The sequence below is a fragment of the Saccostrea echinata genome, unplaced genomic scaffold (genome assembly GCF_033153115.1).
Source record: "Saccostrea echinata isolate AGI-Se365-2 ecotype Australia unplaced genomic scaffold, CSIRO_AGI_Sech_v1 ptg000028l, whole genome shotgun sequence".
NCBI classification, from domain to species: Eukaryota; Metazoa; Mollusca; class Bivalvia; order Ostreida; family Ostreidae; genus Saccostrea; species Saccostrea echinata.
In genome coordinates, this window is record NW_026889777.1 from 8,390,191 (window position 1) to 8,640,000 (window position 249,810).

General features: G+C 33.0%; 1 protein-coding gene across 1 annotated transcript; it reads left to right on the forward strand.

The window, feature by feature from the left end:
* Positions 1 to 77,138: 77,138 nt before the first annotated feature.
* Positions 77,139 to 235,592, forward strand: LOC133193978 (T-box transcription factor mls-1-like). Its single transcript, XM_061329890.1, has 4 exons — positions 77,139 to 77,536; positions 162,813 to 163,080; positions 235,083 to 235,282; positions 235,469 to 235,592. Exons 1-4 carry the CDS (start codon positions 77,139 to 77,141, stop codon positions 235,590 to 235,592), a joined length of 990 nt encoding a protein of 329 aa, XP_061185874.1.
* Positions 235,593 to 249,810: the final 14,218 nt, after the last annotated feature.

Consider the following 249,810-nt stretch of genomic DNA (forward strand, 5'->3'; position numbering starts at 1 on the left):
AACAGATTGCTATAAAAACAATGTCTTAATAATCAAAAATTGTTTTTAACGGAAAATAAAACAATATAATAATTTCATATCTAGATTAAAATATATATGATTTTACTATTTGAAGAAAACATGCACAACAAAGGGATGTTTATTGTAATGCAGAAGAAATCCGGATATATTTTATTTATTTTTTAAAACAAATTTCTTTTTAACGATTTTATTCTAAAAGTTAAGTTTCTATGTGTTTATCAATATCATTTTAGAAATAATATACACCTGTTCTTGTTTATTGTTTAAGCTTTTATATTATCTCAAGTACTTGGATGGCATTCAATGGAGAAAATTAGACAGATAAGTAAAAAAAAAAAAAAAACATTTCAGACAACATGTCTCAAAAATTTGATCATTGGTCTTATATGATTTTAATACCAGCGAGAGGGGGGGGGGTGGAAGTAAAGTGATTCTTTAAATAGTTTACAGTCCTTATAGATTAAAAATGGGGAAAGGTTAGACATGAAGTAATTTACTAGTTCATTTTTGTTGAAACATTAAGTTTTTGATATTTTTTGCAGCATTATCTTTATTTTCATTATATTTCATTACCAAAGGAGTTTTTGATACTTTATTTATTTTTAATGAAAGATTTTGGGTCATATTATAGAATTTCGAGGAATATTTCGAGAAATACTCAGAGGCCAATAGCATAAAAAAATAAGATCAATCTAAGACATTGACCTTGTTATTTGAAAGTCAATAATAGCACTACAACAAAAGGTCTAAATGTTAAGCACAGTCTTGGTACTGTAATATCAGGCTCTTATATATAACAAAGAAACTTGCATTTTCAAAGCACAATATCAGCTGAAAGTTTATAATGAAATTAAATATATTACCTACGGTATTAAAATGATTTTTTAAAAATTCTCTTCTTATTGTCTACGAGTATTTAAGCCTTAATAAGGCTCTATTAATTAATTCAACAATACGGCAAGAATCCAGAGTTCGACGTTTCGCAAATAGTTTTTCGCACAATAACAAAAGACGAAAAGATCCACTTTTTTGTCTTTTAAATTAAATCAAATTTTGGAGAAAGAATACTGCGTATATTTTTTTGATGACTTCATTTTACAAATTGAAGAGTTCTAGGCTGAGTTCATAGCGAATAAGTAAAATATCCACCAGATATTAAACGCTATTTGACACTGATATTATAAAACTGGTGAAGTGTACCGGCTAAATATGACAAAGGTAAAAGTCATTCTTAAAGAAATCCTATTCTTTTATCGGCTTTGGTTTTTAAATATTTTATATAAAAAACATCACGCCACTGTTTTGATGTCTTCCTGGTATCAACCCTCGGATGGCCTCGACACAAGCCCTTCAGGCTTGACACGATACAAACCGCTGGGGCTGATACTAGGGCCATGATCAAAACAAGTGTGATATTCCATATAAGCAAATTCTTTTTTGTACTCGTTTAAAGATTTTTTTTAAAAACTTCTACATGAAAAGAGGTCTCCTTCTGTGGCCTTCAATTCTTCTCTAAGATATATCGATATAAATTTAAGATATTGAAAACAATCCCTCTATCTAAATGTACCCGATAACCTTAAAAGATGTGTGAGACATTTGACGCACGAGCTTGAATATCTCCGGAAGCTTCTGTAACGATTTGTTAAATAACATCTCATGATTCGTTATCATATAAACTTCGAAGACAATGACTTTGTTATTTGCAAAACGTTGTCTTGCAGTAGGTATAGGTGAATTGGTACATTACGAACATGAAAAGGAACTGAATCCAATATATTTAATATGTGGCGAGAATGTGGAAAGTTAATTCTTTCCATTTTTAAATTTTCAACCACTAAAATTTCAATTGAGCCTCGTCGAATAGAAATCGACCTGAAAAATCGTATGCAACGTCATAATGAGAAACAAACAAGAAAAGCAAAGAAAGTTTTTCCCGGATTGTGCAAAGCAATAATAATGAATCTCATACATTTGCCATTCTGTGCCTAACCTGACCATCTATCCTTTCAGTATTGCAAATAAAAAAACTACTATCCATATATTGTTGCATTGGAACATCAAATTTCTAAATTAATTTGTTAACTGCATCCCAATCTTTTCATAAATAAAAGGCGGATCTTTAATCCAAAAGGCAAAGTATATGAACAAATACACAACCAGCAAACTGAACACCCAGATATATTTGCAAACTGTCATGTAGTCTTAAATAGTCATGACCTGATTTTTCATCACAACATTTCCTTATTGTCTTGGATAAGACGGTCGGCATGTTTAAGTTTCTTTAATCTTAAATCTAAAGGTTCAAATGACCCAGTCGAGGTTTGACTCCTTTCCCATAGTTAATGGTATATTCAATATTGGGGAATTCTCATTGATCTAATTACCCAATCAGACATAAGACAAAAATTCTATCTTTCTCATTTAATTCTCATTCTTCAAATGATACAAATTTTACAATAACCTAAATTTAAAACAAATTGTTTTGGATAGCACCAAATGTACGTTTTATTTTCCAATTTCCTTTGAATCATCGAAAAATATCAAATGTTGTATGTTCACTCAATCTCTCAACCACGTAGAACTTACTATGACTTTAATTTATCAGGGGAAATGGTTGTATATAAAGTTGAAAAGTCGTAAGTTTTTATCTTGTTTATTTAAGTATTATTTTTTTATTTCAAATTTTCCAAAAGTACCTTGGAATGTTTAAGTGTCAACATCTGATTTACATCACTTCTCGAATATATTGTTGCACAGTACTCCTGGATTTTCTCCTTCACTGCTGTTGATATTTTAGTGAGGAGTAAAGAAAGAGGCTTGGTAGAATATTTACTGGAACCCGCTATGTATCTTTGTTTGTAAGTATTCTATGAAGTTTGCAATGATCAATGAAGTTTCCAAGTTTACAAGGAATAAATACTAAAGAAAGTGTGACAGTGCAATGAAGAGAGTATACAATAATAAAGTTAGTGGTTATAAAAATAACAGGTACATGTATGGTGGTATCAAGGCTTTGTAAGCAGACAATGACTTAGCAATATACAAAGCTTATTGGAATGTAAAAAGTAAAGATTACAGTAACAAATCTCATAAATCCAGTAAACAGAACGAATCGGGAACAAGACAGAAACGCAAATCCTGGAAGGAAACACCAGAGGTGGGATCAGAGGACTAGGAGGAATCAGCATCCCCTGTCACGCCGGCCGTGAACCTTATGTATTGATCAGGTAAACGAAGTACTCCATAGTAAAATTTAGTATAAAAGCAATGACCTAACAAATGGTATAAAACTTGTCAGGCAAAATACGACCAATCGACAGACTTTATTTACAAATGAGTTCATTATAATGACTTAGAATTTGCTAAAAGCTGACTTTAAATGAGGTTGTTGAAATCCTTATTACATCAACTTATTTGTTAGTAGCTTTGAAGTGAAAGCAGAACTGGAGATGCAATGACAAAATCACCAAGTCAAAAAAAAAAAAAAAAAAAAAAAAAAAAAAAAAAAAAAAAATCAGAAACCCCTTAGAATTTCAGAGAACAACCACTCAAAATTACATACTTTTAAACAAGGTGCAAAAAGCTAAAACCTGGAATGGTACATTGCTTACATGTCTTTTAATTTGGAATCTGCTGGACTTAGTATATTTTAATAAAAGTATTGAAATGCACTTGTAAATTATCTGATATTAATTATTCATTTGAAATGAATTTTTATTCAACTCCAGAAATACGTTTGAATTATTTATACCCGTAAACGTAACAGAATTAATTTTCTTTCCATCGGAGTTGGCACGGTTTCAGCGAGAAACTTATACGGATATAAAAATTGTCAGCTAGTGTTAATGTTCGGACTGGTCTGACTATTGTCAGCTAGTGTTATTGCTCGGACTGGTCTGACTGTTGTCAGCTAGTGTTAATGCTCGGACTTATCTGACTGTTGTCAACTAGTGTTATTGCTCGGACTGGTCTAACTGTTGTCAGTTAGTTTTATTGTTCGGACTGGTCTGACTGTTGTCAGCTAGTGTTATTGTTTGGATTGGTCTGACTGTTGTCTGCTATTGTTATTGTTCGGTCTGGTCTAACTGTTGTCAGCGAGTGTTATTGTTCGGACTGGTCTGACTGTTGTTAACTAGTGTTATTGCTCGGACTGGTCTGACTGTTGTTTATTAGTGTTATTGTTTGGACTTATCTGACTGTTGTTAACTAGTGTTATTGCTCGGACCGGTCTGACTGTTGTTAACTAGTGTTATTGCTTGGACTGGTCTGACTGTTGTTAACTAGTGTTATTGTTCGGACTGGTCTGACTGTTGTTAATTAGTGTTATTGCTCGGACTGGTTTGACTGTTGTTAACTAATGTTATTGTTTGGACTGGGCTGACTGTTGTTAACTAGTTTGTTGCTCGGACTGGTCTAACTGTTTTCAGCTAGTGTTATTGTTTGGATTGGTCTGACTGTTGTCAGCTATTGTTATTGTTCGGTCTGGTCTACTGTTGTAAGCTGGTGTTATTGCTCGGACTGGTCTAACTGTTGTCAGCTAGTGCTATTGTTCGGACTGGTCTGACTGTTGTTAACTAGTGTTATTGTTCGGACTAGTCTGACTGTTGTTAACTAGTGTTAATGCTCGGACTGCAATGACTGTTGTTTGGAACCAGATGTAAGCAGAAGGTCAATCAGATTCAGAAACATTTCCATCTGAAGGACGCATGATTTTTTTTTTTAAAAATTAACTTTCCACAATTTAAAAATTTTCCTGTGTTAGTGGTTCATAATACTACATTCGATGCAAATGTTTCTCAAGCATTTATTGACAAGTTTGCATTTGTTGTTTCGAATGTTCTCGTATAAAAAATGATTCAAGAAAAAAGTCTATTGTATATGTTATGCGGCATCTGATTCAAAGACTCTCCTACAAGTTGTGAAGTCTCATAGGTTTTCTTACTAATTACAGTTTTTCATTTCAGTCATACATTAGTTGTCTTCAATATCACAAGAGAGTGCAGAAAATAAACTCTACTAAGTGGACAATATCATTTCCAAATTGATAAACACACTCATTCTAAAGTTGGGACTTTTTTTTAATCTCACCTTGATTGGATTGCAAAAGTCACTATGAAAATAATGTGATCCACATACTTTCTAAGAGAACATGTGACAAGGCAAACCAAAGGTGACTTGAAAAAAAAATATATATATAATTTTAAATATGTGCATGAAATATGGAGATAACGAACAGTATTCAAGCTCATAGTCAAGTTAAATTATACAAATTAGGAGCAGAGCAAGCACGGACCTTCAAAATCATCAGAGGTGGGATCAGATGCCATGCATGTAAATTTTTTCTTTTATAATATCCTTTATTTATTAATTTTTATTGTGGATAAGATAAAAACGACAGGAGTAACTTGAAAAAAGAAAAGAAGAGTGATAGTATAGTATATACTCTCTTAACATATTGGAATATTTTTCATTTTCAATCATAGATATCATATAAAATTAACATACAATAATGTGTTCTGTATAATTATACGTTTCATGTTTTACTTGTTCATAACTAGCTCCTTCTTAACTAACTATCTTGATTTTTTTAAAATTTATATCCTGATGTACATCAGAATTTTTATAATGTGAATGATGCTATTTGATAAACATGTTGAAATAGAATATTACCTTTGAGAGTATTTATATTTCAACATATCAAAATCATCTGAAGCAGCGAGCGCATACACCATTCCCAGAAGAATTGAAAAAAATATACTTAATATGGAACAACTTCAATATGCGTTTTAAAAAAAGGTCGATTTGTGTGAAGTATACCTAATCGGCCATAAACTCTAATTGGGATATATCTCCGACAGGCTATTTAAATATTTGAAGGAAAATATATTCATGAAAAAGGTAGAGATATCGAAAAGTGATCGATCTCATAAAAAAAAATACAAACAACACAAATCTGTTAACAGGGCATAAAACACGGACAACCGGAAATTCTAGAGGTGGGATCAGTTGCCTAGTAGGAGTAAGCATCATCTGACTACCGGTCACATCCGCCATGATTCCTATGTATTTATTAGGTAGACGGATTTTCGGTAGTCAAATTGAGTACAAAAAGGCTATCAATTGGTATGAAACACGTCACCCAAAATACGACCAGATGTATAAACTAACAAGGTCACCATAACGACCATAGAATTTACGAAAGGCTGACTTTAAGCGAGGTTGTTAAAATCCCTGTGACATCAGCTTATCTGTCAGAAGCCTGCCTTGGTTCTCGAGTTACGAAATAGTTGGAGACTTAAACACCATACGCAGGTGCGAGCGGAATATTGATACATAAACGATAGGAAAGCTAAAATCTCGTTTGTCATACAATTTCGTTGTTAGTTGGTCCTTATCTTCTGAAGTCATTAAAACATCCAATTATGAACAGATGTGGCAGACTCTGTGGTGTCTTATTTCGAGTTCACCAGGATATATCGAGTCAACATATGACTGGAAGTAGGTATTTTTAATTGATAAAACGTCGTCGATATATCTGAGAGTCGAGTTGGAGTTCACAGCAAGTGTTTTTTTTCTCATGTAGAAGTTTTTTGAATAAATTTTGTTTCATCGGAATATTAAAAAACAGATTTGCTAATAAGTGCATATCAGTTTTCCAACAGTTTGTAAGATGACTTGGTCTCCTAAGAGTACATAAATGTTGTTAACGAAAAACTCCAGCATCCTTTAAATATCAACGTCAGAGTACTTGTGTCTTTTAGCAAAGTTATTTTGTTGAGGATCAATCACAAGATACGAAAATTTGCGAGTTCTATTTTTATTGAAGAACCATATTTAAAAGACTACAATCACTTGAACTTTCTGAAAATGTATACATGATGATAATGCTACTGTAACATACATTAACATAATTTTTTTTGGACTAAGACGATTTCTTTCAATCTAAATGAACACGATAACCTTTAAGTCTGTCTGACAAAGATGACGCACATGCTTGAACATCTCTAGAAGTTTCTGTATTGATATTTGAAATAATATCTCAGATTATTTATCATATTAACAGATGCAATAAACCTCGAAGACAATGACTTTATATTTGCAAAACATTGTCTTGCAGTAGGTGTAGGTGAATCGGTACATTACCAACCTGAAAAGGAACTGAATCCTACTCATATAGTATGTGGTAAGGATGGGGAAGGTTAATTTGGAATGTCCGTATGATATTAAGAATTCAATAAATTCTACAAATATACCTAGAAAAGTAAGGGCTAATTCACTTGTTGATCTTGTTAATATGCAACACTTTAAGATGTCTTCAAAGAAAATGTATAATTCAAGTTTAACCCCCCCCCCCTAAAAAAAATAATAAATCAACAAGTTGATTGAAATAGAACAAAGATTAAAATATTTAGAAATGGAAAATTGAACTAGGAGTTTCAGATATTTTAGATTTGTGTAAAAATGTCAATGAAAAAATACTAAAATAACCATTAGACTCCTAATACATAAGTCCAAACATCATATTCCTATGATAAAGGAATCAAATGTTACATTTTATTTTATAAAAGACTTAAATTGCATGTAGGTTACAAAGACTCTAAGAATGTACACTATATGTGATATCTCAAATTTTCTTTTACAGAATATGTTAAATGCATATCATAGTTTTTATTTTTTCTTCCAAAAAAAAATTAAAAGATTATTGACATTAGAATGATTTAATTCTTTTTTCTTGCATGCTTTAAAAGAAATGAGACAAGGAGGGATTCTTGTCTGGTTTCTGACTAGACGAAATACTCCAAGTATATTTGCTTGTATGCCTTGTATACTTAGCTGTAATTTATTTCAATGATCATATTTTTTTTTAAATCATCATAATTGTACAATTTTGTTAACTTTTAAAAACGTCCAATCTAAGTATAGATTTGAGCAAAAAATCCGTAAAAAGTGTTTTTTCTCTCTTAGTAAACGGTCAAAACTTTTTGTTTTTGTATCAATTTGTATCTTTAAATGACTACTTCACCATGTGTGAAAATATAAGAAAAATTTAAATATACGAAGCATATAAAAATTACTAATATATCCTTAAAATCTAAGAAAAAAAGAGGAAATTCGGATTAGGCGATATTTATTTTTAAATTAGTTAAATTATTTATGTCAATTCGGTAGTATCGTCTGATATACCCTATATGGTTATATCTTTTTATGCAAAGAGAAAAACATTTAATCTTTTGAAATAGAAGTAGACATCGGATGATTGGCAACAGTATTTTTTTTATTCTTAAGGTCAAGGAAAAAGATAATGACCTTGACCTGACCTTGATATTAAAATAAAACGGTCAAATTTAATCTAATTGATACCATCACTTAATGATAATGTCTTTTTAAATCTATGAAAATTACATTAATTTTTAAATACTAGAATGAAATATGAGAAGAATCCCTCCTTAAAACTGATTCACAGGTGTTTTGTACTACCTAAGGTCAGCTGAAAATAATAATAAATGGCAAAAAAAAAAAAAAAGAAAAAGAAAGGACAGATTGTCTAAAAAGATGGATTCAATGTGAGACGAATGAACTCAGGTATATTCAGACTCTCTCTCTCTCTCTCTCTCTGTATACAAAATTAAAAACGAATATAGGCATTGCTCTCTTTCTTATAGTATAATGATTTGAAATAAAAATATGTAGTGGGATTAGAAATCAAAGGTTTCAGCTTGGTCATACACAGCCAGAAAAGCTAGATATCATGCTTTAACGGAGGAAGCTAAAAAGCAAGCTTCTGATTTTTAAATTTCTTCGGAAAATTCACGACAAACTAAAAAAAAAGGACATTAAGTGTTCGCATTGGACTCAGGCTTTATACACACCAAATGAAATATATTCTTGAAATTACGCAAACTTAAATCTTTCTAAGTTTTCAAGAAAACTACTCACACATTGAAATCTCCAAAAGAATGTTTGAAAATCTGAAACTTTACTTTGTTACTCTAGTTAGACCACGTGACCGAGAAACTTATTCGTGTAGATACCATGTGGAGGCAAGGTTTCTCTTTAAGAGGAATATAGAATTTAGAAAATATAATGCGCCTGCAATTGATCAATATCCCCATTCGTACTGAACTGATTAAAGGTACACTTCAAAAACCAGAGTGAAAATTATTCCACAATAGTTACTTAGCTTGAGTGGAACGACGTTGAGAAAACTGTGGATTCAAACATTTCATGTTATCATAACAGGAACAAGAAAGTAAAAAACGCTAAGGATGTTCAGTTGATGCGCTATGTATATTTTGAACCAAAAATATGAAACAAATAACCAGAAAATATCTTGTTCAAATGTATACGAAACCCAACTTAATGTTTTGATATTTTGTTGAAGAAAAAATCTCCAAATTTGCAGGTCGCCTGTTTCGCTCAAAGTGGCAATCATCTCAGATGAATTTTCTGAAAGGAAATCTCGTAAGAAAATTTGTTATTTGAATTCATTATTTTTTTTTTTTGGAAAATTCCTACTGCAAGGTCAAGGTGGATATTGAATCGAGTTTTTTCGAAAGTCTGAACTGTCATTGCACGTCATTACATCATACAGGCATCGTATCAGTCGCCCAGTATTGATGGACAGACAGATGAGATAACAAATATATAATGACCTTACCCAAGAGCATTTCTTCGTAATAAGTCCCGATACCAAACATGACCATTATATTACACATAAGTACAAAAACTGGTATGTTATTATCCGATTTCCACAAATTACCAAACTGATATGATTCATGCATTTACTGAATGATGTGCCTCCCAGTACAAATCTCGTTACTGCTTTGGAGATTTGAGTTACCGAGTACAAGATTCTGGGTACAAAATTATCAGAAATTTTTTCGAGACATTGCATGGAAAGGGGAATCAGCTGACTGCTGCAGAAAGGCTGATAAAAATCAAGCAGACAAAGTTCTAGCGCGGAGAGTGTATAATTCAAAAAGCAGCACAATTTTACAATTGTTGCATTCTTTCTTTGTGATTTCCGATGGATGGCACTGCAGACTGCAAGCGTAGAACATTTTGTTATGTCAATGACCCCCTCCCCCCCCCCCCCCCTCATGGTAGGACTTTCAAGTCGCCACCGTACCTTCAATGTTTCTATCAAGTAACATTTGTAGATTCCTGGAAACTACGAGCCAAGAACCAGTCCTGCTACAACTGTAATCACTATATTAATGAAAAATATGATTTAATTTGCAGTTTTGCAGGACCATTTAAAGATTTTTAATGAAACATAAAAAGTCAATTCCGAATTCTTGTAGCAGTATTCAGTCAGATCTCATTCAGAACGGTGTGGTTATAGGTATCACACCGGTAATTGACCAATCAAAATGAACTTAATCAATTGTAGTTCCATACATAATAAAGAAATGTTTTTTTTATTGTGAGATTTTTTTTAATTTCCCTTATTCTATTTTTACATTTTTGGTATCTGTGCTTAGGATATTTTATGTACTTTGTAAAATATTAAAGGTTTTTGACAGGAACTATTTCTTTCGGGGCATAGGAGGCCACTTCCTGGGGTGCACACAGGATGTTTATAAACACATTGAATACACGTGGTTTTGAGGGTATTCCTGTTTGCGGATGGAAAAAATCAGAAAATGCCGTGTAGGTACCCTATTTTTTGGTGTCAGCTGATGTGACTGGTAACGTTTAACACTTCCTGCTAAATATTTTTTCATGAATTCGAATACCTGATTTTTAATGATTTTTTATTCTATATAGAATTACATAGTGAAAACAATTACCGGTGTGATACTTTGAATATAGTCGTTTACACATATGATCAAGGAGAGGATAACTATTTAGTACAGTGCGTGTAGAAGAGGAGAGACCACTTATAAACTATAAAAGATGATCGGGGAAACACATTTTATGCCTGTGTAAAAGTTATTGAAGCACTATATCCCAAAAAAGTAGAACTACCTCAATTACAAACTTATCAAAATAGAGACCTGTTCTCCTTCCATCTGGCTGTTTGTTATGCTGGTTCTCATCCATCTGAAATCAAGATAAGGGGAAGTTTCGCTTTCTAGAGATATGCATGATAATATTCGAGTTGCTGTTAACCGTCAATACCAGGTTAAAAATCTGAATATTTTCGCTAGAAGATCAACATTAACATTATTGATTGTAGCCTGGTATTTTCTTTTGATAAAATATTGTATTTAATAATTTGAAATCATTAACGTAAATATGTTATAACAACATAGTGAATCTAATACCGTAATTTCAACGTAACGATAATATGTACCAACATCGGATGTGACCTCTTAAACATTATTTTTGTTTTTTCGGTAATAGGATTCCACACATATTCATGAATTGTAATTCAAACACACTCTCTATTTTTGCGTATTTCATGACGAATTTCTTTTTTTAATATTTGTTATTACTTGTATTCCTCTTTTATCTTTTTAGCCTAATTCCACAAAGACGTACTCTGAAGATAATATTAAAACGATACTTGAGATCCTCTTTGACAATATCTACGTAGTCTTTGGAGAACAGATTTTCAACATTCTGTTAGAAACTCCATTTATAGGTACTTATTGTGCCCCTTTATAAGCAGACTCTTTTATGTAGCGTATGAAGCATTCTGATTCCAAAAACTTCTTCATGAAAATAAGTCTCCTGCAATGGCTTTCAATTCTGCTTTAAGATATATATTTGATATATGTTTAGGATATTGAAGACAAACTTTTTCTATCTCAATATTCCCAATAACTTTTAAGGTGTGTGTGAGATATTTGAAACACGTCTTAAACATATCCGCAAGATGTTGTAATGAAGTGTTAAATAATATCTAATGATCCGTTAATATATTTACCAATTCTATAAACTTCGAAGACAATGACTTATCATTAGCAAAAAATTGTCTTGCAGTAGGTGTAGGTGAATCGGTACATTACTAGGTTAAAAAGAAACTGAACCTATAAAGAAGATGGACGAACAAGGGCAGCGAAATGCCTTTTATGCGACAAACATGATGGTGAAAAATTAAATCTCAATTATAACAAAATTTTCTTTTATATTTCACCTAAAATTAAAGTATACTTCATGCAAAATCTCCATAATTTGCAAAAAACTCACAAAAATTAAAATTATTTGCCCACGAAATAGCATACACATACTAAAGAAAATAAAAAGGGTCATTTCCTCGTACTATAGCTCAATTTTTCGATACGAGTAGGTCTTCGCTCCATATTTTCGAAAGTTTATCCTCAAAGTTTGCGTGAAAATATACATGTTGCGGCTAACAAAAAGATGGAGCAAACATCCACTATACCTTAATTATACGTTTTTTGACACAACATTAGCATCTTCCTGAGAAATACTTGAAGAGCATTTAGTCCAGAGTCATATCACAAACGTGATTTAAATTCATCAAACACTGAGTAGCGTAGTGGTAAGTGTGTTAGTCTCAAAGGAAAATGATGGTCAGGATTTTTTTGCTAGGGTTCGAACCCCACGAATTCCACATTATTTTTTTTTTAAATAACAGAGTGATTTTTGTCGAAAAAAAATTCCCTAGAAAAGTTTTGTTTATCAAAATTTCATAAATATCAATAATGAGAACTTTACTCTGTATGTATATTTATATGTTTAAAATAGTAGCTATGCTTAAAAGGCTGTGTTTTAACATTGCCAAAAAAAAAAAAATAAATAAATTGAAACATGAAGTAAAAATTGCAGTGTTTCTCTTTAATTGCTACCTGTACAATTACTGAATATCTTTCAAAAAATGCATAAATTTACATAAATAATCTCTTTGTTTGAACTGGATGTCCTCTATATTCAGTGCACTCAAATATTTCTCAAATGTAAAATATTAATGAATAATATTTTAAATTTCATTAAATCTCAAAGGTTCACAATTTCTACCGCTTTCCAAGTAAGACAATGACATTAAGAGCTGTGTTTACGTTGCAAAATATGCCTTATATAACAGAAACTGGACCCAAGTTAATATTTTTGCTAGTTTTTTAAATATTTATTTATTTATTTATTTCCATTCTTCCTTACAGTTCCATATTTACTTAAAAGGTTGGCAATAATAAAAAGATGCTTTAAAGTTTCTTGCTCAAGATTACAGAATGGATTATATTTAATTTTATACAAAAACGTAATTTATTAGTTCCAAGTATTCTTTGCATATTATATATACGATATATCCCGGTGAAATAGACGTTAATGGTAATCTCACAACCAAGCTTTATGATAAACGTGATGACTTCAACTTCCCTTACTTATGCAGCAATATACCTTCATCACCTGCATACGGGTTATATATCTCTCAGTTGATTCGATGCCCAAGAGCGTGCTCTACGTATGTACAATTTCTAAAACGAGGTAAGTTATTGACAAACAAGTTGATGAAACAAGAATATCAGCTATCTCGTTTAAAGTCATTATTTCCTAAGTTCTATGGTCGATACAATGACCTTGTCAGCAAATATAATTTATCATTGAGTCAGATGCTGACTGACGTTTTTCATATTAATTGTTAGGCCATTATTTACACACTAAATTGTCGACGGATTTTTCCGCTATTTCCCGAACATGACAAGGAGCACACGCCGGCTGTGACCGGTTGGCAGGGCAGGGGATGCTCACTCCTCCATGGCACCTGATCCCACCTCTGATGTTTAGAGGTCCGTGTTCGCTAATCAAATTATTGATTCCTTAAATTTGTTTTTCAAAATTGTTGCCGTGCTCCGTATATCAACTTCTGCAATATCATAACAACAATATTTTCGAGAAAAAATTATTAATAATCAAAAATAATGCAATAAATTAATTTGAGATATAAAAAAAATATATTTCTGTAAAGTTTTGTTGGTATATGACGTCTGTAATAGTAAATATTACCCGAGTCCGCATAATTTTTGAACGGCTCTCGTATGTACCCACCCTCACTGCACATACTGTCGTCCATCGGTACATATTGTCTCCGGCTGAAAAGTTACACATGTACATATTGTCGCTGGTGACATTATGTGCCTCAACCTCACTGTACATATTGTCACCCCACAGATATTGGTGCCCAAAGAATTCTTTTCTTGTTTTTTGGTAGTTTGTGAATGTAATTGGTGTGCTAATCACACTGACGTGTCTCGTATGCTATTTCAAGCACCGTGATTGTGAAGGTACATTTGCCGTCCTGTTCATATTGTCGCCGGCGACAATGTGTACCTACCCTTACTGCGCATATTGTCGTCCATCAGAACATGTCGCATGACAATGCACGGCAATGCTCCATAAAAATATAGCCAGAGAAACCAAAAACTTCAAAAATGGTCATATACACTTTATTTGATCGCCGAAATATGGCTGAAATACTGCCGACTAGGCATTAAACAATCATAGTCAATCAATCAATCCATTTAAAAATGACTAATCATTGCTTTGATGTTTTTGAGATAATTTTTAAAGAATTTTCCCATATACACTTAACAAAACTTCTAAGTGTTCACTTTTATAAATGTTTTTATTTAAAAACTACATGATTGAATGGTATGATATTTTCAAATTATTATAGCCAATGAGTCTTCTCAACAATTGTCGAAAGAAAATCACTTATCACCGATGAAAACCAATGTCCCGTGACGAAGCTTAAAAACAATAAATCTGTACTTTGCGACACGTGCTTTGTGTAATCAGCTTCTTTTTGTGATCATTATCAATTTTTAACAACTGGTTTAACTAAGAAACACAAAACATGGGCAAAATGACCATTGAGGAAGGAGGGAGAGCCGTTAGAATGTTGATATCTGGATCATCCTTATGGCACGTTTTACTAACTTTTATTTTACTGTTTATTTGTCCTTGATATTACTTTTAAAAATTAACAACTAGTACAAAAAATCCATTTAAACACATTTTTCTATAGGTTATGTCTCATTTTTTATCGCCAACTTATGCCAATTTGAAAGCTTTGGACAAAATTTAACCAAACCGGAAGTGATCTGGATCTTCGTCTGAGGCCAAGGTTTCCCGTCACAACCAGGTTGAAAGATTATTACATGGGCCTGAACCACTTTAGAAACATTTAAATCAGCAACTTTAATGGTAAGAAAATGGCAACAAATTGGTGCTCATGGCAGTCCAATATCATCTCAAAACAGTCTGAATCATCCTTAAAGAGGTACACTTAAGTGCATGACGCCCAAGGAGGGTCCAAGTGTTGACAAAAAGGCATCTGTGTGATGCACTAGCCTGCCAAATACCCGGATCTGAATCCCATTGAACACATTTGGGACTTTCAAAAGGAATGTCCAAGCCCCCCCCCCCCCCTCCACACAATTTCAACGGTTTAGAAAGATCCATGCAGTAGGTGTGGCAGCAGATAGGTCAACCTCCTATTCAGGGGTACATGGTATCCATGAGAAAAGGATGCCTTGCAATAATTTGAACGAGTGGTGGTCTTACTCCATAGAGATTATTTTATGTGAATTTTCATTTTGAGGGTACATCATGTCCTTGACACTTTGCTTTAAAGTCTGACGAGATACTTACATGAAATTTATGCAACATCGAACTGAAATATGCATCATCAATCATGAATTAAAAAATTATTTATTGTATGCATTTATTCTTTATAACTTAAAAAATGTTAGGTGAACACTTAGAAGTTTGGTTCAGTGTATTCATATGTAAAATTTTGATCGCCCATTGTGGCTCCACCCTAAGCCCGGTTTGCTTTGAGGATTCTCCCATATAAACATCATTAATCACGGGCCTACTGCTGTTTTCAGAAATTTCAGAACGGGGGGGGGGGGTCAGAATTTTTTTTGACAAGCAAAAAAAATTAAAGTCATTTGTATCTAAAGGTGTGTTACTGTATATGTTAAGTACTAGTAAATTATTTAATTATGAAATAAATTTTACCTTTTAAAAAATTTAACCACCGGGCGGGGGGGGGGGGGGGGGCGCCGCTGCTACATCTGTCTGGTCTTTTAAGAAGATTTTTTAAAGATGCTCTGTATATACTCCTATGTAAAACTTTGATCACCAATTGTGGCCCCATCCTACCGCTGGTGTCATGATTTGAACAAAATTGATTTTTTTTTTGTTATAATGTCCATCTCGAGAATTTTTATTTATTGTACACGGTACCACTTGCCGGTGGAGGGCTGCAAATTTAGACCTATACTTGGTATTAAAATCATTGAGCAACGAGGGATCTTTTTCGTGCCAGCACCTCAAAATTGTATGTACGATATGCAACGAAGCTTTCACAAAAGTATAACACTGTGCCGGATAAATCTGCCACTTGCAAAGCAAATCAGCGCCCGCCAAACTCTTAGTTTACATAAAATCCATATATACCATGAGGTAGACCATCACTTACAGAGTTCAAAACTACCTTTGTTACAGGTGAATCTCACCTTTGAAAAGAAAATTCCCATGGGAAAAATAAAGTTCCTGTAGGAAAATTAAAATTCCTGAGGGATATTATGAAAATCCTATGGGATTCGATCATTTCCTGTAGGATATTTCAGAATTCCTGCAGGAAATTAATTTACCAAGGGAGAATTTTATTTCCTAGGGGAATTTACCTTCCTATAGGAGAAATAAAAATCCTGTAGGAGGAAAAAAGTCCCACAGGAAAAAAATTCTCCTAAGGGAATTTTTTTCTCCCTTAGGATAAAAATTCCCTTAGGAATTTTTAAATTACGCCTATGGGATTTTTAATATGTGTTATTTTACTTCTCAGATTGATAATATTGAAAAAAAAATCCCTTAGGAATTTATAATATTACTCTCTGTCAATATGATTTTCTTTTCTGTGTGCCTTCTTATACCCGTTTTGATAATGTTGTATGAACTGTTTTCTCTTCTCATGTGTGTGTGTATGAATGTGTGTGTATGTGTATGTGTCTGTTCATTCATTTTTTAATTAGGAAAGTAAAACAAGAGTATCTTTCCACTATCTCGAAAATCTGATTGATTTCACCATCACTCGTTTTTCTGTAACTAAACCAAAAACTAAAAGAACATATATGAATATTGAATTTCCATCATTGATGCTATTCTGAAGCATATAACCTTAATTCTCATAATCAAAGATGAATCGATGTAGTAAAATTTAAAAAAAAAGAAGAAGGAAATATCACTTTTTTCAGAGAGTAAGACCATTACATGTCTAATACTTCATGAAACCATTTACTCATCAGTCAATGCTTCAAGGTTTAAAGTGTTATAGTCAATATAAATTTTCTTATCTCAATGACCTTGACCTTTGTCTGAAATATGATGTTGGGTTAATATCAATGACACTACACAACTAAATGTATATATCATAATCAGCAACATACTACAATTTGACTTCATTTAGACTTCATTCCTATCAAGGATTGGAGAGTTATGGCCGAAAAACAGTCCTGACAGACAAACACACAGACAAAACTGGTGGAAAAATCAACAAACATGCCAAAACCAATGTCTCGACCTCCCTTGGGGAGAAAGAAAAATAAGAGGAATAAATTTCATTACATCTCCTTCATTTCCATCCACCACATAACATTTTTAATTAGTATAATTACTTATAAAAGATTGAGTCTACATGTAATGTGTTGTCTTCTCTTCAAAATTCAATCAACACTTGACAAGTACATGTACAAGCATATTAATGCACCAATTTATGAAGTTGGAATGTTCAAGGTCCACAAACTATTAACAATAGCCTGTAAATATCCTCCAAATATCTATTGGTTTACTTGTACAATTGCGTACAATTGCAGAAATAAATCTTACAATTACCACTAGCAAAAATGTCCTAATTGACCGTTTCAGGTAATTTTTGTCTACTTTCTGTTTCAGCTTGCAAACAATCAGCCTCATGCTAATACTTACATTTAAACAAAAGTCGCTTCAGTCTATAACAAGAAAACATTGATGTAATCATCAATTGTCGCCCGGGAAATAAATAAAGTAAACAATGGAAATGAGTCTTTATCATCAAACCGCTTCGATATGTGTGAAAAAGGCATGCGTCTAAATGATGGAGACGATAGTCGAGAATATTTTGAAAACTTATAGTCGGATGAAAATCGAACAAAACCGATACCCTTTTAAACTTTATCAATTCCTCAAGTAAATGTTGGCTGCATAAAATATAATTTGAAACCAGACACATGCATCACCTATTTTCAAAAATGTCTTTCACATTAAGAATATAAAACACGAACTGTGCAAAGTACATTTTTACGTTTTTATGCGATAAGTAAAATTCGATGTTCTAAAAAAAGGGACCTGTCGTTTTTTCGATAGTAAATGATAAGCAACTTTATATATTAAATATGAAAAACATATATATTTTTACAGATTCACTTTATGGAAGTAAATATATTGTGTATCTCGTAATTTATAAAGGGAAAGAACATTCTGATTAACAATCTTTTTAATGTTTAGAAAACCTTCAATTCTGAATAACTTCTCCCACCTCAATCCCCATATACCAACACTTAAACTTATATGTATAGAGCAGCCCGGTCCTCCGGGCTGCAATGGCAGCAGAATTGGCATGCTGGTGATGTTAATGGAGTAATTCACACACGCTAAATCAAACAGAATGATTTAAAACTTGCATGAATTAACCCTTGTTAAACCAAATTTCTTGCTTTCCATTCTGCTATTTCTGGTAACTCACTAGTTGGGCTCTAAGTTCAAGGTATCACACCGGTAATTGACCAATCAAAATGAACTTAGTCAATTGTAGTTCCATACATAATAAAGAAATATTTTTTTTATTGTGAGAAATTTTTTAATTTCCCTTATTCTATTTTTACATTTTTGGTATCTGTGCTTAGGATATTTTATGTACTTTGTAAAATATTAAAGATTTTTGACAGGAACTATTTCTTTCGGGGCATAGGAGGCCACTTCCTGGGGTGCACACAGGATGTTTATAAACACATTGAATACACGTGGTTTTGAGGGTATTCCTGTTTGCGGATGGAAAAAATCAGAAAATGCCGTGTAGGTACCCTATTTTTTGGTGTCAGCTGATGTGACTGGTAACGTTTAACACTTCCTGCTAAATATTTTTTCATGAATTCGAATACCTGATTTTTAATGATTTTTTATTCTATATAGAATTACATAGTGAAAACAATTACCGGTGTGATACCTTGAAGGTGATTGTGTAAAATCATCTACACCCATATTAAAGGCAGTTTTAATTTTATAAAGGCATATTTCAACAAAATATGTCATTTTATAAACTTTCTGTGTGAAAGCACATATTTTTAAATTCAGAAGCAGGGTTGACATTAACTTATACAGATTTTTATGTAAAATACTAATAATATGTCATGTTTTACCCTCAAAACTCCAAATTATGACTTTCAAAGTAGGATTATGCATCTGACATGTAGGAAGAAGTTAGAAAATGTTGGGTTTTTATTTTAGATGACTTTAAACTCTGTGCACCACCTGACCGCAGTCAATTATAGTGTCTACAGACTTTGCCGTAAAAGTACTTTAGGCTGATTTTTTCAAGAAAAGACTAATTCTGGGTTTGCAAATGAGTTTTCAACAAAAGCGACAACTGCGATAAAATGTGAAGAAGTAAAACATGTTTTTAAAAAGTGTTAAATTTTACAGAGACTGGGTTTACTTTCATTTTATTCACCTTAAGTGATTCATTTATTACTGGAGTGGAGGAATAGTGTAATAATGAAATGAGTAAAATTGGCTAATAAAAGTAATGCACAAATAAAATTTATTAAGAATTTTTCAAAAATAAGAAACTTATGACCAAAAATGCATAAAAACTGTCAGGGCATGAGAGTGAATACTTATTCTGAGTCCCAACCATGCATCACACATATAGCACAGAATGTCACTTAGCACCATGGTATGCCTGTTATGGTTCTCTAGACTTTTTCCATGCTTTCGCAGCTGACATTCAAGATGTTTCAGTTTGCCGGAGAATGTTTTTTGTCATTTTACCACTTTTATGTAGGTGTTGACCCTCTCTTTTAAATTAAGTCTCAGTCAGGATGTTTATTTTAGCATGATTTGTTAAGCACATTAAATGTACTGAAATATTAATAAATTACAAATTAAAGTGATGAAGAAATTTGACATATTTACACAATCAAAATTTCAGAATAACCATAATTCAGCTAATAAAGTGCCCTGTTCTTCTTTTGTCACTTCCTATAAATTTTATCAGCAGTTTTTGTACACCCACCCACCTCCAAGAATCATGGAGGATGGCCTGATACTAGTTTCTTTGTTGCATTTATTCACATTGAAAAGTGTTAAGACCCATAAAAATGTTTAAGATTTATATTTTTAAATTTAAATGTTGAATTTTTATGTAAATTTGGTGAAACAAAAAGCTGTAATCTTGAATTAATCATGCAAATTCATCAAACACCTTTGAAATTCCTGAGGAATTCAATGAAAAGAGGATAATTATGCATGTTCAGTTGGAATTTCATGGCTAATTTGTGTCTGCAGAGAAAGCCAGTTACATAAATCACAACAATAAATTACATCTAAATTGTTTTCTCCATTTTCTTATCATCAAAGCAAGTTTAATGGAGTGTCAGAGCTGTCCAGAACCTCCCTAGATGCTGATATCATTTGGACTGCCCTGTGTTACAACACAGCTTTTAGATAAACTTCTGCATAGCAGGTTGTAGACAAGAACCTGGGCTTTATTTGGAACATAAATTGACCAGATGCAGATTTTATTTTGAGCCTAATATTTAACAATTTCTGTAAATTCTGTCATTCTTAGGAGGGTAAAATGCAATTTTGTTATGTAATAATTGCATAATGGTCTCAGACTTGTGAATTATTTTTTGTTTGTTGGGAAGAACAGTGCATATACTCTCCACGGATACAAAATTGGTTGCCAGGCTTAGTCTATTAAGGATGCAATTCTGCTTCAAAATATGCACAAAAAACTTCTGTCAGAGTGCTCAGTGTGCATTCTTGACTGCTCTGGAGTAAGGGAGATAAATGCATCATATCTCCAGCAATAATGGGAATTATATCCCCAGACTTCAGGATGTTAGTGACAGTTACTTAAGAAATCTCAGGTGCAAAAATGAAAAAAATCTGACAACTTCAAAGGTCCTTGAAGGCGCTCTACTGACTTGGATGAAAGTGTACACTAAAAGTTAAAACTCGGGCCTTTCCGGCAAGCTCGGAAAAAAAACTGGCCCCAAGAAATTGCGATTGCAGAAACGTTTTGGTGGGCAAAAATTTAGATATGAAAGAATAAATGTATTTAATATTTAAAATGTATGTAAAATTTATTATGTAACAAAGCTAGATTAAAATATGCTTATAAATATAAACAACTGGGATCTGGGGTAAAAGGGACTTGTGTCAATGGTTTTGTATAATGTTATACATGTAAATGGTATTTTTTAAAATTTTATTTTTTGTTTTTTATTATTACTAATTATTATCATCATTGTTATAACTTTTTTGGGGGGGGGGGGGTTACACCTGAGCGATTTTCTGAATCGCGCAATTGTCGGATGATTAAAAAAAAATAGTGACTTTCAGCGAACAGTAGTTTCATATAATGACTAAAGTTATTAGTTCATGATTATTTATGTTTGTAATTCGTTTTGAAAACGAAATATATTTCTATGGATTTTTTTTTTTGGTGCAAATTTGACAGTACTGTGAATCTTAATCTGGGATCCAGTCAAGGTCGCGTCGGAAAGGAGGAAGCGATGTGTACGATCGCACCCCCTTTTCAGAAAAAAAAAACAAACAAACAAACAAACAAACAAAAAACAAAACAAAACAAAAAAAAAAAAAAAACCCTTGAAAATATGTTTGGAAACAAATTCCATTTTTTATCTGTTTAAAGAAATGCTGCTTCTGCTTTATTTTGTTTATTTGATAGGTACAGAAATTATTAACCTATATTGCATCAGATCCCATCAAAATGGTACCCATTCATAATTCTTTCTTCTAACTGAGAAGGGAATACCACTCCCAAACCCTTCCCCGCTCCCATCGTTTCAGAAACTTGGCGACAGCCGCGCGAGTTGATACACTTTCATCATTGCCTTTTTGATTCATGTGTTGTTTTTTTTTTCAATTTGTTTTAGACCATCATAAGGTTTTTCTTGTCAACAATACCCATGGATTACATGGAACACACACATTTCTACTATTTTTTTTTTCATAAACACGTTCATATTGCATATACTGTTTTATTCTCTGGAAAACGAAAATCTAGAATATACCTTGATGCTACTTAGTATCAGGGTATTGAGAAAAGGCTGCATTTCATTTTCGGAATTTGTTAAAATATCGAACTTTTCATTTCCGACATTTTGTAGTTTTCATTTCCGACATTTTAAAGTTTTCATCTCCGATATTTATCATATCGTACTTTTCAGGCAGTGAAAATAGAACCTAAGACTTCCCTCATATAAATTGTTAAAAAATAAATCAAGAATATATCATATAATCATTGATACACAAATACCGGTAATCAGGAATGCTTGGCTTATAAAAAGCTTATTCGGGACGTTGATTTTACGTGTTTACCCAGGAATAAAATAAGTGTTGTGAACTTTCGCTCATCGCCTTTTCAATTCAAGATACGTGTTTTCAGTTTGAGATCAGATAGGTTAAGATGGAAATGATAAGACATGCAGAAACTTGTCGAAGGAATAAAGCCAAAATCCTTGAGGTAATTCTGGTTTCGGTGCAGTCCCTGGCACATAATTCAGTGGATATTAAATCTGGTGAACAGAAATTGCATGCTCATTTAACTTATGCAAAACTTTTAACTAGACTTAGTGTTGCATGTATATACAGTGTATTGTATTGTTTTTATTCAGAAAATGTGGTTTGAAATAAATGTAATATTTATATCCTGTTAAAATTCTATTTCCACCTACTTCGTTAACGTTAAATGCCACAAAAGTACCCTCCAAAAATTCCGGAAATGTAAAGAAATAGATATCGGAAATGAAAATTAAAAATGTCGGAAATGCAAAAAAAAAAATGTCGGAAATGCAATGTAAAACTCCGGAAATGAAATGCAGCGTAAGAAACACGTAGAATTAATATGTCAGAAAGAGATCTCGAGAGGAAAAACGTTTTTTGTTACATGTACCCCCCCCCCCCCCGCTTTTTTAATATATATATATATATATATATATATATATATATATATATATATATATATATATATATATATATATATATATATATATATATATATATATACATGTATACCACTGTACATGTATTAAGCAAATGTTATTTGAATTCTTCTTTGTTGTATTTTCAATATCAGTTAAAAAACATTCTTTAATAAATCCATTTGATTTCATTTCAACGTCAGCATCATGCAGATATCCATGCACATTTTTGTATCACACACAGTCTAGTTGTTTGACCTGTCAATAACTCTCATGCGCGGATCTAGAGGGGATCGGATGGTCCGGATCCCCCTGGAATTTGCAGAGTTATTAAAAGTATAATTATACTGAAGCAAATAAAAAATGACTTTGGAGAAAACGTTGACCCCATCATCATTACTATGAAATACACATGTAGGTTTTTTCACGTTTAAGAGATGGATTTAACGCTTTTTTTTTTTTTTGCTTGTCAAGAAATGTGTCAAAGGGTAATTTTTTAGGTTAATTTTACGAAATATAAAACCCACCGACTTCTTTCATTTCTGTTAAATCATAAATTAGCGGCTGATTAATTGTTTATTTCAGAAAGATCCGCTTCTTAATTAGAACAAATAGCAAACATAATTATACCGGGGGTATGTAAGTAGAAACCTGAAGATTATAGAAAATAAAAAGAGGAAAATTTATAAGAAGGAAAAAAAACAACAGTTTTAAGTAATCCAGCATTGCAACCAGATGGCATCTAGCCCCCCCCTTCTCTCTCTCTCTCCCTCTCGATATCGATACAACGAACGACTAGTACGTGTACAGTGTATATATACGATATCTGTTGTAAATTGACACCCACCATGTTTATAGTTCACGCGAACTTGACCTAGTGACACCCCCGACACCCCCTCTCTTTTGGATCATTTTGAGACCAACGAAATCGGGAATTGAAATTTCTTGATATTGTGTTATAAAAGTTTCAAAAAATACATTGCTATTAAAACAGATTAATAAATGTACACCTTCATTCTTGTTGAAAATTCTTGATTTTCAGTTAAAAGTTAATTTTTTCAACACTGCTTTTTAAACGGAATTCTTGATATTCTGTTATAAAAGTTTTAAAAATTATACATTGCTATTAAAACAGATCATGTTAACTTTAATTCTTGATATTCTGTTATAAAAGTTTTCAAAACATCCTTTGCTATTAAAACAGATAGAATAAACTTTAATTCATTCTGTGAAATTTAATAATATTTGCAATAAATAATATAGTGAAATAGTTAACTTTTAAAAATATCTCTCCTTTTTTCAAGAATTATTGCTCGAAATCATCCGTCCTATCTAGCGTAGTCGATTCTCCGCCGAAATTACCTACGGAGATGCAAGAATGTTCGGCAGAGGCGTGCCTTGGGCATTTAATCGTCTCTATAATGTGTATATACATGTATATAGAGAATGTTCTTTCTGACGTATCCGTATCCGTATCCGTATACGTATCGAGGTGAAAGAGGCATCTCGATCCCGATGTCTAAACTTTTTACTATAATTTCCATCGTTATTTGTTTGGATTTAAAGCAGCCCCATTCATTTAAGAATAGCATATGGTATTTTTTCTAATAAAAAATGTATTAAGCTGCTGTAAACGTCTATCACTGGAAATTTTTTAAAAAATAGATAATGAAATTAAATAAATTTGAATTTGTTTTCATTATATTGTTTAAAACTTTAATTGCAACTTTGTTTAAAAACATTTATCGGGATCCCCCTCTCTCCATCCTAACATCAGGACATTTTATTGATTGATTCTGTAATTTACATTAGATGACATAAAAGTTACCCCCCCCCCCCCCCCCCACTCACACACACACTAAAATGCAAAAGACGTTGATATCCACACAATCAATAAAACCGTGAAGCCGCTTCTAGACCCTTACCAGTATATGCTAAAAAATGCCAAGCCTCCCCCCCCCCCCCCGGGGAACACACACAAACTTTCATAGCGTCTGTTGACTTTCTTCATTCTTTTTTTTTCAATAAACTATTTGACAAATACCTGTATGTCTCCCATTCCCCTCCCCAGTTGAAATTGCTACTTTCGTGCCTATTCTCATACAGCTTGATTTTGCTTTATATTTTGTCCTTTCAGCAGCATTAACTTAAAGATTCATGGCGACAAAAAATAGGTAATGAAATGAAAATGCAATTGTTAAATTTGATTTTTCCTTTTACTTCTCTTGTTGTCGTACATGCTTATTATAATTCATGGTTTGATATAGAAACTGTTTCAGAATAGGGTATTCATTATCTTAACTCTCTTTTTATAAGAAAGAAAAGAACATTAGGCTAAAAAATGCCAAAACAATAGACATCTATTTCTTCTATGCTACCTTGTCCATCTAGCTGATTTTTATTTATTTATTTCATTTTTATTTATTTATTTATGCATTTTGGCCTAGATCGGGACAAGTGGGAGTCAATTCAACACGCAGTTTATAGAACTGAAGAGAAGAGGCTGCTTCAACGTAGCAGAGACAATAAAAAACATAATAAAGGATAAAATTTATACAAAACATTTAATTGATAAAATATCAGCATTTTTTTTTTTTTCAGAGTTTTGATCCCGCTTGCACACAAAGAATTACAGTCATCTTAATTTCAATAAATAAATCATTAAGTAAACTTTAGTCAACATGTATATAAAGTAATGTATAAGACATGAACAATGTTCTCCGTTTATCTCCTTTTGTCGACTATTGTTATTCATCCCCGACAAAAACTGCGTGTAATTGTATCACTTTTGGAAATGGTAGTCCTTTCTCAAGCTCTCTGGAATTTCGGATACGGCTATCACCTAACAATTTAGAGAGTTAAGAGTCTTCAAACCACCCCAGAATTGCCAGCTTTCCAAAGCTTTTCTGGAGAACTATGTCCATCAAATATAATCAAATGATATACAGAATGTTGATAATGATAAAAAAGAAAATGAGGATGGAAATTTTCAGTGACTCCCCCCCCCCCCCCAACACACACACACACATACACACAGAGTATGCAGCATGGTCAAATTAATCTTTCACAGTTAATGTATCCGTAATTATTTTTGTGGAAAAGAGGAACTCAAAACTTAATATCCCCCCCCCCCCCCACACACACACACATACCCAGTAATAGTTTTTTTTTGGTTTTTTTTTTTTTTAAGATTTTGATTAATTTCTACACCTTTTTATTGTCAAAGTTTTGCTAAGGTGACTTGTCATTTTTTGGTTTCTCCCTGCCTCGGCCCAGCTTCCCCCTTCTCCACTTTATTAATCAATTTTAAGTGTTTGCTTGATGTAGACAAACTTATACTCATCTAGAATAATTGATCTCTGACACCTCGTACAGTTAAACTTTGTTAACTCAAATTCTTGAATATATCGAAATTTTAATTGGTCCAATCAAGTCTGAGATAACGAGCACTGACTGTATGCATTATGGGGAATATGTCTTGTGTTGGTAAAGGTTACTTCGAGAATGAAACAATAATATATCCTGATATTGTGTGTGTGAGAGAGAGAGAAGGGGGGAGTCCCTTTTTAACTTTTTTTTATTTTTAAAAAATTTAATAAAAATATGCATACTTTCTTTTTTACTAATTTTATTTTTTTTTTTTAAATCCTTCCATAAAATGATAGGTGTGAACAGCAACTTGATACGTTTTATTAGAAATATTTCTATATATCGTATTTTGAAATGAATGAGGTTAAAATCAAACAAGAAATCAAACAAGAAACGATGGAAATGTTACCCAACGGTTAAATCATCGGGATCGAGATGCCTCTCATACCTCGATACGTATACGGATACGGATACGTCAGATAGAACAATCTCTACTAGAGATTGTTCTTTCTGACGTATCCGTACAAGTATCCGTATCCGCATACGTATCGAGGTGAGAGAGGCATCTCGATCCCGATGTCTAAACTATTTACTATAATTTCCATCGTTATTTGTTTGGTTTTAAAGAAACCCCATTCATATAATAATAGCATATGGTATTTTTTCTAATAAAAAATGTATTAACCTGCTTTAAACGTCTTTCATTTCGCTGGAAAATTTTTAAAAAATAGATAATGAAATTAAATAAATTTGTATTTGTTTTCATTATATTGTTTAAAACTTTGATTGCAATTTTGTTTAAAAACATTTATCGGGATCCCCCTCTCTCCCTCTTAACATCAGGACATTTTATTGATTGATTCTGTAATTAATATTAGATGACATAAAAGTTAACCCCACCCCCCACCCCCCACCCCCCACTCACACACACACACACACTAAAATGCAAAAGACGTTGATATCCACACAATCAACAAAACCTTGTAGCCGTTTTCTAAAGAGAAATTGCTTCCAGACCCTTACCAGTATATGCTTAAAAATGCCAGTTTACCCCCCCCCCCCCCCCCGGGAACACACACAAATTTTCATAGCGTCTGTTGACTTTCTTCATTCTTTTTTCAATGAACTATTTGACAAATACCTGTATGTCTTCCCTTCCCCTCCCCAGTTGAAATTGCTACTTTCGTGCCTATTCTCATACGGCTTGATTTTGCTTTATATTTTGTCCTTTCAGCAGTATTAACTTGAAAAGACTTCATTGCGACAAAAAATAGGTAATGAAATGAAAATGCAATAGTTAAATTTGATTTTCCTTTTAGTTCTCTTGTTGTCGTACATGCGTATTATATATAATTCATGGTTTGATATAGAAACTGTTTCATAATATGGTATTCATTATTTTAACTCTCTTTTTGTAAGAAAAAAAAGAACATTAGGCTAAAAAATTCCAAAACAATAGGTTTATCTATTTATTCTATGCTACCTTGTCCATCTAGCTGGTTTTTATTTATTTATTCATTTTTTTAATTTTATTTATTTATTTATGCATTTTGGCCCAGATCGGGACAAGTGTGAGTAAATTCAACAAGCAGTTTATAGAATTGAAGAGAATCGAAGAGGCTGCTTCAACGTAGCAGAGAAATTAAAAAAACACAGAATAAAGGATAAAATTTATACAAAACATTTAATTGATAAAATATCAGCATTTTTTTTTTAAGAGTTTTGATCCCGCTTGTACACAAAGAATTACAGTAGTCTAAATTTCAATAAATAAATCATTAAGTAAACTTTAGACAACATGTATATAAAGTAATGTATAAGACATAAATAAAAAATTTTCTCCGTTTATCTCTCCTTTTATCGACAATTGTTAATTCATCCGCGATAAAAATGCGTGTAATTGCATTACTTTTGGAAATGGTAGTCCTTTCTCAAGCTCTCTGGAATTTCGGATACGCTATCACCTAACAATTTAGGGAATTTAGAGTCTTCAAACCATCCCAATTGCCAGCTTTCCAAAGCTTTTCTGGAGAACTATGTCCATCATATATAATCAAATGATATACAGAATGTTAATAATGATAAAAAAGAAAATGAGGATGGAAATTTTCAGTGCCCCCCCCCCCCCACAAACATTCACACAGAGTATGCAGTATGGTCAAATTAATCTTTCACAGTTAATGTATCCGTAATTATTTTTGTGGAAAAGAGGAACTCAAAACTTAATATCCATACCCCCCCCCCCCCCCCCCCCACAAACATACATACCCAGTAATAGGTTTTTTTTTGGAGTTTTATTAATTTCTACACATTTTTATTGTCAAAGTTTTGCTAAGGTGACTTGTCATTTTTTGGTTTCTTTTTGGTTTCTCCCTGCCTCGGCCCAGCTTCCCCCTTCTCCACTTTGTTAATCAATTTTAAGTGTCTGCTTGATGTATACAAACTTATACTCATCTAGAATGTTTGATCTCTGACACCTCGTACAGTTAAACTTTGTTAACTCAAATCCTTGGATATATCGAAGTTTTAATTGGTCCAATCAAGTTGCAAGAGATAAAGAGCGTTGACTGTATGCATTATGGGGAATATGTCTTTTACTGGTAAAGGTTACTTCGAGAATGAAACAATAATATATCCTGATATTGTGTGTGTGTGTGTGTATGAGAGAGAGAGAGAGAGAGAGAGAGAGAGAGAGAGAGAGAAGGGGGAAGTCCCTTTTTAACCTTTTTTAAATTTTTAAACAATTTAATAAAAATATACATACTTTTTTACTAATTTCATTTTTTTTTTAAAATCCTTCCATAAAATGGTAGGTGTGAACAGCAACTTGATACGTTTTATTAGAAATATTACTATATATCTTATTTTCCAATGAATGAGGTTAAAATCAAACAAGAAACGATGGAAATGGTACCCACGGTTAAATCATCGGGATCGAGATGCCTCTCATACCTCGATACGTATACGGATACGGATACGTATACGGATACGTCAGAAAGAACAATCTCTTATAAAAAGGAGATGGGCGAATAAGGCGTGCAAAATGTCCATAGCTTCAAAAGTTTAAAAATCATATTTAATTTTTAAATTTAATATTTAGAGTAAAGTTCTTATTATTGAAAGGTTTAAATTATGACAAACAAAACTTTTCTTTTAAACATCCTGAGTATCACCTCCTTTTTTCGTAGAGCTAACACGCTAACAACTTCGTTACACAGCTCATGACAAACAGTGGCATTTAAATCCCAAAGTGAAATGACGCTTGACTAAATGGACTTCAAATATTTTTCGGAAAGATACGATTGTTTTGTCATAAGAGGGTATTTTTTAGGCACAGTGTGTTTTTGCTCTATGTTTTTGTTTACCAAAGTATGAAATATAGTATTATGCATACTTTGAGTATAATCTTTAAGAGAGAGAGAGAGAGAGAGAGAGAGAGAGAGAGAGAGAGAGAGAGAGAGAGCACCCGCGTTTACCAACTTGTGGGGAACTCACACCTGACAAAGGACCTTTCTTATGGGGAAAGTTGAGAATTGTGGGGAAATCTCTCGTTCCCCACAAATATGGTCATGGGTATTTTTGGATTCTACGTAGTCTACTGATAAAATTTAATCGATTTGTTTTCATTTTCGAAAAAATCCCCATAAGTCGGTAAAATTAACCCACATTCTGTGTTCTCACTGCACCGTAAAACGAATGCCTGGGGATGCTGGGAAATGTTCATTCGGAATGCAGCGGGGTTTAAACTGGTCCCCCTAACATCGTAAACTTTCAAAGGCTAACAAGGAGCGGAAAACCAACTTATTGCGGGTAATGGCGGCTCCGAGGTGACAGTCATGTGGTAAGTAGTTAGATTTTTTATTATTGATTAGACTTACAACAACCTGCTTAGCTTTAGACACGTAAATCATGCGTGAAGTAATGCATATAGTAGTACATGAAGTTCGTAGTAGAAAAGTAACATTTAAAACCATGTAGTGTAACGTGAAACTTTGGCCCACTTCAGACAGTGTCAGAGTCGTCGATTTTATTTTATAATGGTAACTGTTAATCCTGTTAAAAAAAAAATAAGAATTTATATTCAATACTTTACCCCCGGGATCTGATAGGCGTTGGAAGGTTGTTCCTTTTTTTTTTTTTTTTTTTTTTTTTTGCAAATCATATGCCCATGTAGAAATATGTTTGATGGTGCGACCGTTAGCAGGTCCAGCACAATCAGTACATTTAGCTACGTAGCTAAAATTACCAACCGTAGCTTTATTTACCTACCTCAGGTAGCTTTATTCAGCTATTTCAAGGAAACTTCACAATTTTGCTTTTTATTTTAAAAAGACAAAAAACGGCAAGTAAATTTCTACTAATATTCATTCTAGGTATTATTTAAAAAGCAATCTAAAGCAGAGATAGCTTTAACATTGCTGCGTTTAACACTTTTAAGAAAAATATGTATTTCCATTGTTTGAGTAACTGTGTACCACCTTGTGTGCGATGAGGTGTGGATAAGTATGATTACTTCACATTGTGGTCATGTTAACCAAAACTGGTTTTCTTTGTTATTTCACTCAAGAAGTAACTGTTAGGTCACAAATTAACTGTTGTTTATAGCCCCAAAACTTTTAAAACTTTGATTGCAATTGCGCAGAAAAAGACACATCTCCATACTTGCCAACCTCCAACATGTAAAAATCTGGTCATGAGCAGATTTGGAAAGTAAAAAATCTGGTCATATAACGCGTAACGACATTCATGACACATTTACCATGATTAAATTAAATATATATGCATATATAAGCATTTGTGTATTGAGAATTATTTTATTAAAATGTGGCTTTAACTTAGAATGACAAAAAAATTTATATATATTGATTAAATTTACATGTTAGAAGAGCATTTAAGGTTTCATTATTCAGTATATTGACCTGAATTAAGTGTGCATATTTTTTAAAGGAAAGTCTTTTCAGAATCTGCATTGCTGATTTGAAGTACATGGAAAGTTAAATGTGCTAAATTTGAAAGTATTCCAATTTTGATTTTGAAGTTATTTTTCCTCGAATTAATTTAATTAACAAGTGCTATTAAATTTACAGTTATGTCTACACTATCTTCAAACACTTTATTTTATCTAATGAAAGTTGTTTTCCAAGATTCCTTGATATGTACATAAATATCGTTTCTCTTTTACTTGGTTCAATTTGTTCCTGCTTGCCCTGATAATGACCTCGTGATATCGGAAGCCATTTTAAATTGACTTCAAACTTTGATTTTTCAAAACAACTCTCAGGTAATTGTTTACACCTGCACTGATAATTCACTGGTACACGGCCTACTGAACATAGCCATCGGCATTGTTTACGTACTATATCCAAGCTTGGGTTGTAACTGGAAGTTAAAAGTGCAACCTAATTTATGAACCAAATCTGGAAATCAGGAGATTTTCGGGTTGTTCGGCAAAAATCGGGTGAAAAGCATGACCCGCCGTGTCATAAAAAATAATCGGGTTAAGGGTCGAAAAATCGGGTGTAACCCGACGAAATCGGGTGAGTTGGCACATTTCCAAGAGTCTGAAGAACCCGCAACTTTCACTTCAAAGTGCCAAGTGCATGGCAAAGGAACAGTTGCTAATCATTTTTTATCAACTTACGTCAGTCGTGGCTGAGATTCGAACTCACGACCTCCCGATCGCGGAGCATGCACTCTACCGACTGAGCTACCTTGAACAGTCTAAAGCTAAGAGAAAATAAGCCTTTGGGAATTTTATTTCAAGAGATGACATACATTTCCTATTATAGAATTTTTGCTGTCTAATAATCATATTCTGGATGAAAGAATACCCAATTGAAAGATATTATTAATCACATATTACTTGAGATTCTGCCCAGAAACCTATAAAATCTAATTATTATCCAGATTCAATAAAAGGTGGTGCAATTGATATGATATATTCCATGAAAAGATATAAGTTTACCAGTACTAGTATTCAGGTGTGAAAAAAAAATATTAGTTGATTGATAAATCTGTCTTTAATTTACTTGCTCTACCATGTCTACCAGTTGCAAAGTGTAGCAAGCTAAGTGGTAGAGCTTGTCGAAGCCACAAGCAGTTGGGGCATGGACCTCCTCCCCCCTTTTCCATTTTTTTTCTTGATAAATCTGGGTTGACATCTAGCTTTTTCATATTTTTGTATTCTAATATGTTATTGATAAATGTAACTCTTTTGTCTCAATAAGCTGTTTTTGAATATCTTGTTTTCTACTGATACATAAAAAGAAAGAAAAAATTTAATATTCACTTTTAATTACAGATTGTGCCCTCCATAACTTACATGTATCTATATAAAGGTACAAGTTTATAAAATTTTCTTAGCTCTTGAAGATCCCTGTTTTCTATTTGTTGTTGGGAGTTTGTTGTTACTAATTTATAAAGGAAAAAAAGTTATCGGGAAACAGAGCAAAAAAAGTATTGATTTCTCAGAAAAAGGTGGGGGGCAGCCCCCTTGCCCCCTTCCACTCACATCATGTGTTTATGTACAAATGTATAACTTGTACAAATAAGAACAAAATTTGATTATCAAGTTCAGTAAAATATACTCGAATGTATCATTCAAATTACTCTTTTGACATGTTCCCTTAAGTGTAAAGTCTGCAGTTCAAAGTCTGCATGTTGTCAGGTGTCTGAGATTCCGAAAATGTTCAAGAGTGGGAAAGGGCGCTATACCTCTTTGCATACTTCATAAAACAAGCGCCTATGAAAAGCACTACAGTAAAGCACAAACATGTTTAATGAATTGACGCTTACAATCCCAGTGACTTTAAAATATATTATAAACTTCATACATATATGTACGATCAATATACATGTAAGCATGCTTCACTTTAATTATAAATTTACATCTAAAGAAGGCATTTCCCCTTCAGAACAAGTTATAAAAAAGCTTAAAGTCAGCATGATGATAAATAAGGGTGCAACGATAAACCGTTTGACGGTATATCACGGTATATTTTTCCACGGTTCAATTCACGATACGCTAAACTGATAACGCGGTTCGGTTCAATCGGTCCAGAATTATCTGAATCGTCCGTTTTGTTTCCTTTTTTTACAATTTCAAAATGGCTTCCACGCAAAACGTGAGGTCGCCGATAACGCATTAACGGAAGTTAAACTCATCTCCAGCATCTTACAGACCTCAGATTTAGGACTTAATGTGATTATAAGTTATAGATGTTAAGACTAATGATAAACCCTTTAGATCTAAACGTATTCTTTGGTAATACACGATATTTCATCACCTGTGTATTTCGATGAAAATTCACTGTCTTGTTGACTAAAACGTGTTAACATGAGAAATATGACAACTCCTTTTTCATTCCAATTTAAAAGGAAGATTATTAGGAAAGGTCCCCGTAGTTCCCTGTAAATGTTCATCATTGGTTTAGAAAATTGTCAAAACTCAAAGATCTACCTAACAATCCAATTCAAGTTAACAAAATTTTATTTTAATCATTAAAATTATTAAAAAAAAATATGAACATTTTATATAACCCTGTCAAGGTTTAAAAAAAATATGATACAAACTTGAACGACTTTTTAACCTTGTCATGTATCCTGATACGTATCATATCGTGAGGTTAGTGTATCGTTGCACCCCTAATGATAAATCACTTATGGAACATTGATAAATAATTAAGGATTTAAGATATTTATTTTTTTTATATACATGTGTTAGTATGGTAGTGTATGATACACAGCTTCTTTAATACTGGCTTGGGCTAGTGGGTTAAACTTGTACCTCAATTGCAAGGACTAACCTAGGGGGCGACTGAGGTGAAAAAGTCGCTTTTGAGCTCCAAACTTCGCCTGATTTCTGCTTTTTCCTAGCCATAGTGCTCAGGTGAGCGATGTGGCCCCTGGGCCTCTTGTTTTTAAAAAGTTTTATAATGATCAATGTGTGCCACGTGCGTCTCCCTAGAATTTAAAACTTCTCCCTTATACATTTCTCTGAGGGACAAGTGAAGTCTCCCTAAATTTTGGGTCTAGGTTGGTCCCTGAATTGATAGAACACTGGACTGACATGCCAGAGATGGGTTCAAATTCAGTCATTCAAAGACACAAAATTATGTCTCTAGACTAGTAGTGTTATAATCTTACATATAAATATTGCTTTTTTAAAGGGTAGAGGTGGGATGATATACTGATAAACCAATACATACCAATATTTTCAGCTAAGATACGGTTTATGATATATGCATTGAAATATCAGTACGAAACGATACATGAACAACCTATCAAAAAATTGAAAATGGCCGCTTTTACCAAGTGAAGAGATGATATTGGTATTGTAAACGCTCTTTACAACTAATAAGTCGTATATAAGAGGGAAAACATTTTCACTCTTGAGCATCCTTGGAAGACGGTTAGGTACTGTACATAGAAAAGTTCAGTTTGTAAAGCATCAGAAAGTATCTTTGTAAAGCATCAGAAAGTATCGTTTCCACAACAGTTAATATTATTAGTTAGTGTCCATCTGCACTAACAGCCAGTAACAAAGCATGGATTCTCAAATTTCATTAAAAAGAATTTGAAATTTTGAAACAAATTGGAAATTACCCTTACTGAGGAAATTGGGAAAATCAGCCGGGGTCTGGGGGCCACTGTCACTGGACAAGCCCTGCTGGGGGGCCCAATTTCAGCATTTTAATGACCAGTTAGAGTGCATAAAATAGCAAAGTAAACCATTTTTCACATAGTCTGAAAATTTTTATAAAAGAAAAAAAAATATTTGTGCTTTTCATTATTGTAAGGGGAATTTTGTACTCATCAAAAGGGGAAAATGGGATATTAAGGGAAATTTTCTCTTGAGGAAAAATAAGTCCGAATATCGGTAGTAAATATGCCCTAGAATATTGTTTTGTAAATTTTTAGTCAATGAAATTGATGAACTTCAAGTATCAGTTTCAAAGCACATTTGATTTGGTTTGTTTATTGTTTAATGTCCTTCTGGAGAATTTTTCACTCATATGGAGACGCCACCACTTGCCGGTGGAGAGCTGCAAATTTTGACCTATGCTTGGCACTCATTGCCATTGAGCAGTGAGGGATCTTTTTCGTGCCAGCACCTACTGCGACACGGGACCTTGGTTTATACGGTCTCATCTGAAAGACCGGTTTCCACGTCCCACAGTGGGATTCGAACCTGCGAAGTAAGGATCAACTCCTTACTCCGCAACTCTAGAGCAAACGCTCTAACCACTGTACCACGTGGGCGACCACATTTGGTTTGATATAGAGTGATATAGAATCTTGATTTATTGTCAAGTAGACAAATATTGAAATAAAATACTAATTTTTTGTGTCACCTGCAGAGCAGAGCGGCACTAAGAGATCACTTTACCAGGTGTCTGTCTGTCCGTCTGTCACACCCTATATCTCAAGATCTGTAAGAGGTATGGATTTGATATTTTGCACATATATTGCTTGACACTATGGCTTTTGTAAATTACCATGGTTACCGACCTCTTGACCTTTGACTTCTTTTCAAAATAGTTCATAGGGCCGATTTACAGCATATTTTTGACATTTAAAAGATATTTCTATGCCATTTAGCATGTGCACTGTTTGTTGTAACACAATATGAAAAATACCAGCATTACAATTCACTTGACCTTGACCTTTGACCTACTTTACAAAAAATACCTTGGGAGTTTAGGTTAACTTATGACTTTTGAAATTGAGAGACAGGATTTTGATATTTAGCATTTATACATGTTTATGAGCTCATGATACTGTAATTTGAATCTGTATGATATTCAGTTACCACATAAACTTATATTTTAATAAAATACTATGCAAATACATCGGGACAAGGTATTCCACAATGGATCATGTTAAGACTGACAATTCCTGTAAAGATAGACTGAAATCTCTTTTGGAGGATTATTGGAAACACATTTAGCTCATGATAAAGTACTTTAAAACTGTATGAAATTGAGTTAACTCACATGTAAATACAATGAAAATACATTGGGATCAGTATTCCACAATGGATTGTGTAGAGTGACAATTGCAGTAAGGACAGGCTAAAATCTGTTTTTGAGGATTAATTGTTGGAAATATGTATTAATAAAATGATAAAATGATATTTCTAATAATTTCAATTAAATTATTCATTTGAGGGTTAAAGAACCATATATTCTTTGATTGTCAGATTCTATCGGAGTCTTATACTATCTGTGGGTGCAGTTTTTCTTTGCAGGGAAATGCATGAACTATCATGCTAAAAGTAAATAAAAAACTGACCAATTTTAGATTTTTTTTTTCACCTTTAAGGAAGCTACAGAGTAGGCGACACATGTTCCTTTAAACACTCTAGTTTTAATTTTATAGTTTTCATATATATTTATTATAATATCGAGATATTTATCATATCATGTTATATGTATTGAGATACGTATTGTATCACAAGATCTACCTGTTTTGTCCCACCCCTTTAAAAATGTTTGCTTTTGATGAACTTTATTGCTTTGACGATGATCATTCATCTTTTTTGTACTGTTTTCGCTTTTCACGTTTTTTTTAAAAAATACATGACGTACTGGTATAATTTAAAGATTGTGACCCCTTGAACTTTTGAGATTTAAACCTTTTCTAAAAAAAAATTTGAAATATTGTTCATGTCAGTAACAAATAAAGTTGCAGACTGGTGCAAATTTAAGTATCATGTACACCATGTACACAACAGCTGGTCTTCCCGGTTCTTCTTTTCTTCTTCAATGAGTACCTGTATTATTCAATCCCAGATGTTGGACTTGATATTGCCCCTCCAGAAAAAGCAAAATGTCTTTTAAAACTATCTAAGTTGATGCAAAGATTACAAATTATATTTTATTTCTTAAGTGTGTCGAGACAGGGTTAGTTGTATTGAGAGCTCTGACAAATTATATTTGCTATTCAGGTCAAAAATCGGTTTTGAGTGATGTAGCTCATAGACTTTTCTTGTAATCATGGGTAAAAATATACACATATACTAATGAAAAACTATTATTGCAGATTTTGGAGTTTTCACAACAAGAGCAAACTTAAGGCAACTTTCTTCTTGAAAATGTTGGAGACTGAGACGCAGATGTTAACAGACAACTCTGCATGGAATTGGAGGATAAGAGTATATAACTGAATGCATTCTGTCTGGATTTCTGTATGGTACGTGACAGAAGGCTTTGGTAAGTCAAGATAACTGTAAAAGATCATAAGTAAACAATTATCATTTTGAAATCTATGCTTCCATTACCATAAAAAAATATTCACTGACCTCATTTGCTGACCTCATGGTTATTCAGTCTTTGAAATGTACTTTTTTGTTTTCAATTGATCTTACTTGAAAGGAAACTCAAATTAACTTTGTGCTAATTTTAGCCTTTTTTTCAAATGAAACCCTAAGTCACTCAGATAAACTATTTGCTATCTGCTTTTGTCCATCCTTCTTTAACATTTGAATATTTTTAGCTTCTTCTCTGGAACCGATGAACCAATTTCAACCAATTTTAGCAAAGAATATCTAGTATGATGAAGGGGAACAAAAATTGTGAATTTCATTATCTCTGCCACCCCCTCCCTTTGGGCCTGAGGGATGGGGCTAAACCCATTAAAACTATTGCAATCTTTAAAAATCTTCTTTTTTTTTACTCCTGGAAATCAAGCAGTTGAATTGCTGCCATGGTTGAATAAGCATTAAGCCCTCTATCAAAATTTTGAAATTTATTGCCCCAAGGTCAGGGGTTCCGGTGTAAGGGTGGCACTCCATTGATTAAATATGGTGAAAATGCATTATTTCTTTGAAAATATTCCTCTCTGCTCCTGGATATGAAGCAGACAGACTAAGTACAAAGTTATGATGAGCACCTCTTCCAAAATTATTAATTTCATGACCCTTGGATAGAGGGTTCTAGTGTTAGGATGGGGCTTTAATGATAATTACATGTATAGTTAAAATGCATTAATTCTTTTGAAGATCTTCTTCTCTGTCTCTGATTATTAAGGGGAAAAAAACTAAGTGCAGGTTATAATGAGCAAGGGTGCTTCTTCAAAAATTGTGAATTTCATAGCCCCCAGGATGAGAGGTTGGAGGGTGTGGTCTATGGATAATACAGGTATAGATTTCTTTGAAAATTTCTTTTCTGCTCCTGAGCATTGAAAACAATACTAAGTTCATGGTTATGATGAATAAAGTCGCCTTTTCCATAATTTTGAATTTTATTCCCCAAGGGGTCAGTAGTTTTGGTGTTAGGGCAGGGCTTATATGATTTTAATACCAGCGAGGGGGGGGGGAATGGAAGTAAAGTGATTCTTTAAATAGTTTACAGTCCTTATAGATTAAAAATGGGGAAAGGTTAGACATGAAGTAATTTACTAGTTCATTTTTGTTGAAACATTAAGTTTTGGATATTTTTTTCAGCATTATCGTTATTTTCATTATATTTCATTACGAAAGGAGTTTTTGATACTTTATTTATTTTTTTATGAAAGATTTTGGGTCATATTATAGAATTTCGAGGAATATTTCGAGAAATACTCAGAGGCCAATAGCATAAAAAAATAAGATCAATCTAAGACATTGACCTTGTTATTTGAAAGTCAATAATAGCACTACAACAATAGGTCTAAACGGTAAGCACGGTCTTGGTACTGTAATATCAGGCTCTTATATATAACAAAGAAAATTGCATTTTCAAGACACAATATCAGATGAAAGTTTATAATGAAATTAAATATATTACCTACGGTATTAAAATGATTTTTAAAAAAATTCTCTTCTTATTGTCTACGAGTATTTAAGCCTTAATAAGGCTCTATTAATTAATTCAACAATACGGCAAGAACCCAGAGTTCGACGTTTCGCAAATAGTTTTTCGCACAATAACAAAAGACGAAAAGATCCACTTTTTTGTCTTCTAAATTAAATCAAATTTTGGAGAAAGAATACTGCGTATATATATTTTTTTTATGTTATTGCAATTTTGACGTTATTTTACAAATTGAAGTGTTCTAGGCTGAATTCATAGCGAATAAGTAAAATATCCACCAGATATTGAACGCTATTTGACATTGACATTATAAAACTGGTGAAGTGTACCGGCTAAATATGACAAAGGTAAAAGTCATCTTAAAGAAATCCTATTCTTTTATCGCCTTTGGTTTTAAATATTTTATATAAAAAAAATCACACCACTGTTCTGATGTCTCCCTGGTATCAACCCTCGAATGGTCTTGACCCAAGTCCTTCAGGCTTGGCACGTCACAAACCACTCGGGCTGATACTAGGGCCATGATCAAAACAACAGTGTGATAAACCATATAAGCAAACTCTTTTTTGTACTCGTTTAAAGATTTTTTAAAACTTCGACATGAAAAGAAGTCTCCTGCTGTGGCCTTCAATTCTTCTTTAAGATATATTGATATAAATTTAAGATATTGAAGACAATCCCTCTATCTAAATGTACCCGATAACCTTAAAAGATGTGTGAGACATTTGACGCACGAGCTTAAATATCTCCGGAAGCTTCTGTAACGATTTGTTAAATAACATCTCATGATTCATTATCATATAAACTTCGAAGACAATGACTTTGTTATTTGCAAAAGGTTGTCTTGCAGTAGGTATAGGTGAATTGGTACATTACGAACATGAAAAGGAACTGAATCCTACATATTTAATATGTGGCGAGAATGTGGAAGGTTAATTCTTTCCATTTTTAAATTTTCAACCACTAAAATTTCAATTGAGCCTCGTCGAATAGAAATCGACCTGAAAAATCGTTTGCAACTTCATAATGAGAAACAAACAAGAAAAATAAAGAAAGTTTTTCCCGGGATTGTGCAAAGCAATAATAATGAATCTCATACATTTGCCATTCTGTGCCTAACCTGACCATTTATCCTTTCAGTATTGCATATAAAAAAAACTGCTATCCATATATTGTTGCATTGGAACATCAAATTTCTAAAATAATTTGTTAACTGCATCCCAATCTTTTCATAAATAAAAGGCGGAACTTTAATCCAAAAGGTAAAGTATATGAACAAATACCCAATTAACAAACTGAACACCCAGATATACTTGCAAACTGTCATGTAGTCTTACATAGTCATGACCTGATTTTTCATCACAACATTTCCTTATTGGCTTGGATAAGACGGTCGAAATGTTTAAGTTTCTTTAATCTTAAATCTAAAGGTTCAAATGACCCAGTCGAGGTTTGACTCCTGTCCCATAGTTAATGGTATATTCAATATTGGGGAATTCTCATTGATCTAATTACCCAATCAGACATAAGACAAAAAATCTATCTTTCTCATATATAATTCTTATTCTTCAAATGATACAAATTTTACAATAACCTTAATTTAAAACAAAATGTTTTGGATAGCACCAAATGTATGTTTATTTCCAATTTCCTTTGAATCATCGAAAAATATAAAATGTTGTATGTTCACTCAATCTCTCAACCTTTTTTTTTTTAAATTGAACAGTAATAAAGGTTTGGGGAAAAATCATTCCAATAAAATACAAATTTATGGAATTCGCAGGTATGTTAAGACAGAAACCAGATCATTATTTGGAAGATTTACACCTTCTTAGTAAATATAACTTGATAAATCATCAAAGCATCTGATAGATTCTCCATTATATTGACGTCAAAATGGCCAAGGTTTAAAGAAGTTCCACCTCGACATCATTATGTGACATCTATAAATAGAAAACAACAGGCGAAAAGGCGAACACCATCCCGCGGTTTATTAATTTGCGTAAGTAAAGATTGATATTCTCAGTATAAGCTTCTTAACTCCCGTTCCACATATCTATTTATATTCTGTCTTTACCAAATTCTCGTTCACTTGACTAATTTCTGATGAACATTTTTGACCTAATTATTTAAGTACTGAACCCCGTGACAAAAACGTTGTTATCTATAGCATCGAATATTTTGTTTACATTCCTTTTCTGAGTGTTACCATTTATTTTTAGGAGTTCAAAAAAAAAAAAAAAAAAAAAAAAAAAAAAATAAAATAAATAAATGTAGTAAAAAATGATAAAACTATTGGTTCTCAAATTTACAGCAGAGAACTTCTTTGACGTTATATTGAATCTCGGATTTTTCCGATTCGGGATATCTAAATGTAAGCTTAACATATCCTCGTTTATCCAATATTAAAAAAAGTGCTGGCTTCCTTAACTATATTTCTACGGTTTCTCTTTGAGCTGTCAAGTCGGGTTTCCCCCCTAGATTGTAGGTTACCCATATGTAAGAGAAAAGTGAAAAGAACGAAATGTGATCGGTTTCATAATTATTGTCAACACAAAACATAAACAGGGCAAAACACGGGCGAGATCAACATTTAATATATATTCTAAATCATTTTATATTATACCCACTTTCGTAAAACCAACTTTTGTTATTTACCAGCAAAAATTTCACGTAGATATAATAAATCCACATGATGTAGTCTAGGAAAAAAGAAAAACCCTTCAGCATCTGGAGTGAACATAATAAACTACAGATTTAATTTTGAGTCTGAAGGGAGTTCAAACAATATTATTTTTCATTATTTACATAAATGAGTATATATGTATGCATTATAAATCCCAAACAGCTTTACATGTATATATTTCTTTTTTGGTCACACATCCAATGTGACAACTGGGTAAATTTGTCCCAATCATAATATGGTTATACTATTAGATGCATTTGATTACTTTGTCTGTCTTTAATCATATTTCCCGTTGACTTAGCCAATCCTGGTTGAGTCGAGCCCGATGCCTTGTCCTGTAACCATGTTACCTGAGGCCAAGCACCTACATGTATCCATACTGTGCGTAACGTTGGGGTTGGTATGACATCATAAATGCCTGCTTTTTGAAGCAATCAATTGTGAGGAGAGGAGAGAGGAAGACCATTTTTACCACTTTAACATTTACTTAGAATCGCACTTGTTTCCTCCGGATTTTGTCGGCGCCCTTTCTTTTACATTCGAAGCTTTTTTTCTATAACACTCAAAAGCAGGAGATTTTGAATATGCTAAACTATATTCTAGGACACGTTAAGGTGCACTCAGTTTGAAGAAATGGACCATTAATGAAATTTTGATACTATCAAGAATTGAATTGGATAAATTTTGTTTTTATTTCACTGTTAGAGGAGTAGTCGGAAAGGAGCTATTCTACAAAACTTCGAAAATGGCCCTTTCTAAAAAAAATGAAACCGTTTTTATTGATAGAACGTGTGGAATTAGATTTAAGCTTTTCCTAGTTGTTTATAATTTTTTGATACATACATTTTGAAGAACGCTAGGCTTTTCCCCTCAGATATATGGCTATATACAAGTAGAAGATATCCTCCATTAGGATCATGATCGTATCATCAGGTAGTTCAATTTACGAGTTCCATTTTTGTTGAAAAGCAGCTGTCAATGATATCAAAAAGCCTGGACTTGTATTTATCGTGGGCAATGGTTGTATATAAAGTTGAAAAGTCGAAAGATTTTATCTTGTTTATTTAAGTATTATTTTGTTATTTCAAATTTTTCAAAAGGACCTTGGAATGTTTAAGTGTCAAAATCTGATTTACATCACTTCTCGAATATATTGTTGCACAGTACTCCTGGATTTTCTCCTTCACTGCTGTTAATATTTTAGTGAGGAGTAAAGAAAGAGGCTTGGTAGAATATTTACTGGAACCCGCTATGTATCTTTGTTTGTAAGGATTCTATGAAGTTTGCAATGATCAACGAAGTTTCCAAGTTTACAAGGAATAAATACTAAAGAAAGTATGACAGTGCAATGAAGAGAGTATATAATAATAAAGTTAGTGGTTATAAAAATAACAGGTACATGTATGGTGGTATCAAGGCTTTGTAATCAGACAATGACTTAGCAATATACAAAGCTTATTTGGAATGTAAAAGGTGAAGATAACAGAGACAAATCTCATAAATCCAGTAAACAGAACGAATCGGGAACAGGACAGAAACGCAAATCCTGGAAGGAAACACCAGAGGTGGGATCAGAGGACTAGGAGGAATCAGCATCCCCTGTCAACTGGTCACGCCGGCCATGAACCTTATGTATTGATCGTATTGATCAGGTATACGAAGTACTCCGTAGTAAAATTTAGTATAAAAGCAATGACCTAACAAATGGTATAAAACTTGTCAGGCAAAATATGACCAAACGACAGACTTTATTTACAAATGAGTTCATTAAAATGACTTAGAATTTGCTAAAAGCTGACTTTAAATGAGGTTGTTGAAATCCTTATTACATCAACTTATTTGTTAGTAGCTTTGAAGTGAAAGCAGAACTGGAGATGCAATGACAAAATCACCAAGTCAAAAAAAAAAAAAAAAAAAAAAAAAAAAATCAGAAACCCTAAGAATTTCAGAGAACAAACACTCAAAATTACATACTTTTATCAAAGTATCAGGTATTTGAATATCATTGTGAATAACGGTAGAGATCATTGTAAAATCCATTGACTTACAAGCCAAAACGCCTTTCTTACACCATGTACATGCACCTTTGGGAAAGAAATTTTTTGACTTCCCTCATGGTCTTGTTGAATCCGACAGTGATGGTGATAAGTTTAATTAGTTAGGTAGGTCCAAGCTAATGAACTTCAGTGACGGTGATAAGTTTAGCTAGTTAAGTAGTTCCAGTCTATTGAAACTCTGAACAATACAGATTCTAACAAGGCCTTTAAATGCATCTTCTACACAGGATCATCAAGATATGACTATCTCGAGTTACAGCCTCCATTGCATGAATCAGGGTTATTGATATGTTACTGAAATAAACATGTAATCAATGATAATAAACCCACAATGGCACGACCTTAAACATTTTCAAAAGACTATGACAAAAAAGAGAAAAGGTAAACAAAAGAAATCACAGAGGAGCTCAGAATAGAGAAAAGAGACTATAAGAAATCATCAGAGAACATGTGAAGCAAGAAAATGATTTTCTCCTAAAACAGCAGCTAAGATGATTTACAACATCTGTAGTGACGTCGTTTGCAAACTATTTCCACCTCAAACTGAAACAAGCTGCAAAAAGCTAAAACCTGGAATGGTACATTGCTTACATGTCTTTTAATTTGGAATCGGCTGGACTTAGTATATTTTGATAAAAGTATTAAAATGCACTCGCAAATTATCTGATATTATTCATTTGAAATGAATTTTTATTCAAATCCATAAAACGTTTGAATTATTTATACCCGTAAACGTAACGGAATTTATTTTCTTTCCATCGGAGTTGGCACAGTTTCAGCGAGAAACTTATACGGATATAAAGACTGTCAGCTAGTGTTAATGTTCGGACTGGTCTGACTGTTGTTAACTAGTGTTATTGCTCGGACTGGTCTGACTGTTGTTAACTAGTGTTATTGCTCGGACTGGTCTGACTGTTGTCAGCTAGTGTTATTGCTCGGACTGGTCTACTGTTGTAAGCTGGTGTTATTCCTCGGATTGGTCTGACTGTTGTTAACTAGTGTCATTGCTCGGACTTGTCTGACTGTTGTTAACTAGTGCTCGGACTGTAATGACTGTTGTTTGGAACCAGATGTAAGCAGAAGGTCAATCAGATTCAGAAACATTTCCATCTGAAGGACGCATGATTTTTTTTAAAAAAAATAATTTTCCACAATTTAAAAATTTCCTGTATTAATGGTTCATAATACTACATTCGATGCAAATGTTTTTCAAGCATTTATTGACAAGTTTGCATTTGTTGTTTCGAATTTTCTCGTATAAAAAATGATTCAAGAAAAAAGTCTATTGTATATGTGATGCGGCATCTGATTCAAAGACTCTCCTACAAGTTGTGAAGTCTCATAGGTTTTCTTACTAATTACAGTTTTTCATTTCAGTCATACATTAGTTGTCTTCAATATCACAAGAGAGTGCAGAAAATAAACTCTACTAAGTGGACAATATCATTTCCAAATTGATAAACACACTCATTTTAAAGTTGGGACTTTTTTTTATCTCATCTTGATTGGATTGCAAAAGTCACTATGAAAATAATGTGATCCACATACTTTCAAAGAGAACATGTGACAAGGCAAACCAAAGGTGACTTGAAAAAAAAAATATATAATTTTAAATATGTCCATGAAATATGGAGATAATGAACAGTATTCAAGCTCATAGTCAAGTTAAATTATACAAATTAGGAGCAGAGCAAGCACGGACCTTCAAAATCATCAGAGGTGGGATCAGATGCCATGCATGTAAATTTTGTCCTTTATAATATCCTTTATTTATTAATTTTTATTGTGGATAAGATAAAAACGACAGGAGTAACTTGAAAAAAGAAAAGAAGAGTGATAGTATAGTATAGTATATACTCTCTTAACATATTGGAATATTTTTCATTTTCAATCATAGATATCAAATAAAATTAACATACAATAATGTGTTCTGTATAATTATACGTTTCATGTTTTACTTGTTCATAACTAGCTCCTTCTTAACTAACTATCTTGATTTTTTTAAAATTTATATCCTGATGTACATCAGAATTTTTATAATGTGAATGATGCTATTTGATAAACATGTTGAAATAGAATATTGCCTTTGAGAGTATTTATATTTCAACATATCAAAATCATCTGAAGAAGCGAGCGCATACACCATTCCCAGAAGAATTGAAAAAAATATACTTAATATGGAACAACTTCAATATGTGTTTTAAAAAAACGTCGATTTGTGTGAAGTATACCTAATCGGCCATAAACTCTAATTGGGATATATCTTCGACAGGCTATTTAAATATTTGAAGGAAAATATATTCATGAAAAAGGTAAAGATATCGAAAAGTGATCGATCTCATAAAAAAAAAATACAAACAACACAAATCTGTTAACAGGGCATAAAACACGGACAACCGGAAATTCTAGAGGTGGGATCAGTTGCCTAGTAGGAGTAAGCATCATCTGACTACCGGTCACATCCGCCATGATTCCTATGTATTTATTAGGTAGACGGATTTTCGGTAGTCAAATTGAGTACAAAAAGGCTATCAATTGGTATGAAACACGTCACCCAAAATACGACCAGATGTATAAACTAACAAGGTCACCATAACGACCATAGAATTTACGAAAGGCTGACTTTAAGCGAGGTTGTTAAAATCCCTGTGACATCAGCTTATCTGTCAGAAGCCTGCCTTGGTTCTCGAGTTACGAAATAGTTGGAGACTTAAACACCATACGCAGGTGCGAGCGGAATATTGATACATAAACGATAGGAAAGCTAAAATCTCGTTTGTCATACAATTTCGTTGTTAGTTGGTCCTTATCTTCTGAAGTCATTAAAACATCCAATTATGAACAGATGTGGCAGACTCTGTGGTGTCTTATTTCGAGTTTACCAGGATATATCGAGTCAACATATGACCGGAAGTAAGTATTTTTAATTGATAAAACGTCGTCGATATATCTGAGAGTCGAGTTGGAGTTCACAGCAAGTGTTTTTTTTCTCATGTAGAAGTTTTGTGAATAAATTTTGTTTCATCGGAATATTAAAAAACAGATTTGCTAATAAGTGCATATCAGTTTTCCAACAGTTTGTAAGATGACTTGGTCTCCTAAGAGTACATAAATGTTGTTAACGAAAAACTCCAGCATCCTTTAAATATCAACGTCAGAGTACTTGTGTCTTTTAGCAAAGTTATTTTGTTGAGGATCAATCACAAGATACGAAAATTTGCGAGTTCTATTTTTATTGAAGAACCATATTTAAAAGACTACACTCACTTGAACTTTCTGAAAATGTATACATGTTGATAATGCTACTGTAACATACATTAACATAATTTTTTTTGGATTAAGACGATTTCTTTCAATCTAAATGAACACGATAACCTTTAAGTCTGTCTGACAAAGATGACGCACATGCTTGAACATCTCTAGAAGTTTCTGTATTGATATTTGAAATAATATCTCAGATTATTTATCATATTAACAGATGCAATAAACCTCGAAGACAATGACTTTATATTTGCAAAACATTGTCTTGCAGTAGGTGTAGGTGAATCGGTACATTACCAACCTGAAAAGGAACTGAATCCTACTCATATAGTATGTGGCAAGGATGGGGAAGGTTAATTTGGAATGTCCGTATGATATTAAGAATTCAATAAATTCTACAAATATACCTAGAAAAGTAAGGGCTAATTCACTTGTTGATCTTGTTAATATGCAACACTTTAAGATGTCTTCAAAGAAAATGTATAATTCAAGTTTACCCCCCCCCCTAAAAAAAATAATAAATCAACAAGTTGATTGAAATAGAACAAAGATTAAAATATTTAGAAATGGAAAATTGAACTAGGAGTTTCAGATATTTTAGATTTGTGTAAAAATGTCAATGAAAAAATACTAAAATAACCATTAGACTCCTAATACATAAGTCCAAACATCATATTCCTATGATAAAGGAATCAAATGTTACATTTTATTTTATAAAAGACTTAAATTGCATGTAGGCTACAAAGACTCTAAGAATGTACACTATATGTGATATCTCAATATTTCTTTTACAGAATATGTTAAATGCATATCATAGTTTTTATTTTTTCTTCAAAAAAAAAAAAAAAAAAAAATTAAAAGATTATTGACATTAGAATGATTTAATTCTTTTTTCTTGCATGCTTTAAAAGAAATGAGATAAGGAGGGATTCTTGTCTGGTTTCTGACTAGACGAAATACTCCAAGTATATTTGTTTGTATGCCTTGTATACTTAGCTGTAATTTATTTCAAAGATCATATATTTTTTTAAATCATCATAGTTGTACAATTTTGTTAACTTTTAAAAACGTCCAATCTAAGTATAGATTTGAGCAAAAAATCCGTAAAAAGTGTTTTTTCTCTCTTAGTAAACGGTCAAAACTTTTTGTTTTTGTATCAATTTGTATCTTTAAATGACTACTTCACCATGTGTGAAAATATAAGAAAAATTTAAATATACGAAGCATATAAAAATTACTAATATATCCTTAAAATCTAAGAAAAAAAGAGGAAATTCGGATTAGGCGATATTTATTTTTAAATTAGTTAAATTATTTATGTCAATTCGGTAGTATCGTCTGATATACCCTATATGGTTATATCTTTTTATGCAAAGAGAAAAACATTTAATCTTTTGAAATAGAAGTAGACATCGGATGATTGGCAACAGTATTTATTTTATTCTTAAGGTCAAGGAAAAAGATAATGGCCTTGACCTGACCTTGATATTAAAATAAAACGGTCAAATTTAATCTAATTGATACCATCACTTAATGATAATGTCTTTTTAAATCTATGAAAATTACATTAATTTTTAAATACTAGAATGAAATATGAGAAGAATCCCTCCTTAAAACTGATTCACAGGTGTTTTGTACTACCTAAGGTCAGCTGAAAATAATAATAAATGGAAAAAAAAAAAAGGACAGATTGTCTAAAAAGATGGATTCAATGTGAGACGAATGAACTCAGGTATATTCAGACTCTCTCTCTCTCTCTCTCTCTCTCTCTCTCTCTCTCTCTGTATACAAAATTAAAAACGAATATAGGCATTGCTCTCTTTCTTATAGTATAATGATTTGAAATAAAAATATGTAGTGGGATTAGAAATCAAAGGTTTCAGCTTGGTCATACACAGCCAGAAAAGCTAGATATCATGCTTTAACGGAGGAAGCTAAAAAGCAAGCTTCTGATTTTTAAATTTCTTCGGAAAATTCACGACAAACTAAAAAAAAAAAGGACATGAAGTGTTCGCATTGGACTCAGGCTTTATACACACCAAATGAAATATATTCTGGAAATTACGCAAACTTAAATCTTTCTAAGTTTTCAAGAAAACTACTCACACATTGAAATCTCCAAAAGAATGTTTGAAAATCTGAAACTTTACTTTGTTACTCTAGTTAGACCACGTGACCGAGAAACTTATTCGTGTAGATACCATGTGGAGGCAAGGTTTCTCTTTAAGAGGAATATAGAATTTAGAAAATATAATGCGCCTGCAATTGATCAATATCCCCATTCGTACTGAACTGATTAAAGGTACACTTCAAAAACCAGAGTGAAAATTATTCCACAATTACTTAGCTTGAGTGGAACGACGTTGAGAAAACTGTGGATTCAAACATTTCATGTTATCATAACAGGAACAAGAAAGTAAAAAACGCTAAGGATGTTCAGTTGATGCGCTATGTATATTTTGAACCAAAAATATGAAACAAATAACCAGAAAATATCTTGTTCAAATGTATACGAAACCCAACTTAATGTTTTGATATTTTGTTGAAGAAAAAATCTCCAAATTTGCAGGTCGCCTGTTTCGCTCAAAGTGGCAATCATCTCAGATGAATTTTCTGAAAGGAAATCTCGTAAGAAAATTTGTTATTTGAATTCATGATTTTTTTTTGGAAAATTCCTACTGCAAGGTCAAGGTGGATATTGAATCGAGTTTTTTCGAAAGTCTGAACTGTCATTGCACGTCATTACATCATACAGGCATCGTATCGGTCGCCCAGTATTGATGGACAGACAGATGAGATAACAAATATATAATGACCTTACCCAAGAGCATTTCTTCGTAATAAGTCCCGGTACCAAACATGACCATTATATTACACATAAGTACAAAAACTGGTATGTTATTATCCGATTTCCACAAATTACCAAACTGATATGATTCATGCATTTACTGAATGATGTGCCTCCCAGTACAAATCTCGTTACTGCTTTGGAGATTTGAGTTACCTAGTACAAGATTCTGGGTACAAAATTATCAGAAACTTTTTCGAGACATTGCATGGAAAGGGGAATCAGCTGAGTGCTGCAGAAAGGCTGATAAAAATCAAGCAGACAAAGTTCTAGCGCGGAGAGTGTATAATTCAAAAAGCAGCACAATTTTACAATTGTTGCATTCTTTCTTTGTGATTTCCGATGGATGGCACTGCAGACTGCAAGCGTAGAACATTTTGTTATGTCAATGACCCCCTCCCCCCCCCCCCCCCCCCCCCCCCTCATGGTAGGACTTTCAAGTCGCCACCGTACCTTCAATGTTTCTATCAAGTAACATTTGTAGATTCCTGGAAACTACGAGCCAAGAAACAGTCTTGCTACAACTGTAATCACTATATAAATGAAAAATATGATTTAATTTGCAGTTTTGCAGGACCATTTAAAGACTTTTTAATGAAACATAAAAAGTCAATTCCGAATTCTTGTAGCAGTATTCAGTCAGATCTCATTCAGAACGGTGTGGTTATAGGTATCACACCGGTAATTGACCAATCAAAATGAACTTAATCAATTGTAGTTCCATACATAATAAAGAAATATTTTTTTTATTGTGAGAATTTTTTAAATTTCCCTTATTCTATTTTTACATTTTTGGTATCTGTGCTTAGGATATTTTATGTACTTTGTAAAATATTAAAGGTTTTTGACAGGAACTATTTCTTTCGGGGCATAGGAGGCCACTTCCTGGGGTGCACACAGGATGTTTATAAACACATTGAATACACGTGGTTTTGAGGGTATTCCTGTTTGCGGATGGAAAAAATCAGAAAATGCCGTGTAGGTACCCTATTTTTTGGTGTCAGCTGATGTGACTGGTAACGTTTAACACTTCCTGCTAAATATTTTTTCATGAATTCGAATACCTGATTTTTAATGATTTTTTATTCTATATAGAATTACATAGTGAAAACAATTACCGGTGTGATACTTTGAATATAGTCGTTTACACATATGATCAAGGAGAGGATAACTATTTAGTACAGTGCGTGTAGAAGAGGAGAGACCACTTATAAACTATAAAAGATGATCGGGGAAACACATTTTATGCCTGTGTAAAAGTTATTGAAGCACTATATCCCAAAAAAGTAGAACTACCTCAATTACAAACTTATCAAAAAGAGACCTGTTCTCCTTCCATCTCTGGCTGTTTGTTATGCTGGTTCTCATCCATCTGAAATCAAGATAAGGGGAAATTTCGCTTTCTAGAGATATGCATGATAATATTCGAGTTGCTGTTAACCATCAATACCAGGTTAAAAATCTGAATATTTTCGCTAGAAGATCAACATTAACATTATTGATTGTAGCCTGGTATTTTCTTTTGATAAAATATTGTATTTAATAATTTGAAATCATTAACGTAAATATGTTATAACAACATAGTGAATCTAACACCGTAATTTCAACGTAACGATAATATGTACCAACATCGGATGTGACCTCTTAACATTATTTTTGTTTTTTCGGTAATAGGATTCCACACATATTCATGAATTGTAATTCAAACACACTCTCTATTTTTGCGTATTTCATGACGAATTTCTTTTTTTAATATTTGTTATTACTTGTATTCCTCTTTTATCTTTTTAGCTTAATTCCACAAAGAAGTACTCTGAAGATAATATTAAAACGATACTTGAGATCCTCTTTGACAATATCTACGTAGTCTTTGGAGAACAGATTTTCAACATTCTGTTAGAAACTCCATTTATAGGTACTTATTGTGCCCCTTTTATGTAGCGTATGAAGCATTCTGATTTCAAAAACTTCTTCATGAAAATAAGTCTCCTGCAATGGCTTTCAATTCTGCTTTAAGATATATATTTGATATATGTTTAGGATATTGAAGACAAACTTTTTCTATCTCAATATTCCCAATAACTTTTAAGGTGTGTGTGAGATATTTGAAACACGTCTTAAACATATCCGCAAGATGTTGTAATGAAGTGTTAAATAATATCTAATGATCCGTTAATATATTTACCAATTCTATAAACTTCGAAGACAATGACTTATCATTAGCAAAAAATTGTCTTGCAGTAGGTGTAGGTGAATCGGTACATTACTAGGTTAAAAAGAAACTGAACCTATAAAGAAGATGGACGAACAAGGGCAGCGAAATGCCTTTTATGCGACAAACATGATGGTGAAAAATTAAATCTCAATTATAACAAAATTTTCTTTTATATTTCACCTAAAATTAAAGTATACTTCATGCAAAATCTCCATAATTTGCAAAAAACTCACAAAAATTAAAATTATTTGCCCACGAAATAGCATACACATACTAAAGAGAATAAAAAGGGTCATTTCCTCGTACTATAGCTCAATTTTTCGATACGAGTAGGTCTTCGCTCCATATTTTCGAAAGTTTATCCTCAAAGTTTGCGTGAAAATATACATGTTGCGTCTAACAAAAAGATGGAGCAAACATCCACTATACCTTAATTATACGTTTTTTTGACACAACATTAGCATCTTCCTGAGAAATACTTGAAGAGCATTTAGTCCAGAGTCATATCACAAACGTGATTTAAATTCATCAAACACTGAGTAGCGTAGTGGTAAGTGTGTTAGTCTCAAAGGAAAATGATGGTCAGGATTTTTTTGCTAGGGTTCGAACCCCACGAATTCCACATTATTTTTTTTTTTAAATAACAGAGTGATTTTTGTCGAAAAAAAATGCCCTAGAAAAGTTTTGTTTATCAAAATTTCATAAATATCAATAATGAGAACTTTACTCTAAATACTTAATTCAAAAATTGAATATGAATTTTAAATGTCTGAAACTATAGGCATTCTGGGCGCCTTGTTCACCCATCTCCTTAATATGAGGCTAGGATGGGGAGTATTTATTTATTTTTTTGGGGTTTATTTTCCGCCTTTTAAATTGCGATTCTATACGTACACAAAATATTATCATTGCGGGTTTTTATTACACATTTACTCACTGATTCTCTCTGCTCTCTCAATTTTGTATCAACATAACATATATATACTATATAAAAATATGTATATTTATATGTTTAAAATAGTAGCTATGCTTAAAAGGCTGTGTTTTAACATTGCCAAAAAAAAAAAAAAAAAAAAAATAAATAAATAAATAAATAAATTGAAACATGAAGTAAAAATTGCAGTGTTTCTCTTTAATTGCTACCTGTACAATTACTGAATATCTTTCAAAAAATGCATAAATTTACATAAATAATCTCTTTGTTTGAACTGGATGTCCTCTATATTCAGTGCACTCAAATATTTCTCAAATGTAAAATATTAATGAATAATATTTTAAATTTCATTAAATCTCAAAGGTTCACAATTTCTACCGCTTTCCAAGTAAGACAATGACATTAAGAGCTGTGTTTACGTTGCAAAATATGCCTTATATAACAGAAACTGGACCCAGGTTAATATTTTTGCTAGTTTTTTAAATGTTTATTTATTTATTTATTTCCATTCTTCCTTACAGTTCCATATTTACTTAAAAGGTTGGCAATAATAAAAAGATGCTTTAAAGTTTCTTGCTCAAGATTACAGAATGGATTATATTTAATTTTATACAAAAACGTAATTTATTAGTTCCAAGTATTCTTTGCATATTATATATACGATATATCCCGGTGAAATAGACGTTAATGGTAATCTCACAACCAAGCTTTATGATAAACGTGATGACTTTAACTTTTCAATCGTCAACTTCCCTTACTTATGCAGCAATATACCTTCATCACCTGCATACGGGGTATATATCTCTCAGTTGATTCGATGCCCAAGAGCGTGCTCTACGTATGTACAATTTCTAAAACGAGGTAAGTTATTGACAAACAAGTTGATGAAACAAGAGTATCAGCTATCTCGTTTAAAGTCATTATTTCCTAAGTTCTATGGTCGATACAATGACCTTGTCTGCAAATATAATTTATCATTGAGTCAGATGCTGACTGACGTTTTTCATATTAATTGTTAGGCCATTATTTAGACACTAAATTGTCGACGGATTTTTCCGTTATTTCCCGATCATGACAAGGAGCACACGCCGGCTGTGACCGGTTGGCAGGGCAGGGGATGCTCACTCCTCCATGGCACCTGATCCCACCTCTGATGTTTAGAGGTCCGTGTTCGCTAATCAAATTATTGATTCCTTAAATTTGTTTTTCAAAATTGTTGCCGTGCTCCGTATATCAACTTCTGCAATATCATAACAACAATATTTTCGAGAAAAAATTATTAATAATCAAAAATAATGCAATAAATTAATTTGATATATAAAAAAAAATATATTTCTGTAAAGTTTTGTTGGTATATGACGTCTGTAATAGTAAATATTACCCGAGTCCGCGTAATTTTTGAACGGCTCTCGTATGTACCCACCCTCACTGCACATACTGTCGTCCATCGGTACATATTGTCTCCGGCTGAAAAGTTACACATGTACATATTGTCGCTGGTGACATTATGTGCCTCAACCTCACTGTACATATTGTCACCCCACAGATATTGGTGCCCAAAGAATTCTTTTCTTGTTTTTTGGTAGTTTTGTGAATGTAATTGGTGTGCTAATCACACTGACGTGTCTCGTATGCTATTTCAAGCACCGTGATTGTGAAGGTGCATTTGCCGTCCTGTTCATATTGTCGCCGGCGACAATGTGTACCTACCCTTACTGCGCATATTGTCGTCCATCAGAACATGTCGTATGACAATATGCACGGCAATGCTCCATATAAATATAGCCAGAGAAACCAAAAACTTCAAAAATGGTCATATACACTTTATTTGATCGCCGAAATATGGCTGAAATACTGCCGACTAGGCATTAAACAATCATAATCAATCAATCAATCCATTTAAAAATGACTAGTCATTGCTTTGATGTTTCTGAGATAATTTTTAAAGAATTTTCCCATATACACTTAACAAAACTTCTAAGTGTTCACTTTTATAAATGTTTTTATTTAAAAATTACATGATTGAATGGTATGATATTTTCAAATTATTATAGCCAATGAGTCTTCTCAACAATTGTCGAAAGAAAATCACTTATCACCGATGAAAACCAATGTCCCGTGACGAAGCTTAAAAACAATAAATCTGTACTTTGCGACACGTGCTTTGTGTAATCAGCTTCTTTTTGTGATCATTATCAATTTTTAACAACTGGTTTAACTAAAAAACACAAAACATGGGCAAAATGACAATTGAGGAAGGAGGTAGAGCCGTTAGAATGTTGATATCTGGATCATCCTTATGGCACGTTTTACTAACTTTTATTTTACTGTTTATTTGTCCTTGATATTACTTTTAAAAATTAACAACTAGTACAAAAATCCATTTAAACACATTTTTCTATAGGTTATGTCTCATTTTTTATCGCCAACTTATGCCAATTTGAAAGCTTTGGACAAAATTTAACCAAACCGGAAGTGATCTGGATCTTCGTGAGGCCAAGGTTTCCCGTCACAACCAGGTTGAAAGATTATTACATGGGCCTGAACCACTTTAGAAACATTTAAATCAGCAACTTTAATGGTAAGAAAATGGCAACAAGTTGGTGCTCATGGCAGTCCAATATCATCTCAAAACAGTCTGAATCATCCTTAAAGAGGTACACTTAATATAAGTGCATGACGCCCAAGGAGGGTCCAAGTGTTGACAAAAAGGCATCTGTGTGATGCACTAGCCTGCCAAATACCCGGATCTGAATCCCATTGAACACATCTGGGACTTTCAAAAGGAATGTCCAAGCCCCCCCCCCCCCCCCTTCCATACAATTTCAACGGTTTAGAAAGATCCATGCAGTAGGTGTGGCAGCAGATAGGTCAACCTCCTATTCAGGGGTACATGGTATCCATGAGAAAAGGATGCCTTGCAATAATTTGGACGAGTGGTGGTCTTACTCCATAGAGATTATTTTATGTGAATTTTCATTTTGAGGGTACATCATGTCCTTGACACTTTGCTTTAAAGTCTGACGAGATACTTACATGAAATTTATGCAGCATCGAACTGAAATATGCATCATCAATCATGAATTAAAAAAATTATTTATTGTATGCATTTATTCTTTATAACTTAAAAAATGTTAGGTGAACACTTAGAAGTTTGGTTCAGTGTATTCATATGTAAAATTTTGATCGCCCATTGTGGCTCCACCCTAAGCCCGGTTTGCTTTGAGGATTCTCCCATATAAACATCATTAATCACGGGCCTACTGCTGTTTTCAGAAATTTCAGAACGGGGGGGGGGGTTCAGAATTTTTTTTGACAAGCAAAAAAATTTAAAGTCATTTGTATCTAAAGGTGTGTTACTGTATATGTTAAGTACTAGTAAATTATTTAATTATGAAATAAATTTTACCTTTTAAAAAATTTAACCAACGGGCGGGGGGGGGGGGTGCGCCGCTGCTACATCTGTCTGGTCTTTTAAGAAGATTTTTTAAAGATGCTCTGTATATACTCCTATGTAAAACTTTGATCACCCATTGTGGCCCCATCCTACCGCTGGTGTCATGATTTGAACAAAATTGATTTTTTTTTTTGTTATAATGTCCATCTCGAGAATTTTTATTTATTGTACACGGTACCACTTGCCGGTGGAGGGCTGCAAATTTAGACCTATACTTGGTATTCAAAATCATTGAGCAACGAGGGATCTTTTTCGTGCCAGCACCTCAAAATTGTACGTACGATATGCAACGAAGCTTTCACAAAAGTATCATCTTTTCTGACCCAGTACTTCTTGAAAAAAAAAATGAAAGAATTTTTTTTCTAAATATTCTATGAAAAACTGTTCATCTTTGAGGGATAAGATCTGAGTAAAACTGAATCTACACTTCATAATGAAGCTTGCACATAAGTTTCAACTTTTCCGACACAGTGGTTCCTGAGAATATTTTAAAAGATGTCACTAATTTTTCACTAATTCTTAACTACGTTAAAAATGTCAACCCCAAAACCAATTATATAGGCACGTGATTGGATATAAGAATAACTCAATAATTTCCAAATAACCATTACTACTGGACAAAAAACTAATACATATTTTCAATCTCCAAGTTTATATTACAAGAAAAAATAATAAGCTGATATATCAGATATCTAAAGAATTACGGTATCTTGACAAATCATAGTGTACATCAATCCTGGACACACTTTTCTGACCAAAGAGTTTTCTCCCTACAGTATTGCGAGTAATGCTGTCTGTCTCCCTCCCTGCGTGTGTGTTTGTTTGTCAATCTTTCCTTTCTCAAGTAAATATTCGTCAAAACAATATATCGACGACAATATATGCCGACCTTGACTGTACATATTGTCGCCGACGACAATATGTGCTGGTGCTTGACTGTACATTTTGTCGTCCATTATGCAGGAGGAAAATAAGGTTCGTCGGTGACAATATGTACCGATGGACGACAATATGTGTAGTGAGGGTAGGTACATATTGTCGCCGACGACAGTATGTACAAAACGACAATATGTACCGTCACAAACCTCCTGATCCAAGTGAGCGTAAGTGCCTCAATATATGTTGGAGAATGTGGTAGACTAAAGCCACCATTTTCGTAACTAAAAGTGTTTTGAACTATTTTGTCATTCTTATTGTTCGAAAAAAAATCTGTGAAAAACACAGCATGTGTCATTTTAAATTAAAAAAAAGGATATCCATCTAATAAAATCGTAACCAGAGGTAAAATATTCTAAAGTCTTATGCATAAATCTCCAGGGAATAGTGTCAAAAGATTTCTCAAAATCTATAAATAACATCATCACTGGGATTTGTTTTTCCTTTGTTGTATGTAGCACATTATATATAAGTCGATTATTTTCTCCTAAGAATCTTCCTTTCAAAAGACCTTTTTGGTTTTTATGGATAAAATAGTCTACAACATTTTTAAGCCTATTTCCAATATTTTCTGATACAATTTTATATATAATATTGAGATGTGAGATAATTCTCCATTAAAAAAAATATCTTGGTTTTTTAACTTTCGGTAACATATGTATGGGAAAAATTCCCTGTGTCTGTGTTTTAGATAATTATCCCTTGCAAGAAGATAGAATTAACAGATCGAAGTATAAAAGCACCAATATACTTTGAAAACATTTTAAAAACGTCTTCGCTGAATCCACCACTACCTGCACTTTTACTGTTTTCCATATTTCTTAATGTAATTGATGCTTCTGCCTTGGTTTAAACACTTCTAATTTGGAAGTTGACTCTTTATTTACTATGTGAATATTGTCCTTAAGTATCAAAAGTGTCAACACAAGAAGAGTAAAGATTGATTTCATACTATCATTCCCAACGATAAATTAAAGTCCAGGCATTTTGACATAATAGCTACTTTTTCAATAAAAATGGAACTCGTAAATATACTTACTTTGTCATTGGTCATTTGCGAAATTTTTTGTTAAATATTCTGATTGTACACATAAGTACACTTAAGTTTCTGATTGACGCTTAAAACAGTTTTTGATTGACAATATCTATGAAGTTTTTGGAGATCAGGTCTTAAATGTGTCTAAACCAATCAGATTTTAGTATTAAACATGAAAGTATAAAAATTAGGTATGTCACTCGTGAAATAAGTTATATGAAAGGTTTTTTAAAAAGTATATTTTAGATTAGTACTTAAATAGCATTCTTTAAAATCGAGGAGAAAATTAGGGGTCTGTGTGCATCTTTCTAAGCAACGGTACACTTAATTTGACCTTTTTGCAATCAAATAACTCTTGGGTAAATTACTTTCATCTTTATCATATTTTATCAGAAGTAATTATGGCAATAAATATAATTTTATTTTACGTAAAATAATTCAAATTATATGTTTCATTGAACAAATCATTCAAATTAATGCGCCTAGATAATTTTTCGACCTTTTTGCACTAAAAAGGTATCATATTAAGGATATTTAAAATCTGAATAGGCAATAGGATATTTTCTTATATGAAACTTTTTATAAATTTAGTGCTGATTTGGCGGAAGTACCTTGAAGTTTAAAATAATGAAAGAAAAAGTTGAGGTCATGTAAATTACGAGAAATTAGTCAAAATGTGCGAATTTTGAGCACAAAACAGTGTAAATTTTATCTTGACTTCTTTAATTTAGTTTCATTTCTTGGCAAAGTCTGTTGAGTGAATGTGTAAACTTTGTTCTAAAAATATACATTGAAACCTCTATTCAATATTCATAGCATATATATAATAACGGAAAATATTCTCTGAGTAAAAATATTTGGAACTTAAGTTCCAAAATATTATCAAAGATGAATTCACCTTAAAAGCAGGGACTGTCAGTTGAATTATTATATCAAAACAACAGAATAACAAAAGTACTGATTACTATTTTATTTGGCTGAATGGGCCACTGCCGCTTAAATGAGGGAGCCGAGGCATCAATATACTGCCTTGTTATGGCATCCCTAGAAATGTGAACCCTGGTCACACATATTTACTGACTAGTCCATACTTGAAAATGTTTGTTAAAATGTTGAAAAAGAGTTCAATGAGCCTACAGGTAAGCCGAATATCTGCATGCCTGGCGTCAACTGCTGGCATGTATGGTTGATATAAACAGGCGGCCGTGACGAGGGGTTCTTTGTAATGATGCAGCTGGGCTTGAAAATATAGTCTGAAACGGTAAAAAATACTCGGCAGGAAAAAAAGGAGAGATAAAAAACTGTGAACAAATCTTCAGAGAAACCAAACAACTGTGAACTCCTAGTATGTAAAACGAATATAGTGAGCTTAAACTAATAAACACTCAATTTCAAAAATCCTAGTGACCACTGTATGATAGGGATGGGAGGGCGGGTAAAAGTTTCAGCACAGACTAATGACGAATAAGTGACGTGACGTTCTCTGCTAGGTGCTACTAATATCCCCAAGTAAGAATAGAACTGATAAATACGGTAAAAATTGCAAAGTGAACAAGATGCATTATCGACCAGACCAGACCACAAAGAATCATTTCACTTTGATAAATAGATTTAACCTTAAGTGGTTAAATCTCCATTAATTTTAACAAATGAGTAGATTTGAAGAATTTTCTTCGACATATTCTTCCACCACAAGAAATAGTCCCTTATAAATCTTGTTTCTTTATGACTTTGTGAGCAGTTTTTTCTTTTTAAAATTTAATAATGTTTAATTTGCATTGCTTAATTCAAATATGTTATAAAAATTGAATTCTTATGAATAGTTTTGAAGTTAGAGATTCTGAACGAATTTTTCATAAAAGCTGACCAGTGACATACTTTATGATTCTTTGATAAATTCTATCAATTAACCAGAATCTGAGTTCATAAGACGATCTAGTACGTGACAGAGGTTTGTTTCTGAGAAGCAGTTTATAAGATCTGCTTTACATCAAAATTACATACAGATCTAAATATTAATGAGAGACTGTCAAAGACAGCAAAAATTAGAGTATTCTTTCAAAGACTGAATGGTAACAAGGTAAACTGATTTTGAGAAATGAGTTACTTCTTGTATATGTAAGACCTTTCGACTTTCAACTCTTTCTAACTTAAAACCTAAGTTTTTCCAACATAGACATCATAAGAAATTTGACATCCAATTGTTTGATTCTGGATTATTCACTTTCTCTGAAATATATGCCTATCCTAAAGCAGAACTTTTTTAAAAATGCGAATGTATATAATTTCCAAATCACTGATAAAATAGCATTAAATTCAATAAATCTGGGCCACATTCCCAAAATCGTGTGGAAAACCTCTGTCAATGTTCCAAAATCATCTGAGAATGCGAGGTAATGCTTATTGGTGCTTCTTTTTAAGATTATTTGGCAAAAGAATGCATTCGTGAAACACAAGTTTTCAAAGCTTGATGAATACCTTACAAAATATACAAAAAAAATTCTACTGTAACATACATGTTCATGGACTTCCTTTGATTAAAAACACTCTTTTGATGTAAATGTACCAGATAAACTTTAATTCTGTATGTGACAAAAGACGCACGTTCTTTGACATCTTCAGAAGTTTCTATAAGACAATTAGTAGTGTAGTTCATAATTCATCATCTTATTTACAATAAAGCTAGAAGACAATGACACTGTTCTTGCAAAACATTGCCCTGCAGTAGGAGTAGGTGGATCGGTACATATCAACGTGGAAAGGAACTGGAAATCGCGTTTTACAAAAGAACTTACGACTAAGATCAAAATGTAATTATGCAAATGACTTTCCTTTTTACATTACTATGAAAGTGGTTTTAATCCTTTTGTTTTTGTTTGTTTGTTTATTGTTTAACGTCCCTCTCGAGAATTTTTCACTCATGGAGACGCCACGAATTGCCGATGGAGGGCTACAAATTTTGATCTACATGTATACTCGGCACTCAGAGCCATTGAGCAATTAGGGATCTTTTTAGTGCCAGCACCTACTGCGACACGGGATTTCGGTTTATACGGTCTCATTCGAAGGACCGGTCTCCACGTCCCACAGTAGGATTCGAACCCGCGACGTAAGGATCGATTCCTTACTCTGCGACTCTAGAGCGAACGCTCTAATCACTGCGCCACGCTGGCGACTTTAATCCTTTTGAAAAGAATTTAGAGAGATGTTTTTATGCAAAAAATTTTTAACAGAAACATAAGTTTTGTAAGATTTTACAATCAACTAAAGTTTTTGGTCTTAGTCGTAAGTTTTTTGTAAAACATATTTCACATGTGTATATTTGCACATATGTATAACATGTATAAAACATGTACTGGACACGTGCGAAATGAAATATATGGAGATAACGAAATGTATTCAAGCTCAAAAGTCCATTAAACAATACAAAATAGGAGCAGAGCAAACACGGACCTCCAAAACATCAGAGGTGGGATCAGGTGCCATGGAGGAGTGAGCATCCCCTGCCGACCGGTCACACCCGCCGTGTGCTCCTTGTCATGATCGTAAAATAACAGAAAAAAATCCGTCGACAATTCAGTGTGTAAATAATGGCCTAACAATTAGTATGAAAAACGTCAGTCAGCATTTGACTCAATGATAAATTGTATTTGCTGACAAGGTCATTGTATCGACCATAGAACTTACGAAATGATGACTTTAAACGAGACTGCAGATATTCTTGCTTCATCAATTTGTTTGTCAATAATTTACCTCGTTTTAGAAACTGTGTGTACGTAGAGCATGCTCTTGCGTATCGAATCAACTGAGAGATATATACCCCGTATGCAGGTGATGAAGGTATATTGCTGCATAAGGAAGGGAAGTTGACGATTGAAAAGTAAAGTTATCACGTTTATCATAAAGCTTGGTTGCTAGATTATCATTAACGTCTATTTCAAGTAAAATATCCAAATATGAAACAGGTGTGTCAGACTCTATGGTATCTTTTATCTCAAGCTCACCAGGATATATCGTTTCGACATAAGAATGGAAATAACTAATGTCAATTGACAATACATCGTCGATATATCTAAATGTCGAGTTGAAGGCCACAGCAAGTGTTTTCTTCTTTTCACGTTTAAAATTCTGGACAAATTCTGCTTTATATGAATACAAAAAAGGTTGCTAATAATGGGGCGCAATGGTACCCATGTGAATTCCAATAGATTATTGGAAGATCTGGTCTCCAAAAACCACATAGATATTTTAATCAGAAACTCAAGCATCTTTTTAATGTCAACTTCAGAGTACTTGTGTGTACAATCAGATTGTTTTTTTAACAAAATAATTTTGCAAATGACCAATGACAAGGTAAGTAATTTACGAGTTCCATTTTTATTGAAAAGCAGCTGTCAATGATATCAAAAAGCCTGGACTTTAATTTATCGTGAGGAATGGTTGTTTATAAAGTTGAAAAGTCGTACGTTTTTAAACTGTTGATTTTGGTAAAATCTTGTGATTTCAAATTTGCCAAAACTTCCTTGGAATTTTTAAGTATCCACATCTGATTTACACCACTTCTCGAATATATTGTTACACAGTAGTCTTGAAGTTTCTTCTCCTTCACTACTGTTAACATCTTAGTGAGGAGTAAAGAAAGAGGCTTGGTTGAACATTTACTGGAACTCACTATGTATCTTTGTTTGTAAGGATTTTTATGAAATTTCGGAATCCAGTATAGATATGGTTATTCAAATTCATTTTGGTTGTTTGGAATAACAAAAATATTCAAAACTGACATGATTTTGAAGAATTTCTTCCTTAGAAAGGGAACTATGAGTACAAGTTGGATTACCACTTGTAGAATTAAATCCAAGTTCCTCTAAAATACATTTAATATAATGAGCCTTACAAACAAAGACAATGTTGTTACCTGCTTTGCCAGCAGGGACCAGTATGTACTGATCATGTAATCTATCTTATTCTTTTTTCACTTCTGAATTTTTGAATACAGAAGGATAGATGGTTCTCATATTGCCCTTCAATCTGTAAATGCGCGATTTTAACATACATTTGATACATTTAATCCATTCTGACAAAGTGTCAAGGTCTTCTTTTTATGTCTGGCCAGTTGCCCGGCGTGATCCTTTAAGAATGCATAATATTTATGAAATTCCGACGCCAGTTGAAGGATCGGGGTTCCCTATATTTAGGACTTTTTAAAATTAGTGATCTAAGGTCCTCATTATTAACTATATTTATGTCACCAGTAATAACGTGTCCAGCAGGACTATAGTTATAGTGAAGAAGAACATGAACACGATGGAGGATTATGTTTCAGATATTCGATATCCAGGCCCTGTAAAGTTTCTTGTAATTAAAAAGTTTGGAAGCAATAGTCTATGTATATTTGTAGGAAATACAAGGTGTCTTTAACTTACAGCTATAATATAAATATAGCAGCTTTTATACATGCATTTTAATTTACCTGATCAAAAAAGTCTATCTAAACTTGAAAATTCTATTTCTTTGGGGAGAGGTGGGGCTACCACTGGGAACTAAAATCAGCGAGACTGAGCCAATGAAATGGTTTGAATTTTGTGAATATTTACGGGGCTGGATTCTTGTCACCACCACCCCCTCCGAAAATTTTTTATAAAAAATTATACAAATGTCCAATGACAAGGTAAGTAAATTTACGAGTTCCATTTTTATTGAAAAAGCAGCTGTCAATGATATCAAAAAGTCAGTCAAAAACCTTGTTGCCAAAACAAACATGCTATGGATATTTAAATGGATGGGACCACGTGACTTCCAAAATCTAAACAATACCTTAGGTAAGAAACACGTGAAATTATTATTTGACGAAATTTGTATAATTTTTTAAATTGCAATTCAGCAATGCCGATTCCCGCAGTTACTCCCCGAGTGTTTTCCCTTGTGAATGTATGCTGCTTTTGGTCTTATTTCCAGCTTGGGTTTCTCTTTTAACGCTAAGAGATATGTGTTCCTTCGATTTTCACGTGCAATTTGTTTACAAAGCCACTGCACATGCATTAGCTTTGGATTCCCTCTATTTTCTGATTGACCCACCAAAAATAACTTTTTAAAATTTAAAATATTTATATCTTATAAAAGAAATAGACGCTGACATAAAATTTGCCAACATGTGACTAAATGATTTATTTTCCAAAGAGATTATTGTTTTAGAGGAAGCTTATGGAACCCACCTTCTTTCATATTTGCATGGAGGGTGTGTCAGGAAAATAATATCAAACTCGAATAAGAGGACTGGTATTCTTGACAAAAGCTAAATAGTGTGGGGAATGGGTTGTTAGAAAAACGTGTATATATCTCTTACATTACAGCAAATCAAAATATTTCCCAAGAACTGTTTGAGATGATGTACCTTGAGTTTATATACATTGTTCTACGTGATCTTTTGAAAACGAAAGCAATAATCAAAGTATGATTTAATAATACATCAAGGTAACGACTCAGTAAGGATCATTACGGTAAAATAATAAAAACAAGATGTTTTGTGAACCACTGATGCCCCCGTATGGCATCTTATAGCAAAGGTTAAGCTTTCTCAAATGCAAATCAAATATGTTGCTACCCAAAGTAAGGCCTCGAGGAAATACCTGTAAAATATGAAAGCCCTAGCAGCAACCATTGAATAGATATGGTTAAAGTTAACGTTTTTTCAAAAGTATGTCAAACATCAAGGTCAAGGTCAAATGGTCAAAATTAATGGTGCCCAAGGAAAGGCCTTCTCCTAAGAAATACTCAGGTGCAATATGAAAGCCGAAGCACCAATCGTTCAAAAGTTATGACCAAGGTTAATGTATTCCAAAAGTAGGTCAAGGTCAAAGTGTCAAAGTTGTTTATATTCAAAGGAAGGTCTTGTCACAAGGATGACACATGTGAAATATGAAAGCCCTAGCACCAACCGTTCAAAGGTTATGACCAAGGTTAATGTTTTCCAAAAGTAGGTCAAACTCCTAGGTCAAGGTCAAAGGGTCAAAGTTGTTTGTATCCAAAAAAGGTCTTGTCACAAGGATTACACATGTGAAATATGAAAGCCCTATCACCAACCGTTCAAAAGTTATGACCAAGTTTAAAGTTTTACAAAAGTAGGTCGAACTCCTTGGTCAAGGTCAAAAGGTCAATGTTGTTGGTATTCAAAGGAAGGTCTTGTCACAAGGATAACATATGTGAAGTATGAAAGCCTAAGCCCAACCGTTTAAAAGTTATGACCAAGGTTAATTTTTTTCAAAAGTAGGTCAAACTCCTAGGTCAAGGTCAAAACGTCAAAGTTGTTGGTATGCAAAGGAAGGTCTTGTCACAAGGATTACACATGTGAAGAATAAAAGCCTGAGCTCTAATTGTTCAAATGTTATGGCCATGGTTAATGTTTGGTAAAATCTTTCAAAACTGGGTCAAACTCAAAGGTCAAGGTCAAAAGGTCAAATATGGTGGTACCCAAAGAAAGGTCTTGCCACAAGGAATACACTTGTAAAATATGAAAGCCATCGCTCCTACCATTCAAAAGTTATGGGCAAGGTTAAAGTTTTTGCGGACAAACAGACAAACAGACAAACAGACAGACAGACAGGCGGACGGACAGGGCAAAAACTATATATCCCCGAATCTTCGATACGGGGGCATAAAAAATATCTTTAAAAAATAAATTCTCAAATACTCAAAGTCCTCTATAAATGTAAAACTTTATTGCTTCGGGAAAAGACTAAGTTTCAAAACTTCAGAGTTCTCAAAAGTGTACACCTCATTCCTTCGGAAAAGGAACTAGGCTTCAAAACTTCAGAGTTCCCTATAAGTGTATGCTCTATTGCTTAGAAGGGAACTAAATTTCAAAACGTCCCCATAAGTGTACACCTCATTTTTTCGGAAGAGGAATTAACCTTCAAAACTTCAGACTTCTTTATAAGTGTGCACTTCATTTCTTCGGAAAGGGAACTAGGCTTCAAAACTTCAGAGTTCTTTATAAGTGAACACCTCTTTTATTTGGAAAGGGAACTTGACTTCACAACTTAATATAAGTGTACACCTCATTTCTTCGGAAAAGGATTTAATCTTCAAAACGTCAGGTTTTTAGGTATATACATTATTGATACGGAAAAGGAATATTGCTTGGAAATGGAAATAAACTACAAAACGCCAGAGTTCCTTATAAGTGTACACCTCATTTCTTCGGAGAAAGGGAAAAGGCTTAAAAACTTCAGAGTTCCCTATAAGTGTACATCTCATTTTTTCCGAAAGGAAATAAGGCTTCAAAACTTCAGAGCTCTTTATAAGTGTGCACCTCATTTATTTGCAAAAAGAACTAGGCTTTAAAACTTCCCTATTAGTGTACACTTTATTTCTTGGAACGGAATTATTCTTTAAGGTCGCGATTGCAAGGCATCACGTGATCGACTCATGTGACGTTTAAAAAAAAGAAAGTTTACGGTAACCATTTCCGGAATAAGGGGCGTGATATGATTGCGCCAATGATTGTGCCAATGACAAAAAGTCCTCGTGGCAATATTTCTTGAACAGAGAAAGAATAAGACCTGGCTTTGCAGAGTGTTGGGGAGTGTCGACGCAAATTTTTTCATCCACGTGTTTTGTTTTGACACGTCTAGCTTTTGTGGTAGTTCTGAACATTGAAATCTATTTCATTCATAAATTGATTTTTTTTCTGGATCTTTATGTCCTCTTGTTTTAAATAATCAAAATATTAGAATTTACTATTGGATCTACATCAACGTATATACTCATTTCCAAGAAGCTTTAGACGGCGTGATTTTCTCAGTGCTTAATTAATATGGATGAACAGATGAACGAATGCGATTTTGATATAATTTTTTTCTAATATTGCAGAGGAAATTTGTTTTCCGCTATAAGATCTTCTCTAGCATTTTCAACACTTACATCGACCATGTAAACATTGAATCATCGGTGCATACATTGTGTAGACATTTGTTGTAAAATGTTTTAAGCTTCGTATTTTGTCAAAAATTGAAACTGAAAACACTTCTGACAGAAAAGAAAGGTTTCTTTTTGCAAGTTTCACAAATCTAGCAAAAAATAATTTTTGAAATAATAATTAAAATTCACGAGGACATGAACAAAGACGCTTCACGCCGGAATATTTTAGAAAGCGCATAAGCACGAAGCGATGCAAATTTATGTCTTTCAACATATTATTTTTGAAACTAAATAGTTTCTAGTTTTGACGTCAAGTGTGGAATTATGACGTCACAATGCAGATATTCTTGCCTCCTCATCTACTCATTTTTGTACCTAGTTTATGAGAAAATGATGCGAAGAATATGAAGGAAAAATATTTGCAAACGTAAATATTAAATAGCAAATCACTATTATTTGCCAAATAAGATGTAAGGATTTTTTTGTATTTATTGCAGATACAAGTTCTATGAAGTAACCCCTATTCATCCAATGTGTTCAGACAAGTGTCTACCCCCCCCCCCCCCCGATTCCAGGTCACAGTGCAGAGACCTCGATGTTTGTTCAGCGCATGAACAATTTGCCCCTTGGACCACTGTGCACTGGTTTAGAATATATATATTTATATTGATATAATAACGGAATTAATGTTTTGGAGACGGGGAAAAAAACAAATGTGCATGTTGTTATTTTGTTTTTGAGTAGGCGTACATGATTTTATTTTATTTTTTTACGTTTGTTATTCTAATTTTCATGTAAAATGAACAGCAACCGCAAGGTTTTCAGAAAAAAGTATTTATTAATCTATACATATTGTTTTTTTTCTTTAGTCTTTTAACAGACTATACATATTTAAGGTTCAGCAACAAACCATCATACTAAAATTTCTGAGAACTTTTATTTTAGGAAGGGGTGGGGTGGGGTATTGAAATGCATGTAGCTTCAAAATGAATGTGATGACCTTACTTCACATTTTAACCATAAGTCACTTATAATAATTTGTACAAAATATATCAGTTTTTTGAAAATTCATTGGGTAATTTTTTTGTCAAGACGTTGAGAACTGCTCTATATGTGAAACTATTACTCCAAATTTACAATGAATATCCTTCAAAGCGGCGGTGGCATTATTACATCTATCAATAGTTTCCGATACAATCTTTATTTTCATTGAATATAAAGCATATTATTTAATATCTAGTGGAAATTTTTATATTTTGTTTCAATTTTGATACCTGTATGGCATATATAAAATTTCACCTCATAAATATCAAAATATTGAAAAACTGTGGTTACCATGACAACCATATCATCCTTATAAGCCTGATGATCATGTTGATATTTTCATATTAAGATACCATTAACGTAAGGCATATTATATGTAAAAATGAGAAAAATTCATTGAGCGGATTTTTTTCACGAACCCTTGCAATCGCTTCCTTAAAACTTCAAAGTTCCCGATAAGTTTACACTTTAATGCTTGGAAGGAAACTGGGCATCAAAACTTTAGAGGTCCCTACAAGTGTATATCTCTTTTTCTTCGGAAAAGGAATTAAGCTTCAAAACGTCAGAAGTCCCTAAAGGGGTATACACAATTGTTTCGGAAAAGGAATTAAGCGTCAAAACTTCAGAGTCCCCTATAAGTTTACACTTTATTACTTGGACATGGAATTAAGCTTTAAAACATCAGAGTTCTTTGTTAGTGTACACCTCATTTCGTCAGAAAGGGAGCTAAGCTTTAATGCTTACCCATAAGTATACACTTTATTTCTTTGAAGGGAATTAAGCTTCAAAACTTCAGAGTTCCCTATAAGTGTACACCTCATTGCTTCCCTATAAGTGTACATGTCATTTCTATGGAAAGAGAATTAGGCTACGAACTGTAAGAGTTTCCTATAAGTGTTCATCTCATTTCTTCGGAAAAGGAATTTAGCTTCAAAACTTCAGAGTTCTTTATAAGTGTTCACATCGTTTCTTCGGAAAGGGAATTAAGCTTCAGAACTTCAGAGTTCTTTATAAGTGTACACCTCATTTCTTCGGAAAAGGAACTAGGCTTCAAAACTTCAGAGTTCCCCATAAGTGTACACCTCATTGCTTGGTAGGGAATATGGCTTCAAAACTTCAGATTTCCTGATATGTGCACACCTTATTGTTTAGAAAGGAGCTAAGCTTGAAAACTTCAGTGTTCCCTATAAGTGTATACCTCATTGCTTCGGAAATGGAATAAAGCTTTAAAACTTCAGAGTTCCCTATAGATGTACATTTTATTGTCTGGAAAGGGAACGAGGCCTTAGAACATCACAGTTCCCTATAAGTGTACAATTTATTGATTCGGAAAGGGAACTAGGCTTCAGAGGCTATTCCAGAGAACTGCTTTGTTACAATGTACATGTACTTGGTAAACTTAAAGGCCTGTGCTCACAATCAGACAATGAATATTACCATGGTGACTTATTTGATCATATCTTGTTATACATTTAAAAAAATGTACCAAATGCTCATTCCTTTGGAAGACGATGTGTAAATTGAATAAAGTGAGATGAAAATGTGATATATAAAGGCTTATATTTCTTCTGTAAATGTCAATATTTTTTCTGCAAATGTCCTTCCTTACAAGTAATTGACTATTTTTAGTAATGTTTTCTATAAAAGAAAAAAGTTGTAAAATAATTACATTTTCAGAATCGATTGATTAGTATTATCTTTAAAATTTAAGGACCCTTTTATTAATCAGATATACCGGTTGTTTAAATTCAAAGCCAAGATAACTATTTGTATGATTTATATGTACTTCAATAACGAAATTTGGTAACATAGTTTTTACTATCATTATTATTTTTATAATCATCATCATTATTATTATTTTTATTATTATTATCATCAATGAAAATTAGCGATATCAATGAACCAGACTTGTAAGAGTTTTATTTGAACAACACCAGTAGAACATATGCTTTTTGCAGAGAGCAGATTGAAGTAAATATTATGTAAGTAATTGTAAAGTGTTTCGGCAGTTAATTGACTAATATGAGAGTCCTGCCTAATCAGGAGTCCACCCTATATAATATGTGGTTTATTGTAAGTGAGACCTGATTAGGACGTGAATTTAAACAAGTTGTGGTGAGGCAAAAAAAAAATCATTTGGTTTGTTCTGTGTAGTGTAAATCTCCTCATGTATGTTCTATTGTTTACTGCAAGCAATAATCTGTCAAGAAAAATTAATTTTTTGCATTCAGCACGATGTTCCAGTATTTTACGGAATATATATATATATATTCATTTCTTCAAAACAAGGATGAAATTTCGTAACCAATACTGTAGGTTTACGTAATGCTTGATATCAATGAACTGTGACGGTAACGAACATAGTACAGCAATCATGCTCAAAAGTCCAATTAAACAATAAATTGCGAGCAGAGCAAACACAAACCCCGGAATACAGAGAGGTGGGATCAGGCGCCATAGAAAAGTGAGCATTCCTTGTTGATCGGTCACACCTGCCGTGTGCCCCTTGTCAATATTGAGTAAAGGATTAAGTTAGCTAATGTTTTCAAATATAGGACAAGTTAACTTTCTAAAAGCCCATGAGAAGAGAAGAAGATTTGCATGGATGTAACATTTTTCCAATATACGACCAATATATGACCAATCTTACCCACCCTAATGCCAAAGCAATGGACCAAGAGGCCATACTTTCAAAATTTTTGTAAATGTTCAGAATTGTTCAATATTATGCAAAGTCTTTGATTGGTCAATTATTATATGTCTAACAACAAAGATTCGCATGATTTTCTTTTATCTGAGTCACATTTAAGCCGATGGTCGTGCGACAAAATTTTCCTCGTAACGCCGGCTACTAGTCACATTTATTCCTAGGAACACCGATGACTTTTAAAGTTTAAATATTTATTTATCGGCCAACTGTCTTTCGATCTTCAAGCGCTTAGTCTTAGTTCGATTTTCACCGTCGGCCAACATTTAAATGAAACATGAAAATCAAATACCTAATTGTTGACCATGGGCCCGACGGACATAAAATTGGTCGGCCTGAAGAAAGTGGTCAAAATCGGGCCAGACAACGGCCTATGTACTGCTGCCTGTCGCCCGAAGAATTCCATTTTTGCCTCAAAAACCGTCCGCTGTTAATCGTTTTTGGGAAATGTGACTGGGGTTTTCGACCAACTTGTCAGACCTAATGGTTGTACATGTAAGCACATGAACTTGATCAGTTTTGTGTCCCTTTACCTTTAGAAATGCCATATACAGCTATTGCCTGAAAATTGATAAGTAGTTTCCTAGAAACTGAAATTAAAAAGAACTTAACGGAAAATGTACGACGACAGATAGAATCACTTAGAATAAATACAAATTATTTATTTCATTTTCAATGTTTTTTACAAACAATATATGCCGTCGAAAAGGTGTGCAGCTTATTGTTTTACATCTCTTTGGATATGGAATAGACATGGAAAATAATCGTTAAATAAATCAATTTAAACTTGCCTTTTATACCTATGCTTATTAACATGAAATGATTCTGATATTTTTTTAAAGTGCTCAGTGATATCTTGCTAGTTTATCAATTTAAAAACAAAATCTCATTTGAAATATTGGTAAATGTTGGTATAGAACGGAAGGTAAGAAAAACCCAACGTCAATTCTTAAAGTAAACAGAAAATAATAGAAGCATGATATTTTGTTTTCCCATCTATTCCTTTACGATACAAAGACTGTATAAAATTTCATCGTTGTGGTATCAAAACATAACCTTTAAGGTTCAAAGTCAATAAAATATTTTAAATGTCAAAGGTCAGGTTAAAAAACCTGTAATCAAAAATATTTTGAAAATACTCTTAACATTTAAATTTTTTCGAAGAATTATTCTATATAAGAGATTGGATTTTTATTATGTAATATTTTATACTGTTAAAGAGATTATTTTTTATTAACAAAATGTCTTGATATTGAACAGGAGGTCTAGTATTTAGAGTTTATATACTAATGTATTATGTGAACTTTTACTTAACAAGAACAATAATGAAAGTATGAATTAATAATAGATCGAGGTAACGAGTCAAAAAGGATAAAATGAAATAATTGGAGATAACGAACAGTATTCAAGCTCAAAAGTCCATTATACAATACAAAATAGGAGCAGAGCAAACACGGACCTCCAAACATCAGAGGTGGGATCAGGTGCCATGGAGGAGTGAGCATCCCCTGCCGACCGGTCACACCCGCCGTGTGCTCCTTGTCATGATCGGGAAATAACGGAAAAATCCGTCGACAATTCAGTGTGTAAATAATGGCCTAACAATTAGTATGAAAACGTCAGTCAGCATTTGACTCAATGATAAATTGTGTTGAATGAAAATAGCCATTGTTAATTGACAATACGTCGTCGATATATCTAAATGTCGAGTTGACATAAAAACAATAAATCAATTAAAAAATTATCTTTTAATAACGCAGAATTTGCAAAACTTCAGCGTTCTCTATAAGTGTACATCTTATTGCTTCAGGAAGGGAACTTGGTTCCAAAACTTCAGAGTTCCCTAAAGTTGTATTCTTTATTGCTTACGACGGAAATAAGCTTTTAAACTTCAGAGTTCCCCATAAGTGTACACCTCATTGCTTCGGAAATGGAATTAGGATTCAAAACTTCAGAGTTCTCTATAAGTGTACACTTTATTTTTCGAAAAGGAAATTAGGCTTCCGAATTTCAGAGTTCCCTATAAGTGAACACCTCATTGCTTCGGAAAGGGAACTAGGCTTTAAAAGCTATTTCTGACAACTGCTTTGTTATAATGTACTTGGTAAACCTAAGAATGGAGTGTGCTTTTCATCAGATAAATAATATTACCATGGTGACTCATTTAATCACACCTTTAATTCTTATATATTTAAAGAAATATGCCACATGCTCCGTTTCTCGCAAGACAATGTGTTAATTGAATGAAATATTATATAAATGTGATATCTAAAGGCTTCTGTTTGTTCAGTACATGTCACTCCGTACAGGTAAGTAATGAACTAGTGTTTTCTCTAAAAGAAAAAAAAAGTTTTAAAAAATATTTTTTAAGATTCAATTTATTATAATTATCATGATTTTAAGCACTCATCGATTGATTAGGTGTACTAAATATTTTGAATTTAAAGATAATTCTTTATATGATTTACTTATTATTGTTCCCAAAAGAAGATTTGGAGCATAATATTTTCTCTTTGCTTATTTCTATTATTATCATTACCACCGTCATCAATTTAATCATTATCATTATTATTTTTTCTCTTTGTGAAAATTTGCAACATCAACAAACCAGACTTGTAAGAGATTTATTTGTACCCGACACTCCAATCCACGCTAGTAGAATATATGATTTTTGGTATATAGCAAATTGCAGTAAAATTATGCACATAGTTGGAGAGAATTTCGGCGGTTAATTGACTTATCTGAGAGGCCCTTCTCATCAAAGGTCTACCCTAAGTCATATGCTGTTTATTTTAAGTGAAACCTGATTATCTCATCACCTATGCTCTAGTGTTAGCTGCAAACGATAATCGATCAAAAATGATGGAACAGCGTTTAGCATTTAATATTTATACGAGGGTTGTTCGGAAAGTTCGTGGACTACCGTCATAACATTTTTTTTTTACTTAACGTCATATTATACCCAAATTTGGAAGAAATATTTCAACAGTAAATTGAAATGATGTGTATTAAATTTTTTTAATTAAGTGGTTTATTTCAAACTTATTTAGACTTAAAAAATGCGAAAATCGGATCATGGAGCAGTTCAAAATTATGTAATGTACAATCAAGACACTAAATAATTTCTGAAGTCATATCTTCTATAAAATGACAGAAAAAGAAAAAAAATTAACATGTTCAAATTAAGAATTGTTTCATCGTTTCTGATTCTAAATTATGACTTAGTATTTGCTTCGTTGAAAAATCAGTTTTAGAAGATATGAAGTCCTCATTGAAAAAGGCAAAAAAAGATGACGTTGTGTAACGTCACGGAGCAGCAGTTAACCATACAATTTTGTGTTGTCCTCTGAAAAACCCCAGAAAAAAAATTCCAAAAATGCCGGAGGAAGTAGGAAATATGTCAAAAGCGAGCCATGTATGTGTGTGTATATGGCACAAGCAGTATTTGAATGATAGACTATTCTGCTTAGACTATGGTGATCTGTGAGAAAACGGATTATCTGTAAAAATCTGACCAAAACATTGAAAAGTTAGTAACGTCATGCTAAGAGTTGGCGCTTCACAGATGCTAATCTTGTGAAATCCCACTTATGCAGTGAAAAAATATAACATTGACAAACAAAATGATGCTACTGGAACAATTCTTAGCAAAATAGATTTCAAGTGATAGAGAAAAGTTGTTAATGAGTGCACTGGTATTGGGCATACTGTGTACATGTGAAATGTATAGGGATAGTATTTTTGAGAACCTCATTTTGGTATGTTTTGACGTTACAGTGTTGTTGAGTTTGCTCCCTGGTTACAGAACGTGTTGATTTTAAAATCAAATATTAACATGAATTCTATTAAATCATGAAATGAAACTTCACATTTAAACAAAATAAACATTTTAACATATGATAATGTGCTCATTTTAAATTTCTTGAATATAGTATAACGAAGATCGGCATAGTCTACGAACTTTCCGAACAACCCTCGTAAGAATGATATTCCAGCATTTCCGCATTTGTGTTTTCAATCTCTAATACAAATCATTTCTGTAGTGATTAATAGCTGTTTTGAAGTGTTTTTAAGTTTGAGGTTTGATTGATTTTTGTTGATCTTTTCTTTGATAGTAAGATTAATTTCTGAGATAGAGTAGCCTTGCTTTGATAAGTGCGTCCTGAAATCATCGAATGTTGCAATGAAAATGATAAGGTCAATAGTAAAGCATGCATGTATAATGCACTCACCTTTCATGAATCCTTAAGAAACAACTAGACTATAAATACACTTCATGCTTTTTCGGTACTTACTGATCCAATGTTTATCAGTTTGAGGATTTCCCTTTTCATATGATGACATTTTCTCACAGTAGGAAAAAAAAACATTTTTCATTTGTACAAGTCCTCAAGCATTAAAATGCTTTAAATAATATTATCTTGGTAATTTTGACTAAAAAGTTTGAATATCTTGAATAATTTAACTACATATAGTTTTCTTTGTCTGGTTTCATTTTTAATTATTTTTTTAAAACGACTCGATGGATTTGCGATTAATTTTAAGATCTGATATATAATCGAATTTTCCAGATTTTCCTTTGTTTTGATGACATCATTAATTATCCTCAGCTAATTTTTATTTTATTTTTAGAGGTTTGGTTTGTCCAGGAGTAAACTCTAAATCATTCAAGATATACCAAGTTTAAACTTTCAGCGATTACAGAAGAGTGTTTTAGATGTGTCATTAGGTATCGCAATTTACCTAGTGTCCAAAAGGCGTTGGGGCTCGATAGAGCTCGAAAAACAGGTTTAGAGATCAGGGAGCAGAATTCAAAATATTTTACCCATATATATCGAAATTGAGAGAAAATGGAAGTCTGATCTTAAGCTTTCATTAGCTTTCTATATTTAAATCAAAAACATAAAAGTTTTTTTTAAAGATAAAAAAAGGTTAAAGAAAATAAAATAAGTAAAAGGGTGAAGAGATCAAGTTTTGCAGGTTATCAGGTATTTGGGATGGAAAAGTATAACCTCCATTACTTTAAATGTATATTTAATTTTTTTACATTACTTTGATAGTGATAGTTTAAAAAAATTAAAAAAGAAAAATATCGGTTCTTTTTTATTGAAGTCGCCAGCGTGACGCAGTGGGTAGAGCGTTCGCTCTAGAGTCGCGGAGTAAGGAGTTGAACCTTACGTCGCGGGTTCGAATCCCACTGTGGGACGTGGAGACCGGTCCTTCGGATGAGACCGTATAAATCGAGGTCCCTTGTCGCAGTAGGTGCTGGCACGAAATAGATCCCTCACTGCTCAATGGCCCTAAGTGCCGAGTATAGGTCAAAATTTGTTGCTCTCCACCGGCAATTGGTGGCGTTTACAAATGAGTGAAAAATTCTCGAGAGGGACGTTAAACAATAAACAAACAAACAAAACTTTTTATTGAATTAATAATTGTCATAATTATTTACCAGTAAATGGTAGTCTTTGTATTATAAAACGCAGATGATGTTTGGGGAATATACAATGATGCTTATTTTTTTATCTAGAAAAAAGAGGAAAATTTCAGTTGTAACAATTACTATATATTATTTGGAATTAAAAAAAATCTGCTGTCATATGTTGATACTTACCTTATAATTAGCATTCAATGAAGAGAATTTTGTGATTTCCTTTCACAATTTCTAGGTATGGATTTTCATAATAGTGCTCACCAAGATTCTGGAGAAGCAAATGAAAAACAGCAAATTTTGCAAAATGAAGGAAAGAAAAACTCAAACAAAAGAGTTTCATCAAACATATCTTCATCCTCTGCATCATCGTCCGAGTCACCATCATCAGAAATGGAGCTGCAGTCGTCTGATATGAATACAAGTCAACTGTACTCAATGTCCAGTGGCTCGTCAGGCTATTCAGACGTGCAAAGTTTTTTGACGGAAGCCGGAGGGTCCGGGGATGATATTGCTGATAAAAATGACAACTGTATTCAACTTATCAATGGACTCGTCACGATGTCAATGGCAGAAGCAAAACTATGGTACAAGTTTTTGAAAGTGGGAACAGAAATGATTATCAATAGAAACGGAAGGTCAATATATTTTTTTTATTTCTTTTTTTAATTGAATTCTCAAAACCATAATCTAATATACAACATCCAATCCTGTACGTACAGATATAATGTAATGATTACAAGGTCAACTGATGATTGTTAAATGCTGCATTAATGTTCCAAATCTTATGCTTGTTAAACATAAAAAAAATCTTAATATTGCATGGTAAATTTAGTCAAACCGGTGATGCTATTTATATTTTTCAAGATTAATAGAATCATTCATTACTACGAGTGTGGATAGTGAAATTCCACCAAGGGGACAAGATTCACGGTCTAGGACGAGGCTTTGCCGAGTCCTAGACCCTGAATCTTGACCCCGAGGTGGAATTTCACTATTCCCACACGAGTATGTAATGAATGATTATTTTTCTCGCATTATTTTATCCAAAATAACGGCCTGTCAATGACGTCGCCATGATAGGGCTAAAAATATATTCTTTTTTAAAATTTTCCATCTAATTAAAACTCTAAATATACCATCGGAGAGAGCGTACCTGAAAATGGTTTACACATAGTGTAAACTGATAAAATGAAGAACTGCGAACGATAGCATTGTTCTCCCGCCTACCTCCAAGTCAATTTTCAAAAGTTAACACATTTGAATGATTTTTCATATCTATATAGATATTTATATGAATTTTCATAAAACATTGTTTCTTTGGGAAAACAAAGAGAGATAACTCTATAATTTTTGTAAAACTTGTGTTTTTCACTATAGAAATCAACGGAAAACGGAAAATATTTTTAAAACATCTTCCCCCCCGTGAAACAAAAATTCCTTTTTACAGGTAATATGGACTATTGTTTCACAAACTCATGCCAAATCTTTTTGTGTTTCACGGGGGGGGGGGGGGGGGGAACATATGTCTACAGACAAAAACCTACAAAAATGCTTATTTTTTCCCCAATTTCAAAGGGGTTTACAACTAAAGCATCGCATTTTATTGAAAATACATGTTTAATTTTATATGAGTAAAACACAAGAAAAGTTTTAAGGAACATTTATTCATATCCAAGAATATTTTAAAATGTGGTGATACTTTAAAGCCCAATTTCAATGAAAAATATCGTCAACCCCCCTTAATTAGTTAGTTGGAATTAAGGGTAATTAATTATTTAACTCTGGAATCAAAATTATCAGTCAATTAACATTGAACTGTTCTTTGCATTCAACAAAGATTTTACGGCCAAATTGCCATTAGTATTGATTTAATTGGTTGTAAAATGTAGGCGGGAATCGAGAGTTAGCGTGCGTAGTTCTTTCAGTCCATGTAAATTAATTAGATAGATAAAAACTGGGAATAAAAAAACTTATCTATCCGATAGCGTAAACATTCATTCAAGAAGAATCCTTTCGCGATCTAAAAATAGTGCCATTTAAAAAGTGAAAATACGACAATATTTTGAATAAAAATAAGTTTATCTTAATAAGTTAAATGACAACATTTTAAGTATATGTAATATTTTTTAACATTGTTACAATTTCTTTATATAAAGACGGAATGTTTACGTTATCGGCGTAGTAATACACAGTGTAAGACAGAAAAATCTCACACTGCTGTCTCACACCGGACAAGTCAATCTTACACTGGTGATTATGCGAGAAAAAATACCCCCCTCCCCCCGTAAAAAAAAAAAACAAAAAAAAAAAAAAAAAAACAAAAAAAACAAAAAACAAAAAACAAAAAAAACAAAAAAAAAACAAAAAAAAAAAACGGTGCTATCTCTTTTCAGAGGCTCATTATACTTAAAAAATAGAAAGATGTTAATTTATAAATAAAAAAGTCACGTGGGTCAAAATGCTCACTTACGCTAATTAGACCATACCTAGTTGAGCTGTATGCGTTATCAGATCTTTGTAACAATCCTGGTGGTTGAGTGAATTTAATCTACTTTTCATGTGGACTGCGGATAGGACAACGCACTTAACTATCGTACCATTGCGCATCACCTTAAGAGTCGGTGAGGCTATTGTGCGATAAAGATGACGCTATAGTGCTTTAAGGTGATGCCATGCTGTTAAGAGCGATGGCGAGGATGCAATGACTCGATAATGCAATGACAATTGCTTCATCATATTATCGCATTATCGCGCCATTGCATCATCGTCATCGTGCTATATATTGCACCACTGTGTCACTGTCATCGCACTATATCGTCATCGCGCTAAGATCTAGACCTTGATGGTACTGTAGTTCTATGATGAAGTTCTTGGCACTAACCGGATTCCATACTTTCATGATAAATTGAAAAGCTCAATCTACTCTTCTTTATGATTTAATAAAATTTATCCTCGTTGATAAGAAGTTTATCTCATTTATGGAGTTTTTCCATTTTTAAGCGGTTAGCGTATACGCCAATTGCTTTATAACATGTAACCAAAGGTCTTACGTAATTTTTTGGCATCGGAAGCTTCGTCAAAGCGCTACTTATGATCTGTTTACCATCGCTACCTCTAATATACATCTGACATTGACAGTCCAATACCCGGAAAAATCGCTCGGCTTGAATTTTAGGTGTTACCTGCAGAGTATAAACTCGTCGGTAAATCCTGCAATCGTGATTTATACTTTATGTTTACTTTTTGGAGTTGAACAATTTTGTATTAATTATATAGTACCCCTCATGAACATTTGTAGACCGCCATAATTTTCGACCTAATTATGCCACGATGGGCACTGGATGGGCGGCTTCATTGCTGACTAAAAGGGTTGAAGGTTATTACCGACTGCAAAACATCGAGGAGACTCTCGTTTGATTTTCTCTTACGAGTTTACCCCAAAGTATTAAGACATATCTTATATTAAGTGAAGTAATATATGAAAAAAAGCTTTTATTAAAGGCATTAAATAATTTTAAGTTTCTGTAAATTGTATAACAGTTTTAATAGAAACAACTGAATTACTTCCATATTGAAAGGTTTTTGGAAGTTGAACTATGTTCAATCTCCCTTGGTCATCACGAGATTTCCATGCACAGTAATTTGTATTGATTATATATAGCGGCTGTCAGTTGGGCTTCTGTGTCGGCTAATTTACCCCTGTGATATTCTATAAACATCCTAGAGTCGCTGAGTAAGGAACTGATCTTTACGTCGCGGGTTCGAATCTCACTGTGGGACGTGAAGACTGGTCCTTCGGATGAGACCATAAAAACCGAGGTCCCGTGTCGCAGCAAGTGCTGGCACGAAAAAGATCCCTCACTGCTCAATGGCCCTAAGTGCCGAACATAGGTCAAAATTTGCAGCTCTACATCGGCAAGTGGTGGCGTCTCCATATGAGTGAAAAATTCTCGAGAGGGACGCTAAACAACAAACAAACAATCAATCAATCTATAAACATCCGCCATTAAAAAAATCCCTGTAACTTTTCGGAACTAATTTAATTTTGATACTGATATGTAAGTAAATGTTATAATGTATCTATCCTACTTTGAAGATTAGATTTCGATTACATTAATATTGATATGTACAAAACATAAAAAGGAAGAAAATTTCGTAAAGGACCTCATTTGTAGCGCAGCGTCACCTATAAACACTGAGAAGGAAACGAACGACAAATCTGTAGAAGAGCTATTTACATAGTGGCGGGAAATATCTGACTATGGCGCATTGTCTGACGTGTAATAAAAACTAGCTCACAAAGCAATGTTATTCAAATTATTTTTTTTAGACAACAGTATTCCAAAGTTTTATAAAAATATTTATTTGGAAATACTGATTGAAACATGAAAGAATATAACATGGATTTGGATATGAACTACATGTACATGAATCCCGCGCAAGCGCAGGGAATTTACTTTTTACCACTCATTTATCTAATAGTTAATGTGATATGTAAGCTACAGTCTAATATCAGGGAGGAATACTTTATTCAAAATCCCGCAGTTGCAATAGATGCAGAAGTAGATTTATGTCACCTCCCTTATTTTGTTTGCTTTTTTTTTTCGTTTTTGAAAGTACATGAAAAATGCCAATTTCTTTAATTGATATTATCTTTTTCCATTTTACTAACTTTATTTTGCCCCGTAATCGAAGATTCGGGGGCATATAATTTTTGCCCTGTCCGTCCGCCTGCCTGTCTGTGTTTGTCCGCAAAAAACTTAAACCTTAACCATAACTTTTGATTGGTTGGAGCTATGGCTTTCATTTTTCACATGTGTATTTCTTGTGACAAGACCTTTCTTTTAGTTCCATCATATTTGACCTTTTGACCGTGGAGTTTGACCCACTTTTGAAAAATTTTCAGAGACTTTAACCTTGGCCGTAACTTTTGAAAAGTTGGTGCTTGGACTTTCAAACTTTACATGTGTAGTTCTTTTGACAAGACCTTTTTTCGGATTTCAACAATTTTGACCAGTTGACTTTGACCTTGGAGTTTGACCTTCTTTTGAAAAAACTTTAACCTTGGCCATAACTTTTGAACAATTTGTGCTATGGCTTTCATACTTTACATGTGAATTTCTTGTGACAAGACCTTTATTTTGGATACCAACAACTTTGACCTTTTGACCTTGACCTTGGAGTTTCACCTACTTTAATTTTGAGAAATTTTTAAACTTCGACATAACTATTGAACAAATAGTATTAGGTTTTTCACACTTCATCGGCTATTCCTTATGACAAGACCTTTCTTAACTTCCAACGTCATATTTGACCTTTTGTCCTTGGAGTTTGACCCACTTTTGCAAAATTTTATGGGACTTTAAACCTTGGCCATAACTTTTGAACAACTGGTGTTTGGGCTTTCAAACTTCACATGTGTTTTTTCTTGTGATAAGAACTTTCTTTGGATACCAACAACTTTGACCCATAAACCTTGACCTTGGAGTTTGACATACTTTTGAAAAAAAAAACCCATAAGTTTTGAACAGTTAGTGCTAGGGCTTTCCTACTTCACATGTGTATGCATTGTGAAAAGACAAATCCCTGGATACCACCAACTTTGACTTTGACTTTAGAGTTTGACCTATTTTATTATTGAAAATCTTTAACCTTGGCCATAACTTTTTGACAGTTAGTGCTAGTGCTTTCATACTTCACATGTGTATTCCTTGTGAAAAGACCTTCCCTGGATGGATAGCAACATCTTTGATCCTTTGACCTTGACCCTTGAGTTTGACCTACTTTTGAAAAACTTTAACCTTGACCATAACTTTTAAACAGTTGGAGCTATGGCTTTCATACTTCACATATGCATTCCTTGTGACAAGATCTTCCTTTGGATACCATCAACTTTGACTCTTTGCCCTTGACCTTGGAGTTTGACCTACTTTTGAAAAACTTTAACCTTTGAACGTTTGGTTCTAGGGCTTTTACATTTCATGAACATGTGTATCACTTGTGACAAGACCTTCCCTTGGGCACCATTTGACCTTAACTTTGACGTTTTAATTACTTTTTAAAAAACTTTAACCTTCGCCATAACTCTTCAACGGTTGGTGCTAGGGCTTTCATATTTCACAAGAATATTCCTCGAGAGAAGACCTTTCTTTGGGTGCGAACATTTCTGATCTCTTGACCCGGAGTTTGACTTGCATTTGAGAAACTTTACCCTTCGCCATAAGCTGCATCAGTGTTTCACAAACACATCTTGTTTTTGATATCTGTTCCTGTTTTATATAAATGATGTACTTCAGGTGTTCTGTTTCAATTTCCATTAAGGATAAAATAAGTAAACGTGCATATTTTAAACTGAATGATCCGATCAATGTAATCTAAGAAATTATTTACCATGATCATTCATTTACTGTGTAAAAGTTTCTCATTTTCAGAAAAAAACACACAGTTGTTCGCATCTGTTCAAGGCAAAAAAAAAAAAAAAAAAAAAAAAAAAAAAAAAAAAAAAAAAAAATTGGAGGGGTAATGAAAAGTGTCGTTCGATAGTAAATACAACGACTGCTGATAAATCACATGCGCACTGACCACAATAATTTCGCTTAAGACGTAAACATGAGATTTCACGAGTGTATTTTAGGAGTTGTGGAAAACTGGTTATTTTGACAGAATCAGGACACAAGAGAAGAAGAGCAGCGACCAAAGATTCTAATCTATTGAAAAAACATTTTTTTTTTATCAAGGTATGACGTAAATAGGTGATAAAAATTATTTTCATGTATCATGGAATAATAAACCGCCTCATTTTCCTTTTAAACATCGAGTTTGATGCCGTATGAAGTTCTATAATTTTCTTCCAAGACGAAAGATCAGGAACTGACGATAACAATTTGCTCTTTTTGAATATTTTTTTTCACTAAAATAGTTTTGATTATATAGTTCAATAATTACGTTTTATAAAAAAAAATAAATGAGTGTTTGCTGTCATTTTCATTAAAAATTGCAAGTAACATGGATCCTCCAACTGTAACCACTACTGCTCTATCTATCCCCTCCCTCTCTCTCTCTCTCTCTCTCTCTCTCTGTTATTTCACCGCTGTTGATCGAAAACGAAGTTAGACATTTTTTACGATAATTACCATTCGAATGAAACCTTATCATAAATATAGTTTAGGGATATCATCTTTTGTAATGAGAGGAATAAGTATGAACTCTGGTGCAGGCGTTTCGGGGTTTATCTGGGAAAAAAATATAAATCGACAAGTAGAGGTGATTTGGTGGGGTTAGGATGGGGCCTCAGTAGGGGATCAATGTTGTACATTTAAATGTATTTGGAACAAATCTGTAAAAAAAAAAAAAAAAAAAAAAAAAAAAAAAAAAAAAAAAAAAAAAAAAAAAAACTCAAGAAACAATGCATGGACCTGAAAATCTGAAATGTGGGTGAAAACTCCCAGACATAATGTAGATTCTAAAATCTTCAAATCATGGTCGATCCTGGCGGTAGAACGAGGTCACAATAAGGGATCAGAGTTTTACATTTGACTATGTGGGAACAAATCTTTCAAAATTTTCCTATTAAGAATAACTGGATTAGAAAATATGAAACTTATGTTCAAGCATTCTAACAAAATGCAGGTTCTAAAGTTCTCAATTCATGGTCCTAAGGGGTAGGGGGGGGGGGACAGTTCATCAAAGTTTTATATCGGACTATTCTAGAAAAAGAAATTAAAATCTTCCCAAGAACCACGAAGGAAATCATTAATATGCAAACATTTCTAGGTTGTGTGGCTTCAATTTTTTTTCAACATTATAGAGCCTGGGTTAGAATTGGCTATAACTCCGATTATATTTGAATGCATGTATACAGAGGAAAAAATTCTTACGTAGGATAACTGGAAGGCATTGTTTATAAATTATTATTTGATTTTATATTATCTCTATGTTATGTGCATTCATAGACCCCTTCGAGTTAAGTTTTGGGCAATAACATGAATTGACATTTTTTACGGGAATATAAAGGGGAAAATCTTTTGAATCTGAAAAAGAAAAGTTACTCAGTTGAGTGTTGTGGCCCATGGGTCTTTTGTTATTCTAATTCTTTTGAAACTAGATCTCAATTTTGGTGTTGTGACACTTTGAAAATATGGGACAGTTGATTTGTATCTTGTTAACACATTCAATCACTAGACCCCCACTCCCAATGATATCGCTTCTAACTGAATTTACAGAATGTTCTTCTCCCATGAGTACTTTCAGTACTTTGATTTCTTCTCTAATTAATTAGCAGATTATAAAAAAAATAAGCTCACAGGGGTAAATTCTGTACTTTTTTTTATTACAAAGAATTATAAACCATCACATACTTTTATCTTTGGAAAGAAATATTTTATTGGAAACTGATAATAAAATAATTTTTTAAAAATTAGAAAACATACAAAAACTGTAATCGGCAGTGGTTCCTCTTCTTAAATTCATCAACCTTAAAAGTATTAAAATATGAAAAGATTTAGCTGAGAAAGTTTTAAAAAATAATGAGAGTCATTAAAAAATCTTGGCAATTGACAAGAACTTTGAATAATAATTAATCGTTTTTACAAAATTTGTTAAATGTCGTTTGAAAAATATGTAAGTTGTAAGCATATTTTTCGATTTGTTTAACTATTAATTATGATTTTTATTTTGAATCTTTGAGAATAAAAATGAAAATGCAGGTGTAGGGATATTGATAGAAATTCACATACATAAAAACATTTAAAACATAAAGTAAAAAGTTTTCTAAGATACACACAGTTCTTATACTAGCCATACATATATAAGGAATTTTGAATCGAAATAAATTAATATATATGTACTGTATACAGATAAATTTTCGTCCCCCGTTTTATTGTCCGCCCCATTCATCCTACACACATGTGAGCAAATTTTAAACGAGGCGAATTCAAAGAACATTGTATAATTTCTGAAATAGAAATTGGTGAAATTAAAACAGAGTAAGATTGTTTGCAAATGTAACATGGGGCGAAAATAACCCTGTATACAGCACCTGTTTTCCTTATCAAATATACATCCTTGGCATGTGAAATCTTATTTCTAATTACAATGCTAAGGAATCTCTTAAATTATTCTATCCTTAAAAGTAGGTAACAGTTCGAATTTTGTATCAAGTCACATGCTTTTATTCCATATATCCCTGAATGAAAAAAAGAAAAAGAAAAACAAAACGTAAAACGTTCATTTGCATCAGCTATACTCTCACCATTCATGTTTATGAAGCGCCAGATTAATATAAATTCAACAATTGAAGCATTTTGATCATCAGCAATTAATATGATGCGCATAATTATGGATATCTTCAATTTGAATTATTTTACGCATATATCAAATTGTCGATAGCATTGTAGCAACAAAACGCTGCTTAGTGATAAAATGTCAAAAGAAATGACTGTACTGAAGCTAGGAGCCAATAACAGCAGAAGAAACTAGCAGCCAATAAGGAAATCCATCAAATGATTAAGAGTACTCAGAGGCAATACTGTTTAATATTTTATTTTCGACAAATAATAATTAGATAATTAATGCGACACTTAATTCCTTAATAAGTCAAACACTCGGAGGCAGTTAAGCACACCTGCATAAGGAAAATTATGCAGTTTCAAAACAAAGAAATAAAATTTCACCACCTTTGACCGCTTAAGAAAAACCAACATTGGAAATAGATTAGAGAGTCCCTATTAAGCTCTTTGACGGCTCTCAGGTACATGATGGGGCCAATAAGCTAACCTGAAATTTGCTTACTCCTAATATTGTAGATTGATACAGGGTTTGAAAGTAAATTAAGATATTTTAAGGTATTAAGCTATTATCCTTTAAGTGTTCTTCGAACATTAATATTACTAGTACAAGGTAAAGGGTCCATAGGGCTATTATATACGGCCATAAAAATTAGGCTGAAGTGGTGCCAAAGACAGGTTACATATTTCAAGCAGTTATTATACCTCTTATCTTTTAAGTGTGCTTTAAACCATTACGGTGGCCAGATAGATGATTTCTAGGACTATCATTTACCGTAATCGGAAAGGGGCTGAAGTGGCACCACAAAGTGGTGCCAAGGTTGGGGAACATATTTCAAGCATTCATTTTTCAACTATCATTGACCAGTAGAAAAAACTAACGCAGGCAAAAGGGTTAAGGACCTCATGGATTATCCCTTGTCAGCTTCTTGAAAGGTTCCGGTGGAGGAAAGGGGCCAGTTAGCTAACCTGAACTTTGTTGTTTTTCACATTGTATACAGTAAAACTTGTTGAATCCGGACGTTGTGCATTCCGGCATGTTGTTCAGTCCAGCGTAATGTTTTAGTCCCAAGAATTTTCTTTATAATTTATATTTAATAAATATTGTTCAATCCGGATCTTGTCTATTCTGTAAACCGGCCGCTATTTGAAGAACTAACTGCTCATAATTAGTACAAATTATCTCCTCTAATCCGGCCACTTAATTTTACCTGTGCCCGCTGGTCATTACCGAAGTCTCGCGTCGGGTAATTATTGTCCCGTTAATGATCTCTCCTGTATCGACAGTTTAGATTTTAACAATTGCGATAAATAAATCATTAATGGTTCAATTAAGGCGATGGTTGCGTGTAGCATGTCTGTAGAAAAACTTGGAGACTTATTCATGACCTCCTTTCTACTTTTGTTTTGCGTGCACGACGTTGCAATTCGAAGTACTTCCCTTTGTGTCGCTAGTTTACAACGACCATAACGACAGAAGATTCTGGTCCAATATTCATTAAAACATTTGAAACTAACAAATACAGTGTCAAAAAATTCAAACATATTAATTTTAAAAGAAAGAAATTAATTAGCAATCTGTCCCTAACCAAATAATATTTACAGCTACGATGAGGTTTTAGAGTGTGTTTAAAACATTTAACGATTTTCAAATTTAATAAATGACCAAGAGATATTATATATAAAACTTTAAACAGAAAGGAAAAAAATTCTGAAGAACAAACAGAGTTCAAAACAAACGAAAAAGACAATTTTTTCAAGTGAAACATTTGATCAAGTATTTATTTACCACTCTTTGTTTATATCTTTGTAATTTTTTGAACTTGCTATAACGGTTCAATTATCTCCAATCCGGATGCTGTCTAATCCGGCCAAAAATTTTGGAACCACTGGTCGCCGGATTAGACAAGTTTTACTGTATAATAATACGGGTTAAAGGTCAGCTATTCTACCCATTATCTTTGAAGTGTGCCTCAAATACTTACTTGGGCAATGTAGAGAACCCCAAGGACTATCATTTCCCGCTATAGAATGGGGCTTTAGTTGTAACACCAAGTGGTGCCAAGGGTGGTGGTCGTATTTCAAGAAATGATTTTGAAACCATCTTTGGTTAGTAGAATTACTATATAATTATACGGGTTAAAGATCAGCTATTATAACCATAATCTTTGAAGTGTGCCTCAAATCGTTACTGGGGCAAGGCAGAAGACCCCTAGGACTATCATTTCCCGCTATAGAATGGGGCGTCAGTTGTAACACCAAGTGGTGCCATCGTGGGGGACGCATATCATGCATTCATTTTGAAACCATCTTTGGTAACTAGAATAAACTCACACTAGTGAAAGGTTAAGGACTTTTGAGAGAATCCCTAGCGAGTTTTTTGAAAGGTTCCAGGGAAAGGAAGGGACCAGTTAGCTTACCTGAACTTTGTTTTTTTTCACCTTTTATATTGTTATACGGGTTAAATGTCATCTATTATACCCCTTATCCATAAAGTGTGCCTAAATCATTACTGGTGCAAGGTAGAGGGCCCAATAGCACTATCATTTCCCGCTATCAGAATGAGGCTGTAGTTGTACCATTAAGTGGTGCCAAGGTTGGGGGACTTATTTCAAGCATTCATTTTACCACTAGAGCAAACTAACACTGGTAATAGGTTGCGAACCTTGAGGAATATCCCTTGTCAGCTTATTGAAGGGTCCATGGGAAGGAAAGGGACCAGTAAGCTTACCTGATCTTTTTTGTTTTTCACATTGTATATTGTTATACGAATTAAAGATGAGCAATTATACCCTTATCTTTGAAGTGTGCCTCAAATCATTACTGGTGCAAAGTAGAGGTCTTCATAGGACTATCATTTCCCACTATCAGAATAGGGCTAAAGTGTACCGCCAAGTGGTGCCAAGGGTGGGGGACGTATTTCAAGCATTCATTTTGAAACCATCTTTGGCTACTAGAACAAACTTACACTAATGATAGGTTAAAGACCTTCGGGAATATCTCTTGTCACCTTTTTTTTTAACAGATTCCAATGACTGGAAGGGGCCAGTAAGCTAAAAGAAATTTGTTATTTTCACAATGTCTAATGATATAGGGGTTTAAGATAAGCTATTATACCCATTATCTTTAAAGTGTGTTTCAAATCATTACCTGTGAAAGGTTGAAGACCCTACGACTATCATTTCCCGCTATCGGAAGGGGATGTAGTGCTACAATCGAGTGGTGGCAAGGGCTGTGGACGTTTTTCATGCATTCATTATGAAATGAACGTAGGAGGTATCCCTTGCCAGCAAAGGTTCCGGGGAAAAAAAAGGGGCCATTTAGCTAACCTGAACTTTGTGTTTTTCACATTGTTAAATGATATACGGGTTAAATGTCAGCTATTATACCCCTTATCTTTGAAGTTTACTTCAAATCATTACTGGGGCAAGGGGGCCCCTAGAACTATCATTTCCCGCTATCAGAATGGGGCTCTAGTCGTACAACAAAGTGGTGCCAAGGGTGGGGACGTGTTTCAGGCATTCATTTTGAAACCATCATTAACCACTAGAACAAACTAACACTTGTTATAGGCTTAGGACTTTAGGGAGTATCCCTTGTCAGCTTTTTGAAGGGTCCCAGGGATGGGAAGGGGTTAGTTAGCTAACCTGAACTTTGTTGTTTTTCACATTGTCTATTGATATACGGGTTAAAAGTCAGCTGTTATATCTCTTATTTTTGAAATGTGCTTCAAATCATTACCGGGGCAAGGTAGAGGGCCCCATGGGACTATCATTTTCGGCTATTAGAATGGAGCTGTAGTGGTACCACGAAGTGGTGCCAAGGGTGGGGAACGTATTTCAAGCATTCATTTTGAAACCATCACTAACCACTAGAACAAATTAAAACTAGTTATAGGCTAATGGACTTAAGGGAGTATCCCTTGTCAGCTTCTCGAAGAGCCTCGGGGAAGGGAAATGGCCAGTTCTAACCTGAACTTTGTTGTTTTTCACATTGTCTATTGATATACTGGTTAATGATCGCCAATTATACCTCTTATCTTTGAAGTGTGCCTAAAATCATTACGAGGGCAAGGTAGAGGTGCCCAAGGACTATCCTTTCCCGCTATAAGAATGGGGCTTTAGTAGTACCACCAGGTGGGGCCAAGGTTGGGGTACGCATTAAATGCATTCATTTTGAAACCATTTTTGGCTACTAGAATAACAAAACACTTTTCAAAGGTTAATGACCTTAGAGATTATCCCTTGTCATTTTTTTGACTGGTTCCAATGCTTGGAAAGGGGTCAGTTAGCTATCCTGAATTTTTTTTTTCACTTTGTCCATTGATATACGCGTTAAAGGTCAGCAATAATAACCTCATCTTTTACGTGTGCTTCAAATCATTACTGGGGCAAGGTAGAAAGCCCCTAAAAATCTCATTTTCCGCTTTCAAAATCGGGCTGTAATGGTACCACCAAGTGGTGCCAAGGTTTTAAGACGTGTTTCAAGCATTCATTTTGAAATTATCGTTGGCTACTAGAGCAAACAAACACTGGTGATAGGTTAACGACCGTTGGGAGTATCCCTTGTCAAATTTTTGACAGGTTCCAATGACTTGAAGGGCCAGTTAGCTAACCTGAACTTTGTTTTTTTACATTGTCTATTGATATACAGGTTAAAGGTCAGCTATTATACTTATTATCTTTGAAGAGATCATAAAATGATATCTGGTTAGAAATAAGCAGTTCCAGTAATACCTTAGTTTACTCTAGTTTTTTTACATTATTTTGGCCAGGGATTAATTATTCTCCCTTTGGCAATACCGGGATCAAACATCAATTTTCTAGGATGGTGGTCAAGTTTAAAGAAAACCTCTGTAAGTAAATTTCTTGATCATTTTTCCTTTCATCCAAGTCACCAAAAAAAAAAAAAAAAAAAAAAAAAATACAACTGAGTTCAAGGCTTAAATCCATTACAAAATACATGACTGTCTTTCACAATGAACTATATTATGTTTGAAAATTATTGACATAGACCCTCACCAGACTTGTTGCAGACGGGTAACATCCTTCTCAGGGTATAATTACCATACATGGGCCCCTATAAAATTTGACTAGGCAGGAATGAATCATCATTATTCTGATCAAAATAACAAGAAGCACACCAGAAGTGTGATAAAATATATAGAAAAACAAAGAGTTAATTTGTCTTGTTAAGCGTTATATTTTGTATGTTGTTTAACCTTTCCCTTGCGTCGATTTGGTACATCCCTTTACCAAGTACCAAATCTCATGGTACTTGGGAAAGTTTTCCAACATATACTTATCCTATGCATCAAAATTTTCGTGAAGAGCTGTGAACTGAGTATTTTGTAAGGCAAGTCATAAAGCCCCCCCCCCCCCCAACAGCACCACCACCATCACCAGCCTTTAGTTTTAACTCATCTGAGCTGAGGGCTCAAGTAATCTTTTATTTCTGATCAAAATATCTGTCATTGTTGTTGTCTTTGTCGTAACATTTTACAATATCATCTTCTCAAGAACTGCTGGGCCAGTTTAAACAAAATTGCCTCAACGTTTCCTTGAGTAGATGGGATTAAAGTTTGTTCAAATAAGGGTTAAGCTCAATTTAAGGAAATATACAATGACTGAAAATTTCAAAAATCTTCAGTAAAGTTTTAATTCATTTGAAAGCTTCATTACATAGTGTAAATTTATTTTGTCGAAAAAATGGCCCCTGGGATAGAGTGAGTCTTAAGAGGCAATCAAAGTTTTACAAGGGAACGTATAAGAAAAAAAAATCTTTAAAAATCTTTTCAAGACCCACTTGGCAAGAACATTGGAAACATTGTATTAGCTTCATTACATAGTGTGCAATCAAAATTGTTTTTACAAAACACTATTCCTCCTATCGTTTTATCTGATTTCAATGAGACCTCACAAGTAGATTATACTAAAATACATAATTTTGTTTATTTTCTTTGATTTCCTTAAACAGTGTTGTCATAGTTACTAAGATAGATACAGTCAAACCTAAAAACAACAAAGTTCATGTTAAACAACTGGCCCTTTACAGTCATTGGAACCAGTCAAAAAGTTGACAAGGGATATTTCCTAAGGTCCTTAACCTAACAAAAGTGTTCGATTGTTCTAGTTATCAATGATGGTTTCAAAACGAATGCTTAAAATACGTCCCCCACCCTTGGCACCACTTGGTGGTACAACTACAGCCTGATTCTGATAGCGGGAAATGATAGTCCTAGGCGCCTTCTACCTTGCCCAAGAAATGATTTGAAGCACATTTCAAAAATAAGGGGTATAATATCTGACCTTTAACCCTTTATCAATAAACAATGTGAAAAACAACAAAGTTTGAGTTAGCAAACAGACCCTTTCCCTTCCCCGGGACCCTTCAAAAAGCTGGCAAGGATTCTGCTTAAGGTTCTTAATCTATCACTAGTATAAGTTTATTCTAGTAGGCAAAGATGTTTTTGAAATGAATGCTTAAAATACGCCCCCACCTTTGGCACCACTTTGTGGTACCATTACAACCCCATTCCGATAGCGAGAAATGATAGTCTTAAGGGCCTTCTACCTTGCCCCAGTAATGATTTGAAGCACACTTCATAGATAAGGGGTAAAATAGTTGACCTTTAACCTTTATTTTAATATATAATTTGAAAAACAACAAAGTTCAGGTTAGCTAACTGGCCCTCCCTAAGGTCGTTAACCTTTTACCAGTGTTAGTTTGTTCTAGTGGTTAATGATGGTTTCAAAATGAATACTTGAAATATGTTCCCCACCTTTGGCACTACTTGGTTGTGCCACTACAGCCCCATTCCGATTGCGGGAAATGATAGTCCTAGAGATCTTCTATTTTGCAACCGTAATAATTTAAAGCACACTTCAATAATAAGGGGTATGATAGCTACCTGAAATATGTAATCCGCCCTATGCACCACTTGATGGTACCACTTCAGCCTAATTTTTATGGCCGTATATAATAGCCATACCCTTTACCTTGTACCAGTAAATGTTCGAAGCACACTTCAAGGATAATAGCTAAAAATAGCTTAAATTACATTTGAACCCTATTTCAATTTACAATATTTGGAGTAAGCAAATTTCAGGTTAGCTTATCGGCCACGTCACGTTCCTGAGAGCTGGAAAGGGATTCTTCCTGAAGTACTTAACCTATCTCCAATTTGAGTTTGTCCTTAAGCGGTCAAAGATGGTGAAATTGTCGTTTTTTGTTTGTTTTGAACCGCATAATTTTCTTTCTGCAGGTGAGCTTAAGTGCCTTCGAGGGTTCGACTGTTTAAGGAATTAAGTGTTGCATTAATGATCTAATTGTCGCCAGCGTGGCGCAGTGGTTAGAACGTCTGCTCTAGAGTCGCGGAGTAAGGAGTTGATTCTTACGTCGCGGGTTCGAATCCCACTGTGGGACGTGGGGACCGGTCCTTCGGATGAGACCGTATAAACCGAGGTCCCGTGTTGCAGTTGGTGCTGGCACGAAAAAAATCCCTCACTGCTCAATGGCCCTAAGCGCCAAGTATAGGTCAAAATTTGCAGCTCTCCACCGGCAAGTGGTGGCGCCTCCATATGAGTGAAATATTCTCGAGAGGGACGTTAAACAACAAACAAACAAACTAATTATCTAATTATTGATTATTAATTGTCGAAAATAAGGTATTTATCAGTATTGTATTAGAGTACTCTCAGTCCTTTGATGAATTTCCTTATTTGCTGCTACATGTAGCTTCTACGGGCTTAGTGGCTGCTGTTATTGCCTGCTAGCTTCAAGTCTAAGATAGAAATGCCATTAAGCGTTGCAATGCTACATAGCATTAATTCATTTGCTGAATTGATGCACACAGATTTGTTGTAAGAGTATATAGTTCGAAGGCCGGTCTAACATCCTGATCCTGAATCAAATATTTAGACAGGAGAGGGGTCTGGGAGGGAACTTTCTTCTGCTAAAAAATGAGTTTACAAGATCGATAACCCATTTAGCTAGCCCGGTCAAAGTTGGGAAACGCGTAGAATACTGTTATGAATTTATAGTAGAAGGGCTAATGTTGCACATCTATATGGCTAGTTAACATCTTGGATCCTATATTTAGACCTTTGTTTTTTTAACAGGGGAGAGTCGGGGAGGGTTCCTTTAACTGTCAAAGAGAATTGAGTTTACAAGACCCATAACTAATTAAGCTAGCTCGGTCAAAATTGGGGAAAACGCGTATAATACTGTTTTAAGAGTACAAAGTTCGAAGTGCTGGCTAACATCTTGGATCCCATATTAAGACCTTTATCTTTTTACAGGCGGGCCTGAAAGGGGCCCATTTGACTGACAAAGTATACTGAGTTTACAAGACCCATTACCCATTTAGCTAGCCCGGTCAAAATTGGGAAAACGCGTATAATGCTGTTTTAAGAGTATATAGTTGGAAGGGATGGCCAACATCAAGGATCCCATATTTAGACATTCATCCTTTTACAGGGAAGGGGCTGGAAAGGACCATTTAACTAAATGGAATTGAGTTTATAAGACCTGTATTCCATATAGCTAGACTGGTCAATATTTGGGAAAACGTAAAGTACTGATATAAGAGTATATATTTCGAAGTGCTGGAAGTGTACTTCTCTTGCATTTTTTTTATCATTACAATTATCGACATAAAAGGTCACCTAATGTTGCACATCTATATGGAAATGAGAGGTTAGCTAATGTGTTATATCAATACAGTGACAAGAGGGCACCTAACGTTGTATATTATTATACCTCATATAAATAATAAGTGGTAAAATAGAATCTGATTGGCCGAGACAGTCGCGTGACTGTCGTGTTTGCCCTGCAACAAAACTTCGTGTTTCACGAATGTGACGTCACAATGCGGCGACTGAGATGGTTACTACTGAGTTAGATCGTTTATATCATTGATTGATTGTGTCGATTTAAACGTGTAAAATATAAATATTTACAAAAGTGTTTTCATGGTTGGGGTTGTAATGTTACTGGTGTGTTAATTACATTGACTCGTCACGAATGAATGTTTTTATGAAGTGGGACTAGTGGTGTAACTAACATCTGATTCATATTATTCTTTATATTAAATGTTTTACTTTATTCATTGGATTTTCTTTGTATTTCTTGCATTGTGCTTGATTCGGTATCATAAACGTTTTATTGCATAAATGTTCGGGAGACATGAAGATTTCTTCGCCCTTGAAAAATCAGCGTTGCCCTCGGCGAATATGGTTTTTCATGGGCGAAGAAATCTTCATGTCTCCCTCACTATCATGCAATAAATGTATAATATTAAGGAAAACATAAGCCATGTAAACTTGAAATCAGGCTCTGTATGGAGTCCAGATTTAACATAATGTAGTATGTCAATATGGAGGTCATTCTAAAAGTATTTCAATAAGAAGTTTAGAGGGCAAATAATGTGGTATATCAAGACAGAAACAAGAGGTCATCTAATTTGGTACAGTCGAACCTTGTTATCTCGAACGCGACGGGACAAAAATCAAACTCCGAGATATCCGAAAATTTGAGAAAGCAAGTGAAAAAAAAATCAAGAAAACATGATTGGGACCACCAACCCACTTCGATATATCCCTGGTTTTCGATATATCAGTGTTCGAAAAAAAATGTATTTAATTGTATATTAATATTGCGAACATAGGTCAACCTGATGTGGTATATAAATACGAAGACTACAAGTCAGCTTAGCATGAGGTCAGCCTTTGTAGCTAGACCAGGACCTGAGTCATATCATTACAGATTTCATAGGACACTTTATCTTTTTTTATGTCAATACGAATATAAAACGACACCTAGTTACTGATTAAAGGCCATCGAACACGTTTGGAGACATTCAAACATAATATGCAAGATTTGGCTTATATAGCAGAGGCTAATTATATTATCAAGTCTTGAATGACTTAAAGATGTTAAATTTGCACATAAATTAAAAGCAGAGATCTTGGAGTCATTTCATTATTTAAGGATTAAGATATGAAAACGGAAATTTGGCATCATCTTTTGATTGATCTATAATATTAATGTTGACATGTCTTTCACTTGAAGATAAATGGATTCAATGAGATTATTTATAATCTAATTTTGAAATTCATCATCTTTCTAGTTTCCCCTTATCCTTATAAATTATTAAATAAAATCCCTGTCCATTTGACTACCCCCCCCCTCTCCCCCGTTATATAAGTAATACATGTAAATGTTAAGTCAATAAATATCAGCTTCAGGGGTTCGTAACATAAAGGGTACTTAAGTCTTAGACCATGCTTATGTAGGACTTAAGTACAGTCTTAAACTTAAGACCGTAACTAGAAGTACTCTACCCGAGGGTCAGAAAGGTTAGGATACTACGTTTTTCTGGTACAACCCTCTTAGTTTTCAAATACTTCCACTGGGAAAATACGCTATGATATCATCTTTTGTTTTTCGAAATCCGTCTCCTAGTTTTATTTTTATGTTAACTGTATTAAAATGTAAATGAATATCGGGCTTGAAAACATCGAATTCCCCTACCAGGTCTGAAATTTTCAGGGTGGAATATCTATTTACATAGAAGGGATGACAATCGATACAGAATTAGGAATCGGTCAACCGTTGGACGTTCCGACCGATTGATCATTTAATCCTATAAAAAAATTCTTAGCAGATTTTATCATGTAGACTCTATTGAAATAATCGAGAAGACTTAAAAAAGTAAGCAATATTATATATATATATATATATATATATATATATATATATATATATATATATATATATATATATATATATATATATATATATATATATATATATATATATATATATATATATATATATATATATATATATCTTATTACTATTACTAGGCATTGTGTATTACTATTACTATTGAGGACCTCTACTCCAGGGACTGCAATTTTCACAGTGAGATTCTAGCCGTCAAATTACTTCAGTCAATTTAAAATAAACGTACAGAGAACGATTTCTGGGAAAAAAGAAGTTATTACGAAATGAAATCAACTGGATTGATGATCCCTCCCCTGCAAAACTCTTATGAATTAACGCGTTTTTTACCTTGTTAACCCATAGCGTCCTACATTATTGATTATAAAATTAACACTTTATTTATGAGTATAATATGTGTCCTCAAGACTTAGGTAATCATGTGAATAATTATTATATTTTTTTTTTTGAAACGGGGTTTTTGGAATAAAATTCATAGGTTCTGAAAATGCACTGAGTTCACTTAATGATAATGACTTTCTTTACATAAATCGTATACGGTAACAATTTGATGCAGTTCTGATGCAGTCTTTGGCATCTTTTTTCAGCTCCTTCTAATCCTTTTTAAATAGTTTGGATTTCCATCGTCTTGGCTTAAGCATCACTCAAGAGACATAATTTGTCGAATGCGCATCTGCTGCATCAAAATTGGTATGTATTTGATTTACATGCACCAGATGCGCATTTCGACAAATTATGTCTCGTCAGTGATACTCATGCCGAAACGTTGAAAATCTGAAATAAAAAAGAACATAAAAGTCAAAATAATGCAATATCGTTTAATAATAAGTAAAAATAAATTGAAAAATAATTAGGCCTGTTTTATCTTTTTATAATATTTCACAACGATTTTGAGAGCATGACGTAAGAAATTCTAGGAGGGACTGGCCCAGAATTTGGAACCTCCTTCTATCAGGGACATCTGTGCAGTTTTCGAATATGATCATGTTAAATACATGTAATCACGTTCATACGAAAAAAAAAACAAAACAAAAAACAAAAAACAAAAAAAAAACAAACAAACAAACAAACAAACAAACAAACAAAAAAAAACGTGAAATCTAAAAAAAAAATTTATCGAATTTAAATATCAGCAATCAAAAGAACATTTAGTAATGGATAATAGACAGTATTGAATAATGTACAGTATTGAATATTAGACAGTATTGAATATTACACAGCATTGAATAATACACCTATTTATTTTTAAAATATAGCATGGGTATGGTAAGGCACTACCCAAATTATTTTTCGGCGAATTTAGACTTTTTTTTTCGTAAAATGTAACATTGATCATTTGGAAAAGTCATAGATAAAACATTTACTATGATTATCCATTGTATAGACATCATTGAATGTTAGGCTAAAAGAAGCACTCCACTACGACGTCATCACGTGACGTCTATAAATAGAAAAATTGCCTTAATGAAAATTGAAAAGTTCAACACTACCCCGGGGATTACTTTTTTCTTTTTGTGAAAATAATTATGTAAAAACATAACTGGGTCATGCAAAGTGCTGCTAGAATCCTACTTCTAGAATGCTGCTAGAATCCTACTAAAAATATACCAAAGTTTCGCATGAAACCTTACCTAAAGTTTTTACATTTTGTACATATGATCAAGGAATTTTCATCAATTCATGTTATCCAGCTTTCGATACATACAAAAATCATGTTTCAAAGTATGCGGTGTAGTGTTGAACGTTTGTATTTTTGTGGTAAGAACGACAGAGGAAAGGCTGATCGAGATTTCAAAACACTGCCTGTGTTCATTATAAAAAATCATGATAAGAATAAATCAGCGTACCTGATTCTTAATCTTTAATTCCTTGTAAATAACACATGAAATTCACGATATATGCTTTGAAATTCCCATTTCATATATTTGTTTTCATGAATTCTCGTCAAGTTTAATTTTCGCTCGGCAAATATTTGGTCCACCAGCAGAGGCCTCGACCCAGGAGTCATAATGTAAATTATATACGGTACCAATTTTTGATGCACCAGATGCGCATTTAGACAAAGTATTCTCTTCAGTGATGCTGAAGCCAAAAGTTTTTTTTTTTTGGAAATCTAAAATATTTAAATAAAAAAGAACTGAAAAAGGTGCCAAAGACTGGAGCCAAATACGTCGAAGGATCAGAGCTATGCATGAGGGAGATATTCCTTAATTTTGAAATAAATTTCTATTATCACAGCAATTAAATATACATTCTTAATATATATCCGTAAATAAACGTATGTTTGATATCAATAAATGAATAGGTTTTCTAGGCAATGCTATTTTTTTTCTGAATTGATTTTAAAAATGGAATGTTGCAGGGATGTTCAAAGAACTACAAACGATTATATTGGTCTGCCGCCTACTTCCAATTCAATTTTCAGAAGTAAACATATGATAAACGAGTCCATAGATGTGGTAAACTTTTTATCACATTTATCATATTCGACACTGGTATAAAAATTTTTCATCAATTGCTATTGAATTTTTGTTTACATTCAAAATTTTAAATTAGTTTAAATTACATATTTGTCGTTTATTTGAAATTAAATGCTTGTATAATACAGGTGAATATCAACGGTTAGCGTATATAGTTCTTTCGGTTGAGACGAGTTAGTGTCAATCAAAAATCAAGTTTCTGTTTTCTAGAATTGCTATCGGGCTAGCTTAATAGCTTACCGGTCTTGTAAACTCAATTCCTTTTTGACGGTCAAACAGACCCTCCAAGACCCCTGTCCAGTAAAAAGATGAAGGTCTACATATGGGATCCAGGATGTTAGCCATCCTTTCAAACTATATACTCTTAAAACAGTATTATAAATACGGGTTTCTCCCAATTTTGACCGGGCTAGCTAAATAGCTTACCGGTCTTGTAAACTCAATTCCTTTTTGACGGTCAAACAGACCCTCCAAGACCCCTGTCCAGTAAAAAGATGAAGGTCTACATATGGGATCCAGGATGTTAGCCATCCTTTCAAACTATATACTCTTAAAACAGTATTATAAATACGGGTTTCTCCCAATTTTGACCGGGCTAACTAAATAGCTTACCGGTCTTGTAAACTCAATTTCTTTTGACAGTCAAACGGTCCCTCCCATAACCCTCCCCTGTAAAAAGATGAAGGTCTAAATTTGGGATCCAGGATGTAAGCTAGCCCTTCAAACTATATACATTTACATGTATAACAGTATTATACGTTTTCTCCCAATTTTGACCGGGCTAGCTAAATAGGTTACAGGTCTTGTAGGTCACCACCATCTCCGGTGCCGAGTTCTCGTTCGTCTTTCTCTCTCTCTCCCAAAAAATATTGATCGAGGCGAAGTGAATATACTAGATACAGAATAATTCCGACTGAAAATAAATTGTGATCGAATAATTATTCTTAAATTGTAAATGAAAAGTTCAGAAAATATACCTGGATTTTTTTCAGGTTTTTTTTTCAAATTGATAAACACACTACATGCATATTGAAAACTCTAAAACATCTATGGTAAATACAGATCAAACATTACAACACAATCATGTTCTAATTTATTCTCTTACATTACCGTCCCTTGAAATGTATATCGCACAATTTAGAAGTCATTTCCCCTTTTCATTTATTTATTTTTGTTTCTTAGAAATTGCTGCTAAATCTTAAACCTTTGTGTCTTTCCAGAATTGGATTTTCACATTTTATTTTGTTTAATCATTCATTTAATTTATCTGATATAAATCTAGTATATTTTTTTCTAATTAATAAATTCTAAAAAGATTGTAGATAACGTGTTTCATGAGAAAATGTTTTAATTCATAAAGCATGTGTTAAATTGCTAAACACTGTGTTGAAGAAATGAGAGGTCTATCTGTCGCCGTAATGTTGCGTAACTAACTTCCTGTGGTATACGGCGAGTGCCCTTCTGTATAATGCGGTAGTGACATCTAACGTCTTTTCTCGCTACCGTACACACTCGGATCGCCACAGACGATTTCTTCGATACAGTGTGCTTCACAGAGTTTCCGATTGTGTGTTCGTTATCAGTTTACTGACTTAAATCATTCTGGATGAATAATGAGTACATATAACTGTTAAAGCAAGCTGGTTTATATACTGAACAAAGTCCCCGACTAGGCTTTGAAACGTCCATTTATTTTATTAAGGTCTTCGGTCTTCTACGGAAGACCTTCTTGCTATTCTTAGGTTTCTATTAAAATCTTTCGTAGAAAACCTTCTTGTTATTCTTGGGTTTCCTTTTCACCTTTATTATTGTTTTTTTTTCTTACAATGTACCAATTTTGTACATGCGATTTCTCAAAAACGGCTCGATGGATTTCCGTGAAACTTTCAGGGCTTATGTATCAAACTTATGCATTTTTTTTTCTTTTTGATGATACACTTCCGGCTCTGATATATGGTCCATTTGAAGATTTTCGAAGGGTCGGGTTGTCCGCAGTTTTCTCATGAATGACTCAAGATAGAAACATGAAACTTACAGGTATGATAGACCGATGTCTGTACATAAATTGCGTTACGCATTTAATTTTTTCTGGAAATGCCGCATGTCGGCGCTAGCTATGGTCCGAAGAAAGGCAAATCAAAAATTTCAAAATATTCAAGGCTTTTTCTGCAATATTACTTTACTCGTAAATAATTTGTGAAAACATTTAGAACAAAATTTGTGCAAAACTGCACGTTCTTTAATCCATTATCAACAAAAAGGGGCTGTCCCCTAAAATAAGGGATCTAGACGGGTCAGAGGTTTATTCTCAATATTCAAAAAAGGATTGAAAATTTGTGATCCATTATTGAAGCAATGTTGTTCAAAAGAGAAAAAAAAGTGGCAGCTGGCGAGATCATCAAAAGTCGTCTAATGACGTCACTTCCGGTAATAAAACAGAAAGTAGTACAGACTTTATTAATTGTCGATCGACGTCCATTCCGATCAAACAGGAGGTAGTTACCAGTGGCTTCTTTTTTTTAAATAACTCATTTTAATTGAATGATAAAAGTCCCTGAAGACCTCTCACATAACTATAAGTCAATTGCTCTTCAGAGCTGTCTTTTTTACATATTAATTTGCATTTCTGTCCTTCATTTTCTTCGCTGAATTGGACTAAAGACCTGCTTGTTGCTCCAGCAACGAGATTTGCTCTAGTTTATTTATTATAATTTTGGGGAAGGGGGATCGCGTTAAGCGAAAAAAAAATGTAAGGAAAACAAAACTATAAATAACCACGATAAAAAAAAGGATTTTTTTATACATAGAGTTTATAAAAATATACAGGTATAGGGTACGAAGATCAGATCTGTTAGGCATGTAAATTCGATTAGTTTTGTTCATTTTATCATTTGATTTACATTACCGGATCTAGTTAAAAAACATAAATATTTATAACTCTGACCTAATGCACCATTTTTTTGGTATAAACTAACGAAATGCGTACACCTCAGTACGATATCAATATTTTGCGTCAACCAGTGATTTTATTTTTTTTTTTATTAGTTAACTTTATGATTTATTTCCAGATTTGGAAATCAATAAAAGTGTTTTATTGAAATGCAATAAATTAGCAATAAATTAATGAATATCAAAGACCAATAACCAAGTACAGGCCCGTAAAAAAAAACCTGTCCAGACTATAAAATCCTAAAACTTCAATGGGGGGGGGGGAGAGGGGGTCCCTTACTTTTCGGTACATTTTTTTTATTTCAATTGCTGGAATTTGCATATGATCGGCTGTACAGCAACAAAAAGTGTATGTAAAGGGGGGGGGGGGGCAGCATCCACATCAAAATTTACAATTGTAAACTACATCAAAAGACTTTTTCAGAAAAATGGGGCCTCCACCACCAAGCATTCTACGGGCCTGAAATATTATAGTTTTTCAAAATTAAACGTATATAACACTTTTAACCAGACTGTTTAATTTTTTTCATGCATGATTAATCAAAAAGAGAAAGTGCATGTAAATTAAGGGAATATAAAGTAACAATTATTTTTCTTATACTCAGAAGTAAAAGATCTCTGTAAAACGTCGTAATTTGCTCATGAACGTCACAAAAAAATTATTTATGAGTTGCTAATCTGCTGAAAAGTTTTGAAGTTTTATATGTTTTTCCTAATGAAATATTTATTAAAATAAATAACTCTACCATAAATTGATGAACTTTTTAAAAATATCAACAGGGCATAAACAGTTATAAAAATTAATTTTAAAAGAATTAAATAAATCCCATTTTAAAATTAAAAAAAAAACAATTTCACTCTTCTGCAGTCTCTCCGAGAGCGAAAACAATAGGGTCAGTACTTCTCAGTCAATGTCAACTCTTTTACTTTTACAGTTAATGTCAGTACTCTAAGTTTTTCAATAGGGACAGTAAATCGAGTCAGTAATTGTCTAAGTTTATCAACACAGACAAAAGATTGTCAGCACTTTTCTAAGTTTATCAGCACAGACAAAAGATTGTCAGCACTTTCTAAGTTTATCAGCACCGGCAGTAAAAAAGTCAATAATTGTCTAAGTTTTGCAGTAAAGACAGCATATCGTCAGTAATTGTCTAAGTTTGTTAGTAAAAAATGGGAATGTCGATCAGTATGTTTTTGACTAAGTAGTAATAAATTACCGGTCTTGTAAACTCAATTCCTTTTGACAGTCAAACGGTCCCTTCTAGACCCCCACCCTGTAAAAAGATTAAGGTCTAAATATTGGATCCAGAATGTAAGCTATCCCTTCGAACTATATCTTCTTTTAACAGTATTATACGGGTTTCTCCCAATTTTTACCGGGCTAGCTAAATAGGTTACCAGTCCTGTAAACTCAATTCCTTTTGACAGTCAAACGGTGTCTCCTGCCCCGTAAAAAGATGAAAGTCTAAATATGGGATCCAGGATGTTAGCCAACCCCTGGCATAAGGTTTATATTTTAAAGGTATTATATCTATTGTCATCATTTTGGTCAGGCTAGCTACATTGGCTAGGGGTCCTCTCTCTTCTTTTCAAAGTGATATCTTTGATTCGCTTCTTTTTTTTTTTACCGTAGCCCAGTCAGTAGAGCGCTCGCTCCGTGATCGGATGGTCGTGAGTTCAAATCTCGGCCGCGACTGACTTAAGTCTACAAAAAATAGGTAGCAACTGTACCTTCGCCAAGCGCTTGGTACTTTTGAAGCGAAAGTTGTGGGTCCTTCGGATGAGACCTTAAAAACCGAGGCCTCGTGTCACGGCAGGCATTGGCACGATAAAGATCCATCACTACTCAATGGTCCTCAGTGCCGAGTTAAGGTCTAAATTTGAAGCCCTTCACCAATATATGGTGACGTCCCTGTATGAGTGAAATATTCTTGAATGGGACGTAAAACAACATACAATCAAAAAATTGATCATTCAAGTTTTTTTGAAAAAAAAAAATTATCAGGACACTTACGGTAATTTGAATAGGGAACCGGCTACAGCATGCGGTTCGCCATTCGAATAGTGAATAGGGAATAACCCTCTAACTTCTGATTGCCTATTTGTTTATGCAATTTTTGTCATCTTAAATCACAAAAATGTGAACCTTTGAATAAAAAATCAAAATCTATGCGGTTAAACTTACTCCTTTTACTGAAACATGACTAAAGACGTTATTTTCAATCTTTTCAATGTTTTACGTCCCATTTGAGAATTTTTCACTCATATAGAGACGTCACCATATACCGGTGAAGGGCTTCAAATTTAGACCTTTACTCGGCACTTACGGCTATTGAGCAGTGAGAGATCTTTATCATGCCAACGCCTGCCCTTAAGGTCTCATCCGAAGGACCCGCAACTTTCACTTCAAAGTGCCGAGCGCATGGCGATGGAACAGTTGCTACCCTTTTTTTTATCGACTTAGGTCTGTCGCGGCCGAGATTCGAACTCACGACCTCCCGATCACGGAGCAAGCGCTCTACCGACTGAGCGACCGCGAACAGTCGATCAATCTTTTTGATAAAAGTTTGTATGTATCATCTGTCCTTAACATAGCTGCGCTCTTTTCATGCAAAAGTAGCACCTGAAACCTCAGTTTAATTTATAGTGTATTTCAGGTACCGGGGTAATTTTTACTCGCGTTTCTTTCAAAGTTCACTGAAAACAACCAGAAATCACACAATCTGCATATAAATATCATGAGTTTTAAAGACAAAAAAACTTCACTATTTAATGTAAGTGAAAAGGATGAGGGTAACCAACAGTGATCGATTTAAAAAAAAACCTTAAACTTCAAATACAGACCTGTGGATAGAACATAATGCACGGAACATCGGATATTCAAGAAGTGGGAGCAGGTGCCTAGGAGGAATAAAAATTCCCAATCGACCAATTACACCCTCCGTAAGCTCTAAGTATTGATCAAGTAGACGGAATAAACAGTAATCGAATTTGGTATAAAAACATAGGCCTAACAAGTGTTATGAAATATGACATATGGGTCAAAATATGACCCAATTATACATGTAGGTTATATTTGCCCAGGCTGATTTTAAACGAGGGTGTTGAAACCCCTGTTATATCAACCTATTTCTTAGTAGACTGCCTCGTTTTAAAAAATGATCGTACTCAAAGCATGTTCTTGGGTATCGAATTAGTTGAGAGACAAACAATATCAGGTGATAGAGAAATATTGCTACATAAATAAGGAAAGGCTTGTCATCTAGTTTGTCATGTGTGCATGCGCCATACAATTCATTCTTAGCTGGCTCTTATCTATTGTACATATATTGTCTATAGTCAGTTAAACATCCAAAAATGAAAGAAGATATGGCTGATTCCTTGTTGTCTTTTATTTCGAGTTCACTTAGATACATCGAGTCGACAAATGAATAGAAGTAACTATTGTTAACGTCTTCGATATATCTAAATGTCGAGTTGAAGGACACAACATGGGTATGCAATTTTTTTTAAGTTCAACAGAAGCCGGAAACCCCCATGTAGTGTATTAACTGTTTAATGAATCATGATGGACTGACCCCACATTATTTCGTTAAAACATATCTCGGAAACAAAAAGGAATTCATGAATAGTTATAAGAGAGAGATTATTCAAAATTTGTATTTGAGATCAGGAAAAAGGGGCTGCTTCCTCATATAAGGGGCCAAGAGGGGCCATATTATTTAATTTGTAATAATTTAAAGATCATTATTTTTTATATATACATAAATGAACCAAACATATTTATCCCAAAGATCCGTAAATAAAGTTGATATATTTTCATTCTATAAGGTCTTTGAGAGTCTTGTGAGCTAGAATAATCAATCAGTGATCCGATGTATCCCGAACTTTGAAATACAGATTGTATTTTCAAAAGAAATATTTATCAAAAGGTGTTGTTCACAATAATAAAACACCGGATTGATATTCTTTATATTATTATTTGCTTATGAGTTTTTCAGTCGAAATCATATATCAGCTAACTGAAAATTTGACGGAAGACTCGGTCATTACTCGTAACGAGTTCACTTAAGGTCTTCTACTCGCAACCAGATCCGTTAAAGTCTTCTTCTCGCAACCAGATCCGTTAAGGTCTTCTACTCGCAATCAGATCCGTTAAGGTCTTTTGTTTCAACGGAAGACCTTGCTATTCTGTGTTTTTTTAAACCTTTTCTCAGGATTTTCCATTTTCTGCTACGAGGAACTCTTGAAAGGGTTCAGCAGATTTTCTTTCTTTCTGCTCTCTAATTTCTTTCTTTTTCGAAGTTTATCAAAACATTTTTTTACGCATCGAACCTAAGAAAATACGAAGACATTTGACCCAACTACTTTCAACCATGACCCTTTTGGAGTTAATTTTAGAAGAAGCTTTAATCTATTTAGTGCGAAAGAATTTATCGAGACCTTTTATTAGTTTTTATTCTTGAAAGTTTTTGATGGATATGTTAAATTCAAAAGAAAAAAAATTAAACGATTAATCAAAGGCTCATGGATTAACCAAAATAGAGTCTTGAACTTTTTGAATTTTTCCCTTGAAATTTAGATCAAGGACAAAGGGCAAAGTGATTCAGAAAAAGAGAATTGTTGCTCTTTTTAATTCCCTTTGTCTTTCAAATTATAAATCATTGCACATTGATGTGCTCTTTTGAAAGTATTTCAGAACTAGCTATCGTGACTCCCATCTCTGTCCACTTTTGGAGTTCTTGCCCTTGCACGCAAAACTTTATAATCGTTACTCCTCCGAAACCGAAAACCATAGCGACCGAACACATTTACATGTACTGATGTCATTAAATACTTTAGGTGATTTTCCGTGGAGTACAAGGAGGATGTGACCAGTCGACAGAGGATGATTACTCCTTCTCGGCACCTGATCTCACCTCTGATGTTTTCAAGAGGTTTGCCTTGCTCCCGATTTGTATTGTTTTCATGGATTTTTGAGCTTGATTGCTGGTCCTTATCTCCATATTTCATTTTACTGTAAAACACGCTTATAACGAAGTGTCAGGTGCGGGCGATTTTGCTTCGTTATAAACATAATTAATTAAATCCAAATCCTAATCAAGCTAAAAGACATATGGACATGGAGTTTGATACAACTCCCGTTTTATCAGAAGGTAAGCATATATAATTTACCCCCCTTTCCAAAATTAAAAAAAAAACCCTCTTTTAGCAACGTTGAATATCTTTTAAATTCAAACTACACTTCAGTTCGATGCTAAAGTTCATCGGACTGTAGTTTTGACCCAAGAAAAACTTTCAGAAGAGTTTTTACTCTCAAGTAAATAGAAATTATGAATTATATCGCCAAGAAGTAAGTTGTGTTGTATTTGAAATTTAGGTGCTAATTAACATAGAATTGAAATAAACATTAATTGGCAATTTCTTTAGATGTTGTAAATACCATTCAATTTTCCTGATATGATATATATTTTTGTACAAAATATTTCTCCGTTTTTCTTTCTTGTGGAATTTACTTCAATTTTAAATATATCTATTGTGGTATCTCTCTATTATGTAAACATACAGAGAGCAAATATCTTCATATCTGTATGAGGTTTTTCGAAGGTCATAGGTCATTACGTGACCTAATCACATAGCGCAGTAATATCATCTACATAAAAAGACTAAATCTACTTAGGAATATAGCATGCTTTTCATGTATAAAAATGTACAAACTACGCAAGTAAAATAATAATCATTTTATTTACTATGTAAAAAAGTATTTAATACAGTTCTTGGTCGATTTTACAAAGAGCATAGAAAACTATGTGTTAAAAGTTTCATGTCTGAAAATCCATCGCACCAACGTTTACCTTTATTTTTCATGCAGACCTCTGAATGCTATAAGTTTTTTTCATTAAACTTTACTCACAAAAAAATTGAAAAACTGTTGGAAAATATCAATGTAATGCAATCACGCCACAAACAGCTGATAAACACTTCGGAAGTTCGGTAGACACACGTCCATCATCGAGAGCGTTAAAAATTGTCTTGACAATGTAAGCTGTCGCCAGTGTCTCCGTGTCAACATCATAATAAATATGCCTTACTGAAATCGTAGATTTTATGTTTCTGATCAAATTTTATACTTGATTTCAAGTTAACTGGTTCGGACAAGTGTCTCCATCCATCCCTTTCCGACCGAAATTCCTCCATCTTTTTATTATCAAACATCGGACGTGTTCCTTGTGTTTTTTAACATTGAATATGGGTTCTCATGAATACATAAATTCCCAGACACCGATATGTTCACTATAATTGATCACAAGTAGCCTTTCACAGAATATTCCCTTCAAAACAGAATCCTTTGCCAGCTGAATTTGAAGCGTAACCGCTTTTCAAGCCGATTTACACCTTGCGTAATTTTGTCAAAATAGACGGTGGACAGTTAGTGGAATATTTATAATCGATTGTTCATCTCAAATGTATATATAAGTAATAAATAACAAGTTTAAAAACTTCACTGGGAAATGAAGTGGGTCGGTACGTGATCAAATCTTCTGAGAAGGCCTTCGGCCTTCACAGGATTTGATCACGTGACCGACCCACTTCATTTCCCAGAGAAGTTTTTAAACTTGTTATTTATTTCTTAATTATTATTACTAGTAATCAATCTCGAGAAATAAAGATTTGTCGTATTACTTATTTTTCACACTTTTAATAACACCTCTTACTTCCTAAAATGCTATTTTAAAATATTATTAATTCAAGTAACATTTAATTCAAAATTTAATTCACAGATGATCATTTTGATATTACCTATCATTTCAGGATATTCTCTCGACACGAACCAAACATTCCTTTAAATGCACAGTTCTCCTAACTTGATCCCACCTCTTGAAACTACAGGGGGCCGTATTTATACCCTGTTCACAGATTTGTATATTTTTTAAATTTTTTTTTTTAGATCGATCACTGTTCGTTATCTTCCCCCTTTTTCATGATAGGTTAGTTTATTTTTTTCCCTTTCGATAAACATGTATTTAATTTCATTTATGACTATTTTAATCATAATCATCTTCTGGATACAGAATACTAAGACCTATACCACATCTTCTCCCATATCTTATAGGTTTTTCCATAGTTACATGAACACTGTATAAACAATATCGTCTCTGTGTATCTGATGTATTTTTCTATTCAATAAACTATTTCATTCTAACTCATTCAAGGCATAAACGGTTCAGATTATAAGTGAATCACTAAATAAGCATTTTTTAAAACAAATTCTGCCTCTCAAAACTATCAACGTTTGTTTCTGTTACTTTTTTATAAACCAGTATCCTCTCAGTCCATTCTTAAGTTCAGGGTGATATACGCTATTGCTAGGGTTTCCTCTGTGATGCTACTGTTCCTTATTATTAGTCCCCTACCGCCAAAACCGGAGGGGACTATAGGTTTCCTCTGAGTCTGTCCGTCTGTCTGTCTGTCTGTCCCTCTGTCTGTCTGTCTGTCAGTCTGTCCCACTTGGTTTTCCGCACTTTTTTCCTAAACGCGTGCAGATATTGAGCTGATTTTTTGTATGTAAGTGTATCTGAATGGGTTACAGAACAAGTTTGCATTTCGTTCCGCTTCATTGATTTTTGACGGAATTATGGCCTTTTCAATTTTTAAAGGTTTTCCGCAATTTTCTTCTAAACGCTTTCAGATATTGAGCTGATTTTTGGTATGTGACTTTACCTTGATTAGTTATAGATCAAGTTTCCATTTCGTTCCGCTTCATTGACTTTTAACGGAATAATGACATTTTCAATTTTTAACGGGAACCAGATTACACTTGCCGGTAGGGGACTAGTATTGCTAAATAAATGCAATGCTCTCAGAATGCTTGTTATTAAGGTCTTTCGTCGCCAATCAAAGACGTTGTTGTTTACGTTCGGTTTCTTTTTTTCTAGTACTATTAGAATTATTTTTATATAGGTACTCCGTCTTCAGTGAAGGACCTTTCTATTCTAGATCTGTTGTTTCTTCTCCACTATTATATATTAAGTCCTTCTTCTATTGAAGACCTTCTTGTTTTACTTTGGTTTCTTTTTCGTATATAATCTTCTATGAAAGACCCTCCTATATATTAGTCTTTAGTTTGTTTTTACTTTATTAAGGTCTTTCGTATTCATAAAAGACCTTTCATTATTTCATTTTCACCTTTCTTACACTTTTGTCTAAGCAATTTCTCAAAAAAAAAAAAAACAAAAAAAAAAAAAAAACAAAAACAAAAACAAAAAAAAAAAAAACAAAAAACAAAACAAAACAAAACAAAACAAAAAAAAAAAAAAAAAAAAAAAAAAAAAAAAAAAAAAAAAAACCACACAATTCAATAAAATTTTCAAGGATAATATGCATTGGAATAAAATTCATACATCTGAGAGAAAATTGAAAATTTTCTGGTTTTTAAATGAATTTTTTTCCGCGTAACTCCTCCAAAACAGTTGAGGATATGAATGAGAGACATGCCGGGGATCTTAAAAATGGAATTGCATATGGGCATGGTTAACTTTTTTGTGTCGTCAGTACTTCTGGTTGCTACCGAAAGCGAAATTAGAAAATCGAATTTTCTTTTGTTCTATATATTATTCCCCCAGTAATTTGAATAGGGTAAGCAGAGGTTTAAGGTCTTTTGTCCTCTACGCAGGACTTTCTTGTTATTCTTTTTTTTTACTTTTATTATAATCATTCTTTTCCTATCTTACTATTTTTGTGCACGTGATTACTCAAAATCTACTGGATAGATTTTCATGAGACTTTCAGGAAAAACGTGCCATCACTTAACCGTAATGCTTTTTTTTGTTTTACATGACGTCACTTTCGATATTGAGATATCGTCGATTTGCAAATTTTAGAAGTATCGTTTTGTATGGCGTTTTCTCAAAATAGCTCTAGACAGAAACATGACATTTTCAGGTATGGTGGTGCTATCCGGGTGGATGTCCTAGCATATTTTTTGTTCTTAATTGGAAATATCGGACGTCGGCCCTGACAATAATCCGATAGAAAGGGATATCGAAAATTTCTACATTTTCAACAACTTTTTTTTTTAATATATCTCTTTATCTGTAAATAACTTGATGAAACTTAAAGAAACCAGAGTTGTGATGAATTACAAGATCTTTCGAATAAAGTCGATGAAAAGTGACTGGCTCCTAAAAAAGAATCTAGAAGGGCAGAAAGATTTTTCTCCATATTTCGAAATTTTTCAGAATTTGTGATATATATTTAAGCAAAGTTGTTATGAATAACAAGTGACACCTTGGTGATTTCATCAAACGACTTAGCTTCCTGTCAAATAGAATATAGTCATAAAAGGCATTGTTACAGGTTTCGACACGTTATTGGATGATTAAAGTCACTGGAGACTTCCGACTTCTTTCCTTATCAATCAGCATTACTTCTGGTCAAACCGGAAGTATTCATAAATTGCTTAGTGATGCAGATATCGGCACGGAATTTAATTTTCAATGTCACTTGAGACGTCTGACCTCATTTTTCGTCGACCGACGTCATTTTCGGTCAAACTGAAAGTATTCACAATTTGCTTTTTTCTCCACAAATTCTTCCTATAATTGAATATCTAAGGCCCCTCAATACTTCTGACACCATTTCAGAATTTTTTTTTCTATATACTCGCAAATTTTTTTCTATATACTAGCTTGCCTCTCTGCTTTCATTTCCTGCGCCGAATTGGACGGAAGACATGTTTGTTGCTTCAGAAACGAGCTCTGCTCTCGTTAATTTCTTACGACTTTTTTTTTTTTTTTTGGAAAACCTTGCTGCTATTGTTCCCTTTCCTATTATTATTCCTTTTTCATGGTACGCAAAACTTTACGTAAACTGGAAGATCGATCTTGAAGATTTCTTTTAGAAATGATGCAACACGTAAATATCTATAGATAATTTTTATTTTCATTTTTCGAGAAATGACTTCCGGTAACACCTTTTGTCCAATTTTCTTATTTTCAAATTGCGCTTTGCCCACCCATATCTAAAAAAATGACTTAAAAGAGAATCATTATATTTCAGAGAACAAAGAACTCCTCATTGGATTAAGCAATAATATTTTTGTCTTTACATCCTTCCCTCTCGGTTGACAACGAAAGTGATTTTGAATTTACTGGGTTTGAAAAAAATTAACCGTTTGGAATAAAAGTACATAAAATTCTTGTAATTATAGATAATCAGCAACAAAATCAATCCACTTGGAGGACTTCCTGTGTAAACTCAGGTTTTCGTGACTTTTGACTTCAATCGGAAGTGATGTCGTAACGGAATGATTTAACAATTAATGATATTGTGTCTTTTGATGTTGGTGACATCACTTCCGGTCGTTAGTTTCCGCCGATTTTGTGGTTTTAAAATGAAATTTTATCAGCTAGTTTTCTCAAAATAGGTTCAAGATAGAATCGTGAAAGTTTCAGTAATGATCGATCAGGAGTTGTAAATGTACATAAAGGGTTTCATTTTTTTCTACAGACCCTGAAACGTGCTACTACCCCACACGCACGCTGCACGAACGGTACACGCTCGCTACACGGTTTGCACGAAAAGCTGCACGGTTTGCACGAAACGCTACACGGTTTGCACGAAACGCTTTGCACGAAAGGCTGCACGGTTTACAAGAAAGCCTGCACGAAACGCTCTGTACACGTTTCTCATACGCTTTGTACACCATTCTCGCACGCTTTGGCCTCGATCTGGATTTTCTATTCGGAATCTCTCGGACTTTATTTAAATTATTACGGATTAATCAAAGATTAGTTAAGAATTGCAATCATTATGATTAAGTTAAGATTAAATCTCGCTACACTAGTACTATACTAACAGATAAAATACTCAATGTTCAATTCTAATTAATTAATAGTTGTCAATGAGTTTGTGACCCGGCCGGTGAAATGCCTATCATCGTCTATGTACAAACCTTTTTCATTAGACTCTGAATTACGCACTGAAAAAACAAATATATTTGTAAGTCATAATCTTTTACAGCATTCAATGTTTTTACAATTATAGTTTGATATTATAAAGTCGTTTTTATTACTGACAAATAAATGCAGTTATTGATTTGAAAAAAAAAAAATGATTAAATTGCGTATGATTTCTGTAAACGGATTGATTTTCTTTTCCTTTCTTTTTTTAATTATTGATTTATTCATTTTTTAATTTAGTAAATAAATAATTTCATTTGATTAAATTAGGTTCTGCTTATAATTTGCAAAGGTAATATGTACATTGCATCAAACAAGAACATTGTGCGTGAAAAGGGGGGGGGGGGTAGATTACCGAGATCTTACTTCTGTACCTGGCTAAATATAACGGGCACTTGTTTCAATAAGTATACCATTGGGAAAAAATTATTATAGAAACAAATGCTCGTTCTAAGAAAAAAAGATATCCATATCTCCAACGGGACCCGATACATGTCACTCATTAAATGCACTTTATTCAGAATGGTAAATATATCGTTTCATTACAGAGTTGAACTTTAAGGATATCCGATCCTCAGCCAGGAAGGATAACACTTAAATTTATTGATTTATTTAAAAAGTCTCAAAATGAAGCTTGAAATTGAGATCTTTTCGTACAACAATTTTCATTTTATGCATCTTACTATGATTCAAGGTTCTTTGAAGTCTTAGAAACGGTCTTGTAAAAAGTTGACATACCCCATAAAAAAAATTAATTCATTTTTAGAGAAATAGAATTTCCTTTAGTATGGCATTAGATACCACTGCTTATTAGCATGATATGAAATTAGATGTGATATGTGATGTCTAGCAATGATAGCACAAGCTTTTTACACTATGTTTTACATGAAAATTGAAGTAAAAAGAAGAAAAAAAAATACTGTATAAGCATATAAAAGATGCAATTTTCTCTAAATGCCTGGATACCTATATTTTTCTATCCTAAATTATGTTTGTTGATCAATTTTCAATTAGAAAATGCATAGCTGGTGTTTTTATTCGCATTTCCTGAAAATATATTTGAGATTTGATAATTTTCCCTATATGATATGATTAACTCTAATGATGAACTTTGAAGAAATTCCATGGGTAAATTTACGCTACTATGTGAAATCAAAGACATTTTTGTGAGCATTTTCAATTACTTAAAAGCTGATTTTCAGAACCTGAGGATCGGACTACCTTAATTCATCAAAAATTTTATATGGTAGAGAAGCCGGGGGATAGATATTGTAATTCTTTAGTTCTCTTTTGAGGCATTGTGTTTATCAAATAAAAACAATATATCCACCACCTTGTAAAATCCTTGATTTCAAACCCCGTCTAGCCAAAAAAAATACTGTCGTTTACTGATTTTTATTTGGAAATTAAAATAAGTACACGACTATAACTTCCTCTTGTCAAGCAGTGATGGACCATTACTGAAGGGGATTCTAAATGATGGCTACTGGACATTTACAAGTATGGCTCCATTGGGAGATACCCGGATTCTCCACCAGTAGTCGTCCTAAACTTTATGTTTGTGGGGAATGGGAGTTTGAACACTCTCGTTGGGGTTAAACAGGATTTTTCCTTTTTTTTTCCTGGCGGAATAATCTAAACAAGAAAAAGAGCAATTAAAGTTGCGTCCGATTTATTTGCTATCAGGAGCAGAAGTGGCGCAACGGACATACAACTTTGCTCAGGCCGAAACTATTTTTTTTTCTTTGATAATAAAAATGACCAATCAAATTTTAGAATATAACGCGTAGTAATATTTTTGATAAGAAAATTACAAAAATTATAGGTGCGATATGGCACCTAAAGTTACACAAAAGTGGTACGTTTGATAGCGTGGCCAGGGGCTACATAACACCAATTAAAAAACCTTTAAAACATTTCTAACACAAGGGATCAATCACGAGTTAGTCCCTTAAGATAAAAATTAATTTACAGTTACAACTTTGAACCCTGCAACCAGGTTGTAAATAATTCAACTGACCAGGAACAAATACAATTAAGTAAATATGAAATATATTCTCTGCAAAATATGACATTTTTACTGTTCCTTTAAACCTTCTTAAATTTGTCTTAAAATGCAAACCTTAACAAAATAATTGAATATATTAAATAATAAAATTATTTAATTTCATGAAAAAATTAAATTATTTTATTTCAAAAGTATATTTTAAATTGATCAAAAATAATTTAATCAGACTATTTCTTGTATTTGAATTTTATAAACTAAAAATTAATGTAATAAAATCTAGATAGTTATGAATGTCAAAAATAGCCATTTTTGCTTCGTGATAATTCTATTAAAACAATTTAATTCATGAATTATTGTCGGTTGTCATCTTAGCCATGACTGACAAGATTTAATACATTTAGCTACGAAAGCCCAGAAGGCTCATTCGAGATTCGATTTTCGAAATACGAGATTCGAAATTCGAGTTTCGAGTTTCAAAATCTTAACTAACCAATCAAAAGGCGGTTTAAGATTCAATTACCCCCCTTTGCTAAGTTATAACCTTCAAGAAATCGTTGAATATATTCAAACCGAAGAGGTCATTTGATTATATTACAATGCAAGAAAGAGTGATATATATATATCAGAACGAAATTAGAAAAAATATTGGGTTTTAGGTCTGCAAAATATGCTTAAATTTATGTTATAACTTCTTAAATATCATAATAGATTTATATCAAGAATATCTATATCGCATTATCTACTTTGTTAACAGGTTTCATGTCATAATAATAAATATTGTTAATCGGATTCAAAGAGCAAAGGTAGGGGGAGGGGACGTATTGTAGTCGATGAGAATTATTAGTGTGCAATTAAACAAGTGACTAGCGATTAATGATAAATAGTAATACGGATTTTAGAGAGGATATAATTTGTAACAAGGTATTAGAAAGTGACCAGTGACTAATACGGGGTTCAAAATTAAGTGTGCAATAAAACAAGTGACTAGCGATTAATAATAATTAGTAATGGGTTTCAAAGTGGATATAGTTTGTGACAAGGTATTGGATTGATTGATTGTATGTTACTTTACGTCCCATTCGAGAATTTTCCCCTTATATAGAGACGTCACCCTATATCGGTGAAGGGCTTCAAATTTTGATCTTTACTCGGCGCTCAGGGCCATTGAGTAGTGAGGGATCTTTATCGTGCCAACGCCTGTCGTGACACGGGACCTCGGTTTTTAAGGTCTCATCCTAAGGACCCGCAACTTTCACTTCAAAGTGCCGAGCGCATAGCGAAGGAACAGTTGGTACCCACTTTTTATCGACTTAGGTCAGGTCAAGGTATTAGAAAGTGACCAGTGACCAATACGAGTTTTAAAGTGGATATAGTTTGTGACAAGGTGTTAGAAAGTGTCCAGTGACCAAGTTTGTACGGAATGCTGATGAAATATACATGATTAATAAAGATAATGATTTCTCTTTGTTCATGCAGGCCCGTAGGAAATAATAAAATAAAAAATCACTGTAAATCCCCCCCCCCCCCCCCCAGTAAAAAAACAACAGGGGGTTATCACGGTTATAAGACGTTATTTTTGAAAGAAACGAGCATAAAGTTGCTATGTTTTCTACAGTAAATTATATCGGTAAAAAAAATATAAGGGGAATGTGGAGGGGGGGGGGAGGGAGAGACACATGCCCAGGGTCCTATGGCTATGTTGTTTATTTTACTACAACGGTAGACAAATGTTCGGTTATCAACATTCAGTGTCAATCTTACGATGCATGGGTAAAATAATTATATATTCGATAATAATTTACTGGGAAACCGCTCGGGTCTCGCAAGGTACATAACCAATCAATCATGGCCGTAGGAACCAGGGGGACACAGGGGGGCCTTGCCCCCCCCCCCCCCCCCCAATAATTTTGCCGATATATAGATTACTATAGAAAACATATATACTATATACTATAGTGTTTAATAATGATAAAAAATTACATGTAATTATTTTAACAAATTAAAACAATGGACCCTCTATACACCTTTAGGACTTTGAAAAAAATCATAGCCTAAAGGAGTACGTATTAAAATTACTTTGTTATGTTTGCCTTTTTAGTGTACACAGGAAATCTTGAAAGACATCGTAGTAGTGATAAAGAAAAATTGCGTTCGCTTTCCCAATGGTGTATATTCCATATAGGCAAAAAGGCTGTAGCCTACACATCATTTTCTTGATGTAAAAAAATATTTATTTATACATGTATTTGGTTGATAAATGGGGGAAAGTTGATCATAAATCTTTTTTTTATTTTTTACCAGTTAGTGGAATATTTTTTCATCAAATGCAATAAAAATATTTCTAGCAATCCACACTTTTATGCCTATCCAATTTTTACAGTATACAAAACTTTTGATTTTTATAGCTGGTTAAATCTAAAATTGAAATGTTATCTTGAAGTCGATATCAGACTTTTAAAAATGACATCAACAGGATTCTACGATTTGGACAGGGAATAGAAATTAGGAAATAGGTTTGGGTTAGGCCACACCAATTTAATTTCTTGTTGATGAAAAAAAAAGTACGAGCGGGCAAGCGATTAAATAACAATATTATTACTTTTTTGTAGGCAAAATTTTTAGGCGGAGCGTGAAAAAATTTGAGCGGACAATTATATTTTTTCTGATTTGCAGGGTAAGCAGATTTTAAATACGAAAAATAGAGCGGAAATTGAATAAAAAAATAGCACAGAATTTCCATGGTGCGGGAAATTGAAATTAATATTATTTGTATAGTTTTGCCTAAATACGAGCGCGCGCGGGGGTCCGACGAACAAAATAATTATTGGTGTGGCCTTAGTGGGGAGTCAAACATAAAACATTTTAAAAATTATATTTAGATTATTCAGTAAAGAGGTTTCCATAATTTCCAAGCACTGTGTAAGGATTTTTAAATTTCTCGATTTTATTAAAAGTGGTCATGAAGATTTTAATTTCTGTTTCATAAAATATGTTTAAATTATTTATAATTATATTCACTGGAAAAATGACAATGATAGATGTCTCCAAGATCGCAGAAAGTGGTCCTCCGACCCCCCCCCCCCCCATTGAGAGGGGGCGACTCCCTCCTTGCCTATCTGCAAATCGGCAATGATGCGCTTTAGGTGAAATCTGTGACTTCACATTAGCCTACACATTAGCACAAGGGAATATACACCACTGTTTCCCAATAGGAGAAATACATAAAAATTAATCAATTAAGGCTTTGAATACTTGAATTGATCAAAAAATTATATATACAATACAGAGAGGAATTTATTTTGTGCCATATCAAATAGTAGATCAGTGTAACTGCACAAATGCACCCTAAAATGTAATGATATGTATCCTTAATTAAATTTCTGTGCAGTGTAAAGATGATCCTTAGTATTTCATATCAATAATAATTTTTTCCCTCATCAATGTGCTTATTAAATAATTTATCGACCTACTAATTTCGCATTTCAACGATAAGACCATATAATATTCTATATATGTATCTATTGTGTTGTTTAATGAGGAAAATAAGATTATATATATATTTTTCAAAACGTTACCCGAAATTCATTTCTATTTTGTTTTGATACATATAGCATTTTTTCTTGCATTATCATTTATATTGTAAGCAAATGACCATTTCTTATCAATATATTCAGTGATTTCTTGATAGTAAAAACTTCATAAAGGGGAGTAATCAAATATTGAATCCGCCTTTTGATTGGTTATTTTGGATCTTGAATCTCGAAACTCGAATTTCGAATCTCGTATTTCGAAACTCGAATCTCGAATGAGCCTTCTGGGCTTTCGTATTTAGCAGAACACGTTTTCAGTTCCCGGCACGCGGAGCCCGTGATCGCTGTTGTAAATGACCTTGATCACAGTCGTAAGAAGAGTGTTGGAAGTGTAAACAAGATTCCAATATATTTTTAATATATTCGATCAGTGCATATTATCTATTCAAGATATATTACTAAAGTCAGGTACTCTTCACACAATTGCTCCGAAGAAAATAGTTCCATTCATGATCAGTAGATACAACATTACAACAAATGTTAAGAATAATGATGTATATTTAATACGTTAAAGAAAACAAAATTAACGTAAAAAGATTTTAAGAAAATCACTTTTCCCCAGAAAAGGAAATAAAAAGTTTTCATATTCCTACGCTCGCTGCCTCCTCAGTCTTTTTTCACGAAAATATATAGGTCATCTTTCGATTGATAGTGATAAATCTTTTCACCAATTATAGAACTGTCATGATTTTTGTTCGTTAATTGCCGTATATTTTCTTTTGAGTGAGAATATTAATCATTAACTGTGTGTGTGTGTGTGTTTTTTTTTCTCTCCTCTTTTTTTAAATAACGGAATGGTTATTATGTGGTTAAACACCTGCAATCGTAACTTCTCGGCAAAGCAACGTGATTTGCCGAGGTCGTCTGAAAGGATCTTTGCACGTGTGTAAACCTAGTCTATTTGGTCTTGCAAGCACAGATATATGTGCACCGTTCGCTAGTGACGCTTAGATCATGTAGACTGGGTATCAGTATTTGCTACGGACATGAAGAAGAACTATACACCAGTTTCATAACAAGTGCAGGTTTTTTACTCAAGCCCTAGACTGGGCTAGAGGGGCTGAGTTACCTAAAACGATGCTAGGTCATTGATCTACTCAGTTTAAAAACACGAAAATATACTATTTTTGTAAATAAAAACATTTCTAGAAACAAAAATGAAGTTTATCTTCAAAACGTCTCTATATTCAAAATCTATATAAAGTGTTAAATGACGGATTTTATTCTATGACGAAGGAGTGATGTTCCACAGCCGCAACCGATCTCGCGCTTTCCTTTGCGTTTAACAACGGCCGTCAATGCATCTCTAGACGAGTTCATTGATTACTCTTGTTGACCCATCTTTAACATCTGCCTATACTTTGAGTGATAGTACTTAATAGCACAAAATTAAAAAATAAATTAAAATCTACCCTTGATAGATTTATAGTTTTGCTATTTAAAAAATTGGGCTATCTTTGATCTTTGCTTGGACTTGTTTCGAATTTTTACAGAAGATTCTAACATTGGAAAGTTAGATGGTACACATGTAGCACAGGCCCATAGTACGCGGAATTTTTTCGGAGCCCCCCCCCCCTTTTCACTTTGAAAACGTTGCTACAGGCCTGTAACATGCTATTTGGATTAAATATTCCTGAAAATGAGTGAGCTGTTAAATACATCTTTAAAATTATACGGTTAATTATATTTAGTCTATGTTCTATGTGAAATTAAAATTATTTCTATAGGCATCTGCAACGTTGTGATAATAAAAGTCACTAATCGCATGTAACGTTATATACATGTATGTACATGCAGTTTCCTTAGTACATGCATATTTTATTCAACAAAAGATGTTGAAACTCAGTAGCCTAAATATTATGTCATTTTAGGTTATTTATGGCCATTGTATAGTTGACTTTCTACAGCTTGAGTATCTCTGACGTTTTATCAGTAAATAGTTTTTTTTAAATTAGAAATCATCTGAGCACAATGAAAATTCGAATAAATTAAAAGTCGAATATTTTGGATATGGGGTAACCCCTATCTATTCTTGTTAAGGAGTGCATCGGGCATCTTTAAAAAGAAAATTATTTATAAAAACGTGTAAACAAAAACTCAAAGTTTGTGTTTTCATTTGAACATTAAAACACCCCCCCCCCCGGAAATATTTAACCTTATATTTGTGAATTATGATTCCTTTATATGACAATTATTAATCAACCAATTTTATGCATAACAAGACTATAAATGACTCATCGTTTCAAAATTATTTGTATCACAATCTTGTAATATAAGAAAAAAAATTTCGTTTATAAAGAAAAAAAATTGTGTTCCCCGGCCTTGAATTCCCATACTCCACATTTATAGCAAGCTATATGTGTTTTATTTTTCATGCCTGCCTTATCTATCTATTATTTTGTATTAATCACCCATATGTTCTCGAAGTCTCTATAAACCATAATTGTAAAATGATGAAGAGATTCTAATAAATGAATGAATAGGACAAGACCGGATTCCTGATGAATGTTCTTTAAAAAATTGTTCAGTATTGCTCCCTTTAATCAAAGTACTCAGGAGTACAGAGAGCCGGGCTTATTTATAGAGCAGTGACCAGTACCGTTTTATATGAAACATACATGGAATAACTGCTACATAAGAAGTTCAGAAATATTTTTTGCGATATTTTATTAAATGCATTTAAGTTTTTTTTTAAAACACAGGCAGTTTTTTTTAATTGTCTCTGTATAACAATATACCTGTATAACCTCGGTGTTAGGATATCGCATTACCTTACCTACATTTGATTTAACTGGAACAACATTCTCCAGATTACTTTGTTCGATATCTTCAATTTGCAGTTCGCAAAACTATTGTCATCTGTGATTGTTTTTCCCCTTTTTTAATTTTAGTTTGATGTGCTAAATATCACAACATCCAACCTAGTAACAAGTGCGCATATACTATGCACGCGTGGCGAGGCAGTGAAATTTTCCATCATTCTATAAATAGAGATTGTTTTATCAGCTAAAACTATTTTGATTGTGTGTCGCACGTGGCCTGTGTGCACATATATATGGCAGCAGAGGTTACGTTCACTCTCACACAGGTATTAAGCTTGCCTGACGTGAGAAAACCATATATTTCTGATATTTGAAAATTTGAAAAGTTTAACCAAGCGTCATCATCAAGAATTATTTGAGAACAGGAACTGATCTAATTTGAAAAGCGTAATGGTAGAGACAGGTAAAGTTTACATTGGCGGTTGTTGGGTTACCATCCGGTGTATTCCTCCTCGCTGAGAAAAGATCCCGTAAGCCCGGCCATAGCTTACGCTATGGAGCCCGGCTAAAAATGTATTGAATCAAATACCTTAACATTGATGTGCATATAATTAATTACTCTCAACACATTTTCTTTCCATCTTTATTTAAATAAAAAAAGAAAGAAAATCAAACAAATATGAAATACATTACCGAGTAATTTTATTTTGTTGTTTCCGTATTTTTTTTCTTAAAATACCACTGGTATGGTATATCCGAATAATATTGGTTACAAACAACACAGAATGACATGTTAATCCATCAATAGCCATATTAAAATAAAATGACTTCCGAATGAATCCTACACGTTTCTCACACGGTTCTACACGAAAGTCGCATGTTTTTCACACGCTTCTCGCACGCTCGCTACACGGTTTGCACGAAACGCTTTGGAGGTTACACGAAAAGCTGCACGGTTTACACGAAACGCTACACGGTTTGCACGAAACGCTGCACGGTTTACACGAAACGCTACACGGTTTGCACGAAACGAAAAGCGCACGAAAGTCACAAGCTTTTTTGGGGTAGTAGCACGTTTCAGGGTCTGTATCTTCACTTCCGTTGTGAACTATAATAATATAAGTTTGATCTATTTTCTAAAAGGAGAATTGTTTTGATAAGCAATATTGAGCGGAAGTTGTTCAAAATAATACTTTTTGCAAAATGTAACTTTTCAATTTTTGCAAAACGGTTTTATTAAGGACTTAAAGGGCTAGGGGCTATAACATAAAGGGTACTTAAGTCTAAAATCATGCTTAAGTAGGACTTAAGTACATTCTTAGACTTAAGACCGTAACTAGGGGCATGCTAAGATTTGACAATCTTAGCAAAACTTACGCGGCCGGTAGAAGTGACTTAAGTATGTCTTAACTACCTTATAAACAAATTAAAAAAAAAATATTAAACAGTGTTAAATGTTGAATGTCGTTTTTAAAACTTTTCCTATTCATTTTAAGCATTAAAGAAATAATCTGTTGCTGTGTAATACTGGTATGTGGATTTTACATTTTTTTGCGCGGGGGGGGGGGGGGGTTAAAACAGAATTATTGATTACTGATTCAAACATCACTCTCAACATGGCATATATGTCCATGTAAAAATATATTTTTGGAAATACTTATAAAAAATCGAATAGGTTATAAACACTACCTACTATAAGTAACTTGGACAAAGAAAATCATGAAATTGTATTTTGGCTGTGAAAATGTGAGATGGAATGCACTTTAAGAGACAAAGAAATTGTTGATGAGATAAAAGACGATGACTAGAAAGCTAATAAAGAGTGTTTTTAAATTAGGTTCAATGTAGAACCGACAACGCGGATTCAGACATGCATGCAGGGCGTACTACCTTCCGGGAGAGAGAGAGAGAGAGAGAGAGAGAGAGAGAGATGTTGATAGATAAGGACACAGGAAAAAATATCTTCTGAAATCAATTTTCTAAAATCCTCAATTAAATTGAAAGAAGTAATAATAAAGTATTTTAATATCATAAAAAGTTCACAGTCTTTCCTTACTGACATTCCCTGATACATCTTGAGGGAAACAAAATCAAAATGTCCTTATTGTTTTCACTTCCCTAACAGTTTCAATTTCAAGTGGACAGACGTTCAGTTATTGTGCCAGGTCTGCGACAATGTCAAAACGAGTGAATATTTTTCAAAACAAAAGAATAACAACAAAATGTAAACTGAAAAGATTGCAGTTCAGAGAGTTGAACAAAACTCTTGAATTTATATTGAACCACTATTGCCACTTGAGACGTGTAATATTGGTTTTCAAATATTTAGAATAAGTTTTAACAGAATTATACGCATGAATATTAGATACGAAATATAATCCAACTTACAATAAATGATAAGAAAGGACGTCAAATTTAAAATATATTTGATTTAAAACGTAAATGAATCTTTTTAGTAATATATGTAAATACAGTGAAAAACTAGGGTGATTCATCAGAAATATTTTGAACATAAGTATGACTTAGCTAAGACCTGGCTTATTTCGTTTTATGTTACGGTTTAAAACATACTTAAGTAGTACTTAAGCAGGTCCTAAGATTGCACCTAAAACATACTTATGACCTTACTTAAGTTAAAATCTTAGTAAGCTTTTTTTTCGTTACGAGCCCCTGGCTCTTAAATATTTCTTTACTTAATATCTCAAAACAAAAGGACTCTCTGAATAGTTGTTGAGAAGAACGTGCTCAAAATCATTAGGGCTTTTATTTGATATTAAGAATAATGGCTGATCCCTGCAAGAAGGGACCCAGAAGGTCCAAAAATCTGAAATCTTAAATTCTTTATAACGATCAATATTTGTCAACATTACTAAAGCTAAAATAATTATTGAACTATGAAATATATGGAGATAATGAACAGTATTCAAGCTCAAAAGTCCATTAAAAAATAGAAAATAGGAGCAGAGCAAACATGGACCTCCAAAGATCAGAGGTGGGATCAGGTGCCATGGAGGAGTGAGCTTCCCCCGCCGACCGGTCACACCCGCCGTGTGCTCCTTGTCATGATCGGGAATCAACGGAAAAAATCCGTCGACAATTCAGTGTGTAAATGATGGTCAATCAATTAGTATAAAAAACGTCAGTCAGCATTTGACTCAATGATAAATTGTATTTGCTGACAAGGTCATTGTGTCGACCATAGAGCTTTTGCAATGATGACTTTAAACGAGACTGCTGATATTCTTGTTTCATCAACTTGTTTGTCAATAGTTTACCTCGTTTTAGAAATTGTACTTACGTAGAGCATGCTCTTGCATATCGAATCAACTGAGCGATATAAACCCCGTATGCAGGTGATGAAGGCATATTGCTGCATAAGTAGGGGAAATTGACGATTAAAAAGTTAAAGTCATCGCGTTTATCATAAAGCTTGGTTGTTAGATTACCATTAACGTCCTTTTCAAGTAAAATATCCAGATATGAAACAGATGTGTCAGATAACGGCCCTCATTACAAAACATATGATCAAATTACTATAATTTTATATAAAGCAACATATCCTTACAAGCAAAGATACATTGCGGGTTCCAGTAAATGTTCAACCAAGCCTCTTTCTTTACTCCTCACTAAGATATTAACAGTAGTGAAGGAGAAACTTCAAGAATACTGTGCAACAATATATTCGAGAAGTGGTGTAAATCAGATGTGGATACTTAAAAATTTCAAGGAACTTTTGGAAGAATTGAAATCACAAGAATTTACCAAAATCAACAGCTTAAAAACTTACGACTTTTCATCTTTATACACAACCATTCCCCACGATAAATTAAAGTCCAGGCTTTTTGATTTCATTGACAGATGCTTTTTCTATAAAATTGGAACTCGTAAATTTACTTATCTTGTCATTGGTCATTTGCAAAATTATTTTGTTAAAAAACATTCTGATTGTACACACATGTATTCTGAAGTTGACATTTGAAAGATGCTTGAGTTTCTGATTGACAATATCTATGTGATTTTTGGAAACCAGGTCTTCCAACAATCAATTGGAATTCCCATGGGTACCAATTGCTCTCCGCTATTAGCAGACTTTTTTTTGTATTCATATGAAGCAGAATTTGTCCAAAATCTTATATGTGAAAAAAAGAAAACACTTGCTGTGGCCTTCAACTCGACATTTAGATACATATTGCCGTTTTATACATATTGTCGTCGTCGACAATATGTATAGGTACCAACCCTCACTGCACGTATTGTCGTCCATCGGTAATATATTCGCCGGCGACAATATGTACCGAGACGAGCATTATTTTCCTCCTGCATAATGGATGACAAAATGTGCCGTCAAGCACCAGCACATATTGTCTACGGCGACAATATGTGCAGTCAAGGTCGGCATATATTGTCGTCGATATATTGTTTTGACGAATATTCACATGAGAAAGGAAAGACAGATTGACAAACACACACACGCACTGAGGGAGAGAGACAGCATTATTTGCAATACTGTCGGGAGAAAACTTTTTGGTCAGAAAATTTTGTCCAGGATTTATGTACATCACTATGATATGTCAAGATACCGTAATTCTTGAGATATCTGATAAATCAGCCTATTATTTTTTTCTTGTACATTGTAATATATACTTGGAGATTGAATACATGTTTTAGTTTTTTATCAGTAGTAATGATTATTTGGAAATTATTTTTTGCATTATTCAATCATGTGCCGATATATTTGGTGTTGGGGTTGACATTTTTGGATCACCTGAGCTGGAATTCAGGTAAACTTTTCTGATCATATTTTGTCTGACCGTTGTTACAACGCGAAATGTAATAACAACGCAAAATGTAATAAACCGGGATTAAGGCATTATGCGTTATTACATTTTGCGTCAATATTAACGCAGAATGTAATAACACAAAATGTCATAACATACTTTTTAGGATTACTACATTTTGCATTAATATATTTTACGTCGAGATCAACGCAAAATGTTATAACGCAAAATGTAATAACACGACTTTTTGATTATTACATTTCGCGTTGTTACATTTTGAGTCGAGATTAAGCAAAATGCAATAACGCAAAATGTAATAACACACTTTTTGGTCAGTCAGGTTGAGAATAATTTTTAATTGAGTAGTGGATGAAGAAAATAAACGGAAAGAAATTAAAACAAAAGGAAAAATAAACATATGCTTATTCTAACATTAGGTCTGATTCCATCATATAAATTATATTGATTTCATTAGCCATTTAAAATCAGTTGATACTCAAATCATAAGTGCTGCAAATTAGAAACGTATGTGTGTGTATGTGTGTGTGTGTGTGGAGGGTGGTGATATTTCGTTGATCAGTATATCAGTTTGCTTTTGCTTTTTAATAGGCAAATGCATGAAATTTAGAAAAGAATTCTATTTATTTTTACTGGCAGGTGTAAATATAGCGGGAAGGGGGCTTCTTGACAACTAATATTTCATACTGTTTTACAAATCATGTGTATTGCAGACCAGCAAAAATAAAATTCTCTCTCTCTCTCTCTCTCTTCAATAATAAAATGGATAGTTTCTGCATGCGCATAAAAATACAGTGATCAACATACTAAGTAACCCCTTTCCTCCGCTTCTCCTCTCCAGACACACGCAAATGCACTTCTAATTTGCTTACCAATGTACACATGCACGTCGTACATGCATATCAAGAGCTTATAATGGACCCATGGGTCGATCATTGGTAATTGAGAATGTCAATTATCTATAAATAAACACGTCAATCAAAGTTAAGTCAATGTTTTATAAGTATTCAATAAAAACGTTAGAAACAGAGTTTTTTTTAAAATTAGATTTAGTAATGTCCGTAAAAGCCGTAACGTTTGTCTCACAGTCATAGGTCTGTCTGTCTATCTAGTAAAGCGAGCTTCCCCATTGTTATATGTTTAAATCAATTTTCTAATATTTAGCGTTGAACACAATAAAAAAAATATTTTGTTTTCTTACGTTTTGTTTTATTACATTTTGCGTTGAATTCAATTCAAAAATTAAGTAACGCAAAATGTAACAACCAAAAAGTGTATTATTACATTTTGCGTTAACCCAAATGCAAAATGTAATAACGCAGAATGTAATAATCCTAAAATCGTGTTATTACATTTTGCATTATTACATTCTGCGTTGATCTCGATGCTAAATGTAATAACGCAAAATGTAATAATCCCAGTTTATTACATTTTGCGTAATTATAACATTTCGCGTTGTAACAGAGCGTCCATCTGTCTGTAAACTTTTCACAATTTTAGCTTCTTCTCAAGAACTACTGGATCAATTTCAACCAAACGTGCCACAAAGCATCAGTGGATAAAGGAGATTCAAGTTTGTTCAAATGAAAGGCCATGCCCTCTTTCAAGGGAAGTATAGAATTAGTGAAAATTTATTGACATCTTTAAAAATCTTCTTAAGAACCACTGTGTCAGAAAAGTTGAATCTTATGTGAAAGCTTCAACTTTATGAAGTGTGGATTCAGTTTTATTCTGATCATGTCCATCTGGGGAAGGGTGTGGCTACAATTGGTGATAAAAGTTTTTCATAATATATTTAGAAAAAAATCTTTCAAAATCTTTTTTCAAGAACTACTGGGTCAGAAAAGATGATACTTAGGTAAAAGCTTTATTACATAACGTACGTTCAATTCTGATGTTTTACATAGGAATATATACGGAAAATCTCTAAATATCCTTTAAAAAAACCCAGACAGATGTAGCACCAGCGCATAACCCCCCCCCCCCCCCCCGGTGTTTTGATTTTTTTTTGTATTGCTTTGGTAAATTCTGTTTGTTAAACTTGTATATACTCTCTATTTAGTCCACAGGTAATTTTTCATAATTAAATAATTTACTTAACATATACAGTAACACACCTTTACATACAAATGATTTTTTTTTTGTTGTTAAAAAATTCCGAACCGCACCCCCTTCCCCCCCCCCCCCCTTTCCACCTCCCAACCCCTCCGTTCTGAAATTTCTAGATCCACCACTGACTAACAGCAGAGCAGTAGCCCGTGATTAGTGATGCTTTTATGAAAGCATCCTCAGGTAGCATAGATTCAAGTATCTTCAAATCAAACCGAGCCTAGGGTGGGGCCACAATGGGCTAACAAAGTTTTACATAGGAATATATGGGAATATTCTTTAAAAATTATCTTCTCAAAAACAGCAAAGCAATGATTAGTCATATTTATATAAGGCATTGTAGTGTATTGTTATACAACATGTTCTGATGGACGACAATATGCGCAATGAGGGTAGGTACACATTGTCGCCGGCGACAATATGTACAGGACGACAAAATGTACCGTCACATTCACGCTGCATGAAATAGCACACGAGATACGTCAGTGTGTTTCACACACCAAAAACATTCACAAAACTACCAAAAAGTAACAAAAGAATCTTTAAGCAACAATATCTGTGGGACGACAATATGTACAATAAGGGTAGGTACACATTGTCGTGGCCCAGAAGGACTGAAAATCATAAATCTATAACTCTTAACCGGTTAATTTTGCAATACATAAATGAAGTAAAATATGTTTTTCATAATTTGCAACTTATAAAATATGTTTATCATATACTATGTAATTGGGGGCCAAGCTTTGGGGGCAGAATTCTATATCATTGATGCTTTATATCTCTAAAAGGAAGAAATATTTTGATAAGCAATATTGAACAAACGATTTTCAGAATAATGTTCCTAACAAAATGCATTTTTTTTCTCACAAAATGGCTCCATAAAGGATCGAAGGGGTGTACCCTAATTTGTTTTCTACATAAAAACAAAAACCAAACTCAAACGAAAAGGAATTTCTAAAAAGCTGTTGAACAAAAAGTATTCTAAATAATTAGAGCTTTTATTTGATATAAAGAACAGGGGCTTAACCCTAGGATAAGGTTCCAAAATATCTGTATTCCTTCACTCTTCATCAATGTTTTATCATAGATTACTGAAGCAAAAATATCCATCTTATTAATCTGAAACTACTGATGATAATATTTAGATCGTACGTTATATTATAAGGGTTCAAAAGGAATAAGAATGCCAAATCCATTATGCTTTACGTGTGACAAAAGAGAAATACATGCATTTTGAAAAGCAATAATGAATAAAAGATATGCAGAAAAATGTTCTCAACAATATGCAACCTTTTATTTTTTAAACAAATGTCTCTATAAGGACTTATAGAGCAGACCCAAAAATTGTTTTCTAATTATATCGAAAACGAAATTTCTGAACATTTGTTGAAAAAAGTAAAAAAAAATAAAGTAAAAAAAAGGCAATAAAATTCACTTGAAATACAGAAAAGGGGCTGAACCCCTAATATCAGGGACTTAAATGTACGAAATCCTTAATCTAGAACTCTTTAAAAGATCAATATTTTGTTATAAATTACTTGTACATAAGTGTCCATTTTAACATTCTGGAATTTTTGATCATAATATTTTGGTCATACGTTAGTTACATGTATGGGTCACAAGAGTCTAGAATGCTATTTCATATTTTTGTTTTTATTTCTGAAAAAAGGGAGAATTATTTTGAAAAATATAAATAAAAAAAAGACGCAGCAAAATTTTAATTTGATACCGTCATTTTGTTTTGTTTTTGTTTTTTTTTGGGGGGGGGGGGGGTTTGCAAACGGTTCCATTAAGGACATGAACGGATTGCTACCCTTATACATTTTTTTTCCAAATAACTCGGAAACGAAAAGGAATTCCTGAATAGCTGTTAAATAAAAAATGTCCTAAATCAAAAAAAAAAAAAACTTTCTTTTTATGTCAGGGAAAAGGAGATACATGTAAATCTTAAATTAGAGGCCCAAGAGGGCCAAAAGTCTGTAATCAATAGGTCTTTATTGATCAATGATCTCTTACACGTTCCTGAAGCTAAAATGATCCTGTTCACATTGTGCAACGACAAGTTGTAATTTTTTTTTTATCATATGTTATGTAAATAGGGGGTCTTTAGGGGCTAGAATACCAAGTGTCTTCTTTATTTCTCAAAACTGAAAATATTTTTAAAAGTCATTTTAAACAAAACATGTTCAAAATAATGTTATATAAATCAATGAAAGGAAATCTAAGGAAGGAATTCTTTATATCATTATCTAATAAGGAATATCTCAGTTAGAATCATATCTCAGCTTATTGAAAATTAAGACGAAAGACGTACTCGTTGTTAGAGACATCTCATCTACAGAATGGTGACAAAAGTGAGTAAATTGGCGGACATTTTGAATTTTGTGTGTAAACAAATCAGGCTAATTGAAAACCTACTTACCTCTCTGCTGAGTTGTGTTTTGACTTAATATTTTGTGATATGGCCCTTTGATCTGATAACCAACTGAAGTCAACGAGGAATTGGTGAATATAAGTTCCGTCTGTACATTAAAAGGATTGAAAGCTAGGCATGCTGAAGTACTCTTTTTAGATCTTAAACTGTGTCAATATTCATCATGTGTCTTTTTAAGATGAGCCAAATATTTTCAATAATATTGATATCAGGAGATTGGGCAGGCCACATAGTGTTGGAATGTCATTATTTACTTTCCAGGCTTTACTCGTTCTTGAGGCAATGGTGGAGCATTGTCGTCCTGAAACATGTATGGGTTTTTTTTGTAAAATATTTGGCCAAGAATGGCCACAGGTTCACATCTAGCACGTTATGTATTTCTCACTGTCCATATTTCCGTCTATGGAAGTTAATAATCTCTAATCTTGGTGATTATTGCAACCCCACGCCATTACTTTCAAGTTTCTGCCAGTATTCCGCTTCAGGTGGCCAAGGCACTCGGGAAGGTACATCTCTCGTTTTGTTCTCCAGATTTTAACAACCCCACAAGCACTTACAGTTACTGCCATTTCATCACTTTATATGATATTACTCCATTTTTGGGCTACTGTCCATGTTAACTTCTGGCCCAAGAAACTCGACGTACTCTGTTTATCTGTTTGACTTCCAACTTCTTGGCGATAGCCGTACTTATGGATGGATCGCTGGATAGTCCTTTTTGACACAGATACGTGTTTAAAAGTATGAATTTAATTAGTAACATCTACCAGAATTGATGTCCGATTCCCCCGAATGATGCGATTAAGTGTCCGACAACTCCGATCATCCATTTTTATTTCGTCCAGATCGGTGGCGATTTTCAATAAAGCCGCTGTCCTGATGCCGCTTCAAAAACCTACAGATTGTTGCTGGACTTATTTTTTAATACTTAAAATATTTAACTTTGTTTGAAACTGCTGTCAAGTAACTCCAAAATAATTGTTTTTGTCTAATTCGTCATTTCCTGTCGTTTGGTATCCAATGTAAACTTATGGCGGACTATAGTAGAAACAGACGCTTGTACCTCCTAACCCTGAAGAGCTGACACATTTGTACCAAAAATACATCAAAATTTCAGGAATGATAGATCATGACAAGTAGGTTTGCACAAAATGTTACATCCTTCAGGAATAAATAATTCAGCTTTAGAATGTTTTTTTTGATGAGTTTGAAGCACCTTCGTTCATGACCTGATTAAAATAAAGAAGAAAAGAAATTAAAGTAATTCGGATCTTAAGATTTTTCTTTTATCTTTGGACGCTTTGAGAGGATTATCATGATTAAAATCATGATTAAGATTTACTTACTTGGAAGATTTTTTTTCCAAAGAAGCCAAGAGAACGGAAGACCTGCTATTGTCTTCTATTCTCGTACACACAGTGTTAATAATTGATGGGGAAAAACAATTTATGTTAAAACCTTACTGGTAGTCCAAGGCAACATAGCAGCTCTGTTTGTTTCCAATATTTATAACAGAAAACATGTTAAGTGTAAAAAACTTGTCATTTATTTAAATGACGAAAAATGTAATCCATAAAAGAATTACAAAAGAATTTGGCTGGGAGACATACCAGCATCAATGATAGCTTGTTGACATATAATCTGTTTCTTGACTAGAAATGCAAGTCACCAAAATATTACACCACAGTGGTCTCCCAGCCACAATATTGTTACAACACACAGATGCGATAATGCGATATAATACAACATCAAACTTAATTGGAAACAAAAGTGGTGCATAAAAAACGCCATCAACCCAACGGGTTGAAGCACCACTCAAAATGTTGCCTTGGTAATTCCCTGAATATGTAACGTTGTTATATGAACACACATGGTTGGGACTAAAGAAATAAAGAACCTGGTACATGTACAAACTTACATGATAACAGATCATGGAACTTAATGCCTTATGTTTGTGAGGTAAGAGTTACCAAAATGCAACAAAATGTTGCAGTGAGGGTTTAGGAAATTATATCAAAATAAACAAATATTAAGAATATTAATGCACCGAAGTAAATGATACCCTAAACAAATAACCGTTATTACAACACATATATCATGGCACAAAAAACAAGGGACAGAGGCAATTAAATCTAAACATGATGTACCAAGTGATGGAAAGAAACTAAACAGGCAGACAACTTCTGAACCTGTTAAAATTAAAGCTGAAATGCATGTACATAGGTAACAGGCAGACAAATTCTGAACCTGATAAAATTATTGATGAACATATGAACATAGATATACATGCAGACACATTCTAAACTCATTACAAATAAACATGTAAACAAGTAAGGCAGTCTAAAAGGCAGACAACTTCTGAACCTGTTTAAAATAAACAACAAATACTGAAAGTGGTAACAGACAGACAACTTCTGACCCTGTTAATATAAACAACAAATACTGAAAATGGTTACAGGCAGACAAATTCTGACCCTGTTAATATTAACAACAGATACTGAAAATGGTAACAGGCAGACAAATTCTGAACCTGCTATGGTAAAGTCATTTAAACTGACTAGACAGTACATGTAAAAATTGTGATGGTGAGTCAGCAGCCATTGAGGAATCTTACAGGGATGTGACCTAATTGTGAAGGGAATTAATGCGAATATATTTTTGTACAGCATCTGATTTCCATCTGCCTAGTTTTTGGATTTCTGTTTGAGAGAGACCTCGTTTTGCCGCTTCAGTGGCTGCGCCTATTCGAAAACTGTGGCCCTTATAGACATGTGGATCGAGACCTATGAAAGATATAGTTTTCTGGAGGTTATGAGTCACAAAGTAATAAGTTACAGGGGAACCTGAATGGAACTGAAACAAAGGCCCCGATGAGTGCTTGTGATTGGACAAATATGTTTGAAGGGACTGCACCGGACATATCTCTTTTGGAGCAGCTTGAGATAGAGATATGGTAATGGGATGAGCAATTTGCATTGTTTTAGAATATCTTAAGATGATTTCAAGTTTTGAATTACCCTGTATACTGACGTCTTGTCTTTGAATAACGCAAGTTTTTTTGTGACGGTGTTTTTGCAATCAATTCACCTAATCGAAAAAACCCATGAAAAGCTACAGTGAATATACACTGTAGAAGAATTCTGTGGAAAAAATTGGGAACTGTAAATGGCAAAGCATTTACTAATTTAACTAAGATTGAACTTGTAATTGGGAGTCTGTAGTCTGGCATTTTCGCAGACTTGCTGGCACCATAAAGAATTTTTCTAACCAAAAAATTTTGGGAATAATCAAGGAAATTAAAGACTTTGTGTACATAACTAATTGCAGAAACCATTGACGTAATGGAAGAGGGACTATAGTTCTGTTCAAAAAGATGGGCAATGAAATTGCAAAGGGTTATTTCAGATACAGGTAATTCCTTGCTTAAATTCTCCTGAATACAAAACTGTAGAAAAAGGGACCAGCTGAGCTTGTAGGAAGTCTTTGTTGATAATGCAAGGAAGGAATGCAACAGTGAAATAGCTGTGGTGCTCAAATGTGAAGCAGGTGAAGCGGAATTTGTACTGGTTGTCTGTTGAGCCATGGTGCTAGGGTTAGAGTTTCCTGAAATTCAAGGCGAGATAATTTGTCAGCTATAACATTTTGTTTACCTGGGACATGTTTTACTTTAAAGAGGATGTTATTCTGTAAGCAAATAAGCACTTGACGCCTAACTAACTTCATAATGATCTTGTCTTTGCTTGAAGTTTTGTTGATAATGGCTACTACTGCTTCATTGTCAGTAAGAAACAAAATCTTATGGTTTTGAAATTGGGAACCCCATGTTTCCATAGCTAGGACAATTGGAAAGAGTTCTAAAATTGTAATGTGCAACTGTTCGAATTCATCAAGCCATTTGGCTGCAAACCAAGATGCTCCTAAAATGGCAGCGAACCCTTGTGTAGACGCAGCATCTGTGTAAAGGGTGAGATGGTCAGAAGAGGACCAAATGTCATTGAGAAAAACTGACTTGCCATTAAAGTGTGAAATAAACTGAAACTAACACTGTATGTCAGCTCGAGCTTCACATGTAAGGCGTATATAATGTCTGGGATTCGAGACCTTGCAGGACAGGTCAATTAGCCTACGCAAGAAGGCACGCCCCGGAGAAATCACTGAGCAGGCAAAATTAAGCAACCCAATGAGGGATTGCAATTCTCGGAGAGTGATCTTTTTCCACAGGGAAAATTTGGATAACTGAGCTTTGATTTTGAAAATTATATTATCTGGTAAACGACATTCCATGGCAATGGAATCCACCTCAATACCATAAATGGTAATATTTGTGTTGGGTAGACAGGTTTTGCTGGGATTCAAAGGGATTCCAATATTGTCACAAAGGGATATAAAATTGTTTAAGTCTGTTAAGCAGCTATGGGAGGCAGGGGGGCCTATGAAGAAAAAATCATCAATCATGTGGGACATACCTTTAGCTGAAAATTTGTTGAGCATGATCCACTGTAACGCAGTGCTGAGTGTTTCAAAAATTTGACAGGAGCTACTAGCGCCCATAGGGAGGCATTTGTCGTAATAATAGAAATTATCCCATTTAAATCCCAGCAAATGGTAGTTATTTGGGTGTATAGGGATATTGCGGAAACCATCCTCAATATCACATTTAGCCATTAGGGCTGCAGTGCCAAATTGTTTCACTAGTGAAATTATAGTGTCTATCGAGTCATAAGAAATCTGACTATTCTCTGGAGGGATTTGAGAATTAACAGAGTTGTTTTCTGGGTAGGACAGGTCATGAATTAAACGAAATTGGCCTTCTACTTTTTTTGGAACAACGCCAAGAGGAGAGATAACTAAGTTTTTAAATTGAGGATAAGGGGAGGGCTCTGAGATCCTACCCAATTTTTGTTCTTTAAGAATTTTGTTGAGAACAACTTCAGGATGTTTGTTAGTGGATCCATGATTTGAAGAAGGTTGAGATGTAGGGGTACCTAGACAGCCTAATCTAAAACCACTGGTGAAGCCCGATATAATTAAATCTGAAAGGGAGGAATCGTATCCTTTCAAAATTTTTTAAAGAATTTCTGGTTTTACTGGGGTTGGAAGCTTTAGACGACTGTCGTTCATCATTTGTGGGGAGTTTGGGGCATTTAAGCCGGGGGTGTAGTTCTTTGCAGTACTGGCAGGCATGCTTGTAGGGACATGGGTCTGTTCTGCATGCTTGACCTTGGTTGTATGAGTAGCAGAACTTGATTTTTGGATTTGAATAGCTGTTGAATTTATTCCCGGCAAGAAAGGGCTGGTTTAAGGGACGAAATTTACTGGGCTGGAGATTTGCTCTTAACACAAGCTCGGGTAGGGGTTCTTGCCAAGGTAAGGGAGAAGACTGTCGCAATTGCGAAACTCTTCATCATAATAACGCCAGGAGTCACTCTTGGTTGAGAAACTCATCTCGCGAATCATATAAATGTACTTAAAGAGGTGGGCTGCATCTGAAGGTGACTTTTGGACATAAATAGATGAAAAAATAAGAAAGGCAGATGTCCACTGATTGATAGAAATGGGAAATTTTTGGAATTTGCCTTGTTGGAAATTGATTGCCCCCCTTTCTACTGAAACAGAAAAATTATCCTCTTGTTGATTGGGAAGCAGTAATCTCAGATCAAAATAAGTATTGTCCCAAATTTTCTGTTTTAATCTGTTCGAAACAGTGGCCCCCAGGGGAATATCATTTGAAAAATTTAGAGGTTGAGGAGCATTGCTGGCTGCTGACTCACCTCCAAATAAAGTGTTTAACACTGTAGGAATGTTGAAAACATCTGCAGGATCAGTTGTGGCTGTTGTGGAGGCCTCAGTGTTTGCTTGTGTGGTTTGTGAGGCTGATTTATTGCTGGCATTATGAATGATGGCAGAGACTGGATTGGATACTTGGTCGTGTGTTAGGTCTGTAATGACTCCGTCATTGTGAGTGGAAGGCACTGACGGGGCAGGATTGGATACTTCTGGATTTTCTGTAGGAGCTGATGTTGGATTGTCTAGAGTTCTTTGTTTTTTCAGAATGGCATCCGCAAGTAAATCATAGTCGATGGACATATGGGTGGGTGCAACAGTGGTGGAAGGCCTCTTCCTTTGTTGTTTGGGAGGTTGCGTAGCTGGGACATGCGTTTGTTCTGCTTGTGACTTTCTACGTTTAGGCGGCATTGTCTGAAAAGGGAGGAACACAGCCTTAGTATAAGCAAATGAAAAACTTCCAACAACAACAATATAGCCTTAAAGTTGTACGCAAAAAAGAAAAGTGAATCTTTTTAATGCCAACTTTTTTTTAATATATATATATATATATATATATATATATATATATATATATATATATATATATATATATATATATATATATATATATATATATATATATATATATATACTTCTATTGATAACCAAATCTTGTTGTATTTCATAAACAAAATTATAAAGCTCAGTTTTTGAACTGTGGGTACAACTGTAGATACAAAACAAAACAGACATGTAAAGAAGCATATCATAACTGTAAGTACAATAGTGAGCACATACTCAAGATTTTAACAAGTAACAAAAACAAGCAAGCATTGCGATGCAAGCACAAACTCGCAGTGTGGTAATGGCAAGCAGCCATTTTGTAAATAAGCAAATAGTGAGCACATACTCACAATATTATTAGAAATCAAACAATACTAGTATGCTGTAGATTCCTTATTTTACGCGAGTACTTAATATCGCGAAATGGCCCGAGGGTGTCAAATCGCGAGAACAATAATTCGCGAATGGATGATTTATCTAGAGATTTTACATACATTAAAGCACCATAAAAATAAAAGCGAGTAATTTTTATTTCGCGAGTGGTGCTTCTCGCGTAATTACGCAATAATTTATTCCTCGCGTATATTTAGGAATCTACAGTAGTAAGGTGAGCACAAACTCACGAAGCTGTAACGTCATAGCAGGCAAGCACATACTTGCATGAGTTGAGCACAAACTCAACAATGAATTCTGCCATTTTCTAAATAAGCAAATAGTGAGCACATACAATATTATCAGATATCACAATAGCATAGTAAGGCGAGAACAAACTCGCAAAGCTGTAATGTCACAGCAGGCAAGCACATACTTGCATGAGTTGAGCACAAACTCAACAATGAATTCAGCCAATTTAAAAAACAGTATAGGCACGCTTCATACAAGCACAACTTGTAAAGTGAAAAGGCAAATGTAAATACACAGCCAACACAAAATTTGCTTTCAGTTCATACCACACAAATGGTACCATAACAAATAGTTGATTACTAAGTGCTTGTAAGCAGAAATATTATTAATATATAACATGTGTTGATATGACTAGAAAATAAGTCTAACATTTTACTTTTTTTTTTTTTTTTTTTTGAAACAACAAATGAATAATGTGCTACAAAGTGAGGCTAGGGGATCAAATATAAGTGCAATATAAATAAGGAAAATCCCCACCTAAATATTTTTAGCAACATGCAGAATGGCAGATTTAATGCTTTGAAGATACTTCCGAGTATATTTCCCGTTGAGATCTGCTCGAATGTGAACACCATCCACTGCCAAAAAGTCCATTGTAGACCAAAAACCACGGTGTTTCCAAAAGGAGATATTTGACAGGCCGGCGCAAGCTGATGCCAGTTTATTGTTTGCAGATAACACATCTGTATTATAGGAAGGAGTAGAGCGTTGAGGGTCCCGCCTGAGAATTTGGCCAATTATAACTCGTTTAACTCCACAACCATGAGTTAAGTATTGTGCATAAGCGATAATGTCTTTAACCAGCTTCGAAATGTTCGGAGTGCTGCAAACTAAATCATTTCCTCCAATCTGTATGAATACCAAGTCCGGTCTTATAGGAAATGATGTAAACTGGCGTAAGGAGCTGAGTCTGGTAATAGTGAGACCACCCCTGGCCAAACAAGTCACTTGATACTGTTCACTGTCAAGGCGAAGATTGAAGCTATCGGGATTAAGAGTCATAAAATCTCTGAGACGACGGATAAAGGAATGTCCAATTAGGCTAACCCGTAGGGGGTCTCTACGATCCGCCATTTTCTTCAAAATCGCTTACATAAGTTGAACAGAAAGTTCTTGATTATAAAGTACGAAATACTGACCTGCAAAGTTGCACAGTGGTACAGATCAAAACTATGGATCTTACAAAAATGATTGTAAAAGCAAAGGACGATCAAGTTGATAATTACAATGAAACGCTTGCTTTTTCGTCAGACAAATTTTCTGTGGCAGCACTCCGAGCACAGGGGCTTGTGTAGAGAAAATAAATCAGTTAGAAAATTAGTACCTCGGAGAAAAAAACACAAGGGAGGATGCCATTTTGGATACCACCTCGCTTCATCGGCTATTTTCTCGCTTAAATTGTTAAACTAGTCATACAAGCCAGTTCATATCCCTTAATAAATGTTTTTTCTTGAAGGTCTTACTTGCGGTTTTAATCTTTGTTCGTCTACATTTACAGTCTTAGTCAATTTCTCGCGTAAACATCCAAAATCGACAACTCCTTGGCTTCTGCAGAAACGAAAGTATGTCACGTGACGGAGTGTCGCTCGGTTTGTCTCAGAGCTTTACAATTACCAAGAATGAAATCCGAGAGTTTCGAATTTTGAAAAGAAGAAAATGCGCCAAATATGAAAAGAGATAGTAGTAGCACTTCTTGGTAAGAAAATGACAAAGTAGTGTCTGGCGCTTCTTCTTCTTTTCAAAATTCGAAACTCTCGGATTTCATTCTTGGTAAATGTAAAGCTCTGAGACAAACCGAGCGACACTCCGTCACGTGACATACTTTCGTTTCTGCAGAAGCCAAGGAGTTGTCGATTTTGGATGTTTACGCGAGAAATTGACTAAGACTGTAAATGTAGACGAACAAAGATTAAAACCGCAAGTAAGACCTTCAAGAAAAAACATTTATTAAGGGATATGAACTGTTTTGTATGACTAGTTTAACAATTTAAGCGAGAAAATAGCCGATGAAGCGAGGTGGTATCCAAAATGGCGTCCTCCCTTGTGTTTTTTTCTCCGAGGTACTAATTTTCTAACTGATTTATTTTCTCTACACAAGCCCCTGTGCTCCGAGTAAACAAAGAATTATGTAAATAGATGCATTGCGTAGCAATCTGATTGGCTGAGACAGATAAGAGCTTTGATAAAATTTAGGAACCGGATAAAAATGGATCGCAGTTAGAAAAAAGGCTTTATAATCCAGGTTTACAAATAAATATTTTAGTAAAATACTAGAAAGATAAAACACATTCTGACATCAACAAAAGTAAAGTTACAAGACTTTTAACATAAATTGCTTTATTTGAAAATAAACCTTATTTTATGTCAAATTCGAAATAATTTTAAATTAATATAAATGAGAGTTTTTTTTCAATGTTTTAAAAGAAATTAATTTCTCTGAGGGAACGACAATTTGATTCTGAAAGGGGGGGATAGATTTTGGTAACAAATAATCTATCTATAAAATATAAATAATCTATCCATTACAATTTTCTAATTTTCAGAGGATCAGGTTGTCCTGGAAACTCCTTTCAAATGAATAAAGATATGAAGTTAAGATTTTCAATGAAATTAAAGAGTAGATTGTAGATGTGCAATTGGGCGTCCATATCTTCTCTACACAAAAAACCTAAATCCGAAGAGGGAACAACAAAGAAAAAAAATGACACGTTTTCTTTTACATCTGTATCTTGTGAACATTTTTTTTTTTTATCTTTGACTCTTTAACAATTAATATTTTGCTATATAATATTAAAGCAAAATATCCGGGGAAAAATTAGTCCCACGCGAAATAATGTATGTTTACAGTAATTATACCTATACATTTAACATCACATATTCACAATTCCTATAGGACAGTTATTTCTGAATAGTTAGCAAAATGACTGTATGTAAACAACCATTAATTAATAGACTTTCACACGAAATCATTTCATGTAGGATAAATATTTGACCCCAAATTGAACCAATTTGTATATTTACTGTGATTTCTTGATATTGGCTACAGTATATTTTTCATAAAATATATCATGTGCTAAATAAATTGAATGGTTTATTTTTAGGTCAAAATTTCATGACTCTAAAATACGAGGGGTTATCAAAAAGTTCGTGGACTGATGTGATAAAATTAATACTATGTAGTCTGTGCTTACAAAATTTATGAAAAACATAAATCAACAAAAGTTTAAGAAATGTTGAAAATTTTAGCTTAATAAGTTGACAATCTGCCAAATTATTCTAAATTAAAAAAGACATTGTATGATCATCCGGCGCTGTCGCCGTTTAGTTTCATGACGTCCGACAACGTCATTGTTTCTCTATGTCCACTCCGTCTACCTTATACACTTATCTTAAAGTGATTACTTGGAGTTAAGTAAGTACTTTAGCCCGTCTTGTTTATGTGACTTTACAATGTCATGAACAGCTGCTTTCAATGCATATAATATTGTAAATGTATCTATATAAAAGGAAAGATCCTCACTTGATTATGCCAGAATACTTAGCTTGTTGGAGTTCAATTTCTACCACACATGATCAATGTCACTTTTCGACGTGACTGATTTTTTGACACCATGACTACAAATTGACTTTAATTGTGCATCTTTCATCTCTCTGAATCTTTTTGGGTATTTAAAACGAGTACTCTGGGTGTATCTTATTTTTCTGTAGCCGATTTAAACATTCTCTAGGTCTATACCAGTTTTTCCAGGTGCGAAACTTTAAAGAATGTTGGAAACAAAAACCCCTCCCCCTTGTTGACGTCATTTTCAAGTCCTTAATTGTTTGGATACTCCATATAAAATTTACGATAAAATTTCATAGAATTTAAAGAATGGGGTAAAAATTGAAAATTTTACGGAACAATTGTGTTGTATCACATGCCTGAATTAACCGGATTTTTGGACGACAAATGCTCATATCAAAAGAGTTTTTCTCAGTTACACTCAGGTAGAAAAAACGTGATATTTGAGGTTGCGCCGCTTGGACAAACCACTGCTTAAAAAAACATTAACAATTTATTAAATTTTTTTTTTTTATGATTTACGGTTTATTCTATAGATAGAAGAGATGATGCTAACTAAATGTATTAAAATTCATTGATGTATTTAAAACGGTTTTAATTTTACGGCGCAAGTCCACGAACCTTTTTGATAACCCCTCGTAGATCAAACGAATACAAAGCAAGGCTGATTCCAATATTACTCTGTGAGCGTTTATTTATTGACGTTGAAGCTAGGGAAAACATATAGATATCAAGTATCTGATTACAATTAGAGCAGTCCGATCTTGAGAAAAATCAGGCATTGAGTAATTGTAAATGCTCACAAAAATGTCTCAGATTTCACAATGTATTCACCCTTGGTAATTTTTCAAACTTCAGCATGAAAATTAATCATATTATATAGGGAAAATCATCAAATCTAAAAAAAACAACAACCTGTTTTGCATTTTCTAATTGAAAATTGATCAACAAATATATTGTTGGATAACAAACTATAGGTATTCAGTAAAATATATGGAGATAACGAACAGTATTCAAGCTCAAAAGTCCATTATACAATACAAAATAGGAGCAGAGCAAACACGGACCTCCAAACATCAGAGGTGGGATCAGGTGCCATGGAGGAGTGAGCATCCCCTGCCGACCGGTCACACCCGCCGTGTGCTCCTGGTCATGATCGGGAAATAATGGAAAAATCCGCCGACAATTCAGTGTGTAAATAATGGCCTAACAATTAGTATGAAAAACGTCAGTCAGCATTTGACTCAATGATAAATTGTATTTGCTGACAAGGTCATTGTATCGACCAAAGAACTTACGAAATGATGACTTTAAACGAGACAGCTGATATTCTTGTTTCATCAACTTATTTTTCAATAATTTACCTCGTTTTAGAAATTGTACATACGAAGAGCATGCTCTTGCGTATCGAATCAACTGAGAGATATATACCCCGTATGCAGGTGATGAAGGTATATTGCTGCATAAGTAAGGGAAGTTGACGATTGAAAAGTTAAAGTCATCACGTTTATCATAAAGCTTGGTTGTTAGATTACCATTAACGTCTTTTTCAAGTAAAATATCCAAATATGAAACAGATGTGTAAGACTCTGTGGTATCTTTTATCTCAAGTTCACCAGGATATATCGTATCGACATAAGAATGAAAATAGCCATTGTTGATTGACAATACGTCGTCGATATATCTAAATGTCGAGTTGAAGGCCACAGCAAGTGTTTTCTTCTTTTCACGTACAAGATTTTGGACAAATTCTGCTTCATATGAATACAAAAAAGGTCTGCTAATAACGGGGCGCAATTGGTACCCATAGAAATTCCAATAGATTGTTGGAAGACCTGGTCTCCAAAAACCACATAGATATTGTCAATCAGAAACTCAAGCATCTTTTTAATGTCAACTTCAGAGTACTTATGTGTACAATCAGAATGTTTTTTTAACAAAATAATTTTGCAAATGACCAATGACAAGGTAAGTATATTTATGAGTTCCATTTTTATTGAAAAAGCATCTGTCAATGATATCAAAAAGCCTGGACTTTAATTTATCGTGGGGAATGGTTGTGTATAAAGTTGAAAAGTCGTAAGTTTTTAAGCTGTTGATTTTGGTAAAATCTTGTGATTTTAAATTTTCCAAAACTTTCTTGGATTTTTTAAGTATCCACATGGTCTGATTCAGGCATTTGTAGAAATTTGCGGGTTTTTTTTAAATACTAATACAGTACTTTTGTTCTTTTCGCTTTAGATGTTATATAATAAATAGTGTAAAGAAACTTTTGCTATCATTCTAAAACATCAGGAATAACTTCTAATTTTGTATCATGCTAATAAACATGGGTATCTAAGGCTAGACTAAAGGAAATACAATTTCTCTAAAAATGTATTTTTTTAATTTACTTTTATGGGATACAAATGTTAACTTTTTACAAGACCATTTCTAAGACTTCAAAGAACCTTGAATCACATTCAGATGCGTGAAATAAGAATTGTTGCACGAAAATATTTCAATTTCAAATTTCATTTTTGGACTTTTTAAATTAATAGATAATAAAATTTAGAGTTATCCTGCCTTGCTGAGCAGCGGATATCCTTAATTCTTTATCAATATTTACCTACTACTAATTAGTAAATTCCAGTTATTATTTTCAGTAACTTGCCGATTTTTTGCAACGTAAAACATTTTCACTAAATTTCCTGAGGTTGTACAATGGAAGGATGTGAGTGACCATACCTCAGAAATGCTCAATTTAAATAATCTTGAAATAAATTTATACAATATTTAGTGAGAAGGTAATTGCAGTCTTAAGATTGAAATGAGTGTCATTGTTGACAAATATGGTCAGTGATGTGAAACATTGATACTCAAACAACAAGCGTCGCGTGGACTGTCTACTTATGTCCAAAGGCGACTGTAATCCCAGTGTCGAGACAATTTATAAAGTGTGTAAACTTGGTTTTTAATCGGTCATGCAATGCAATTCTTTCGTGTATCTTTTTCAAACGACCACAAAACAAACAAGAAATAAAACACAATTCTGGATATTTTTAACCTTATATTTCTCTGATTTAAAGATTAATCCACAAAAAATCAACGAATTGATTATTTTGTTTAAGTGAAGGGAGAAAGATAGTTTTTTGATGGACAGTGAATTAATTATAAGGTTTTTGAAGCGGTGAAAAAACGGCATTGAATGTTTTTTTCACTTCGCTTTCCGATACAACATGTCGCTTTGAATATCTAACTTTCATGACATGCCTGTTTCCTTCTTTAGGACATAGAATATTTAAATTTTTTTTTCGGATTAATTCAACACTGCAATGATGTAAAGAGATTTGATTTTTCCGAGATTGGCGGTTTACGTACATTAATATCTCATTTTCTTCAGAAAGTATCCCTACTTTTTAGTTCACCTGAGCCGAAGGCTCAAGAGAGCTTTTCTGATCAAAGAGTGTCCGACGCCTGTCTGTCGTCTGCAAACTTTTCACATGTTCGACTTCCGCTCAAGAACCAATGGGCCAATTTCAACCAAACTTGCTACAAGGCATCCTTGGGTGAGAGGGATTTAAATTTACTCACATGAAGTGCCATACCCTCTTTCAAGGGGAGATAATTAAGAATTCGTGAAAAATTGGTGGCATCTTTTAAATATCTTCTTCTCAAGAACCACTGAGTAAAGAAAAGATGAAATGTATGTGGGGGTCGAGGTTTTACAAGGAAATATATAGGAAATGTCTTTAAAAATCTTAAGAAAAGCAAAGACATCTTAAGTCATACTATTACGAAAGTATCCTCAGATAGCGAAGATTCAAGATGTTCCAATAATGACCCCGGGGGTAAGGAAGGGCTACAAGAAGAGGTCAACGTTTACCATAGGAATATATAGGAGATATCTTTAAAAATCCTCCTCCCATAAACAGCAAAGCCACTTTAAGTCATATTGATATTAAAGTATCCTCAGGTAGTGTAGATTCATTTTTTTCAGATCATGACTCCTGGAGGTTGGGCACAGACACAACAGGGGATCAAAGTTTTACTTTACAAAGGAATATATAGGAAATTTCATTAAAAAATTTCATCTCTAGAACAGCTAAGCCATTATTGGTCATATTAATATCGTAGTATCATCAGGTAGTTTAGATTCAAGTTTGTTCAAATTATGACCCCCGGGGCTAGGGCAGGTCCACAACAGTGGGTCAAATTTTTACATAGGAATATGTAGGTGTAATGGTAAAGGCGCATTTGCGTAAAATACATTGAAGACTTCAAATACTGGAATGACTGGAATGGACTAGCCAAAGGTATAATATAAGACAAAGCTTTGGGAAAGTCAGTCTTTCAGAAGCTAGCTGAAGAATTTGTCCGTTGAATCAGCAATAAAGAAGTTCAGGGTAACAGTAAAGTAAAAAACAATATAAATTCAAAGCACCAATGGCAAGTATCCTAGGGAACTAATGTTGAATTCTGGATGTACATGCAGTAAATCTGAAGACGTAAAGGACACCCAGTTCTTATCTAACAATAAAAACCTAGGGGAGAAACACAGTGCAAGTTGTACCTTACCCAGTCCCCGTCGCTAGATAAGAGAAAATTTAGTATACTGTGTGATTCACTCTCAGACAGAGCTGTCTTAATAATCATTCCAATCATTAACACAGACAGAGTAAAAGGAAAGCCTGTATATCCCTTGTAAGAACCTGATCATACGCATTACAATGGAAATATCTTTAAAATCTAGTAAGTATAATTAGTCATATTTATACAGAATCAACATAAGGCATTGTAGAATTCAAGTTTGTTCAATTTATGACAATCGTGGTAGGGGGTGGGGTGGGGAGGGGCACAACAGACGGTCAAAGTTTTGCATAGGAATATATAGGAATCATCTTGAAAAAAGCTTCTGCTCAAGAACAGCGAAGCCATGATTATTCATATTATTGAGGCTCAGGTAGTGTAGAATCAAATTTGTATAAATTTAGCATAATATGGTTGGGCCACAAGGAGTTTTACATAGTAATACATAGGAAAAAATCTTTAAAATTCGCTCAAGAACAGCAAAGCCATAATTAGCAATAATGATAAGGAAAGATCCTGAGGTAGTGTAAGTTTGTCCCCCCTCCCCCCCCCCCCCCCAAAAAAAAAACTTTTCAGTCTTGCACTGATTTCTGCTTCTTCCTAGCCAATGAGCTCAGGTGAGCAAAATAGACCATGAACCCTTTGTTTGACAACTTCTCTGCTGAAAATGAGTGTAACTTCGAAAGGAAACCTGCAATTTCTGAATACACAAGGGTTGGGGCTTTCTTGTCACTCATGATCAGAAGCTTTTTCACGCATGGGTGAAAAGAAAAACAGCCAAAAAACTGCTTTTACTGCTAGGTTTGCTTTCTAGAGAAGTCCCCAGCGGTCCCAGAGCAGTCGAACATTTTGAGAAACCAGTCAAACTGTTTTCTGGGACTGTTTGGTTGTCAGGTTGAGTTTGGACACTGTACCACTTAGCAGGACGTAGATATTCCTTAATTGGTGTCGTATGGTGAGTGCACGAGCTGTGTGACTTCCGGAGCATATGTTGTTTACAGCAATTTTGTGATAAAGTAGTGTTGAGTAAGTTTCAGTCTTTTATAAAAGGAAGTTTTCTTATTAGAATACACATTATTATTAATTGAACTTTTCCGGAATATTATTTCAAGAATACTAAAGCTTACCTTTATATCTCGAAAAGGAAAAGATATTTTTTTAAGCAATATTGAACAAAACATGTTCAGACTAATTTTGTTATCATATGCAACCTTTGAATTTTCTCATACGGCCTCATTAAGGACTTAAGTGGCTGGTTCAAATATTTCTTCTCTGCATCATTCAGAAACAAGGAATATCTGAAAACTTGTTGAACAGATTGTGTTCAAATTCAGTTAAACGTTCAACTGATATTAAGAAAAGGGAATGATCCTTCGAACACGAGACCCATAGAGGCGAAATGTGTTTAATCTCTATTTTTTTCATTGAATATTTTGTTATACATTACTGAAACAAAAAATGTTTTTCTTGATTTTCAATTATTTAATGCAATAGTTTGATAATATATTATGTATTATGTAATGAAGTATCTTTAGAGCTCATATTGGTAAATCAATAATTTTTTCTGTTTAGAGTCTGAGAACATCAGAAATGCAATATTGAACAAAAAAAAAAAATGTTCAGAATGTTTGAAAAAAATCGTGAAGGAATTTCATCTTATCAAGAATTGGACGGAAGACCTACTAGGTGCTAGCAACGAAAGCGAATTTCTTTACTATTTTATTTTTTAATCAAAATTTTGTGCACAAGGTATCTCAAAAAAACTATTCAGTTGTTTAAATTCAAACTTACAAAGGTAATTCGCTATACATGAAGCTGTTACATTTGAAAGAATTTTGGGGAGAAATTCGATTCCGGTTCCAAGTTATGGGCAATTTCCTTTTGAAATGAAATTTTGACCGCACAAATAATCCAGAAAGGCTAAAGATATGAACAGGAGACATGTTTAAGATAATAAACCATTACTAATACATGTGCATCATCCTCAAAAGTTTAATTAAATACTGCAAATTATAAATAGAGCAAAAACAGACCTCGAGCTCTGAAAACAGATGTAGGATCAAGTGCAATGGAGGAGTGAATCACCCCTGCCAACCGTTCACCCTCGCTAAGTGCTATTAGTCATGATTGGGTAAGCGGAAATATCCGTAGACAATTCAGTGTGAAAATCATGACCGCACAATTTGTATGAAAGACATCAGTCAACATTCGACCTTAAGTCAGATTGTATTTGCAAACAAGGTCATTGTATCTACATATACTATATAATTTTCGAAATGTTGACTTTAAGCAAGATTGTTTATATTCCTTTTTCGTCATCTTATCTGCCAGTAGATTCTCTTTTTGAAAATTGTTCGCATGTTGAATATGCTGTTGCGTCTCGAATCAACTAATAAACATAAACTTCATAAACAGGTGATAATGGTATAATGCTATATGTATATATATAAGAGAAGTTATCCGATGGAAAAGTTGAAGGCATCAGGTTTATCATTTAGTTGAGTTGTCAGTTTGCCATCGATGTCTTTTTCTAGTAAAACACTCAAATGTGAAATAGATGTGTCAGACTATGTGGTGTCTTTTATTTTGAATTCAATGGGATATATCGAATCAACGTTGGAAGAAAAAATTAATTATAAATAGATTATCGTCGTCGATATATCTAAATGTCGAATGGAAGGACACAGCAATATGCTTCTTTTCATGAAGAAATTTTTTGATAAATTCTGAATCATAATATTATAAAAAAAAAGTCTGTTAATAACAGAGCACAATTATTACACATGGGAATTCCAACAGATTATTGGAAGACATGGTCTCCTATCTATTATCAATGCATGAGACTCTCAAGCATCATTTCAATATCAACCGAGAAGGACTAATGTGTAGAATCAAAATGTTTTGAACAAATTGAGTTTGCAGATGACAAATAAAAGGGCATGCAAATCTTAATACTCCACATTTATTGAAGAAGCAGTCACCTATGATGTCAAAAAGCCTGGTCTTTAATTTATCGTGAGTTATGCTTGTATAAAATGATAAAAAGTAGTACGCTTTGATGCTATTTATTTTGGAAAAAAAATTATCTCAAACTTTCTAGAATTTCCTCATACTTGATAAGAGTCATTCTCCGTAAAAACCAATGAATCAAAGGACGTCATTCAAACAAATGACCCCGATATACAGAATTTTTTATGAGTAGTGAACTTATTTGTCTCACTGTGAAAACCAACTTAGTTTATGTTTTGGGGTGTCCGTTGCCATGGCAACAAGAACTGACAGAATAATAAGGATTTTGGCAGATTTTTTTGGTGAAATATAGCATTTTTAACCCCAGTATTTCTTTCAAACTAGGGATGTCAACGAGTACCCGGTTAACCGGGTACTCGATCGAACGTCCGAGTATCGAATACTAAAAATGGTACTCGGTTACTCGGATGTTTATTTTTTCTTATTTCAAAATACATATTTTTATCAAAAACTTATCAAAAAATAACTTAAATATGCATACGGTAATTAGCGTGTCGTTGTTTACACCTGTGAAACACCCGTTATCGCCTGTGGCTGTGTATATACAGTAATTAGTGACCAATCACCTGTTACACAACTCTTCCCACCTATTGTGGTCCTTAATTTTTGGATGGCTTTAATGATTGTTTTCAGTGAACATCGTTAACTTTACGTATGGTCTATTATTTCCAAATCATTTTTAAATTATTTAATTAATATACGGCAGGGTTGGAAATGCATAAAAATGAAGCTACCCACTTCAAAAGTGAAGAAATATTTAGAAATAACTTAAGATTAAAAAATGTTGAAAGTCAGTTGCCGTAGTAAGTTTAGTGTATATGGGGGGGGGGGACAACCAACACATGGAATACTAGTAATACATGTATTAGACTAGCGATCAAAACAACGTCCGTTCCTTCCCTTTCGCTAGTTAATCACCACAAACCTGCGCAACAGATTGTCCTTCTTTTTGCGTTGATGAAATAGATCTAAACAAGAAATGTAAACCATTTGTAAATTTTTGATTTATTAATTGTGTCTTTTGTGTTTATTTTATAAATAATTTCACTACCAAAATTCATTTCCCTTGCACTCCATTGTTTATATACACTTATAAACGTGATAAAAACAGCGTTGGGGTTTAAAAGAGCTTAACGGGGCTCAAGAAAATTAATACAGTTGTATTTTCATTTTTACCGAGTACCCGGGTACTCGATCGGAAAAACATCCGAGTAACCGATTATCAAAAATTGACCGATTTGACATCCCTATTTCAAACACAAAAAAATGTGAACACTTTTAATAATATAATTTGTTTTTTTAAAAGCGTTCTCAAATGAATGGAAAATTCAAGATTTTAATCTATTGCCTTAATCATTAACAGCTGATAGAAGGCTGAAAATATCAAATCTTGTGCTTTTTCAACATGCGGAAAACCCAGTTTTATCCACTATTTAAAGAGTAATGTCACGCCAGAGTTTTATTTAATAGATCTTTAAAACATCCCTTTTAAACTATGAATTCAATATTGAAAGACCGATATTAGCTCTTAATTATTGATATGACTTATTTTTCTTATTTTTTTTTTTTTTTGCATTTTTTTTCAGAGAAAATGAAAAAATGTTTTATTGCCAAAAAGGTGATTTATGGTTTAAAATTTGCTGTTAAAAATGCATAATATGAATGTCTGATAAAATATGTAAAGAAAGGCTGGATAAACATTTTAATCCATTTTAATTCTAAATAAAGAAAATTACGAAAAGAAAAAAAAAAGAAAAAAAAGACGTATTTGTGAATATTTTTTAAACCTATGGATAAAACCTTCATAAAACTAGTTACAACTAAGACGAACATGGTAGTCAATCATATTTTAAAAAGAAACTGAAATGAAATTGCGAATTTTTTTAAAAAAATAATTGTTTTAATAATTGGACCAGTCCCGATCGAAATTAACTTAACCCATTCAAAATTAACACAAAATAGATAAAATAATAATCTATTGCCTTCTTTTTGTATTTACCACTAGGAAATCTATTTGATTGCAAGTTCAATTACTTTTTAATTGTATTACACCTTAACAAACTAGTATTCTTATATTTACATTTCTAAATATTTTTCCTTAAGATTCTTTGCAAATTAGAACAAGAGGCCCATGGGCCACGACGCTCACCCGAGTCAATACGCCCTGCTGTTCATCATCATCAGATTTCTTCTCCTATTTATTCATATGTAAAGCTTTCATTATCTGTTCTAGGCATACCCTACCCTCAGATGCCATGTTTTGTGTGAAATTGAATCTTAACTTTCTGAGGATGCTATATTCATAAAACTAATCATGGCTTTGCTAACCTTGTAAGCGGAATTTTAAAGATGTCTGCCATCCTTACCTGGGAGGGGGGGGGGGGGGGGCATGATTTGAACAAACTTGAATCTACACTACCTGAGGATGATTCCATATCAATATGACTAATTGTGGCTTTGTTGACCTTGAGAAGAAGATTTTTCAAGATTTTTTTTTCTATATATTTCTACGTAAAACTGATCGCCTATTGCGGTCCTACCCTACCCCCGGGGGTCATGATTTGTACAAACTTTCTCCTATATATTCTCATGTAAAACTTTGATCCCCCATTGTGGCCCCACCCTACCCCTGGGGGTCATGATTTGAACGAACTTGAATCTACACTACCAGAGGATGATTCCATATCAATATGACTAATTGTAGTTTTGTTCTTTAGAAGAAGATTTTTAAAAATTTCTCCTATATATTCTCATGTAAAACTTTGATCCCCAATTGTGGCCCCACCCTACCTCCAGGGGTTATGATTTGAACAAACTTGAATCTACACTACCAGAGGATGATTCCATATCAATATGACTAATTGTGGCTTTGTTGATCTTGAGAAGAAGAGTTTCAAGATTTTTTTCTTTATATTTCTATGTAAAACTGATCACCTATTGCAGCCCAACCCTACCCCCGGGGTCATGATTTTTACAAACTTGAATCTACACTACCTGAGGATGATTCCATATCAATATGACTATTTGTGGCTTTTTTGTTCTTGAGAAGAAAATTAATAAAGATTTTCCCTATATATTCCTATTTAAAACTTTGATCCCCATTCTGGCCCCATCCTACCCCTGGGGGTCATGATTTGAACAAACTTGAATTTTCACTATGTGATGAAGGTTTCACATATGTTTCAACTTTTTCAGCCCAGTGGTTCTTGAGAAGAATATTTTTAAAAGATACCACCAAATTTTCACTAATTCTTAATTATCTCCCCTTGAAAGAGGGCGTGGCCCTTCTTTTGAACAAACTTGAATCCCCTTTACCCAAGGATGCTTTGTGGGAAGTTTTGGTTGAAATTGGCCAAGTGATTCTGGAGAAGAAGTCGAAAATGTTAAAAGTTTACAGACGGACGGACAGACAGACAGACAGACGGACAGACGGACGACGGACAAAATGTGATCGGAAAAGCTCACTTGAGCTTTCAGCTCAGGTGAGCTAAGAAGTTCATATTCTCATGAACTACCGTGGGATGAGTAGAATAGTTATATTTGGATGTAATTGAAGCGAAAAAAAAAATTGTAGTTACTTACGTGTATTAAATGGTAGTGTTATACCTGCTTGGCGAATCAAATGGAGGATATCGCTTTCCTTTAAACCTCTGCTTGCACGTTTCATGTCTTCTATTTGGAAGAGATCTTAGTCCATCTTCTCCGGTGTTGTCAGTGTGAGGGAGGGAGCTTAGAAGGCTTGGGATTTTTCATAGCTTCATTGACCTCTCTGTATTTAATCTTAAATAAAAGTTGAAATGACCCGTGCATATTTGGTAGTCATTGTATTGTGCAAGTTCAACACATGGTTTAAGACCTACTTGAGACAAAATTATATGAACATGGTCATTGCTAAAAATCCCGAGTTGTTGTATGTCTTCAGAACAATCAATTTCGCATCTTCGAAGGAAGCTGCACTGCATTATCTAAGCATTTTTGTATAAAATTACATAAAGTTATCAATGTTAAATCATAAAAATACTGTATACTGCTATAAAACACATGGCTTGTAAAAAAGAACTCCAGACGACATGCTTACAAATAGTAATGTTTTAACCTCCTTTCACTGTTGCCACTAGAGTGTTTCACAAAGGGTGATAACTCCTTTATCAAATACCATTTTTTAAAAAAAATTTTAAATGCATTTTATATTTTTAATTCACAAGAACGTACCCAAAATAATGAATATTCAAGTATGTTTGCTTTCAAAATAAAGTTTATATTTTATAAACCTATCTTGGGATTTTTAATAACATGACACTGAAGTTTTGGTTATTTAGCATATTTGTTAGGAGTAAAAAAGGTGAGGAGATTAAATTTTTATACCTCCGTATCGAAGATTCGGGGGTATATAGTTTTTGCCCAGTCCGTCCGTCCGTCTGTCTGTCTGTTTGTCTGTAAAAACTTTAACATTACCTATAACGTTTGATTGGTTGGAGAAAGTTTAACCTTCGCTATAAATTGCCATACGGGGGCATCAGTGTTTCAAAAACTCATCTTGTTTATCATAGAAATGGATGTTAATGAAAAAGTTCAATAATTTTTTATCTATCATTCGCATTCTGTTTTCACAATTCAATTCACTTAATCCAACCATTGGGTATAATTTAATTATTTTGAATGTTGAGAAAACGGGCCATGTAAAACATGGGGGTAGCCATAAAATGGGTTAGGGGACAAAAACAGGAGGATATTTCACAACCCATTTTTTTTTAATTTATACATAATTAATATCCTTAACAATCACAATTTTTCATACAAGTTTTATTATATTTGATGATATTCTTTTGTACTGCATCCGAGGTCCTTACAGAGAATACGGCTCTTAAGTATCCACATCTGACTAACACCACTTCTTGAATTTTTTGCTGTTAATATTTTGGTAAAGAGTAAAGGAAGAGGCTTGGTAGAACATTTACTAAAACCTACCTATCTTTATTTGTAAGGATTTTTATGAAATTATGGAATCCAGTATAGGTATATGTTTGGTTGCTGGAAATATCAAAAATATTAAAACCCAACATGGTTTTTGAAGAATATCGTCTTAGATGATAAATTTGAAGTTTTTAAGTCAAATTATTTAAATCTATTGTTATGTGTCTACAAAATGTGATTAAAATATCACGTTAAATAAAAAAAAATATATAACAAAAAACATTTTTAATGGCCCAAATATATATAGAATTATGTATCTTTGTGTCGTCAATTGGTTAAAGGACTTTAAACCAAGCTAAATCTGCATAAGGAGTACAGTTTTGAATGAATTTCACTGACAGAAGTTTTTGCTTTTATAAGCCATGGCAACACATTGCTCGAAACCAAATAAAATATAAGGAAATATATACATTTTGGTGTTTTTTTATGTGTAGTAAATTAAAAACTTGACTTAAACTGTTTTAAAAGAAGCATTTTGAAATAGTTTTTTTTAATGTAAAGTACCTGGCCAAAAGTCTGTCATAAAATGGCTGGCGTAACGAAATGTGAACGATGTAAATGCAAAATTCAAAAATGAAACAAAACTCAATAAATAATAAGTACTTACCCTTTTATCTCTAGTATTTAGTTGCATGACACTAAGATTTAATAACTTGCCTTAGAATTGAAGCGTAAATGCTCTAAATGTAGTGCTGAGGCAAGGATCGCCATATTTCCTTTACTTTCATGATGAGGTCTTGAGATAAATATTGTTAACCTGTCTCTGAAGACAATTTTTATGGTTCTCCACACATTTCAATTATTTATATCTGGAGATTGTGATGGCCAAGTTAGACATTTAATTTCGTTGTTTTCGGTTTTCCGTATTATCGTCCTGGAATAAGTTGTCACCACTCCAGAAATAAAACAAATTAACAGGTCATACATTTGTATTTCAGGAGAAAGGTACACTAATTCTATCAGATTTTGATTTTACGAAAGGTTCTGCCAAACGTGATATTAACAATAAAACATTTTGATGAAATAAAATTCTTTCAAAATGCTTCTCCTCCACAGTTTTTATTCGAATAAAAAATGATACACGAGAAGTACCTGACCAGAAGTCTGTCATAAAAATGGCTGCCGAAACATCAAAATTCAGAAAGTCATTTTTTTTCTTTAGCGTTGGTAAATAAATCACTCTAAACAAGCTGCTGTTGAATATTCCTTTCCGTTTAGTGTATACAATAATTTAATGACATCATTTTATAAAAGTGACGTAATATCTGTCAAATATTTAGCAATTGACAAGATGGATAGTAAAGGTAAAAAAAATTGTCTATCCCTATAAATAATGCTATAATAACTATGTCTTGGCGTCTGTGGAATCGAAAAGTACTTGGCGATGTTATGGGGGTGTATTCCTCATGAAGGAGTCGGAACATTTACAGAAGTCGATGGGAATATTACTTCCCAAAAATACATTAACATTTTGGATATTTTTTTATTCGAACAAAAACGGTAGAGAGATCGCATTTCGAATGAATTTACAACTTTGTCAGCACCTCGATTTCATAGATTTAAAAAAAATCAAAAGAAAGACCATGTATCTAAGTGTGTAGTCTACATGTGCATAAAGTTCTGTTGAAGTCCGACCAAATCCTGGAGGTAGTATCATTTTGAATTCATAGAATTTTCTTTTTCTTTCTTTTGAAACCCTTAATAACGTAATCCAATCACATAATCATGTATCCTAGTGTGTTGTAAATCTCATTGTTGCTTACTTGTGTATAAAGTTTTACTGAAATTGGACTAAATCTGCATGAGGAATATAGTTTTAAAAAAAAAATTCTTAGAACTTTTTATTATAAATGAAGCTGAAAACTTAATTGTCTTTTTTATCGTTATTGCGAGAATTATCGCCCTTGTTATATTTAATTACTTATCATTTTTACTGTAATTAATATTCATGGTTGTAGGAACCGGGGGGGGGGGGGGGCACGGGGGGGTGTGCCCCCCCCCAATAATTTTGCCGATATATAGAATACTATAGAAAACATAGCTACTATATGCTTGTGCCCCCTCAATAATAACGCCTGATGACCAGTTTTTTTTTTTTTTTTGGCTTGTCAAGGAATTTTGGTAGTGATAGTGCCCCCTCAACTGAAAATGTATGGTTGAGCCTCCTCAAAGTGAATTTGCCTCCTACAGGCCTGATATTACAGTAATGTTGAATTAGAATTTAAATAATCAATTATAATCCTTGTATCTTTCTCTACTTGGATTGATAAATATTTGTTAGTTATTAGCTTACTTATAGTAATCACTTTGTATTATATATGGTTTTTGGAATATATGGGGTTTTCACTGGCGATTGGTTAAAGTAAGGTTTTAGAAGTCAAACTCGACAAGGCCGTTGAAAAATCCCTGCTTATATTGTATAGTGTTAGATGGTAAGTGTGCGATCATCCCTGCTTATTACTCGCCAGAGTGGGTCGTCATCCCTGCTCTGAACTTGGCATCTTTTAGCAGCAAGTGTGCGGACATCCCTGCTTGTTGCTGCGCAAGATTAGATGTGCGGATTTCCCTGACTGTATCTTGTGGTAGAGCACTGGTGTAACTGTTTCGTTAGTGACATGGGTGCGGTCATCCCTGCTTGTCACTGCGCAAGGACAGGTGTGCGGTCATCCCTGCTTGTCCCTTGTGGAAGTGCGCTTGATTTGTGGACTCCCATGCCATTGTAACTTGGTCGCTACCAGTAAGGACCATATATACGCAGTATCTAGTTATTAAAATTGCGCATTGTATATATTTGCAGCATCTCAGGACTATCCGTTTCCATCACGGGTAGGAGCCCGCGGGGTTTCACAAGTAGTGACCTTCCTTGCACGTTACATAAATAATGCCGTTCGTCGAAAAATGAAATACAGAAATTACCTATATATAGTACTTTACTGTTTGAATTAATTTTGTTATCAACTAAAAAAAGTTTTTGTTTTCTATTTGCAGTAACCAAGGGACACCTTCTCTAAAAATCAATAAAATCGGATTAATGTTTCCTATTATAGTTGTCTAGAAGAATGAGTAAATTTAATTTATCAAAATCGGACCGAATCTTACGGAAAAATAACCTTTTGAAAGAATTTCACATATTTTTTTTTATTTATAACTATGGCAACATCGTTTGTTCAAAATCAAAATCCGATACATGCAGTATTATGTTTCAAAGTGTAGTTAACACATTTGTTAATTTTGATTCCAACCGGGTAAAATTATTTACAGAGTGACAAGGGACAGATTAAGTAAACCTTACTCTTGAATGAGCTGTTGTGGTCTCACAGCTTATAAAAAAAATCGTCTCTCAGAACAAAAAAAGTACAAGTTTGCAACTTCTGTATACCGATTCCGACTACAAATGTTCTTTTTTTTTTTAAATAAAAAATTCTACCATTAATAATTTTTTATACAACAATCAAATAAAAATCATGTTTTAATGTGTTTGTTATTTGATTTATTTATTTAAGAACGCGCTCTCGCTGTTAATCATATCGTCTTTGTAAAACAATAACATGCTCGCCTCATGGAAGCTGATAATAAAAAAAGTCAGGCCATCATTAAAACTATCTTTGTTTCCCCTAACCCGACCCTAAAATCTCAAGTTGGGTAGGTAGGTAGGTAAATTATTTTTTTTTCTGGCAGCAGTTTTGAAAATACATTCTGAAAAATAAAATAATATCTTTATAAATAAGAAAGAACTAAAGAAACCGATTTTAAACCATACATCATACAAATGAAGCAACATGTATGGTAAATTAGTTCAGAAAAATCATTCATTTGAACATGTGAAATATCTCAGGCCGGCGTAAATTTATCGAAATCAAATATTTACAGAAAGACAAGATTCGCAAATATTCAACAATCGGACATCCGAGTATATTTTTCAAACATACTATCATCTTCGAGTACTTACACAGACACAATGTCAAGTGCCTCGCGTGGCGCAGTGATTCTACTGTTTCATTTTGGAGTCAGGACGTAATTCAGAAGCTTATTTTAAGGCACAGGTTCCGACGTGGATCGTGGAGATTGGTCAGTTGAATGAGAGCGTTAAAAGCGTAGGTCCAGTGTCGCAGTACACATGTGATGTTGGCACGAAAAAGATCCCTTACTGATGCTAAGTGATCAATGGCCATAAGTGCCGAGTAAAAGTCTAAATACGGAGCCCTCCACCAGGCAGGTGTTCAAATGTTGTAGGCCTTACAATTTTTGAAGGTATTTTAAAGCAAAGAAACAACCTATTTAAAAGGGTCTAATTAAAGAAAAATACAATGGACGTCTCAAGAATCCTTACATTAAGCCACTTTTAAAGATTTCAACACTATTTGGAAAGAGTGTACATGTATAAACAATATTGAATTCAACCAAACCATATCTTAATTAAATGATTAAAGTTTCATATATCTAATGTTATAGTCACGAAGTTTACCCCCATACATAACAGGAATGAAGAAACCACATCTGAATTATATTTATCAAGATGAAATAATTATACAAAGACATATTTACAACTCCAATCGTCCTATATAGTAAAAATAGGATCATACATGAAATGTTTATTAGATCGAAACAAATGAAATGCAGTGAAATTTATTGATATGCATAAACAAAGTGGACCCCTGATCTACTCATGGGCAGGCTTTGCCATGCTTACTAAGTACGTTAATTTTACAAGACACATTTGTAAATACCTTCTTAACACTCCTTAGTTGTGGTATATTTAATTCACGAAATGTTTCAAGAGTGAAGGATTCTAATAAGTTAAAGAAATATAAAATCGATACGTGTTTTATAACACGAACTAATTATAACCCTCTGTGGCCACATGTTGTGGGCGCAAAATGAGAGTAAAACAAAAGCCGCCGTTCTGATAAAAACGGATTTTGATGAAATTGTATTTTATGAAGTTGATAAACAATAAAAAAAATATTTGAATAATCTTATTTAAAAAAAAAATTTTAGTCGGCATGATTTAAGTGGGTCGGTCGCGTTCGGGGAAATAAAGGTAATTTTTATTTTGGCCTCATCTTCACCATAATGTATTGTTTAATGAACTTTTAAGCTTAAATATTGTTCGTTATCTCCATACATTTTACTTCTAAAGTGTTTTTAATACTTAATTACGAGGGCTGTTATTGAGACATTTACTCCAAAAAGGAAAGAGATACATTCTTGAAAATTCGTTAACATTTATTCAAGAAAAAAAAAACCCAACAAATTCGTCAACATTTAATCAAGAAAAAAGTAAAACAAATGTGCAGAATGTCTATAGTTAATATGATCATTAGATAAGTCCTATGAAATTATAAACTTGCATATGTCCATTTACCTGGAGCAGCATTTTAACGTTACGTAAGTCGTAGATTTTTTCCTCATGTTGAAACTATCCTGAAGTGTTAACTCTTTTTTTCACTTATACAATATTCTAGAAATTAATTCTCTCTTTTCTTATAAGGTTCTTTAAAGAATAAAATATATGGTGTAACCTTCCAAATGTAAAATCGCGAGTGTGTCGTATACAGTTTGACTAGCATCATGCAGAACCGTCTTTTGTACCCAATGGTTGGGGTAAAACACCATAATTTCATCTTTTACCGGGAAGATCTAGTTCCCCTTGATTAAAGATTTTCTTGTATTTCATTTTTTCCTCTACTCTATGAAATACTAAGGAGAAAATGGAAAAGGCGAAGATAGGGAAGTGTGGTCAATCTCAAAAATTCTATAAACAACAGGACACTAGAAACAGAAGAAAAATGCAGACCACTGATAACACCAGAAAGCATGAAAGCAATAAATACTGAAGTAATATAAAAACAATTACTGAGTATTAAATAGTGTATTACAGTCCCTTAATAATCTGTATGAAAGCAAACGGTTCATGCCACTATATACATGTACTTCCATTTTCAAATGCCTTTGTCCGAGATAAGAAAAAATAATAATAAGGAAAAAGCTTCATTTAAACAATGAAATGCTTTTCTTTTCTTGGTTGTTAGAATGGGAATTATTTAAAGAATGAAGCTTATTTTAACCTATGTTATACGATATAACATAACTTGGGACAGTTTACGCTTTATAAACCGCAAAGCGGTTTATAAAAAAACGTAAACTGTCCCAAGTTATGTTATATCGTATAACATAGGTTAAAATAAGCTTCATTCCTTATAATTTAATTTCAGCGTAGACAATAAGACAAATTTCCTCCAAAATGGCTTCAAATTGAGCATATTTTAAAAGTAACGACAATCGGAGTAATACGTTTTTGACGTAACTCATTGTGACGTAGCCAAGTAATGTTATACGATATCAACGGAATCTTACTCGAGTTATGCATTTTTTTTTCTGCAGTACCTGCAACGTTGATTCCCATAATAACAAAAAAAAAAGACATTTTATCGTTTGTATTTATATCTGTACAAATAATCATCTAAAGTAGGATTGAGTAGATTAAAAATTGTATTATTGTTTTGCACGTCATCGTAAGTTTCATTGATGAAAGAGCCACGAGACACTGCTCAAAAAATCTGTACAGGTGATATGCTTATTTTTGTTTATTGACTGATAAACGACAATGGTTTTCTTAAGAGATAAAGGAAAAAATATTCAGAGGATATAAATATAACATCATAAAGCTATTTGTTCAGCAAGTCACAGAACTGGATGCTTTCTCTGGTTGTTGCTTAGTAATACACTTAGTAATACGGTGAGTGAGACTTGCTAAGATTTCTTATTATTGAATAAAAATAGTTTTCTAATTGTATGAGGTAAAAATGTGGATATAAGAAATAACTGTCTTCGTTTTGTGCTCTATGATGATGATCAATCAATTTGCTCGCGTTATCACGCGAGCAAACTAATTGATCACATCATAAAACTAAAAAAAGATATACATTGAAAGCCGTATTCACTGGATGGTCAGTGCGCGTGCAGCGGCGACTGTGACGTCTAAAACGTCATCTTAGACAACGTTGCAAACACTGGTTGCAACAGCTGGAGAGAGCTTTGTATCTGAGCAGGAAAAAAAATTATCAAGCATATCGGTGGAATATTTTTCAAACATTTCAATCTCTTACACACAACAAAAGGAAAACATGGTAGTTATAACGTAATTCGGACAAGTTTAAGCTTTTACGACAGAAGTTTGTTCATGAAAATTGTGTCGTCAGAAAGTATTTATTCAAATCCAGACAGTACCTGTCACGGTAGCCTTGTGGTAGGTGGTCCGCATTATGATCGGGAGGTCTGGGTTCGATTCTCATTCGCCGAACCGCGTCGAACCTGAGACGTAAACTTAGGAAGTGACTGTTCCTTCGTCAAGCGCCCGCATTAAGAGTGAAAGTCATGTGTCTTTCGGATGAGACCTTAAAAACCAAGATCCCTTGTCGCAGTAGGCGTTGGCACAATAAAGAGACGTCACAGCTCAATGGCCCTCGGTGCCGAGTAAAGGTCTAAATTTAAAGCATTTGTTACAACGTACTTCGAAAAATTACGCACTTTGAAAATTTCTTTTCAAAGTGCGTTAAATTTGGGATCAAGTTAATGCTTGAAAAAATTCTTTTCAAAGTGCTTTAATATCACTAGTTAGATAACTTTTCGGTGATGACGTCACTTAAGAAATAGTTTATCCCCGCACAATATGATGGCCCCTTTTTTATATACAGTTATTTCATTAGTATTATTATTTTTTTATTTGTATCGTATTTAATTTTGCAAAGCTTCTTTAGCCAAAGTATAATCAGTTTGCTATTGTTGCTTAGATCAGCGATGTGGCCCCTGAGTCTCCCTTCTTTAATATATTAGGGTGCGTTATTTATTTTTTTTTTCAGGAAATCTTATTTAAATTTTTCATCTGTTTTACGTTAACTCAAATTTATTAGGAGACAGAATATCAATATCATACCAGTTATGTCAATACATAAATTTTGGTAGGAAAAATAAAAAGTTGAGTTGAGGGACCTTCAACTTGTCTTCTCCTCGTTCTTGATGAAGGTAGATAAATTCATTAGTTTTTCGAAAGAAATAAAACAAAATAATGTTGTCTATTATTAAAATCTAAGCCCAGAATTTCTTGTTTTATACATATTTTTCAAAGTGCGTCAGGTGTCTCCATGGTAAAAAATGCTGATGTACACTCTTAACGCACTTTGAAAAAAAATCGAGGTGCGTTGATATTGTCCAAAATTTAACGCACTTTGATTTTTTTTCCAAAGTGCGTTGATTTTGTCCCAATTTTAGAAAATTTGGTAAAAAATTTCAAAGTGCGTAATTTTTTCAAAGTGCGTTGCCCTTTTTGAGTGAAAAATACTCAAATGGGAATAAAACAGGATATCAACAATCAACGAATCAATCAAATCCGGATTATATATTAAAACAAATTAACTCTTTCGTTGGTGTATATGTTTTGCTATTCACTAGAAAAATATCAATATTGACCTTCGCCTCGGTTATTTTAATTGACGTTTTTCTGGTGAATTTCGAACAATATTCACTACCCAAAATTTTCATAATTGTATACTTTTGAAACTAAATTGATTAAGAGATTTTATTGATAAATGAATATTAGTTTGTTACTTTGTTATACATATCAAAATGCTCGTGAATTTTCAGGAGGATGTTTCCATACGTCGAATTTTACTTAAGAGGCCTTGATCCTTTTGGATTATATGACGTCATTTTTGACATCATACCCGCCAGCAAGAAAAGCTTCAAGTTTCTGAACAATAAATGGGTTCCAATCTCGAGAAAGGAAGAAGAATATAAGAATCAACCCTTCAAACACCAGGACTCTCCTCGGATTGGATCGGAGTGGATGACTCGAAAGATTTCCTTTGAAAAGATGAAATTGACAAACAAACCAAGCACCAAGGCTGGGATTGTAAGTGATTTTTCTTCTTTGTCAAATATTCTAACAAGACAAAAGTGATTCTCCTACTATGTAAAATAATTTAGCAAGATAAACGAAATTTCTTAGTATATATAGGAATTATTTATGGAATTATGAACGGGTAACGGCTTCAAATCTTACCTAAACCCATGAAAATAATAAGAATGTACCTTGGTATAAATTATTATTATATATACTAAGTATACTATCATTATAAATTAGTAAAGTATATAGTATGAGTTTATTCGAAAGGTACGAAGGCATTTTACCTAAGGTTAGAACTATTGCCTTCGTGCGGAAAACAAAGTCCAAAGTACCAAATGTTATTATTTTATTTTACCCGAAATCGATCATACTAATAACTTTTGAACAATCTATTTATTCACCATCAACGATGGTCACTGCCTATACATGTAAAGCAACAACTCATGGATGTATATAATTTTAAACAATAAACGAAATGATGGTGATGTTAACATGTGTTTTTTAATCATAACTTTTTCTATATCTAATTTTACTTTACTTATTTTAATAATATTTATCAATATGAAAATCATAATTTGTTAATATTTTTTTAATTCTATGGGCAAAATCTTCAAGACAATCCTTGGATATATGCTTGCAAGTAAAACGCTTTGGCCACCCTATTAAATCTGAATGCAAATTACAGCTTTAATTCGCTCAAGCCGTATAGTCCAGATAACTTTTTATGCTACTGAAGGAATAGTTATTTGAAAAAGTAAACCTGATATAGGAATAAATTACACCTTTAAGATGAAATGGTGAGACTATCAACAACTCACCATGGTGAAGACATATGGTTGTCGAAATAATATTATTCTAATTTCATTGTAAATCTTTTCAGTATTATCATTATATAATGCCTAACAACTTAATAGTCCTTAAATGTTTTACTTAAAGGAGGAACACCACAACAAACTTTTATATATTAAAGGTCTGAAATTTGTCTTTTGAAATAAAACTATCATCGAAAGATCACTGTACACTCCTATATATTGTTTTTGCATTTTTTCAGAAATTAAAATGGAAAATTTATTTTGTTGAAAGCAAATAGGACACATGAGAGGTATAAGTTATCGATATGACTGAATTTTGTAAATCCACTGAGATAATTCTTCTGCATGTACACAAAAGGGTGAATTTCGGTAGATGTAGATGATTATCTTAATGCGTATTTTTTCAATCCATTTTTTCCCCCTTTTTTATTTTCTCTTTGGACAGCAAGCTATATGATTATTATTCCGCTTGTTTTATAAAGGTCTAACGTTATACCTATCTTTCTCTATTAATTTGTTTACAATTTAATTCATGCCTTTTAATACTGATAACAACAGTATTTTGAATTAGTTTAGGGGGGATAGGGGTAGTAAAGAAAAACACCGTGGAGGGAATTTCTGTTAATTTATTATTTGATGGTATCATCCAGTTGTGTTTAAATCATATAGATAGGGACAGTATCTTAATTTCATTATTCGAGAGCATTAAAAATTTTCAGCAACATACCAAATAATTTATAGTCTTTATGACGTCACAACTGACGTTTTGCTAGTTACGTCATATATAATGACCTAGTCATAGTAAAAACCAAAAGTTTTTCCAGATATTTATTTCAGAAAATGTATATAGTTGACTCTTTTTTCACATTTAGCGTTTTAAATGAACAATAGACTGATTTTCTAGCATATTTTGTGAAATTTATATTTTTTTATTATTACATGAGTTGAATGTAAACGATTGATTCTCAAATTAGTGATTATTTGATCCATCAAAATTTAAATATAAAATCAAATTTCATATTGTCCACAGCCACGAACAACAACTATAATAAGCATAAAGATTTGCATCGGCAATATCTATATCTATGGGAAGTATAAAAGTTGTTCTTGACCGTGGCCACATCTAACTATGGGAAATCTGTCGAAAAAAAAAAAACAGATTTTTAACGTTTTTATGAAACTGTAGCATTTTCCAACTGTCGCACGTGCTTGATGGCGCATTATATAAAGAAATGAGTTATATATGGAAAAGAAGTATGTTGTCCTCTAACATTTAACGTATAGTATTCTTCTTGAATCGAAGCTTTATTTTTGTGAAAAAACACAGGGCCAAATATGATGGTTCGTGGCTTTAGCTCTTTGTTTTGAATTGATGCATCGTACAATATTTGTTTAAAGAGGGTGCCTCAACAGGTGTAAACACTACTCATCCTTTAGCCCTCTATATAAATTACATTTATATATATATATATATAGAAATAAATAAAAAAAATATATACTACAGCTATACGTTATGAAATAAACACACTATATATTAGCAATATATATACTATTATTTATAGATTCTACGCACTTGTTTACAGTTTTTAAAATTTAAATTGATCCTTGGCCTATTTAGAGTTTTCTTTGTTTTTAATGGTTTATCATAGGCATCATCAAGAATACAGCGAGCTGCTCATCTGTGTAACTTAAGAGTCCTATTAAGGCTACAGGCATTGTCACATTTTTTTAACAATTATCGATTGATGGCATATAATATAGGCGTTATTAAATAAATTTTATCGTATTTAAGGATATATATTTCTTGATTCCACGTAATACAGATTTCTTTGAAATCATTATCTACAAATGCCATCGATTTGTGAATTGAAATTGGGAGAATTTTCAATATGGATTCGAAAGATTTTGTTCATGTGTAACACTTTTCAGACAATGATCTGACACCTGTAGAAGAGATTCTGGCTGGTCAGCTCTGACCGTCGTTGGTGTATGCATAAGAACATAAACTGTATGCATAAGAACATAAATTAGTTTTGCTAGTGTTCAAAATCACCTGATTTTTCGAGCACCATATTTCATTATTGTTTAAGTCAGAGGATAGCACATTTTGCGTTGAAGAACAATAACTGTTTGAAATGTGTAATGTAGCCTTATCGGGATATGTCAATAATAGAATTTTCGAGAAATAATGGAAGATCCTTAATAAAAATTAAAAAGAGAAGTGAACTTATAATTCATCTCTTTGACACTCCCCCTCTAACTTTTTTTCAGATTCTACGTTACCAAAGTAGACACTCTGAAAGTTACTGTCAATTCATTGCACTGCTTTGGGGCCAAACTTGTAGCATTATACGTTTTTTAATCAAAATATCATGATTAATTGGATGAAAGGCCTTACTAAAATCAAGAAAGGTTATGACAGCAAATTTATCATTATCCATTGCTTGTAACTGTAACAATTCATCAGAAAGTTTAGTAAGACCAGTTTGGCATAAGAGATCAAACTTTGACAAAAGGCTACGAATATGATTTGTGACATGTTTTATAATGATATTTGACAAAGTGTGAGGATTGATATTGGTCTATAAATATCAGGGTCCAGTCTGTCTACATTTTAAGTACCAGTCCATATAAAAATCAGACAAAAAGGTGATACTTGAAGGTCCTCAGAATTTGATGATTTTCCACACATAGATTTTCTCTTGCACTATGATCCATATATTTAAAATTAAAAAAAAATGTTTTAGTTCATGGTTACTAGGAAACCTGGTTAAAGAAATTCCTCTAGCAACCAGCCACTTTTTCCATGTGGTCGGACGAAAAGTCACTAATCTTTTAAGATTTAAAATGAAATGTAAACATGAAAAAATAAATCCTCTTCACTGGTATAATGAACACATTTTAAGTGTTTTAACAACCCAACACGTACATATCAGATTTAAAAATAGTTCTGTGATAGACTTGCATGTATTTCACATAAAAGGAGTTGGATTTCTCTGTTGAAATCCGAATTCAAATACGTGGGTTTTTTTGAAAATTAGTGCCCGTTGCCTAGCAACAAAAATGGATGTTTTAACTAATAAACAGTGAAAAATTGTAAAGTGCTACAAAGAAATATTTTATAAATTGTTATCTTAGAGTAGGAAAAATAAATTTTTTAAAGTGATAGAATATAAATCAGACTTCTTAGCAAACTAACGACTATTGTACAATTACTTATTTACAGGGCAACAGCAAATTCCGCATAGCAACAAGGCGGCAAGGATTAATTTTGGTAGATATTCATGTACATTAGTAAGAAATGTTTCAAATTTAGTCCTAAAATTGCAGTTAAGCAGACTCAAAAACGCATTATGGACCTCATAAAAGTATTTTTGTTATATAAATTTCCCATGGAAACGATTTTGAGCGCATAACAACCACTTGATTTCACTGAGTGTTTGAAAGATTCATTCTCTGTAATTACTTTGAATCTTATATATGAGCAGGGGTATACATAGTCACAGAATTTCTTCAATTTTGCTATATGTGTTGTCAAGAATTTGATACCTTTAATCCATGAGGCAAAAGTGTGTTGCTATGTAACATGGTTACCATGGCAATGTACCCTGAATTTTGAAAAAAAAATAACATGTATAAACATGTTCTGAGTCCTATAGTTAATGCTTAACAGCAATTCAGAAGTGACAATGACTGTGTCCAAAAGTCAAAAATTGCTGTCTTGTAGCAAATGGACAATTTAATTTTGGTCTAATGATTTTTTTTTATATTTACATATCCCATGGCAACAATTTTGAACACATACATGTACATTGTAACAACTACCTAAGATGTATCTGATTAAGAGTTTAATCAATTCTTTATATAATCACTGTTTTGAAGAAGAGAACACACATATTGTAGATAGAATTCGATGTACTCATCTTGAATATTCATTAAAGGAATACATTTTGCAATCATAAACTTTAAACCTTGAGATGACACAGTTTTACTATGGAAACAGGTCCTTTAATGCTGATTTATTAGATTCAAATGAATTAGGAAGAGTTTTAATCAATGGAGTTTTTAATTATATTTCAACTTATTAAGGGAGTACAAAACATCCAAAATACTTTTTACTCATCGGCTCGGCCAAGATCAGGTACCCATGTTGGTTGCAGAATAACAAAAAAAAAAATGAAATCAAATTAAATATATTACAAGTATGTTCTATGTAACACTACATCCTTTTGGCAGATTGTCTGAAATTTTTGTCAATTTCTGTCAAGCAGTTAAAACGATTTCACTCTTACTATTATAGAGACCCAAGCGAGCTACGGACTATACATATTCAGGCATAGATTTATCTTTATCATATTCAACTGAACAAAAAAGTATAATTCAAATACAAACTCTTCACAAAATATTGTCTCAGCAAAAAAAGAATCACATAACTCATTTCCATTAAAATGTTACACTATATAAAGGACATGGGTAAATTTGTTAATCTTTGGGAGTTTTTCTACTCTTAATATTTGGACATTTGAAGAAAAATACATTAAAGTACTTTCATTTCTCTAAAGAAACTGTATCAGGGGATGAAAATTTCAAACCTATTTGGTAATAATAAGAGAAAAACTGTGTCAGATATTTTTTGATTGACTATTTTGAGACCTTGGGCTACGGACTATACATGGAGTATTTTTCATTAAATGAGAGACCATAAAAAATAGTTGATTGTATCATTAAAGATTTGCTAAAATTATTACTGTATCTTGGAGTTCACATGTGTTTAATAAATCCTTTCATTTGGATATTAAATCAATTTATACAAAAAATCCTGTGAAATTTAACAAAATAAAACAAATACTTCTTAAAAATTCACAATACGAGTAAAATATAAATTGTCAGAAAAAAATAATACATGTCAGAATTACATGTAGTAGGTTTTTTGATAACAAAATATAGTCTAAGACCATCTAAAGACCAAGAATGACTTTAATTTAGTATCTAAGAAGGATAAATTTCATTTAAGCACTGGGGCTACGGACCATACCATTAAAAATCTCTATTGTGGACAATTATCTTAAAGAAAATATAATTGTATGCTTAAATCTTGGGCTTTTTTTTTTATTATTATTTTGGTTTTCTTAAACAGTTCACACCACTTGGAATATTTATATTAGCATGTTTAAAGATCAATTGTCTAATGTACTGTGTACTTTCAATGCCAAATAAAATTCCAGTCCAACTAATTAAAACATCATTGATGTTCAAACTATAGTGAAAAAAAGCAACAGGAGCTGTAATTAAGTTTTGGGGGGATGTTACTGACTATATTGCTTCATATTTTTTTTTTTTCGATTTTTATTTAAATGTAATACATATAGCTCAAGATGGTCATTCAAAAGGTTTATCAGTATATAATTTATGATCATATGGTGTAATTCATAAAAAAATACAAAATATGATTGAACATTTGAAGTATAAAAAAAACATTATAGTACAATATTTATCCATAAAGAATCATTGCTTTTCTATTTTGAATTGATAATCCATTGCCAGATTGGGTGACGCAATTGTAAGGAAAAGGTCTAACGTTATTCTATATTGCAAAGTCTTATGTTTTGGGATCAAATCCCACTATAGGATGTTTAGACTAGATGATGAGAACTAATAAACCATTTAAGCCTTTTTTGCAGTAGATGCAGGCAGGAAATATAATCTATTGCTAATACAGAAGTATGGTTATATGGTCTGTAAATTTGCCAAATTTATTTGTAGAGTCTGTAGCCCTTTTGTAAGTAGGATTTGTGTGGCCAAATATTCTTTTGAATATATTCCAATGCTAATTATTCTAAATGGATTGAAAGTATGTATCATCAGAAGGAAAACTTTATCATGTATATTTACAAAAAAGGTTGTGACCACAAACATAACTGGACAGAAGCAAGCCTTTAATTGAAAAATGTTAAATTTTCAGACACATTATCTTTAATTACAGTAGCATTTGTATTTAAAAACATTGCTTTTACTCGAATAAACATATACTTCTATTGTAATTATTGTATCAATAATGTATATGTCTTTTTCTGCAAGTTGTTATATTAGGGCTACGGACTATACAGGGCTACGGACACCAATCATTCTTCTATAACTTCTTTTCGCAAAAGCTATTCATTACTGATTTTTTTTATTTACTGGTAACGGTGAAAATATTAAACAAGAGCATGAAAAATTATAATTTTTTTGGTTGAACACAAGCTATTATAAAACAAGCTAATTCAGAGAATTTGTGTCCCCGCTTAGCGAAAAAAGAAGAGCATGCGCAGTTCTGGGGGATGGGGGTCGGACCCCCCCCCCCTGCATTTGTAGAATTATTAAATGTATATATGTATATCGAAGCAAATAAAAAATGCCAATTTGGATATAAAGATTAGTTGCTTATTCTTTTATGTGTGTATAGAAGATGTTTTTATATAGAATATTTATCACACTGTAATATTGATTTTATGAGTTTGTACACACCAGACGTCATAACTTTTTTCTTTCACATGTTGAATACTCTCATTTAGTTTATAAAAAAAAATTTAAATAAAGGATCGTCCGGTATTTGAACTCGGGTCTCTTGCTTGCTACGTTGAATACTATCATTTAGTTAATTAAAAAAATTTCAAAAAAAAGGATCGTCCGGGATTTGAACTCGGGTCTCTTGCTTGCTAAGCCAGCATCATACCCCTAGACCATGGAGGCACTCGATTATACAGCAGATTAAATGCAAACATTAGGTCTCATATAATGTTTATATTCACGTTCGATATTGTCAAAATTTTACACAGTATATGTTGTCTAATTTAGCCTTTACCAAACAGTTCTAATAGATGTAATCAGAATATAAAGTCCGCCGACAACCTGTATTATATGTTATAACTCTCCACATGCCCATGAGCTAAAAATAGTGGCAAGCGACTTTAATATAATAAATTAAAAAAAACGGGGCGGGACACTTTTAGAGGGGCGAGAGAGGCCATAGGGAGTTATGGAATGAAATTTCATTGCATAAGCTCAAAAGCTTCTTGAGATATCGCCCGGAAACGGAAGTGTTACACACAGACGGAATTTATAAATTAACGACATTGAACTTTGACATTTCGACCTCAAAATCAATAGGGGTCCTCCCTAGGCCACTGGGAGTTGTTGTGTAAAATTTCATTGCAAAAGCTGAAAGAATTCGCGAGATACAGCACGGAAACGAAGTTAATAAAACAGACAGAATTTATGAATTCATGTCCTTGACCTTTGACCTTTTGACCTCAAAATAAATAGGGTTCTTTTTTAGGCATTAGGAAGTACGTTGCTATGCAAAATTTCATTGCGAAAGCTCAAAGGGTTCTCGAGATATCGCGCGGAAACAAAAGAGTTACAGACAGACAGAAATACAAACGGACGGACGGACCGACGGACGGTCGGACAGACAGATCCAAATTAATATCCCCCACTTTCAATGAAAGCGGGGACAATATGGGGCTTCGGACTATACAAAATATATTAGACCAGTATGGAAAAAATTACAAAATGTGCAAATATTTTACCATATAACCACATTATTTTTCTCATAGTCCTTTTTTTTCTTGAGCAAAATAAATTTTTTTAAACACATTACATTTGCCCTTTTTCTGGTAGGAATTATGCATTTATTCAAACATTGATCAATCTCAAATGATATACATGTAACAAAGGTATATCTGCACTCATTTATTCATAGTTTCCACAATTTTTATCCTTTTCTGTAAAAAATAAACTTAACCAGAATGATTTCTCTATAATAATGTATATTTATTTATTTTGGGTTGTTTCATTCAACATTATTTTAATTAACGCTTCAAACATTTTGAATCTTTGACTTTTTTTCAAAGATGCAGTTACTATATATATGATATCATATACCAATGGAAAGTTCTCATTCTGCTCTTTGCAATGCAATGAAAGACATTTAGATTAAATGTAACTATAAAGAGTTACCAATATATAACAATATTTTTCGGGTGGAAATAAACACTTGATCTTGGCCAAGCCGTCATTTCTTACTTTAGAAAATAATGTCACCCTAATGTCAAAAATCATTGATTTTTATGAGAAATATAAAAGGCTCTGACATGTTTTCACCATATTTTGTATTTAAAAAAAAGATATCCTATATATTGGTCATTCAAAAGCCTTCATGATCATTTTAGAAGATGTTTATGCCATTTACAAACAAAATGACCATCTGTTATTAAATGCAAAGAATATTGTCATCCATTTAACATATAGGCCTGATATTTGAACATATTTAAGAGTAAGCTCCATTCTTCATGTACAATAAAGGTCAAGGTCATATTAAGAGGTCAACGGTTAAATTATTTGATGCTGTCTACTGGTTGTTTTAATTTGTGGCATTAATTTTTTTTAAATCGCCAAAATATCTTAAACCCCTGGTTCAATTTTCCTCATTTTGACACATTTTAATCTCGGTTCCATTTCAATCATTCTGTTGCTTTTTCTTAAAAATTGAATAATTTATTTTTTCTTAAGGGAACTTAAAGTGTAGAATACTTGCATATGAATTTTCAATTCCCAGGCTATGTTTTTTTTTTTTTTTAGTTTTTACATCACAGTTCTATACAATACACAGGTATCAATATATTTTACTGAATTTTTATAGTGACAAAAAAAGGTTACCTTTATATACAGCATCACACAAGATGCTAAAGACTGATTCCTAATTTTTAAAATAATGAGCATTTCCTAATCAAATGATTGATTTCACAGTCTTCTTTTATGAATCAGATAGGTCATATTTTATGTGGGCAAAAAAAAAAAAAAAAAAAAAAAGCTGAATTCCTTTTATATTACATATGAAAAGATATTTCGTATACTAGAAAATATCAGAAGTTTTTAAAAATTGAATTTGAGGAAAAGTTTGCCCTATCGACTACCTTAAAGACTACACATTTTTTTCTTCTTACGACTAGCAATGCAGATAAAACACCCACGTTCAGGTACAGGTATAACTGTCTGTATCAATAACATATTAGTAAAGTTTCAAAAGACTCAATAAAAAATATTCACTTAAGATGATTTATTTCTTGTCAAAACAATACCTAATCTAAATTGATTCATACCAAAACTATTCAAAAATTGTTCAAATCATGACCCCAGGGGGTAGGGTGGGGCCACTCTGGGTGATCAATGTTTTACATAGGATTACATAGGAAAAATCTTTAAAAATCTTCTCAAGAACAGCGTAGTCATAATTGGTCATATTTATATGGAGGCATCTTCAGGTATTGTAGGATCAAGTTTGTTCAAATCATAACCCCTGGGGATAGGGTGGGGCCATAATGGACAATCAAAGTTTTACATGGAAATCTTTAAAAATCTCCTTCTCAAGAGCAGCTAAGCTCTTATTGATCGTATTCTTATAGAAGCATCCTTAAGTAGTGTAGGATCAAGTTTGTTCAAATCATGACCTCCAGGGGTAGGGTGGGGCCACAATGGGTGATCAAAGTTTTACATAGAATTTCATAGGGAAAATCTTTAAAAATTTTCTTCTCAAGTACAGCAAAGCCATGGTAAGTAATATTTATATGGAAGCATCCTCAGGTAGTGTAGGATCAAGTTTGTTCAAATCATGACCCCTGGGGGTAAGGTGGGGCCATAATGGACAATCGAAATTCTACATAGGAATTCATAGGAAATTTTATAAAAAAAAAATCTTCTTCTCAAGAACAGCTAAGTTATTATTGATCATATTTATATGGAATCATCCTCAGGTAGTGAAGATTCAAATTTGTTCAAATCATGACCCCTGGGGGTAGGGAGGGATCACAATGGGCAATCAAAATTTTACTTTGGAATACATAGTAAAATCTTCTTCTTAAGATCAGCAAAGCCATAATTAGTCATATTTATATGGAAGCATAGAGGTTTGGACAATACAAAAAGCACAAAAATAGAGCATATTTTGGCTAAAATGATTAAGGAATAGGGAAAAATGTTCAATTTTCCTAATACATGTATCATAGTAGTATTGTATCGCATGTTATATTTTATTAGTTATTATTAGGTCCAGTTAGGGATTGTGTAAGATCAGAACTGAAAGCTAGGGTTATTATTAATAATTTATGTACATCAATATGTATGTAAATCAATTTTTAGATTTAAATGAATTTAAATAATTTCCATATGAACTAAAAAAACTGAATATTTAATTTTATAAATACTTTTTAAACAATTTTTCAAATATTTTCCATAACAACGCTCTATTTTTAGAGGAAGTTCTAAACTTTTTAAAGTACGGAAATTTATACCATACCACTGACTATAAATTTGCTTTCCAGTTGTATAGAATTGAGCATTATAAAAAGAATATCAACAGATAAGATCTTGTAAAGAGTTAAATAGGAATTGTTTTTCAGTATTACTGCCAAAGCAACCGTCGTTAATCAAAGTTTTTTTTTCTCATTCTTTCTTGAAAACTCCTAATCATAATTGGAGGGGTGGGCAATTACGATGGCCCGACGTGAGGGGCTACCGATTTAGAGGTCGGCAGCAGACATCGGTGCTGTCTTAGCGATCTAAAATGGTAAAAACAAGCGCAAATACATTATCAGTTGTACAAATTTCAGTATTATATCAACCAAATTTCTGTACAATTTTACTTTGTTGCCAAATCTAATTCCATAGTCCATTTTAATGTATATGCATTGTGCATTGCTAGGGTTAGTCAGTTCAGCGTCAAGCGACATGTAACTGGTTACACTAACAAGGTTAATTAAGGTTACTAACATATGTAGAAGCTGCCAAACAAACTACTTAATGATTAAATATTTATAAATTGACATTGTTTTGCATATATATTAAACGAGACTTAATTTCTAGGCTTTGTGTTATATTTACATGTACATGGAACGTATACTATAACCTTGACAGCAAATACAATTTATCATTAAGTCAAATGCTGACTGACGTTTTTTCATACTTATTGTTAGACCATTATTTACACACTGAATTGTCAACGGATTTTTTTCGTTATTATCCGATCATGACAAGGAGCACACCGCCGGTGTGTCCGGTCGGCAGGGGATGCTCACTCCTCCATGGCAACAGATCCCTCTCTGATGTTTTAGAGGTCCGTGTTTGCTCTGCTCCAAAATTTGTATTGTTAAATGGACTCTTGAGCTTGAATACTGTTCGTTATCTCCATACATTTCATCATGCTGTCAGTATGTGCTAATAACTGACAACTTTGGACTAGTAACTTTGTTACTGCAACTAGCCCCAGGGCTAGTACCCAATTTTTGTAATTGCACATCCCTGACAATTGCTTTCATTTTTTGGATGATTCACCATCAGGAAATTATTGCTTTTCATACCTTGTTTCTAGGGTAATGTTTGTAATACAGTGTAGTTGTTCTCCTACCATTTTTTTAAATATTCATTTAAGACATCAAGTTTTTGACTTTTGGACACAGTCATTGCCACTTTTCTGAATTGCTGTTAAACATTAATAATAGGACTCAGGACATGTTTATACATGCTATTTCAAAATTCAGGGCACGTTGTCATAGTAACCCTGTAACATACCAACACATTTTTGCCTCATATGAATTAAAAGTATCAAATTTTTGACAATTTATATAGCAAGTTTGAAGTAATTCTGTGATTATGTATTCTCCCGTTCATATATAAGATTCCAAGTAACTAAGGAGAATGAATCTTTCAAACACTCAGTGAAATCAAGTAGTTATGTGCTCGAAATCGTTTCCATGGGAAATCTATATAACAAAAATACCTTTAAGAGGTCCATAATGCATTTTTAATTTTGCTAAACTGCAATTATAGGACTAAATTTGAAACATTTCTACTACTGTTTATATATATCTACCAAAATTAAGCTTTGCCGCCTTGTTGCTATGCAGAATTTGCTGTTGCCATGGAGATAAGTAATTGTACAATCGTCGTTAGTTTGCTAAGAAGTCTGATTTAAGATAACAATTTATACAAAATTTTTTTGTAACACTTAACAATTCTTCACTGTTTATTAATCAAAACATCCATTATTGTTGCTAGGCAACGGGCACTAATTTAAAAAAACCACGTGTTTGAATTCGGATTTCAATAGAGAAATTCCACTCTTTTTATGTGAAATACATGCAAAAACTGTGATTTTTAGATGCAAATTTTTAATTTGACATTGAATATTGCCAAAATGAAGAGAAATGCTGAATCAGCAAAAAAATGTAAAACATGTATATCTTACAAAGTCTATCACAGAACTATGATCTTTAAATCTAATATGTATGTGATTGGTTGTTAAAACACTTAAAATGTGTAACTTCATTATACCAGTGAAGAGGAATAATTTTATTTACATTTACATTTCATTTTTAGTCTTAAAAGATAAGCGACTTTTCATCCGACCAGATGGAAAAAGTGGCTGGGTTGCTAGAGAAATTTCTTTGGCAAGGTTTCCATAGTAACCATGAACCAATGTTTTTTTTTTATTTTACATACATGGATCATAGTGCAAGAGAATCTGGACTGGTACTTAAGTTCACTTAGAAATATTCCCGTAGAGATATTTAGATTTATTAAATAAGTTATTAATTTGTATATGACTGGTGCAGGGTGTTTAAGAAGACAATGACCAATATTATCGATACCATTCATCAATTCATCAATTCATTATATTCATCAATTTCTTTCAATAATGAGAACACTTCGTTTTCATGGGTAAGGGTAGTACTAAATCTCTCATCATGTTCAAGTTTGGTTTATGTAAATTGCAATAATTTCTCATAATCATTTATTTTTCTTTTCAGCGATATATAAGATATGTTTGTTCAATATATGTGTAAAATGATAAATCAAAAATCTCATCAACTTCTTACATGTCCTCCGTGGGTTTTTTTTTTTCGAAATAGACACTGCTACTATTGAGTAATTTTGAAGTAAATTTGTTAAATGTTTCCCACTTTTGTTATGAATGTTTATTCAATGTCTTCTTTATGATTTTATTCATATATTTTCCGTGCACTTTCTATCAAATTGATACTGCCGTATATATGTATGCAGGTACATTGGAATATAATGTAAAGGTCTTAATAAATCGATCTAGTGCAAGGGCATATACACAATGGATCATAGTAAGCTTTTACAATAAACTTTAGAAGTATTTAGGTATTTGAAAAGTGCTGCGATCCTGGTGAAATCTTGAAAATGAATTAATTATATCTATATTATATGCCGTTGACCAGCAAAAAATTGAGCGTGCAGTCATACAAACATGATTTTAACAATGAAATAGCAGAATCTATATAGGATTGCAACATTTTTCAGAAACTACAATGCGTGTTAAAATTTTTTGTAAACTTAACTTAGAATTTTAACTTGGTTATGCTCTCGCAATTGTGAAATTTATAGGTGACCTCAATACTGCAAGTACATGTATAATGTGCTAAAACCACGTGACAAGTCTAAATATAAAATCTAATCGTCCTCAATATGTAGTTAATAACAATATTTACATATGTCCAATATAAATAAAGTACTAAAAAGAATCGCCATCCTGATTTAGAATATATTTTTAATCACAAAAATTGCAGATATTATCATTGCAAACCTTAACTGTGCTACATAGAATTAGAGTGATTTTTAACAAAATCGGTTTTGCTGATGACCAATCAAAAAATATGAAAATTTGCAAGTTCAATTTTTAAGAAGAAGCAGTTGTTAATGATAGCAAGAAGCCTAGTTTTTAATTTATTGTGAGGAATAGTGGTATAAAATGTATAAAAGTCATACGTTTTACAGTACCCGCATCGTTATTCTTTACAATTCTATCGTGTCCTATCGTGCGTTTATCCTATCGTATCGTGCGTGTATCCTGTCGTATCGTGCGTGTATCCTATCGTATCCTATCGTATCGTGTTTTCCGCTTATCAGGTTTTGCGTTTTCTATCGTGTTTTCCGTTTATCAGGTTTTGCGTTTATCGTGAAGATCGTTTATCAGGTTCTATCGTGTATCGTGTTTTGCGTTTATCGTGTGCATTCGGAAACCCTCGCTTTTTATCTTTACCTTGAAAAGAAACACCCGAGATATCTCAAGTTCATCTTTCGTTTTGTTAATTTATTTAGGATTAATCTAACTGTTGAACAAAAAGAGAAATTAATACTCTAACTCTGGTATATTTTTAAAAGAAAATAAATAAATAAATAAATAGATTAATTAATTAATTAATTAATAAACAAGTACCGTCACCAAGCAGAGAGCACAAATCGAAAGTCAAATTCTATTTTTGTACATGAAATAATCGATCTACTATTTTAGTCATTTGTTATTTTTTTTTTATTTGTCGATATGTGAGAAATATTTTTGTCAAAAATAGAAATATTATCATCCCTTTACACAGTTAGAGTCACAAAAGCGAGACCTTTATTAACTTTGTTTTGATAATTATAGAAACATAAAACATTAGGTATGTGTGCAAAAAATAAATTATGAATAAACAAATATCAGTATCTTTATTAAGGCTATCCTTTTTATCAATAACGGAAACATAAATTTTGTCTATGCGCGCAAGTTTTGTTGTTCCTTTGTATTATTATTTTTCTCTGATAAGTATATATTATAATATAGATGTTTGTCATTCATATTTAACTACTGCATTTAGAAGAAGTAAAAAATAAATAAATAAATAAACAAAACCACACAAATTTTTATTATACATCTTACCTACTTCAGCGCGGAGATGAAGTAATATACCGTAACTTAGTGACAGGTGGAAGAGCTACCGTGACAATTAAGAGAACTGACACCTACCTGCCTAATCAGTACACTGTCTTCTTGTCAAGTCAAGACACACCCCCCCCCCCTTTCCCCTACATGACCGGCCCGTGTGTATTCAACGTAGACATACCTGAACTCTAGCTCTCACCTGGTGTCAAGTATTTACCTTGAACCCTACTGGGTTTCAATGAAATGCATCTACTTATTTTCTGGATATTGTTCATAATTTTTATGAACAACACTTAATTAACAATTAAAGATTTTATACTAAGAAAATTGGTAAATGTACACTTCCGTTACATATTAAAAATTGAATAATTGAATCAAATAAAATATAGGCGAGGTTTGTCCTCCAAACTCCGTTGATTTAGTTCATTTGTATATTTTTATGTAATTTTTATAGGTTTACAGTCATAAACATGTTTGGTGTGATCAAATAAAAAAAAAATGCGCTTGCGGTACTTCTGGATCTTAGGGTTTTCTGTGTTGTCTGTCGTTGTTACATGTGAAGGCGTCTCAAAGATACATGAAAAAAAATCACCCGGTTATGCGGTGATACACAAGACTGGTAAAAACCTTGTATTTAATTTTATTTGTGTTTATCGATTGCATATAATACGTGACTATATTTGAAGAATTCAATATTTATTTTTATTCTATTTTATTTTTATTTATTTATTTATTTATTTAAATTTTTTTGGCTTTTTGAATCGGATTTTTTTTTTTTGGGGGGGGGGGGGTTATGGACCCCCCCTTCCCAGCTGACTGTGCCTCAAATGGGGTTAAGACTTTCATAATGTACAAAGTTTTGTCTAATTTTGACGATGTCGTCCTATATAAGATAAGTTTTGTAACAATTATTACAAAGTCTAATAGCAATAATTGACAATTATTCAATCCGAAAATACACTTGTCAAATTGTGGAAATTGATTTATTATTTATTTTTTGTGTTTGTTCTAATATGTTTTAAACAAGTGTACGTAATCATTCAATGTTATTTAATACAAAGTTTAAGTACCCAATAAATATATTCATATACATTGTAAGCTTAGTTTACACGTATCTATAGTAGATACAAATTCTGTTATTGTAAATGCTTATAACACAGGCACGCTAAGAAAGCAATATCATTTCTTTGGAGGCGGCCGGGGGGAAGGGGGTGGGGTCTAAAAAGAAATGTTTGAAAAGCAAACAAAAATGGCTAAAGACATTATTATTGTCGATGGGCAATATTATATAAGCATTATATTACTACTGTATACTACACATGCTGGTACACTGTAACATTTTTTTTTATTTATACGACTGCATGCTCTATTCTAGCTTAATCTTACAGGCCTATAAAAATACCAAAATAAATACAAAAGAATGGAAATGCGATATTTTTTCGGCTAATAGATAATGACAGATCTAGTGACGTTTATTAATTTTATGAATTCGATTTTTTTCGCAAGTCTCCTTCCTCATATATACATATACAATGTATGTAATTGGAATGTACTTGGAATATGTAAATAATTTCTAAGTGCATGGGATATGTGTGACATATATATTTGTATATGGGAGAGATTAATTATTCACAGTCCAGTGCACGGTCTGTCTCAATGCAACTAGCAATTTCAGCAATTTTATAACGTAAAAAAAATAATTAATTTATATAAAATATAAATCAAATTCGTAAAAACTTGGAGGAGAAAGCATTAACCTTAAAATAATTATAACAATAATTTTTCAATCCCCCCCCCTAAATTATGACTAGTAAGATTATGACTTTGGTAAGATTTGAATTATTAAATACAAACTATTATTTGATTTTGGATATTTCGCAGACTTCTAGCAAAAGATATTGAATCCAAATATTTCATTTTTTCTTTTACATGTTTTTCCGTAAAAATAATCAATGTTTGTCATGAATTTCATAAGGTTTTATTTGTGAAAATAATGAATAATAATATATTTATAGCGTTTCGTGAATTTATTGCACTTTGGTGTAAAACTTCGCTTATCTACGGACTCAAATTTCAAATTTAATGATTCGAAGGAATATCGACATTTGTATAATTACACAAAAAAATCGCCTAATTTCCATCATAGAGTGGAATTATTCTTAAAATAATTACAGTTTGAATTTGATGACGATCAATTTTATTGACAAAAAGACCATATCTTTTACAAAGCATAATTACTTCAAATGTTTTATCATGATAAATTTAAAATGTTTTATCATTTCGATTTGCTGCTTTGTAAGTAATTAAAATTATCATACTATAGTATATCAAAAAGAAAACTTTTCTTCTTGTCAAAAAACGTTTCGCATTTTGAAACAATCTTTTCAGGTTTTGCGTTAATCCTATCGTGAAGATCGTTTATCAGGTCTATCGTGTTTTGCGTTTATCGTATTTTGCGTTTATCGTGTTTTGCGTTTATCGTGTTTTGCGTTTATCCTATCGTGCGTGTATCCTGTCCTATCGTGCGTGTATCCTATCGTATCGTGCGTTTATCCTATCGTATCGTGCGTGTATCCTATCGTATCGTGTATCCTGTAAAGAATAACGATGCGGGTACTGTAGTTATGCTGCCTTTTGGGAAAAATGATGTTTTGAATTTTCTAAATGTTCCTTGGAGATTTTGAGAATCTACATGTGATTTATACTTTTTCTAGAATATGCTGTCGCACTTTTAGTCTGAGGTTTCTCCTTTCAGTAGTTGATATTTTTGTGGGAATAAAGATAGGGGCTTGGAAGAGCACTTGCTTGACCCAGCAATGCACATTTGTATCTTTGTGAGGATTTTTATGAAATTTAGGAATCCAGTATAGGTAGGTAGCTCGAACTCAACTTCATTGACTGAAATTGTAAAATTTATAAAGACTGGAATACGACTTTCAAAAATGTCCTCCTTAGAAAATGAACTGGTAGTAAAAATAGGATTTCCAGATGTAGAGTTTAAGACCAATTTTTAAAATACAGTAATGATAACAAGCGTTACAAGCTTAGGCGATATTGTTACAAGCTTTGTCTGCTGAAACCATATTATATTGTTTATGTAGTCTTTCTTACTCTTTTTATCATCTCCGATATAGTGAAAACCGAAGGAAAGATGATGTGCACATTGCCTTTTAACTTTTCTTGTCTCCCCCGACTCTCTCATATGATCCCCTGTAGTTGTCACTGACTGCCCTATCTACTCCCTGATGTCCCCTGACTTTGCCCCTATTACCACTGTCTAACCCCCGATGTCCCCTGACATTCTCTGGCGTCCCTGTCAACTCCCTGATGTCCCCTGACTAAGTCCCTAACCTCCCTGTCCACTCCCAGTCGTCCCCTGACGTTACTTTTGACCCAGAAAAGGGGTTAAAATATGCTCTTGTTGCTATTTACTTGTGAGAAATACCTCACTCTTGGCAAGTCTTATGAGAATATAGATTTAGTCATTAATTATTTGTTTGAAATACTTTAGAAAATTCTCTCTTAATATGGTTGTATCGATAGTTTTAGTTTGGTACATGTAGCTTTACAGAGAAATCTTAAGGAGAATAAAAGCGAGTTACTTTGGAAAGAATAAATTACTAATTTATTGCGTCTTGTGTAGCACGAATGACATGAAATTATATTATTTTTATTTATTTGTTTATTCTTTTATTTTTATTAACTTACACTCATTTTTTTCTATATAATTGCTTTATTCAATTATTAATAAGTTATTATACAATTAATTACCCCTTATGAGGTCAACATGGTGAAGTAAGGACCAGAGACGTGGCCCACGAGGTGACCTGATCTGACCGAGGCCGCGTAACTTATATTATAAATTCTAAGTTAAGTTTACAAAAATTTTTTGCTGGTCAACGGCATATCATATAGATATAATTAATTCATTTTCAAGATTTCACCAGGATCGCAGCACTTTTCAAATACCTTAATACTTCTAAAGTTTATTGTAAAAGCTTACTATGATCTATTGTGTATATGCCCTTGCACTAGATCGATTTATTAAGACCCTTACATTACACTCCGATGTACCTGCATATAAATATACAACAATAGCATATAAATATACAACAATATCAGTTAACTAGGAAATGTACGGTAAATATATGAATAAAATCATAAAGAAGACATTGAATCCAAGTTAATGGCCTCTTAATTATCTGCAAATAATATTTTATTTAATTATAAAATACATTTTTCGCTGCAAAAATTATACTTAATCCGCCTTTCTCTGCAAACAAACTGCCTCAGGTTTTACGAAATGACGTCACATCGACAAGTGCATGGCGAACAGTGACATATATTTATCTTGCTATGTGGGATTTAACTAACTACAAAACAGCATGTTATAATAAGTTTTATTGTAGTTTAATTCTTTTGTACAGTCAAAAATCGCAAATAATTTCATTTTGTTGCATTTTAAAGAATTCTTAGATTTGTGTGAGGTCATAGTTAACCTTTTGTTGCCTTAACTGTGCTGCTTTTGAAAAAAATCTTCTTCTAAAGAACACCACGGCTTAGGTGTCTCAGGGGAGACTTGTAGCCCACGGGTGTCTTGTTTATTTCTGTCATAACATGTAATTTTTATACAAAAATAATATAAATACAGAAAATTGCAAAATGCATAATATAAAAACGTACCCGCTTAACAATTTTCGAAAGATGTGTACGAAAATTATCATTAACTGTAACATTTTCATTCATTCAAGAAATCCGTACTTAGCCTAATTGTGTCTGTTTTTACTAAGAGAGAGAGGAAAGGAGTAAAAAAAACTCTATAGTTCTCTGTATTTAAGTATCTCCAGGCATGATAAGTCGGGATTATATTTTTAGGTCACCTGAGTCACTCAGGTGACCTATTGCTATCCGTTTTCATTCGTCGTCGTGCGTTCTGTGTTAACATTTGAACATTTTTAGCTTCTTCTCTGAAACTGTTAACCAATTTCAACCAAATTCTTTGGTACATAGCATCTATGGGTGAAGGGGAACAAAAAATGTGAATTTTATGGTCACTGCCAACCTGGGGCCTGAGGCGTCGGGCTCAAACCACCAATATTAATGCAGTCTTTAAAAATCTTCTCTTTTACTCCTGGACATCAAGAAGTCAAATTGTTGGCATGATTGTAATAAGCATTGAGCCCTCTACCAAAATTTTGAAATTCATGGCTCCAGGGTCAGGGGTTCTGGTGGTAGGGTGGGGCTATATAGATCATAAGGTGAAAGTGCATTGTTTCTTTTGAAAATCTTCTTCTATGCTCCTGGGTATTAGATAAACTAACTAAGAACAAAGTTATGATGAGCAAGAGTGTCTCTTCCAAAACTGTGAATTTCATGGTCCCAGGGTCAAGGGTTCTGGTGTTAGGGCGGGGCTCTATTGATTAAATAGGGAAAAAGTATAAATTTTTTCAAAAGCTTCTTTTCTGCTCCTTGGTATTATTAAAACAAAGGAAGCGCATGGCAATGATAAGGAAGAATGCCTCTTCCAAAAATGTGAAATTCATGGCCCCTGGGTCAGGGGTTCCGGAGAAACGGGGGGGGGTCTCTATTGATTATATAGTGAAAATGCATAATTTCTTTCAAAATATTTTTCTACTACTGGTTATAAAGCAAAGAAACAAGTGTATGGTTATGATGAGCAAGGGTGCTTCTTCAAGAATTGTGAGTTCATGACCCCAGGGTCAGATGTTCTGGTGTAAGGGTTGGGCTTTATTTATTTAATAATATAGTGAAAATATATTTCTTTGAAAAACATATATGCTTCTTGGCATATTTGAACTAAACAAAGTAAAGGTAAAATATGCAAGGGTATTGTTACCAGAGTTTCGAACACCTGGACAATTTAGTCAAGTGTTCTGGTCCTCGCTAGGGCTCAATTAACTTGTATTATGCTGAGCAAAGTTAGTTCCCTTTGACATTCACCTTTGATAATTAACCACTGTAAATAGTGTATTTGAGAGGTTAATAGAATATGAGAATTATGCAAGAATATTTAAATATATTTAAATATATTATTATATTTTTGTATCATACAAAAAGTACTTTAATGGTTTGAATGATCAGGTAGACTTGGAAATAATAGATGAATAAAATTGAGACAAAAATAACTTATCTTTTTAAATGTTCTTCACAGACAGAGAAAGGCCAGTGTGAGAAGTAATGATATGGGGTTAAAAATAGACATTTTGGTAATAGTCTGCATGGTAATAGTGATAAATGGAGGACAGATAGATACTAGACCAATTACTTTGTTGATGCTAATCATACTATTTTTCTTGCTTTTGGGCAACAAAGCTTCATTTATCAGTTTATGGATCCTCTAAATTGTTGTATTGTACTCAGGTGACCGTTAAGGCCCTTCGGCCTCTTGTTCCATCTACAATTCATTATGAAATGCTTTGTATTGAGAATTATTAGGTTCAGAGGTCTGAAAGCAGTTTGATTATAACTGTTATATCCAAAATGATTTCTTCAGGAGTAAGAATATAAACCATGTGTATTTTGATATCTAGCTTTTAAATTAGACCATATACATGTAGTAACTGGAAAAGGACACAGGGAAAATAGATGGATGATTCTTTCCATAATAATATCATGACAAAAAAAAACTCAAAGTTCTACTCAAGCTAATTCGCATTTCATAAGTTTTGCTGTTAATAAAAATATTTGTTGTTAAATATCAAACTGAAAACATCGCAACCTCTGTTATTATATAATTTTAAGTTAAAGTCTTTCCGTTCTAAATTTTTATAGAATACTTTTTTTCTCCAATTTTCTTAGAGCTATTGAAGGTTGCTCTGCTATCTAATCAACAAACTTTAAAAAAAAAAAATAAATCCTTTAATATCTTAAAGATAAGATTTTTTATGAAGTAAGGGAACATTTTCATTTTTAATTTCATTCAATTTTTAATGATATTTATATTCTTGTTTCCAGTGCTTAGGAATTATTGGTAATAATTCAATATATTCCATAGAATTTGTTTATAACACAGGTATTTTCAATTTGATTACAATTCATTTAATCAGCATTTTCTCTAATAAATTCATTGGTGAAAATTTAACAATCTAATTAAAATTAGATGTTTTGAATCCGCTACCGCTTCTCAAACATCTAACAACATCCCATTCGGGGTCACGTCAGAGCGACCTTTCGATTACCCAATGAAATCGCCGTCTCTGAAATCTTGGCTTGTAGTTCGGATGCGTTTCTTTTTTTACTGCCAAACCTAAACGCCCGAGGGGTTTCGTAGTAAACAAAATATGCATGGTAAAGACCGTGCTAAATATGAATGTGACGTGCGGGATATATAGACGTATACATGTAGTTTGTGCATTTTCGTTTACATTATTTAGGTAAGAATACCAGAATGGCGGACTATACGTTCAATTTATACCAAAATTACTTTAATTCAACGTAAGACAGTCTACTAAGCATCAATAATGTTAAAATGTAGCCGTGAAACTAATTTTAGAATCGTATACAGAAGATTGAATCTGAGGCCAAAATTTTTATGTTTATTCATAATCGAAAGGTCGCTCTGACGTGACCCCAAATGGGATGTTGTTAGATGTTTGAGAAGCGGTGGCGGATGCGGAACATCTAATTTTAATTAGATTGAAAATTTAACTTCCGGTATGTATTATCATTTATAAACATATTTTTTCAGACTTTAATATCATTATCAAGCCATAGTGGTTTACTCAGAATTCTACAAGAGGCGATGGTAGAGTTTTAACTAACCAGCCCCAAGCATTTAATACACTTTTAGAGTATTGAAAATACATGTAATCCTACTGTGTATTCTACGGAGCTAAGACAAGGCTTCGTGTTATAGGGTATTGAATGTTTTAGATTTCCTATGTATTTTATAAGGAAAATTGCACTGAATTTAAATAATTTTGTTGAATTATCCTGAGCAAAATTTAACTGATCCCCATTGGACATGTTTTATTAGATTGTTTTGCTTTGTATTTATTTTAGGGAAATTTGAAGCTCTGATATATATTATTTCCAACAAAAACATTTTTTTCCGTTTTGTCCGGAAAAAATAAGAATCCAGGTCATTTTCCCTCCAGTGCATGTTCTGTTTATGTCATTCTCCCCCAAGTCATTTCTTTCCTTTGTCATTTCACTCTGTTACGTAAGTCATCGCTATGTAACATAGGTTAGAAATACAGACGGACGGACGGACTGATAGACAGACCCAAATAAATATCCCCCACTTTCAGTGAAAGCGGGGGACAAAAAGTGAAACTGCTTTATCATATTTATTTTTGTTTCGAAATCCGTAATATGAAATAAACTGATAAAAGTAATTTTTTCACACACACACACACACACCCTCACACACACACCCACACCCACACACACACACACACACACACACACACACACACACACACACATATATATATATATATATATATATATATATATATATATATATATATATATATATATATATATATATATATATATATATATATATATATATATATATATATACATCTTTTATAGTACCAATTTTCATTTAAATATTAAATTTCTTGTAAATTTCAGTGCTTCTTAAAAACGCGATTTAAACATATACTCAAATAAAATGATTATTTTGATAAAATTTATTAATTTTGGACGAAACATTTTCCTTTCAAAATATGGTAAGCCATCAATTTGCAAGCTAGGGTTCGGCCACAATATTGAATTTTTAGCTAGTTTGTTTGATATTTTTTCTTCCGGAAATTATGTCAGCAGACTGATGAACGTTCAGTTTTTACCAGTGTTATGAATTTCATTTGAATTAAAATGAGTTTAAGAGCACAGACAGATAGGAAGTGAAATGACGTAGGTAGTTGAGTGAAATGACCTGCTGTGAAATAACAGACCATGGAATGCTATTGGAGAGATATAAAAAAGGAGAGAAAGGGCTTTAGAGAGAAATGTTCTGACAACAAAATAAAATTAAATTTAAAAAATCGTATAAAATAATTAACAATCTGAGAGCTAATATTGGTCTTCAATGATTAAATCATATGTAAACAGAGATATTTATTGAAAGCTTTTATTTGTCTTTTAGTGATCAAATTATATGTCAAAAAAAAAAAGACACGTTAAACATTCATTAAGTAAAGAAATAAGCAATTTAATGGGTTACTGGGCTATCAAAATACTTATTGCATTAATATGAAAAATTTAAGTTTACTTATTTTTTTTTATTGCAATCAATAAGTGTCCTGCTTAAATGTTAAAGTCTGAAATATTGTATAGTGTTGTATTATGATTGACATTTTGTTTTATGTCTTAGGAGAGGCAGAGATTGACCAATCAAAATCTAGCAATTAAATTCAATCTACGTGGTGTGTCACTCTGCCTCTTCTCCCATCTACAGCCTTGGAGGACGGACGTTTTTTCAAGTCTGTTATTAACCTCCTTCTACCCCGCCTCCGCCAAATTTTTTGGTTGTAATTTTATATTCTTTAGCGTTTTCAGACCCATTTTCATGAGTTTTCGTTTAAGTCTAAGCTGTAATTACGGGAAATTTGGATTATCTCCCTTTACAAAATTTGTTTTTTTTTCTCATCTTTATATTTAGTGTCTGATAAAATTATGTGCCATTGTTAAAAATAATTTTGAGAATTTCAAACAAATTACTAAATGTCACATCGCAGTTCTTATAGATTTTAAGTATTCCTTCGACATTTCAACACCAAATCGTTTGTGTTATTCAGCACTCATTCCAATATCGGTCTCTAAATGACATACATGTAAATGCAAAATATTTTTGGGGATATGTTTGAAATATTAGTGAGACCTAGCTATAGGTTATAAAACACTTATCATTATAGGTAAATTGTATACCGTAATCGTAGATTTATTTGTTCACTGTGAAACTGTTCTCTGTGAAAAAATGAGATAAAATGATTTTTAAAATTGTAGGTGAATTAAAGGATGATGACTGAATAATACTAAATTTCTTTATACTAGTATTATTATTATTTGAAAAAGTATTGAAATCTTTAAACATTGCTAGGTAAATTAAATCTTATTTATCTATTCTTGATTAATGATTGATCAAGTTCTATATAAACGCAGTGATATAATTTTTTTTTAAACTTGAAAAATTCAGTGTCTATATTTGCTTTATTTATTTATTTTTGTAGACTTGATAATATCGATCATAAAAAATAAGAATAGCACATAATAAATAATCTTTGTTTACTTTTCTTTGTCTGCTTTTTATTGCCTTTATCAAGAATTAGTATTGTAAAATGCAAATTTTGTAATTGTTGTCTATCAGATTTATGATACATTATACGAAGGCAAAATGCATACATGCTAAGAACATATGTTTATGTGTGAATTTTCAGTTGCTTTATTACTGTAAACAGATCGAGAATTCATTAAGTTCTAAATGATCCATTTTTGAAGAAAATATTAAGGAACTATATTTTAAAAAGATATAGAAATAAAATTCCCAAATTTAAAAAAAAAAACTTGCTTGTTTGAATTTTAAACATTTCCGGATCAAAATCAAACTGATCCCGATTATGAAAATGTTTATTTATTTCACAAAAATACTAGGTTGCTTAGTTTTAATATGATTGAAAAATTAACTGAACTTAAAAACGAATTATTTATCTGCGGTAACTCCATTAATTTTAAAGGTATAAATTGTTTGTTGGCTGTTGTTTTTTTTAATATTGCTTGAATTTTATCGGGATAGATGCAAAATTGAAAGTAAACGACTTTTCTCAAACATATATACACATAGTACACTTAGTATATGAAATGGCTTTTGATATAGCATGTTTACAAACATCCAAAATACATGCATTTCAATATTTCTCATATAAAGTTAAACAAGTGTTTCTCCGGAAACCATTGCCCGAATCTCAGCATAAGTTTACGAGGATATCATTTAAATGATGTACACGTAGAAGCAGTACCTCATATTTATTTCATCATAACTAATGCGCTAAGTAAATCTTTTTATAGTAGTTATAGGTATTTTCCATTTAAACCTGTTAGTAGGCGAAATACTGGAAATGGTCCCTATGCCTCTTGCGCAATTTTTACCAATATAGCATTTTCAGAATGCTTAATATTTCTTTTCTATAAATAGAATGTGTCTTAAAGATTGAGAGTATAACTATCTTCAAGACTCTTCTCGACATGTTTTATTATATTTTTATAGTATGTGAAGAGAAGGCAAATATTTTCTTAATATGTACTTTGATCAGACTTTGCATCGGAATCTATTGATGCATATATCGCTTCTTTAGAGTCGTTTTTCAATAATCGGGTATCTTCAACGGATTTGTGTGGCATTATAAGTGTATTTCTCATCGTTAAATTTACACCTAAATATAAAGAATGGACAGCCTAGGGGAATTTTTTTTTCTATTTAGTTTTTTAGAGAAAAAAATGTCTAATATCTCTTTAATATTAATTTCCAATTCAATATTTAATAGTACTTGTCCTGGGTATCTTCATGTACATTGGGGTTTTTTTTATTTCATAAAAATAATTTGGTTTAATTACGACAAAGTGTCGTCTTTTTCCCTGTATTTTTAAATAGTGAAAGCATTTGATTCATAATCATTTTTTTTTTCAAAAATAAAGCTGCAAATAACTTAAGATTTTTTTTCTTCAACTTTCAACCTACTTGAAAGGCGTTCATGTTGTAGACAAGTCTTCAGTATTGTAACACGACGCACCTTGTGACGATACAATTTGTCGTTTTGTACATATTGTCGTCGGCGACAATATGTACCTACCCTCACTGCACATATTGTCGTCCATCTGTACATATTGTCGCCGACTGAAAAGTTACATATGTACATATTGTCGCTGGCGACATTATGTGCCTCACCCTCACTGTACATATTGTCGCCCCACAGATATTGTTGTTTAAAGATGTTTTTTGCTGTTTTTTGGTAGTTTTGTGAATGTAATTGGTGTGAGAATCACACTGATGTGTCTTGTATGCTATTTCTTGCAGCCTGATTGTGACGGTACATTTTGTCGTCCTCTTCATATTGTCGCCGGCGACAATGTGTACCTTCCCTCACTGCGCATATTGTCGTCCATCAGTGTTATTGTATATGTTAAGCTAATTATTTAATTATGAAATTTTACCTGTGGACTAACTATAAACAAGTTAAACAAACAGAATTTACCAAAGCACAAAAAAAAAAATCAAACCACCAAGCAAGGGGGGGGGGGGGGGGCTACATCTGTCTGGGTCTTTGGTGTTTGAGAAGAATTTTAAAGATTTCCTCTATATATTCCTATGTAAAACTTTGATCACCCATTGTGACCCCACATTACCCCTGGGGTCATGACTTGAACAAAATTGATTTTGTTTTTGTTTGTTTGTTTTTGGTAAAAATGTGTTGAAATTGACCCAGTAGTTCTTGAAAAGAAGCTGAAATTATGAATAGTTTACAGACAGACGGACGGTCAGACAAAATGTGATCAGTAAAGCTCACTTGAACTTCCACTCCAGGTGATCTAAAAATGTTATTTTTTGCGTTATTCTTATATTATTATTAACAATAAATTATATTTATAATATTATATCGGCACATGATCGTATATAAGAATAATTTCCAGATAATCATTACTACTGAACAAAAAAAAAACCTGTATTCAATCTCCAAGTATATATTACAAGAAAAAAAAAATAGCTGATTTATCAGATATCTCAAGAATTACGGTATCTTGATATGTCATAGTGATGTACATCAATCCTGGACACAATTTTCAGACCAAAAAGTTTTCTCCCTACAGTATTGCTGTCTGTAATGCTGTCTGTCTCCCTCCGTGCGTGTGTATGTTTTTCAATTTCCCTTTCTATTCGTCAAAACAATATATCGACGACAATATATACCAACCTTGACTGTACATATTGTCGCCGACGACAATATGTGCTGGTGCTTGACTGTACATTTTGTCGTCCATTATGCAGGAGAAAAATAAGGCTCGTCTCGGTACATATTGTCGCCGGCGACAATATGCACCGATGGACGACAATATGTGCGGTGAGGGTAGGTACATATTGTCGCCGACGACAATATGTACAAAACGACAATATGTATCGTCACACTCCTTCTTTTAATACAGATTTTGTCAAATTAAAGAAGAAGGCGGTGAGAGGAGGTGATCAGTTAGATTGTCCCCATTGAAGCAAATATAAATAATAATCAAATCATTCTGATTAATGAGAAATGAAATCTACTAGTATATGCATGTCTAGTAATAATTTATTATTTTTTCTTATTGATAAATAAATATCATCCAACTCTCTTTGAAATAAGAATTATATTTAAGCAAAGAATGCAAAACAAATATGCTGTGACTAAAATAATTTAGGACAACCCCCCACCCCCCTTTCCCATAATTTCAATGTTCCATTCATAAATACATTACTTGTCCTATCTGTGGATGAAGCGAAAGTAGAAAGTAAAATATTATAAAAGTGACACTGGCTGTATAATCTGTAAATACTTGATGTTTTATCACTCTGTGGTAAACAAAGGATGTGCCACATAGACGTGAATCTCCACAGTCTCTCCCCCCCCCCCAACTCAAAAAATTTAGCAGTGAATCATGATATAATATATATGTATATCAGATAAAAATTGACTATCAGCACATCAGATCTACATGTGACTTCTAATTACTTAAAATAATGTAAAATAATCTGTGCTTCATTGCAACCAATCTGCATGAGCTTAATTAGTCACAGAGTTAAAAGAGGGAAAGGGTGGGGTCAGCCAAATAAAATATATGACAAGAAAAAAATATTTTATTAGCCAACTGCGAGTATTCTTCGTTATTGTTGGATATATTAGCGGATCTCTACTATACTCAGGTTTAAAAAAGTTGGAGGAGGGGCACAAAGATACTCTTGCCTCTCCCTCTCTTCAAAAGTGCTTATAGTGACAATATAAAGCCCCCTATGAATATGCCTATGACCTTACTGTTGGTTTCTCTCCATCTCCTTTTAAAAAAATATTTTTGAATCTTTATCAGCCTATAATCGTAAACAATAGCAAATACGTGGTGCAGGATCTTTCACGGAATCCCGAGTAAAATGAAATTCAATAGCAATATTTTCTCACTTTTTCTCGGAAATATTCATATATTTATATCGATATAACTATATGTTTATTTTTACATATCGACATTACTATATTGATATGATCAAATATCTTGCTTTGACCAATATCGTAAAAGCAATATATTTTTAAGTCGATAAAACTTATCGAAATAAAATCAATTACATAAAAGAAGGTGCGTTAAATTATGAAAAACATTTAAATACAATTTATATATATATATATATATATATATATATATATATATATATATATATATATATATATATATATATATATATATATATATATATATAAGGAGTCATTACACTTTATATGTTGATAAGACAATATAAGACAATACACAAGTTATAATACAACAAGTGTAGTGACCTTTACGCTTCCGTAAAGATTGGTAACTTGCATGTCAACATAATTATTATGCATTTAGACATAATTTTCTTGCCTGTTGACATACTTTTCGCACATGTTAACATAATTTATCTTGCATGTTAGGGGCAGAAATATGCCACCATTCGATCATTATTCAACCATAATGATAACAAAGAACTTCTTAACTTTTTTTTTCAGCTGTTTTGTTACAATGTCAGAGGCTAATTAAGCAACAAGCCTATTTTTCAATTTAAAAATGAAGTTCACAGTTTGCAGTTGAAAAGGGCACACAGTACGTGCAGATCATTCAATGTGTAAATTGTATGAATCGCCGTTTTGGTATTTACTGCCAAAAAGTGATATCACCTATTCGAATAGGTAATATAACCTTTTCAATTGGTGATATCACCTATTCGAATAATTGATATCACCTATTCAGCTTCTGAATAGGTGATATCACCTATTCTAAAAAGTGATATAACCTATTTGAATAGGTGATATCACCTATTTGATTTATATTGGTGATATCACCTATTCGAATAGGTGATATCACTTATTCGGATAGGTGATATCACCCATTCAAATAGGTGATATCACTTGTTCCTTTGCATAGGTGATATCACTTATTCGAATGGGTGATATCACCTATTCAAATTAAATAGGTGATATCACCAAATTAAATAGGTGATATCACCTATTCGAATAAGTGATATCACTTAATTATTTTGAATAGGTGATATCACTTAATTATTTTGAATAGGTGATATCACTTATTCTAATAGGTGATATCACCTATTTAAATTATTTATGAAATAGCAACTGGTCCCAAGACTATAGTCTTTAATTCTCATTTACTTTCACTTTCGTTTTATAACTTAGCGTTTTCGGAGACAATGGATTACAGCTTCGCATTTAATTTTAAGGCACACCAGTAAACCTTGTAGTCTGTTTTGCTCACAAATTATATTGTGACAGAGATCAAGTTCGGGATGTCTTTCTGCATTATGTCAGCCGGACTTTATCGTAATATGATACGCTAGCGGCCAAGGGTAGTCCGGGTGTACATCAGTATATATATGAGCGTTCAGCAGAAAGCTGACAGTTGCAAGTCGGAGCTCAAGGTAGAAGGTCCTAAGAGGCGTAATAGTGAGGAAAGGCGAAGGTTTATAATCTTGTAATTAATACAGTATTCGGTGTCTAGTATACTGGGTAATAGTATTTGAAGGTTAATAGAGTTGATATTACTTTTCCTTGAATTTTATTAAGATCTGTCTGTGTATAGGACAGAGACCTCGGAGATCCGTACCTGTCCTGGTACTGTTACATATAAGATACAGACCTGTGCGAGACCCATACCAAAATTGTTTAAAGATAGTTGTATGCTTTATGTTAAGGATAGGAAATCTTAATATTCATTATCTGCATATATTGACTCGTTTATTTTCACATGCTTTGCTATTTATCATTCCAAATCATTTGTTTAATTAATTGTCTTGATTAAGGATCTATACTCAAATTCACGGACCTAAACACGTTACAATATTTATTTCACTTATCTATAATATATACCATAGGATATCGTGAAAAACACAGCAATTGTTCCATACAGAAAATGTCCCACTTAACATTATAAAGAGAGAAAGATATGTCACTCTGTTGTACCCCAGCTTGGTATAATTTATAAAATTTATATCACTTTATAGGGAATGATTATATAAGGTATTTAAAATGTCTCGGACTCAAATACAGCCCCTGGGAAAACTGGGCAGCCCGAATTTGCTTGGTTTCAATGGAAATCTAGATAGTCTTGAGGAAGGGAGCATTCATTATTTATTGTTGTAAGAAATGCAAATAGGTGATATCACCTATTCGAATTGGTGATATCACTAATTCAAATTGAATAGGTTATATCACTTATTCGAATAGGTGATAGCACCTATTCAGCACGAATAGGTTATATCACCTAATTGAATAGGCGATATCACCTATTCATTTCAAATAGGTGATATCACCTATTCAAATAAGTGATGTCACCTGTTCGAATAAGTGATATCACTTATTCGAATAGGTGATATCACCTATTCAATTTGAATGAGTGATATCACTTATCCGAATAGGCGATATCACCTATTCGTATAGGTGACATCACCTATTCAAATTAGTGATATCACTAAATGGTAATAAATACCAAAACGGCACCTCATAAAATTGCGATGTGAAAAACATTTTGCATTGTTGAATGAAAACATTCTTTTAAACTCGAGTATCATAAACTAAGCTCTATTACAAGTTTCTATTCTGCTTTTCAAATGAAAATATCCTTGTAAAGTGATATAAAACAAAATAGAGAAATTACAACTCTAGCAAATGCATTACGTCATTAATTTATACAATGCTTCCTCTGTCCTATTTCCGGTTCAAAATTTTTCTGTTCCTAAATCCCTGAACTGAATATGTAGTAGGCAGAATTTAAGATTAGCACTTATTCGAAATCACAATAGATTATCATAACCTTTCGAAACATGGACAAGAATCAGCAATATATATACTTTTTTTGCAAATTGTATGAGGAGACGAAAAATATTAAGAGCTTTACCACCCTGTTGTCAGTTGCCATGTGACAGCAGGTGTGACTGGTAGAGGAACATTAAGTGTCCAAAGGCCACAAGCGTCAAGCATATATGTCAAAATATGAGAACAATTGATAAGACTGCTTTCAAATTCATAAAGTTGTTTAACAAGTCTACAATTGTCAAAAAAACAAAAACAAACAAACAAACAAACAAACAAAAAAAAAACAACAAAAAAACAAAAAAAAAAAAAACAAACAAACAAACAAAAAACAAACAAACAAACAAACAAAATGAAGTTAATTATGATGTTTAAATGTGTATGATGTCATATAGATGAGTAAATATGCTTCAAGAACAGAACATGTCTTTTAAGAATTCAATAAAATGAAATTGGTGCATGATATTAAATAAAAATATTAGTTCTAAGCAGCAAAACTCAAAATGTAGTCACATTTCGTATTTTTTGGGGGCGGGTTCAGTTGGGAGGGGGGTATTTTCATTTCTTTTTTTTTTTTTTTTTTTTTTTTTTTTTTTGATTTTCTTTGCTGTGTATTTTTGCCTTAATATAGCCTGATGTACTAAAAGAAAGAAATATGTGCAAAAGCATTGAAACTCTAGAGTTAAAATGAATAAATGCACTTAAGGACAATTCGTTTTACAGACAGACAAATGGACATTATCGTTCAAATTTACGCCCCTTTTCTATGATTGATTGTATGTTGTTTTACGTCCTATTCGAGAATTTTTCACTCATATAGAGACATTACCATATACCGGTGAAGGGCTTCAAATTAAGACCTTTACTCGGCACTCAGGGCCATTGAGCAGTGAGGGATGCCAACGCCTGCCGAAACACGAGGTCTCGGTTTTTTAGGTCTCATCCGAAAGACCGCAACTTTCACTTCAAACTGCCGAGCGCTTGGCGAAGGAACAGTCGCTACCTATTTTTTTTATCGACTTTGATCAATGTTGACCGGGGCTTGAACCCACGACCATCCGATCACGGATCTACCGAATGAGCTACCGTTACGGTCCTTTTCTATGAAATCAAAAATTCTTCACTGTATAAATCAATTTTTTATACAAATGTTTTGAGAAATCCGGAAAAAAGTGAATTCCTTAGATTTTTTAAATATGTACATTATTATAGTCAAATTTTAATCTTTGATCTTTCACCTCCTATTATTTAAGATTTAGACCACAGAATTTTCTACGACCGGACGAAAATGACTGCTTAATAATATATCTGTCAAAAAAGTACAAATTAGCCGTATGGTAGAGTGGTGCATTTATACTACAACAGAATAACGTCCCCAAGATCCAGTAAAATGTTGGTTGCCCTTGAACATTGAACTCCTCGAATATGATTCAACAGTTAACCCAGTGTAGAGAGGAATGTTTATTGAGAATATGGATTTTCATATATTTTTTAATAAAGTAAGTTTATAGTGGGATGTTTATTAAGATTATGGATTTTCATATTTCCCATCGTAGTTGACTCAGATTTGTGTTACATATTTTCAAAGGTCATACATGTAAAAGGCCTGGCAAGAGAGATACATTTGTTGAATAGACCTAGATAACTGCAAAATGAGGCTTTAAATATTCAATTTTCAGGGAAGGGTTGGTGGTAAACATATAAGATTGATAAATATGTACCGTAACAATTTGATGTCACATTTAATCCTATCTTTTACATATTTTTCTCTGTTTTACTTACTCAAAAACTACCAAATTTACAGGAACTGAAATCTTTAAAACTATGAAACATTTAAAGCTTCTGAAGCCAGGAATTATTTCAATGTATTTCCGACAGGAAGTGTTTAAAAGGCATAGAAATGGCTTATAAAACTGGGGTTTTTAGGATAACCTATGCGATAAAATACTAGACTTTGATACCTTGAATTACTATTATACCTTTAAACTTTATTTTGGTACTTTGATTTTCAATGATATTTTATCTTGAAGTTTTTAAAAAATTGTGGATATCAAAATCTCCCTGATTTCGTATTTATGATGGTTGAGTTAGAAATAATGCTTACAAAATCATGTTGTAAGTATTAGTATGGTACTCAAAATTACATTCTGATGCAGTTCTCATCGTATATATAAACAATTAAAGTCTAAGACGATATGCAATGAACAAAGAAATACACAATAACTGAAAATATTTGTGTAAACTCACCAGTTTTTAGCATTCGATGTAACACTTTCATTGTTCTTTACAACCTATACTCCTCCAAAAAGTCCAGATTTACTAATATGCAAATTGCTATTTGTTTTCACTAGATTTTCAATAGTTATACATATATTAATAGACAGCTCTTTGTCTACTGAGCTCTGTTTATAGAATGTAGAGACATTAACTTCTGAATTTTGAAAACAAGCAAATTAACACCATCAGAAACGTCATTTGTCAATTGAAGTAAATAATCATCATTCACAGCACAAGTTATTCCTTGAAACTTTGCTCCCTAGAATGTTGGATGAAGCAGTCAATCGAAGTAACCTTCATGGGTGATAATATATATATTTTAATTGACATATTATTGTGCATTAGAAATTTAAACTTGAAGTTTAAATGAAGTTTAACTTTAAAACTTTGCTTTAAGATTATATTTTATCCCTCAGCTACCATATCTTCAAAGGGAAATAACAAACAAAATTGCTTCAAAATGTGCTCAGTAATATCACTGAATTAAGGAAAAAGTAATGTGCCAAACTTTTATTTAACTTACATAATAATTTCTGAACATAGAAATTAGCTAGAAAAGTTTCATACAGAAAGATAAATGGTAAATAACTATGATTTGTAGCAGTTTTATCATGGATGTAGGAGGTGAAACACTGTCTGTGAAGGCAGTAAAATCACTAAAAGTATTTTAAGAGAATATTCAAACCTTTAATTATTTTGGTTTCCTTTTCTTGTCAAATCTTTTACTCTTTTAGTTGTTGGCCAAATTGTTACAGTTTTAAATATATCTAATACAATCAAAATGAATTTGAATTACCATACCTATATTGGATTCCAAAATCTCCATAAAAGCCTTACATACAAAGATACATAGCTGGTCCCTCTTAATGTTCTTCCAAACCTCTTTCTTTACTCCTCACTTAAATATTTACAGCAGTGAAGGAGAACTGTAGAACAGTATATTCAAGAAGTGGTGTAAAACAGATGGAGATACTTAAAATCTTCAAGGAAATTTTAGAAAATATGAAATCACAAAATTTTTCAAAACTTACGACGTTTCTACACTTTATACAACCATTTCCCAATCATTATTTAAATTGAATAAAAGCTCATTATTTAAATTGTATTTTAGAGGAACTGGGATATACTTCCACAAGTGGTCATCCAACTTATACCCTTAGTTTCCTTTCTAAGGAGGAAGTTCTTCAAAATCATATGTCAGTTTTGAATATTTTTAATATTCCAAACAACCAACATGAATTTGAATTACCATATCTATATTGGATTCTGAAACTTCATAAAATCCTTACAAAGATACATAGCGGGTTCCAGTAAATGTTCTACCAAGCCTCTTTCTTTACTCCTTACTCAAATATTAACAGAAGTGACAGAGAAACTTCAGGAGCACTGTGCAAATTTATGTTCGAGAAGTGGTGTAAACCAGATGTGGATGCATAAAAATTCCAAGGAACTTTTTGAAAATTTGAAATCACAAAATTTTACCAAAATCACTTACGACTTTTCAACTTTATATCCAACCATTCCCCACGATAAATTCCCTTCACTTTGACATCATAGACAGTTACTTTTTCAAAACAAATGGAACTCGTGAATAAACTAACCTTCTAATTGGTCATTTCCCAAATTATTTGTTAAAACATTCTTATTGTACACACAAGTACTCTGAAATTGATATTAAAAATATGCTCGAGTTTCTAATTGACAATATCTATGTAGTTTCGGGGGGTCAGGTCTTGCAACAACCTGTTGAAATTTCCATGGGTACCAATTGTGCCCCCTTATTAGCAGATTAATTTTTGTATTGATATGCAGCAAAATTTATTTAAAAACTTTTACATGACACTTGCTGTGGCCTTCGATTCGACATTTAGATATCTCGACGAAGTATTATCAATTAACAATAGTTATTTCCATTCATATGTCGACTCGGTCTATCCCAGTGAGCTTGAATTAAAAGATATCACTGAGTCTGACACATTTGTTTTAAAAGGGGAATTTCGAAAAAGACGTTTTTTTCGGCCCCTCACGAAATATTATGAAATTTTGATATTTTGTAGAAACACTTATCTTCCTAAAAATATGAAAATAATTTATGTTGCGCATTATCCTGTCACGTGATAATTGAAAATTTAAGTATACCCCTTTCGGATATTTTTGGAGTAGACATTTTTATAGGGGAAAGTAGACTCTTTTTAACCGTGAATATTGTATTTCAAATAGGATAAATATGAATGAAGACATAAATTAACCAATTTCAACATTTTTTAAGGACAAAAGTATTTATTTTATGAAAATGTTTTTTTTAAGGTGGGATATTTTTCTGGTGTGTTTAATGTTACTTTTCTTTAAAAGAGGATGAATTTAACTTATAAAGCGTTAACATATACAGAAAGAAAATTATCGACAGTTTATACATAAACTTTATAATCAATATTTATCATTTTCCCATACGAAAAATAAAAATGAAAAGATATGTAGACATGAGATAGGTAAGCGTCAAAACATTCATATACAGGTATTTGTAATATATTTTAATCAATGAGGTTATTCAACTACATATTTTATAATAATATTCCTTAATATCATCAAATTTAACCAAAAAAAAAAAAATGTTTTGAAATAAAAGAAAAATCGGCAGAATAGAATATTAAATGCAGCTTTATTTACATACATAAATAAAATTTTTATTTAAAAGCATCATATTGCTACCGAATCCGGTCGGTGCAAAGTAGGAAAAATGTTTAATCTGGCGGCCGCTGTAAAGACGAATAATGACCCCCGTAGAATAATGACCGGGGGTCATTTTCTGGCGTAGAAAAGTGACTCCAGGCCATTATTCGACGTCGAAAAATGACCCCGGTCATTATTCGACATCGAAAAATGACCTTTTTGGCCGTAGAAAAAGTGGCATCACCCTTAAAATTTGCATACCCTACGTGAAGAAAAATGACCCACGTAGAATAATGACCCCTGGTAGATTTTATTGAAATATATTTAAAAAAAAAAAAAAAAAAAAAAAGAGCTAAGAAATCAAGAGGGCCATGGATCAAAATGCTCACCAAAGATTAATTGAAGATATAGCAATGATCTGTTGTTCTTATTAAATCTTTCAAATGTCTTAGATGATGAAATATATGGAGATAACGAACAATATTCAAGCTCAAAAGTCCATTAAACAATACAAAATAGGAGCAGAGCAAACACGGACCTCCAAAACATCAGAGGTGGGATCAGGTGCCATGGAGGAGTGAACATCTACTGCCGACCGGTCACACCCGCCCTGTACTCCTTGTCATGATCGGGAAATAACGGAAAAATCCGTCGACAATTCAGTGTATAAACAATGGCCTAACAGTTAGTAGGAAAAACGTCAGTTAGCATTTGACTTAATGATAAATTGCATTTGCTGGCAAGGTCATTGTATCGACCATAGAACTTACGAAATGATGACTTTAAACGAGACTGCTGATATTCTTGTTTCATCAACTTGTTTGACAATGTTGACTATGTGGAAATGCTTTTATTCTGATTTACTTATGTATTATTGTTTTAAAAATACTATCCCGAGTCCAGAGAGAGAGAGAGAGAGAGAGAGAGAGAGAGAGAGAGAGAGAGAGAGAGAGAGAGAGATGTTTACAATGTCCATCTACCGATTAATTAAGTTGCGTCCGAATGCCATTTTTTAAGCCAATGATTTAAATAGTGTACATACATGTTTTTTTTTTATTTATTTATTTATTTTTTACAGTAAAAGTGCTTTACAATTTTTGAAACAAGAAGAATTACTTGATGTTTTAATTTTAAGACTTCTAAAGTCAACCCTTTTGTTAATTGGCTATAAACGTCTATAATCAGTAAAATATAGAAATATAAAAAAAAATGATAAAATAGATCAGGACTAGAGTGTATGTTATTGCAAGCAATAGTATGAGGGACCGTTTTGGTATTTACCGCCATTAAGTGATATCGCCAGTACCGCCATTTATTGATTTACACACTGAATTGTCCACGGTTTTCCCGTTATTTATCGATCATGACAAGGAGCACACGACAGATGTGACCGGTCGTCAGGGGATGCTCACTCCTCCATGGCATCTGATCCCACTTCTGTTTTTGGAGGTCCGTGTTTGCTGTGCTCCCGATTTGATTGTTTTAATGGAATTTGAGCTTGAATACTGTTCGTTATCTTCATATTTCATCACCTATATTCGAATGGGTGATATCACCTATTTAATTGGTTTATCACCTATTCGAATTCGTGATATCACCTACTCAGCTTTTGAATTGGTGATATCCCCTATTTGAATAAGTGATATCACCTATTCAAATTAACTATGAAATAACAACTGCCCCCCAAGACTATAGCGCATGCATTTACTCTATACAGGAAGTACAAAGTTCAGTCTATTCTCACAAAGATAATTATAACAGAGAAAAAGTATCAATAAATATAGCAAAAATAACTGCAAGTGAAATTCATTTAACTTCACAGGAATTGAAAACAAATGGTGTTTTAAATGTCTTGGACTATAACACAGATGGAAAGGGCAGCCCGAATTTGCTTATGGACAATAGAAATCTAGATTTTCATATGCAAACCAGGTTATTTTATGGTCTTTTTTGTGTACATACACGTTGTAACTTGAAAACAGTGCCCCTCTCGTCTTTGTGCCAAAAACAAGATCTTACAGAGAATCTACAGTTTATTTGCAATGCCGACATAGAAGAGGGTAAGGCTCAAATTAGGTATAGTAAGTTCATAGAAACTTTATTGTCTTTTTTTAAGTTTGTGCAAGAGTATTGAAATCAATTTCATCCATTTTGCATCACTGCTAAGGAAAAAAATTGCTTTTTGAAAACCTTTTGAAAGTTTATCCTTTACTTTGCATTGAAGCTAGATTGTCTTGAGGAAGAGAACATTCATTTTAAATGTTATAAGAAATGCAAATTAGATGATATCACTAAATTTAAATTCAAATTGGTGAAAGAATCAATCCAAAACAAATTGGTGATATCACCAATTCGAATAGGTGATATGTCCAATTCGAATGGGTGATACATCACCTGTACCATGCATCACCTGTTCAACTCAAATAGGTTATCTCACCAATTCCGATAGGTGATATCGCCTATTCATTTCCAATAGGTGATATACCAATTCGAAAAGGTTATATCAATGAGTGATGTCACCTTTTCAAACAGGTTATATCACCTATTCGAATAGGTAATATCACTAAATGGTAGTAAATACCAATGCAGCGCCTCATACAATAGACATAAACAATGATCCATACAAAATGATCCTGTAATGACAGTTTTGAACCTGTGCGCGTTAGTTCACTTGTTTGTTGTGAGAAAAAAATTTGTCGAATTCTTTCCACGACAATGGAAACAGCTTTAAAAATCTTAAACGTAAATACATTTGCAAAGTTTCACAACGGTTTTAAAAGTCAGTCTTGACAATATTAGTTGACAATTTTTTTCCCATGACAACGGTGGTAAGTTTTAAAAATCAAAATATTTAATGAACATTTAGAGTAACTGTTGCTGATCGTTATTTCTGAAACGTTTCATTAAGTTTATCTAAGTCATGTCCGAGAAAATGTTCGGACAAAGTAATAGGTCTAGCGATAACAATATATCGTCCTGACTTACCTTTAACCAATAGCTGTTATGACGCATCTATTGTGCAATTTTAATTTTGAGCTGAGAACACAATAGGTATAATACAAAGATTTTAAACAAATTTCATTGCGTATTCGTCTGGTGTTAATCAGAAAAACGCAAGAGATTTAACCGTTGAGATCCAAACCTTTTAATCATCTCTTTTGAACTTTCCATCACTCGGTTGGGATGGGGGTCATTTTTCAACGGGGGTCAATCTCTTATAGGTTGTACATATAAAAAAAACTGACCCCTAGGTTTCTTTTTCTACAAAAAATTAAATTTTTCTACGACTAGGGGGTTATTTTTCGATGACCTCCCGGTCATTTTTCAACGGGGGACATTATTCGTCTTTACACCGCCACATTATTTTACGGCGGTCGCTAGAAAAATATTTCTTGCAGCTGCCAAATAGTTTTCCTGCGGCCACCACATAAATATCTGGCGGCGGTCAGAAACATATCTGGCCGCCGCCATAAAAAATAACTAGAAGCCACCAAATACGTTTCTTGCGGTGTAGACATGTAATCTAATAAAATATAAATTTAAAGTTATGAAGTGAAGACCTTATGAAGTGAATTTTTTTGTATAAAGTTTAGATAAATCTTTGCTAATAAGGCATAAAACTCAAAGATTTGACTACAAACGTAAGTTATAGATGTCGTTAAAGCAGAAACACCACCATTTTTATCTGGCAGCCGCCAGATATTTCAATGGCAGGCGCTAGAGACTAATCTGGCGGCCGCCAGGTAATATATTTTTTTTACGTAGCACCTACCCGTTTCAATATATTGCAATGTATTTGCTAATATGAATAATATTAATTACAAAAAAAATATTTTATCATGATACGTTATATGAGAATAGCTAAATGATGGAAAAATCTATGATACATTGAGTTTCTTTTTCATTATGAAAGTTGGAAGTATTTGCAGCAATAGATCTGCGTTATGTTTTCAGCATAACTGATACAATCCTAACCAGGATTAATTTCCTCTCGCTTCCCAACTCTCCATTGATACTTAAGTTGCTTCACGAACTCTAGTCACTTCTCATTTAGAGAGTTTTGGAATTCATTATAATTTATATGATTTGCTAGACCAGAGGTTAGTTCGAAATGCATGTGTAAACGCCAAAGGTATGTCTTTAATTCTTTATCAGGCAGACATATGCGCCTAGACATCCAGACTTCAAACAATTCATGTTCCCTATATCAACCACACGGAAATATATTGGCGCTTCTCTAACATTTTGGAGCGTGGATTTCTATTTACAAGAAAGTCAAAAATATAACTACGCATGATAAATAACGTTAAGGAATGGATTTGCTCCAAAATTTATTTTTTGTTTAGTCAGGCGGAAAATGTAAGGAAGATCCAGCATCTGAACCATGTCTGGTAGTGTGCAATTCCAGATGCATCATCAGTGCAAGCTTGGTCACGATAGAGCTTATAGCTACATAAGAATGAGACCCGCTTCAAAATCTCATATTTCAAGAAATTAGTGTGCAGAGTATATCTAATTACTTACAAAATTTAGGTGAGTGTCCGTAATGCACTTCATAAACTAAACATCTATTTATAAATGCCAGCCTCTTATATTTTCCTCTAAGTTTGTGTCAGCTACGGTGTGAATTCATCTCATATTAACTTTTGAAATATAAATAACAAAAAGTAACATACATATTTTGAATTCTAAACTAGTTTTGAAAAAATAAATTGAAATTTATTTTTGTGAAAAAAAGTGGGCCGCTGAGCAGTCTTATCGAAACTCCCCTTTGATATTTTACAAGAAAAGGATTTTAATGGTGACCCAACAGCAAAGCTTTATGATAAACGTGATGACTTCAATTTTCAATCGTGAACTTCCCTTACTTATGTAGCAATATATACCTGCACATGGGATTTTTGTCTCCCAGTTGATTCGATACGCAAGAGTGCTCAACGTATAACAATTTCTAAAACGAGGTAAGCTACTGACAAACAAGTTGATGAAACAAGCATATCAAAAGTGTCGTTTGGAATCATCTTTTCCCTAGTTTTGTTGTTGATACAATGACAGCAAATACAACCTATCATTAAGTCAAATGCTCACTGACATTTTTCATCCAAATTGTTAGGCCATTATTTGCACACTGAAATGCCTTCCGATTTTTCACTTTTTCCCGATCATGAAAAGGAGCACACGGCGGGTGTGACCGGTCGGCAAGGGATGCTTACTCATCCATGAGACCTGATCCCACCTCTGATGTGTTTGCTCTGCTCCCGATTCGTGTTGTTCAAATGGATTTTGAGCTTGAATATTGTTCCTTATCTCCATGTTTATTAAAGAGAAAAAAGTATAAAATATCATTATTTGCATGATTAGATATAACAGCCTTTGATTACACTATGTATTTTTTTCTTTTAATCGTGAAATTTTCATTTACAGTTTACATATTTTATTGTTCCAACAAGAATGCACAAGCATGTTCTTGGAGATTCAGTAACATTAAGCTAAATTTTTACTAATTTTTTTCGCATAATATTTTAAATGAAATTGATGGAGATAACGAACAGTATTCAAGCTCAAAAGTCCATTAAACAATACAAATTTTGGAGCAAAGGAAACACAGACCTCTAAAACATCAGAAATGAGATCAGATGCCATGGAGGAATGAGCATCCCCTACCGACCGGTCACAACCACCGTGTACTCCGTGTCATGATTGAAAAAGAACGGAAAATCCGTCGATAATTCAGTGAGTAAATAATGACCTAACAATTAGTATGAAAAAAGTCAGTCAGCATTTGACTTTATGATAAATTGTATTTGCTGACAAGGTCATTGTATCGGCAATAGAAATGATGACTCTAAAAGAGGCTGCAGATATTCTTGTTTCATCAACTTTCTTGTCAGTAACATACCTCGTTTTAGAAATTGTTCATACGTAGAGCATGCTCTTTTGTATCGAATCAAATGAAAGATATAAACCCCGTATGCAGGTGATGAGGGTATATTGCTACATACGTAAGAGAAGTTCATGATTGAAAAATTAAATACATCACGTCTATCATAAAGCTTTGTTGTTAGATTACCATTATTGTCTCTTTCTAGTGAAATATCCAAATATGAAACAGGTGTTTCAGTTTTGCGTATCTTTTATTTCAAGCTCACCGGGATATATCGTATGGACATAAGACTGGAAATAACCATATGCATTGTTAATTGACAAAACATCGTCGATTTAGCTAAATGTCGAGTTGAAGGCCACTGAAAGTGTTTTATTCTTTTCACGTATAAGATTTTGAACAAATTCTGCTTCATATGAATGCAAAAATAGGTCTGATAATAACGTGGCGCAATTGGTATCATGGGAATTCCAACAGAATGTTGGAAGACCTGGTTTCTTAAAACCACATAGATATTGTCAATCAGAAACTCAAGCATCTTTTTGATATCAACTTCAGAGTACTTCAGAATGCTCTATTAACAAAATAATTTTGCAAATGACAAATGACAAAATAAGTAAATTAACAGCTGTTAAAAATATAACAAGTTGCTGTCCTTTAAAAATGTACTACAATACTGAGACCATAGGTCTGTGTTTCTAACGGAGATTAAAAAGAAGTTCTGAGTTTAATTAAAAACGTTTACAAAAAAGATTTCTTTCATTATGAAACATGTAATTTTTTAATTATAAATTATCTTTGTGGTCTAATTGATAAAACTGTAATAGCGAATGAAAGAAGCACGTCCTGATGAAAGTATCTATTGTTTTTACTGTATGTAGCCTTGACCTTTAAATGGGGACATCCTTTTACCACAAATATTCCACATATGTAAACTGTTTTGCTCGTGTTCGGATTTTATATAATTTTGACCAGTTTTGCCAGTGTTGTTCTCCTTGAAAGAGAAGACATCTCTTTTAAAGATTACATATATATGATGCCAGATCTGTAGGACCCGGGAATGGGGTATTAAGAATTCAATCTAAGCTCATTTACGGCCGTACCCTTCTCATGAAACGTCGGTTATTCGATTAGTGCATACTATCTCTTCAAGATATAAATACTAAAGTCAGGTATTCTTCACACAATTGCTCAGGAAAAATATAGTTCCATTCATGATCACCCTAATAAAAAAACTATAGTAAACTATACTTAACTATAGTTTACTATAGTTAACTATAGTACCAAAGTAAAAACTTTGGAATTTTGATTTACTATAGTGAAAACTTTTAAACTTTGATTTACTATAGTGAAAACTTTGGAACTTTGATTTACTATAGTAAAAACTTTGGAACTTTGATTTACTATAGTGAAAACTTTGGAACTTTGATTTACTATAGTAAAAACTTTAAAACTTTGATTAAGTACGATAAATCCCGTGAGATTATGTTTTTGATTCCCATTCTTTACATTTAAAGATATTCAAGTTTAAGATTCATAAAAGCTTTAGAGAATATTTTAAAAACCCGACACCTCGCCTAAAAGAGTAATGTACAAGATATGAATTTTAATGTAAAGGTTGTTGCTTGCGCCGGAAATAAGCAATATTTATTTCCATGTATTTAATTTTAATGTTATGCAGATGTTACGTAAGTCTTATTTATGGAGAAAAAATAATATATTATAAAAAAAATTGTGTCATTTAGAATCAAAATATCTGCTTCATCAACTTTAGTCAACATTTTTTTTTTTTTTTTTTTGAATTTATAAATGTAAATATTGCATTTGAATTAACTACTTTGTATATTTAAATAAAGATGTACAACAAAAACCAGCCCCAACCAACCCCATATCCACCCCCTCCCCTAAAACGGTTAAATAATAATAAAAAAATAATAAAAATACATAAGTTGTTAAACTAATGAAAAAACTTTGAAACTTTGATTAAGTATAGGGAAAACTTTGAAACTTTAATTAACTATAGTAAAAACTTTGGAACTTTGATTTACTATAGTAAAAACTTTGGAACTTTGATTTACTATAGTGAAAACTTTGGAACTTGGATTTACTATAGTGCAAACTTTAGAACTTTGATTTACTATAGTGAAAACTTTGGAACTTTGATTTACTATTGTAAAAACTTTGGAACTTTGATTTACTATAGTAAAAACTTAGGAACTTTGATTTACTATAGTGAAAACTTTGGAATTTTGATTTACTATAGTAAAAACTTTGGAACTTTGATTTACTATAGTGAAAACTTCGGAACTTTGATTTACTATAGTGAATACTTTGGAACTTTGATTTACTATAGTTAACTATAGTAAACTATAGTTTACTATAGTATTTTTTGTTAGGGCATGATCGGCAGATACATTATTACAACAAACGTTTAGAATAATGATGTGTACATGTGTATGTAATAAGTGAAAGAAAACAAAATTAATGTAAAATGATTTTAAGAAAATCACTTTTTTGCCCAGAAATGCAAATAAAAAGGTATTCTTATTCCTACACTAGCTGCCTCAGTCTTTTTAACGAAAATATTGAGGTAATTCTTCGATTGATAATGATAACTCTTTTCACCAATTTTATTACTTTCATGATTATTGTTAGTTAATTGTCGTACATTTTCTTCTGAGAGAGAATGTTAATCATTAATTCTGTGTCTCTGTGTGTGTTTTCTCTTTTTTAATTAACGGAATGGTTATACAACACCTGCAATCGTAACATCTCGGCAAAACAACGTCTTTTTTCAGAGCTTGCCGGAAAGGTCTGAGAAGATGCGATTGACAATCTCATCGCACTTGTGTAAACCTAGGCTATTTGGTCTTGCAAGCACAGGTGTTTGCACTGTTTGCTAGTGACGGTTAGGCTGGTAACAGTATTTTCTATAGACATGAAGAACTAGATACCAGTTTCATAACAAGTGCATTTTTTCCTTAGAAATCATCTGAGCACCGTGAAAATTCGAGTAACTTAAACATGTTAAAAGTAGAATATCTTGGATATGGGGTAATCTATATCTATTCTCGTTTATGTCAGGTCCTCGATCCGCCCCCTCCAACTGAAAATGCATCCTCCGAGCGCCAGCTGGATGCAGAAAACTGAAGCCAATGAAATTTGTCCTATCTTTTAAAGTGTAATCATTGAATTAAAATATATTTTTTGTCGATAAAAACATTTGTAGTAACAAAAATGAAGTTTATTTAAAAAAAATGTCAGTATATTAAAATATATTAAGTGTTAAATGTCAGATTCTATTCTATTACGAAGGAATATGTGCTGCTCCGCAGCCGCAACAGTTTCTTAACAGAGATTTCGCGCTTTTCTCGGGAACGTAAGTTTTACAACGGCCGTCAATGCATCAGTGGGTTCATTGGCTATTCTGAAAAGTGACACAGGTTAACCCATGGATAAGATTTTCTACAATGACCTGCCTAATTTGGGTACTAGTAGTTTAATAGCACAAAATTAATGTTATGTTCTTTCCCTGATCGGTTCATAGTGTGTTTGTGTGTGTGTGTTTTTTTTTTTTTTTTTTTTTTTTTTTTTTTTTTTTTTTTTTTGTTTTGTTTTGTTTTGTTTTGTTAAAAAAAATAGGGCTATCTTGGGTAACCTTTTAGACTGGGACTTGTTTGGGATTTGTATGGAAGATTCTATCATTGGAAAGATACACATGCAGCACAGATCGACCCGTAGTCACGCATGATTTTTTCGGAGCCCCTCCCCCCCCCCCCCTCTCAACTTTGTAAATTTGAAAAACTTTGCTAAACGATTTGGATTGCTTTATATTAAATGTTGCGATGTCATTTAGCAAATAGTTATACAAATAAATGCATAAAGTATTAAGCATATTAAGTACGCTTATACATGTATGGACAGATATTTTAATAAAAATGGAAACCGCCACTATGCTTCATTAAATATTCCTGAAAACGAGTGTATTGAATACAATTCAATTTTAAAAGTAGTACTGTTAATTATATCAATTATAAGTTCTAAATATGAATCTTATATTAAAAAGACATTAAAACTATTACAGGCATATGCAACTTTGTGTGATAAAGCCACTACATGCATATTTATGCTTATATACATGCATTTTGTTTCCTAGTACATGTATTTTATTCAACAGAATATGAAATTTAAAAGCCTACATCTTATGTTATTTAAGGATAATTATTTATAACAGATCTTAGTTGACTAGTGAGGAGCCTCACTAAAATATTAACAGTAGTGAAAGTGAAACTTCAGGAGTACGGTGCAACAATATATTCGAGAAGTGGTGTTGATACTTAAAAATTCCAACGAACTTGTGGAAAATTTGAAATCACAAAATTTTACAAAAATCAAAACATAAAAACTAACGACCTTTTTCAACTTTATATACAACCATTCCAGAGGTCCACAAAGAAAATATATAAGAGGAGTTAACCCGGATGCCATGAGCTAACGTCAGGATGGCTAAACCAGTATTTGGATTGTAAATGTATTAACATATGTGGGTAAAAACGAACAAAATTATAAATGTATCTGCATTCCTCATGTCTAGAGTGGGTGGCCAACCATACTAAACGTGATCGTTTAAAAAAAAATTACTGTTAGACCTTAAGCAGTCAAACTGTGAAATTCATGATGTCTTGGTTCAGACCTCATGATAGGGCTAATCTGGTCACTTAAAAATATATTATAGAATTGAAAATCTTCTTCTTTATTCTTGGTCATCAAGGACGACAAACTGCTATATTATTATACATGTCATAAGCTTTTCAACCCTCTACCAAAAGTGTGAAATTCACTGCCCCTAAGTAAAGATTTCTGTTCCAAAAGAGGATAACCTGTTCATGTATTGGAAATGAATTATATATTAGAAAATCTTCTACCTTTACTCCTGGCCACCAAATTATAAAAACATAAATGTTTCGGTTAAAACAAATACGGAGCAACGGCCCACTTTACCTTAAAATGCACTTTTATGACACAACACTTGTACATTTCCCAGATATATATGGTCCCAAAGCCAATGGTTTAAGCTTCAGGTTTGGCTTAGTTCTCAAGTGTTGAAAATACAATATTAGTTTAAAAACCTTCCTCTTTTCTCTTAAACATTTACATGTAGCAAGCAATCTTTACATGGTTCCATATATTGTTTTGAAATATATATCAGGGTCGTGAAGAGAGAAAAAATGACAAACACACACACGCATGAGGAGAGACAGACAACATTTTTTTTATTTCACATATCGATCAGAATATTCTTTTTTCTTATTATGCGAGGGGCATTTGAAAAGTTCTGAGAACTGCTTGCTGAAATATTAATCATTTCACGGAAGTTGATAAATTTGATACCATTGAAAAGAGCTGACAAATTTGCCCTTAATTTAAGGTCACTTTCTTGTATTTATGACGTAATAACTCCAAAAATGAAGTCAGAAATTCGAATGTTTAGCATACTGAAAAGTCTCGTTTTTGTCCACAGGAGAACATAGAAAAAGTGCTGTTAAAGGCTTCTTTGAAAAGATATGTAAAACAAAATTTGCATGGACGTAGAGTAAGACTGTAAGAATGGTACTGTAAATCAGCAATTTCATATTTTATTTTATTGATAGGTTGATAAGCACGATTTATTATTTAGATAATATTTTCGTGGTTTTTCCTGTACATGTACCGACAAAATTGTGGTTGAAGGTCCACATGACCCCTGGGTGTAGGCTAGGGCCACAATATCTAATCAAAGAAGAAGGTACGGTTTCAATACAAATCTTGCCCTGTGTTTTTTCTTAAAAATAAAAGTGATGTAAAATACTAAAACTCATGCTTTTTGAATTATTGTGATTCCATGCAGAAAGATCATACGAATCTTTTTTCTCACATGACCATCCAAATGCTAATTATGACGTCATAAACTTGTGCATTTTCCCGTATTTTCTTAAAAAGTTTCAGAAGACATCAATTTTCAATGGAATTTTCTTTCAGATAATATTGTCCACAGGCATCGCCCACAAAGATTTTGAGATATGTGATTTTTCAAAGAATTTTACACAACATATCTAAAAATTAACGTGGGCGACGGCTGTGGACACTATTTTCTTAAGGAAAATAACCCTTTAAATGGGTCATTTTGGGGCTTTTTCTGTTTAAAATAGAGAAATGCATTAAATTAATGACGTCATATATCCAGAATGGTACTCCATCATGCTATATTCTTTCCTGATTTATTACAGTCATATACTCAGCTAATATTTAAGCCAGTTTCAAAACTTTTTGAAAACATTTTTAGGGCACAATAAAGCTAAAACCATACCTTCTTCTTTTGCACTGATATATATAGGAAAAACCTTCTTACAAGAACCAATGCACCAGATTAGATGAAATTAAGACTAAAGCATCTGAATAGTGTTGTTTTTAAGGTTGATTCTACATGAATATAAATTGTTCAGATCATTGTCCCCAGGTTAGGGTGGGGCCAACATAGGGAATCAAAGTTATTTGTTGAAATTTATATAAAAAAATTTATATAATCTTTTTTTTTAAATCTTCTTTTGAAGAACTGCTAGACCAGAAAAGATCTTGACACTAGGAGTTAGGATGGGGCCATAAAAGGGGATGTAAAACAAACATTGAAAAATATTGGAAAAATCATTTAAAAGATTCTTCTCAATGACCACTGGTCTAGAAAAGCTTAAGCTTATGTGGAAGCTTCCTAAGGTAGTGTAGTTTGTAAAGTATTCAGATCATGATTGGGTAGGAAGGACCACAATAGGGAATCACAGTTTTGTATCAAATTACGTAAAGAAAGTCTTTCAAAATCTTCTTTTTAAGAACAACTGGATCAGAAAAGACGAAACCTGGGAAGTATACAGAGGTAATCTACACGTGTAAGTTGTACATTTTTCAGGGCATGGTCCTCAGGGGGTAGGGTGAATTCACAATAGGGACTACAGAGGGAGATTTTTTTTAAACTCCTCTTCTTAAGAACAGCAAAGCAATGGTGAATCATGTGAAACCGGAACCATTCACTAGTAAAGTAGATTCATTTTTGTATAAATCATGGCACCTGTATTTGGGATGGGGTCACAAAAGGCGATTACAATCTTACATACGAATACATGCATATTGTGAAACAAATCTTGCAAAACAATCGGGCCAAAGTATCCCAGGTGAGCGTCATGGGCAATAAGCCTCTTGTTTAAAAGTCTTCCCATTAAACCTGCTTCTATAGGAGTTATATAAAATTGGATTAAACTTTTAGTGCACTGGATTTCAGTGTATTTTATTTTAGAGTTAAAGCTATATAAGGGAGTAAATTGGATAAATATTTCACATTAAAGATGTCAGTACATGCATGTACATTTTGCGCAATCTAGCCTCCTGAACGCTCCTCATCATCAGCATCATCTCTTCATCATTATAATCATCATCATTCTCTCAATTTCTGCAGTAAGGGTACGCAAATCTTGTCGCCGGCGACAATATGTACATCCTGCGACAATATATGCAGTTATGGGAGGTACAAATGTCGCAGGCGACAATATGTATAGGACGACAATATGTACCGTCACAATCGCGCTGCATAAAATAGCCTAAGAGAAACGTCTACACACCAGTTACATTCATATAAATGCAAAAATAGCCCTTATGCAACTCTAACTGTGGAGCGACAATATGTACAGTGAGGGTAGGCAAATAAAGTCGGCGACAATATGTACATGTGTAGCTTTTCTGCTGACGACAATATGTGCAGTGAGGGTAGGTACATATTGTCGCCGACGACAGTATGTCCAGAACGAAAGGGTTCATGATTCAAGCCTCAAAGTTGGGCTTATTTGGTTTTATATTGAAAACGCAATACATCTTTAAAAATCTCTTCTCATTGAAATTTATCAAACAAGATGTTAACATGATTATAATTAATACATAGTCATATTTAAGAAAATTATAATATTATTACATGTTCCCAGAGACCCTTGGTTTAAATACCAGGGTAGTTCTCAGTTGGTCACATATTTATACAGGACACCTTTGAAAATTTGGACATCTAAAATGCATGCAAACTGCATGATTATATTGAATATATAACACGGTACCTATATTGCTGAATTCATGGACACTGATTGATTTCAATCAGTACCTATCTTTGCATGATTGTTATGAGCATATGCAATCATGAAATTCTTTTCTCCCTGTACCAGAGTTCAGGCCCAATAGGGGCGGGGCTGTGTTTATAAAACTAGGCAACTACCTTAATCCCAAACTTCTAGACTTCTAGATCTAGTAGGAATAAGACTTTCATGACTATGATATGCAGATAGTTCCACAAAAACTATGAAGTTTATGTTTCTCAGGTCCATGGTTCAAGCCAGAGGGTAATTGGGTCGTTCTTACTCATGGACATGGTGCAGGCAAACTACTTGCAAGTTTATATTAAGCAGCTAACCTTCTACGAAGATTTCGCAATTCATGTCCTCTGGGTTCAGAATTGATGTCCAAGGAAGGAACTCAAGTGGTCATATACTAAAAGTGTACCTTTAAAAATCATTAATTCAAATGCTGACGTTTTTCATACTAGTTTTTAGGCCATTGTTTACAGATCAAAATTTCTACGGATTTTTCCGTTTACCCGATCATGAAAATGAGCACATGGCAGGTGTGACCAGTCGACAGGGGATGTTTACTCCTCCATAGCACTGATCCCGCCTCTGAAGTTTTTGGGGGTCCGTATTTGTCTGCTCCTGATTTGTATTGTTTATGCATTATGCGGAGAACATTCATTATATGGTGATACTTTAACTTAATATGCTGATACTTCAGCATTATATGCTGATACTTTAACATATATGATGATACTTCATAAAATGGTGCTTAAAAAATAAGTTGAACAACGGGATCGTGATAACAAAATCGCCCAAAACGCATGTAACAAAATTTGTGAGAATATGATGTTAGACAGTTTTAAAAAATATTTATATTATTTAAAATCAAATTTGGTGGAATATTTCAGGTTTTCGGACGTAAATCTTTATAGGGTGCTTCAGTGCATTTATATTAATTCTTTTGATAAAAGTTTGGCAGATTTTTTAACTTATGTTATGAATAAAAGTATCAAATTTGTCTATTTAAAAAAGTTCGTTCTTCTTACGCTAATAAATGTAATTTTAAGCAGTCTAAAGAATAGTGGCAAATATATCTGAAAGGAGTACTCCACCCCCACCACCACCCTAATAAAAATGGAAAGAAAGTAAGAGGACGAAAGAATGGAAATTTTTAGAAAACTTTATGTTCTTGATATTCAATAGAGAAAACTTGAGTCTTGAAAAAAACCTTTGCTCTAATAAACTCATTTTTACTTCAATTTTTTCATTAGACCCTCCCCCCTCCCCCATCTTGAAATCCTTATTCACCTCTGGATTGTGTTAACTGGCTTACTAATTAAATGATTAGAAGTATTATTGCAAAAATAAGTAATTAAATACAAGTATATATTCTATTATGATTTCTTATAGATGAATTTATACTAAGATATACAGTTGAACTTTGGTATTTCGAACACTGATATCTCGAATAGCATGGATACGTGGAAGTGATTTGGAAGTTACAACCCCTTACTCTTCTTTATTTCTTTATTCTTTATTTTTTCTCGGCCCCATTAAGTTCGAGATAACGAGATCTGACGGTAGCTTATTTGAAATTTAAGAAGTTTTATTTAAAAATTATATTAATTGCTTGGATGTTTAAAAAAATGTCTTAAGTTTATATTTTTTTTTTATTGTTTGGGAGAGGGGGTAAGATTACATCACCGTAAATATTATCAAAGTTCAAACTTACTTCATGAGCTCAGTCTCGGTGTCGCGGTGAATCTACAGGTTTCAAGAATTGGATGTATAGACCAGCTTAAATAGTCTAGTTAACAAATGCAAAGGCAGCTATATTCTGGAAGAGCTTTTGAGTCATTAGTAGCCTTAATCACTATGTAGATGTCGTAACAATGAAATTCCCGATCAACAAATCGCGTCCGGCTGGTTTGTCAAAGATTACAAATAAAAGTGCAGAGTTATCAAGAAATTAAGTGCTGACACGTGGTTCTAAGGCCGGAACAAGCATGCAATACTTGTAGGAGGGGTGGGCGCTTTTATATTTTGGAAATTATCAATCTGTCCTCGAAAATGTTGAAAATAATTAAGAAATAAACAAAACAACTTTATTCAGTGAACATGGCGTTTTGAATAGCAATTGCTCTGCTGGCATATTCCATGGTGCGCGCTAGTTGTTTATTACTTATATTTGCATTCTGTGATGTTAAGAATATCAGAGGAAATCCTGGCCTGCATAAGGGCATGGGTAAGAAAAAATGACAATAAAATCAGTAAACCTGATTAATAATTAATCCACTTTATCTCCAATTAATCACATACAATATATATGGTATTTGCTTTCTAACCAGAGTTATCTGGATACAAACCGCGCTGTCTTCAAAACTGTTACGCGTCATGACGTCATCGAAACTCTCTGAGAAAAATTATCAATAGCAATATTATCAAAAAAGATAAGGTTTTTATATCTATTTTATCTTAAGAGTGTTTTTCTCGTGTTTCTTACGTTTTTAAAATTCTTTTTAGAGTTAAAATGGTTTTTGAAATAGATACACTATGACATGAATTTCGCTCTGTCTGAACGTAAAACATCCTAGCGTGAAGAGTTTTCGTTCTTTGTAACTATATGCGTAAAATTAACAAATAAATTAAAGATTTAGAGCTCTGTTTTATTTGTAGAAAGTGTTATTAAACAATTAAACACGTTGACTTAAGTCATTTTTTAAAATTAATTACACCTTAATCATTTTGAATTTCTTTCTTTCCCGGAAGATTTCATTAAAAAATATAATTTATTCTTTTTGCATACCTCTGAATGTGACAAATTAGTGCAGTTGCTTGCACTGTGCCAGTATCAAAAACGAACTGCACTCATAGCAGAAGAAGTTGAGTTCATTGTGCTATAAATACAACTGGTGAGTGCAGGTTCATAGTGGGAAAAAACAGAGAGTATACAAATATATCAAAATATTCTCCACTGTGATGACTTCGGCGTGGTGGTAGCCCCACACCTCTCCCAAAAGAAATAGAGTTTTCGAGTTTGGATAGACTTTTTTGTTCAGTGTGTAAATTATCTGTACTTGTCATCTGGGAAAAGAATAATAAATAATTCTATCATTTACGTAGTGACAAGAAAATAAATAATCTCACTCGAAAAAATTTGCAACCCCTAACGAATCAAATGTTTGTCCCCTAAATTGTGTTATTCTGCCTTGATGTCCCAGTAGCATCATTGATTAAAAAAAACAGCCAAGTTTTATTACCATGAATACTTTCTAACTTCAAAAATATCTCAAAATTTTTGCGCAGTACATGCGCTTTTGCAAAGCTATCTTCATTTAGTTCACTCTTAATAGAAATATTTGCCCTCTACCCCTTCCCAAATCCACCAGTATATTCAGGACTGCTTACACGTGCCCCCTTTCTTCTTTTCTCCCATCAATTTGCCAATTAATACAATTTCTCTTGTCAAAGAATTTTGGTATGACGATCTCAATATTTTTAAAACCTATTTTTGAGCACCATATAGTGAAGTATCATCATATTATGTTAAAGTATCAGACTAACAAAGCATATAATGTTGAAGTTTTAGCATATAAAAACAAAGTATCAACATATAATGTTGAAGTATCAGCATATAATGACAACGTATCAGCATATAATGGCAAAGTATCAGCATATAATGACAAAGTATCAGCATATAATGATTTTTTTTTTTCTAAATAAGGCAGCTGAGGCGTTCCATATATGAGCTTTAAAGCTGTTTATCTCCATATTTCATTCATGGACATTTAGCAAGTAAACTGTATACATGCATGCTGGCATGAAGCTATTTCCCTTTACCAGATTTGTGAAATGCGTATTCCCAAAGCTGAGGCCCCAGGTTTGAACTGATTAATCAGTTCACTTTATTTTTTAAAAGAAATTCATTTTTTCTTCTAGTACGAACAAGCTTCAGGAGCAGGGTATTGAAAGTAAATTCCTCACCAAATTGAAAAAAAAAATGTGACATTAGACTGGGTGATTACCAGTTCCATGTATACAGCAAAATGTGCCACGTACGTATCACGTACGTTAAACGTATGTGATACATACGTGACTTCACGTACGTATCACATGAAAAAAGCACCACATATGTTAAACATACGTTTTCACACGTATGAATATCATGTGTGACACGTACGTTACACATACGTATTGACTACCATGCGTTACACACATGTTGCACACATACGTTATTCATACGGTTCACGTATGAATAACGTACGTGCAACGTGTGTGTAACGTATGTTTTGAGAAACATGCGTTTAACATGGTTTGTATACACTGCTCATATGATAAATGTATAAGTACCATACATCTGTCAAACCATGGTTAAACATATGTTTTGAACATTCTTTTTCACATATTGTAAACATACGTGAAACAAAAATGATGTGCAATTAAAATATTCATTTCATGCATTTGACATAATTTTCTTCAAGGGCTTATTTTCTTTTCATCTGTTGAATGATCAACATTTTGAAGGTACATATCTGGATATCCTTCACCTCTTTCCTGATCCTAATTGCTCTTAGGCAATCACAACAAAAGACATATTCAAATTTAAGCCAAATTTAATGTTGAGATTTTAACATCAATTCATTCTTCTGCAATTCCCTTTCATCTGTAAAGAAAAAGAAAATATTAAATGAATTTGCATATGGAAAAACACAGTTTTTTTTTTAACATTATTTTTTTCCACATATATCTCTTGGTTGATTCCCTTTAGAACTATAAACAACAACTGTCCAAAATGGACAAATACCCCCCACTGAGTTTTTCAGAGAAGATGCCAAGTCACTAATACTAGTATTTGAGGATCTAAGAGGTATTAACAATTTGTTTAAACATTAAGAGTGAAAATTTAGCGGTAATTGCTCATTATATTTTTTTAATGAATGAAACTTTGGCGTAGCCTAATAAAACAGCAATACTAATAATAACATTGTTTTTTATAACATTGAAAAAATTAAAAACAATTTTCAAGTATTTCTCTGTTGGAAAGTATGGATGCATTATTTATCCATCTTTTCTACAGTGACTTTATAGGTCAGGATCATGACACATGTACCCTCAGGTCATAAACAATCTGTGTGTGAAGTGGATACTCCCAAAATCCAAAATTATTCTCCATAGGAAAGATACGGACCGAACACGAATTATGAACTTTTTCTGTCAGTGACCTTGAACTTGTCCAAATGACCTTGGGTCAAGGTCATGACACACCATCAGGCCATAAACAATCTTTGTGTAAAATGGGAACTCACCAAGTTTATCCATAAGAAAGATATGGACCAATTTTTTCTGTCAGTGACCTTGAACTTGCCCAAATGAACTTGGGTCAAGGTGATGACACACTTTCAGGCCATAAGCAATATTTGTGCAAAATGGGAGCTTACCAAGTTTATCCGTAAGAAATATATGGACTGGACACAAATTATGAACTTTTTCTTCCAGTGACCTTGAACTTGCCCAAATGACCTTGGCCATGGGTCAGGGTCATGACACACCCTCAGGTCATGCATAATCTCTGTGTGAAGTAGTAGATTCTAATGTTCCTTTGTAAGAAATATATGGACCAGACATGTTTGCACAGACAGACAAACAGACAGATGAACAAGCTGATTCCTACATATTCCCCCAAACTTTGTTTGCAAGGGGATAAATATAGTGTCGAATAACTACAGTTTTTTTAGTATTAATAACCTTGATCTTTTAAACTAGACTTTTCACTATCCTCAAGTATCTACCTAATTATAATTCTCTACATGACAAATTTAAAATAGAAGCATTGTGAGTGAACTCAGAAAACAAAACTTGTTCATCATAGTCATGAACTTAGTTTGTTTGCTTTAAACTCCTGGCCAGGAGTATTATTTGGATTTTCAATGAATCAACGCATTTTCACTATATGATCAATAAAGCCCTGAATCACTTACCCTGGGGCCATAAATTCCATAATTTTAGTAGAAGACCCAATGCTCATTACAATTACGCTAACAGTTTGCTTGATGTCCAGATTTAAAGAATGCATTAATTTTGATGGTTTTATATAGCTCCATCCCCTAGGCCCCAGGGGGAGCAGGGACCATGAAATTCGCTATTTTTGTTCCCATTCACCCATGTGTGGTTTATTATACATGTAAACCATGCATATATTAATGTATGTGTAACGTGTGGTTGATAATAAATGTAAACCATGTGTGTGAAATATATGTAATATAATACACATATAAACCATGCGTTTATTAACGTATGTGTAACGTATGGTTGACAATACATATGCAAACCATGCGTTCATTAACGTACGTTTAACGTGTGGTTGACAATACACATGTAAACCATGCGTTTATAAACGTACGTTTATCGTATGGTAGCACATACCATATGTTACACGTACGTGAAACGTACGTAACACATACGTGTATTCCAACCGCACGTTTCACGTACGTTATGTGAAACGTATGTTGTCACACGCATGTTATCCATACGTTGTACCACGTACGTGAAACGTGCGGTTGGAATACACGTATGTGTTACGTATGTTTCACATACGTGTAACATATGGTATGTGCTACTATACGTTACACATACGTGGCACAATTAGCTGTGTAGGACGTAGTCGGTCATACCAAGAGAAACTCGTGAGGCTCAGGTGACCGTCAATTCCCCAGGGCCGCATGTCTAAATTTTATGCAGAATTCTTCTCAATCTAAAATGCCTTCAACTGATTTTAATACTATAGGTTGAATGAATATATCTGGAATACTAGTACATTGTATTTACTATTAATCTTATTGATGATATCATGGATATGTGAACCTGAAATGAAAGTAATTGGACATTTAAAAAATATGTACCATTACATAGAGGACAAGTCCCTTGTTCAAAAAACAATTTTGTTATATGTACATGAATTGGTTTCCATGGCAACAACCTCTGAACTTGCCCTTGTTTAAAAAGATTAAAGCTATAAAGAAAAGTCTACTGTAATTAAATAAAGTAAAAAAAGAATCTCATCAAATATGATCAGAATTTCATTTCTTGCGGTTATCTTAACGATTTATGAATGAACATGTAGTTAAGATTTTTGTATAGGCATCATATTCAGAAAGTAGGCAATCACAGTCTGAATGTCCTATGTCATCTTAAAATTTGATTATTTTTCCTTGACCTTGACTTCAAAAAAGGATATAAAACCACATTGGCTATAATCAAAAACTAAATTTCCAACTTCCATTTTAAAGTAGCATCATAGAGCTAAGTAACAGAGGAAAAAAATTGGAATGTACATGAGTCGGAATAAAGATATGGTAAATTGAATTTTCTCTGACCTCTTTAAAAAAAATTAGTTTTGATGCACGATTATCTGTATTAAACGCTATAAAATGGAAACAAAATATAAGTAGAAGTAGTTATTTGCAAATATATAAAAGGTCTGTGGACACCTTCATTGATTTAAGCTTTTTTTCACAGGTTTTATATTTGTATAGCTCATAATCACAGTCTGAATTTCCTTTGCCCTCTTAAAATTTGACTATAATTTTTCCTTGACCTTGACTACATAAAAGATTAAAAATCATACTGGGTATAATTGAATATTTTATTTTTTCAACTCCATTTCAAAGAAGTGTATATAGCTATGTATTAAGTTAATTATCATTTTCCTTTTTTTCCTTTTAACATTACTTTTTTATTCTCAGACAGAATAATGGCATATTAATGGAAGCAATAAATTCTCATTTATTATTCGTATAAGAAACCTTTAACCACTGAATGTGCAATTTCTAGAATATTGAACAAAAGGATCTAAATCCTATGTTAAAGTATTGTATTTGTAAAATTACTGTATTTTCAGAATCTTTTCCCGCAAGAAGATGCAATCCGAAATTCCTCTGTTTAAACTCAAATTACAACATATAGAGATAACAATCACCAGTTTAAAATATCCCTCTTAAAAAACTCATGCAATAACTGTTACTTCAGTTTATACAGAATACAAAATGATTTCTTCAACCTTGACAAAAGTTTCTATTAAGTCTGTTCTAGTAAAGCTTGCTTCTTTGACATAGTGGATCTTCTTTTCCCTTTCCTTTTCAACTGCAAGCTTTTTTGGGTCACAAATTTTGTTGAAATATTAATAACAGCATGTGAAGGTCTTTTGAAGTAAAAATTTCAGTCTTTGTTGACATAGGCAAAACAATGTCATGTTAAGTCTGGAAAATAAATTCCATTTTAGTTTTAACCTTAATGATAAGTGGACATGGATATATATATATATATATATATATATATATATATATATATATATATATATATATATATATATATATATATATATATATATATATATATATATATATATATATATATATACACACAGTACCAACCAGACCCAACCTGACACCTAAGCAGTCCCAGAAAGCAGTCCCCGGGACTGCTTTAGGACCGCTCTGGGACTGCTCTGGGACCGCTGTGGGACTGCTCTGGGACTGCTCTAGAAAGCAGACCCAGCAGTCTCAGCAGTCCCTGGGACTGCTTTGTTCACTCATGCATGAAAAAGGTTCTGAGTGACATGATAGCTCCGCCCCTTGTGTATTCTGAATTTGCAGGCTCCCTGTTGTTGTTTTGTTTACTTTCAGCAGAGAGGTGTTTAAGATAAAGAATTAAAAAAAAACAAGAATTTTTTACAACATTTTAATAAGTAGAGATAGATATACATGTAATTACTAAATGTCTTCAGGGGCTGTAAATTTACACAATTGTAGTCTAGAATTAATTTTAAAAAATGAAAGCAGTTAAAAGGGAAGTCAGGAGATGACTTTTATCCTTTAAATTAAACTTTAATACAGGTGTTTGAAGAAAAAAAATATATCTAGGCCTATTTAATTAATTAATGCTAATTAAAACATTAATACAGATGTTTGAAAAAAAAATATCGAGGCCTATTTAATTAATTGATGCTGTCAAGTTACGGAATGTACTCAAAGTTTGAATTAGCACTATTTAAAAAAAAAACAAACAAACAAACAAACAAACTTGTCATTACAATAAGACATTCAGAGGGACGTACTGTACTGGATTTTTTTTTAAATTGAAAAAGCTAAAACCATATGCATGCTGAAAAAGAGCATTCCATGCTATTTTTTACCGCCCTCAAATAATTAAATGACATGAAATAAAATTATTCTACCATTCTTCAGTCCTTTAAACAATTATATTTGTGAACAATTATTGGGGGATTTACTTATGAATTTGTTTTTGGTTTATAAACAAGTTATTAAAAGAAATTTATAAACATTTTAAAATATTGGGAATTGTGACTTATTTCTTATTTGTTTTGTTTGTGATTTCCTGGCCGATTAATAAAAAGCAATACAAATGTATAAAATGGTGTCAACACCTGAGGTTTCAATCGCCTTCGGGCATGATTAGCAGAAAGTCAATGCATGTTATTTAGGTATCAGTGTTACACATCACTGAACATGCTGGTCAACAATGACACTAATTTCAATCTATGTACTGCAAAAAATCTTCGTTTCAATAAAAGTGTATAAATTTATTTCGGGATTAATTAATTTTGAACATAATCTTAGGGTTCCATTCGCGTGATTTACACATGTACACTCAAACGTTTATATAATAAAAGTATTATTGTTTTCTGTTACATAGATAATCTAACGATAATTAAATTGGCAAGTCAGTGAAAATAATCATGACTGAAATACAATACACAAAGAATTTTTCAAAAGCTCCAGTACTTAAGAAAACTGCATTCAGAATATAGTATGGAAATCGGCCTTGCTCTATTATTATAAGGCCTATTTAAAGCTAGTTTTGATAGAAAATAAAAAACTCAAGTTTATTTTTCTATTTAAAAAAAAAATAAATAAATATGGAAACCAATATCAATCACAGTAATTTAGAAATTGATTTATTTTGGTGAAAAATTAAAATACCACAAAACTGTTTAAATATTCATGTTATTAATAGGTGTGAACGTCTTTTTTGTTCAATATTTATTATTTGTTTCTATACGCGTAGTGTGATTTTCTTAACAGTTCAAAAATGACTGTCGCATGAGAATTGATACTGCTCAGAAAGAAATGGATCATCAATTTGAACTGCCTTTTATAGTTACATTGTTTATTGGTTTCTCATTTCTGAGTAAGCTCCGCCCATTAAATTAATTAACCCCGCCCACTGGGACTGCTGGGACTGCTTTCTGGGACTGCTGGGACTGCTTTCTGGGACCGCTGGGACTGCTGGGACTGCTCTGGGACCGCTGTGGGACTGCTCTGGGACTGCTTTAGCAGTCCCAGAAAGCAGTCCCCGGGACTGCTCTGGGACTGCTTTGTGTCAGGTTGGGTCTGGTTGGTACTGGATATATATATATATATATATATATATATATATATATATATATATATATATATATATATATATATATATATATATATATATATATATATATATATATATATATATTATATATACATGTATATATATATATATATATATATATATATATATATATATATATATATATATATATATATTATACTAGTAAATTGGAAATATATAATACCTATATAAAATGAACTACATAACTATCTAACATTTTAATAATTTGACATCTTTCCAGTTATTTATGAAAAATGACTACAAGTCTAATTTATAATGATGCTAGCAAGTAAGAGGGAGGACCATTTGATTTTGAGGCAGATTTTGGAAATAATCTGACCTAAATGTTAAATAAAATAAATGAATTATTCTCCACTAGGAAGATGTTTTTCTTTTGTCTAATTGAAGATAAAATAATAATCTTGCTATCATAATTTGTATTTGTGAGCTAGAAACAGGCTTGGGGTAATGTTAAATGTAATGGTAATGCATCGCAATGCATTGCTTGAAGTCGAAGTAATGTAAGTAATGTGCAATGCCAAAAAAATGCCATTACATGTAATGGTAATTTAATGCATTACTTTTCAAATCCAGAGTAATGCTGTCATTACATAGCATTACAAAACATTTTGTATATACCTATTTTGAAAATTGAAATATTTGAAAAATATTTAAAAAATTGAAAATGGAAATGGAAATTATTGTTTAGATTTTTAATCAATTAGATAGAAATGAATGAAAAAAGTTAATCTATTTATATAAACTCTCTGTTTCTATTTAAATGTTTTTTTTCTGTTTAAAGCACAGTTACCACACATTTAAATCTTCATACTTATTTTAGATCAAACTTAATTTTAAAGAATATTTTAAAGAGTTTATTATAAAAATATCCTTAAAAATAATTCCGGTATGAGGTACACTAATTAATGTACACTATAAACTGATAATTGTCATCTTTTGAATAGAGTGTCATCAAAACACAATGCCTCTAGGGTTATGTAACAAAGCAATGTATTGTTCTGAGAAGAGTTCCAAAAACCAGTCCCTTTCGTCTGACTGTATAAACATTAATTGAGCTGGTCTAGCTTGAGCTGACCAAGACAAATTCAATGCACCAAAAGGAATAGAAGACAGGCATTCTACTTTTAGAAGAGCAAATTAAATCTACATACTTTCCAACCCCTTTTACACGTTTGCCATTAATACATTCAATTTTTGTCATAATTTAAGGTTCTAGATCCAAATTATCCTGTATGTTTTATTAAGGAGGAATACCACACCAAAACTTTATTTCATAGACCTTTAAAACATCTCTGATAAGTAGTGGATTCAACATTAAAAGGCCAATATTAGCTCTTGATTATTTAATAAGAATTTTTTTTCTATTTTCCATAGAAATGAAAAAAAAAAATGTTTTATTTGCAAATAAGATGCTTTAGGATTAAAAATTTGCTGTTGATAAATGCATTATATAAATGTATAATTAAATATGTTAATAAAGGCTGGATGGACATTTTAATTTTTTAAATTAAAAAAATATGAAAATAAAACATAATTTGTGATTTTTTTTAAACGTATGGTTAAATCTTCATAAAACTAGTCACAACTAGGGAGAATATGATAGGCAATCAAATTTTTAAAAGAAATTGAAATGAAATTGCGAAATTTTATAGAAATTAATTTTGGCCAATCCCAATCGAAATTAAACTGATCCCAACCAGAATTTTGTAATTATAGGAAATAGATAACATTTTCACAAGAATACTAGTTTGTTTAGGTGTAATACAGGTTAAAAAGTAATTGAACTTGATAATCAAATAGATTTCTTAGTGATAAATGCAAAAAGAAGACAGTACATTATTATTTTTTTATTATTTTGTGTTAATTTTGATCGGGATCAGTTTAATTGTGATCGGAAGTAGTCCAAATATAAAAATAATTATTACCCTAAAATTTCTCAATTTCATTTAAATTTCTTTTTAAAATATGACTGACTTACATATTCTCCCTAGTTGTGACTAGTTTTATGAAGATCTTAACCAGAGGTTTAAAAAATATTAATAAATTAATTGTTTTATTTTCATAAATAAAGTTTTATTTAAAGAATTCAAATGTCCATCCATCCTTTATTTACATAATTAATTAGACATTCATATTATGCATTTATCAATAGCAAAGTTTTAATCCTAAAGCAGCTTATTTGCAAATAACACATTTTTTTTCATTTTCTATGAAAAATAGGGGAAACAATTCGTATAAAATAATTAAAAGCTAATTTTGGTCTTTCAATGCTGAAACCGTACTTTAGAAGGGATTTCTTAAAGATCTATTGAATAAAATTTTGGTGTGGCATTCCCCCTTAAAGTTTAGTTTTAGTATTGGGAGGGAGTAAACTGCCCCAAAAGTTATAAAAAATGCTTTATGACATCACTAAGTACACAAAAACTGCATATTGTACATGTTTTTATCTTATTTGCAATTGAAAATTTGAACTTTCTATGAATAATAAAAAGATATGTAAATTATTTATAGTGTAATAAATACAAGAACTTGAAATTAAAATTAAAATTATAATTCATAAAGTGTTGTTTTTAAGGGGTGGGATGCATGTTTATGAAAATAGTTGCAAAGTTTTTATTTCATTTTTGAAAACCTCCAAAAGTAATCGTAATGTTAATGCATTTCTTTGCTAAAGTAATAGTTATGTAATGCATTGCTTTAAGAAATTAAAGTAATGGTAATGGTAATTTAATGCCCAAATTCTTGAAGTTATGGTATTGTTATGCATTACTTTACAATGTAATTCGCCCCAAGCCTGGCTAGGAAATAAATATTTTGTCCTTATTGAAGGGCAAAAAATAAATAACCTGCCCCCCCCCCCCCCCCCATCACCATCATAACCAGAAAAGAATGCATGGTTAACCTATTATTTTCTTATTTTAATAAGCAAATCATTCATTCATTCATACCTATTCCATTCATTGCAACACAATAGATATCTTTTAATGGAAATATGCTGCTAAGAATTGAATGAGATGGGGGATTTTGACTGCTGACCTACATTTTATGTATTCCCTCTTGATACCTGTTCAAATAACAAATCAATCTCAAAGATATTCAATTTACAAGTAAATTTTATAGATATTCTTTGAATATGTACAATGAATGTCAATTTGTTATTAGTAAGTAATAGTCTGTGCCAAATTCCAAAGCAATTCATGTTACAGCTTTTATGATTTCAATCAAAACTAATTTGGTTGTTATTACTTCCATTACAAAATTGAGGCCAATTTATATGTTGAGTAATATGAGATAAGATATAAGTATTTTATTAGTCCCTTGCCGGTGAAACTGGAGGGGACTATAGGTTTCCTCTGAGTCTGTCCGTCCGTCTGTCTGTCTGTCTAGCTGTCCCTCTGTCTGTCTGTCCGTCTGTCCCACTTGGTTTTCCGCACTTTTTTCCTAAACGCTTGCAGATATTGAGCTGATTTTTGGTATGTAAGTGTATCTTGATGAGTTACAGATCAAGTTTGCATTTCGTTCCGCTTCATTGATTTTTGACGGAATTACGGCCTTTTCAATTTTCACGGGTTTTCCGCATTTTTTTCTAAACGCTTTCAGATATTGAGCTGATTTTTGGTATGTGACTTTACCTTGGTTAGTTATAGATCAAGTTTGCATTTAGCCCCTCTCATTGATTTTTGACGGAATTTTGGCATTTTCAATTCTTAACGGGAACCAGATTATACTTGCCGGTAGAGGACTAGTATTGCTAATGCAATACTCTCAGAATGCTTGTTACTATTGATTCAGTGCTCATATGGGCATAAAGGGAATAAATTTAAGAAAGAAAAGGCCTAAAATATAGGTGAAAAAAGATCATTTACAGACATACCTATATAAACAAGTACATGTAGACGTAGGACACTTGCATATATATTGTGCTAAGGGGTATCAATATCATAATGACATTGCAGTGAAACTTGTCTAATCCGGATGTTGTGAAAGCCGAAATCTTGCCTATTACGGTATAAACTTTAAGTCCCTTGCAGTAAATTCAATTGTTTTAAATGTTGCTTAATCCGGAATGTTGCCTAACCCGGCCAATATTTGGAATCAATGGTGTCCGGATTAGACAAATTTAACTGAATATGCACCTTTAAGAGTATAAAAGTTCACTAGTTTTTACTTCTTTTATATTTTCATAGAACAGTTACATCATTTAAAGCAATATAATTATTCATTAATTTTGCTAAAATCTATTTCAGTATAGATCCAGTATATTCAGACACTCCAAAATTCTAGAGGCATTCCGGGAAATTTTAATATGACTAGAATTATCCCAGAACTATTTCTAATTTTCTCGGAACGCCTCTAGTATTTTGAAGTGTCCGAATGGCCGGAATTTGTCGTTTTGAATCGGGTTCTAGTATTTGCACTTAGTTCTGGGCACGTTAATGAAAAGCTTAAAAATATGTTAAAAAATCAGGTTTTAGGAAATATTTGCATCTTTGTTAAACATTGCCGAGTATTATATTTCAGTCATGATTATTTTCAATGACTTCCCAATTTAATTATCTTTAGATTCTCAGTTTTAAGTGTTTTATTATATAAATGTTCGAGTGTACATCTGTAATTCACGCAAATGGAACCCTCAGATTATGTTCAAAATTAATTAATCCCGAAATAAATTTATACACAATTATTGAAACTAAGATTTTTTGCAGGACATACTAGATTGAAATTGGTGTCATTGTGGACCAGCGTGTTCAGTGATGTGTAACACTGATACCCAAATAACATGCATTGACTTTCTGCTTATTATGCCCAAAGGCGATTGAAACCTCAGGTGTTGACACCATTTTATACAATCCCATTGTATTAACCGGCTAGGTAAACACAAACAAAAGAAATAAGAAACAAGTCACAATTCCCGATATTTTCAAATGTTTATTTTTTTAAATAAATGTACTCTTTTAATGACTTGTTTATAAATTAAAAACTAATTCATAAATAAATCCCCAAATAATTGTTCACATTGTTTATGTGACAGAAGAATGGTAGAATAATTTTATTTCATGGTCATTAAATAAATTATTAGGTTTTATTTGAGGGTGGTAAAAAATAGCATGGAGTGCTCTTTTTTAAGCATGGTATTAGCTTTTTCAATTAAGAAAAAAAAATTCAGTACAGTACATGTATCTTACTGAAATGACAAGTTTGTTTGTTTGTTTGTTTGTTTTTTAAATAGTGCTAATGCAAACTTTGAGTACATATGTAATTTGACAGCAATAACTTATTAAATAGGCCTATAGATATTTTTTTTTTCAAACACCTGTATTGAAGTTTAATATGAGGGATAAAAATTATCCCCTGACTTCCCTTTTAAACTACTTTTATTTTCTTAAAATTAATTCTAGACTACAATTGTGTAAATTTACAGACCTCTGAAGACATTTACTATGTAGTAATTACATGACTGTATAACTATCTCTATTTATTTAATTTTTGTAAGAAATTAATACTTGTTTTTTTATATTTGCTTTTATCTTAAACACCTCTCTGCAGAAAGTAAACAAAACAACAACAAGGAGCTGCAAATTCAGAATACACAAGTGGCGGAGCTATCATGTCACTCAGATCCTTTTTCACGCATGGGTGAACAAAGCAGTCCCAGAAAGCAGTCCCAGGGACTGCTGGGTCTGCTTTCTAGAGCAGTCCCACAGCGGTCCCATAGCGGTCCCAGAGCAGTCCCACAGCGGTCCCAAAGCAGTCCCACAGCGGTCCCAAAGCAGTCCCGGGGACTGCTTTCTGGGACTGCTTTGGTGTCAGGTTGGGTCTGGTTGGTACTGTATGTTGTGAACTTTTTTATCTCAGTGTTGCAAATTCTAATTCTTGAATAAAATACATTGAAACCTATGCGTATTGGTTCTGTTTGGGCTATTTTTTTTCTGTAGAATGACTAGCGCTAGACGAATCATGATTAAATGACCTTTTGGGTTTTTTTCTTTGTGTGCACCTTGGTTTTGGTTTGATTCTATTACATTCTTACAAAACATTTTCAGTCATGTTGGGTTGCTACTAGTTGTTGATGAAAGGCTGCCAATTTATTCATGTATTAAGCACTCATGGACTTTGAGCATAGGCGCTTGGGTCAAGGATAATGTATATTTTCTATATAATGTATTGTCGAGGAAATTCGAACTATGTTCGTAACATTTTTTCAAGCGCACAGTGGTTATTTTTAGTTTTTTGTAAATTTTTCTGCTTTATATACACTAGAATATCACAGAATTTGATATTATGCACGTTTTAAGAATGACATATTCCTACTGTATACTAAAAAGAAACAAGGCTTGCAACTGCATTAGCCCCTTTCCGTGCCCCCGACACGATTTTTTCCTTTTAAAAGTTATATGCAATGCTTACCAGCTGAATTGAGAACCCTCTTCTCTCCAGATAATTCTTATATAATGATAAAAATCCTCCGGTAACAACTTTTCACCCATTTCATATTTTTAAATAATTATTTTCTTTCAAATTTCGCTCGTTTAATAGTATTCTCTAATCACGGAAGTTCCCGAATACTAACATCCAAAACCCAAAACGGGCGACCAGTAAATTATTTGACAGTTCTTGAAAGACGCAAGGCTTAGAGTATGTGACGATTGAAACTGTCTAAAACTTCATTCCTTATCACTGACTATATTATTTTCTTATTTGCATCCTTAATCAAAGGAGTTATAGTTTTAATTTAGTGACGGGGGGGGGGGGGGGGGGGGGAGGGTCGATGGTTATGTAAGTCCAAATCTTTTCATTTGTTTTAAAGTGAATTACGATATCAATCTTTATCAAGAATAAATTAAACATTGCGGCAATTGAATAACATTTAGACTTAACATTGAAAAATAAAGTGCAAGCATTTTCTTTTACACGGGCATGCAATTGAAAGAAAATAGCAATGCTGATGTGAATATCAAAGGAATTTACGACTAAAATGAAAATATGTTTTTGCAAAATAACGTGAATCTTTAAAAAACCGTATTTAGAAAACAATTTTTTTCCTCTAAAATATTGGTTTAGCGCAATGTAAGAAACAGCTGAAATTGTTGGTCTTAATCGTAAGTTCTTCTGTAAAACGGACCCTAGGTCAATAATCGCAAAGAGCCGGGTTAAAAAGCAAATTTACAAAAAAAATCGTTTGTACACAACTTGGATAGAAGTTTAAATCACAGGTTTTAATAAGAATGGAAATTAAAATTTCGAGCTAGAGAACATTGAAGAAATCATATATGCATTGATATATGAAATTTCATTTTAAGTGTGTGTGTGTGTGGGGGGGGGGGGGGGGGGTAACATTGCATTTCAAATCTCATTCTACATTAGCTTGTACATGTATTGCTATATAATATGTACCGTGAATTTTATATATTACAAACAAGAAGTCTCGTTTTTGAAAGTGGAGCAGCCAAAAAATTATTAACAAGCAAACAAAATACCTGTAAAACATTTTGAAAACAAAACTGCGTGAAAAACTCTGTCATGCAAAAAATATAAAAATGGAAAACTGTCTCAACGTAAAAAAATATGTATTTCGTGAGAATGGTGTGGGTGCATTCTCTCTCCTTAACAGTAAAAAAAATTAAGGATACAATGAATATGGCAGCAAAATGTGTCTGCATGCGTGTGTGCAAGAGGGATGAGGAGGGGCGCTTAAGCGGCGTTTCAATGAAAATCCCATACTACGTTAGGGGTACACGTGGGTGCCACGAACCTGGTTCAGTCCTCCTTCCAAAAAATATCATTGATCAAAGAGTGAATTCTGGTGCTACTACTTTTTTTCTTTGATCTGCTATTATTAGTGGAATATTATGCGAGTAAAAATAATATATTTTAACTAATTACGTGTCAGATCAAGATTCTTTTTAAATGAGTTTCAATCGCTATATACGTTGGCGTATATACAGCCTTCGGATCTTCTGGATCTTGTATGTGAATCATGTTACATGTAGTAAAAAGAAAAACAGTTCTCCAAACTTGTTCATATAAACTTGCCACATTGTTTAATATATTCTCTATAATGCATGCACGGATCTAGAGGGAGGGGGATCCCGGAACCCCCCCCCCCGGAATTTGCAGAATTATAAAAAGTATATACTGAAGCAAATAAAAAATGACTTTGGACATCCCCCCCTAGAAAACGTGTACCCCACCATCACCACCACGGCAGGCCCGTAGGAAACAATTTCAGGCACAGCCATACATTTTTAGTTGAGGGGGCACTACCAAAAATTTTCCGACAAGCAAAAAAAAAAAAAGGTTATCAACTACCAAAAATTCCTTGACAAGCAAAAAAAAAAAGGGGGGGGGGGCACAAGCATATAGTGTCTAAGTTTACTATAGTAATCTATACATCGGCAAAATTATTGGGGGCACGTAATTCACTTTAAAACAAATGAAAAGATTTGGATTTACATAACCATCGACCCCCCCCCCCCGTCACTAAATTAAAACTATAACTCCTTTGATTAAGGATGCAAATAAGAAAATAATATAGTCAGTGATAAGAAATGAAGTTTTAGACAGTTTCAATCGTCACATACTCTAAGCCTTGCGTCTTTCAAGAACTGTCAAATAATTTACTGGTCGCCCGTTTTGGGTTTTGGATGTTAGTATTCGGGAACTTCCGTGATTAGAGAATTAAACGAGCGAAATTTGAAAGAAAATAATTATTTAAAAATATGAAATGGGTGAAAAGTTGTTACCGGAGGATTTTTATCATTATATAAGAATTATCTGGAGAGAAGAGGGTTCTCAATTCAGCTGGTAAGCATTGCATATAACTTTTAAAAGGAAAAAAATCGTGTCGGGGGCACGGAAAGGGGCTAATGCAGTTGCAAGCCTTGTTTCTTTTTAGTATACAGTAGGAATATGTCATTCTTAAAACGTGCATAATATCAAATTTCTGTGATATTCTAGTGTATATAAAGCAGAAAAAATTACAAAAAAACTAAAAATAACCACTGTGCGCTTGAAAAAATGTTACGAACATAGTTCGAATTTCCTCGACAATACATTATATAGAAAATATACATTATCCTTGACCCAAGCGCCTATGACTTTGAGCAGTTAGGGATCTTTTTTGTGCAAGCATCTACTCCAGCATGGGTCCTCAGTTTATACGGTCTTATCCAAAGGAACGGTCATCACGTCAATCAGTCGGATTTAAGGATCAACTTCTCGAAATTGCCGATATCTTCATTTCAGAACAGCGCCCTCAAATGACTCTCTTGCATGCACACTTATTTCCCTAAATCGATTGCAAACCTTTTATGCGCTGATATTTAGGTTGGCGGTTACCGATATTGGTAATAAAAGCTGCCACAACAATGATTTCAACAAAAGTGTCGCGCCTAGTGGTCAATTAGTGCTTTGGCATCCGTACCCGGTCCATTACACTTCCGATTGCCATAATTTTATAGAACAATCTTGCAATAGTAGTATGGTATTATTAAACGCCGTGTCCACAGAAGACATTATTACATTCCTTAATCTAGTTACAGAATTTTTCAAGCAATATAAACAAGAAATTTTGAATTGTTTTCATTTTTAACAAACATCTCCAAAGGAACATCCTGCAGAGACCATGTCAACTGCCCTACCATGATCTTCTATGGTCAGATGCTGCATATCCAGTCATGTTTTTCTGAGTTTTAATGAATGCAAACATAAAGAACGCATTTTCAAAGAATAGGAATGTATCCCTTTAAATTTGTATAGATTGTTAAGCTTCAGATATCATTTATTTATTTACCAGTTAGTTTTGACATTCAAACATGTTATATTTAATCATTTACATATTTTATATATCAGATACGTCTTGAATAACTTTTGAAAAGGAAAAAATAAATTATTTATCTATGATGATGCGTTCGCAATTCTGTCTAGTGAACACTTACGTTTATTGTATTCTCTTTTCAGTTTACGCTACATACATTTCAAAAATACTTGGTTCGCATTTCCTTGGTAAAACTTGAAAAAAATGATGAGCTCTCCGTTGTTGAGTTTCCTATCCAGGCCACAACTTTCATAGCAGTTACTGCTTACAACAACAAAGACGTGACTGTGCTGAAGATTAACAGCAATCCGTATTCAAAAGGATTTCGTTTTCCGGTGAAAAGGTACCTTATTTATTGCAAAAATATTTGATTGAAGAAAGAAACAAAATATCTAATCTGTAAGAATTTTCAAATATCGAAATTTTTATTAAATCTCTACAAAAGTACACATATATATGAGAAATAAGCTCCAGAGAACAATATGATTTTGTTAAGCTTTGCTCTGGAAAAAATGAATTTAAATTTTAGACTAACAAAAACAGCCCTTGAACAAATTGATTCTGAAGAATTAAGAATGATGGCACGTGAGGATGGCAAGAAAGGTTCAGTGAATAATCCTATCAGAAGGGAGATCCAAGCTTCTACACAGTAGGTTCTCGTATTTCGAAAATTAATGCATTTCAGCAATGTATGACAAATTCAGCAAAAAAAAAAATGCAAGAAGTGGGGTCAGGTGCCTGGGTCAAGAAGCTAAAAAAATTTTAAAACAAATTACGAGTGACGCATGACAAAAGATGAGAAAAGTATAAATGTGTAATCTAAAAGACGTGCATTACATGGCATCTTCTCAGTGTAATATTAAGCTGTAGAATAAATTTGAAATGCCGATAAAATGCCGAAAAACCAATATTTCGCTAAACAAAATGAAGGGCTGAAAAAATGTCAAATATTACAAAAGATAGGCGGAACTGTTTACTTTCATATTTATTTAAGTAATATATATATCCCAATGAAATTTTCATGCAACAATCAAACTGATTTCATTGATAACCTCCCTTTATTAAAAAAAATAATTCGAACCCGTCTGACCGCCACATTCCGGTCTTCGGCCCCCGAAGACACCAACCCAGACTCTTCCATGGCAGGTCTATCACCTGTCATTTCCAGGGCATGGCACGGCACCAAATGTAACGGGAGAGGAGAAAAATGCAGCGGACCAGACATGGATTCGAACCCGGGCCCCCTAAATCTCCAGTCAGGTGCTCCACCAACTGAGCTATCTGGCCACCGGCGATCGAACCCGTCTGACCGCCACATTCTTCCCTCCTTAAAGGTCTTTGGCCCCCCAAAGACTCCAACCCAGGCTCATCTCCCTTGCAGGTATTTCACCTGTCACTTCCGGGGCATGGCACGGCACCAAATGTAACGGGAGAGGAGAAAAATGCAGCGGACCAGACCGGGATTCGAACCCGGGCCCCCTCAATCTCCAGTCAGGTGCTCTACCAACTGAGCTATCTGGCCACCGGCGATAGAACCCGTCTGACCGCCACAGTTGTATTACCGATACAAAGTCTCAACAGTGCTAATTTTAATAAAGAACGCTAAAGTCTACTATTTATCTGCTATATATCCATTAAGTCAAGGTGAGTTTATTTCTTGTTGGAACTTCTGGGTACCGCGAGAACGTAGTTTGCGGCGAGATGCAATTCGCAAAGCATTATGGGACCACAGGTAACTGCGGAAAAAATTGTTTGGATCAATGTGCAAAGTCCGAATTTTCTCTTGGCCCAGGCGTTGCTTTAACAGCTCGCTGCGCTCGCTATTACCCCCCCCCCCCTCCCTCAACCTTATTTCTGACATTGCTGACAACAGAAATCTTCTCTATTTCAAGAACAATGGAGAACATTTTATTCTTTCCTATTATGCTGTCTGTGGTAAGGCCTTATTAACAAGCCTTTTTTCGTGTAAAATCAGTAAAATCAATCTTACGCAGAGTAAGTAAAATATAAATTCCTGTGCATGTATATTTCACTCACTATCTTGATATGTATGTAAAAGCATTACATACACAAAAACTGCACTATTTATACACATGAAAATCATAATGTGAAAATGAAATTAAAAGTGGTGAATATTATGCAATACATCAATAAAAAAACATACTTAATTTACATTTACTTTTATAGGTCAATCGATAGTGATGTGTTTTGAGAAGAAAAAAAGGAAACATCGTTTATTAATCTTCACTTTATAACATGGCAAGAATCACCGTCTTGCGTTGACATTTATTATTTTACGGGAATAAAACATGGCCTAGCGATATGCAGGTTTCCGAAGATAAATATAGTTTGAGATGCGCGCGAATTTCTAGCGTGCATACGTAAGAAGTTCAACAGTAGAGATGTAAAAAATCCTTTGATGTTGCATATACCATCTTTGTTTATATAGGTTCAAAATGATCATCGAGTGTATAAGAAAAATTTCTACCTTGATTAATTTCTTCCAGTATAAAGATATACATGTATTTCAAACAACAAATCAGGTAATACCTCTATTTATATTTCAGTTATTCTCTGTTTATTCTTTGATGGGGAATGTGGGGAATTCTCGTTAATTCAACTACGAGGGTTGTCCGGTAAAATCGTTGACAAAGCGTTTTTATCGTAAAATAATGGGCGCACTTAGCTGAAATTTTCAGCAAATGATTATTTATCTTACAGTGTATTTAAGTACATCATAACGTTTTGATAAAATGAAATATTTTAATATTTAATTATAATAATATAATAATAATAATATTAATAAAATTTTATTTTAATGAAATAAAATGAAATAAAATGAAAAAAAATAGAAAATTAATAATGTATTGAATGTGTAAAGGGTACGGTTCTACGGCGCAAGATAAAAAAAATGCACGTTTTATTAGAGAAAATGCGAGTATTATTTCGAAATAAAAGTATTACATACATATGGTTGGGGTAAAAATTATCGTATTTGTTATCCATTATTATGTTCCCCATACAAAGTTTAGGAACATATTGTTTTTACTCTGTTTCTTAAGTTTAGGAACATATTGTTTTTACTTTCTAATTATTAAGGTCTTACGTTCCAAACGGAAGACATTAAAGTAATTGTACTGTTTATTATTAAGGTGTTCCGTCTTAACGGAAGACCTTATAGTGCTTCTACTGTTTCTTATTATTATTAAGGTCCTCCGTCTTCTAAGGAAGACCTTCTTGTTATTCTACGGTTTTTTTTTCACTTTCATTAGGGTCTTCCGTCCTCAGCGGACGACCCTTCTATTATTCTTATGTTTCTTTTTCTCTTTTCTTATTATTATGGTCTTCCGTCTCCAACGGAAGTCCTTTCTATTATTCTATTGTTTCTTTTTCACTTTTGTTATTTTTTTATCTTTACAATTTTTGTGCAGAAGATTTCTCAGAGTTTGCTCGTTCGATTAATTTGAAAAAAAATTAAGGGAAGATTTTTCTTTGAACCTTATAAGTTTTTCTCATTTTTTTTTTTTTTTTTTTTTTTTTTTTTTTTTTGAAAGTCACTTCTGATCGGAAGTTATCGCCCTTTCATCAAAATTCAGAGGACCTCCTTGTCTGCATTGGAACTCAAAAAACGGCTAAAGCTAAAGTGCTGAAATTTTCAGGGATGATAGAGGACATGTTGCCATATTGCACCTGGTTTTCATATTTTCTGGAAGTGCCCAGTGTGGAAGATCCGTAGGGTTCGAAATTTAGGAAACAAATCATGAATTAATTTTCGAGAAGTTTTGTATCATATCTATTAAACTATAATTATTTTGTTAAAACATACTGAACAATATTTGTGTAAAATGATGTTCTTTTACATGATATCAGGAAAAAGGGGCTGACACCTCAAATTAGGTGTTTAGAGAGGTAAAAAAAACCTTGAACTATGACTCTTTAGCAATCAATATTTTGTTATACATTACTGAAGCAAAAATATTCATCTTAACAATCTACAGCTACATAATATGATATTGACGTCATATGTAACATAATTAGGGGCCATAAGGGGCTAGAATGCTAAATCTTTTACACTTTATATCTCAAAAGTAGAAAATATTTTGATAAGCAATATTGAACAAAAGATGTTCAAAATAGTGTTCTCAAAAATATGCTACCTTTCAATTTGTGCTTAACGTCCCCATTAAGGAGGTGAAGGGCCGGCCCCATAATATTTCTTTTGCAAATATCTCGAAAACGAAAAAGAATTTTTGAGTATTTGTTGATGAACAAAAAGTGTTTAAATTCATAAGAGCTTGAAGGCGATATAAAGAAAAAGGGGCTGGCCCCTCAAAATAAGGGTTGAGAGGTGACGAACATCTTTAATCAATGACTCTTTAACGATCAATATTTTGTAATAAATTACTGAAGAAAAAATGTTCATTTTAACAATCTACAACTATATGTTTTGATATTGATGTCAAATGTTACATAATTAGGGGCCATAAGGGGCCAGAATGCTAAATCTTTGAGGCTTTATATCTCGAAAGTGGGAAATATTTTAATAAGCAATATTGAACAAAAGCTGTTCAAATAAACGTTCTGAACAATATGCAACCTTTCAATTGTTTTAAACGTCCCCATTAAGGAGTTGAAGGGCCAGCACCCTAAATATTTTTTTGCAACCATCTCGAAAACGAAAAAAGAATTTCTGAATGGTTGGTGAAGAGAAAAGTGTTTCAAGTTATAAGATCTTTAAGGCGATATAAAGAAAAAGGGGCTGGCCTCTCAAGGTAAAGTCCTAGAGGGACCGAAAGTCCTTATTCAATAATTCTCTGACGATCAATATATCGTTGTACATAACTGAAGCAAAATTGTTCATCTTATTAATCTACAACTATATGTTATGATATTGCCGCCATATGTTACATGATTATTGTTACATAATTAGACCATAAGGGGCCTGATTGCCGAATCTTTGAATTGGTGAAATATATCTCGAAAAGGAGGAAAAATTTGTAAAGCTATATTGAACAAAAGAGGTTCTCAATAATGTTGTAAGCAATACGCAATCATTCAATTTTTGCTAAACGTCCCCATTTAGGAGGTAAAGGGCGGGCCCCTTAATAATTCTTTTGCAAATATATCGGAAACGAAAAAGAATTTCTGAATAGTTGTTTAACAGAAAGTGTTGATATCAAGAAAATGGGGCTGGTCCATCATGTAAAGGACTAAGAAGAGCCAAAAGTCTGCAGTCTATTACTCTTTCATAATCAATAATTTGCTACATATTCCTGAAGCAAAACTGTACGTCTTGACAATTGATTTATATCAATATATAGTAAACCTTAGTCAAAATCTTATCTCATCTGATCAAATTATCTGACGGAAGACCCACTGGTTGCTCGCAACGAGATCAGCTCTTTTTTTTTCCTTACCGATTTTGTTCAGAAGACTTCTAGGAGATGGCTCGTTCGATTTTCTTCACATTTTCGCGGTTGATGTGATATTATCTGAAGTTAATACCGGTGTTATATAACATATTGAACCCCGCTGCGAAATATTGAACCCCTTTATAAAATATTGATCCCGGGGTTCAAAATATAATGGCCATAATATATTGAACCCGGGTTCTATATATTGTAGTCTTATGGCCATAATATTTTGAACCCGGGGTTCAATATATTATAGTCTTATGACCATAATATTGTGAACCCGGGGTTTATTATATTATAACCTTATGGCCATAATATTTAGAACCCCATTACAGACATTCTCTGGTTAAAGCTTAGTGGTTCCAAAGATTATCGCGTTGAAATGTTGTACCTCCTAATTTTAATTTTTTTTAGTAGGTTGGGGTGGAGGTTCAAGATAGGATTTATAGTTATAAAATGTTGTACCTACTACTAGACATATGTATATATGCAGGAGGGTGTTTAAAAATTAATTTTAAAGACTACTGTGGAAAAAGGGAGTGAAAGTTTGTAACACCTATCTCTCACACACTCACTTCGATTTAAATGTTAGATCTCGTAGGTTGGGAATCTTTGTATTGAAATTGATTTTTTTTTTATATCTGTGCAATACCTAAAGAAGTGAGGGTAAAATAATATAATCAAAATATTGAAGTCTGAAATTGCTACCAGGATATTAAAAAATAATTCTTTTACCATCAAACCCCAAATATTCTACATCAAATAACTATAATAACTTAATATGTCTGAAGGAAAAACAATTATGAGATAATTATTTATTTGTCTTTCATCCCATCTCATAAGGTATCTATTTATTTTTATTTATTTTAATGTTTATTTTTGTTGTTGTTGTTGTATAATTTACAATTTGAAAAAAGAAAATTCAAGGAGCCATGTAGTATCTCTCCATTGAGGAGGTAACAGGGATATAGCACCTGTGTATTGTGTGTACACAGGGAGTTGTCATAGGAGGTCAACAATGCCCACTGTATATTAATTGTTTCCCCTTGATGGTTTCTTTATTATGCAATACAGTGTTTAGAGAATGTTCAAATTGGGTAGCCCTGCAGTTTGAAGGGTGTTTAGCTTACATACATCATTCTGGTGTTCAAATCGAGGTAATCAAAGCATTAAATTAATTGCGGTCAGTTACACAGTTGTCTTCAAGAGATGGTAGCAGAATATGATTTGATTGAAATTCTATCTTTGAATCATATAAATGTATGTAACTATATGAGAGCTGATTGTATTAGTATCAATTTAATTCCGATCCCCTTAGCTTCATTACTTAAGCATATAACACTGCCCTACCTACTGAAGATCACTAAATTTTTGCGGAAAAAAAATATTAGCGAGACAAAATTTTTACGAATTGTGGTTTTATTGCTTATTTAATCTTAAGAGAATTAAAATACACGAGAAGGAAATTTTAGCAAGCACACTGTCTCGCGTAATTACGCAGAAGTAAAGTTTTCGCGAATAAAAAAATGTGATTTTCAGTATTTATCTAAAAAAAGAAAATTGAGAAAAAACAATATAATCTGAGTCTTATCAATGTACAGAAAAGAACAGAATTTATTTCATAATCTAACGATTCAAGAAAGTGAATAAAACAAGCAAAATTTCCAAGTCTTATCAATGTATAGAATAGAAAAGAATTTATTTGCCAATCATGGTCTCACTGAGGGCAAAACATAGAAACAAGTAAGCATAATTTGTAAACACTCAAGAGAACAAGAAAACACATATACATACAGCAATACAAAACATAAAAAAATACTAGATATTTTAAAAGACAAAACAGAGGTGATGAGTAATTTGAATTATCTCCCTTACACCAGGAAGCTATATATGGCATTTTTTTGAGTCATAAAACTACAAAAGATACCAAGGGACAAGACTCTAGATCATATAGTGAAAGTGCATTATTATTATTTTTTTTTTTTTTTTTTGTTGAAAATCTTCTCTACAAATCAAATACATATGATAAACAAGAATGACTCTACCAAAATTGTGAATTTCATGGCCCCTGGTCAAGGGTTGTGGTGTTTCGGGTGGGGCTCTATTGATTATACATGTATATTGAAAATGCATTATTTTTTTTTAAATTCTTCCTGTCTGCTACTGGGTATTATTTAAACAAACTAATACATTGTTAGGATAAGCAAGGGTGCCTCTTACAAAATAATGAAATTCATGGCCCCAAAAATATTTTCTTTAAAAATATTCTTATCTGCTTCTGGTTAAAATGCAAAGAAGCTAGGTGTATAGTTATGAAGAGCAAGAGTGCTTCTTCCAGAGTAGTGAATTTAATGACCCCTGGGTCAGATGTGCTGATGTAAGGGTGGGGTTCTTGATAATATAGTGAAAATGCATTAATTCTATTCAATAATCCTGTCTGCTCCTTAGTGTTAATCAGATAAACAGAATGATTTGTTATGATGAGCAAACTTCTGGTCCCAGGATCAGAGGCTCAGAAATGAGTACCTATGGAAGTCTAATTCGGGTACAATATTTACCAGCCATATTTTTTGAACCCCTCTTTTTGACCACTGAAGTAAAAAGGGGGAGGGGGTGTCAGAATTCTGCAACCATAAAATCTTGACCCCACCCCACCCCTAATAAATAATACCATAATACTTTAAAACCTCTTCTTGACCACTAAATTGTAATTGGGAACAATACTTTGTTATACTATATTATTTTGAACCCCCCTCTTAAATTAAAATTTTTGGGGAATCAATATTTTATGGTCATATTATATTAAACCCCCTCTTTCAACTGAAGAAGACTACATGGGGACACCACTTGTTCTCCCCAAATAAAATAAAATTGTGGGGGTTAATATTTTGCCAATATTTTTCCACATTTATTTCTTCACCCTCCCCCCTTTAAATTTAGAAAGGTATGTGAATCAATATCTTATGGTCATAATATCTTGAATCCTCTCCCGTTTTTAAAAAGCATAACATTTTGACTCCCCTCCCCCTGCGTGTCAGTTTTTTGTAACCATAGTACCTTGAACCTTTCTTTTAGATTAAAAGGGTAGGGGGAGTCAATATTTTATGGTCATAATATCTTGAACCCCTTCCGTCTTAAATAAAAGGGTAGGGGGACTCAATATTTTATGGTCATAATATCTTGAACCCCCTTCCCTCTTAGAAAAAAGGGTAGGGGGACTCAATATTTTATGGTCATAATATCTTGAACCCCCTCACTCTTATGAATTAAAAGGGTAAGGTACTCACTATTTTATGGTCATAATATATCGAACCCCCATTCCTCTTAAATTAAAAGGGTAGGGGAACTCAATATTTTATGGTATAATATCTTGATCCCCCTCCCTCTTAAATTAAAAGCGTAGGGGAATCAATTATTTATGGTCATTATATCTTGAATCCCCCTCCCTCTTTAATTAAAAGGATAGGGGACTCAATATTTTATGGTCATAATATTTTGATCCTCCTCCCTCTTAAATTAAAAGGGTAGGAGAGCTCAATATTTTATTGTCATAATATCTTGACCCCCTCCCTCTTAAATTAAAAGGGTAGGGGACTCATCATTTTATGGTCATAATATCTTGAACCCCCCTCCTTCTTAGATTAAAAGGGTAAGAGGACCCAATGTTTCATCGTCATAATATCTTGAACCCCCTCCGTCTTAGGTTAAAAGGGTAGGGGGACTCAATATTTTATGGTCATAAATCGAACCCCCCTCTTAAATTAAAAGGGTAGGGGATTCAAAATCTTACGGTCATAATATCTTGAACTCCCCTCCCTCTTGGATGAAAAGGGTAGGGGGACTTAAAATTTTGTGGTCCTAATATCATGAGCCCCCTCCCTCTAAAATTCAAAAGATACGGGACTCACTATTTTATTGTCATAATAAATTGAACCCCAATTCCTCTTAAATTAAAAGGGTAGGGGGCTCAATATTTTATGGTCATAATATATTGACCCCTCCCTCGTAAAAGGGTAGGAGGAGTCAATATTTTATGGTCATAATATCTAGAACCCCCTCCCTCTTTCATAGAAAGGGTAGGGGACTCAATATTTTATGGTCATAATATATCGAACCCCCTCCCTCTTTTATTAAAAGGGTAGGGTATTCAAAATTTTATTGTCATAATATCTTGACACCCCTCCCTCTTAGATTAAATGGGTAGGGGGAGTCAATATCTTATGGTCATAATATCTTGAACCCCCTCCCTCTTAATTAAAAGGGATGGGGATTCAATATATTATAACCATAATATTATGAACCCACCGGGGTCAATATTTTATAAGGTGGTTCGCTATATCGCAGCGAAAAAAACGAACTCGGGTTCAAAATATTATGCGATATATTGAACCCGGATTCAATATATCGCGGTATCAAAATATTATGCTACACCGGCATTATTGTTTTTTTTTTTTTTTTTTTTTTTTTTTTTTTTTTTTGAAATTTATTTCCGGTCAAAAGTTATCGCCCCTTAATCGAAATTCAGAGGAACCTCCTTGTCTGCGTTAGAACTCAAAAACACTGCTGAAGCTAGAGTGCTGAAACTTTTAGCGATGATCGATAGTGGACATTGTGGAAATTGCCATTGTGCACCGGGGTTTTCAAATTTTCCGGAAGTGATTAGTATGGAAGATCGGTAGGGGTAAAAAATAAGGACACGAATCATAAGTAAATTTTCGAAACTTTTCGTATCATATCTTTTAAGCTGTATGCTTATCTAGTTGAAACATATTCAACAAAATGTGTGCAAAATGATAAGATCTTCTATATGATATGAAGGAAAAGGGACTGACCCCTCGAATAAGGGGCTCAAAAGGGCAAATTTTTTTAATTCATAGCTCTTTAACAGAAACTATTTTGATATTAATTATTGAAGCAAAAATGTTCATCATCACAATCTGCAACTATATATCTTAAAATTTCCATCACATATAACGTAATTAGGCGCAATAAGAGACCAGAATGCTAAATCTTTGAAGCTTTATATCTGGAAAAAGGGAAACATTTGAAAAGCAATATTGAACAAAAGTTGTTTAGAATGTTGTTCCCAACAATGTTCATACTTTTAATTTTTCCTAAACAGCCCCGATAAGGACTTAAAGGGACGGCCTCTAAATATTTCAAGTCTGCATATCTCGAAAACGAAACGAAACTTCTGAATAGTTGTTGGACAAAAAGCCTTCAGAATTACAAGACCTTTCATGTGATATCAAGAGAAAGGGGCTGATCCCTCAAATTAAGGGCTCAGAGGGTTCAAAAGTCTTTCATCTATAACTCTTTGACGTTAAATATTTTGATTTTAATGATTGAAGCAAAAATGTTCATCATCACAATCTGTAACTATATATCTTAAAAGTTTAATCAAATATTACGTAATTAGGCGCTACAAGGGGCCAGAATGCTAAATCTTTGAAGCTTTGTATCTCGAAAAGGGGAAACATTTTGAAAAGCAATATTGAACAAAAGTTGTTAAGAATGTTGTTCCCAACAATGTTCATACTTTTAATTTTCCCTAAACAGACCCTATATAGACTTAAAGGGACGGCCCTTTAATATTTCTCTCTAAATATTTCAAGTCTTCATATCTCGAAAACGAAACAATACTTCAGAATAATTGTTGAACAAAAAGTCTTCAGAATTACAAGACCTTTCATGTGATATTAAGAGAAAGGGAGTAACCTCTAAAATCAGGGGCTCAGAGGGGCCAACAGTCTTTCATCTGTAACTCTTTAACAGTAATGTTCATCTTCACGATCTAGTGCTGTTCTATATATGTCTTAATATTTTCGTCAAATATTACGTTATTAGGGGCCATAAGAGGTGCCAAAAACCTTTTATTTGTAATTCTTTAATGATAAAAATTTGTTAAACATAACTGAAGCAAAATTGTACGTATTGACTATTCATATATTTATGAACGAAATTCTCAGTCAAATTCATATCTCATCTTATCAAAAATCGGATGGAAGACCCACTCGTTGCTCGGAAAGAGATCGCATCGAGTTTTGATTATGTCACCCCGGACGAAGTCGGGGAGACATATTGCTATAGTTCGACCAATAATGCCGTCCGCACATTTTCTCAAAGATGGCTCTGTCAATCTTGATAAAACTCTACTGTCATAATGATCACTTATTAAAGATGCGGAGTTTCATCTTTCTCGACTGCTTTTAATTAAATCTTTTTGAAACTAAAAAGAAGTGCTCCTTGAATCCTGACCGTTTACGGTAGCTCAGTCGGTAGAGCGCTCGCTCCGTGATCGGGAGGTCGTTAGTTCGAATTTCGGCCGCGACTGACCTAAATCGATAATAAATGGGTAGCAACTGTTCCTTTGCCATGCGCTCGGCACTTTGAAGTAAAAGTTGCGGGTCCTTCGGATGAGGCCTTAAAAACCGAGGCCCCGTGTCACGGCAGGCGTTGGCACGATAAAGATCCCTCAGTGCTCAATGGTCCTCAGTGCCGAGTAAAGGTCAAAATTTGAAGCTCTTCACCGGTATATGGTGACGTCTCTATATGAGTGAAAAATTCTCGAATGGGATGTTAAACAACATACAATCAATCAATCCTTGCCTCCTGTCAAAAAATTTAGTCTAATTTGGTGTTCAATTGCTAGGATTCCGTCCTGCAAGTTTCTCGAAAATGGCCTTGACAAACTTACTGAAACTTTATAGAAATGATATCAACACATGTAGTTGTGCTAAAGCCCTTTAAAATTTTCAAATTTGTCACCGTAGCCATTGCAACAGACACAAAGTCATATTTTTTTTTTTAATTTCTTTTTTTTTTCTGCAATTTTTCATAAAATCTGTCTTATAACATCATTGATTTGTAAGTTCGCATCCTATCAAAGTGATTCCTTCAAAATAAATTGAACAGAATCAACAAAAAGAATGAATACTTTAAAAAAGATGAAGTGGATTCATCTATTTCGCGATGTTTCCACACATGGTTTTGTCCTTGAATGTTCTCCTAGAAAGCTTTGACAATATTAGTTAAACCTTTCACAGAAATAATAATCACTATCATAGTATTTCAAACCTCATTTAAAATTTTCTCCAACGTTGCCATTAGAATAAAAAATAATTAAAGTGCAGTTTCTCAAACAAGTGGCCAAAAAACATTGTGTAAACGTTTATGTTTCATCTTCTTAAAATTGTGATTTATTCAATTTCTTTGTCTTCCTAATTCCTTTTTCCGTATTAATCCTAGGGTACATAAAGGCCCATCTAAGAAGCTTTCATATATTACTAATTTCTTGATTTGTTTAAGAAGAAATTAAATATCTTAGCAATTCCAAAAAAATGTAGGACCAACGTTTCCTTCACTACAAACTATTCATTTTATTTTCATTTATGTAGTTTACGGGGACTCCACAGGAGTAATACACAAAGTGCGAAGGGGAGAGGTATGACTTCTCTGGTGATGGAGAAGACACGGAAAACCTTCATATTGTCATAGCAATGAGTTTCTATTAAATGAAAAAAGGATTGTATATGGTATATTTCTTGTGGGCGCATTTGTATTTACCTCTTTTCAAATAAAGAAGACAATGACATATTTTACCCCCCTCCCCCACCCCCCTTTCCTCTCTGTCATTTTTTCTAATTGTTAACAAAGCAAGTTTTATTTAATGGGGAAACATTTTGAAAAGCAATATTGCCTCTGGTGTTTGTTTTTTTTTCCGGTGTTACTTCCATTGTCCACCGGAAGTAGTTTTAAAATACGCAATTTTTATTTTTTTATTATTAAATGTTTATAACATAGCCATATAGGATGTTTCAAGTTATTTCATATCCACCGGAAGTTGGTTCTTCTAAACCGGAAGTTGTCCAAAAATGAGTATTTTTCATCCAAACTTTCAGAAAGATTTGCACACACTCATTGTGGAGTTTAAAGTCGTTTTGAGCACTTCTTGTCATACCGGAAGTGAATTTAAAAGAACCGGAAATGGGTTGAAATTAAAAGATATCACTCCTTCATGTGTTTTAAACATATTTTGAATAATTCAATCGCCTATTTTATTCAAATACACTTGTTCTTTTTTTTTTTTTTTTTTTTTTCTTTTTTTTTTTTTTTTTTTTTTTGAGCAAATCTATCACAGTCAAAGTCGTAAATCGGACAGAAGACCTACTCGTTGCTTTGCAACGAGCTTTGCTTTAGTTATTTTTTTTTGTCCAAATGTTGTGCAGGCGTTTTCTCGAAAATTATTCAGTGGTTTTCCGTGAAACTTTCAGGAAACATTAGGCATTGTATGAACTTTGTTCATCACAAGGAAAATTTGGAAAATTTCATTTTGGTTCCAAGTTACGGGCAATTTCCTGATTTTTAAATGGAATGTTGTCCGCGGCATATCTAAAAAAACAGGCTAAAGATACGAAATGGAGACTTATTGGAGAGCATAGAACGTGACTAAATTTGCAGAATCGCCTTTTCGTTCGTCGTCTGCCTTTCTGGTCGCTTACTGAAGTGATTAAAGAAATTTCTACTTTCCTTTTTTAAATTAATACCTGTATCACATTATTGCATCTTTTTTGTAGTTTCGAAATATGTTGGTCCCACCGGAAACAAAAATGTCAACTCCCGGTTATAATGGAAAAACTATATAATTTGAGTATTTTTCTTTCTATAAAGTATTTGAAATTACTTTTAAATATTTTATTCAGATTGCAAATGTCTAGAGTAACCTTAAATATCTTTCAAAAATTCACTTCCGGTCGCGTGTTTTCCTGTCCACAAAATGAGAAGTCTGAGCGAGATCTCAAAAACATCTAAAAGATAAAAACACCAAACTTTTATAAGTAATAGACCTTGAGGAGTAGGCGAAACCATTTGGGTTAAACGCATCATTCGTCACTCCAGCTTATCATAGGAAGTGATCAAAGAAAAAAAAATAACTTTTTTTTTTAAATTAAAACTTGCATTACTTTATTGCATCTCTTTCGCTGTTTTGAAATATGTTACATTCCAACGGAAACAAAAACGTTAATTTCCGGTTTTAGGAAATAAACTACGTTATTTTGATATTTAACTTTCTCATAAATATTGCTTATCGATAAAGTACTTGAAATGATTTTATGTATGTTGTAGATACTGCAGATGTCTAGAGAAAAGTCAGAGATTTTTATAGAATTCACTTCCGGTCTCGTGTTTACCTGTCCACAAAATTTGAATTTGATCTAACAATATTGCTCGGCAACAGTAAATGACTAAAGCCGAAATCTTTCAGGAATGATAGTCAGTCCTCAGTTTATTTGAATCGTGAGAAAATCTTGTATCGCCGTTACTTCCGGTCGTGACAGGAAGTGATGCATAAAAAGTGAATGGTTAATGCGTAGCACGTTGGATTTTCACGCTGACGATTAGGGTTAAATCTCCAGAGTGTCTGAATTTCTTTTTTCTCTTTTTCAGCTTGAATTTT

Excerpts from the sequence above, each read along its gene's own strand:
- LOC133193978 (XM_061329890.1), top strand. The coding sequence starts at position 77,139 with ATGGATTTTCATAATAGTGCTCACCAAGATTCTGGAGAAGCAAATGAA. Across the intron at positions 77,537-162,812 it reads ATTATCAATAGAAACGGAAG|GAGGATGTTTCCATACGTCG; the intron begins GTCAATATATTT and ends GTGAATTTTCAG. Across the intron at positions 163,081-235,082 it reads CAAGCACCAAGGCTGGGATT|TTTACGCTACATACATTTCA; the intron begins GTAAGTGATTTT and ends TTCTCTTTTCAG.